The 288,358-nt window shown below is 43.5% G+C and overlaps 1 protein-coding gene across 2 annotated transcripts; it reads right to left on the reverse strand.

Moving 5' to 3' along the window:
• Window positions 1-50,938: 50,938 nt before the first annotated feature.
• Window positions 50,939-210,000, reverse strand: LOC115093921 (carboxypeptidase O-like). 2 transcript variants are annotated; one of them, XM_029606352.1, is made up of 12 exons: window positions 209,823-210,000; window positions 190,177-190,260; window positions 141,519-141,594; window positions 132,096-132,220; window positions 110,816-110,930; window positions 97,331-97,432; window positions 84,515-84,619; window positions 81,674-81,784; window positions 70,308-70,398; window positions 65,318-65,520; window positions 58,649-58,733; window positions 50,939-51,324 (listed from the first exon to the last, which is right to left on the reverse strand). In XM_029606352.1, exons 2-12 carry the CDS (start codon window positions 190,254-190,256, stop codon window positions 51,062-51,064), a joined length of 1,356 nt encoding a protein of 451 aa, XP_029462212.1. In that variant the 5' UTR covers window positions 190,257-190,260; window positions 209,823-210,000; the 3' UTR covers window positions 50,939-51,061. The 2 variants fall into 2 exon arrangements, with proteins under 2 accessions (XP_029462212.1, XP_029462213.1); XM_029606353.1 differs by lacking the exons at window positions 132,096-132,220; window positions 141,519-141,594; window positions 190,177-190,260; window positions 209,823-210,000 and adding an exon at window positions 117,714-117,805.
• Window positions 210,001-288,358: the final 78,358 nt, after the last annotated feature.

Here is a 288,358-nt window from a genome sequence, read left to right on the forward strand (position 1 = left end):
TTTTCCTGGGTGGTAGCTCCTAATATGGAACCTAATATCGTATAACTACAGCAACGGTTATTTTTCCCTATATGCAACACCTTGCACTTGTCCACATTAAATTTCATCTGCCATTTGGATGCCCAATCTTCAAGTCTTGCAAGGTCCTCCTGCAATGTATCACAGTCTGCTTGTGATTTAACTACTCTGAATAATTTTGTATCATCTGCAAATTTGATAACCTCACTCGTCGTATTCCTTTCCAGATCATTTATATATATATTGAAAAGCACCGGTCCAAGTACAGATTCCTGAGGTACTCCACTGTTTACCCTTTTCCACTGAGAAAATTGACCATTTAATCCTACTCTCTGTTTCCTGTCTTTTAACCAGCTTGTAATCCACGAAAGGACATTGCCTCCTATCCCATGACTTTTTAGTTTTCATAGAAGCCTCTCATGAGGGACTTTGTCAAACGCCTTCTGAAAATCCAAATACACTACATCTACCGGTTCACCTTTATCCACATGTTTATTAACCCCTTCAAAAAAATGAAGCAGATTTGTTAGGCAAGACTTCCCTTGGGTAAATCCCTGTTGACTATGTTCCATTAAATCATGTCTTTCTATATGCTTTACAATTTTGTTCTTGAGAATAGTTTCCACTATTTTTCCCGGCACTGAAGTCAGGCTCACTGGTCTATAGTTACCTGGATCGCCCCTGGAGCCTTTTTTAAATATTGGGGTTACATTGGCCACCCTCCAGTCTTCAGGTACAATGGATGATTTTAATGATAGGTTACAAATTTTAACTAATAGATCAGAAATTTCATTTTTGAGTTCCTTCAGAACCCTAGGATGCATACCATCCGGTCCAGGTGACTTGCTACTCTTTAGTTTGTCAATCTGGCCTACTACATCTTCCAGGTTCATATGGGTACTTTCTTGCACATTTACTACTGTACTATGCAATAATATATATTTAGTTTATATCAGTAAGCATTATTTAATGTTTTATATATTAGGAATGAGACTGGTGTGAATATAATCATTTCTTTATTATTACATTAATAACGTTTCTATATATGGCATATAACTCCATGCAAAAATGAAAGAAAAGCATGTGGGAGGTCTGTGAAAATGCTGGAAGTTGAAAAGGGGTCCATGCTCCCAAAAATGTTGGGAACCCTGCTCTAGAGTGGGGTTCCCAATCATATCCGTGGTGTCAGGAGGACATCACCTCTTTGTGCTATTATAGTGAATTTCCTGTCTTCAGAAAGACATATAATAATTTTGTGTGCTGGGTAGCCATTTATGGGTTATTGTCACCTCTTTATAGGGCTTGTACTCTGTAATGTTGTTAGGACAGTGATGACAGTCAAGATGTCAGCATGTAGGACAATCCCTAGCTATCTTGCCGAAAACAGAGTTCCTTGAATAGCTGTTTATTACCTCTTACAGTATCATATTTGTAAGAATATTTTTAACTGATGGTGACTAAAATCTGACACAGCATAGATAAAAAAAGCAGCAGATCTAGTTTCAGGTATCTATCCCTCTACTTGCATACTCTGTTCTCAAAAATGGTTATTATCTTGTAAGACTTGAGAATCCTAGAGATTGTACAGTCCTGTGAGATTTTGCTGTCCAGTCATCTGTGCAAGAACATTCAAGTGTAGCTCTCAATATGATGGCTGCCTCTCAGGCAGGTACATTTACCACAAAGCAGAATACCCATGGGTAAATGCATGTTTACTCATGGAAAAAACCCCTTTCACATCTGTTCTACAGGGAATAGTGCCAGGTTTGCTAATCTATGTGATGGAATTTCATTTTGAAATTCTAATGTGTTCTTTTTTTTTTTAATGCATGCACTTTGCACCTGCATCCCATATTAGGGATGTGAATCGTTTTAGGACGATTAAAATTATCGTCCGATAATTTTAATATCGTCTTAAACTGTTATGGAACACAATACAATAGAGATTCTAACGATTTATCGTTATAAATCGTTAGAATCGTGAGCCGGCACACTAAAACCCCCTAAAACCCACCCCCGACCCTTTAAATTAAATCCCCCACCCTCCCGAACCCCCCCCCAAATGACTTAAATAACCTGCGGGTCCAGCGGCGGTCCGGAACGGCAGCGGTCCGGAACGGGCTCCTGCTCCTGAATCTTGTTGTCTTCAGCCGGCGCCATTTTCCAAAATGGCGCCGAAAAATGGCGGCGGCCATAGACGAACACGATTGGACGGCAGGAGGTCCTTCCGGACCCCCGCTGGACTTTTGGCAAGTCTCGTGGGGGTCAGGAGGCCCCCCACAAGCTGGCCAAAAGTTCCTGGAGGTCCAGCGGGGGTCAGGGAGCGATTTCCCGCCGCGAATCGTTTTCGTACGGAAAATGGCGCCGGCAGGAGATCGACTGCAGGAGGTTGTTCAGCGAGGCGCCGGAACCCTCGCTGAACGACCTCCTGCAGTCGATCTCCTGCCGGCGCCATTTTCCGTACGAAAACGATTCGCGGCGGGAAATCGCTCCCTGACCCCCGCTGGACCTCCAGGAACTTTTGGCCAGCTTGTGGGGGGCCTCCTGACCCCCATGAGACTTGCCAAAAGTCCAGCGGGGGTCCGGAAGGACCTCCTGCCGTCCAATCGTGTTCGTCTATGGCCGCCGCCATTTTTCGGCGCCATTTTGGAAAATGGCGCCGGCTGAAGACAACAAGATTCAGGAGCAGGAGCCCGTTCCGGACCGCTGCCGTTCCGGACCGCCGCTGGACCCGCAGGTTATTTAAGTCATTTGGGGGGGTTCGGGAGGGTGGGGGATTTAATTTAAAGGGTCGGGGGTGGGTTTTAGGGGGTTTTAATGTGCCGGTTTTGCGATTTTTAGATTTTTAGATTTTTCACGATTTTTCACGATATTTTACCCCCCCAAACGGCAACAATACGATTCCCTCCCCCTCCCAGCCGAAATCGATCGTTAAGACGATCGAGGACACGATTCACATCCCTATCCCATATTGCTGGCAGCCACAGAATTATCAAAAGGAAATGCTACAGGGAGTTTTCTTTTGAAAATTGGCTTGCAGCAAGCACCGTGGCCTTCCTATGAAATTATCCTCCTCTCAATCATAAAGGTGAATTTTAAAAGCCTGGCAAGCACATCAATTAGGGGATGCATACACAAGTCAGACTTATACACGCCAACCAAAATTTCAAAGCCCAGAGATGTACACACATGTACACACATCTTACTTGGTTTCATAAAAGGGTGTGGTCTGGGTGGGGTTTGGGCATTCTGGGCAGGACCAAGAGATGTGCTTGTAAATACTTATCTGCCTGTGCACGCACCCAGGTCCAGTGCCGCATAAGTTTACTTCTGCTATAGAGGAAATAAAAAAAACAGCCATTTCTGATAGGTTTAAAGGGTCTGGAGTAACTGGTGGAGTGCAGGCTATTAAACGAGGAGGGTTTGGAGGGCCTAGCTCTTCACTGGGCAAACTGGTGGACAAACTGGTAAAACTGGCAATGGCATGGATGCGCAACACTTATAAAATATCTTGACTTACGCAGTGGAAACATGATTTACAAGGCTAGGCGCAGACCCACTTAAAATTGGGCGCACATGTGCATGTGGTCAGTGTATTTTATAAAATGTGTGCAAGTTATAAAATAGCAGCATCCCTTGGTGCACACCGAAACACATGCATCAATGTGCACCTGTGCACCTGATTGGAAGTTACCATCATAATGTTTTTCTTACTTACCATCCAGGCTTTATACAGCTTCTGTAAATGATGAACCTGGTCAGCTGTTTGTGGAATGACTTGTAAAATCTGGTCCCTAGGTATTCAGAGAAAAACAAATTAAATTGTGCTATTAAGAGATTATATGCTTAATATTACTGTAATGACATGGAAAGGTCAAATTTTGAAGGGATGTACCCAGGTAAAAATATATTTACCCATAAAGACAATGACAGAATTAGAGTTTTATTGTACCTCTCTGTCCAATTTAGCTTTTGCTAGTAGATCAATGCTCTTTGAAGTTATATTCATTAAACTGATTTTTTGCAAGAACAAAGGGAGCAAAAGTCAAGTTTTCCTTATTAGACAAAAACATATGATCCTTATGATCCTTTCTTAGCAGTTACAAAATGTGCTGTGCTTGTAGATAATTGTAGAGCTAAGGACTATTTTAATTTCTGGTTGTGTTTTATTTTTTTGTTTTGAGAATGAAGTAACTGTGTATTGAATGTGTGCCGTAAAAATTCTAATACATATTCTGTGTTTTATATATTATTTGTGAACCATTGTGATGTATTTCGAATGACGGTATACAAAATTTTTTAAATAAATAGATATGTAATTAGAACTTACTGACTGGTTGACTAATCATGAACTAATACACACTTTGCTGAAATAAAATGCTATGTATGAAATATATTGCTGAAATAAAATTCAGAGATAAGATTATGATTTGTATCTAGAAACAATATTTAAGTCTTGCTGTATGTAATGGACTTTAGAATAACCACTGAGAGCTTTTTCAAGTTATGGCCTTCTCCTTGTAATATTGTAATATTATATGTAAAATAAAATGGCAGCATTGTACTGGAACAGATTCATTCTCATCTATTTTTATGGAGTGAATAAGAAGGAAAAGATAAAAATCTCCACAATACAATGCTGGAACAAGGAAGCAGTGGGAAGGGAGGTAATGAGACCCCTAATCCCTCTACAGCCCTATTTTAAAATTGCTCCCAGCATAGCAGGTAACTATAACCATATTGATTGGTTCTAATTAACTGTTTTAAAAAGTAGGTGTTTCGGGGGGAAGAGGGAGGTCATGGAAAACAATCATGAGCATATATTTCATTTTCACTGTGCTGCATAAAAAATGCAAAAGGAAATGTTTCCCATTGGTATTATACTAAGGGATCATACTACAAGTGTGAGATCTTTGGAGACTCAACTACAGGTTATGAATGTTTCCTCAATTCTAGAAAATTTGAAAACATCAACAAACGTCTAAAGCTGAGATTCATTAATTGTTCTAGATACCCTGTGATTGCACCTACAGAAATATTTTTTTGAGGAACTAAAAATGCCAGTAGAGATATATTTGCCTACATCTAAGGTCTATCATTTACTCCAAGCTAAATGCAAGAAAGGGATGGTTGAACAACCTCAAGTGGGTTCTCTTTTGTTTGATACTTTGCTCTTGAGCCAGATTTTAGAGACGTCTGTAGAAGCTAATATTTAGGGACTGATTTATTAAATTATATCACATAGATACAAAATAGGAGACAAAACTTAATAAATCAGGCCTTCTACTACCTTGTTGGTTACCTATATACTAAAGCTTGATTCAGGATTGGTTATTTAAAACATATTTACACTATAGGTTAAGAGATTTTTATGGTTATAACATAGATATCATTCAGAAGTTTCTAGGGCTATGTGAGGGAGTGAACAGGAAAGTCCCTCAAACCACCAGCCACAACTATCTAGCCCAGTCTTCTTTAAGGGATTCTGGGTGAAGGGAGGTTCTCCTCACTATACTATGAGAAGTCAGGGCCCAGAAGGGTTAGAGAGGCCCTGGCCAGCAGGCAGGAACTGAAGACATGTGAAGACCTGCTATGTTTCATGTTTGAGTACTGCCATAACTGTGAGGTGAGCTGCATTTGCTTTTTGTTTTGTTTTCTCACTGTAAATAAATTTGCACCTAAGGAAACAGCCAGAGTAGGCCTCCTTATTCCTCTTGATTGTTTCCTAAACCATGACTGGCCATGTTACCACATAAGGTGGTAGTAGTGGGTCCTTCTTCCCTAAGTGGGAAGCACAGGCTGAAGCCCACAGCCACAGCAGATGAAAACCAAAACAAAAAAAAAACCCTACCGAGTTTTTATTTTTTCCTGGGACCTCACAGTTCCACTCACCCAGCCTAAGGTACAACAGGCCAAGGGGGTAAGCCCCACTTGTGCAATCAGGGTTCAAGCAGTGATTTAAGGCTGGACAAGCCAGCAGATTTATTCTTTCTTCCCACTCTTTCTCCCAGAGAGATACACAGTTTGGAGGCAGTTGGAAAAGCAGGGATGATGGAGCAAGTGATCCAGATTCTCGCTACAGAACAGCAGCAATTACAGACTGCCCTACAAACTCAAATTGATCAGCAGCAGGCACTGCGAGAGCAAGCTATGCAGCAAAACAAAGTGCTAACTCAGGTAGCACAGGCTGTACAGACCACAGTGACCAGGCCACCTCTTCTGTCACCGATACGACTGAAGATGATTCAGGGAGAAGACCTTGATTGTTTCCTAAAAAACTTTGACTACACAGTTGAATTTGTAGACTGACCAGAAGATAGGTGGACTACCTATCTAGAGAATCTACTCACCAGACATAGTCAAGATGCCTTCCAAACCACCAATCCAGAAGAGAGGGCCACATATGAGGAAGTCAAGTTTACCATCTTATAGAGAGAGGGACTTACCCCAGAAGCCTACCAACAGCTTATTCAGCGGGGAGTTCTTCAAGCTGGGGAAAATCCAAAGAACCTATTCCACAGATTTAAGGATGTCACTTGGAAGTGGTTGCATCTGGAAGGGAAGACTGAAGTGAAGGTAGCCAAAGAAGAATGACCTATATGGTAGGGATGTGAATCGTTTTTGAACGATTAAAAGGTAAGAGGTGGGGGTCACGTGGGGTGATGTGCTAGGGAAGTCGCGCTTTCCCATAGCTCCGGGTGCCACGGCCGGAAAATTGCCGACACTGCCTCCTAAAATCGGCGAAATTGAAAGCGGACACCTGACGAGAAGTAGTCGAATGTCGATAGTGAATTTCATGCACAAATCCCCACAACCCATGGCGTCTAGAAGTGGAAAACGGGAAAAGGAAAAAGAGAAGAGTAAACCCGCGGACTCCAAGATGGCGTCCGGCACGGGAGAAACAGGCCCGTCTACAACTACGCCATTAACTGTGGAAGTTTTACAAGCTACTTTAGAGACAACGTTGGATGCTAAGCTAGCGGGGATTCAACAACAGCTAGCGGAGGTAAAGACCTCGATTTCGGACTTTGGCCCACGGATGGAGGTGCTTGAAGGCAGAATCGTGGGGGTGGAGGAGGGGATGACGGAGCAGGGCGCGAAAGTCACCGCCACGGCGAAAGCGCTGCAGGACTGCCAGCAAAAATTGGACGACCTTGAAAACCGTCTTAGGAGAGATAACTTACGTTTTCTTGGTCTCCCTGAACAAGTGGATGAACAAGGCCTCGTGGTGTTTTTGGAGGGCTGGCTTCCGGATGCGGTAGGCCTTGCGGAACTCCGGGGCGAACTTAAAGTTGAAAGGGCACACAGATTGGGGACAAGGCGCCCGACGGACTCTAGACCTCGCGTTGCGATTGCTAAGATTCTAAATTCTGCTATTAAACAGAGAGTTTGGTTGGCCTATAGGAAAAACCAGGAGATCACCTACAAGGGTCATAGAATCCGAATAACACAGGATTATTCGGCACAGGTCTCCCAACAAAGGAAGCAGTTCTCTCCTGTGTGCTCCAAACTGTTTGAGCAAAAGATTCGTTTTACACTACAATTCCCTGCAATACTCAGAATCTGGCAGGATAATACCACCTACACATTTCGAGATCCAGCTGAAGCCTTGAAATTTCTTCAGCCCCGTCTGAATAGCTCTACATCACCTTCTCCATGATTTTTGAATACGGACATTTTGTCCATGGAGCTTGCTTATTAATGCAGCTACACCGCTGGCCTAACCGGAGTGGGCTACAGCTTGTGAGGGACGTGAATATTGGCTATGACTTTTTTTTTGGCAGCCAGTGGAGATTTGCCAACGAACTTTATGGTGTAGGAGATACCATGATTATGTTATTTTTGTCTCCTGCGTTCAAATTTGCATGAAGACTTAGTTCAGACTGTTTCGAGAGTTCTTCTGGCCGTGGCACCCGGCCACCCTCTACGGATCCCCTGGTCTGGAGCCGCATCTGACGATGTGGAACAGATCATACTTTCCTTCTAAGGACACGGGGGGCTTTTGGGGATGGAGGGAGGGGGGAAGGGGAGGGGTGGGAGTGGGAGGTATGGGGTTTGGGGAAGCTGCAATTGGTTTAGAATACTATGGTGGGTTGGGGTTTGGGTGGGGGGTGTTGTTGTTGATGGGTTGCATGGTGGGGTGTGTGGATGGATGATTGGTACAGGTTGCGGTGAGAGTACCTTCCACTTTCCACGGCATGAGCGAGGTGGTTGGTGTGGGGTTGGGGCAGCTGGGACCCCTGCCCTTGGATACATGCTTAGAATCATACCCTTTCGGATTCTCATTTGGGTAATCTCATGGTGCGATTGATTACATGGAATGTGCATGGTCTTGGCTCCCCCATAAAGAGGAAAAAGGTTTTATCCCACCTCAAAAAATTAAAAGGAGACATAGTGTGTATTCAGGAGACTCATCTCACTTCTAAGGAATCTCTGAAGCTTCAGAGGGATTGGGTGAAGACGTGCTACTTTGCGACAGCACAACACAAAAAGGCGGGCGTAGCGATACTTATAAATAAGTCCACAGATTTTGTCTCGACACATTCTCTCTCAGACCCTGAGGGTAGATACGTGCTAGTGTTTGGTAAATGGCAGGGACAGCCAGTTACAATCTGTTGTATTTATGCCCCTACGAAACATCCACAGAGTTTCCTTAAACTTTTGAATGGTCAGCTTCTCTCACACAGGGAAGGCTTATTGTTGGTAGCCGGTGACTTTAATTGTGTGATGGATGGAACTCTAGACAGATCCCAGATTCGTGGGCAACAGCCTTCCAAACGGGGTGAAGGGGTAGATATGGTTTGTTCGCAATTGGGAGTTATAGATATTTGGAGGACACTACACCCCTTGGATAGGGACTACACCTTTTTCTCCAACCCTCATGGCTCCTCTTCTCGTATCGATTATGTGTTGATAGATGGGGTGGCGTTTCCGAAAGTGGTCAGGGCAGACATTGAATTACCGGTAATCTCCGATCACTCACCTGTCTCACTGACGTTGAACATTGGTCCCAGGTGCACTGGTCAGAAGCATTGGCGGTTTCCCGGGATGCTTAGACATGACAAGGATTTCCAAACCTTCCTACACGATAAGTGGCTTGAATATGCCAAGAATAATGCCCAACATGTACAAACACCTCATTTATACTGGGAAGCGGGTAAGGCTGTCTTGCGGGGTGACATTTTGGGTTATACGAGTGCTCGGTATAAACGGCTCAATGCTGATATATTAAGGCTTGAATCCCTCACTCGAAAGGCCCGGAAAGCCTGGCTGTTAGACTCCTCCGAAGTTCGGCGAAAGGCCTATTTTAGTGTTCTCAACCAGTTAAACACGGTACTCCACATAAGGGCCAGTACGTCCCTACAGGTTGCTCAACACAATTATTTTCGTTATGGGAACAAATCGGGTAGGCCCTTAGCAAACTTAGTACGGGCTGCTCGCCCTAAATCTTTAATTTATACTATGAAAGATACACAGGGATGGCTAGTGTCGGCGGCCAAGGATGTAGGAGAGGTGTTCCGGGTTTTTTATTCTACCTTATATAGAGCGGGTACACCCCCACCAGCTGACGCTGAGCAGGATTTCTTCTCCGATGTCCACATACCCCAGGTTAATGCTCAGCAGAGGGAGTTTTTAAATAGCCCTATCCAGTCCTATGAGGTGATGCGGGTTATAACATCCATGGCCTCTGGGAAATCACCGGGTCCGGACGGGTTTTTGTATGATTTCTACAAATTACTTAAACCACAGATTGCGGTCCCTCTAACAGAATTTTACAGAGCCGGTTTGGTCCAGGGTAGTTTTCCCCGGGAATTTAATCAGGCACACATCATAGTCCTCCCCAAACCCGGAAAAGACCCTCAAAAACCAGAGTCGTATAGACCGATTTCCTTACTTAACAGTGATCTTAAGATCCTAGCCAAGGTCTTGGCTGATAGACTAGCTTTGATTATACCCACATTGATTACAGAACAACAGGTGGGATTTGTCCAAGGGCGATCAGCTACCAGTCATATTATCAAGCTTCTCTCGGCATTGCAGTTTTGTCAGCAGACGGCTACCTCTGCGTTGGTGATCGGTTTCGACTCCGAGAAGGCGTTTGATCGGGTGTCCTGGTCATATATGTTTTCAGTATTACACAGATATGGGCTGGAGGGGAATTTTGAACAGTACATTCGATTGTTATATGCCTCGCCATTATCCCGGATTATTGTGAACGGAGTTGGCTCGGACTCGGTGGAGATTCAAAGGGGAGTACGTCAGGGGTGCCCTTTGTCCCCCCTTTTATATATCCTGACTATAGACCCGCTTTTGCGTAAAGTGGAGGACCACCCGCAGATAATGGGCTTTGAGAGGGCTGGGGGGCGGTTCAAGGTCGCAGCGTTTGCTGATGATGTCCTGGTATTTTTGTCGAGCCCTGAAACATCCCTGTCCCAGCTGCTCAGTCTCCAAGAACAATTCGGCGCTTTTGCTGGCCTTAAAATAAACAGGGATAAGTCGGAGGCTATGGATGTTACGGGCGACCTGCAAGACACATGGGTAGGAGTCTTTCCGTTGCGTTGGGCTCCTGGGGTGCTTACCTATTTGGGAGTGAAAATACCAGGAGATTTGGGTGCTATCTACAAGTTAAATATTCAACCCCTTCTGAACTACACCCGCACTACTCTTGCGCGTTGGCAGGCATTGCCCTTATCTCTGAAGGGGAGAGTTCATTTATATCAAATGGTCATCCTCCCCAAATGGCTGTACATTTTACAGATGCTGCCCCTTCTGCTCTTGACACAAGACAACCATTCACTTTGTCGGGACCTAAGAAATTATTTGTGGGGAGGAAAGAAGGCGCGTGTCTCCTTGTCCAGCTTACAACGGCAGACTCGGATGGGGGGTTTGGGATGCCCAGATTTAGTGCAATATAACCTGGCATGCATGTTGAGGCTGGTCCAAGATTGGCTGTGGGGCACGTCACACTATACACCGAACTCCTTATTGTGCGATTGGTATGGGGTTCCCACTCTTAACTCGCTGCTACACACGAAAGATACCGCTGTCCCACAGCAGCTTAGAGAGCATTTATTGGTGGTCAGCTGTAGGACGGCATGGGTGCAGCTTTGTAAAAGACTTGGTCAACCTAGAGGGATTTCCCCTTTGCTTACCCTGGCCCACAACTCGTACTTTATACCAGGCGCACAGGGGATGGCATTTCAAAGATGGCGCGATCTGGGACTTATTTATGTTTATCAATTAATCCACCCTCTCACGGGTCAGTTGTACGGCTTCCCGGAACTACAGCATCAATTCCGAATTCCAACAAGTGACCATTTTGCTTATTTACAAATTAGACACTTTATGCAATTTTGTAATAATAACTGGAGGGGGCTTCCCACCACAGATCGCTTGAGAAATCTTTTCTCTACCGGGACCTCTAAAAGGCCAAAAATTTCCCAATTTTACAAGGGACTGGGGGAGAGCCTCTCAGATGAACCTCTGAAACGCCTCTATGCCAGATGGACTAAGTGGCCTTTATTCGTTTTGTCCTTTGAGCTTTTTAGTAAATGTTTTGCCCAGATCGCCTCCATATCGATCACGGAAGACCTGAGAGAGACCCAATGCAAATTTTTGTGGCAGGGCTTCATCACTCCGGTACGGGCATTTCAGGCCCACCTTTGTCCATCTCCTGTGTGCCGAAAATGTGGGTTAGACTCAGGGACTTATTTTCATGTATTTTGGGATTGTCCTGCCATACAGACCTTTTGGACTGAGGTACAGGCTTTCTGTGCGACCCTCTGGCGCTGTGATGTTCCCTTGGACCCCTTGTTGTGGCTCTTTGGGGTACCGCCCGACACCATGGTGCAAGGTCCACAGTCTATCGGGTTGTTGAGCTTCCTGGCCAAGGCCGCAATTCTGGGGAAGAAGGGGATTTTAGCTTGCTGGATGGACGACCAGGGCCCAAGGTGGGATCTCTGGTTTAAACTTATGTTGCGGCTCTGCTCCCATGAATTATATTTATATAAGCAACAACCCTCCTTGAAGGTGGATGTGGCGCAAGTGTGGGATCCTTTTTTAAAGTATTTACAACCAAGTCCGACTACATTATAATGGACACCCGCCCGTCCTTAGAAGAAATGGGCTGATGAGGTAGGCGAGCTGCAGCCACAGTAAAATATGGAGCCTTTCTTTTAGTGGCTGGTTATCCTGACTTAGGATAGTGTCCATCAGATCCTGAGTGTTTCTTTTTTCCTTCCGACGTCAGACCCTGTAGTGTGTTTCCTTTATTACGTCTTTTTCCTTTCTTACGTCTTTTTCCCATCTTTCTTTTCTACATTCTTCTCTTATCTGACCTTCAGCTTATTGCCTGGGTCTTAACCACCCACATGTAAATCCTTATACCATGTTTCGGGGGGGGAGGGGGGAAGGTAAGGGAAAGCAGCTAGGGCAAGGGGAGAAAACTATGAAACTTTAATTGTATTTGGGCATATATGGTCACGAGTGATCTCACATCTAACTAGTATGACGGGGTTATATGTACGATTACTGTATTTCGGTTTCTATATGTTTATGTTTCTATTCCATTTTTGAGCTGTATTGCTGATCTTCTACTGTTATATGTTGGTTATGTTTTCTGAACGGTTTTGGATTATATTTGTGTCTGAATACAATAAAATATATTTCAAAAAAAAAAAAAAAGGTAAGAGGTACAAAATGTGCCATTCTTGAAAAACTGTCCACCTCAACCCAGATTACTGTACACCTCTCAGAGAGGGGAAGATCCATTTTAAAGTTCATAACTATATGAGACCAGGATCTTTCCGGGACTGATAATCGTTATAGGAGTCCCCACGGGTGTGAATGAGACAGCTTGCTGGCAGCACAGTTACGACAAGATTCGACAAATTGCTGGACATCCCTAAAATTTGAGGCCACCAATAGTGCTGAGAAAGAAACTCCAATGTCTGATGGATGCCTGGATGTCTAGTCAGCCTGGAGTCATGGCCCTAATGGAGAACCTCTCCCTGAGGCATTTGGGTACCACTGTTTTTTCAGGTAGTACGATGATAGCAATGGCAGGCAGGATTTTGGCTGCTGAAACAATGCATTGTGGTGCCTCTTGGATGCCTACTGATTCAAATGCCCATGAAAGGACATTCGCCCATTGATTCATTTCTGCTAGACAGTACTTCAGATGAAAATCAAAATAGTTGAAAAATAATTACCATCTTGCCTCTTGAGGGTCCAACTTCTGAGCCTGCTGGAGATACTGGAGATTTTTGTGGCCCATGAAGATGGTGATAGGATGAACAGATCCTTCTAGGAAATGTTTCCACTCCTCAAAAATGAGCTTAATTGCTAGAAGTTCCCAGGCTCCAATAGAATAGTTTCTTTCAGAAGGTGTAAATTTCTTTGAAAAGAAGAAACACAGAGTTATTTTCCTGCTGGTATTCAGTTGGGAAAGCATGGCACCAATCACAATATATGAGGCTTCTACCTCTATGAAAAGGGCTTCTGGGGTCAGGATGCTGTAGCCAGGAGGCCTCAAGGAAGGCTGATTTGAGTTGGTTGAAAGCTTGGACTTCAGGCTCAGTGCAATGACTTTTGGAAGCATGTTGAGTTGTAGACCCACAGCAATGCGTTAGCCCAGGGCAATGAATTTAGCTACAGCAGTTTGTGGACCATCATTGCAATCTTATATTTAACATGCCTTGAAAATTAATCCAATGAAGGTCACTGAGGCAGGTGTTATGGGGTCTCTACATTTCTTTCCTGAAATCAGCCAAGCAGATGCATTCTGCAATAACTGCAAAGCTTTCAACATGGAACCTGAGAGATCCACGTAGAGGGCATTTCAATAATGCAGCAAAGGCAAAATTGATGCTAGAACTATCATATGAAAATCGTAGGGTTCCAATAGGGTCTTCAAACATAAAGTTTGATGAATCCAGCTATAACAACTGAATTGATACGATATTTAAAGGATAAATGTGAATCAATCCAGAAACCGAGGCTCATTATACAAGAATGTCTAGGACATACAACATTATTGATGGTAACGATGTAGGAAAACGGTTATCATAATGACGATGGATAATGGTAAATTCTGATTTGGAGATATTTAAAGCAAGTTTATTATGTGCTAACCACTGCTTGATAGTGGAAAATCAAATCTTTATCAATTCAATTGTGTCATACCAGGTGGATTGTATATTTATTTATTTATTTATTTATTTCGGGTTTTTATATACCGGCATTCGAGAACGCAGTCCCATCATGCTGGTTCACATAAAACAAGGGTGCATCGTAAACATAAACTAAAACAATGGTGCGGAAAAAGGCAGTTACATATAACAGAGTGATTAGAACTTGGCAGAGAAAGAAGAGAAAGGACAGGTTATTAATTCAAACATGTGAACGATAGTGGAGATGGTTAATCATGGTGTATGTGAAGGTAAGGATGGGCGTGGATGAGATAGATCAGTTTGAGTCCGGGAATGCTTGTGTGAATATCCATGTCTTTAGTCTTTTTTTGAAGGTTGAGATGCATGTTTCCAGTCTGAGGTTTGAGGGGATGGAGTTCCATAACGGTGGAATGGCTGTAGAGAATGCCCGATCTCTTAGTGTGATGTGTCTGGTAGATTTGGGCGGTGGTACCTGTAGCGATCCTTTGTATGCATCTCTTGTTGGTCTTGATGAATTATGTAGTTGGAGAGGGATTTGTAGGTCGATGGGAGCCAGTAGGTGGATATTTTTGTATGTGGTAAGGATGGCCTTGTATATTATTCTAAAGTGTATAGGTAACCAATGGAGGCTCTTTAGGATGGGGGTTATGTGATCCCTTCTCCTGGAATTTGTCAGTATTCGTGCAGCTGCATTTTGTACCATCTGAAGCGGTTTGGTGTAAGAAGCGGGAAGACCAAGTAGGATGGTGTTACAATAGTCTAATTTTGAAAAAATGATTGCTTGCAGGATGGTTCTGAAATCTTGGGCATGGAAAAGAGGTCTAATTCTTTTCAGCACCTGTAGTTGGATACAGGTAGTATACAGATGAAAAAATGGATATCAGCAGTATCAGTCACCGCACAGTATCCCTCACAAAGGCCTGCTATAATCTTGCAAATCAGTGCAAGATAGATATTGAATAGGAAAGAGGAAAGAACAGAGACTTGTGGTACTTCTGAAGAAACAGACAATCATTGAGAATGTTGCTGACCAACTTTTACTCATCAAAGGTGGTTGATCAGATTGGAGTGGAACCATTAAAGCATTATACCAGAAGCACCATATTCCTTCAGCCAGTAATGGAGAATGTTGTGGTCCAAAGTATCAAATGCTGATGAGATTTCCAATAAAACAAGGACATATCTATTCTCACTATAAGCCTCCTTCTGAAAGTATCAACCAGGAAGACCAAAAGGGTCTATGTGCTTAAAGATTTTCTAAAGCCGAATAGACAAGGATCAAGAATCTGATATTGCTTGACAAAATCAGACAATTGATATAGCACCACAAGTTGAAGCAATATGGCCATAAAATACACAGATGAAACTGGCCTGTAAATCGACATGTTAAAGGAATTCAGACCATCCTTTAAATTACAGCAGTATATTGCTCATCTGTGCAAAATTGTATATTCAATCAATATTTCTCCTTTTTGTAGATACAATTTTTTGGCCATCTATAGTTTTATTTTGGAATTGTGTTATGCCTGTGGATCATTTGGGCTATAATTGTTTTGATAAGGCCATATAACATCTTATTATTTTTGTTTCTTTGTCAAGTTCCCTTGATATTTTGAAGGAGAATTTCAAAGACTTATTTGGAAGCTACGTACATAAAATGAGGCGGAACATGGTTAGATTATCTAAGTCTCCACAAATATATTTTCAACTACCTGACAACAGATATATGTTTGGTTGCATTAAAAAGAGGTATTTCAGGAGCATGTTTGGAAAACTGCACAAAGATTTCATTTTCAAAAATGTATGCATGTGATAGGTATGCCACTAGTATATATACTTTATACCACCATTTAATAGCACATAAGTGTACATACATTATTTTACCTACATAAAAAGCTGATATTGAAACACAATGCATGTGTGCACCTTGTGATTTAAAATCATCTGGGTTTGTGAAGGCTCAAAATTATGCATATACATAGCTAGTTGGGAGCCCTATTGAATATGAGCTTCTCTGCATCTTGAGGCTCATTTGCCTCTTTAGCACCAGATTAAATGTTGGATAAATAATCTTCCCTACTGTCTCTATTGTAGAGAAAATTGCTGGTCTAACCTTCTGTAGCTAGGAAGGAACATTCTTTTCCAAGTTTCACACTCACCCATCATATTGTACCATCAGACACAGTATCTTTGAAGCTAGGATTCCCAGAAAACCAATCTGCCAAAGCATCACCATCATCTTTCTGCAAAAATGGTAATAATGAGTAGAGTCTGGTGACAGAAAAAAGAACTATGTAAATGCAATATATTCCTAGGGAAATTCAACACTAAAAATGTAAAATTCTGTACACAGTATTGTTAAATTTTGAAAAATTCTTTATACTTTGTCACAATAATATAAAATAGTCAGTGTCTTTGAATAATTATTTAAACTGTATTCCAGAAAAAAATCTTACTCAAAAAAGCAGAATTTTTATGATTTTGTTGAAAAATTCCCCCAGGAGTAATATAATAGTAAACCATAAGTAGTGACCTTCGTTTTCAGTTTTGTTTTATTTCCCACAGGGATTTATCAGTGTTTACTACAAGAACAAAAATTATAGGCCGGAGTTTCAAAAGGTTACACTCGTAATTCCGGAGGATTTACCCGTGTAACCGGCCTTACGCTCGCCAGGCCTATTTTCAAAAGGCCCAGCGGCGCACGTAAAGCCCCGGGACACTTGTAAGTCCCTGGGCTTGCAAAAAGGGGCGGGGGCAGGGCCAGCGGCTCCTGGCACAGCGGCCATTTGCCGCTGTGTCAGAGATCGCATGCTGGGAATTGGCTGGCATGTGCAACTAATGGTAAAACAAAAATTTGGGGAGGGGTTAGAGTAGGGCAAAGGGGGGGGGGAAAGGTTAGGGGAAGGGGTGGGAAGGGGTGGGAAGGTCAGGTTAGGGGGAAGGGAAGTTCCCTCACAGGCCGCGTGCCGACCCCAGATTTTCTAACTTGCTCGTGCCTGCGCAAGCAAGTTATAAAATCGGGTGTACATGTGCACGCGCTGGGTAGCGCACGCACATGTACACTGCACGCGCATGTTATAAAATCTACTCCTATATTTACCCAGAAAAATTAATTCATTTTTTCCATTAATTTCTCCCATTTTTTGTTCTTATTGTAATATACACTGATAAATTCCCAGCAAAAATAAAATAAAAACTGAAAACGAAAGTCCCTAACCATAAGTGACGCTTCTGATTTTAGGGATTTTATTTTGGCAAACTGCAGAGTCCAAGTTGCTGTGAGCTGCAGGCAGTGGTGACACTTATTTATTTATTATTTTTATATACCGACATTCGATCTCAGTTGAGATATCACACCGGTTTACATTCAGGTACTGTAGGTATTTCTCTATCCCCAGCGGGCTTACAATCTAAGTTTTTGTACCTGAGGCAATGGAGAGTAAAGTGACTTGCCCAAGGTCACAAGGAGCGACAGCTGGACTCGAACCCTGGTCTCCTGGTGTCCATATAATTGATGGTGAAAATGTCACTAATCGCAAGAAGTCGGTGATGCCCAGATCTCCTCTCAGGTTCTGAAAATTGCTAAATAGGGAAGGTCATAAAAACAAATTTAATTTTGATTCTTTTGTTTTTGTTGCTTGTTTGTTCCTTTGAAAGTGAATTTTCAAACGTTGCAGAAAATCTATACGTAAGTAAGGATCTGCGAATAAATTTGTGAGTGTAAAAAAAGGGGCAGGCCAAGGGTGAGGCCAACATTCGTATGAGTAAGTTGCTATTTTATAAGCAGTTTATGGATATAAATTTGATAGCTTACTAGCATATATTTATATCTGTTCTGTACCTGGACTAAGTGATAGTAAATGTCTTAAAAGTGAAATACTGACTGGGTGGAGAGTCTGGGTGATCTGGGAGGAATTCAGGCTGTAGATCCAAGAGGGTCTTGATGTCCTGAAGATGGACTAGGTGAACTGGTAGACTAATTGTTAAAACTGGTAATTTCATTCCCACACATATTTGAAAATTTCTCCTCCTACACACATAAAAGCCAACTCACTTTTGCGTCTCATTTATGCATACTAAATCTACTCGCATATAACATTAAAATATGAAATTAAACTACGCAAATATATCAGTTATGCCCAGTTACCCAGCTAAATTCCGAGTTTTCCAGGTAAGTAATAGCTTTGCCACTACTTAGCCAGATGAGTCTGAAAAGCGCGACTTGTCTAAGTAGCGCTTTTCAGCCTTATGTGGTGGAGTAAGATAGCCAGATATGCTTGAAAAACGTTACTTAGATGGACAAGTAGCACTTATTCAACTAAGTAGCAGCAAAACTGCTACTTAGCCTCAGGGCCGGAAGAAGCACTAGGCGAACTAGGTGGGGGGCTAGGGCGCCAGGGTCCCAGGGGCAGCAACCAAGGCAGCAAAAGAGAAGAGACAGCTGCCGCGGCGGCGGTAGTGCAGCTCAGCAGCTGCCGGCTGGATATTTCACAGACGACCGACCTGTCTGATGCGCCACCCCCTACCGGCTCAAGTCAAACTAATTTGGGTTGAGTGAGGATGGATGGGTCGCTTGTCAGTGAAATATCCTGCTGGCAGCTGCCCCTACCACTGCCACGGCAGCGGCTATCTCTTCTGTCTTGCTGCCGACTGACGAGCGACTGGCTTGACTTGAGCCAGTAGGGGGCAGCACAATGAGGGGGGTGGGTGCAAGGCAGAAGATTCACCTAAGGCACTTAGTACCCTTGCACAGGCCCTGCTTAGCCTGATAAGTCTTAAAACGCTTCTTGTTCAGCTAAGTCAGATAGCTGGATAAGTAGCACATTTTAAACTTATCCAATTATCTGACTTAGCGAGATAAATAGCGTTTTAAGGCTTATCAGGATAAATACTGGGTATGCCGCTACTTATCCAGATAATTCGTAACTTGTCTGGATAAGTGCAGTAATGTATTTGCGCAATATTTTACATGCACGCGCATGTTCCCGAGAACATTTATACATATTTTATAACTTGCAAACATTGGGCCTGATTTTTAAAAGTATTTACTTGAGTAAAACTGGGCTTTATTCGAGTAAATGCACTTTACTCGAGTAAGTGGGTTTTTGAAAATTGCTACAATATATGCCATTGAATTGTCCATAGGATTTACTCACATAAATGCACTTTACGTGAGTAAATAGCGTTTGAAAAATGCTACAATAGTAGTTACATTTATGCGCGTAACTCCTTTTGAAAATTACCCCCATTGTGTATGCACAGGTTATAAATTACTGGATTAGATTTGCATGCGCCCATTTATATGTGCAACCCCATCTTCTGGTGCTGACTTAACACTGATGGGGCCATAAAAGTAATTTGTACTTCTGCAGTTAGTTAACACAGGCTAGATCACACACAAACATTTTTTCCCCAGGGCCTGAGTCATTTATTATTGGGGGTAAAGAATTCTTCCTTCTGGGTCTGGAGTGACAGGGGTGCCTTCAAATCATTTTTTTCCTGAGAGAGGTATACTATCTTTCCCTCTGTGAGTACTGCAAGACACCAGAGCCCAGATTTGATTTTCCAAAAATAAACTTTACTGAAGGTAAATCAGATGAGTATATGGCACAGTTAATACAGTCCTCAGCATCACAGATTATCTTTAATGTCCACAGATCATTATCTGTGAATGGGTCTCTGGGCTTGATGGACCCTTGGTCTGACCCAGTATGGCAATTTCTTATGTTCTTATGACATGCGCATGTTATAAGATATCTGTGTCCATGTGCGCGCAGCGGGAACTGAGTGCATGTTTTAAAAGCTACCCCCATGGCTCCTTTCTAGCCAGTCCAGCTGCTTGTGCATTGAGGGCTGTGTCGGTGTTGGTGCTGGAGCTGGTGCTGGGGGTCGGTGCTGTGCTTGTCATGGCCAGAAGTGAGGGGGCTGGTGGGCTGCTCTGGCTCACTGACTGCTGCCTCGTGCTGGCGATGTGGTATCCTGGAGCGAGGTTGCACAGACTCAGCTGTGTCCTTCTGCAGACTGGGTTCCTCCATGAATGCAGAAATGTTTAAGCTCACATTCAGTGAGCTTGCTGAGTCAAGGGCTTCCAGAATCTGGCTGTGCTGAGGAGGCTGCTGCTGCTGCTCCTCCTCCTTGCTGAACTGGGTCTGTGTGTCCATAAGCAAGGAAGCATGGAAAAGCGCTGCTACGTGGCTGGTCCCTAGGTCTTCACTGCTTGATGGCTGGGACTGGCAGAGTCCTGGGCGAGAGCTGTGGAAACAAAGAAGAAGACATAAGTACCAATGGCAAGAGGTACACACATCCACCATTTGGCATGAGATGTGCACTTTGCATCTTAATGAATGTGAGCATCTTATGCGAAATGATGTGCATAACTGAATCAGCCTTGCCATGTACAGGTGAGTTGAACTTACTGGCTCCAGCTCGTGTGGTGTCTAGCTGCTCAGCCATGCCCTCGAACACATCTGATCCCAGCCATTGGACAAGGTGCTGCTCTGTGGGCGTGAGCACAATCGGACAAGGCACTCCTCCACCAGTCTGCCATATGTATTCATTGCAATTAATGACCTTTATTTGGGCCTTTATGTCCCGGTACCTGTGGGCCACCTGCTCCCCACTGTGTTTCATGCTGCTGTGCCAGGAGATAGTTTGGGTGATGGTGTGCCAGAACTGCCCTTCGATACCCTCAAGGTCTTGACTGCACGGTTGCCGAAAAGCATGGCATATTGTTCCAGGACCCGGCAATGATTATCTCATTGTCTTCCTGGCTGAACTTCAACGCCCTCAGATGAATGCACCATGCTGCCTGGATGCAGAACAGGGTGCCACTTCTGCTTCTGGAGAGGTGTCCTCTCTTTCCTCACTCTCGCTCCCATTCCTCTCTTCGCTCCCTTCCTCCCCCTTGCCTGCACCTACCCTACCAACTTCCATCCCCTCTGCCCTCTCTGTCTATCCCTAGCCTGTCATCTTCCTCCTACCGGACTCACCTGCTTATCCCCTTCCCCCTCCCACCTCCTCCTATCCCTTCCTCTCTCCCTATCTCTACCCCTGTTCCTGTCCCTATTCCTCCTCCTTCCCCTAGCCCTCCTGTCCTCTTTCTCACTCCTCCTCTACCTCCTCACCCTCTTCTCACAGCTCTCCTCTCTCCTCCTGCCTCTCACTCTCCATCCTCTCCACTCCTCGACACCACCAGCACTCCTTGTCACTCCTTCACAGTACCACCACTCCTCCTCACTCCTCCACACCAACACCACTACCACTCCTCCACACAAAAAGACAGACAGACAAACATGATAAACTGACAAAAACTTTCACACAAAGGTAAAGGGAAACAGATAAGAACAGAAAAGAACAGGACAGCACACTCAGATATTGCTAATCTCCTACACCAACCAACTACCTAAACCACCAACTCACGTCTAGACATACCCTCAAAGAGGCAGTTACAGGAAGCTGGTATATATAAACCGGAAAAATAATGCACCACGCATTAATCAATGTGTGCCATGTAAAATGACGCATGATGCACTGACACAATGTGTGACAATGTAAGGCGCTTTGCAAAAATTGCCTATGCAATGTGGTACACAGGAAATTAGCCTAACCACGCCCATTTTTTAAACACAAGTACTATTTATGCAATATTTATATAATTTTGATGAATCTAGGCCTTAATCTGTTAGCTACAACTACCGCCAAACTTTTCATGTCCAGGTTTATTAAAGAGATAGGCCAGTAAGACCCTACCTCCAATGGATCTTTATTTTTCTTTGGCACAACCAATATCAAGAATTGATTTAGGCAAGATGGTATCCCCCAAAAGGATGGTAATGAAAAATGTTTACAAAGGGGACCATACAGAGATCTTCAAGATTGTATAGAACTCTGGCCCCAGGCCATATATCCATGTAGCTATGCCTAGCTTGAGCCCCTGAATAACTCTATATTTCTGCATCGCATATGGTAAGGCTTATTCAATCCAACTGTTCTGGCGACAGCTTAGGTCATTGGAAATCTGTGAAAAACACTTTCTTAGCCTCCCCATCTATCCTTATGTGCCCATACAATTCCCAAAAATACTCCAGAAAGTGTTTGGAGATTGCCTCAGAAGAATGACCCAGAGTACCCGTCCTATCTCTAATACCCAAGAAGCACGATCAGGGCCCCTGTATCATTATTAAATTTGCTGAGAGTTTGCTAGGTTTATTGCCAAATCTAAAAGAACATAGTGATTTGGATGCTCTCTGAAAGAAAAGCAAGTTTGCTTACTGTAAACGGTGTTTCCGTAGATAGCAGGATGAATTAGCCATGCTGTCTGGGAGCGTGCACGCAACTGGGAGTAGGCAGAGTTTTCCTCAGTGAGTCACAGAGCTTTGACTCTGTGCAGCTGCGCGGTCGTCTTCCCGCACAATTCCCCTCTTCTTCTCAGTCTCTTTGTAGCCAAGTGAGAGATAATAAATAAGGGTCCTTCGTGGGACTGTTTAGGGAGGAGGGAGGGATTGCATGGCTAATTCATCCTGCTATCTACGGAAACACCATTTACAGTAAGCAAACTTGCTTTTTCCCATCATTAGCAGGGCTGAATTAGCCATGCTGTCTGGGAGTCCCAAGCTCCCGGGTTGTGTCCATTTGGTATGTCTTTGAAGGTCAGATCAACAACCCATAGAGTATTAGACAGTCTCATCGGTTTTGAAGAGTCGACAAGACTGCTGTGCCCACTGCCCAGCGCTGCATTGGGGGTTGCTTGCTGTTGTAGACAATAGTTTGACGTGAAGATATGGATGGAGAACCAAGTTGCCGCTTTGCAGATATCCAGTAATGGAACCTTGTTCAAGTGGGCAACTGATGCTGCGGTGGTGCATATTTGGTGCACCTGAGGCTTCTTGTGAAGTTCGATTGATTGTTTGTTGTAACAAAAAAGAATGTATTGCGATAACCAATTAGCGATAGTTCTCTTAGAGATGGGTTGACCAGGATTATTTGGATTAAAGGAAAGAAAGAGTTGAGAAGGCCTGAAGGAAGATTGAGTTCTTTGTTTATAGTAAGCCAGAGCTTGTTTACAGTCCAGAAAGTGGAGAAGTTTTTCTCAATCATTGTGAGAGGCTGTGGCATGAAAATGGGCAGAGTGATGGTTTGATTGAGATGAAAAGCAGAGACCACCTTGGGAAGGAAGGTGGGATGAAGACAAAGGATAACTTTGTCATGGTAGAATTCTAAGTAAGGAGAGTAGTGAACTAAAGCTTGTAATTCACTTACTCTCCTAGCTGATGTAATGGCCACCAGGAATACTGTTTTCCATGTCAGGTATTTAATGTGGCTTGTATCTATGGGTTCAAAGGGGGGCAGCATTAGCTGCTCCAAGACAATGTTCAGGTCCTATGGTACTGGTGGCTTTGCCACCAGCGGACTGAGGCGAAGCATGTCCTTCATGAATCTAGAAATCAAAGGATGGTTAGAGATGGGTAGGCCATTATGAGAGTGATGAAAAGCTGCAATAGCGCTGATATGTACCCACACTGACGTGCTGGCCAGACCCACTTGGTAAAGCGTATGAAGGTACTCCAGTAGTTGGATGGCAGTGGAGGAGAACGGATCTAGGTTCTGTGGCTTACACCACATCTGATAGCGATGCCATTTGCCAGCATAGTTACGTCTGGTTGAAGGCTTCCTTGATGCGATAAGGATATCCTCTACCTGCGAAGGTAGGCCAAGGTGGTTTAATATTTGACTTTCAATCTCCATGCCATCAGATGGAGGGATTGATGCATTGGATGGAGGAGGGAGCCTCCTTCCTGTGTTAAAAGCTGCAGATGGTTCTCCAGCGGAATCAGTGGGCGTATGGAAAGTCGCATGAGATACGCATATCATGGTTGTCTGGGCCATGCTGGAGCTATGAGGATCATGTCCGCTATGTCTTGAATGCATTTCTGAATTGTCCTTGATATTAGTGGAATGGGAGGGTAGGTGTACAGTAAGCCCGTCATCCAAGGGATGAGGAAGGCATCCGGGGCGTACCGAATTTTGCTGGGGTAGATGGAGCAAAAATCCATATCTACGGGTTGCTTTCCATGGCAAAGAGGTCAATTGTTAGGAAACCCACTGCTGGAAAATGTTGAGGGCCACATCTCGATTTAAAATCCATTCGTGTGGATAAAAAACCCTGCTTAGGCAGTCCGCCATGATGTTGTCCAGACCCGGAAGGTAAGTGGCCTGGAGGGATACCTGGGCTGTACTCGCCCATTGGAGTATTCGAATCGCTTCTCGACATAGTGTCCATGAACCGGACCCTCCTTCTTTGTTTATGTAAAACATGGCAACTTGGTTGTCGGTGTACACCATGAGACGTTTTCCTTGGACTTGAGAACAGAAGGTCTGAAGCGCCCTCCAGATTGCATGTAACACTTAGACTAGTCAATGTTCTTGCATAGAGAGAGAAGAAAGATTATATGTGTATCAAAAGTTATTTTCAAATTCTTTCTCAGACAGGAAAGAAGGGGGTTTGCTACTATTTCTTGGGTGCGATATTGTCTATGCGATACAGTCACCTTACTGTTTTGACTTTGTACGTGTTTAAAATCCATTCCGAGTTTTCTAATAGCATTCTGAAGGTTTGTTTTGCTCTTCATTTTCCTGCTTTTAGATGGTAGTTAATGTATTCATGTACTTTGGAAACACTGCCTTTATGAATAACATCTGAAAAGGAGAAATTACTACTTACCTGATAACTTCCTTTTCCTTAGTATAGACAGGTGAATCCAAAACCAGTGGGATATGCACTAGAGATGTGAATCGTGTGATCGATCGTCTTAACGATCGATTTTGGCTGGGGGGGGGAGGGAATCGGATCGTCACGGTTTTGTTTTTTTAAATATCGTGTAAATCGTAAATCGGGGGAGGGCGGGAAAACCGGCACACTAAAACAACCCTAAAACCCACCCCGACCCTTTAAAATAAATCCCCCACCCTCCCGAACCCCCCCAAAATGTCTTAAATTACCTGGGGTCCAGTGGGGGGGTCCTGGTGTGATCTTCCACTCTCGGGCCACGGGTGCGTTGATAGAAATGGCGCCGGCGCTACCTTTGCCCTGTCATATGACAGGGCAAAGGTAGCGCTGGCGCCATTTTGGTTCCTGTCCCCCGACGTCACGAGCGTAGGAGCTCGCTCCCGGACCCCCGCTGGACCCCCAGGGACTTTTGGCCAGCTTGGGGGGCCTCCTGACCCCCACAAGACTTGCCAAAAGTCCAGCGGGGGTCCGGGAACGACCTCCTGCACTCGAATCGTGTTGCTGTATTGTAAAATGGCCATATTGACATATTTACGATTTTTGACGATAAATCGGGGGAATTCCTATTATATATCGCCTCTAACGATTTTTGACGATTTAAAATATAATCGGACGATATTTTAAATCGTCAAAAAACGATTCACAACCCTAATATGCACCTCTACCTGCAGATGGAGATGGAGCAAAGCAGATATCACAGTATATATACCCCTGCAGTGACAGCCCACCAGTATTCTCTGCAAAAGCCAACTGTGGAAAAACTAGCAAAATGAGATTATTAACAGATAACCATTCCATTACTTAGCCAACAAGAAAAAACTGAGCTCAGACAAAGAGCGTATTAACACTAATCTAGTGTAGTGATCTGGACTGCGGAGGTCCGCGGCCAGCTTCCGCACTTACCCCAAGCCGCCCCGGGACCCACGGCGTTCCATCCTGGCCTTGCTAGGCCCTTCCCGCGGCCTCTGTCCACGACGCCGATGCCCTGCACCTGGCCCCGCCCCCTAGGCGCGTGTGCGCAGGGGCTCTGCAATTTAAAGGGGCCAGCACGGGAAAGGACAACCCCGCCTCCTCAAGTGACGTCAGACGCTGCCAATATTTAAACTGGCTTAGCAGTCTTCTCCCTTGCCTTGCAACGAGGTTCACTCAGTTTAGAGTCTCTAGTTGCTATTCCTGACTTCAGCTTGTTCCTGGTTCCTGACTTCGGCTTGTTCCTGGTTCCTGACTTCGGCTTGTTCCTGGCTTCTGACTCCGGCTCATTCCCCGGTATCCTGCTCGCTCTGCCCAGGAGGCCTCGTCTAAGTCCAAGCGGTTCGGGTCCTCGCGGGCTCCTCCCAGGGATCCACAGGCTTCCAGTGGTGGTTCCAGTCGGCCTCCTGGCTCCAGCTTCTTCATCTTCACTTTCTGGGATGCCTCTTCAGACACTTGCCACCGGAGACCTCTAGTAAGTCCAAGGGGCTCGGATCCTCACGGGCTCCTCCTGGGGGGATCTCCGGCTTCCAGTGGTGAAGATCCATCAGGTCTCCTGCCCCGTGCCACCTCCCGGCTTCGACCTCCACTGTGGGCCTTCCCACGGTGCGCCATCACCTGTCTCAGCCGGCTCAAGAGTCCACGAATACAACATCTAGGGACTGGATTAACACTTACCAGTACCTCCCCTTATCACACAGTCACGCGGGAGGACCATAACATAACCATTCTGCAGCCGAAGGTGGGAAGTTGGATTCACCTGTATGTATTAAGGAAAAGGAAATGATCAGGTAAGCAGTAATTCCTCCTTTCTTAGTGTACAGACAAGTGAATCCAAAACCCGTGGGATGTACCAAAGCTACTTCCGAACAGGTCAGGAGGCTGCCTGTGGTCTAGTCAAAACAGCATGTGTGAAGGCTGTATCCTCCTGGGCCTGCACATCCTGGTGAAAATGCTGGGAAAAGGTGTGTAAGGAGGACCACATCGCAGCTCGGCAAATATCGATGGGAGACAACAATCTAACTTAACTTCTGCACATGACACTGCCTGAGCCGTAGTGGAATGAGCCCTAACTTGACTACACTATGGCTGCTCAGCACCCATCCACATATGCAGCTTTTACTACCTCCTTAATACAGTGGGCTATTGTAGCCCAACATGCCAGTCACCTTGTTTACTCTTGGGATAGGAGGTGATGTCCTTTTGTGGATTGAAAGTTGGTTAAAAGACAGGAAACACAGAGTAGGATTAAATGGTCAGTTTTCACAGTGGATATGTACTTGGACCGGTGCTTTTTAATATATTTATAAATGAACTGGAAAGGGGTACGATGAGTGAGGTGATCAAATTTGCGGATGACATATAATTATGCAGAGTAGTTAAATCTCAAGTGGATTGTGATGAATTGCAGGAGGACCATGTGAGACTGGAAGATTGGGCTTCCAAATGGCAGATGAAATTTAACGTGGACAAGTGCAAAGTGATGCATATAGGCAAAAATAACCGTCGCTGTAGTTACACAAGGTTAGAATCTACCTTACGAGTTACCACCCAGGAAAGAGATCTAGGCATCATAGTGGATAATATATTGAAATTGTCGGCCCAGTGTGCTGTGGTGACCAAAAAAGCAAACAGAATGTTAGGAGTTATTAGGAAGGGAATGGAAAATAAAACAAAGGATGTCATAAACCTCTGTATTGCTCTATGGTGAGATTGCACCTTGAATACTATGAGCAATTCTGGTCACTGCATCTCAAAAAGGATATAGCTGCACTGGAAAAAGTGCAGAGAAGGGCGACCAAAATGATATGGCGCATGGAACGGCTGTCCTATGAGGAAAGGCTAAAGAAGTTAGGGCTGTTCAGTTTGGAGACGAGACGACTGAGGGGGGGATATGATAGAAGTCTACAAAATCATGAAAGGACTTGAACAAGTTAATGTAAATTGGTTATTTACTCTCTCAGATAATAGAAAGTAATAATAGCAAGTAGCTCATTAAAAACAAATCAAAGAAAATTCTTTTTCACTCAGCGCATAGTTAAACTCTGGAATTCATTGCTAGGGGATTTGGTTTCAGTAGTTAGTGTTACTGGGTTTAAAAAAAGGTTTGGATAAGTTCCTAGCGCCTAAATCCATAAACTGCTATTACGGAAATTAATAAGCAATATTAGCTTGTGATTTATCTAATGTTTGGGTACTTCCCAGGTACATGTGACTTGGACTAGCCACTGTTGTGATATGTGTGCCTGACTCTGAGACCAACATGGAGACTGTGATTGACCCAGAATCCTCTGCTGCCTTGGCCTGTTTGTAGTTCTGGCCATGTGAACAGGATAATGGGTTTGATGGACCCTTGGTCTGACCTAGTATGACATTTCTTATGTTCTTATGTTCTCCTAACATGGAGAATAAACAGCCGGTGTGTCTTTCTGAGAAGTTCAGAAACCTCTAAATATCTCAAGATATTTCTTTTGACATCCAAGGGCCGTAACAGGCCATATTCCTCTGCATCTCTTGCCCTGTCCAGAGATGGCAGGGAAATTGACCAATTCAAGTGAAAATCTGAGGCCACTTTTGGCAAAAAGGAAGGAACAGTATGCAGCTGTATCACCCCTGGAGTCACTCATAGAAACGGCTAACAGCAAGACAAGGCCTGTAGTTCTGATACTCGATGCGCAGAACAAATTGCCACAAGAAACACCATTTGTAAGGTCAGTAACCTGCAAGAAAGGTTACACATCGGTTGAAAAGTAGGCCTGCTAAAATATCCAAAACTAGATTACAATGGCTTAGCCAGAATTGATTTTTTGGGTGGCCACAAGGTTAACATGGGTGGGCTATAGGCATGCTGCTCTGAGACCTACTTGTTGTATTTTTATTGATAAATAATGCCATATACTGCACCCTTCTATGGCTTTCTAAATAGTTTGCAACAGTCATTATGCATCATGCATGAAACTTTAAAATATTTTACCTCATTAATTTCAAGCACTTACCAGCATTAAAAATTCCATATTAATTTGTATTTATTTTATATTTATTGCAGTTTATAAATGCACAAGTATATCATGTAAAAAGCAAAGAAAAAAAACAATCATATCCAATCAGTGGTGTAGCTACGGATGGGACTGGGTGGGCAGCTGCCCACCCAATTTGGACCCAGGCCCACCCAACTGGAACCAGAAGTAGAGCACCATCGCTGCCAGCTGCCGCTGGAGGCCAGGTCGGCGAGGGCCAAAGAAATGAAGACCGTCGCTGCCAGCCGCTGCCAGAGACCAGGCTGGCAGGGGCCGAAGAAATGAAGACCGTCGCTGCCAGCTGCCGCCAGAGACCAGGTAGGCGGGGGCCGAAGAAATGAAGACCGTCGCTGCCAGCCGCAGCCGTAGACCAGGCCAGCAGGGGCCAAAGAAATGAAGACCGGTGCTGCCAGCCGCTGCCAGAGACCAGGCCAGCAGGGCCGAAGAAATGAGGACTGGCGCTGCCAGCTGCCGCCGGAGACCAGGCAAGCGGGGCCGAAGAAAACAAGATTGGCACAGCCAGCCACCACTGGAGACCAGGCTGGTGGGGCCGAAGAAATGAAAATCGGCACTGCCAGCACTGCCAAAGACCAGGCTGGCGGGGGCCGAAGAAATGAAGATCGGCGCAGCCAGCCGCCAGAGACCAGGCCGGCGGGGCCAAAGAAAAGAAGATTGGTGCAGCCAGCCACCGCTGGAGACCAGGCCGGTGGGGGCTGAAGACGTGAAGATTGGCGCAGCCAGCCGCCGGCAGAGACGAGCTGTTCAGCTAGGGGCCTTTGTGTATATATGTATTTGAGATCGGAAGGGTGCTTCTGTGGTTGTGTATGTGCGAAAGGAATGGAGCTTCTGTGTGTGTGTATGTGGTGTGTATGTGAGAGGAATGGAGCTTCTGTGTGTGTGTGTATGTGAGCAAGGAATGGTGCTTCTGTGTGTGAAAGCAGGCATAAATCTGCGCGCGCCAGCGGGCTGCTGGCGTGCCATCACCCGACCCGGGGGCTGGTCCAGAGGCCTTGACCACGCCCCCGGGCTGGCGCCACGCCCCGGTCCTGCCCCGAACCGCCCCCTGACCCCCTGACATGCCCCGGACATGCCCCCTCCCGCCCCTTTTACGAAGCTCCGGGACTTACGCGCGTCCCGGGGCTATGCGCGCGCTGACGGCCTATGCAAAATAGGCGTGCCGGTGTGTGAGTACCCTGCACGCGTAAATCCGGCCAGATTTACGCGCGCAGGGCTTTTGAAATCTGGCCCTAAGTGAACTTAATAGCAGGTAATGGACTTCTCCTCCAAGAACTTATCCAATTCTTTTTTAAACACAGCTATACTAACTGCAATAACCACATCCTCTGGCAACAAATTCCAGAGTTTAATTGTGCATTGAGTAAAAAAGAACTGTCTCCGATTAGTTTTAAATGTGCCCCATGCTAACTTCATGGAGTGTCCCCTAGTCTTTCTATTATCCGAAAGAGTAAATAATCGATTCACATCTACCCGTTCTAGACCTCTCATGATTTTAAACAAGCTGAAAAGTCCTAACCTCTTTCGTCTTTCCTCATAGGGGAACTGTTCCATTCCCCTTATCATTTTGGTAGCCCTTCTCTGTACCTTCTCCATTGCAATTATATCTTTTTTGAGATGCGGCGACCAGAATTGTACACAGTATTCAAGGTATTCAAGTATTCAAGGTGCGGTCTCACCATGGAGCCATAGAGAGGCATTATGATATTTTCCGTTTTATTCACCATTCCCTTTCTAATAGTTCCCAACATTCTGTTTGCTTTTTTGACTGCCGCAGCACACTGAACCGACGATTTCAATGTGTTATCCACTATGATGTCTAGACCTCTTTCTTGGGTTGTAGCACCTAATATGGAACCCAACATTGTGTAATTATAGCATGGGTTATTTTTCCCTATATGCATCACCTTGCACTTATCCACATTAAATTTCATCTGCCATTTCGATGCCCAATTTTCCAGTCTCACAAGGTCTTCCTGCAATTTATCACAATCTGCTTGTGATTTAACTACTCTGAACAATTTTGTGTCATCTGCAAATTTGATTATCTCACTCGTCGTATTTCTTTCCAGATCATTTATAAATATATTGAAAAGTAAGGGTCCCAATACAGATCCCTGAGGTACTCCACTGTCCACTCCCTTCCACTGAGAAAATTTTCCATTTAATCCTATTCTCTGTTTCCTGTCTTTTAGCCAGTTTGCAATCCCGAAAGGACATCGCCACCTTTCCCATGACTTTTTACTTTTCCTAGAAGCCTCTCATGAGGAGCTTTGTCAAATGCCTTCTGAAAATCCAAGTATACTAAATCTACCGGTTCACCTTTATCCACATGTTTATTAACTCCTTCAAAAAAGTGAAGCAGATTTGTGAGGCAAGACTGGAGAGCAGGTCCTTGCTACAGGATCCTTTCCTGCTGCACTCGGTTGATGCTCTCCCATCATGAGACCTTCTTCCTCCAAGGCAGCACCAGGGCTGCCATTCTGAAATTGGGACTTGACTACTATGTCCCTGAAGGTCTCATCTATATACCTCTCTGTCTGCCTCAGCTCCTCCAGGTCTGCCACTCTAGCCTCCAGAGATCAGTTAATAACTTATTATACAAAAGTTGCGGAGTAAAATACACATATAGAGCAATGCAACATAATTAATGCATCGCGGACATCAATCACTGGTCAATACATCTCAGTGGGAAGGACTTTTATTGTAGAGACAGACAAATCAGTGGCATACATTGAAAAAATACCACGGCTTATAATGTTAATATAGGGACCCCGACACGGCCATGTTTCACATCAGGGCTGCGTTAGGGGGACCAAATACTGTGAAAGTCTGTAAACAAGAGATTTAACATAACTTATTATGACATACAGTATCAAAGATGGATGATATGTCAAGTTGCACTAATATCCCAGATTTCTTCTCATCAATACTGCAGTATATTTCATCTAATAAAGACACTAATAATGATTCAGTTCCATGGTATTTCCAAAATCCAAACTGTTCTTTATTAAAAATGTTGTAATCCTTAAATAAACTCATCTAGTTGTGTAAGTACTCATTTCTCAACAATTTTACTCAGCGAGCTAAGATTCGAAATTGGACAGTTGTTAATTAATAGTTCCACTGAAATGGTTGCATCTTTCTGAACAGACTGTATGATTGCCTGTTTCAATGCCTATGGAACAATGTCCTTCCTCAATGATAGATTAAACATGTAAGTAAATTATCTTCAAAATTTAATATTTTATTTTTAAATAATAAAAAAGGGCAGGGATCCAAAGAGACCATGTTAATCTAATCTGAAAACCAATTTCTCTTAAGTAAATAGAAGTAAATCACCTGAAATTATCCCATTTAACAACAGCATTAGATTTTGATAAATTATTATTGTCTTGAAATAGTTTTACCCAGGGGCACCACAATACCTTTTTGATTTGGGGGAGGGGTATGCAAATTGCCCCAAACTCCATGTTACAAGGGTGGACGGACCCTTGGACCAAGACGAGGTTGACATTACTTGCAGAAGGAGGATCCCCAGCACATGCTAGTCATCAGCAGGTGGTGCAGGTGAAGCGGAGACCCAACAGGACCTTCACCAATACCAGCCCTCATTCCCCACAGGTTGAGCCCTTAGGTACCGGGGCTGGCTGGACTTAGGCATGGGTCTCCAGGCAACAAATCCAAGGAAGACAACAGACTAGGAGAATCCAGAGGATGGGCTGAAGATCAGGTCAGGCAGCAAGCAGACATGTCCAGGTAGAGGCCAAAGGGCAGGGCAGGTGGCAAAGAGAGCAGAGTCCAGGGAACAGGCAGAAGGTCGAGGCAGGCAGCAGACAATCCGAGGTCAGAGGAACATACCGAGGTCAAGCCAAAGAATCAGTCTGAGGGACGGGAACATGGAGACAGGAACTGGGGCGTGGAGGCACGATCAGGAACACAGAGCCAGGAATGGAAGCAGGAACACAGAGGGAGAACAAGCACACGAAATAACCCACTACTCCAAAGAGCTAGATCTGTTGCTGAGGCATGGTTTGGGCAGCAGGGGCTGCCTTAAATAGTGCTGGGGCTTGACGTTAGCATCCGGGGTCACAGGAAGTTTTCCTGCCATGCCCCCTTTAAGTACAGCAGAGGACTGCGTGGTGGTGTCAGCGCCCCATTGCGCCGGAAGGAAGCACTGGTGCGGCTCTGTGATGCCGCAAAGAAGCCCAGGCTGGCTTGGGGGGTGAGTGTGGCTGGTCGCAAGACTCCACAGCCAGCCATCACAACATTCCATTCCAAATTCCACCCCCATCTCGATCCCTAACTGTCAGTCTCTTGTATACTTTGGGTCTAGGGAAGAAGGAGGGTAAGGGATCTGGGAATATGAAGAGAGGAGATCACAGAAGAGGGAAAAGAAGAAGGAATATTAGGCAGGAAATGTAGACAGATAAGGGATGGAGGAGGACAGGGGCAGAGGGAAGAGAGGATGGGGGATTCAGGGAGGATGAAAGGGAATGGGAATAAAGGAGGGAGGGGAGAAAAGAGGGGTCAGGAGTGAGATGGAAGAGGAAGGATCAGGGATGGGGAGATGGGAAGCAAGGGAGTATTGGGGATGGGTGGAAGAGAAGGAAGAAAGTGCAAGAATCAGGGATGGGAGTTCAGGAGGAGAAAGAGGGATGGGATCTCACCATGGAGTGATGACGCTTGTATCGCTCCATGGTGAGACCGCACCTTGAATAGTGTGTAAAATTCTGGTCACCGCATCTCAAAAAGGATATAGCTGCACTGGAAAAAGTGCAGAGAAAGGCGACTAAAATGATAAGGGGCATGGAACGACCGCCCAAGAGGAAAGGCTAAAAAAGTCAAGGCTGTTCAGTTTGGAGAAGAGGCTACTGAGAGGGGATATGATAGAAGTCTACAAAATCATGAAAGGACTTGAACAAGTTAATGTAAATTGGTTATTTACTCTCTCAGATAATAGAAGGACCAGGGGACACTTCATGAAGTTGGCAAGTTGCTCATTTAAAACAAATTGAAGAACATTCTTTTTCACTCAGTGCATAGTTAAACTCTGGAATTCATTGCCAGGGGATGTGGTTTCAGCAATTAGTGTTACTGGGTTTAAAAAAGGTTTGTATAAGTTCCTAGAAGTTAAATCAATAAACTGCTATTACTGTAATTAGTAAGCAATAGTAGCTTGTGATCTGTCTAATGTTTGGATACTTGCCAGGCACATGTAACTTGGATTGGCCACTTTTAGAAACAGGATACTGTGCTTGATGGACCCTTGGTCTGATGTCTTATGTTCTTATGTAAGGAAGCCACAGCCTTATCACACCTTCACTTCTATTTTCCTTATTCCTTCTTCCAAAGCCCCTTTGAACTCTCACTCTTCCTCTTTCACTTCCTCACCCACAAATTCCTTCATTCATCCTGGTTCACTGCCCTCCCCCCCCCCCCCCCAAACCCCTCACTCATTCAGATACACTCCTGCCACCATCCTGTCTCTCTCTCCCTCTCCCTGCTGCAATCCCCAGTTCATGACATCCTTCCCTCCCTCCACAATCCAGTTTACTCTTTCCCTCCATTCCCAGTTCATGCTATCCCTTCCCCCAACCCCTTCTCGATGATCAGTTCACTAACTTCCTTACACCCAATCCTAAGTTAACTGTCCCTCCATCTCTCCCCCTGTGATCACGTTCTCTCCTTCCCTTCCCTGCCCCAGTCCACTCCATCCTTCCCCTTCCCCCATTCAGTTTACTCTCTCCCTTCTTTGCTCCCATTCCCAGTTCCTTCTGTCCCTTCCCCTGTCATCAGTTTACTACCTTCTTTAGCCCAATCCCTGGTTCACTCTGTCCCTCCCCTCTCTCCATCCCTCGTCCCCTTCCCCCATCCCCAGTTTACACTGACCCTCTTTCCATTCCTCCCATCTTCAGTTCACTCCCATCCCCATTCCCAGTTCACTCTGGTTTTGCCAAGTCACTCCCTCTATGAGCTCCCAGGTCCCCTCGCTCATTGCTGATTAATTCAGAGGATGAGTTGGGAGCATTGTAATGTCTCTTTCCTCCTCCTCCCCTACTGGGCCCCAGTGTCAGGCCTTGAATGACTTCATTCAAAGTACAAGGCTGGCTGGGCAGGGGAGAAGAACAAAGGAGGAGCCGCAGATCTCCCATCTCCTCCTCCTCCTGTTTAATCAGCTGTGATCCGGGGCAGGCGGGTGGGAGGGGACAATGCAGCAAGGGCTGCTGCACGGCCACCAATGCAGTGTTAGAGGGGGACCTAGTAAAAGGCTAGTTTAAACAGATACGGTCTTCAAGGCCTTTTTAAACATTGAGCTGTTTTCCTGTTTATGGAGCGTAACAGGAAGCTGGCTCCAAAACATGGCCCCAGCCACCTGAAAGCATCCGTTCTCTCAATTCCACCGGACACATTTTTTTTTTTTTAAACGAGCCGCTAAATATCTTAGTGAAATAAATCTTTTTAGCTACAGAAACTGCCTGTCTATAACTTTCAAAAGCCAAACAATATTTTTCTTGCTTTCTTTCCATAACCTGTACCTTAACTTGACTTGCCACCATTTTGTAATTTTTTTTCCTACCCTTTTATTTTACTCACTCTCTGTATGACGCTTTGGCAGCACATGTAAAACCGTCATGCCAATAAAGTTGTCTGAATCTGAAAATGAAATTACTTACCTGTAATGTGGGGTTCAATGCCACAGCGAATTCCCTGGGGTGGGTTACATGAGTAGAAGCAGCTTCTCAGGCTGACAGGGCTGGAAATGTGATGCTTTTGAACTGGTTGCCGAGCAACCGGTCACCCACACTACCAGGCGCCCACTCAGGCCTCCTCCCCCATGTTCCTCTTTAGCAAAGCTGAAACAGGGAGCTGAGTGTGTAACTACTCCACAAGGGGATGCGAATGGGTAGTTTGAATCCACCGTGCTGCTGTTCCTAAAGAATCCCAGTTTCCCATGCAAACGTAGGCATCTAGAGGCTGATAGTCAGCGGTCACCACTTAGCCCGATAAGTACTTATCCAGCTAAGCAGTTAGCTGGATATTTGTGGACGGGAAGTGGGAGTTTCAGGTAGGAGCCACTGATTCAGACTTATCCAGTTAAGTTAGCCAAATAACTTAGCAATTTCTGAGGGGATATTCAGCAGCATAGTGGTGCTATTGAATATTCCTTGTAAGTTAGTCTGATAATTCTAATCTTACTTAGACATTTAGGTTTCAATATTGATGACCCCCCACCCCCCATGTTTGGCTGAAAATCCCCTGAATCTAAGCAAGAAAATCATAGCCAGATTTAGGTTGCTCAGACTTGGGCACCTAAATTCAGCCAGCAACTTCAAATAATCCTCAGTCTCAGCACATCAGATCAACAAAAGAACTGACAGACTAGATTCCCACACTTTCTCCCTGGCAGCTAATGAAACAAAAGAATTGCCTCCTCCAAGCCCCAATGCAGCCTTCCTCCGAAGACTTGATAAAATATAAGAACTGGTATAAAGGGGTGAGTGTGTGTGAACAAGAGAAAGAGAGGGAGCCTGTGTGTGAGGAAGAGAGAGAGAAAGGGAGTCTGTATGAGGGCGAGGGTGTATATGTACAGAAGAGAGAAGGAACCTGTGTAAGGGGAGATGTGTGTGTGCAAGAGAGGAACAGAGGGAGCTTGCATGAGGGGTAGTACTGAGAGAGGAGTCAAACTCTGGGAGTGGAGATAGAATGGAAGGGATTGAGCCCAGAGGGGGAGGGGAGAGATAATAGAGGAGCTGGGATCTGAGAGGGCAAAATGAAAGGAGACTGGCCAGGGGAATAGAGGATAGAGTGGATAGGACACTCTTGCAGTATACTTCTAGTTAAAGTGTGCTCAAAATATTTAAAATTCTGCATCTTTAAGTAATAATTTTTATCTGTATTACATTTTAAATTAATTACTCATAATCTGTCATGCATATTGTATTATTTTGACCAATATAAAGTATGCAGAATTTTTCAGAATTTTACATTTTGTGCACAGAATTCCCACAGGAGTAAGACTTGAGATTTGCCTGCAGTCTTGATTTTCTATTATCTTCCTGGCCTGCAGGATGCCCTCCCACCAACAAGAGAGGGGTCGGAGAGCAGCACATATCTGCTGCTGCTGGCTTTCCTCTGCAATTGAAACTGCACAGGTCCTATATAGGTGCTGGCCCTGTACAGTTGTGATTGCAGGGAGAAGCTGGCAGAGGAGGAAGCAGCAGTACCAGGTAAGCACTGCTGGCAGACTTCTGCTGGTTCCAGGAAATGGGATGCACCCTCACTCTCTCTTGCACACATACTCTCTTTCACATGTTCCCTCTTTCTCTTGCACACACAAATACGCACACACACAGGCTCCCTTTCTCTTTCATGCACACACCCTCATGCAGACTATTTCTCTTTCTCTCTCACACACACATCCCTACACACAGACTCCCTCTCTCACACATACATCTTCACACAGGCTCTCTCTCTCACAAACAAGTATCTTCACATACGCACAATCACTTTTTCACATACACCAGCTCCTAGTCTCTCATAAATATATACACTCCCTCACAATCTCCTCACTAAGGCTCCCTCTCTCTGGCACATACACCCATGCACCCTCACACATACTCTCTCTCTCACACACACACACCCCTTTTGCACACAGGCTCTCTCACACATGCCCACCCCCCCTACACACAAGCCTGCAGTCTCTCACATGCCGACTCACTGGGGCCTGCACTATCTTCATCAAGAGCGGGATGGGCTCCACTCGCGGCATGCTAGACCCAGCTATATCTATAGATAGGTATATATATAGAGAGAAATTCTAGAGGGGTAATCATGTTAATCATGTTAATCTGAAGCAGCAAAAAATAGCAAAGAGGCTGGTAGTACTTTATAGACAAACCAATTTATTGAGGCATGAGCTTTCCAGGATAATAATCTACTTTCTCAGATGTGATGAATTATAACAGACAGAAGGAGATATTCAGTATGGGGTAGATTTTCAAAGGGTTAGGCGCGTAACCCCCAAAAACCTACCCCTGTGTGCGCCAAGCCTATTTTGCATAGGTTCGGCGGTGCACGCAAGCTCCGGGATGCGCGTATGTTGCGGGGCTCCGAAAAAGGGGAGGTCCAGGGGCGTGGTGGCGGTACGGGAGGGGACCGAGTACTCCGGCACAGCGGCCTGTGTTGGGGCATGGCACGCCGGCAGCTGGCTGGCAGGCGTAACTCGACGAAATAAGGTAGGGGGGATTTAGGTAGGGTTGGGGGGTGGGTTAGATAGGGGAAGGGAGGGAAAGGGACCAAAAAAAAAGTTCCCTCCAAGGCCGCTCAGATTTCGGAGCAGCCTTGGAGGGAATGGGGAAAGCCATCGGGCCTCCCCTGGGGCTCAGTGTGCACCCCCTTGCACGTGATGACCCTGGATTTATAACATGCGCGCGGTAGCGCGCGCATCTTATAAAATCAGGTGTACATTTGTGCGCGCCAAGTGGCGCGCACAAATGTACCCCGCACACGTAACTTTTAAAATCGGCCTATATGAGAGGCAATATTTAGTTGAGAGTAACTCAACTAAATATTGTATTTAGTTGAGGCAGCCTCTGTTGTGAGTAGCTATGCAGCTAAAAGCAGAGTTTCCTGGAAGCATGGAAGTGTACAAATCTTTGTGCTTTTCTTTGAGAATATAACTAACAATGAAACAAGAGATTTAAGGGGTTTTCCAAGGACAAGCAGGTTGGCAGTCTTCAAACATAGGTGACATCATCTGATAAAGCTCAGCTTGAAAAACATATATAAAAGTTTCTAGAACTTTGACTGAGCCAAATTGAATATGCCCATACATGCATTATGTCACACGGCTAAGCAGGGTCCTTTTAGTCTTTTTTTTCCCACATGGAACCCAATGGTAGCAGTCTCTGAGTCTCACCTCTTTTCCTCAGGGATTTTCCTCTTTTTTCAGAAATTATTTGCACGGTCATTTGGGGGTCCCACTTTTCTCCTTATAGTGTCCCTAGGTAGGTGTGTTTTATGGTACAACATAATCTGGTTCCACCATGCATCTCGACAATGATCCAAAAATACCAGCCAACTCATCAACACAATGTCTCCTGGAAATTCCCTCAATAACAGAATCTAGAAATCACATATTTGGAGCTGCTGGGCCGACCATGTAGATCAGTTTACCAGAAGAGATCAGGGAGGAAAAAGATTACCTATGATGTAGGAAATCCCTTAAAACATATTTTTTCTCTACGGCTTTTAATAATGAGTTGTCGTAGATAACTTGGGAACATGTCTGGATCTGCAGAAGGAAGGTAAACAACATTGTTTTTTGTAGTTTGTGTTTGTTAAATATGGTATTTCTGTTAGATTTAATTGCATTTTATTGAATTGTGTACTCTAATTGTGTATATACCATTGTAATCTACCAAAATCTGTGGTTTGGTGGAATAGAAATGTTTTAAATAAATAAAATAGCTTCTCAGATTTGCATCCGTGTTGTACAGACAGGCCATGGTGCGAGGCAAATCAACAAAGATGAATTATTTACCAGGGTGGGAAGAGAGAACTTGTATTATTCACTCGTGCTTCCCAAGGTCTTTGCTTGTGTGGCTGGACTGCCTGATTTGGGTCCCTTCCCCCCAGACCTTACCTGGCACAGGGAGGTATGGTGTAACACAGGGACAGAAAAAATAAAAGGACAAAAGATAATAACTAGACTGGTGACAACTGTATTCCAGATTTGCAGCAAGGGGACAACTGGGCACTGTTGTTTTCCCTATGGAGCAGAGAGATGTCATCCAGCATAAGACTTGTGCTGTTGCAAAAAAGCAGCCGTTATCAGATTACAAGAGGCATAGGGGGTTCAGTTACTAAAATGAGCCAATGGGGAGCCAGCTTAGTATCCGGAGAGAGGAGAACACGTCAGACCAATCAGGGAGGAGCAAGGAGAAAAAGGCACGAGGAATGCGGGTTGCCTGAGAGAGAGAGCAGGGGAAGGAAAGCAGAGAGATGTGCTCAGGCTAGGATCCCTCCTTGCCCTTCACCTATGACTACTAGGGATGTGCAGCCAAAACGTTTTCGTTGCATTCGTGATTCGGATTCGTCGGGGCGCAAATGCATTACATTTGGCCGTATGGCGCCCCGATGCGTTAATACGGCGAGTTAAATTCGTGTCCCAGCTAAAATTAAAATTAATGACAACCCCCCACCCTCCTGACCTCCCCAAGACTTACCAAAACTCCCTGGTGGTCCAGCGGGGAATCCAGAAGCCATCCCTGCATTCTCACACCCTCGTTTGCCAGTTTCATCACGGCGCCGATAGCCTGTGTCACAGGGGCTACCGGTGCCATTGGTCAGCCCCTGTCACATGGTCACTGGCGCCATCTTGTGCTCCTACCATGTGACAGGGGCTGACCAATGGCACCGGTAGCCCCTGTGACATAATATGGGCAAAGGCTATCGGCGCCATTTTGAGTCCTGGCATCGGACGGCCGGCGTGAAGGAGGTCGCTCCGGGACCCCTGTTGGACCCACAGGGACTTTTGGCCAGCTTGGGGGGGCCTCCTGACCCCCACAAGACTTGCCAAAAGTCCAGCGGGGGTCCAGGAGCAACCTCCTGCACGCCGGCCGTCCGATGCCAATACTCAAAATGGCGCCGATCGCCTTTGCCCTCAACTATTCACACATAGTGAGGGCAAAGGCGATCGGCGCCATTTTGAGATGCAAAGTGATCGCGTCTTGAGACGCAAAGTGATCGCATCTCAAAATGGCGGCGGCCATCTTTAAAGATGCAAGCACAGACTACTGTAACACCGCCAGCCAGCCAGTGCTCCTACCATGTGACAGGGGCTGGCCAATGGCACGGATACCCTGTCACATGGTAGGGGCAAAGGGCCATCGGCGCCATCTTTATGATTGACAGCCGACGGCCTGAGAATGGGAGATCACTCCCGGGACCACCACTAGAGCACCAGGTAATTTAAAAATGTTTTGGGGGGATCGGGAGGGTGGGAGAAGCTAAGGGGTCATCTTTAAAGGGTCGGGTGGGGTTTTTTTTTAATCGGGCCATCGGCGCCATTTTTGAGTGACAGCCAAAATGACGCCGATGGCCTGAGAGCGGGAGATCAGTCCCCGCGCCCCCACTGGACCACCAAGTACTCGTAAAAAGTTTGGGGGGGGGGGGTTTGGGGAGGTAGGGGAAGCTAAGGGGTCAATTTTATAGGGTCGGGAGTAACGGGAGTAACGATTTTTCACGATAAATCGTGAAAATTTCTATTGTATCGCGCACTGTACCGATTTTTGACGATTTAAAAAATATTGAACAATTTTTTTAAATCATCAAAAAACGATTCACATCCCTAATATGGTAATCCTAGGAAAAGTGTGTTACAGTAGTCTGTGCTTGCAAATATTAATGCTTGTAGTACTGTACGAAAGTGTTCCTGATTTAATAAGGGTTTTAGTCTTCTAAGGACCATTAGTTTGGCGTAACCTTCTCTCGCTTTTGTTATGGGTTGCTTAAGGCTCAGTTCCGTGTCTATAGTTACTCTAGGTTTCTAGCTTTATCAGTTAACTCTACTGATTTGTCATTTTTAAGTTTGATAGGATTTTGAATTCTTTCGATGTTTTTTCATTCAAGATGTATAAATTCTGTTTTTTCAATGTTGATTACTAGTTCCATTTGGTTTAATAGCTGTTTTATTATGTCTAGGTACAACATTGCAAAATTCGGTGTTTTTTCAATTGATTCTTCAACTGGTAGGATTAATTGAATGTTGTCGGCATATATGTAATGTATGATACCTAGCCCTGCCAGTAGGTGGCAGAGGGGGAGCATGTAAATGTTAAATAGAGTTGCCGAGAGTACTGAACCCTGGGGGACTCCTGTCTTTAGTTCGATCTTGTCTGATATTGTGTTTTTTATCTGTACTTGATAAGATCTATTGTTAAGATAGGATCTGAACAATTCAATTGTTTTGTTTTGTAATCCAATTTCTTCCAGTCTTTTCAATAGTATGATATGGTTTACTGTGTCAAATGCAGCGGACAGATCTAGTAGTATCATGATGTAGTGCTTTCCGCTATCAAATCCGCGAAGTACATTATCTGTAAGAGAGATTAGTAATGTTTCGGTGCTATAGTGTTTTCTGAAGCCATGTTGTAATGGGAAGAGTATGTTATTGTTATCTAGATGTTCTGCTAGTTGCTTTTGTACTGCTTTTTCAATTAATTTTGTGATCATAGGCAAGTTTGAGACAGGTCTATAGTTACTTAAGACATTTGGGTCACTGTTTTTCTTTTTCAGAATTGGTTTTATTATTGTATTTTTAAGTGAGTCTGGCATAACTCCTTCACTGAGTGATAGGTTAATTATTTTGGCTAATGTGTAGGAGGTTGTATCAGCTAATTTTTTTTATATCTGTGGTGGGAATGGAGTCAATTTTATGTGGTGCAGGATTCAGTTTTTTTTATCATGCATTCTACTTCGGTCTGAGATATCTCGTCGAATGTGGAGAATTGTGTCACATCTCTTTTTTGCATCTTGATTTCCTGTTTTGTTAGGATCGGAATCTTTGTTTTAAGGTTTGTGATTTTGTCAGAGAAATAGTGTGCTAAGTCATTGCATTTGTTCTCTTGTGGGGCTTGGGGCATCTCTGTTTTATCATTAGTCAGATTTTTAACTGTGTTGAATAGTGTTCGTGGGTTGTTTGAAAATGTTTCAATTTTTGAACTAAAGAATTGTTTTTTTGCTTAAAGAATTGTTTTTTTATAAAAGGCTAGTTGTTTCCTAAATTTGGTTAAATTTTCTGCTGATTTATCTTTTTTCCACCTTTTTTAATACTGACTATATGAAAGGCACTATTTAATAGGCGGACCTTCGTACTGCTCTTAACGGTTATCAAGCAATGGGATAGATACAGATTTACTCATCAAAAAGGTAGATAGTTGACAAGACTGAAAAAGGACATAGATAATATTCTGAAATTTTACAATACATTGGCAGGGTAGCTTAAGTGTGAAGAAAGCACATAATTCCAAAACCTTAGGTTTCAAAAGTAGGAATTGTTTCCTCCTCTTCTGAATTTGCTTAGAGAAATCAGGAAACACAGAGACTTTCAGATTCATAAAGAGCTCAGTTCTATGCCAAAAGAACATTCTAAGGACCCAGTCTTTATCTGACTCCAATAGGAATGACACCAATAGTGTAGCAGGGTTTTGTAAATCTTTTTTAGTTGTTTCTAGGAGAGCTATTATATCCAACGGTGAACTGGCTATGGGCGATAACTCCTCAGCTTCAATCATACCTCCCAAACTTTTTGTCTTAAAAGAAGGAATGTAATATATACGAGAGATGGGTGGTATTGCTTTCTCCGGGATCTTTACATTTTCCATTAAATATTTCCTCCACATTTCTGATGGTGATACTGTTGGATCTTTGGGGAAATTGATGAAGCAGAGGTTTTTCCCCCTATATTGATTTTCCAAGTTTTCCAATTTATAGGCAAGCATTTGATTTTCCTTCATTAAGTTTTGTTGTAAACTTATCAGTTTCCCTGTCTCAATTTTATTGCTTTCGCAAGACTTCTTTACTTCCGATACTTCAGACTCTATTTATACGAGTATCCAATATTGCAAAAGAATTTGAGACAGATTTAAATTAGGTAGACAAATTAAGTTTTTAAGACCTGTATGGCATCCCAAAGAGAGTCCAAGGTAATAGAAGCGGGTCTTACCATTTCTGCTGGCTGAAAATCAACATAAGGAAATGTAGACTCTTTCTCTTGCTTTTTTCCACTGTTAACAGATGAAGCTGCCTCCTTTCCTGGGTCAAGATCTGGCGCCACAGAAAGAAATGCCAAATCAGGCAGCACACCACCATCTCCCGATGTTTTCTCGGCCAACTCTCCTACGGGCCGGTTCAGGGTGTGTGCTTCCGCAGGGTTGGAGGGAGGACGCTGCTCCTCCGGGGAAAGCGAGATCGATAGCTTAGGGAGCGAACCGGCTTCCTCTGCCTGCCAGTTCTGCTCCAGCGAACACACTCCTGGTTGTTGCCCTTTTCGACGAACGTGAGAGTCCATGGGACCCCAAAACTCCTTCAATGGCAACTGTGCAGGAAAACCCCTCTCTCTGGCTCTCTTCTTCCTACCAGAGTGGGGCATTTTGAGGTAAGAAATGGCTGGGCTCCGACGAGCGTCTTATTATCGACTAGTCAGGTCGGCCATCTTGCTCCCCCCTCAGCCCCAGATCGACTTAGTTATTTTTATGCATGTAAATTCATGCAGAGCAGGTAGTTTTCATGCCTTATTGTGGCTTTGAAATCTAGGCCTTTGTTTGCAGAAAAAGGAGACATATCAGTTGAAAAGACAAACAATTCATTCCTACATACATTAATTAAGCATTACAGAATTGATAAATGGGCATAACTAGTTATTGCTTTCAGGAGACAAGTGATTCAGACTGCTTTATTTCCCACCCAAAAAGATACAATGTTGATATGTTTCCTTGGTAAAGCTTGGTGGCATAATGTAATGTATTAGAGTTGGAATTTTGGTTTATCTTGTGAACAGTATTGTCCTTAAAAGGGAGATGAGGAATCAGGATGACTGCACAGGCCCCATACTTTGGGAGGCCCTATATAGCAGCTTTGGTAACCCCAGCCCACCATTTGAGATCACTTTCATTCCACCAAGTGGACAGCTATTGCAACCCGATGTAGGGCAGAAGATACATTCTCATAGAAGGACACCCTCTACACCTACTTGCTCATTTATCTCAGAGAGGGAATCCAATGTGGCTGATTCACCCATATCCTGTTTCCTTAATGAACCCACCTCTGTGGGCAAAATCTCTAAACTCAGTGTTTAGGAAGATGATAAATGTTGGTAGTACCATATGGAGATAGGGACATTTTATATATATATATTACATTTCTGTAACAAAATAATGACATTTTGGATAAAAGGGAAGAATACAAGAATTAATTTTAAAAGGAGTTGTGAGCATAAAATTAACATAAATGCACATAAGTAGCTTCTACTCACATACATGCTATTTTATGAACATCAAAACTACATGCATATTTTCATTTTTGCATGTACATGGGGATTTCTGAAACAGGGCTAAGAGTTACATACATAAGTTGCTATTTTTTAAGAGACTTATACGAGTATATTTAGCAACGTATTTGCGCAATTTTACACTTGCTAATTACCTCCCGCAGTGGGTATCAGACTTATTTGTTGACTGTTACTGGCTGGGTGGGAGGTCTGGGTAAACTGGGGGAAGTTCAGGATGAAGAACTAGGAGGGTCTTGATGACCTGGAGGACTGGACGCACTGGTGAAGGTATCGGCAAACTGATGATTTCAATTATGTATTCATGTTTTAAAATATGCCTGCTTCCATGTATAAATCAGAGTTTTTTTGCGAGCAAGTTATTTTTTTCGCATAAATATGCGTGTGTATATTTATAAGCTAGGTAGGAAAGATATGCACTTTCAGTGCATTGCAGGTATTTGCTCATAATCAATCATATGTATGTATGTTGGGGGGATAGATATACACATATTTTATAATTTATAGATACCTGATAAGCGCAGGTTGTAAAATACTGTAGTAGTTTTCCCAATGGCCATATACAAGCATATATGGGGCTGCCGGAGTTCTCTGAAAGTTTTCCTCTAAGGATATACTAAGTCTTCAATATGAGCTTTCTTCTGACATTATTATTTGGAAATCTATTGTAATTGTTGAAAATATTGTTACCTGTAATAAAAAATTGATAGATACTTTACTATGCTCGGCCATAAAACACATCCTTAATAAATGAAAGGAGAGTTCCTTTATAGAAATACATATTTGATCGAATATGGTATGTCTGATGTTCATATCTGGCTGTGTTGCAGCTGAATAATATTATAGACTTTGAAAATTTCATAACAAGGGTAACCAGGACTTTGACATCTCCCTGCATCCACCATTTCGCAACACTGCTCCAAACATGCAATAAAACACAGAGACAACTAATTGGGAATTAATAGAGGCTGCGGCTTTATTAATAAATCTACAACATGATAAGCCCGAGCCAAAACATGCCAAATACCAAGCCCTGGTGGTCCTCTGCCACACCCTAGCAAGATGACACACCCCCAGGCCACTGGCAATCTCATGCTGCCTCGTGACCAAGCTCCTGCCACAGTCCAGCACGGAGTCATCCCTGGAGCAATTGCACCAGTTGTTCCTGACAAAGAGTATTTTTCAGTGCTGACCATATGACCAAATCAGCTAACCCATCAGCATGACAATGAAACCTTAAAGAGGCTTGGGCCACCCAGCCCTGCATAAGACTGCAACAACCATATCCATCATAGAATCACCAAATTGCCATAAAAATGTTAAGGGCGGGTGGGAGAGATGCAGCTCTCTGTCACAAACAGGCAAAAGGTGAAGGTAAACCCTCAGCCCCCTGCCTTTACTGGCCCACACTCTTTCCCCTTTTCCCTTGAGTCCCTGCTCTCCTACCTATCATAATGCAGAGACCAAGTCTGCCTTCTTCAAATTCCTCAGCCACCACCTCTGTCTACACAATTCCTTCTCAGAAGCACACTAGTGGCTCCTATCCCTCCTCCCTCCCCCTCCTCCCCATCAGCACAGAGCAGTGCAAGGCCAAACCTGGCACCTCTGATATCCTGGGCAGCCAGGCACTTCACCCAGTCTGCCCAGTACAGGAAATCTGTAAATCACTATATATCACAGATGCTTTAATTACAACTTTTCTGTTGTATCATTAGATAAAATATGCTGTACAACATGGTATTTATTTATTTATTTGGAGCTTTTATATACCGACATTCATGTACCAAAGTGACATATCAAATCGGTTTACATTGAAACGAGAATCGCATACAAGTATGCATTACATCAAACAGGGAAACAAATAACTGGGATTAACAATGCAGGTAACTAACAGGCTCTTCCGGCGAGCACGCAACTAATACATTTCCAGGCATAACAGGGGAGCTAACCAAGCTTTGGAAGAGAGAAAAGAAAACAGAAGTGAAACTGAGAATGAATGGACAAAGGTAAAAAATAGGAGGGATGGGAGGGAGTGGGGGAGAGGTCTGGGGGTGATAAAAATATTAATGATATAATAAAACAGATATTAATGATAAAATAAAACAGATAGAACGATACAAAAGCTGCCAGTAAGTTATGTCTTGATCCGAGCATGCACATCTAGAACATCTAGAATAGATGAATAAGCTAGTCCGGATGTGAGAGAGAGAGAGATGGTTCATGAGAGATTAGGGAAAAGCTTGACCAAACAGCCATGTTTTGAGTCTTTTTTTGAAGGTTGACACGCATCTTTCTTGTCGTAAATCTGGGGGGAGAGCATTCCATTGCAAGGGTCCAGCCATTGAAAGTGCTCGTTTCCTTAAGGAGGATTTGGCAGGGGGGGCTTAGAGAGTGTCTTTGTAGGCAGCTCTAACAGGTCTGGCTGGTTTGTGGAAACAAAGAGGGTTATTTAGATATAGCGGAGAGAGATTGTGAATGGCTTTGTGTAATGTCGTTAGGACTTTGTACTGAATTCTAAATTTGATAGGGAGCCAGTGAAGATTCCGCAGGATGGGTGTGATGTGCTCTCTTTTTTGGTCTTTGTCAGAATCCTAGCCGTAGCATTCTCAAACATCTGCAAGGGTTTTATGGTGTTTGCTGGGAGACCGAGAAGCAACGAGTTGCAGTAGTCTATTTTTGAAAAGATAATGGAATTGGAGAACTGTGCGGTAATCATGGAAGTATAGGAGGGGTCGCAGCCTTTTTAGGACTTGTAACTTGAAAAAGCAATCCTTTGTGGTGTTATTAACACATTTTTTTAGGTTGAGCTGGTTGTCCATGATGACTCCAAGGTTTCTCACATGGGCTGTAAAGTTTGGTTGAGCGGTGAGGTGTTTGTTGGTTATTACACTGTTGGCATCCTGGGAAATGATGAGGAGTTCAGTCTTGTTTGCGTTAAGGACTAAGTTGAGGCTTGTGAGAAGGAGGTTTATTGATTGAAGACAGTTATTCCAAAAGCAGAGGGTTTTAGGGTGAGATTCAGTAATTGGGATGAGAATTTGTACGTCATCGGCGTATATGTAGTGAGTTAGCTTTAGATTTGATAGTAGCTGGTAGGGATGTGAATCGTTTTTTGATGATTTAAAACAATCGTCAGATATATTTTAAATCGTCAAAAATCGTTAAGAGTCGCGATACAATAGAAATTCCCCCGATTTATCGTGAAAAATCGTAAATCGGGGGAGGGGGAGGGCGGGGAAAACCGGCACACCAAAAAAACCCCTAAACCCACCCCGACCCTATAAAACGAATCCCTTACCTTTCTCCACCCTCCCGAACCCCCCCAAAACTTTGTACGAGTACCTGGTGGTCCAGTGGGGGCGCGGGGACCGATCTCTCGCTCTCGGTCCATCGGCGCCATTTTGGCTGCCACTCAAAAATGGCGCCGATGGCCAGATAAAAAAAAAAACCCACCCGACCCTTTGAAAATGACCCCTTAGCTTCCCCCACCCTCCCGATCCCCCAAAACATTTTAAAATTACCTGGTGGTCTAGTGGTGGTCCCGGGAGCGATCTCCCGTTCTCAGGCCGTCGGCTGCCACTCATAAAGATGGCGTCAGTGGCCCTTTGCCCTTACTATATGACAGGGTATCCGTTCCATTGGCCAGCCCCTGTCACATGGTAGGAGCACTGGCTAGCCGGCGCCATCTTTAAAGATGGCGCCGGCCATCCAGTGCTCCTACCATGTGACAGGAGCCGGCCAATGGCACGGATACCCTGTCACATGGTAAGGGCAAAGGGCCATCGGCGCCATCTTTATGAGTGGCAGCCGATGGCCCGAGAACGGGAGATCGCTCCGGGACCACCACTAGAGCACCAGCTAATTTTAAAATGTTTTGGGGAGCTCGGGAGGGTGGGGGAAGCTAAGGGGTCGTTTTTAAAGGGTCGGGTGGGGTTTTTTTTTATCGGGCCATCGGCGCCATTTTTGAGTGGCAGCCAAAATAGCGCCGATGGCCCGAGAGCGGGAGATCAGTCCCCGCGCCCCCACTGGACCACCAGGTAATCGTAAAATGTTTTGGGGGGGTTCGGGAGGGTGGGGGAAGGTAAGGGGTTAATTTTAAAGGGTCGGGCCTCACTAAAAAAAAAATAACGATGTGAATCGGAACCAATTCCGATTCACATCACCCACGATCAGATTTTTTCCCCCCTCTAGCTGAACCCGATCGGGCACACAATTCACATCTCTAGTAGCTGGCAGAGCAGGAGAAGGTAAATATTGAAGAGAGTTGGGGAGAGAGAGGAACCTTGAGCGACACCTAGGGTAGAGCTAATGGGATGGGATTCCTTGTTGTTGATTTTAACCTTGTAAAACCTGTTGTTAAGGAATGACTTGAACCAGTTGAGAGCAGTACCTTTGATGCCTATATCCGCTAGTCGATCCACAAGAATTGAGTGGTTCACCGTGTCGAAGGTGGCTGATAAGTCAAGGAGGGTGAGAAGACAAGGTTGTTTATTTTCTAGATTCAGGATTATGGTATCTGAGAGAGAGATTAGGAGAGATTCCATATTTAGGGACTTGCGGAAGCCAAACTGCAATGAGGTTAGGATATTGTTTTCATCCAGATATTCAGAGAGTTGCTTATTGATGATTTTTTCCAAGATTTTTGAAATGAAAGGAAGGTTGGCTATAGGGCGGAAGTTAGCTGGGTCCGCTGGTGGCAAGTTGGGTTTTTTCAATAGTGGTTTGAGGATGGCCAGTTTTAGAAGGTCTGGTACTAGACCTTGTGATAAGGAGCTGTTTATGATTTCGGCAATAGGCTTGGCGATGGTTTTTGGGATGGAGACGAGTAGGTTTGACGGAATTGAGTCTGATGGGTGTGAAGAAGGTTTGAACTTCTTGAGCAAAGTTTCTATCTCTAGTGATGAGGTGGGCTCAAAAGAGTCGAGACTTGAGCTATGTAATGGTAATAGTATCCTTCTAGATGCTATGTGTACTAAAAGGAAATTATATAAACAAATTCTTGGAAATTCATTGCAAACATGTGAATACAAAAGTCCACGGTAAAGTATTAATGCCCATCCCAAATCAAATCAATATTTAAGTTTTAAATGATAATTAAAATTCTTTGAACTGCTAATCTTCATTCTTGTTGTCCCAAAAAGAGCAGCCATATGTCACTTTTATGGTCTTTTATTTGTTCATATTAGGAACGCAATTCCATGTATAAGGACATAAGATTTGCCAGATTTGTCAGGCTCCCGGCACAGCAGCCATATTTACCACCGTGCCAGGGATCGCGAACTGTCAATCGTCTGACACATCTTACTTCAGCCCCAGGGCTGAAATAAGTTTCGAGATAAAAGAAAAAAGTCATCAAAGGTAGGGGGAAAGGGTGGAGGAGGTAGGGGAAGGGAAGGTGGGGTGGAGGGTAGGAAAGTTCCCTCCTAGGCCGCGCAGATTTCGGAGCGGCTTGGGAGGGAAAGGGGGAAGGCAGCGCAGTTTGGAGCAGGCTAGGCATGCGCAAGGTGCACAATTGTGCACCCCCTTGAGCATGTGCATGTTATAAAATCGGGCGTACATGTGTGTGCGCCGGGTAGTGGCCGGCATGTGGAAGATACTTCTACTCCGGAGGAGTAGTAAGTATTGAAACAAAAAAAAGTTTAGTTAGGGATAGTTTAGGAGTTGGGGAGGAGAGGGGAAAAGGGAGGATGGTAGCGTTAGGGTTAGGGAAGTTCCTTCCCAGTCTGCTCCATAATTTGAGCAGACTGGGAGGGAACTGAGAGAAAGGCTGATCGCGTCACCGCGCGTAATTGAAAATTTACCTCCCCCCCCCCCGCGCATGCGAATGGGGCACACACCCACACATGCACACGCCTATTATAAAATTGGGTGCACATGTGCGCGCGGATACCGTATTTTATAACATGCGCACGTCACCTCATGCATGTTATAAAATCGGCGCATCCATGTGTGGGCTTGGAACCGTATGCCCATAGACGCACACATGCTCCTTTTAAAATTGACCTCATAGTGTTTAGGCTGTGTTCCTGCTGGCTGAGAGTAGGATACTTAGCCATAGAGTGGAAGATGTGACTGTTACTGCATTGTTTTTGAAATATTTTTCGTCAACATATTCAATGATGGTCATCACAGCAGCCATGGTCTCTTCACATGTGGATTGAATCTGGTCTTCTGGTAGTTCGAATGCAAAGGTACCATTGTCTCTAAGCTCTAAGGTGAAGGACAAATTAATCCCAAGATCATAAACCCAGTCCTGGGAAGTTCCAGAGGCCTTATCTATAAATTAAAAAAATTCAGATGGTTAAAAGGCATTAATTTTTTCCATCAATTAGTTTGTCAATCTGGCCTACTACATCTTCCAGGTTCTCAGTGATTTGATTCAGGTCATCTGACTCATCACCCTTGAAAAGCATCTCCGGAACTGGTATCTCCCCAACATCCTCATTAATAAACACAGAAGCAAATAATTCATTTAGTCTTTCTCCAATGGCCTTATCATCCCTAAGAGCCCCTTTAACCCCTCAGTCATCTAACGGTCCACCCGACTCCCTCGCAGGTTTCCTGCTTCAGATATATTTAAAAAATGTTTATTATGAGTTTTTGCCTCTATGACCAACTTCATTTCAAAATCACTCTTAGCATGTCTTATCAATGTTTTACACTTAACTTGAGAATGCTTATGCTTTTTCCTATTTTCTTCAGATGGATTCTTCTTCCAGTTTTTGAAGGATTTTTATTTGGCTAAAATAGCCTCTTTCACCTCATATTTTAACCATGCCAGCAATCATTTTTTCTTCCTTCCACCTTTCTTTTTTTTTTTTTAATTTTTTATTTATTCATTATTCAATTTTACATCAAGAAAATTTATAACTTGACATGGAAATTTGAGTTCTATGATTACAAATCAAATTTACTATACAATTATTAATCTAAGAAGACAGATCATCAACTTCAAGTTAAGTACTAAATAATGGAAATCCAATTTATCTTATATATTGTAAGTAATAAATAATAATTAGAAAGCGTATATTACTGCTAGAGATGTGAATCGTGTGCCCGATCATTTTAACGATCAGGTTCGGATGGTGGGAGAAAAAAATCGGATCGTTAGAGATGTGAATTGGAATCGGTTCCGATTCCAATTCACATTGTTAATTTTTTAGTGAGGCCTGAGCAGATTAAAAAACCCCCACCCCGACCCTTTACAAATGACCCCTTTGCTCTCCCACCCTCCCGAACCCCCCCCCCCCCAAATGTTAAATTACCTGGTGGTCCAGTGGGGGGGGGGGTCCCGGCGCGATCTCCCGCTCTCGGGCCATCGGCGCCATTTTGGCTACCACTGATAAAAATGGCGCCGATGGCCCGATAAAAAAAAACCCACCCCGACCCTTTACAAATTACCCCTTTGCTTCTCCCACCCTCCCGACCCCCCCCAAAAACCTTTTACATGTACCTGGTGGTCTAGCGGGGGATCCGGGAGCCATCCCTTCAATCATACCCTCGGTGCCGGTGCCGGAGGTTTCAAAATGGCGCCGATCGCCTTTGCCCTCACTATGTCACAGGGAGCGACGGTCGCTCCCTGTGACATAGTGAGGGCAAAGGTGATCGGCGCCATACTGGCAGTCGATCGCCTTTGCCCTCACTTTGTTCTATTGTTCTATGTACTTTGTTCTATTGTTCTATGTAAAGCCCCCCCCCCCTTTTTTTGGGCGTTTCACGGTTTTATGTAAACCGGAGTGATTTGTATTTCATACAAGAATTTCGGTATATAAAAATAAAAAATAAATAAATAAAATAAATAATGCAAACATAACTATCATTGTGGCTGGTTTGGCCTGCTCTGAATTCAAACATTTCAGATACATACAATGTAGGTACTATTTTTTCTTGATCTTCCTTTACCTCTCCTTTCACATCTTCTACATTACCCCTACTGTAATCTTTATTAGGTATATAAAATACCCAAGTGACTGGTGGTATATTCTCTTCTGGTACTTTCAAAACTTCTCTTATATATCTTTTATACATCTCCTTAGGGGATATAAATGGCAACTGTAGAAAATTTACAAAACGCAAATTTTTTCCTTTCAAGATATTCTCTATATTTTCTAATTTTACCTGTAAATTCAAATTATCTTTAACTAGAATTTGTTAATTTTTTACCAGAATCCACATTGCTCTAAGTTCTGATGGGTCAAACCGACTAATGTTTTTTCCAAAGTTTGAATACGATCTTCATGATCCTGTGTTTTCTCAGAGTATGAACAAATTTGTTCTGATATAAATTTACCTAATCCCTCTATTGCTTCCCAGAGTGAGTCTAACATTACATGGGTAGGTTTGGTCATTTCAAAATCAAAAATTTTCTTCTTTGGAGTAGAAATCTTTTGCCTGGTTACCTCACGCTCTCCCAAGGCTATGCTACCACCAACTTCACCGCTGTTTCCCGGGTTTGGGTTCCCTGACTGGCCATACTCTTTGCATGTTCGGCAGACTCAGTGGCCACTTCCTCCTCCGGGCCTCTCTGCGATGCCGGATTTGCAGGAGTTTTCCTCATTATCGGTGATAATGAGATGTCTGTGCCCGGGGAGAGGCTCTGCTCATTTGTAGAGTCCCTCCCAATTGCGACTCAACCACCGAAATCTGCCCAGTTCTAATGACATGAAAGTTCATCGGGCCAGTCAAGACGGAATCTAGAATGGTTCCAGGGACAGCATGTTCTTTCGCCTGTCTGTTTCTAGCTGTATGAGGCATTTCAAAAATTACAACAAACTTTTAAATGAGAGAACCTGGCTCCCAGTCATCTAGCAGTAACTCCACTCAACTACTTGGATTTACCATAAACGTCTTGGAGGCTTCATCAAATTAGGAAGTTAGACGATAACAAAATTTACAGACAAATTATCAAGCTTCCCCAGCAAAGCCACATGCCCCTTTGGCACGTGTGGCTTCAGCTGTGCGCCGCAAAGGGGGAGTTTTTATAGTCCCACGTCTCTCACTAACGATGTCACTTCAGCAACCAGGTAGTACCTCTGTCAGGGCCGTCGAGCGTCTGTGTAGCCCCGGTCTAGTCCACCCGGCCTGCTTTGCTCTCTCACTCTGCTCAGCCTCAGATATCACAGCAAAGGGGGAGTTTTTATAGTCCCACGTCTCTCACCAATGACGTCACTTCAGCGACCAGGTAGTACCTCTGTCAGGGCCGTCGAGCGTCGGCATACCCCCAGTCTAGGCCACCTGGCCTGCTTTGCTCTCTCACTCCACTCGGCCTCAGATATCATAGCAAAGGGGGAGTTTTTATAGTCCCACGTCTCTCACCAATGACATCACTTCAGTGACCAGGTAGTACCTCCGTCGGGGCTGTCGAGCTTCGGCGTACCCCTGGTCTAGGCCACCCAGCCTGCTTTGCTCTCTCACTCCGCTTGGCCTCAGATATCATAGCAAAGGGGGAGTTTTTATAGTCTCCCATCTCTCACTAATGACGTCACTTCAGTGACTAGGTAGCACCTCTGTCGGGGCAGTCGAGCATCGGTGTACCCCCGGTCTAGGCCACCCAGCCTGCTTTGCTCTCTCACTCTGCTCAGCCTCCCCTTCCACCTTTCTTAATGCATGAAAAATATTTTTAAACAATATCCATGCTTGTTGTACTCTTTTAACCTTTTCAGCTGCACCTTTCAGTTTTTTTCTATTTTCCTCATTTTGTCAAAGTTTCCCTTTTGAGAATTTAGTGTTAGAGCTGTAGATATACATATTGTCCTCCTTCCAATCATTAGATCAAATTTGATCATGTTATGATCACTATTGCCAAGTGGCCCCACCATCGTTACCTCTCTCACCAAATCCTGCATCCCACTAAAAATTAGATCTAAAATAGCTACTTCTCTCATTGGTTCCTGAGCCAATTGCTCCATGAAGCATTTGCTTATTCCATCCACTAACTTTACGTCTCTAGCATGCCTTGATGTTACATTTACCCAGTCAATACTGGGGTAATTGAAATCTCCCATTTACTACACTGCCAAAGTGGTTAGCGTCCCTGATTTCTCTTAGCATTTCATTGTCCATCTCATCATTTTGGCTAGGTGGACAGTAGTATACTCCTATCACTATACTTTTAAATCAAAAACACACATGGGATTTCTACACATATAGATTCTGCTGTGCATGTAGTCTCTTGTATGATCTTTATCTTATTGAACTCTATGCAATCCCGGCATAAAGCACCACACCCCCACTAATTAATCCTCCCTATCATTGCAATATAATTTGTACTCTGATATAGCACTCTCCCATTGGTTATCCTCCTTCCATCAGGACTCTGAGATGCCAATTATGTCTATCTCATCATTCACTGCTATACCTTCTAACTCTCCCAATTTACTTCTTAGACTTCTGGCATTGGCATACAGACATTTCAAAGTGTGTTTTTTGTTTGTATTAACAGCCTATTTTTCAGTTATTTATTTATTTATTTACTTACTTACTTACTTACTTACTTACTTAAGTTCTTTTGATATACCGATACTCAAGACTAGGGTCTTATCATACTGGTTTACAGCGAAACAAGGGGTAACCAATTAACTAGAAAGATAAAGTTACAATGAACAGGGATTTACAGAATGGGAGAGATGAGAGCAAAAAGATTAGAATAAGATCTAACATAAAGTTTAACATAACAAAGTTTAACAAAAGGAAATAGGAATAATTTAAAATCCTTTAGCTCAGGTGATTCTTTGCTTATAGGCACATGGACTCCTTTTGCTTTTATTGGAACCTCTCTATTGGGATGCCCTAACTCTCCTGTTTCATTAGTATCCTTCAAAGATACATTCCTCCGAACCATGCACTGCCGACTGAGTGATTTTTGGCTTTCCCTCTTGTACTAGTTTAAAAGCAGCTCTATCTCCCTTTTAAAAGTTATTGCCATTCTTGAATAAAGTTTCCCCCAGCTCTGATAACTATCAAAGCTTCAGTTGAACCATTTCCCGAAGTTGAGGGACACTGGTATCAGCAATTGTGGGGAAGAAACAGGAAGGTAAAGAACTGCCCACCCAACTAGACTTGTTTCTTCAGAGTTTCCCAGTCTTTCAGGGCACCAACTGACAAAATGTCCCTGTGCTGCGCAGTAGAGGCAGAGGTTAAGCAAACTTCATCTTTGTTCTTCATCAGGCGAAAGATGGGTGTTGTCCAATTGCATGGGTTCTTCAAAGCCATCAATCTTCAGTGGTTCTGGGGTGGACTCGGGGGCTTGGGAGCTACATAAATAGCCTGATGTCAGGTCTTCCTTTCTTGAACTTGTTTTTGAAATCTCAAATCTATTTGGACAGCCAGGGCAATAAGTGCTTCTATGGTTGGGGTAAGGTGCCGAGCTACTAGTTCGTCTTTTATTCTCCCAGATAACCCTTACCAAAAAATGGCAGTTTACTATTTTTACCCCAGCTGAGTTCAGAAGCTAGGGTATGAAATTCTACTGTGTACTCGCCGACTGAGCAAGTGCTTTGATGAATACAAAGAAGATCTGTGGCAAAGATCAGGTGAAACTCTTGTGTGAAGTTAACCAAGTCTTTGAGAAGCAAGTCATTTTATTCCCACAAGGGAGAAGTCCAGGCAAGGGTGGGACTGTCCAACAGGGAAAGGATATACATAATCTTAATGTGATCAGAAAAAACAAGCCAGCTGTAACTCAAAATGCACCTTGTAGACATTGAGGAACCCCTGCACCCCTTAGGGTCACCACTGTACCTCGGAGGTGGAGGAAGCTATATCATGGATTCCACAGCCCGGATGGGTGCCAGTGCAGGGTTCACCAGAGCTGGTATTGGAACGGAGCCTGGACAAAGGGCTTGTTTCACATCTAAGCAATGAGACAAAGTCTGTAGTAAGCCATTTTCATGATCAAGTTGCTGCTGGACCTGATGCATGAATCTGTTCAGGAGACTATTCAATTCAGTTTTTTGTTCCTGCATCTGGGTGGCCAATGCAGCAGTGGTCTGTGGTGGGGATGTGTTCATCGAGCTCATGGCCTGAGCAACCTGTTGAGAGTGATGTAAGTGTGAGCCCCACTTGCTCTGGTGCAATTGATGCAACCTCATGATCGGGGACCTGAGGTCTGCACCATCAATAGGTGAACGAGTCATGGCATGAGCCAGTAGATAACTAGTCCAGGAAGCTGTGACTATAGTCAGATCTGAAGGGCTGGGCAAGACTATCGGGTCAGGCTGAAGCTGAAGACAGATGTGGAGTAAGGCTGGAGCTGGACACAGATGTGGAGCAAGGCTGTAGCTGAAGCTGAAGACTAGAACAAGGTGAAAACTGAAGACTGGAACAAGGAAAACTAACAATTACAAGAAAATGGACCTGCTTACTGAGGCAATCCTGGAACGTCTGGAGAGTCCTTTTATAGGGCAAGACTCTATGATATCATCCAAGGGCACCGCAGGCTTTTTCCACTGTGGGCCCTTTAAGTGAAGTGACTTTGAGCGCACATGCACCTAGCGGGAAATCAGACAAAGGCAATTCTGGTGGCATCCTGCCATGTGTGCAGCTAGGCGGTGTCTCGCCATGGCCAGACCCCCAGGCTGAAAGTAAGTGCAGCTGCTCATGGGGCCATCCTGCAATTGGCAAAACATAACAATATATACCTAGAGGAAAGGTGAGATAGTAGAGATGTGATAGAGACATTTAAATACTTCCAAATTTCCCATGCACAAGAGATATGCCTCTTTCAGTGGAAAGGAGGCTCTAGAATGAGGGATCATGGGATGAAGATGAAAGGGAATATTTCTTTACAGAGAAGAAAGTGGATGCATGGAACAGCCTCCCAGTGGAAGTGGTGGAGACAAAAACAGTCTCTGAATTCAAGAAAGCATGGAATAAACATGGGGGATCTCTGAGGAAATGATGAGAATTGTAAAGCTAAATTCGTTGGGAGGATGGGCTGGCTAGATAGGCCATACAGTCTTTTCCTGTTGTCATAATTCTATGTTTCTATGTTTCTAATTCACATAATTACAATATCCTGATGCCAAAGAGTCGGAAATCTACCCAATGTCCTCAGATTGGGCAGAAAATAAAGCAATACAATGTCACACAAAGAACCTTGGCCTCTTCAGATGTGTAGGCATGTACTCTCATCATGGAGCTATGATGCCAATCCCAGGTACATTGGAAACATCGCATCCACTACTGTGTCAGAGATGGAGGTTTAGTTGAGTTCCTGTTAGTGATATTGTTCCTTTCTCATGGCAACAAACTACAAATATTAATCTTTATTATGATAAGGTCTTCATTGCTTCCAGTGCCCAACTCTACTGGTTGCATGCAGTTCAGATTTGCATGAGGCCTGTAAGAATCAGCAAAGATCCATAATAATAATTATTCCCCCTTCTTCCTGTGTTACCCCTATGTAAGACAAAATGAAAGCAAAAGTCTAGCAGATTTCTCTCTTTTCCAGAATGAAAAACAATCAAACTGGGCTCATCTCTTACCACAAGCACCATTATGTAGACTTTGACATACACACATCCCTCAGCATGATAATGCTTGTGGACTGGACACTGCTATAAACTTCTGTCTGAGATAACAGTGCAATTATAAAGCTTACATAGCACTGTGGAGAATGGTCCCACTTCAAAATCAGTCCCGTGCTTTTCTTTTAATGCTGCTGTGGCTGTCTCTGCAACTTTCATCTGAAGGTTAAGAAAACAAACAATATGCAGAGGCTGAATTTCCTTCCGATTGTGTTATAAAGCACAGCAGAAAAATTAGTCAATCAGGTGTCTTTATCATTCCTGCACATGAAACCACCTTATTTCTATATTAATTTTAGTCTGCTCAGTCTTCAAGTTCAGCTTCTCAGCTTTGCATTTTCTTTTATTAATTAAAAGTGCACCCTGGGGTTCTCTTACTGTTACAGGTGTGGTCACCTGCCCTTTTTTTTTTTTTAATGTGGAGAGCAGACTCTCTATTTCTAAATCTAAATAATACACAGAAAGCCTTTTGTATAATCCCCCACCAGATGATGCCAGGGTATACCCCACCTTAAACTTCACTGTGCTGATACGGGAGGATGTCTCCTGCTATTACTGCTTTACTTAATTGTGCCTCTTATCTCAGTGGACTGCCCTTTTGCTGCTATTGTCCCTGTAATTTATTTATTTATTTATTTGAATTTCTTATATACCGGCATTCGCGATGGGAGTCGCATCATGCCGGTTTACAAATAACAGGGTGTGATAAGAGGATAAATACTTAAAAAAACTTAGAACATTAACATGTGATAGAAGAATAAAGTAGCAGTTACAATAAAACAGGGATAAAATGCAAACTTGGAATGTAGAGAAGGCGAGAGAAAGATTAACAATGAGATAAAAGATAATAACCAAGGTAAATAAAAACCTGCCAATTTAAATGAGTAAGAACATGTAAGAACATGTAACATGTAATCTCTTGCTTGTTGTGTATCAAGTCAGTTTTTTTCTCTCTGGCTGCTGTTTCCGCTGAGCTCTCACTCACAATGATAGCGCCTCCCACCCTATGGTGTCGGGGATCCCACCACCTTAAACTTCACTGTGCTGATGCTGGAGGTGCCATGTGTTGGTCTGGCATGTGCCAAAGGTGTGCAACAAAGGAGCATGCGGACTTTGTGAGACTTTACCTTTTGAACCTGGTTAGCGGTTTTTCGCTTCCTTTTCTTATATCTTTTTGGTTTAGGACTCTAAGTTTATTCCACATTTTGGTCTCTCTCTTTACTGGTTTTCCTATAACATGTCTGTTATAGCTGCCAATCCTGTATGTGAAGGTATAGGTAAATATAAGCCTGGCTTTTCCCCTTTCAACTTAGATTTTTTTCAAACCATTCATATTCAAGGAGGTTTCCCTCAGACCTCTTCTGTAGCTCCTAGTTTACTCATATCTTTAAAATGTGCACTACTTAATGCACATTCAGTGAAAAATAGATATCTCTTACTAGGGGACGTAATTTTAACTCATGGCTCAAATATCCTTTTTATCACTGAAACTTGGCTCCAAGATGGGAGATATGGCTTCTTTGCAGCAGACTTGTCCCACAAACCTTTACTTCTTACTAAAGAATCATGTCACTAAACAAGGAGGGAGTGTAGTGATTATCATTCACTAGTCCTTCCAGCTATAGGCCCTTCCACTTCAATTATTGAAGAGCTTTTTCTTCAATTTAATAAAGCCTTAAATTTTAACTCCTTGCTTATTGACTCTCCTCCTCCAATCACTAACTTTGGCTTATGTGAGTTAATTAACTCTATTAATGACTGTTTTTTAAACAGCTCTCATCTTCTAGTGTTAGATGATTTTAACTTACATGCTGACGAACTTAATAGATCTCTGGAATCAAAATTCTTTACTGCTATGGCTGATCTCTCACTAATTGAATGGGTGGATCAGCCAACCCACAGATCTAATCATATCATTGACCTAATATTTTCTTCAGAATCTATTAAGGTACATAAAGATTCTATCCATGTAGTTCTCTTAGCTTGGCTTGGCCATTCTTTGATTCTATTTTCAATTAATTATATTTTGCCTCAAGGTTACTCTGCTAGTGAGAATAATAGAAAGACATTTTTGGTAGGACTACCACCTCCATCAGATCTTTTGAATTTTGAACATCTTTGTTTTTTTTTCTTTACAATTTTAGTGACCTATCTTTAGAAGATAAAATATATATTTAGAATGCTTCCTTGCAGCAAACTTTTGACCTTATTTCTCCTCATGTCTATTGGTCCTTCAATTCCAGTGGTGATCCCTCCTGGTTTCATTCTGATCTCAAAGTGATTAAATGCCAATTTCATTAATTGGAAAGAAAATGGCACAAATGCAAAATACAAAGAGGTCAATATTCAAAACTGGCCGGTTAAGTAACTTTGGGGGGTCATTTTCCAAAGTGATCGCGTGCGATTACTAAATAGGGGTGGAGACGGGGTGGCATCAAGACCGGAACAGGAGGAATCGAGGCGGCACGAGGGCGGATGCCACGAAGACATCGCGGACAGCGAAAAGGGAAGAACCCTTTTCGCTGCCAATTTCACGCCCAATAGCACCACCTTTTATGATGGCGCTATTGGGTGCAAAAGCCAGCAGTGATCGCAGGCCTGACCCCTGCTTCGCCCCCCTGCCCTCCTGTACCACACGATTCAAAGAGCCAGGCTGTATTAGTGAATCTAGGCCTTAGCCAGTTAGAACTTATCTGGCTTAGAGGAGGTCTGAGCCTGCCTTGTTTCGTTCCGTGGACGTTCTGTCTCTATCCTTTTCCATCCTTGTTCTAGCTCCTGCCCATGCTTGGACACTCTCACCTCCCATGGTATGTGTCTTGGGGCTCCTCCCTGAGCCGTGCCATGGTCCAAGGGATCACATTCCCATAGAGCAAGTGACTGTATCCCTGTGCTCGCAACATCCTGGTACTGCTTTGTACTTTTTCAATGCATTGGGTTTTCATGCCACTATAACCCCAACACTAACTAAAATCATCAACCTCTCATTAAATGAAGGAGTAATGCCAGACACCTTGAAAGGAGCCATAATCAAACCAATTATCAAGAAAAAGAACCTCGACCCACTAAATCTCAGCAACTATAGACCAGTCTCCAACCTACCCCTAATAGCCAAACTAATCGAAAAAACAGTACAAAAACAACTATCAAACCACCTCGAAAATAACATCCTTTACCCAGCTCAGCACGGATTCCACAAACATTACAGCACAGAAACATTGCTATTAGCTCTATCAGATAATATCCTAAGAGGATTTGATACAGGAACACACTACATCCTGGTTCTATTAGATCTCTCTGCAGCATTTGACACAGTCAATCACAGAATTCTAATCGATAGACTAAAGGAAATAGGACTCACTAATAAAACAATACAATGGTTTCAGTCATACCTAAACAATAGATGTTTCCAGGTACAAATCAAAAATGCACTCTCAGAAAAAGTCACACTACAAACCAGCGTCCCACAGGGATCAGCCCTTTCAGCAACACTCTAACATTTATCTCCTCCCAATCTGCCACCTACTAGCAGGACTCGGAATCATTCATTACATATACGCTGATGATATACAACTATTATTACCCATTGTAGACACCATTGAAGAAACAATGAAACTAGCTAATATGTATCTTGAAATAATCAGACAACTCCTAAACCAGATGGAATTAGTAATAAACATCGACAAAACCGAGTTCTTACACCTTGAACGAAAAAACACTCACCATATACAACCAACACACATAACCAATAAAATTCAAGACATTAAATTTGCAATAAAAACAAGAAACCTAGGAGTAATAGTTGACCCTGAACTAAACATGAAACACATCTCACTGAAAATAAAGGAAGGATACGCAAAACTTATGATCCTGAGGAGACTAAAACCCCTTTTAACGACAAACAATTTTCGCACTGTTCTACAAGCAATGATTTTCGCAAGCACAGATTACTGTAACTCCCTGCTATTAGGACTACCTCAATCTACAAGCAATGATTTTCGCAAGCACAGATTACTGTAACTCCCTGCTATTAGGACTACCTCAATCTGCAAATACTGCAAAATTCCGCTGCCAGAGTTTTGACAGGCAAAAAAAGAAATGACCACATTACAGGAACACTTGCTGAACTTCATTGGCTTCCAATAGAACAAAGAATACAATATAAGGCACTCTGTATAATCCATAAACTAATCCACGATGAAAAAGCTGACTGGCTTAATACAGCACTACGCGTCCATGTTCCACAGAGAAACCTGAGATCTGCCAATAAGGCTCTTCTAACCATCCCCTCTGTCAAATCAGCACGTCTCATGCAAGTACGAGAGAGAGCACTGTCACTGGCTGGTCCCGTACTTTGGAACACCATGCCACTAGAAATAAGACTGCAGAGTAACCTGAAAATTTTCAAAACAAATCTGAAAACCTGGCTATTCAAACAAGCGTTCTATAAAGACAAAGAGAATGAAAAAAACAGATGAGGAATAAAGGCACACCAAAGTCAGAAGCTGTTATTTTAAACTAACAATGCATCGTAATGGTAAAATCAAAACGCCAAAATGTTCCCAACAATCAAGCTTAACATACACACTTCATTTATAATTATGAATTGTTACCGTACAATGATGGCACTTAACAAGTTGTAATCTATACCACCAATATGTTTATTGTTGTGCCCCTATGTAAACCGTTGTGATGGTTAACCAACTTAACGACGGTATAGAAAAGTTTTTAAATAAATAAATAAATAAACACTGATATTGGGGCCCTTTGACCCTCATTTCGAGTGTTTGGATGTTCTTGCGACTGCAGGTGGCTGCTTTGCCCTCTCATTGTGCTTTGGGATCTTCATGCCTGCTTGCACTGCTTTGACTATTTATCACTGCCTTGGAGAGCTTTCTGCCACCTTTGATGTTTCATTCCCTCTTCATGGTGCCTTGGGCTGTTCATGCCCCTCTTGGTGTCACTTTGTCCCTCTTATGCTGCCTTGGGGAGTTCATGCCAGTATTGTTTATGCTCTTTGCCCCTGGATGCTGCTTTGCTCCTCCCAAAGTGCCTTGGGATATGGCTGCCTCTGTTTGGTGTCTTTTGTACTATCATGGCCCCTTGGGCTATTCTTACCACATTTGGTGCTAGTTTGACACATTGTTAGTGTGTTGGAGTGCTCTTCCCCCTTCTGATGTCTACGAACATTAGAAAACTCCAAATTTGGAAACCAAAATAATCTGCATTTCTTCCCTCATTGACTTTAATAGGAAACCAATGAACAAATTAACATTTATTTTTTTCATTTAAAATGAACTAAAATTTTGGTGACCTACAAAATGAATGAATAAACTGAAATGAAAATGTTGTTTGTCCACATATGTAGTTAACATTTATAACCTTTAGAAGTAGATTTGAGAGGGGAAAAAAATACGGTAAGTTGTCTTAGGGCCTGATGTATTAGAAGATTTCCCCATGTTTTTTCTATGGGAAAATAATTGGTAATAGGCAGCATAATTTTCCACTGAAATGCATGGGAATGAAGAGACATTTTGAAGGATTATAGTAAAAAAAAAATTGTCAGTATTTTGATTATGCATGTTATGTCTGAGGGTCCAGGTAGGGCTGGTGAACTCCCATGGGAGCACACCAGGATTTCCGGGCACAGCAAAGAGAATCTTCTGTCTGTACCAGCCACATCTCCTGCAGGTTGAGCCCTTGAGTTCTGGCTGCTGGTAGGAATTAGGCTGGAACTTGGAGTCTGAGGCAGTGTCGGACTGTAGTCTGAGGTATGTAGGACTGGAATCTGAGAGTGCAGTACTGGAATCTGAGCCAAAGCTGGGATCTGAGGCGGTGCAGGACTGGATACAAGGGCTAGGCATACATGGAACAGGTTAGACAGACTAGGCAGACTGTGACAGGGCAAATCCTGGCCAAATAAGGAACAGACATCAGGGACAGGACTAGGTAGGTTAAGACCAAATCAGACAAGGACAAGACAGACAAGGATAGGACAAAACAGAACAAGACAAAGAACTCAATGGCCCGAAGGCAGCAAGCTAGATAGAAGGCCTGAAAAGGCCACAAGGCAAGGCTAGAGCAGAAGACCTGAAAATGCAACAGGACAAGTCTAGAGCAGAAGGCCTGAAAAGGCTACATGGCAAGTCTAGAGCAGAAGGGCCTGAAAAGGCCACAAGGCAAGGCTAGAGCAGTAGGCCTGAGAGGTCACAAGGCAATGCAAAGCTAAGTAGAAGGCCTGAAAAGACCATAGAGCTACACAAGACAGAGCTGGAAGGCCCGGAGACCAAAACATAATACAGGGTAAAGCAGGGCCGGGCTGGGAGCAGAGCAGAATCTATGACAAGGCACTGGGCTTTGCAAGAGGCAGAGTTAAGTAGGCTGAGCCCTGCTGAATCATGGGACCACTGAGACTATGACTGGAGTTAGAGTAGGCGTAGTTCCATGGAGATGTCTGCTGGGAGGCATCATAGTCAGGGTACAATGAGGCTGTGTGGCAGGTGAAATTATAAAAAAGCAGTTGTCCTCCTAAAGTAAAAGACTGACTTAGTGACTCTGGAGTTACAGAGGTTATTGCATTTTGGTAAATCCTGAAATGTTTCAGCAGCAAAATGTAATAACTGGGACTTGCTATTGAAATGGAATTTGTAGAGGGAACAACAACTACTATCTCACTGTTTGCTAGACAAGTCCAATTACATTGTGAACTAGCTCTTTAGACTGTATTAGAGGATCCATGTCCTTACCAGTTCATCATGATTACTTGCTGGCTGGACACTATAGCCATATGGAATGAGAATAAACTGGCCAAACGAATGAATGGATAGATAGCACAAAATATCAGACTTCTGACTTTCTATAAAACTAGTTATGGCTTTAGTCTCTGGTTCAGAATCTGGTGATGTCCCACAGAATGCCTCAGAACTGCAGAAGGAGTCAGCACCAACAGCTGCAAGAGAATTAAAACAAATATTATTTAAGTAATATTTCAATACAGACAAAAACTATGTTGAAAGGCACTGTTGCAAGCATATAGCATTTTTGTTAAGAAATGCTGAGGGCAGGCCAGGTGCGAGCACTAGGTGGGACTAGATGGTTGCCTAGGGCAGTGGATGTGGATGGGACGCCATAAATGAACATGACAGCGGTGTTTTTAAAATGCTGAGAGATCACAGCGTGCGAAAGAAGGGTCGTGGAACGGGAGACAAGATGGGAAAGATCAGGCATGGTAAGTGCTTTTAGGGTTTGGGTTGAGAGAGAGGAGAAAGAGAACCATGTGACATGGTGATGTCACCACCTAGGGCGGCTGTAGACCCTCGCATGGACACTGGCTGAAGGCAGTTTTCAAAATCATTTACCATAGTAAATTGTGATTCACTGAAGTAACATAGCTTAGCTGAAACTTATGGGTGTGCATTGAACTTTTTTTTCTTTTGTTTTATCATGTTTTGTTTTTATTTTCCTTTTGTTTGTTGTTTACCTCATTCTGTTTCATTTATTCATAACGATAAAGAACAAAAAAAATGAAATGAAAAAGCAAACTGAAAGACAAAGATGAATCTGGGCAAAGTTTTAAAAAAGCCGCTTTCCCCCCTCATGCCATATCCTATTCCATCTATGGGCTTTCATGGGCCCCACCTGTCCTGGTTTTCAAAATGAGTTCCGGTTGACCTGAGGGTGGTGGAATCATCTTGTATAGCCTGGGGTCAATCGTCCATTTTAAAAATCAGGAATGAGGGTGCAGGAGTTACTAGGAATCGCTCCAGTCCACTGAAAAGCCATAGATAGAGGAAAGAATAGACATGGAGAGTCCAGGGGCCTTGGAGCTTTATTTGGCTTCAGTGACTTTTGCCGCAGGGGTGGCTGCTGGTAACATATCCAAATTTATAAAATGAAACAAAACAACAAATGAATGACTTTTTTTAGTCTTTCTTTTTTTTTTTGTTTTGTTTTGTTTTGTGTTCTGTTTAGTTTCAAACAAATGCACATCCCTAGTGAAAACTTCCCTCCTCTTGCTTGCCTTCAAAATACAAGCAGACTTCCAAGATCCATAGTGGGCCTCAGGCCAAAATCAGAGGCTCGTCAGTAACACAGCGCTTAGAATCCTGCCAAATGTAATGAAGCTAATAGTGTTCACTATAACAAAGGTAAATCTTGCAGGTTATTCACTATAGGCTTGATTCACCCCTGCTTTGCACCTAGAAAAACTTCTGGATTGGGTGAATTAAATTCTTCATATTCAACATCTGGAAGAGACTGCACAGAGGTCCCACACTCCTCAAAGAAGCTAAATCAACATCCTTTAATCTATGGTCCCATCTCCCACCACACCTCTGACACGAGAGGACAATTTTCAGAAGCCACTTACCTGAATAAATAGGCCATCTAAAAACTGTCCATTCTTTCCCCAGGTATACCTGGGTGATCAACCACATGGCTAATTTTACTCCTGGAAAAAGTAGGTGGACTCCGATTTAAGGTTAGGTGGGGGGAGGCAACAGTGCATATAGTTAAGCATTTTCAAAACTAAATACATTGCTTTGAAGGGGAAAAGTTATCTGCAGAAAAAGCAGGTGCAAATCTCTGCAAGTACTTTTTCTCTAGGCAGTTTTCAAAAGAAAGTAGGCATATAATTTCACTTTGACAAGTAGTGAAAAGTATCAATAGACTTTGAAACTAATTGCATAGTTTTGAAAATGACCACGTACCAGACGTATTATAAGTTGCATGAGCTGTGAAGCAAAAATATTTAGAATTAAAGCTTAAGCACCAGCCAAAAATTTTGAGCCAGGGAATGTTTGGGGTTTCTTTTTTTTGGAGGTGGCAGACTTTCTTATTTTGCCCTTTGTCTGTTTTGTATTTTTTATCTTTTACTTCTTTTCCTTTATTTTTTTACTTTCCTCTCCTTTCAGGCACTATCACCATCTCTCCCTGCTTCTTCCACTCCCTCCTGGCACTCTCTCTCTAGCCCTTCCCCTTTCCCCCAACCGAGACTTCCTCTCCTTTCCTTCCCACCCCTAGCCCTCTCCCAGCATACCAGTGCAGGGTCTAGCACTAGGGGCAGCTCTAGGGATGTGATGTCTCAGCTCAGGCTTTCTGGTGCCAGCATCATTTTTTTAAGCCAAGAACTCAACATTTCTAGTGGTAACAGATTTTGCATGCAAGACTGCACTTCTGACATCAATGACAATGGCTTCTCAGACTGAACTGAGACCCTGACACTGGCGGCATCTTCTCTGTCCATCCCAGGCCCCAGTGCCATACACTAGGTGCTGAATTTTAAGCAAATTGCCCCAGGGCCAGCTGAATTTTAGGCAGGTCATCCACATTTCTTTCAGTCTTCTGTGAGCCTTATTATACCTTTTTATTCTACAAGAAACAATTTTCAACCTGTCCACAGTGGGACAAAGACTTTTACCTGTGGATTTTGTGCTAATTTTCAAAGTGCAAGTACATGCATACTTTTGTTTTGAAACTTGCTAAGGGTACAAAGTATGCATGGTCACTTGAATTTGCTTTTTCTGCAGGTAGAATTTTACATGCGAAGTATGTACGAAGATTTGAAAAGGCAATCTATGCATGTAATTTTCCTCCCTCAATCCAAACACATCCTTTCAATGCAGCTAAAAGTATACATATTGTAGAATGCAGAAACCTTTAGTTGCTTTAAGGGAAAGCAATTTTCAAATAGCCAGTTAACTCGTAAAATGCTTTTGACTCATATACTGTAAATCACTTTGAAAATTAACCTCTCCAAGGCACTCTTATGATTTCAGCATATTTGGAATTGAAAGGATTTTTTTGTCATTAGTTTTAATTTCAGCCTGTTATTTGATGTGTCTGCAGGTTTGAAATATTTTATTGGTGTTTTGTTAATTTTTAAAACTTACTGAGTGGGATGCCTATGGAGGGTTAGAATGCTGGGGCCAGGGAAGAGAGATAGTGATGGGTTCAGATTTGGAAATTAGGGGGAGAAGTCTTCCCTGGAGGGGTCCTATATATTGCTGAGGAGGAGCAGCTGCCATATGCATGAGCTGCAAGCTCCGGAGCTTCCTGCTGATACCATTGCTGCCAGAGGAGCCTGCACTCATCTGTGCCGAGTTAGCGCAAATGAAAGAGAGACTCAGGGATCGCTCTGCTAACCTGGGAACCACTACCATGGCTACTTTTTCCTATGGGTAAAAGGGACAGCTTCCCCAGGCATACACAGCAGGTGCCCCATGGTAGGTGCACACAAGGCTGTGGTCCTTGACTCTATTGGCCAGTGTCTTGAATCTCAGAAAACATAGATAGTCCTCTGCTTCCTGATCAGGACCCTTCCCTCCCAGGCAACTGCTACTGCTATGCTTCCACGAAGCCTGCCTGCTTCCCAGCCGCTTACCTAAAATGGCTCTGTCCCGAACCCTTGACAACAGCAGCAATATATAAGAAATTCAATGCAGTGCTTGCAGCCCATGGCCACATATTGAAAGCCCTGTCTCTTGCATGGTTTGCCAAAGTAACAGAAAGCCTGTGTGGGAGGAGGAGACAGGTCCTTGAGCGTGTGGCTGCAGGCTGAAGGCCCTGCGCTGAATTTCTTATAGGTTACTGCTGCTGCTCCCACTGCCTTGGGATCAGGACAGAGCTGCTTTAGGTAAGCAGATAGGAGTTGACACCCCTCCCCCAATCTCAGGAGAGGGGACAAGATGGGGGTGTCTGTACCTACTCCCTCCTGATGCTTATGGATGTTGGCAATGGAAATCCAGGCCTGGAAGTGGACAGCAGAGCAATAAAAGAATTCAATTTTTGTCTGCATAGTAGTGTTTCTAATTTGTGGTCATTTATTCTGTGTTTGATGAGGGACTGTGTAATAAAACCATCCATGCTATTTATAGCATGGATTTTCTTTTACTTACATTTAAAAGCCACATTAACATAAAATGCAGTAAGTGTTCGTCAGCAGGAGACTAATAAATAAATAATAAATAAGAATGGCATGCAAATGGCCTGGCAGTATAGAAAGAAAGCACTAATTGAAAAAAGCGTGTTAAAAATATGAGTAAAGTGAAAAAAATTTATTTATTTATGGATTTTTTATATACCGGGGCATGTAAGAAACATCACCTCGGTTTACATTAAATCTCTGCTTCCCAACTTTGGGCACAATCTCTCATGCATTTTGGCAAAGAATGGCATGGCAAGTTAATCTCTCATTCATTTTGGCAAAGAATGGCATGGCAAGTTAAATCTAAGGGTAAGTTCTTTGGGGCATGCACCTCAACACAATAGTGCACACTTTGCTAAGCATCCCAGCTTTGGGCACAATCATGCATGCAAGGCCATTTTGGCAAGTAAAATCAAAGTGAGTTTTTTGGCATTCCTTCTTTCTCTGCCTAGTAATTTCAGATTGAGTTTTATTGTGTCAGAGGCATTCATAAAGAAGAAAATGACCTTACGATGCAGGGCTGGCATGCTAGCCTTTACCCCTCTCCAGTGTCATTCATTTTCTCATAACTACAAGGTTGTAAGAAAGTTAATGCACTTTTATTAGCCCTCTTATTTAAATAATGCGCATGTGCCTTTGTTTTTAAGTCACATGGCAGCAGAATATTTTCAGGTATACCACCATTGTAAGCAGTCACTCTATGCCCCTATATATACTGTATATACAAACAGAGCGAGACAGATCAAGAAATAAATACGTACAGAGATTATATTTATATATACTTATTTTATCTTGAAATATTTTGAACTTACTGCACCATTGTGCATTGAAGTTGCGGTTGAGGTCTGTCCCATAGCAGGTGCCATTGTCATGTGGTGAACGGGATTTTCTCCACAGACGATCCTGTACAACACCAAAAAATAGTGACTTGGGGCACAAGTGATATAAACTGATGAAGTGATTCTGGTGCCGGCACTAACAGTAACAACACTGTCAATAAATAAGTTCTACATCTTAACCCTGCCTGTCACAGGACTTGCTGTTTCCCAACAGCTAAAGAATATAGGTAACACTTGACAACATCACAGTTCTTAAAACCAGTTAAGTAAACCTATAGCATTTTTAGTATATGTAAAACACTGGTTTACATAGGTACTATATAGCAGATAGAACAGCCCCCTGCTCAATAAGTTGAAACTCATAACTAGACTGATGAAAAGAAAGCATGAACAAGTAGCAGCATGTTAAGCCAGATTAAAACCCACTTCACAATATGTTGTAGTAGTGAAAAAAATCTGAATTAAAAACAGTTTTTGTAACATGAACAAGTTCTATGCTTTGAACAGAATCCCAAAAAATTGTCTTTATGAGAAAGAAAATGTTTAAATTTCCTTGCCCTGACCGACTCCAAAATACAATAAGGTACGGGTCTGGAAACAGAAATAGATTAATTTAGTTAACTGAGACCCAAATATCTTTGAATTAAAAGGAGTCAGATAAAAGTAAGAAACAGTAGATACTTCAAGAACAAGGAGAAAAGTCTCCTATGACCTTTTCATGGCCAAGGCCAAGGGCCTTTACTTGATTCTCATCTTCCTTAACCTATCCACTGCTACTGATACCATTGATCACCATATAATCCTTGACACTGGAATCTGTTGGATTTTGGGACTTTGCTCTGTTCTGGTTTTCTTTTTGCCATTGTACTTTGGGTAGAGTGAGCTGGGTGGTTGCCCAGGGTACTGCAAGATGAGGGGCATCTCAGGCTCTGTCAGCATCGCATGTTGGGCTGATGGGCTTATAGCAGTAGTGATCATAGGCTCTCAGTATAAGACTAGGCTTGAGGAGGCTAAACCTTGTCAAAGCCTGATAGACTTGGTCTGCTTCCATGTCTCTCCCTGCCAGGCATACAGCTGGCAGAAGAAATAGCACTTAATAGGACATTGGCTTCCTCTACCATGCTGGGCAAGTCTCACAGTATAAGTTGCAAGACTAAGGGAGTCACACAGAGCCAACTCTGGCAGCTTTACTTGCAGGGCCATACCCTCTTCAAATACCAACTCAATGCAAAACGACTTCTCTCAATCTCTTTTTTTTCCCCAAAGGTACAAAAGGAAAAAAATCTTCCTGCTTTTCCAGCTTTAATTTACTCACTTTTCATCCTCTAGCTCAACCAAAGCTTCTCTCCTTAGCCTGTTTAGTTGCTGACACTCTTATGGTATCTTTTCAGCAAGGCCCATTAAACCAATTCCCTTTCTATACTGAAAAGCTTTAAACTGTTTGGCTTTTGTGTACTAACAGAAATATTTTTCAGCTGCTTTACTTCTGTATGCACTTATGCACATTTCTAAGAGCATTGCTGTGCCTCTAAACTTCTTGGCAGGCCATATTCACACACACTTTAGTTTCTTTCCCCTGGAGACTGTTTTCTCTGTGCCAAGCATAGAAAAAGAATCCCTAAACTGACACCATATGTGACACTGTAAATGAGTGGTCAAGGCTTGTTTAGTATTTTATTTACAGTGCATATCAATTTCCATTCAAATATCTGCTTACCTTCAGCAATAAACACAGATACAGAAACATCCACTTCCTGAATTCAGGTTAGGACATCAATGTTACAGTAGCTGCTTTCTCCTGGGGACCTGGGACTGGCCTACTGACCCAGCTGGGTTCTGCCTCTTAATCTCCTCAGCTGGGTCCTGTCCAAAGGTCTCTCCCTGCCTAGCAGGGTCCCACCCACAGAGCTCTTTCCTTCAATGGGGAATAAGATGGACCAGACATTAAGCCTAGTCCTACACAGGTTAAGGAGGGGGTGTAGGAACACTCCTTCACAGGGCACTTGATTGGTAGCATCTTATTAGATCTTAATTCTAGTTGGTCTAGTTTACTATTATACCCTAAGCAACAAGATTCTAACTATCAAGGAAACAAGACTACAAACAGGGATTCTGAGTGTGGAGGAACAACATAGATTCCTCAGGCTAGCTGATTTTATTTTCAGGAAAACTGAGGAAAAGGTAGGGACTTTGATAGGTCACTCTCATTTCAACAGGTACCAAAAGCTCCTAACAGCAAAAGGTGCACTGGTTGGTGTGTTCAAAAGAACTTTCAGGTGCATCTATATTTTCTGCTTGTATATATTACACCTTATGAGCTCCACAAGAAAGTTCTGTTTATCACAATGCAAGTATTAAGAAGGGCATTAGTAGTAGGGATGTGCATTCGTTGAAATTGCCTAATTCATCCTGGTTTGGGGACCCTGAAACCCGAACAAATTTTCCCTGAAATTTCGGGAAAAATTCGGTTTCGGGTTAGTGCGCACTAATGGGAGTTAGTACACGCTAATGTTAAAATGTTAGCGTGCACTAACCCGAAATTCAGGTCCCCCCAAATTTCAAAGGCCTAAACCGTGGGAAATACTATATTTCCTGCGGTGGGCCGAAAATGAAGCCCGAACCTTTTGCACATCCTGTACTCTGGAATACCATGTCTCTCGAAATAAGACTACAGACAAATCTGAAATTATTCAAAATTAATCTGAAAACCTGGCTTTTTAAACAAGCATTTTATAAAGATAAAGAAAAGGAGAAAAATAGTTGAGCGATAAGGATGCACCAAGCTAGAAGTTTTTAGTAACCTACATAAGCATATTAATGTTAAAATCAAACTGCCTAATTTGTTCCTAACAATCAGGTTTAACTTGCACACTTTGTTTATTATTTTAAATTGTTACCGTACTATGATAGGCACATGAGTAATTTGTAATCTATACCACCCATATTTCTCTTTATCGTGCCCTTCTGTAAACCGTTGTGATGGTATTTAACTTATCGACGGTATAGAACAAATTTTAAATAAATAAATAAATTTGAGACCGAGATCTTGTTTAGCATATTCTGCTTTAGGAGTGAGTTTCATTTCTGTCAAGGAGTGCACAAAATTAACCCATTTGGAGACTTTACTCCATCAAAAGAATGGCTGGAAAACATATTGCCAAACCTGTCATCACTGTTACTAATTCTGCTGTTGTCCAAACAAATTATCTGATACAATGAAGAACTAATTCAATGTAAAAGATGTTTGCAGGTTGACTCCCTCAAGAAAAAGGTATCAGAATTGAGATAGGAGATGGCAAAACAGAGATACTCAGGAGAATTAGGACTATATCAATGAAATGCTTTCCTTACTGAGGCATCAAAGAAGGAAAATTTAAGCAGAGGGGAAGATGAAACTCAACCAAAAGATGAGCTAGACCCAGATTATTACAACCAATAGAGCTTGTACCCCAACTCCAATTTTCCTCAAACTGAATAACCAGTATCCCACCCTAGCAGAAACCATCCCAGGAAGAGAATGAACTAAAACCCAAAAGCTGAGGATTCAACAACCAATGCTTCTAAGAAGGCAGAATATAGTGGTGGTTGTTGCTTCTGAGGAGCATGGAAGCATCCATCTGCCAATCAGAAAGCAGAGAAGCTATTGCTAAGTGATATCGAGCAGATGTTGCTAGGAAGGGGCCTCCCAACTGAAGTGTCTTCTAGAAGTAGGAAGATCCTGAATTGTCTACAGAAAGAACTGTTCTGACAACTGTTAACAGAAGCAACACATGAGGGGACAATACTGGACCTGGCGCTTACAAATGGGGGAGTATTTTTTATGTCACAGTTGGGGGATCAGTATTAGAGCATAGATAGTGGTCGTTCATTCAAAGGTGAGAGTCCTGAACGTCAGGAAAACTAACTTTATTATGATGGGGGAAACTTCAAGGAAGCATTAACTGGATGGGATAAACTAGGGAAAGTAGAAGAGCAATGGGCAAAACTAAAAGAAAATGTTGTAAGGGTGACTAATCTTATTGTTAGAAAAGTAAATAAAGTTAAGAAGAAAATGTTTTCTAAGGAAATGGCTGAAAAGGTAAGGTAAAAAGGTTAGCATTCTTAAACGATGAGATTGCAGAAAGATGAAAACAGGCAACAATATTTTGAAAAGCCAAGAAAAGCTTGGAAAGTAATCTTGAGAATGAATTTGCAAATGGAAGAAAAATAGCTAATACAGTAAGAGAGGGACAAAACCGTTTTAAGGTATATTAGTGACAAGAGGTGCAAAAGAGGGATTGTTAGACTCAGAGATGAAGGGGGGCAAATATGTAGAAGCTGACGAGGAGAAAGAAGAATTGCTTAACATATTTTCTGTTCAATGATGAAGGGCTTAGAACAGAACCACAGAAAACTGCCACAAATAGGAATGGACGTCAGGTAGACCTCAATCAATTTTCAGAAGACTGTGTTTCCATGGATCTAGCAAAATAAAAGTAGATAAAGCAATAAAGCCAGCTTGGATATGTCCAAGGGTATTAAGGGAACTTAGGGATGTTCTGACAGCTCTGTTGTCTGACCTTCTCAACATTTCTTTAGAGTCAGCAGTGGCTCCAAAGGAATGGAAATAGGCATAAGTGGTTCCTCTTCACAAAACTGGAAGTAAGGAGGAGTCTTAGAACTACAGGCCAGTTAAAATGACATCAGTGGTGAATAAATTAATGGGATCACTGCTAAAACAAAGGATAGTGCAGTTTTTGGAATCCAGTGGATTACAGGATCCAAGATAGCATGGTTTTACAATAGGCAGGTCTTATTAGATGAATCTATTTAATAATTTTGACTGGGTGACCAGAGATTAGATCAAGGGACAGCACTAAGGGTAGTGTACTTGAATTTCAATAAGGCAATTGACACATTTCCTTATAGTCGATATATATACAAACTGAGCACCCAAGTTATAGGCCTTAACTAGTTTCTAACCCAGTCAGTCACTTTATGTGGGAAGTGGTAAATCAAGCTCACTTGAAGAAAGGAGGGAGGGGGGGTTAATAGTTGTCTGCCACAGTGATTGATCCTCGGTTGGGTTCTGTTCAATATTTTCATTAGCAATGTTGCAGAAGGACTAACAGAAATGCTTTTCATGTTTGCAGATGATACAAAAATCTGCAAGACACCCTGGAAGAGATGGAAAAATAAGGAGGGATCTAGTGAAGCTTGAGGAATGGTCTAGAGTCTGGCAGCTAAATTTTATGCTAAAAATTGCATGACCCTGCATGGGGATTGCAAAATTCCTAGGGAGCAGTACATTATATTATATATTATATATTATAGCAGTACAATAAGGTCATGCCTACTTATTGATCCTCCTGGACTTCTCGGCAGTGTTTGATACTGTTAACCACTCTATCCTCCTAAATCAGTTGGTGAACATCGGCATAACAGGTACAGCACTGGCCTGGTTCAAAACATACACAATAAAGAATCTCACTGTTATCCTTCCTCACTAGGGGTTCCTCAGGGTTCCTCCCTATCACCCATGCTCTTCAACATCTACCTTCTCCCTCTCTGCCAGTTGTTAACCAAACTGAACCTAAAACACTTCTTATTCGCCGACGATGTCCAGATCGTGATCCCCATTAAAGAATCCATCACAAAACTGTTAGAAGTTTGGGAAAATTGCCTTCTAGAAATCAACTGCCTCCTCACCAGTCTAAACTTAATACTTAACTCTTCAAAAAGCGAACTCCTTCTCATATCCCCAGAAAACAATAACATTACCACATATCTACCAGCCAACTTGCAAATTTCTCAAGTAAGAGACTTAGGAGCTATCATTGACAATCACCTAAACCTAAAATTATTTATCAACCAGACAACTAAGGACTGCTTTCATAAGAACATAAGAAAATGCCATACTGGGTCAGACCAAGGGTCCATCAAGCCCAGCATCCTGCTTCCAACAGTGGCCAATCCAGGCCACAAGAACCTGGCAAGTACCCAAAAACTGAGTCTATTCCATGTTACCATTGCTAATGGCAGTGGCTATTCTCTAGGTGAACTTAATAGCAGGTAATGGACTTCTCCTCCAAGAACTTATCCAATCCTTTTTTAAACACAGCTATACTAACTGCACTAACCACATCCTCTGGCAACAAATTCCAGAGTTTGTGTGTTGAGTAAAAAAACTTTCTCCGATTAGTTTTAAATGTGCCCCATGCTAACTTCATGGCGTGCCCCCTAGTCTTTCTACTATCCGAAAGAGTAAATAATCATAAACTACATGTCCTAAAAAGAATAAAGCCACTCTTTCATGACTACAGAACAGTTTTGCAAGCAATAATCTTCTCTAAGATAGATTACTGTAACTCTATCTTATTAGGTCTCCCCTCATCTCATACCAAACCTCTTCAGATGGTCCAAAACACGGCAGCCAGAATACTGACTAACACAAGGAGAAGAGACCACATATCCCCAATCCTCAAAGACCTACACTGGTTGCCAATTCACTACAGAATCTTGTATAAGTCCATTACTTCCATCTACAAAGCTATCCATCACCATGCTCCACTCAACCTACAAATCCCTTTCAGAAAACATACCTCCTCTAGACCCATCAGAGAGTCTTATAGAGAATCACTACATGTGCCACACTCCAAAACCTCTCAACATAAATCCCTTAGAGACCGGGCCTTCTCCACAGCAGGACCACCTCTATGGAACTCCATCCCACCTGATCTGCGACAGGAACCCTACTTACTTTCAGGAAAAGGCTCAAAATGTGGTTATTTAAGAAAGCCTTTCCAGACCCCAACTGAACCTTAACTCACCGTCAATTTACTCTCAGACATTACCACAACACTGTAAATAATAACATTGTAAATTCCATCACATTGGAATTCCATTACATTGGAATTTACATTGGAATTTAAAATTTCTGTTTAAATTCCTATCGCCTTTTTCCTTCTTCTGCTCCAAGTTGTGTACATCCCTGTTTTATTGTAACTGCAACGTTTTTTGCTCCCCACCTGCTAAAGTTTTATTATATCTTTTCATTTTACACCCCCTGTTAAATGTAAACCAGCGTGATGTGATACCTATCGCGAATGCCGGTATAAAAAAACACTAAATAAATAAATCTAAAAAATAAATAAATAGATAAATAAATATTGTGTAAAGTTATATGCACAAAACAAAAGTGGGATAGGAAAATTTGTTCTTACCTGCTAATTTTCATTCCTGTATTACCACAGATCAGTCTAGATAACTGGGTTTTGCATGCCTACCAGCAAATGGAGGCAGAGAATGAAAACTTTTCAGGCACTGCTACATAACTGAGTGTACCACCTGCAGTCCCTCAATAAACTCAGGGCAAGCAGAGACTCAAATTTGGAGGCACATAAAACTAGGATCTCTTGCTTCAAACCAAATATATATTAACCTATGTACATGCTTAGTAAATCTGCATATGTTTGCATACTGTCTCAGCAACATCCAGAAGCGAGGAAGTCTTTCAAAAGAAGGGGATGGGTCTCTGGACTGATCTGGGGTATTACAGGAATGGAAATTGGCAGGTAAGAACACATTTTCCTTTTCTGTGCATAACCCAGATCAGCCCAGAGAAGTGGGATGTACCCAAGTCCCTCTATATTGGGCGAGAACTTGAAAGACCCACGCGCAACACACTTTCCCCAAAAGTTGCTTCCTCTGGCGCCTGTACATCCAAGTGGTAATGTTTGGTAAAAGTGTGAAGAGAAGATCATGTTGCTGACCAACAAACCTCCTGCAGCAAAATCAGTTGGCACTTCACCCAGGAAGTTGCCTGCACCCTAGTGGAATGTGCCTGCAACCCTTCTGTATGTAAACTGTATTTATTGTCTCTTTCAGCCATCTTGCAATCATGCCCTTGGAAGCCTTATTTTCCTTCTTTGCTCCACTGAACAGGACAAAAAGATGATCTGATTTCCGAAAGGCATTTGTCACCTTAAGATATTGCAAAAGAATTCACTGTACATCCAATAAGTGAAGCTCCCTCACCATAGGAGCATCTGCTGACAAATTCGGAAAGGCCGGTAGTTCGACCGTCTGGTTAAGATGAAAAGAGGACACCACCTTAGGCAAAAAGGAAGGAACCATACATAATGACACACCATTCTTCAAAAATCGTAGGAAACGGTCCCTACACGACAACGCTTGCAGCTCTGATGTCCTCCTAGCTGAGCAGATTGCTACCAAGAAAACAGACATCAAGGCTAGATTCTTTAAAGAAGCCCTTCTTCTAATCACTTAAGAACATAAGAACATAAGAAATTGCCATGCTGGGTCAGACTAAGGGTCCATCAAGCCCAGCATCCTGTTTCTAACAGAGGCCAAAACCAGGCCAAAAGAACCTGGCAATTACTCAAACACTAAGACAAACTCATGCTACTGATGCAATTAATAGCAGTGGCTATTCCCTAAGTATAATTGATTAATAGCCATTAATGGACTTCTCCTCCAAGAACTTATCCAAACCTTTTTTGAACCCAGCTACACTAACTGCACTAACTACATCCTCTGGCAACAAATTCCAGAGCTTTATTGTGCAATGAGTGAAAAAGAATTTTCTCCGATTAGTCTTAAATGTGCTACTTGCTCATTTCATGGAATGCCCCCTAGTCCTTCTATTATTCGAAAGTGTAAATAACCGATTCACATCTACTCGTTCAAGACCTCTCATGATCTTAAAGACCTCTATCATATCCCCCCTCAGCCATCTCTTCTCCAAGCTGAATAGCCCTAACCTCTTCAGCCTTTCCTCATAAGGGAGCTGTTCCATCCCCTTTATCATTTTGGTTGCCCTTCTCTGTACCTTCTCCATCGCAACTATATCTTTTTTGAGATGCGGCAACCAGAATTGTACACAGTATTCAAGGGGCGGTCTCACCATGGAGCGATACAGAATGCTGTGTGTCCTCCCTTCAAAGGGAGGACACACAGCACTCGAAAAACCAGATTAAGGTGGTTGTAACTGATGATTTTAAGGTGGCCAAACTAGTAGACAGGGTGATGGCAAAAACCAGAAGACTTCTTGAGTGAATAAGGAAATATCCAGCAGGAAAAATGAAGTGATTGCCTCTGTTTAAATCTCTGGTGAGATCTCATTTAGGGGCGGATTTTAAAAGGCGCGCGAATAGCCTACTTTTGTTTGCGCTCCAGGCGCAAACAAAAGTACGCTGGATTTTAGTAGATATGCGCGGAGCCGCGCGTATCTGCTAAAAACCTGGATCGGCGCGCGCAAGGCTACCCCCATTCCCTCCAAGGCCGCTCCGAAATCGGAGCGGCCTCGGAGGGAACTTTCCTTTGCCCTCCCCTCACCTTCCCCTCCCTTCCCCTCCCTTCCCCTACCTAACCCACCCACCCGGCCCTGTCTAAACCCCCCCTTTCCTTTGTCGGGGGATTTACGCCTCCCGGAGGGAGGCGTAAATCCCCGCATGCCAGCGGGCCTCCTGCGCGCCGGGCCGTGACCTGGGGGCGGGTACGGAGGGCGCGGCCACGCCCCCAGACCGCCCCGGGCCATAGCCACGCCCCCGTACCCGCCCCCAAAACGCTGCCGACACGCCCCCGAAACGCCGCGACGACCGGGCCCGCCCCCGACATGCCCCCCTCGGAGAACCCCGGGACTTACGCAAGTCCCGGGGCTCTGTGCGCGCCGGGAGGCCTATGTAAAATAGGCTTACTGGCGCGCAGGGCCCTGCTCCCGTAAATCCGCCCAGTTTTGGGCGGATTTACGCGAGCAGGGCTCTGAAAATCCGCCCCATAGATTATTGTGTGCATTTCTGGTAAATGCACCTTCAAAAGAATGAAAATAGATTAGAATTGGTCCTTAGAATAGCTACTAAAATAATCAATAGACTTCATCATAAAACATATAGGGACATACTTAAAGATCTAAACATATATATCCTAGAGGAAAGGAAGGTAAGGAGAAATATGATAGAGACATTTAAATACCTCTAAGAAATAAATGCAAAGAATGATTGGTAGCAGACATCTTTCAATGGAAAGGAGTCTCTGGATCAAGTAGTCATAGGATGAGAGTGAAAGGGGGTAGGATTCAGGAGCAATCTAAGGACATATTTCTTTACAGCAAGAGTAGTGGATGCATGGAACAGCATCTCTGTGGAGGTGATGGAGCCAAGGACATTATCAGAATTCAAGAAAACATGGCCAAGCACAGAGAATCTCTGAGGGAGAGCAAGTGACTATAAAACTTAGCAGGAGGTGTGAATGGGTGGACTGCATGTGCCGTATAGTCTTTAACAGCGGTCATGTTCTATGTTTCTGTGATATATGGGGGAAGAAATGGGAAGATGTTGATGACTGAAAGGAGAACTGGATATGGGGGAGGAGAGAAGATAAGAAATGGGGATGTGTTTGAGGAGGTCTGGGAGGAGGCAGAAGAGAGATGGATGAAGGGACTTTCTAGGATCAGAAAGTGTGTGAAGGAGGGACATTCTGTGAATGGGGGGAATTGGAGATTGGGGATGGGAGAGGGAGGAGAGACATTCTGGGATCAGGACAGATGAGGAATGGATATTTTAGGATCTGGAAGGAGGGAAGATAGATAGAAGGAGTTTCTGGGATTGGAGGGTAGGGTGATTTTTTTCCTTCTAACCCTGCTCTATCACACATAGAGCATCCCTCTCCTGCACATCTTTCTTTTCTTTCCACATTCCAGGTACCCTCTCACCCCTCCCCATCCCAGGTATATTTCAGGTGCTGATCCTACCCCTCTCTCTCACATACATAAATGCCCCTTTCCTCTTCTCTGCTGCCTAGCTGATGCCCTCTTACACCTCCTACCTCTGCTGATGCCTTTACCCCCTCTTTCTTCTCCTATACCAATCTCTTCTGCTCCTCTCTCAGCCCCCAATGCCTCTTTTATCCTTTCCCCATAATCTTCCCAGCCCCTCTCTTACCTACTCTTTTACACCCCTTCCAAATTACCCTAGATCCTTTTTCATCCTTCTCTCGCTAATACCCCTAGCTGCTCTCTCACCATAGTTTCCTCTTCATCTCCTTTTTCTCCAATTGCAATTGATCCAGGCTGACCGGATGAGGAAGAGATAGGCAGTGACTAGGGATGTGTCCTCATTCTTTGCTGCCTGGAGCTAGAGTGGTACACTTTGATCCTATTTCACTGTCTATGAAATGGATTTGGGCAAACAGAAACATCTTTTGTAAACATTGTTCAAAATGTTTTGACAGTGATCGCTTAAGAACTTAAGCGATCACTGTCAAAACAGCAGACATCTAAATACTATTGTAAGGTGGAAGACCTGTGGAATATAAGTGACTGCACAGCAGTGTTTACCTACCGTTGTCCATGAATAAACATAGCCATCAATGTTCAGTACTGGTAGGACATAGAAGTCTATATTCTGGATTGCCTTGCTCAGTTTTGGGTTACTTTGGTAACTTTTTAGAATCTAGGGAAAAAAAAAAAGTAGAAGTGAACCAAATTAGATTTCCTGTTGCTAACTTAAATTTTGGATTTTTTTTACTTGCCTTTATAAATCTGAGCTCAAAGCAAGTTACGAGAGAGAGAGTGAGAGAGCACACCTCTGTAAGAGAGAGACATTATGACACGCCTTATATCTCCCACTGTAAGAGGGACACTTTCAACTCAGGGTGGGGTTTTTATGGGAAGGTGGTGTTATTTTGGTCTGCCTAGGGTGCAAGGGTCTGAAGACCCTTGTAACCCACCCTGAGTTGAAAGTGCACATCTTACGGTGGGAGATATATGGGGTGTCATATTGTCTCTCTCTCTCCCCTCCCCCCCCCCCCCTACAGTCACTTGTGCAAGCAAGTTATTAAAATATGTACGTAAAGGCTGAACACAAATGGCAGGGATATTTTAAATGATGCGTGCATGATATAAAATTAGGCATAACCTGGCACACATGCGTTCCTTTTAAAAATAGCCAGTGAGTTTGCACCTGAGGCAGTATAGGGTGAAGTGACTTGCCCAAGGTCAAAAGGAGCATCAGTGGGAGAAGTAGGATTTAAATTCTGGTTTCTGTGCTTTTTGATCTGCTGGTTTAACTACTAGGCTACTCTTCCACACCTAATCTATTGCAAGGTATAGAATCTTATCAGTAGCTGTTGTTTGTCATGGTTATGAGCCCTTGTACTGTGTGTGGTTGATGCAGTCTATACCAGCCCTGTTCCCCACAGGTTGAGCCCTTAGGTTCCAGGGGTCAGCAAGACAGGCAAATGTCCCAAAGGGCGGTCAGAACAAGAGAGTTCAGAGCCGGGCTAAGGTCAGGGCAGGCAGTGATCAAGGCATAGTAGGGGTCTATAGCAAATACCAGGCAGCAGGCAAGAGAGTGGCTCAGGTCCGTAGCAGAAGTCAGTACCAGGTAATCAGGCAGACAAGGGACTGGAATAGGACGAGGCAAGGCTGGGACTGGAGCAGGATATGGCAGGAACAGGAACAAGGCAGGGTGGATCAAGGCAAGGCAGGTTCAGAAAGACAGCAGAATCAGGAAGGAGGCAGAAGCAAGGTGAAGCAGGATCAGGAACATGATTGGAAGCAACACTCACTGCAAAGGTAGCAGTAGGACTTGTTGTTGAGGCACTGGGTCTTGGGTGTCTGAGGTTTAAATACCCAGCTGTGCTGATGTCATCAGGGAGTGCCGAGTTGAGGTTTCCCACCAAGGAGCCTTCTTAAGCCAGCCGCTTGCATGGAAGTTTGTTAGTTAGGTTTGTGTTTAGAATCACAGGACTATTTTGGTGCTGATTAATGTAAAGATCTTTCTGGACGGTGTTTATATTGGCAGAACACACCTAGACATCCCTCACAAATTTATGTTGCGAAGCCACGCGGATTTTAAATACTGCATGTGTTATGACAAGTTTTATTTCACATTAATTGTCCTTTCATCTTTTTTATTAATGGCAGAAGTTCTGTTTTTGATAAATACCTATGCATTGAACCCTACTTTTGGACATAAAAAGATTTATTCCATTGGGCAATATATGAGATTGAATAACATCCATTCTCTCAAGGTAAAATGACTGCTTTTCTGAGTAATCTATACAGCAAATATTATTTTTATCCAATTTTTTATTTTAATAGTTTGTTTAATATTTTTTACATACCTCTTTTATCAATTTTACAGGATATATGTAAACCTTTATGTACTACTATACCAGGTAAATGTGTTTTTTATTTTTATAAAACTTTTTAATTTTTCTGGGATCTTCAATTTTGTCCATTAATTTTTATCATTTTTATCTTTATTTTAGTAGATACTAGCTGAGTATTTACATCAAGCCTTGTCTCTATATGTTGACAATATTAAAGATAATGTTGAATAATTCTTCCCTGTTCTACATCTTACCTGTTCTCCTCTATCTCTTGTATTATATTATAGCTATCTATTTTATTTATCAAAAAAAATGTTATATTAAAATTATTGGGTTGTTTAATTATTAATTTTAATTATATTTTATTGTAGAGCCCCTGATGCAGCCATAGGGCAAAACTTTAGCTAGAGTCGGGCACTTTCAATATTGTTCAATAAAATTCTCTCCAAGGCATCGGTCTAGCTTTTGTTTTCTTCACCTCCGTGGCTTTCATAGACCATCTACCGTCTTGCTTTTTGGATAGTACCAGAGGGGCCTGAGCAGCATTCTGGAGTCAGGTTGAGTGAAGCTGGTCGCGGGTCATCCCACGAGCAGCCAAACATTACATTGTCATTGAAAATTATTTCGTAAAGCATTATAAGTGAGATCCAAGAAAAATAAGAACAAAACAGTATCTGAAATCAAGGAATCTATTTTTCTTTATTGTGCAGAAATAAGAGTATTTCCTATGGCTTCACGGTTTCCACTATACTTGATAAATCAAGTATAGTGATAAACTATACAATTTAATGCAACACCTTCAAAGACCTTAGCTAATCTGGTTAGGTACAATAAAATATAATCATATGTGTAACAGAAGGGTCACTTATCTCCACCTTCAATATGATTTGTCAACTATGGATCACAAGTGCATGTCCAGTACCAGAAACATACCTCCCATTTGAACATAACCTATGTGCTTTCATATCAAATCATATTGGGTGTATTTGTTTGTTGGTAATGTTGCTCTATATTTTTTTTATCCAATGGCTCAGTATATTCTCTTATTGACCAGAAAAGGAACTAACCTCTTTCACAAACCATTGGCAAAATGATGGAGAAATCCATTCTCTGGCATGAATCCCACAATCCATCCAAATGATCTTCTTTGGTTTATCTGAGGGTTGACTGATCTAAGGGTAGATAAAGATTTGCCAAGGATGACAATGTTTAATCCACATGTATTTTGTGTCAGCTAGATATATGAAACATTATGCAATGTAGGAAATCCACATGGTATAGAAATTGGTAAAGGGAACATGAGTACAGTGATTAGTTGCATATATATATATATCTCATCACATGACCCCCTCATGCAAACCTTAGTTACAGCCCCTTAAATGGGATTGGTCTCTTCTTTTCTTTGAATAGTTGAGAAGATCTAATATGTGCATGTGGGTGAGTAATGATGTGATCTGTTTGTGATTATGCTATGTGAGTTATTTCCAAAATTATGACTTTGACTTAAGGAGGAGCTCACAATAGTGTAAAGCCATTGCTGTATAATATCTGGGGACCTTCTTTTTCAATTATGCTATTTTTCCTGGGTCTTTCAATGTTGTCACAAAAAAAAAAAAAAAAAAAAAAAAATCAGTGGAAAAATGACTTTGGTATAACACACAGGAGAAAGATCCCCTCTCCTGCCCGAAACGGGATTTGAAATTTTTAGCATAAATCCCATTTCAGGCATATCCCACAGCATAACGCCAAGAAAAAAGGTGTAGTTATTTCCAGCGCTAAAACCCGCGATAATGTGCATTTTCATGCAATGCTAAGCACCCTTCATTTTAATTTACTCTGCCATAATTCCACACAAACTCCTCCCATTTGGGAAACATTTTAAAATTTGCATATGCATCGTACAATGCATTATTTATCGCAGGCTTTATGGTGTTATTGCGGGCGTCAGGAGCCTAACGCCTGCGATAAGACCCTAATGTGATTTGATAAATGACCCTGTGAGTTAGCTGAATAAGACTTATCCAGCTTACTTAGCCAGGATATTCAGTGGTATGGCCATGCTGAGGAATGTACCCAGATAAGTTTAAAGTTAGCCGGATAAGATACCTGGCTAACTTTAGACCTCCTCAATAGCAGGTCTAAAGTTAGCTGGATACCTTAGCCAGATAAGTTTGAATATCCCAATTTATCTGGCTGTTAGCCGGATAAATAGCCCCTCTGAGGTATGTCCCAGAATACGTCTTTTTTATCCAGCTAGATTTTAACTGACTAATGCGTTATCTGGCTAAAATCTAGCCAGATAAGTGGCTGAATATACCAAAACTTGCCATTTAGATGGATAACTTTAAATTATCCGTCTAAATGGCTTTTGAATATCTACCTCTTGAATGTCTAAGAATTTCTTAAACAGAATTGCAATCTTGCTTTCCTTTTTATAGGCAGAGGTGTTGTGCTCTTCAAGGAATTCGGTGAGCTGGGTATTGACTATTTTCTCCATTATTTTTGCTATGAAAGGCAAGTTAGAAATAGGGCAAGTAGCTAGGATACTGGGGTCAAGGTTTGGTTTTTTTTAGGAGGGGTTTGACTACTGCATGTTTAAGGGGGTCGGGTACTTTGCCATGTGAGAGGAAGCAGTTTATTATGTCAGCCAGGAGTTTTGAAATGGTGGTGGGGATGGAAAGAAGAGTCTTAGTGGGGATTGTATCTGATGAATGAGTGGCGGGTTTAGCCTTTTGGAGGATTCGTTCAATCTGTTTAGGAGAGGCGAGGTCAAGGGACTCGAGGTTAGCGCTTGAATTTTTGGGAAGGGGGTTGACAGGGGAGGGATTAACAGGGAAACATTGGAGGACATTAGTGATTTTGTTTCTAAAAAACATGGCAAGTTCCTCACATTTAGTGCTGGCATTTTCTTCAGTGGAGGGGAGGGGGTGGTTAGTAGGGGTGTGCATTCGGATTGACCGCATTAGTAAAACGCAACTCATATTTTTTTTTTTACTTAAAAAATTGATTCGACATAAACGATCGGATTTCCCACATATCGAACATAGATATGTTCGATATGTGGGAAATCGCGATTGTTGAGCCAAAATAAAAATATAAACCCCCTCACCCTCCTTAATCCCCCCCCCCCGACTTACCACAACTCCCTGGTGATGGAGCGAGGAGTGAGGACGCCATTTCTGCAATCCTTGGCGAGAAGCATGTGACGTCGGCGGCACGTCGAGTGACGCCGGCGTCACGTGATTCCCGGCTCGTTCGCGCCGGACGGCTCGTTCGGCCCAAAAAGAACTTTTGGCCAGCTTGGGGGGGCCTCCTGACCCCCCCAAGCTGGCCAAAAGTTCTTTTTGGGCCGAACGAGCCATCCGGCGCGAACGAGCCGGGAATCACGTGACGCCGCGTCACTCGACGTGCCACCGACGTCACATGCTTCTCGCCAAGGATTGCAGAAATGACGTCCTCACTCCTCGCTCGATCACCAGGGAGTTGTGGTAAGTCTGGGGGGGGGGATTAAGGAGGGTGAGGGGGTTTAATTTTTTTTTTTGCACATATGTACATATACCCAACTCATTGGATTTTTTTTATGTCCATATTGGCCGCAAGTGGGACCCCCTTTCGGACATAAAAAATATGAACATAAAATTTTGCTCTGCACATCCCTAGTGGTTAGTTCAGTGACATAAGAAAAGAGAGCATTGGAATTGAATTGGTAGTCATGTATTTTGGCGGAATGGTAGTCTCGTTTTGCTTTTAGGGTAGATTGTCTGTATGAGTGAAGAGAAGATTTGTAGGCAGCTGCGTGAGCTGGGGATGGAGTCTTTTGCCAGGCTCTTTCTTTATTTCTCAATTCATTTTTTAGCTTTTTTAATTCAGTAGTGTTCCAAGGTTTTTTTTACTGACTTGTTGTGGGAAATTTTCTTTTTTACTATAGGGCAGACTTCATTGGCTATGGTGGCAGTGAGATTGTTCCAAGAAGATAGTAAAATATCTGGGTTAGTAAGGTCAATGATCGGTGATTTTTCTTCAAATGCTGTAATGAGAGTTTCAGTAGAGCAGGGTTTACGGTAGGAGATAGTGCTATAGGGGAGGATAGGTTGAGGGGTGGGGGTGTTTATGGTGAGGAGAGCATTTATAAGGGAGTAGTCAGACCATGGAACCGGGATTGTGGAATGGGTATGGTGAGATTGAATGTTAGCATTAATGAATATCAGATCAAGAGTATGACCTGCTTTGTGTGTGGGGGTTGTGATCAGTTGTCTGAAGCCTATAGCTTGAAGGGTATTTAGGAAGAGTTCACAAGATTGGGAGAGACAGAGGGCATCTACGTGGAGGTTGAAATCTCCTAGAATTATGGCAGGGGTGTCAATAGTGATTTAGTCTGATAAAAATTCGATGAGGGGGGAGGGATCCTGATCAAGCTGCCCTGGGGGGGGCGTATATGAGGCAAACTTGTAGTTCTTTGGCTTTGAAGAGGCCAATTTCAAGTTTATGGGGAGCAGTGATCTTTTGAGGTTTCAGGCTGAGATGTTTTTTTGCAGCGAGGATGAGGCCTCCGCCTCTTTTTTTTGGGTCTTGGAATTGAGAAAATATTGTAGGACTGGGTAGGTAGCTGATTGATGAAGACTTGGTCGGTATCCTTAAGCCAGGACTCAGTAATGGCACAGATGTCTGGGTTGGTGTCGGTAAGCAGGTCAAATAAAATCGGTGCTTTTTTTAAATGGATTGAGCATTAAAGAGAAGAATTGCTATGGTAAAGAGACATAAGAATTGTGCAGGGGGAGATACCATGATAGGTATGAGGTGTTTGCTGTGATATGGGGGATGGGGATATTGGGGGGGGGGGGGGTGATGTATACATGGCATGAAGAGAGGGTACATTATAGTATAGAGCAAATTGGCGAGGGGTGAGAAGAGATAGAGGTTAAGAGCAAATGATGCTGCAATGCTGGTGCCAGATAGGTATAGTCAAGCGACAAAATTCAGTTAACAAGGTAGGTGGGGTGCGAGGAATCTGTAGGAAATGCGGTGAAGCAATTAAATAAGCGAGTAACAGGATTGGCAATACTACAAGAACAACAGTACGGGGAGATTATAAATAATTGAGGCTGAGCCTAAATAAGCAAAGCACAGAACTTATTAAAATACATAAGGCAGAGCTATTATTAGGCTGAGTATAAGTGAGAGGACTGCAACTAAATACTCAGATAAAAAATAACCAAACTAAGAGTCAAAGTAGTAATATAAATACCGGTGATTAATGCAGCAAAGGGTACAGTGGAGTGTTCATTCAGAAAGTGGTGACAATTGTATGTAACTTGTTGGAAGAGAGAAATAATTCTTGCTGTGGTCAGAGGCAGATAGAGAAGAGTCCGATAGGTTGTGGTTGCAGGTGGTACGCAGCAAAAGGTCAAGGTCTTGGAGTCAATCGTCAGAGATGCAAGAAAGGTCTGAAAGGCTTCTGCGGAGAGGGTTGTATGAAAGGACGCACCAAGGGGCAAGCTCCTTGGTTGCACTCCTTAGGCGCGCGACGCCTGCATGAGAGGAGAGAATTTAAATGCAGAATCTGTTAGCTTCTTCTCTGATGTGTTCCAGCTGGGGGAGGGGCTAGCAACCACGAGGTGGAGGAGAGGAGTGGGTCTGACCGGATGGCTGAGCACAGGGACACTCAATCCAAGCCCTGGATCCTGGCTTGGAGAGCAGTTGAAAACACACAGAAAAGTAGGTACCGCACTCTCCAGCTCAGGAAGTCATCACGAGCTCCCCTCCACGATGCCGCCTGCCCCGGCTCCCATACAGTCAGTCCAGCCCCCTGTTGCTGGGTAGGCATCAACCCAGACATTTGAGATAGTGTCTACATTTGTGAGTGCCAGATACAGTATGCACCTCTTCTCATGGGTTCCATCAGCATTGTCCGAGCATAGTTCCTTGAAGGGCATCTTCAATGTGTCAACTTCTTGCAGATTCTGCAGCAGGGATGCCCCAATCCACATGTGGCAAATTAAAATTTCCAAGTAACATATCCCTTCCTTCCCACCTTTTAGATATCTTCAGCCAGATCTCTATTCAGTTCTTCTGTCTGATTCTGAAGCCTGTAGACCACACTAGTGTAAATGGAAGTATCTTCTATTTTTTAAGATAGCCCACAATTCTTCTTCCTTTCCCCATGCCCCCTGCATTACAGTTGCTTGGATATTGTTTTTGACATAAAGAACAACTCCTTCCCCATTTCTGTCATCTCTATCCTTTCAGAACAGGTTATAGTTGGGTATGGCTATATCCCAAGCATGAGACTCACTGAACCATGTTTCCATAATAGCAACAATATCCAAGTCCACCTCCACCATTAGGACCTATAGATATTAAATTTTATTGCCCAGACTACAATCATTTATGCTCGTAGCTTTGCAGCTTCTCACTCACCCCCTCATTTATCAAAATGCACTAAGGCGTTTTTGCATGCATTAAGAGCTTATCGTATGCGAAAAGCCCCTAACGCTTGCAAAAACACCTTTAACACATGCGATAGCACCATATCATATGGTGCGATGCAAATCTGAAAAAGAGGAAGAGTTAGGGGCAGGAGTGGGCTGGGTTTACAATTTTGGGAAGTCCTATCACACAGCTTTAACGCCGATTTTAGCTACAACGTTTTCAGTAGCGTTAAGCCTTGTGATAGCTGGCGTTACAGGGCGCTAAGGTGTTAGCGCATTTCGCAATGTCTCCTCAAAGGCCTGTTTTAGTAGGTTTGAAGCTCCCGGAGCACCAGCCTAGCCATCTGGGGGAGGGAGAGAGAGAGAGAGAGCTCCCTGGGACCATCCATTAAACATGGTCCCCCAGTGGTTGTATGCAGGAAATACAACAGGTCTGGCACTTATTGCAAAGTGTGAAAAAGTTATCGCAATTTGCGCTAACTTAGCTCTTCGCATAAGTATTAGTGCAAATTGCGATAAACTGTATATTAGCATAAAACACGCCCCTTTTGCTATCACATGCAATACTTATCGCATTTTGATAAATCCAAACCTTAGCTTGCTGCTCTTCCTCGACACTTTTCTGTCCTATTGAATTGATTTTTGTTAATTTCTCATCCACTTCCTGTGTTTGTCAGGGGTGACATTCCAACATCCTTCTGCCTCCCCTATCCTCTAGTTTAAATGCCTTATGAGATATGATTTGAATTTCTCACTTAGGATCCTTTTTCTTGTCACAGACAAATGTAAGCCATCCTTATGTTGCAGCCCCAATATATCCAAAACCTTCTTCCTTACACCAAATTTTGAGCCATGTATTGAAGTTGTCTACACGGCTTAGCCTTTCCTTCTCTTTTCTATGAACAGATAACACATCTGAAAAGGCAATAGTCTTCACCCAACCTGCTTCCCTGGAGTCTGGAAATCCCTCTATACTATTTGAATGCTGTTTCTAGTGAGGTAATTGGCCCCAAATGGATGATAATTTTGATTTTAGAGGTCTTACTTTCTTTTTTGATTGCATTGACTATCTGTTTTGCATTTCTACTAGCTAAGGATCTTGAAGGCATTTAACTATTGTGTTTCTCCCAAAATGAATTCCCAAATTAGTGTCTCTGATGACTAAGTTTCCCAGCACAAAGAGCTTTCTATTATGGCTTTTGATAGTGTTATGGGGTTTCTGTATGCATTGGGTATCTTCTTTCTTACCAAATACCACTTCCGTTTACATGGCTACAGCATCTTCATGAGAGGAAGGCAAACTATTGGCCATTGGTTGATACCGCACACGTAACCATTTTTGGCACTGTTTTTGACTCTCTTTAATGTTCTTCACCAACTCTCTACGCCAGGGGTGGGCAAGTCCGGTCCTCGAGGGCTGCAAACCAGTTGGGTTTTCAGGATACCCCTAATGAATATGCATGAAATAGATTTGCATACAACTGAGGCAGTGTGTATGCAGGTCTCTCTCATGCATATTCATTAAGGATATCCTGAAAATCCGACTGGTTTGCAGCCCTCGAGGACCGGAATTGCCCACCCCTGCTCTATGCTGTAATTGTCAGTAGACCTATGCATGTCCGACTTCCTTCAGTTCAGGGACGCTCACAATTTATGCCACTCTTTGCCGGCTTTGGTTTGGTTGTGTTTTTTTTAAATGTTGGACTTGTGCCCTAATGTCTTTGCTTTTTGTATTAGTTTCACAGTCCCTTGTCCCTCCTGATGCAGCTCAGTTGCGAAACGCGATCGTGTCGGGGGACTGAGCTCTGTTAAGTATTCTTTAAATATGGACTGTTGACTAGAAATTCTTACTCAAGTCCCTGCTCTGCCTAATTAGAAACCCAGGCCTGTAAATCAGAATAATGTAGGACACTCTTACCAACCTAAAGTAATTCAAGAAAAGCTACTTACATGCAGACAAAAAGGAACTTTAGTGACGGGGCAAGGGAGGTAGGAGACCAGACATAGAGGAGGATGTGTGGCAATATAGGTGGCAATACAAATGGGAAGTCTGGGTGGACCGCATGCTCCTTACCTGCTGACATCATGTAAGGAAGATCTGCAATATCTCCAGTGTAGATACATATGTCTAATCACCAAATTAGTGATGGAGAACCTTTTAAGCTCAGGTGCCACAAAGTGCTAAACATCTTGAATCACCAGGTGATGCCATTGTAAATACATCAATCAGTTTTTAGTTGTGTCTCTTTACTGTTAATAGAACTGAAAAGAGGTGACAGATTGGACTTTCATGCCACTGGTTTACCAACAGTGTAAGAACATAAAACATAAGAAATTGCTATATTGGGTCAGATCAAAGGTCCATCAAGCTCAGCATCCTGTTTCCAATAGTGGTCAATACAGGCTACAAATACCCGACAAGAACCCAAACACTACATAGATCTCATGCTACTGATGCCAGTAACAGCAATGGCTGTTCCCAGCTACACTAAATGCACTAACCACATCCTCTTTCAACAAATTCCAGAGCTTAACTGTGCATTGAGTGAAAAAGAATTTTCTCTGATTTGTTTTAAATGTGCTACTTGCTAACTTCATGGAGTGCCCTCTAGTCCTTCTATTATCCAAAAGAGTAAATAATCAATTCACATTTACCCATGCTAGACCCCTCATGATTTGAAAGACCTCTATCATATCCCCATCTCATCTGTCTCTTATCCAAGCTGAACAGCCCTAACCTCTTTAGCTTTTCCTCATAAGGGAGCTGTTCCATCCCCTTTATCATTTTGGTTATCCTTCTTTGTTCATTCTCCAGTGTAACTGTTGCGGTCCTGGCCGCGAGCACCGTGGCCAGGCCCTTACCTCCTTGTTACCAGACCTGCTTCCGCCTCCGAAGCCCTGGCTTGTGGCCTGTTTGGCGGCGTCCCTGCTGGGGCTGCGCCACCGCGAAGGTGCCCAAGGACACCCTTCCCCTAGGCGCGTGCGCCACTTGGGCGCCTTTCTAGCCCGTTTCCCGCCAGTGGTGACTCCGCCCAGTTCCTGACATCAGATGCCGCGGCCTTGATAACCCAGCCACTGCCCTCCACTCATCGCCTTGCAACAGGTTAGCTTTCCGGTTTCCTGTTGTGCTGTGCCACGGAGTGACTCGCTTGGCTTCGTCGCTCCGTTCCTGCTACAGTACCTGCTTGGTTCCTGCCTGCCTGCTACTGTACCTGCTTAGTTCCAGTACCCGAGTCCTGCTACAGTTCCTGCCTGGTTCCAGAACCCGTACCCAGTTACAGTATTGCTACTGTCCTAGTCTGGTTCCAGTTACCTGTCCTGATCCACAACCCACCTAAGTCCCAGCGGCTGGGCCCCTACGGGCTCCTCCCAAGGGGGGCTTCGGCTTCCAAGGGTGAAGCCACCTAAGTCCCAGCGGTTGGGCTTCTACGGGCTTCTTCCGGAGGAGTACCAGCTTCCAGGGTGAAGAGCATCTACATCCTGCCTGAACATCTGCCTCCCGGCCTGCTATTCATTAGAGACATTGACCATCTATTCCCAGTCTCCAGCAGGTTGGCCCAAGGGTCCACTAAACTGAGACTCCCATAACAACAACTATATCTTTTTTGAGCTGCAGTGACCAGAATTGTACACACCATGAAGAAATACAGAGGCATTATGACATTTTCCATTTTATTCACTATTCCCTTCCTAATAATACCTAACATTCTGTTTGCTTTTTTGATTGCTGCAGCACACTGAGCCAACAATTTCAATGTATTATCCACTATGATCCACTGGGTAGTAGCTCCTAATATGGAACCTAACATCATGTAGCTACAGCATGGGTTATTTTTCCTTATATGCATCACCTTGTAACTGTCCACATTATTTTAATCTGCCATTTGGATGTCCAATCTTCTATAGTCTTGCAAGATCCTCCTGCAATTTATCACAATCCACTTGTGATTTAACTATTTTGAATAATTTTGTATCTTCTGCAAATTTGGTTACTTCATTCATCATATTCCTTTCCAGATCATTTATAAATATATTGAAAAGCACCAGTTCAAGCAGAGATCCCTGAGGCCCTCCACTGTTTACCCTTTTTCACTGAGAAAATTGACTATTTAATCCTACTGTCTGTTTCCTGTCTTTTAACCAGTTTGTAATCCATGAAGGGACATAACCTCCTATCCCAAGACTTTTTAGTTTCCTTAGAAGCCTCTCATGAGGGACTTTGTCAAACGCCTTCTGAAAATACAAATGCACTACATCTATCAGTTCACCTTTATCCACATGTTTATTAACCCCTTCAAAAAAAAAGAAGCAGATTGGTGAGGCAAGATTTCCCTTGGGTAAGTCCATGCTGACTGTGTTCCATTAAACCATTTCCTTCTATATGTTCTGTGATTTTGATCTTTAGAATAGTATCCACTATTTTTCCTGGCACTGAAGTCAGGCTAACTGGTCTGTAGTTTCCCGGATCACTCCAGGAGCCCTTTTTAAATATTGGAGTTACAATGGCCATCTTCCGGTCTTCAGGTACAATGGATGATTTTAATGATAGGTTATACATTTTAACTAATAGATTTGAAATTTCATTTTTTAGTTCTTTCAGACCCTGGGATGCATAACATCCAGTCCAGGTGATTTGCTACTCTTTAGTTTGTCAATCTGCCCTCTTACATCTTCCAGGTTCACAGTGATTTGGTTCAGGTTATCTGACTTATCACCCTGGAAAATCATCTCCGGATCTGGTTTCTCCCCAACATTCTCATTAGTAAACGCAGAAGCAAAGAATTAATTTAGTCTTTCTGCAATGGTCTTATCTTCCCTAAGAGCCCCTTTCTTCCACCTTTCTTAATGCATGGAATACATCTGGACTGTGCTTCTAAGATTGTATTTTTAAACAATATCCACACCCGTTGTACACTTTTAATGTTTGTAGCTGCTCCTTTCAGTTTTTTTCTAACTATTTTCCTCATTTTATCAAAGTTTCCCTTTTGAAAGTTTAGTGTTAGAGCTGTAGATTTACATATTGTCCTCCTTCCAGTTATTAGTTCAAATTTGATCATGTTATGATCACTAGTGCAAAGTGGCCCCACCATTGAAGGCCAGCCCAGCAGCTCAGTTGGAAACTGCTATGCACTGTCATATATAAAGTCCCTGGTTCAATACCTAGGTTGGATCTTCCACTACTCAAGTTAGCCAAAGCTAGGGATACTGCAAAGGTAACATTCTCAGCCCATAGGGGATAAAGAGGGATCCATGGTCATTACTTAAGAGTATAAACATCAAATAGGAGTGAGTGCTGCTCTCCACAATCAATGTCTAAATCACCACGGAGAAGCAGAGAAATTAATTGTCTCAAAGCATCCAAATTTTTGAATATACAAATGTTTTTATTCATTGAGTCGGCAACTCCATTGCTCAAAAGTACAGAATTTACTCAACACCGGGTCCCCCGACACGGACCCGTGTTTCGCCAAACGCGGCTGCGTCGGGGGGGGGGAACAGTGAATTCTTTATGGTATTCAAACTAAAATTAAAAAGAAAAAACTATTAGAGTATTTAAATTAGAGACTGAAAACAACAAGGATCCAATATTAAAAATAGTTTTTTCTTTTTAATTTTAGTTTGAATACCATAAAGAATTCACTGTTCCCCCCCCCGACGCAGCCACGTTTGGCGAAACATGGGTCCGTGTCGGGGGACCCGGTGTTGAGTAAATTCTGTACTTTTGAGCAATGGAGTTGCCGACTCAATGAATAAAAACATTTGTATATTCAAAAATTTGGATGCTTTGAGACAATTAATTTCTCTGCTTCTCCGTGGTCATTACTTAAGAGTAACCATCTAAGGTACATACAACAAAGAGTATGTTACAATCCCCACCAAGAGTGACAACTCATTAACACTTACATGGGGGTAAATGCAATATTATACATCACATTATGAACACATTTAAATATGTGCATACTAATTGAATTTTATTATATCTTTATCACAAAATTGAATAATCTAAAAAAATACATATATACATGAATTTAATATCTCCATAAATCATACAAATAACCAACATATACCCATCATTCATGCACACTCATTCGTTCAACATATCCACATTAAAATCACATAAATACTGCCCAAAGCATAATGCTACATCCCCATACTTAAACCCTACCATATGCCAAAACCCCTCGTAAACCCCACCCCAACAAGGTCCCTTGTTTCACCCTCCATGGGCTTCCTCAGGGGTTATCTCAGATGACTCTTCAAACAGCACTGTTCCACTGACGTTATCCACTATTCACAGTGGCCCCTGCTTGTTCCTCAATGTGCATTGTTCAATAATCCTTCATAAGAATTCATAAATGCAACCCGACGTTGCATTTATGAATGTGTGGCTCTGTTTTGCAATAGTCTGAATTGAAAGTACCAAATTTCTGCAGTTTAGAAGGCTTTATAGGAGAGAGTCGTACAGCCATGGGAGGTAAAGCGATTTTGATTGTGTGATACTATAAGGAATCCAGATAAAGTGTGTAATGGACAGAGTGTGACATGAAGAGCGAATAGGAGTCGGGTGAAGAATCAATTGCGGGTTGCATTTATGAATTCCTAAGAAGGATGATTGAACAATGCACCTTGAGAAACAAGCAGGGGCCATTGTGAATAGTGGATAACCTCAGTGGAACAGTGCTGTTTGAAGAGTCATCTGAGATAACCCCTGAGGAAGCCCGTGGAGGGTGAAACAAGGGACAACCTTGTTGGGGTGGGGTTTACGAGGGGTTTTGGCATATGGTGGGGTTCAGGTATGGGGATGTAGCATTGTGCTTTGGGCAGCATTTATGTGATTTTAATGTGGGTATGTTGAATGAATGAGTATGCATGAATGATGGGTATATTTTGGTCATTTGTATGATTTATAAAGATATTAAATTCATGTGTATTTATGTATATTTTTAGATTCAATTTTGTGATAAAAAGATATAAAATTCAATTAGTATACACATGTTTAAATGTTTTAATGTATTCATAATGTGATGTAATGTGTGATGTATAATATTGCATTTACCCCCATGCAAGTGTTGAGTCATTACTTAAGAGTAACATCTAGTAGATTCTGGGTCCAGGATTGTAGGGTTCCAGAAGGAGCCCTGATTCATGGCCCCTGGCCCAGGACCATCACTGGACTAAAGAAAAGTTGTGACTGGACTAAAGAAAAGTTGGGAAGGGTCTGGACTAAAGAAAAGTTGGGAAGGGATATTAAAAAAAAAAAATAGGGGAAAATATCCCTGGGTAGTTGCAAATGAAGGCTCATAGCAACAGGATCCTAGCACTGGCTCTTATTGAGCTGGAAGTCCAAAAAGAGCAGAAATTGTTGGGTAAGAAAAAAATGAACTGAACTTTCAAGGTGTAGTTTTGTAATTGAACTTGCTTTGAATGTTAACCTTGATATTCTCCCCCACTCACCTTCAGGAAGTACATGGGCCGTGATTCATATGTTGCTCCTAGATAATTCTGTGTTACCAGGTGGCTGTACTCTTCCTTTATCTGATTCATCCACTGATAAATCTGGCAGGAATAAGGTGAAGATTTACCATCATCATTAAGCACCTTTCTCCATCACAGACATGACACAGACTTTCAACAAACATTTTCCTTCATAATTTGACATAGATACAGTTATTATGATGTGCAAAAAAACCTTTATTTTAAAGTCTTAATGATTTATGTGTACATCTAATGAATTGCCAAAGCTCTATCTTGGGATAAAATTGTTATGTTTCTGTTTTCCTTTAATTTTAATTACTTTTTTCCCCCAATGCATTTCATTGGGAAGTAAGGAGTAAACCATCCCCCTTCTTCTCTAACCAAAATCTCTCTTTTAAATCTTGGCATGAACGGATCTGTTATACTGTGTATTGCTAGCCTACTGGTCCCTAACTAGAATATTTACTAGGGATGTGCATTCATTTTCAATGAATGAGTTATCCGCAACAAATAGATCCCTATTCATTTGATTTGGGGGTCCACGAAACGCATGGCGATCCCCCACGAATGAAACATATCATATTAGTTTCATTCGTTTGGTTCGCAGTGCTTTCTTAGTAGCCTTTTGATTTCCCCGATTTTTTTTTTTTTTTTTTTTTTTAAAGGAGCCGCTCGCTCGCTTCGCAGAGCGGCCCCTGGTCCCTTGAGCGATTTACATTCACCCGTGCGAGTCCTTTGGTGATCTTGTAGGCCCCTGTCATTCCCCCCTTAAAATTTTCACCTCTCCTTCCACAGGGTCCAGGCAGCACCCAGGGGGGGCGAGGGTGGCAGGAGGAAGGAGGCGTACGAAGCGGCCGCTGGCCACCACCCCACAGGTCAATGAGCAGACGCAAGAGCATTTGGGCATGCATGGTAAGGTGCACCACCCATGCCGGAGTTTCGCACTTACCCCACGCATGCCCCATCTGGTCCCAGGTCCCGCTTCCTAGCCTGGCCAGTCCGGTGCAAGCATGTAAACCCAGCGCTAATCTTATCTCTCGGGCGTATGTACGCACGCGTCCCCACCACCAGCTCATCCCTTTCTATCCCCCAGATTTTCTCCTCAGCCCCTGCCAATCTCTACCCGCTCCATGAATAGCGCCCCCCACCTCAGCTCTGCCAGTCTGTCTTGCCCCTATCAACCCCACAGCGACCTGACTACCTCAGCTCTGCCAGCCTGTCTTGCCCCTATCACTCTGCTTTGCTGCCATACACCAGATGATTCTACTCCTTGTGGTGTTCTTGCCACCATCATGGTTCCTCAGTGTGTTGATGCTAGTCTTTCTGCTGCTTTATCCCTGTATTGGCACCTTGTGGTTTTTTCTGACACCCTTTCTGCTTGCTATGTTCCCCCTTCATTGTGCTGTAGGATGTTGATGCTACTTGCTTGCCACTTTGCCTGTCCTGCTGCCTTCGAGGGTTCATGCATCTGTTATTGGTGATCTCTTTTGAAGCTGTGGTGTGTTTTTGACACTCTTGCTGCATCTTTGCACCTTTGTTAAAGAACTCTTGCCACTCCTGGTACCCCTTTGCCCCTTTACAGTGCCTTAGACTGTGACTTTGCCACAGTCTAAGTACCTTGGAGCTCTTTTCTTGTTCTGATGATTGCTCCACAGAAGTTTCATCCAAATTGATAAGAAAACCCCAATTCTGCAGCCAAAAATAGGCTGAAAATACTTCCCCCATTTACTTTAATGGCAAATGGAAATGAATGAAACTAATAAACGAATTGGGGTTTTTCCCCTATGAAACTAATGAAACAAATTTGTGTCCCGATGAAACGAAAATACAAAATGAAACATTTTTCCTTCTGCACATCCCTAATATTTACTGTAATATAAAAATAGAAGATACATCTCAAGGATATCATTCAATCTTCCAGTTCTCTTTGACATATAGGCCTTGCTTTTTCTCCATTTCTCTGAACCCTAATCACATCTGCAGTTTTACTTACTCGCCAGATTGTATTACCTATGTTGAAATTTAACCTTGTCAACAAGCCTTTAAGACATCTACTCTTATTTATTTATTTATTTATAGTATTTCTAGACCGGAGGTTCCTGTATAGAATACATATCACCCCGGTTTACAAGGGTGATATGTGCAGGGTGCAGTGGTTTCCAAGCCTGTCTTCAAGACCCCATAGTCAATGAGGTTTTCAGGATGGCCACAATAAATATACATGAGATGTATTTGAATACATAGGAAACCCAGTATTTATGGCTCACTTTTTTGAATAAGAAGTTCACCCAAGGCGGGGTAGAAAATATTAGAATGGAAGCATATAGTCAGAGACCTGTGGTGTAGCAGCTTAACAACTCTAGCCTGAAGCAGATTTCAAATTTGAATAAATTAACAACAGGACTAAACTAGATTAACATACAGAAAAGGACTAAACTTAAAATCAATCAGCAATAGGCCTAAGTTAAGAAAAATACAAAATAATGGGTCGTAGCAGCACATTCAGGCACTCATTGCATATCCACTCATTTCCTTTAGTTACCTTCAGTACATGTATGTACTGTCTAGGCTGCATGCTGCTGAAGGAAATAAAGACTTGTGAGATACCTGTTGGGTTTGCTCAAAGTGGCGATGACTCCTCCCACCGGGAGGGGCCCCGTGGAGAACCACAGCGATAGGCTAGACTCTAGTAAGCAGACACTGAGGGAAGAAAGCTTTATTGTACTGCTGATGTAAGCTGAATCTTGCTTCAAGGAAGGGATTAGTACTATAGGCCAGCGATATCACAGTAAGCTCAGACAGTCTCTATAGATGATGGTCTCACCCAGATGTAGCAAGGTAGAGTAGTGTTCCGCAGCGCGGGATAAGCCAAACCTGAAGGGTGGAATAAAAAGATCTGGAGCATAGCGATACTCACAGAGTGGCAGTGCTGGTAAATTCCTTGGTAGAAGAATGGAGAAAGGGACCAGAGGTCTGAGGTGCAGGATACCCTGAGCAAGCTAGGCCCTCGAGGAGCGAGTACCTAGGAGCGCCGAAGGATCCTGGAAGAAAGTAGATAGGACCCCCAAGGAGCGGGTGTCCTAGGTTAGGTAGTTGAACCCCAAAGGGCAGAAAGAAGTGAGAGGCCCCCAAGGAGCGGGTACCCAGAGCTTCCGTAGGAGCGAGTTACCCCGGAGGATAGAGAGGAATACAAGCGAGCAGCTTAGAAGCGGTCAGAGTAGCAAAACCAAAGTCCTTGCTAATTCGTTGGGCTATAGCGCAGCAGAGGTTTAAATACCCGGAGGTACTGATGTCATGTGGCGGGGATGCCCCCGAGGTTCCCGCCATGACATATTCAAAAGCGTAGGTGGCATGCGCGCGCAGACGGGACACCCATGCTGTGTTGGAGAGGCCGAGGATTTTGGCAATTAGCACCGGAGGCAGCCATCTTTCCCAGGGAGGAGGAAAAAAGGGTAGAAGAGAGGTGTGGCAGAGCGGTCGCAGCCTCTGCGACCGACGGACGCAACAATACCACTGTCCGATTTTTGACCAATCTCCCTACAATACCCAGCAATGAACCTTTCAATATTGGGCTCATTCACCCATTTCACAACTGGAAAGCTACCTGGGTGAATAACCATTTAGTCAGGTTAGCAAACACAAATATTTGCTATTCAAAGCTAGAGCAGAAGCTACCAGGGAGGTCAGCTACTGGTGAACAGGATGTAGACCTCACCTAGCTCTGAAATATGGAATGCATTAACTGCCCTATTTCCCTATGCATAAGCCTAATTATTCTGTTTCAGACATGGAAATACTCTGATGCAGCTGTCCCCTTAAAAGAAACTACATTGAGCATGCTTGGGCTATGATGTAAGTACAATCTAAAGAAAAAAAGTAAAAACATCCTGCCCATATGTTTATCTCCACAATATCTTATTTGCATGCGATCTGAATACATATTCACTCCATTTCCACAAGAATCAATGAGGAAAAACCCAGCAATCCTATAAATGCAAAAAAAAAAAAAAAAAAAAAAAAAAAAGCTTACTAAAGTCAAAAGCCAAACCACCAATCTCTTATAAAACTGCAGGGCATGAGAATCCCACCATGTGTTCAAAAGAAAAAAAAGTTCTCTTTTATACATTCTTTATTATGCTGCTTTATCTCACAGCTGCCCTCTTTATGAAGGGACAACAGTCAGAGATCACAAGTCATAAACCTTTCTCTTGCATATACCATACAATCCTTTATCCCAATATTATTGTCTTGGCCTCACAAAGTCCCAACGCCCTTTTGCACAGTCCAGCTAGGTTAGGGGCACTGACCACTGGAGCTCCATGTGTCTCACACAAAGGATCCTTCACTGCATCACCTGCCCTATAGCCTCAGTTATGATCTCATAATAGAATGAGTGCTACCTTTATCCATCTCACTCCTTCAAAAAACATTGCCTTCTAAGATGAAGCCTTCATATATTAGCTAGCATAATGCCCTCTAGGCAAAAATGTCCTGCAATCTCCTTCCTATTTGAGCATCAGAAAGGTAGGAAAATGTTAAACAAATTGTCAGTTATTTAAAAATAAATAAATGTTCTGCATTTTTTGTTAAGATTTGATGTATTTTGTGATTTTTCAAAGGCTTAGTGGAATATGTGCATGACTGATAGGGATGTGAATCGTGTCCTCGATCGTCTTAACGATCGATTTCGGCTGGGAGGGGGAGGGAATCGTATTGTTGCCGTTTGGGGGGGTAAAATATCGTGAAAAATCGTGAAAAATCTAAAAATCGCAAAACCGGCACATTAAAACCCCCTAAAACCCACCCCCGACCCTTTAAATTAAATCCCCCACCCTCCCGAACCCCCCCCAAATGAGTTAAATAACCTGCGGGTCCAGCGGCGGTCCGGAACGGCAGCGGTCCGGAACGGGCTCCTGCTCCTGAATCTTGTTGTCTTCAGCCGGCGCCGAAAAATGGCGGCGGCCATAGACGAACACGATTGGACGGCAGGAGGTCCTTCCGGACCCCCGCTGGACTTTTGGCAAGTCTCGTGGGGGTCAGGAGGCCCCCCACAAGCTGGCCAAAAGTTCCTGGAGGTCCAGCGGGGGTCAGGGAGCGATTTCCCGCCGCGAATCGTTTTCGTACGGAAAATGGCGCCGGCAGGAGATCGACTGCAGGAGGTCGTTCAGCGAGGGTTCTGGCGCCTCGCTGAACAACCTCCTGCAGTCGATCTCCTGCCGGCGCCATTTTCCGTACGAAAACGATTCGCGGCGGGAAATCGCTCCCTGACCCCCGCTGGACCTCCAGGAACTTTTGGCCAGCTTGTGGGGGGCCTCCTGACCCCCACGAGACTTGCCAAAAGTCCAGCGGGGGTCCGGAAGGACCTCCTGCCGTCCAATCGTGTTCGTCTATGGCCGCCGCCATTTTTCGGCGCCATTTTGGAAAATGGCGCCGGCTGAAGACAACAAGATTCAGGAGCAGGAGCCCGTTCCGGACCGCTGCCGTTCCGGACCGCCGCTGGACCCGCAGGTTATTTAACTCATTTGGGGGGGGGGGGGTTCGGGAGGGGGGGGGATTTAATTTAAAGGGTCGGGGGTGGGTTTTAGGGGGTTTTAGTGTGCCGGCTCACGATTCTAACGATTTATAACGATAAATCGTTAGAATCTCTATTGTATTGTGTTCCATAACGGTTTAAGACGATATTAAAATTATCGGACGATAATTTTAATCGTCCTAAAACGATTCACATCCCTAATGACTGATAGGTCTGAGGCAGGAGTGTGAATGCAAGTGAATAGTGTCTGCCCCATTAGCGTATACTAATGAGAGTGTGAGAAAGAAGAATGAATGGGAGTGGGGGAAGATAGAGGGAACTTGTATGGATAGATGCTTGTAGAATGAAAAGAGCCATTAATGCTATTTTTCAACAAACAAGTGCCACAATGTACATTATGTTCACAGGATGAAAATCTGTTCACTATAACCTTAATCAAAGAGATTAAGTCATTTTGTCACATTGCACCATCATTCTTGAATAGTTTACCAAATAGGCTTCATCTAATGAAAGCATATTACCCTTTCAAAAGGAGCAGAAGACCTGGATTTTCCACCATGCTTACCATTCAATATCATTTTTATTTCAGAATACAGCTGTCCTGATCCTGAACCCATGCTAAAAGAGAATAGGGTTACAGTTATTTTTAAGGGGTAATTTTCAAATGCATTAACACATGTAAAATGCATGTAAAAATGCTTTTTGAAAATTACCTGTGGGTTTCAAAAAGCATGTAAAAATGCTTTTTGAAAATTACCTGGCTAGAATTAAGTTGGCTAATTTAGGGGCGTTCCAGTGCATAACTGGGAGGTGTTGAGTTACCAGCTAAGTTATCTGGCTAATTCAAATATTCAGAGTTAGCTGGGTAGTGAATCTAGCAAAAAGAAATCCGTTCTTTTTGCTAGATTCACTACCCAACCTAGGAACCACAACATCTCCTCTGAAATGACAGATGGCATTCTCCCTCTGACTTTGCTCAGATCAGCCAGTCATCCAAATAAGGCTGAACCACGATATCTTCCTATCAAAATAACATTGCCATGACGATCATCATCTTCATGAAGGATTGCGGCACTTTTGCTAAGCCAAAAGGAAGGTCTCAAAACTGGAAATGCTGCCCCAGTACCATGAACCATAGAATTCTTTGATGATCTGCATGTACGGGGACATGTAGCTAAGCCTCTGTCAAGTTCAAAAAGGCTAGAAACTCTCCTTGATGGACCGCCGTCATCACCGTTCGCAAAGTCTATATGCGGAACCGAGGTACCTGCAATGCCGCAATGACTTTCTGTAAATTGAGGATAGGAAGAAATGTCTCCTCATTTTTTGAGGACCATGAAGTAAATTGAGTACTGCACTCATCCCTGCTCCCCTGACAGTACCGGAATCATTGCCCTCAACATTTGCAGATGAAGCAATGTATCATGAACCGTCTCTTGCTTGCCATGTGACACACAAGGGGACAAAACAAAAGCTTCCCTGAAGGGACGAGAAAATTCTAAGGCATAGCCATCTATCATCATCTCTAGCACCCATCAGTCTGAGGTGATTCTGGTCCACTCCTCGTAAAATCACATGAGCCATCCCCCGACCTGTTCCTCAAAAGAGTAGACCAACCTGGCTTCATTGTGCAGACTTACTGCAGCCTGAGGGAACCCCAAAAAGACTGCTGCCATCCAGACTCCAGCTTTTGCAAAGTCATCGAGGAACCATTATTAGGACAAAAACATCTCCTATCCCAAAAATGAGAGCAGACTGGAAAAGTCCTTTTACTGCTCTTCTTATCTTCTGGCAGCACGTTCCCCTTCAACTTCACCAAAAGCTCCATCAACTGCTCTAAATCCCTCCAAAAAGAAGTTTCCCCCTACAGAGAAGATTACAGGTAATCCCCCTACAGGGAAGATTACAGAGCTGGAACTTGGAACAAACATCTGCTGACTAAAACTGCAAGCAAAGAAGCCGTCGCATGGACATAGTTCTGGTCAAAGTCTGGATCAAATCATACAAAGCATCCACCACATACACAACTCTGAGCTCCAACTGGGCCGCCTGCTGCACATTGCCGGACGAATCCAAAATCTTCCCCTGAGTCTCCTGAAACCAATGTAAACATGTTCTCTGCATCAGAATACCACAGATCACCACTCAGAGACTTAAGGCCAAAAACTCAAACATCCTCTTAAGGTGAATTTCTAGTTTCTAACCCTAAGCATCCTTCAGCACTGCCGACTTCGATATCAAGATGATCTTCTTCCTAGTGACTGCCGAAACCGCCACATCCACTTTAGACAATGCCAAAAGCTGCAAAGTGTCCTCCATCAAAGGCTATAACTTTACCATAGCTCTGTCGACCTTATGTCCAGCTTCCAGAGCATCCCACTCCCAGATCATGAACTTCTTGATCTTCCTGGGCAATGCAAAAGCCTTTGGCGGACCTCTTAGGCCATCCAGCACCATATGCACCCCCTCATTATTTGAATTCTCCTGAACCATCTTAACTCTTCTTTGCAAAATAGGCAGACCACCCTTGGTTCATCTCCTTCCCCAGTCTGGACCTTCTCTGGATCTGAAAAATCCTTGGATACATCCTGGTACCCCTCCATCATGTCATCCCCTGGAAGATTCCCAAGGTCTTTTGCAGTCCACAGGATCCCCTTTCTATGGGATCATCTCCTGGGTCATCCAGCGGCTCCTCAGACTCTGATCCTTCCTCAAATGATTGACTAAGCCCTAGATGATGGATTAGAACTCCCAGCCATCTGGCCAGGGACTCCTCTGGCCAGGAACCCGCTGTGCTCCACAACTTCGGGTTTGCTTGCCTTTTGACCTTTCCTGGCCAGAAAGCCTTATTCATTAGCAAAACAAACTCTGTGTAAAATTCTTCCACCTCACTGACCCCCGATGTCTGGATCATCCTCATCTGGCAGCAAGTCATCCCTCTGCCAGTTCACCCCTGCTACCACAACAGTGGAGGGGAATCACTGGCATCCCATGGTGCTGCAGGCTCTTTGCCATGTACAGCCTCCCATGCAGCAAGACAAATAGAATCGGCAAAATCCCCCACTGGAGGATCCCTGACAGACCCCTGTAAGTGGGTAAATCTCTGGCCATTTGCCAATCCTGAGGAGGGTCTCTCTCCTCCTGCAGCGCACCGACTGCAAAGCATGGCTGAGTTAAGCTGGGTGCGGTCCAAGCCACAGGTTCTGCATGATTTTCCGTGCTCCAAAGCAGGTGCACACTCAGCCGCCGGAGCCATTATGTCCAACCACACGGAGGGTAGAAAAATAATTGCTGCATGTCAACAGACCTTCGACCATGCAAGTGAACCTCGCACTCCACTCCCCAAGCAGACTAACACTTGCAGCTCCTCTGCCTCAATGACCTGCAAGTCGCGATCAACAATGCTGAAAAACAGGCACAGGTCTTACTTGTCTTTGTTATATTTTCCTTTTTTTTTTAAAGACACAGTCACACCAGCACAAGCTACCCAAGAGAAAGAATTTGTACTTCCCTGTTGCAGTCTGCTGCTGACTGACCGAAGACCTAGGAAAGAAGACCTCAGGAGGCCAGAGGGAACCAGGACCCCTGATTGTCAGACCCCTGGATGGTGTGGGCTAAAGCAGCACAGCGATTACAGACACTCCCCCCCGCTCACCCAGCTCAACCTGAGGGATGGGCCACAAAGGTGCCTAACACCTTAGGGAGCATCTCCTCTGATCTTCTTACTTCTGAATCTAAGTCTAAACTCTTTTTTTTTCTAGACTGCAGGAATGCACCTCTACAATTTGCTGGAGACAGAGAAATACTGAGAGACTGCACTCTCGGTTTTGTAGCAGTACCTCAAAGCTTTTGTTCTTTGCTTACATCTGCTGGTAGGGATGCAAAACCCACTTGTCTGGACTAATCTGGGGTATGGACTATGGACAGGAATTGTTGTTACAAAATTCAAAGTTGTTAAATCATAAGAGAATGATGAGAAATTGCAGAAGGACCTTGTGAGATTAGGAAACTGGGCATCCAAATGGCAGTTAACATTTAATGAGGACAAATGCAAAGTGGTGTTCATAGGAAAGAGCAACTCAAATTACAGCTACACAATTCAAGGATGCAAATTGGAAGTCACCACCCAGGAAAAGGATCAGGGCTTCATCATGGATAATATATTGAAATCCTCTGCTTAGTGTGTGACAGTATCCAGGAAAACAAATAGAATGCTAGGAATTATCAGGAAAGGCATGGAGAATAAAACAGAGAATATCATAATGCTTCTATGACATTCCATAATGAGACTGCACCTTGAGTATTGTGTGCAATTCTGGTTGCCATATCTCAAAAAAGATATAGTTGCACTGGAAAAGGTACAGAGAAGGGAGATCAGGGGATGGAATGATTCCTCTAAAAGGAAAGGTTAAAGAGATATGGGCTCTTCAGCTTGTAGAAGAGACGGTTGAGGGAGATATGATAGAGGACTGTACAATACAGAGCGGAGTAGAATGGGTAAACACAAATCTGTTTACTCTTTCAAAAAGTATAAAGACTAGGGGACATGCAATCAAGTTCCTAGTCAATACATTTAAGACAAATAAGAAAAAATATTTTTTTACTTATAAGAATATAAGAAGTTGTCATACTGAGTCAGACCAAGGGTCCATCAAGCCCAGCATCCTTGGCATAATTAAACTCTGGAATTTGTTGCCAGAGGATGGGTGAAAACTGTTAGTTTAGATGGGTTTAAAAAAGGTTTGGACAAATTCCTGGAAGAAAAGTCCATAAACCATTATTAAGATGGAGTTGGAGAAATCCACTGCTTATCCCTGGGATAAGCAGCATGGAATCTATTTACCTTTGGGATCCTGCCAGGTACTTGTGATCTGGATTGGCCACTGATGGAACTAGGATACTGCGTTTGATGGACTTTTGGTCTGACCCAGTATGGCAAATCTTATGTTCTTATATTATGTGGATGCGGGTGGGTTGTGGAGTGAGTGCACCATATACTATTCACCCTGCCATTTACAACCCCATTCACCACCACTACTACTATCTCAGATGATAGAAGCAGATGCTGAAGAAGTGGGGAGGCAGGTGGTAAGTTTTCTAGGGGTGTGACTGGGTTGGCAACTTCTAAAAATATTTTTACTGGCAGCCTATCTGCCATATCTCTGAAGGAATCCTGCTGCCTGCTTCTCCTTTCTTCAGCATTTCAATATAAGAACATAAAAATTAACATACTGGGTAAGACCAAGGGTCTACCAGTCCCAGTATCCTGTTTCTAATAATGGCCAATCAAAGTCATAAGTACTTGGTAAGATCCTAAAAAGATCCCATGCTGCTACTGCTCAGTGATAAGTAATGGCTAATCTCTAAGGGGTGAATTTAAAACTCCTGGTGCATGCCAAAGCCAGAAGACACATGTAAAAAGTCGGACCGGCACAAGCCATGCAGATTTTAAAAGGTATCCATGTATGCATGAATCTCCCATATGCACACAAAAACTATTCTGAGATTTTAACATGAAATGTGCGTGTAGGTATTTACGTGCACAAGTGGGTGGAGACATCTCCATTGCGACCAAGGGTCCACAATGCCTCAATCACAACACTCAATCACAGGCTTCTTGCTTAAGATATATTTTAAAAAGTTGCTATGAGTTTTGGCCTCTACGGCCAGCTTCTTTTCAAATTCTCTCTTAGCTTGTCTTATATATGTTTTACATTTAACTTACCAATGCTTATGCTTTTTCCTATTTTCTTCAGATGGACCCTTCCAATTTTTGAAAGAAGTTATTTTGGCTAAAATAGCCTCTTTCACCTAGCCTTCTCATTCATGAGACTCACTGAACCATATTTCTGTAATAGCAACAATCTTCAAGTCCACTTCCACCATTAGGGCTTGCAGAAATGGGATTTTATTGCCCAGTCTATGAGCATTTGTGCTCATAGCCTTCTAGCTTCTCCCCCTCAGCTTGCTGCTCTTCTTGGATATCATTTCTGCCCTAATCAGTTGATGTTTCTTAATTTCTCTACCCATTTCCTGGGTGTTTACTCCCACTCCCAATTGATCCCCGTTCATCCTCCAGTCTCTCCTCTCACTCAACTGATCCCCCACTCAGCATCACCGAACCTCCCCAAAATGATCTTTCTTTGTTCTGTCTACTCCAGCTTCACCCCTCCCCTCCCATACCTGAATGAGGAGGGGAGGATCTGAATTAGGAAGTACAGTAGCTCTTTTCTCTACTGTAACTGCTCCAGGCTCACCCCTCTCCTCCTGTTCCTTGCAGGCTATCTGCGAAGGGAGGGGCTGGATCAGGAAGCAGAGAACTGTTCTCTGCTGAGTGAGATTCAGCAAAGCTGAAAGGCAAGACATCTTCAGGCAGCCTGCTGCTCACCCAGATTTTTAGCACTGGCCTGTGTGCCTATTGATAAATCTAGGACTGCTTGGAATGTTCTTGCCAATCTTGTTTCTGCTTTGCTCCTGTCATTGTGCCTTGAGAACTCCTGCTGATACCATTTTGCCCCTGTACAGTGGTTTGGGCTTTTCGTGCCACTTTTGGTGACACTTCGATAAAGTCTTGATGCTTTGGAGTGCTCTTTCACTTTCTGATGATGTCTACTCACAAGTTTCATTTGAAATGGTTAGAAAACCCTAATTTGGGAGCCCCAAATAGGATGCTTTGCTTCTCTCATTAACTTTAATGGGAAACAAATGGAAAGATTTTTTACACTTTAACAATCTGAATATTAAGATCTCTCATGTAGTAAGAGATTTTGGGGTGAATTTAGAACATGATCTATCAATGAAAGAGAATATCATACAAGTGGCATCTGGTGCTTTTATTAAGTTAAAAGCACTACAGAGTCTGAAACCTTTTCTAACTTTAAATGATTTTCACATCATAGTCCAGTCATTAGTTATTTCTAAACTGGGCTATTGCAACACTTTATATATTGGCGTCCTAGCATATATGTTACGCTGTGTTTACAAGTAGTGCAAAATACAGTGGCCAGATTATTGACAGATACTGGACTATATGATCACATCACTTTGTTCTTTCCATTGGTTGCCTATAAAACATAGGATACAATTTAAATTGTCACAATGGTTCATAGTGCACTAAAATGTGATACCCCAATGTGTGTTAGTTCAGTTCTAAAATTGTATAAACCATAACAAATTTGCAGGTCATCAGGGCAGACCCTATTAGAAATACCATCGGCAAAACAAGTTGGACTCGATGAAACGAGAGAGAAGTCTTTTTATGTAGCTGGTCCATATTTATGGAATAGCCTCACCAATGAGATCAGGAACATCGAGTGTTATCTGACTTTCAGAAAACATGTTAAAGCTTTCCTTTTTAAGCAAGCTTTTAATGCAGAAATATAATTTTTAATTTCAGTTTCAGTCTTTAATACATTTTGATCCGCTTAACAATTTCCTAACAGATATGCCTAACTTAAACAAATAGTTTATTGTACTAAAAATGTTACTGTACTATGATGGCACATGTTTAATTGTATTCTATACCACTCATATTTTTCTTTATCGTGCCTGTTTGTAAACCGTTGTGATGGTTATCTAACTTAACGATGGTATAGAAGAGGGGTTTTTTTTTAAACATTTGAATTGTTTTATTATTTGTAGTTTAATATGTTTATCTATTCTTTATTTTATAATTATTTTTGTTTGTATATTATTTTGTGACCCGCCTAGAACTGCGGATAGAACGGGATATAAATTGTGAAAATAAATAAAATAAACAAAAAATGTTTGTCATCTGAAAAGAATCAAATGAATTTTGGTGAGCTACAACACAAATAAGCAAACAAAACAACATTTTTCCCCTCCCCACATCCCTACTAGAGAGAACTCATATTCAAAGAGCTGATCCACAGTTTAGAGCAGATGTGGACTTTGGATTCCTGATCACTTACATCTTCCATTGGATGATATCTTGTATAGTTATAGTTCGACAGTGAGAATTGATACTTTCCAGGATTCCTCACTGTATCACTGTCCCACAGCTCTTTTACATTCTTTATTAGGACTCTTTTAAAGAGAAAGAGAGAAAGAAAAATATATTAACTACTTGACAGCAACTATGGCTTATTTGTCCTTCCTAAAGGCCAATAGAGGTGTGGACCCAGAAAACAACAAGGAAGATGATCTATCAAAGCTGTGAGGAGAACTAAAGAAGATAGATCCAAAGTCCTTACAATTCTTTATTGCAGTAAACAGACACAAATTGCCCAATAATTGCCAATTGGGATCTTTCCAACTTGTGTTTACTACAATAAGGAATTTTAAGGACTTTGGATCTATCTTCCATTTGTTTTCCAATAGAGGTGTGGAAAAGGTTTGAGGGGATTTTTTTTGTGTCAATTTGCTTTTGTTTCATTAGCGTAAGGGCAAGGTTCATTCCATTTCATTTTTTTTTTTATTGTTTGGTGTTTTAAAAAATAAAAGCCAGTATTAGCCAGCTCCAGGGACCCCTCCCTGCCACAAATATCTTGATTCTAAAAAATAAAACAAAGTTCCATGAGGCCTTTTCCTCATCCCCCTACTCACCCATACCTCTCCTTATCAGTTTACCAAAAATCTTATGCCTCTTCATGGGGCAGGAGTAATCTCCAGACACATTTGCTCTGCTAGTGCTTTATTCAAAATGGTGCTGGAGCGCCAGAAGGACAGAAGTGTCTGGGGACCATTCCTGGCCCATGAAGATACTTACAATTGCAGGCTAGCTGGGTGGGGAGTCTAGGTAGGTAGGGGGATGGGGATAAGGCCCAGAGAGATTTTATTTTATTTTTTAGAATCATGATTTTTGTAGTGGGAGGAGGGCCTTGGGGCTGGCTGATAATGCCTCTTTTTGTTTTTTAAATGAAACAAAATTAAAAAACAAATGAAATTTTGTTAACATAAAATGAAACAAAAGCACAACCCTAATGGTTAGCAGTGCAGTGACAATAGGAAGCACACACACACATATGTCTATGTATGTATTATATATGTGAGTCTCCCCTAATTTTTTTAAAATTTTGTTTTCAAAGTGAAACAAAAGCATATCCCTATATCTATCTTTATACATTTGTGTGCATGTGTATACAATCATGTGGTCTCTTACTAAATTTAAATTTTAATCCTCTGTATATTGGGGCGGATTTTCAGAGCCCTGCTCGCGTAAATCCGCCCAAAACCGGGCGGATTTACGCGAGCAGGGCCCTGCGCGCCGGAAGCCTATTTTACATAGGCCTCCCGGCGCGCGCAGAGCCCCCGGACTCGCGTAAGTCCCGGGGTTCTCCGAGGGGGGCATGTCGGGGGCGGGCCCGGTCGTCGCGGCGTTTCGGGGGCGTGTCGGCAGCGTTTTGGGGGCAGGTACGGGGGCGTGGCTATGGCCCGGGGCGGTCAGGGGGCGTGGTCACGCCCTCCGTACCCGCCCCCAGGTCGCGGCCCGGCGCGCAGGAGGCCCGCTCGCGCGCGGGGATTTACTTCTCCCTCCGGGAGGCGTAAATCCCCGGAGAAAGGTAAGGGGGGGTGTAGACAGGGCCGGGGGGGTGGGTTAGGTAGAGGATGGGAGGGGAAGGTGAGGGGAGGGCGTTAGAGGATTCCCTCCAAGGCCGCTCCGATTTCGGAGCGGCCTTGGAGGGAACGGGGGTAGGCTGCGCGGCTCGGCGCACGCCGGCTATACAAAATAGATAGCCTTGCGCGCGCCGATCCAGGTTTTTAGCAGATATGCGCGGCTCCGCGCGTATCTACTAAAATCCAGCATACTTTTGTTTGCGCCTGGAGCGCAAACAAAAGTAGGCTATTCGCGCGCCTTTTAAAATCCGCCCCATTCTGAATTGGGAGTAGTATTGCCTTAGTTCCATGTTTAAGGGCCTCATTTTCTAAAGTATCGCAAGCCTGCGATACTTTAGAAAATTGCGCTACTCTGGGGCAGGGGGGGGGGGGGGCGGTCCTGCGCTAGCCGGCAGCGATCGCACCGCCATGGAGCGATCGCTGCCGGCGTCGCGCCCAATAACTACACCATAGAAGGTGTAGTTATTGGGCGCGAAATAGCGAGAGAAAAGGGCCTTCCCTTTCCGCTCGGCTAACTGTCCTCACAGAGTCGGCCCCGGTGACGCCCCCGACTCCTCCTCTTCCGGGGCCGACTCCGCCCAGATTTCAGTAGCGCAAGCCTGCGATAGCTTTGGAAAATGAGGCCCTAAGTGTTTCTAATGCAATAGTAAACTTTTCTGAACCTGTACCTATTAAATGGCCAAATTTTGATACAGTTGCCCATAGTGAAATTTCTGTTATTTCAACTAAAGTCTTCACGTTTTTTGGACCCTTGTCCTTTCTGGGTCATATGTAACTCACAATCTCAATTCTTGGACATTATCATTAAAATAATGAACGTGTCACTAACCAAAGGTAGTGCTCCTATTGCTATTAAAAACACACTGCTAATTCCTATCAAAAAGAAAGGAAATTTAGCTCATGACTAGTTTCTAGTTATAGACCAATTTGTAACCTACCAACATTGGCTAAAGTATTAGAGAAAGCTGCTGTCCCATCTTATGGATTTTGTTCATGATAACCATAGTCTCTACACCCTAATCAGAGCAGATTCCACCCTACTACAGCACAGAAATCTTGCTTTTTTCTTTGTCAGACTTCATTTTACTGCATTTAGATAAGAGCACTTCTTTGACTATGATTTCCCTGGATGTTTAATTGGCTTTTGACAGCATAAATCATTTGATTCTCCTGAAAAGTTCTCTTGGACTTAGCATTAGCATTCTTAAATGGTTTGAATGTTATCCTTTTCAGCAACTTTTTCAAGTTAAAATAGGCCATAATATATCAAATTGGAAGTCAATTACTACAGGTGTCCCACAAGGATCTGCTCTGTTGTCTTTACTATTTAATCTACACTTATTTCCTTATGTGTGCTATTATCTTCCTTTGCAGACAAATTTAAAATATATGCAAACGACATCCAGTTGCTTTTCCCAGAATCTCCAAATATGTCTATTACTATTGATTCTTTTTCAAAATGTTTAGAAGCTGCTAATAGTTGGTTGAGGGAAAATCATTTGATAAGCCATTCTCCTTGTCCTCTTCAGTTGCTCAGTCTTACGGTGAATGGGACTCTACTTATATTGGTTAACACCATTTGGGATATACAGGGGCCGGATTTTAAAAGGGTTACGCGCATAACCCTTCTAAAATGGCCCTGCGCATGGCGAGCCTATTTTGCATAGGCTCGGCGGTGCGCGTAAGTCCCGGGGCTTGCAAAAAGGGGTGGCCGGGTGCCCCGACACAGCGGCCTGTGTCGGGGCCTGCCGCGCCAGCACACGTAAGTTACTACTGCCCGTAGGCACTAGTAACTTTTCGAATAAAGGTAGGGGGGGACTAGATAGGGCCGCGGGAGGGTGGAAGGAAAGTTCCCTCCGAGGCCGCTCTGATTTTGGAGCGGCCTCGGAGGGAATGGGCAGCGCGCGCAGGGCTCGGCACGTGCAATTTGCACAAATGTGCATCCCCTTGTGCGCGCCGACCCCGCATTTTTGTTTGCGCGTGCGCTCTTTTTTAAAATGTACCCAACATTATCATAATAGATTCTTCCTTTTCACTCAAAGCACAATTTGCAGCAATGATAAAATCTGCCTTTAAACTCAGACTCATACGCTCATTAAAATATATATTGCCAACCAAGGATTTTAGAACAGTAGTCCAAGCATTTATTCTATCTCCATTGACTACTATAACTTTCTATGTCGGCTTACCAAAATATAGACTGCAAGCCTTACAGCTTCTACAGAATGCTGTGAATCACAGTAACATAGTAATGATGGCAGAAAAGGACCAAATAGTCCATCCAGTATGTCCAGTAAGCTTCTTACGGTAGTATCTACTGCACTGTGCAGATTTCCCCCATGTTTCTCTTAAAGGTAGTAACTGCTAGAGATGTGAATCGTGTCCTCGATCGTCTTAACGATCGATCGATTTCGGCTGGGAGGGGGAGGGAATCGTATTGTTGCCGTTTGGGTGTGTAAACTATCGTGAAAAATCGTTAAAATCGTGAGCCGGCACACTAAACCCCCCTAAAACCCACCCCGACCCTTTAAATTAAATCCCCCACCCTCCCGAACCCCCCCCAAATGCTTTAAATTACCTGGGGATCCGGCGGTGGTCCAGAACGGCAGCGGTCCGGAACGGTCCCCTCAATAGAATCGTGTTGTCTTCAGCCGGCGCCATTTTTCAAAATGGCCGCCGCAAAATGGCGGCGGCCATAGACAAAAACGATTCGACGGAGGAGGTCGTTCCGGACCCCCGCTGGACTTTTGGCAAGTCTTGTGGGGGTCAGGAGGCCCCCCCAAGCTGGCCAAAAGTTTCCTGGGAGTCCAGCGGGGTTCCGGGAGCGATTTCTTGCCGCGAATCGTTTTCGTACGGAAAATGGCGCCGGCCATACGCGTACCAGCGCCATTTTCCATACGGAACCCCCACTGAACAACCTCCTGCAGTCGATCTCCTGCCGGCGCCATTTTCCATACGAAAACGATTCGCGGCAAGAAATCGCTCCCGGAACCCCGCTGGACTCCCAGGAAACTTTTGGCCAGCTTGGGGGGGCCTCCTGACCCCCACAAGACTTGCCAAAAGTCCAGCGGGGGTCCGGAACGACCTCCTCCGTCGAATCGTTTTTGTCTATGGCCGCCGCCATTTTGCGGCGGCCATTTTGAAAAATGGCGCCGGCTGAAGACAACACGATTCTATTGAGGGGGCCGTTCCGGACCGCCGCCGTTCTGGACCACCGCCGGATCCCCAGGTAATTTAAAGCATTGGGGGGGGGTTTTAGTGTGCCGGTTTTCCTGCCCTCCCCCCGATTTTTTAACGATAAATCGGGGGAATTGGTATTGTACCGTGGCCCTAACAATTTTTTGACGATTTAAAATATATCGGACGATATTTTAAATCGTCAAAAAACGATTCACATCCCTAGTAACTGCTGCTATGTTCACTTATTTATGATAACCCATAAAAAGTGTACTTCTAGCAACATTTTTACTGATTGATGAGCCTTCTTAAAAATTCTTGATGTGTTTTGCTTATGGACTTGGTTATAGAAGCAGTCCTGTGCTTATTCCTTTATGTCTGCATATCAGTACCCCAGATCATAAAAGTCAGGGATCATGCTGGCTGTCATCTGATTTCAATTCCTCTTTCCCCCTCCCCCAATATCAAAGCAGAGCGTGATGTTGCAGTTGCATCAAGCCTTGTTGGTTAAGGATATTAATCCCATGCCTTCTGTTAAGGGTAGCAACTATTACTCCATGCAGTTTACCCTCATGCTTATCAGTCCTCTGGACCATAAAAGTCGGGACCCTTGTTAGTTGTTGTCTATATCCAGATCCCCTTTTCCCCTTTCCGTTGAAGCGGAGAGCAATGTTACAGTACATGAAAAGCATAAAGGCTTATTGGTTAAGGTTAGTAACCACCGCAACAGCAAGTTACCTCCGTGCACCCTGGTATACAGTGTTTATACCATGCCTCTTTGAACTGACTGTTTTTGTCTTCACTGCCTCCTCTGGAAAGGTATGCCAGGCATCCACCACCCTCTCCATGAAGAAATATTTCCTCACTTTGGTTTTGAGTTGTCACCCCCAGAGTTTCATTTCATGACCCCTAGTTCTACGTTTCCTTTCCACTGGAAAAGATTCAAAGTTTGTACATCATTAAAACAATATGGCCAGTTCGAGATCATATTAAGCCTGTGTTGCAAATGCTGCACTGGTTGTCTGTAGTCCATCAAGTCCAATTCAAAATGGTATCACTGACCTTTAAAGCCCTTCATGAAAAAGAAACTTCTCTCTGAGCACCTAACAAAATATGTTCCATTCATTTTTTAATTTGTTTTACTTATGTTTGTTGCAATTGTAAACATGTTTTATTTGTTTTTATCTGTTCATTTGATTTTATGATTATTACCATTGTAAACTGAAATGATCTATGGAATGGCAGTTAACAAATATACTTAAATGTATTTCACGTTACTGTATATATAGCAAAAGACCCTGGCTACCTTCCCCCGGCCACCCTCCTCCCCTCCCCCCAGTTCTATTATTAGTTACACTGTAAAGCCCTGTTGGCTATGTTCACATTGTATGGAAACCGATGTGATGTTTTTCTTAATGAATGTCAGTACACAAACTTAAATAAATCCATCTAATAATTTACACTCTGCAGATAAATCTCTTCTAGTAGTGCCTTCCCAAAAATTGGCACATCTAGAACTTGTTCATTGTCAAGCAAGCTCAGTAGCAGGGCCTGCTCTTTGGAATGGATTACCTTTACAGCTTCTTATAATTATGGATTACAAATTGTTCAGAAAGAAGTTAAAAGCTTAGGGTTAATTTTAAGAGTTGCTTGAAAGTATTATATATGGGCATCGCATGATGTGAAGCTTTCACGGTCCACACCTCATTAATTGTGTCCATTCCAGGGTCCAATCCCTGAATGAGCTGCCCTGGTCATTCAGGAACTCAAATAGTAGGTTCAAGTTATTTTTCTTTACAAAGTCCTCAGGAGGGGTTTGAACCCCCTCCACCTGGATAGAAGGCAGATGCCTTCCCCACTGAGCCAGAAACTCAGTTCCTGAAGGCTGGCTTCAAAAGTTCATCTCCAACCAACTTAAATCCACTGTTCCAAAGTCTGGCCCCACTGGGCCTAACTGCCACCTCCCTCCGTACCTCTGGGACCTCAACCCTTCCCCAGAGATACAGCCACCCACCAGCAGTCCTCCAGGCAAAGTATCCTTGTCGTACGTCCAACAACAGAAGTCCCCGCGCTCACCTTCTCTGTGATAGTTGCGGCAGTCCTTCACACGGTCGGGGAATATCCAGCCTCGAAGTCTCCCAGAGCAGACAGGAAATCCGATCCTTCCTCCTCAGTCCCCCGCAGGAGACTGAGACTGCTCTACTAGGGAGTCCTTTTTATCCTGTGGAAACTCCTCCTCCTCTGCCAGCTGATTGGCTCCAGGGAATCCCACCCTTAACCTCCCACACCTGTGGTTCTTCTGTCCTTGTAACATCCAGGGGAAGGAACCAAGGGACGTCTCTAGCCTGGTGTTGCTGTATTTTCCTTCCCCCCTTCCCTTGAATCTTTGGTTCCGGGGTTTTATTCTTCCCATCCCGTCTAGCATAGTGACCCCGTCACACATGAGCAACTCATTTTAAAATTGGAAAAATACGTGTGTATATGCACGTGCAACAGATTGTGTGAAAAGCGTAGATCATGGCATTTCCGGTCAGGCCAACATTTATGTGCATAAATTCCAATTTTAAAACTGGCGAACACAGCGCATGTTGAGCTGTAACCTGCACATATTTACTTTTGCTCTTTTTTCAGGTGTAAATATAAAATCATTATAAACAAAAACTGACTGGGTGAGGGGTCTGGGTAAACTGGGGGGCATGCAGGCTTGAGAACTAAAGGGGTCTTGATGACCTAAACTGGGAAAACTGGTAGACTAAGTGGTCAAACTGGATATTTCCTTCATATGCGTATGATTTAAAATGTGCTCACTTGAGCATGTAAAAGCCAAGTGAATAATGTTTTCTTGCATAACTGCTTAAAATTAGGAGCACCATATGCACACTAGTTGTATTTTATATTATATGTGTGCATTTGCTTGGACAATTTAAAATTCCAGTATATATGTGCTTGCACCCATATATGCACTTATGCGGGTGCACCCACACTCTTTTTGAACTTACTATCCCTATTTTCAACTGGATTATCTATGATTTCTAATCATTTTTACTTAAGCAGAGTTATTTAATTATTGGATTGTTTATAATCAATTTGTTTTAATTTTATATGCATTTTGGGCCTCATTTTCTAAAGTATCGCAGGCCTGTGATACTTTAGGTAATGAGGGGTGGGGTCCGAAATGGGGGGCGGTCCTGCGCTAGCTGGCAGCGATCGCACCGCCGCGGTGTGATCACTGCCGGTTTCACACCCAATAGCGCCACCATAGAAGGTGTAGCTATTGGGCGCGAACTAGGACGTGAAAAGGGCCTTACCTTTTCATCATCCGCAGCGTCTTCGCGGAGTTGCCCCGACTCCTCTTCTTCCGGGGCCGACTCCGCCCCCATCTTGGTATCGCGTGCGATCCTTCTGGAAAATGACCCCCTTTGTTTCTTATTTTATATGATTTTATTGTATTTTGTTTGCCTTGGCAATGTATTGCGCATGTCATTTGCAAACCACCTAGCATGGTTGTACCTCTAGAGGTGATATAAAAGAACTTTCAAATAAATCAATATGTGTGCATTTATTATATGTGCCAGTCAGGGGGAATGACGAACTCTGAATACTGAGTAGCCTCTTAGTTGGAGAGGAGGAAGAATGCCTACAAGGATGCTGAGACTAGAAAGCTGCAGAAACTAATCTCTAAAGTGCTGCCTGGGAACTGAGAAAGTGAAAGACTTTAAAAGTTTGCCTCATGAGAGAAAAAATTAACTCAGATTCTCTTGTTGCTTCACTTGCAGTATCTGTGATGACTTACCTGTAGGTTGGCAGAGCGAGCCCATCTGATTTGCAAAATATCACTGGGACATTGGATCTTTGGGATGTTTTTCATCTGAGTCACAAAAAACCCAGATCATCTAGCAGTGATCCTGATCTAAGAGTGTTGCATGAATATCCAGGTAACTGCCCTATTGACTTGACATGTTGGGTTGGAAAGAAAAGTGGTAAGTGCACAGTGCAAGTAAAAGACTCAGAGTTTGCATAACCCTCCTGGATTGATAATGGGAACAACAAATTTCTGTTCACTCTTAATCATCTCTAAGATTTCATGCATATTAATTTTGCATAGTGTATGTAAAGACTATGAGGTTGATATTCAAAGGCATTCATCGGGATAACTTTTAAGTTAGTTGGATAAAGACTAACTTTTGAATAAGTTTGAAGAGATCAATATTCAAAGGCATTTAGTTGAATAATGTGTGTGTTATTTGGCTAAATGCTGACTTTTGAATATTAGGGCCACTTATCTAGCTAAACTTTATCCAGAAAGCTCATTATCCAACTCGAATTCTTCCTTGATATGAAAGAGGCATTTTGGGGCAGGGTAAAATTATCCGACTTATTTTATTTATTTAAAAGTATTTATATTCTGTACAGATATATAGTTTCAAGGTGGCTTGCAGATTAATACATATATAGCTTAATACAAAAATAACACAATGGAACAATACAAACATTATAGCTGTCAGTTTGATTGAAGCTTTGCTGAGGTTTTAACTCAGTTTGACAGGTAGGGGCTTAGGATTGAAGGCCTGAGAGAACATTTATGTTTTTAATGCCTTTTAAAATAATTTTATACAAGCAATGGCACAAAGTTGGTCTGGCAAGGAGTTCCATACATGAGGGCCAGCTACTGAGAATGCTCTGTTTCTTGCAATATCGAGGCCAATTTTGGTGATGGAACTTTGAGTAACCTTTTATTAGCAGAGCGAAATTGTCTGACCAGTTTATAAATCTGGAGCAATGAGCTCAGCCAGGTTGATGAATCATTGCTGATCAGATTGTGAATGATAGTTCTGACCTTATATTGAATCCGAAATGCTATTGCTGTTCAATATGAAGTAGCTAAAACAGGGGTTATATGTTTGTGCATCTTTGTTTTAATGAGAATTTTAGTTGCTGTATTCTGCACAATCTGCAATGGCCAATTAACTTATCAGATTTTGTTACTTGATTTATATTCTGCTTTTCAAGCACGTCAAAGAGGATTACATTCAGGTACTCTAAATATTTCCAGCTAAGGTACCTGGATAATTTTAGGACTGCCTTAGAGCAATCCTATAGTTATTCGTCTGCATCTGCTTTATAATCCTCCGGGACAGACCATTAATCAGAAACATTCTCTAGCGAAGCAATTTTTGTCTGTTCAGTTAAAATATTCTAAAATACTCTTTATAGGAGTCTTTAGTGTACATGCTGAGGAGACCTCCTCGCCCTGTGCAAATGAGTTATTGGCTCCTATGAAAGCAGCTAACTATAAACAAGTGGTTAAATCTCCTGTGCATGTAAGAGGTAACACAATTGACCTGTTTTGCTGCCCAGAGGAGGATGGGGAATCACTGACTGGGACTGATGTAAGAAAAAATTTGTGGTCACATCGTTTCCTCCATTTTAACTTAGCAATAGGAGCTCAAAAAGGAAGTAGAGCAAGTCAAAATCAGGAAAATAGTACATTCTAGTGTACCACTGGAAGAATTTTCAAAGCAATGGCGAGGCAAGATACATGTCTTCAGCTGGGATAGTGTCTCAATAGAGACTGCCGTGAGTAAGAGGAACAGCAGTCTAATTCAAGTTCAGAATAGAGTGGCACCACAGCGAGAGGTTCTAGTTCAAGATCTAAGAAAAGGGCACCATGGTTGATGCATGAGGTCTTACATCAGAATCTTAGAAGTTCTAAAAGGAAATGGCAAAAGCACTTCTAGATTGACTATGTGGCAAAAATGTGAGATTATAGATCACAATGTAAGAAAGCATGAAAAGATTATTACATTCAAAAACTGAAATGTCAATAAATCATCCTTTAGCCTTATTTGCAACAGTTCAGAAATTAACTACAAAGCCATCTAACGAGGAAATCGTGTCCCTAGTCTGTAATCTATTGGCAGATTTCTTTGAAGAAAACTTAATAAAAGTTGGTTTTATTATTACATAATTCTGAACCAAGAAACCAAGCATTTTGAGGCTTCTGAACATTTGTCCAAATGGTCAGGTTTTAGAACAGTTTCCATCAGAGAGGTCTCATCTGTAATTGCTCAGTTAAAACCAACTTTCTCCCCTCTAGACCCGTGTTCAATCTATGTTTATTTATTTATTTATTTATTTTAAGTTTTTCTATACCGGCATTCGCGATGGGTATCGCATCATGTCGGTTTACAATTAACAAGTGAAAAGGTAACAAGAGGTCATAAATAACAATAAATAACATAAATTAAAAAGGTAGTAGTAATAGTAACAATATACAAGTGAAAGTTAAGGGTTGCAGTTACAATAAAACAAGGTAGTAATATAACTTGGAGCAGAGAAAAGAAGCAGGGGTATTTAACTAGATACATATGATACATATATGCCTATCAATGCATTTGAGGTAATAACGAATTGCCCTAATGCTGTGGAGTTAGTGATTAGTCAAAGACTGATTAAGGTTCAGTTTACGTCAGGAAATGCTTTCATAAAAAGCCATGTTTTGAGTCTTTTCCTGAAAGTGGGGAGGCAGGGTTCCTGTCGCAAATCTGGTGGGATGGAGTTCCACAGTGATGGTCCTGCGGTGGAGAAAGCCCTGTCTCTGGCTGTTATGTGTCGCATGGTTTTGGAATGTGGAATTTGTAAGGATTCTTTGTAGGACTCTCTGATTGGTCTATTGGAAGTTAATTTTTTGAGAGGAATTTGAAGGTTGAGCTGAGAGTGTTGATGTAAGGTTTTGTAAATAATGGTTATGGACTTATAAATAATTCTGTAGTGAATTGGCAGCCAATGTAAGTCTTTGAGAATTGGTGATATGTGATCCAATTCTATGTAGTATTGAATTTAAATGCCATTCACCATTATACAAGCTATAATAAATGCCTCCTTGAAGGAGGGTGAGTTACCTTGTCAATTAAAAAGGGTTACAGTCAGACCAACCATCAAAGATGAAAAGACCTCCGTAATGAAGCCGTCAAACTATAGGCCAATTTCAAATCTTCCTATCATTGCTAAAATTATAGAAAAATATGGGCTGAGCCAATCAGAAGAATTTTTAGAGGAGAGATATGTCCTTCATGATCAACAATTTGGTTTTAGGTCAGGACATAACAGAGTTATTTTTACTTTCTTTAACAGATATGCTAAATCAGAAACTGAACAGAACCAGACAGGAGCGTTGATCTATCTGGACATTGCTTTGGCATTTGACATCCTGTGCCACACAATCTTGATATCTGAATTACATAATATAGGCCTGGGTGGAATTGTTCTCAAATTGTTCAGCTTTCCTCATGGAAAGAAGACAAAGGGTTTTGATGGGGAACACCTATTCAACATGGAAACTTCTTCCTGCAGGGGTACCTCAGGGAGATCATCCCTTTCATCAGTACTCTTCATTATGTACTTATCCACACTAGGACATTTAATCCATTCGATGAGCATTCAATTTTATATTTACGCGGATAACATATTCTAATTTCTTATATATCCCTAGTGAAGAGATTAGTATCCCTCCCAAGTCATAAATAAAACATGCCAAACTCTTGATGCTGTGAGATACTGGATATCAAAAAACAAACTTCTGTTTAATTTCTTGAAAACAAAAATTTTTATGGGTAGGGAAATGCTCTCCATTAAATGATGTTCTAAATGTCCATTATGATGGCGTTCTATTGCCTCTGGAGTTTCAAGTTTGGAGCTTGTAATCTTTTTAGATTCACAATTGACCAATGAAATGCCACATTCATCATTCAGTAAAAGTATCCTTCTATAAGTTGAAATTGTTAAGATCTCTCTGACATTACATACAACCAGAGATGTTTAGTCCTTAGTGCGCAGTAACCTGGATTACTGTAGCAAAATATTGTTAGGTCTCCCGACCTCATTGCTGCATACATTACAATTGATTCAGCATGTGCATATAACCCCAGTATTGCGTACATTGCACTGGTAATGAAAGTCTCAGTTCCATTTGATGATTATTATACACAAACTCTTATACTCAGAGACTCATTGTATGTAAGCAAATAGTTTGCACTGGTATGAAGCTGCCCAAACATTAAGATCCTCGGGGACAAATTTATTAGCCCTACCTTCTTGCAGCACTTATAGATTGCAGACCACATGCTCAAGGGCATTGTATTATGTCAGACCAAAATTATGGAATGAGTTATTACTTAACTGGCCATACACTTAAAAAAAATAAAAATTCCCTTCTGAGCCTGTGTCCCAATACCCCAAAACCTGGTCAATATGTTTAAAATCTTCCCTACCAAGCCAAGACATTTTCCCCCCAATCCCACAAACTCCTCCAAGTTTAATTTAAAAATGAAAGTATGGAAATCGGCACCAGCCTCCCCCCTTCTCTATCCCCTTCCCAGTTAGGCAAAATGTTCAGAATTTACAAATAAAAATCCCTCTTCTCCCTCCCCTAACCCTCCCACCCACCTAGTACCTTAGATAATGTCGATCTGGCCCCAGGATCACAGTATGCTTGCATCTCATTCCCATCAACTTCCAACGCTGCTCTGTCAACAACACTGGAAGCATACACTACCAGCATTACTGGCTTCTTACACTGCCAGCATTAGTCAGAATAATCTGTGTAGCAGTGCTTGCTTCTTACACTACCAGCGTTGCTGTCAGAAGAATCTCTGTAGCAGTGCTGGCTTCTTACACTACCAGCGTAGCTGTCAGAAGAATCTCTGTAGCAGTGCCGGCTTCTTACACTACCAGCGTTGATGTCAGAAGAATCTCTGTAGCAGTGCTGGCTTCTTACACTACCAGCGTTGCTGTCAGAAGAATCTCTGTAGCAGTGCCTGCTTCTTACACTACCAGCGCTGCTGTCAGAAGAATCTCTGTAGCAGTGCCGGCTTCTTACACTACCAGCGTTGCTGTCAGAAGAATCTCTGTAGCAGTGCCGGCTTCTTACACTACCAGCGTTGCTGTCAGAAGAATCTCTGTAGCAGTGCTTGCTTCTTACACTACCAGCGTTGCTGTCAGAAGAATCTCTGTAGCAGTGCTTGCTTCTTACACTACCAGCCTTGCTGTCAGAAGAATCTCTGTAGCAGTGCTGGCTTCTTACACTACCAGCGTTACTGTCAGAAGAATCTCTGTAGCAGTGCTGGCTTCTTACACTACCAGCGTTACTGTCAGAAGAATCTCTGTAGCAGTGCTGGCTTCTTACACTACCAGCGTAACTGTCAGAAGAATCTATGTTGCAGTGCTGGCTTCTTACACTACCAGCCTTACTGTCAGAAGAATCTCTGTAGCAGTGCTGGCTTCTTACACTACCAGCGTAACTGTCAGAAGAATCTATGTTGCAGTGCTGGCTTCTTACACTACCAGCGTTACTGTCAGAAGAATCTCTGTAGCAGTGCTGGCTTCTTACACTACCAGCGTTACTGTCAGAAGAATCTCTGTAGCAGTGCTGGCTTCTTACACTACCAGCGTTACTGTCAGAAGAATCTCTGTAGCAGTGCTGGCTTCTTACACTACCAGCGTAACTGTCAGAAGAATCTATGTTGCAGTGCTGGCTTCTTACACTACCAGCGTTACTGTCAGAAGAATCTCTGTAGCAGTGCTGGCTTCTTACACTACCAGCGTTACTGTCAGAAGAATCTCTGTAGCAGTGCTGGCTTCTTACACTACCAGCGTAACTGTCAGAAGAATCTATGTTGCAGTGCTGGCTTCTTACACTACCAGCGTTACTGTCAGAAGAATCTCTGTAGCAGTGCTGGCTTCTTACACTACCAGCGTTACTGTCAGAAGAATCTCTGTAGCAGTGCTGGCTTCTTACACTACCAGCGTTACTGTCAGAAGAATCTCTGTAGCAGTGCTGGCTGCTTACACTACCAGCGTAACTGTCAGAAGAATCTCTGTAGCAGTGCTGGCTGCTTACACTACCAGCGTTACTGTCAGAAGAATCTCTGTAGCAGTGCTGGCTGCTTACACTACCAGCGTAACTGTCAGAAGAATCTCTAGCAGTGCTTGCTTCTTACACTACCAGTGTTACTGTCAGAAGAATCTCTGTAGCAGTGCTTGCTTCTTACACTACCAGTGTTACTGTCAGAAGAATCTCTGTAGCAGTGCTGGCTTCTTACACTTCCAGCAGCCAAGCTGCACATTTTACTTCCAGAAATTAAAGCCATCCAAAGTCTGGCATTCATTTCGGCCAGCACCGGGGAAGTGTACAGAAAAGCAGAAAAAAACTGCTTTTCTGTACACCCTCCGACTTAATATCATAGCGATATTAAGTCGGAGGCCCCAAAATTTAAAAAAAAAAAAAAAATTTTAATCAGCCAGTGGCCCATGGGTCGGAAGACAGACACTCAATTTTGCTGGCATCCATTTTCCGGACCCGTAGCTGTCAGTGGACTCGAGAACCGACGCCGGAAAAATTGAGCGTCGGCTGTCAAACCCGCTGACAGCCACTGCTCCTGTCAAAAAGGAGGCACTAGGGATGCCTCCTTTTACCGCGGGCCCTAATTTGCATGTTCTTCTCCCCTGAATTGCACACACAGGAGAGTGGGCGCGCTCGCCCGCTCTCCCATGACTTTTACTGAATCGGCCTGCTTGTGAAGAAACTTTGCTTTGATGGTTGCTTGATTGGCCACGTCATCCACTTGCTAGTAGAAAATCCTCTTTGCCATAGTCTAGCCCTCCCATGGAGAATAAGCAAACAGTTCTTTAGTAACTAGAACTTTTCAGTTTCCCAGGCCCAAACTGTAACTGGTACTTGCAACAAGAAAACAACAAACACAGAAATGTTGAGTCCGTTTACTTCTGAATTCTAGAACTATTATTTAACAGGTAACTCCCTGCCATTCAGGGTAACTGTGGATCTTTCGTTTCTTTTGGACTTGGTGAGACTGACGCCGGTTCATAATGCGCCGGATTAGGCTTCTTGACAGTTTTCCCATTTGTCACGAGGCAATCAATGCTGTGCCTCTTTTGGCCTCCATTCCTATGTTGGTAGCTAACAGCATGTTTTGAAAACATTTCGTCTCAGCTTCATATCAGCAGTTTTCTTGTCTAGCTCTCACTGATAATCTGGGTGGGATCTCTCAAAAGATGGTTCTTCAGCATCCTTAATGATGAACATTTGGATATTCAGCAATCTAGGTGTCCCAATGCTCCTCTTCAAAAGACTGTAGATATCCTTGTAGGAGAATAGTAGACTGAGCTCCATCCATGATTGGTCACAGATCTGCCAGGTCATAGGCTGATATAATAGGTCATCTTCTGTGACTGAATCAAGTTGACCAGACAGCTCACTGCCGACATAATACCTCCTTTGCTCAGGATTGAATGGCAATCCTCTAAAAATAAGATGCAGATGTGTATACATGAAATTGCATATCGATGTAAATTCATAAAAGAATGACCATCATACTGTTGCAAACAATTTGGAAACGTAGTTTCTCTGTGCAGCACTCGAGTCTTAAAAAGTCCTGCTTGCGTACCACTGCAGCTTAGAGGCAGGCAATGGCTGGAACGCCACCAGTAGAGAAATCTGCTGGATTGGATGGCAACATAGATGGAGAATCACTTTTTGACAGGGATTCCCCAGCAGATGAAACTCCCAAACTTGAAACTGGCCTTGGTGTCTCCGTAGCCATTTTGCACATTTCTCTGAATGTTTTAGGCCCCTTGATCAGTAGATTACACTTGGAGATCATTACTGTAAAGTATTTAATTGCTTTCACAAGGCTTACCACCATGCTGCTTTCCTCAGCGATCCCTACTACTGTAGCATCCTGATGTTCTCCATTCGACCAAATGATAGGGATCTCATCCATCGAGCGTGTTGTCCCCCAGTCTGCAGTTTTCTGATGGCAATATTCAGTGGATAAGCTACTCACCGCTGCCTGCCTAATGGCCTCCAGATTTCATCACAGCAGGCCTTCTCCTCTTCCTAAGCCTCTACAATTGCTACTAGCTTGCCTACTCCACCCACCTGGGCCTGTACCTCCACTTGCTTTGTCCATGACAGGGATTATGTTGATTCTGCATTGATGACACCTCCTCCAGTTTCCTCAATAGGGCCTCCATAATCAAATCCAGAGCCTCACTGAACTGAAAGACGGATCAAGTTGGCAGGCCCACTAGGTCCCTGCTGTTTATCGACAGACTGAATTGTTGCAGAGAGGACACTCCTTGTCCCTGCGCTCTGGATGCACTACTGCCACTGCTGCTTTCGGACCCCACAGGGATGTGTGGCTGATGTGATTACTCTGCCTTACTTTCTCCAGGGCACTGAGCAGCTTAGGTCCCACAATCCCGCTCTTTGAAACCACCGGACTCTGATCAACTTTGGAGAATAGTGTAGTATTGCAGCAATAGCAGTAAAGTGTTATTGTCTGTGGTCTCTGGCCTGCATAGCATTCCACACACTCCGCCACTGCCAACTGAGCCACACTGGACAACTGCAAAAGGCCCCATAACTGGAAGAATCTTGGGCACTCCAGTGGTTCATATACTGGCCCCATCCCTCAGATCATCAAGGTACCAGTATTCACAATCACCAAGCTGGCAGAACTGACCCAGGATGCAGTGATAACAGGCATCCATCTTCCCTCAGTTTGGAATGGCGGGCTGCCATCCTCCCCTCCAGGTGGAAAAGAACTTTTAGATGTGGACATCCAATCAATCCTGTAACCCCATCCTGGTGTATCTGTCCTGCATGGGTAGGGCCATAAAATTATTCACCACACACTTCTCCTTGTGCTAAAGTGTGCATCACCAGCAAGCCGCTGTATTTATAGGACACTACTAGTTGTGTATCATGGACGTCATTGATGATATCAGACACTCGCAGCACATAACCTCTGGGGAAGTGGTGGGAAAGAGAGCATGCTCTCTTTCCCACCACTTCCCCAGAGTGGGAAAAACAACCATTTCACTCATTTTCATGGTTTTACTTTGTAACATTCAGAACATCGAAACAGTTGCAAAAATGCATTTTGTTTCTTCAGTAACACACAATTCCACATAAGTTCCACTACTCTCGGGCCCCACATTTCCAAACGCCATTTTATGTAACCTTTTTCTTTGGATTGTCACTGTTTCCAAGGGCCCACAAAAGAATTTATAACTGGGGCTGACTTCACACTTCTCACTCCCTCTCTTTGATCCACAAGGTGTGGGTTCTTTCTATGGGGGTGAAGGCAAGTCTTCTTGGCTCAGGCAGAATTGATATTCTTTGGGTGTGTGTGCTACCATAGATCTTTGGGAGTGATACACTTACAAATCAGGCAGAACTCACTGGAAGGGGGTTCAAATTAAAGTTTACTGTAATTCCTCTTAAAAGAATCAATAGATGCAAAACAAAGGCCTGATTTTCAAAAGCATTTATATGCTTAAAAATAGGGTTTACATGTGTAAATGCACTTTACTCGTGTAAGTGGGCTTTGGAAAATTGCTACAATAAATGCCATTGAAGTGTCCAAAGGATATTCACATGAAAGTGCACTTTACATTTGTAAATAGCTTTTAAAAACTGCTATGAAAGTATGTTACATTTACACGTTAAACTTCTTTTAAAATTACTTCCAAAGTGTCCAGTTACTTCCAGTGTCCCCGGAGATACGTGAGCCAGCATATAAATGCTCTCTAACTCTGTGGATGTGTCCCTCTAGGCAGGGGCTTGGAACTGACTTATCCTCCATGGCAGGGATGGTTCCATGGTGGTTAGGGTACCCTGCTTTGACCAGATCCTTTCCCACAGTATTTGCGGTCCATGTTGAATCCCAATCTTCACCTAGCAGTATCTTTTGTCCTGAGGTGTCTCCAGAGGTTTTGTGACTCCCTTGATGTTCCTCTTCAACACATAGATGCTGGCCTCCCAGGAGGAAAAGCCTATACTGGAAACAGTCATTAAAAGACTCCAGTTCAAGGAAAAGGAGGGGGCAGAAAAGGTGGAAAAATACAAACTTGCAAAAACTTGAATCAGGATCTCTTTTCATAGTGGGTGCTACAACCTCTTCCTATGCTGATCAAAAAGGTGTACAGACCCACCTGCGACCTTGGGCAGGGGATAAAGCCAGTCAGGAATGGACCAGGTCAAAATTATAGAAAACAGAAAAACTGCAAACACTTCTTACTATCCCTCTTCCTTCCAGCCCTATTAAAGGAATTGGCAAGGCATGTGCCTCTCTTCTCCTTTGTCAGACTCGAGGCCTAACTCAGAGAGCACACATGATACACATCCTTCTCCTCTGAAAGCAAACTACATCTGCCCTAACCTCACGTAGACTAGCCCCACCTTGTGTCTAATGGATTGCCGATTCCAGACAACCTCTGGGGGAGGTGCTGTAATGAATGGTATGTCCCTGCTACAACTGTCTACCCAAGGGCTAGGAACTAGGGACATCTAGTGGAGTCTCCATAGTCTCTACATTTGGATTTATTTACTCGCTTTTCCAAACACAAGTTCAAGTCAAGTTGCATTCAGGTACAGTAGGCATATCCCTGCCCTAGAGGGCTTACGATCTAACAGGCCGATGCAGAGAGGCATGTTCAGCCCAATACACAGATTTATCATCAGTAGAAAGCATCTTTTGTGAGCATAAAATTTACTGCTAATGCAGCAAGAAGTTTAAAAATGTGCATTAAATAATGTGAGATCAGCCATTACATTTGCCGGCTTGCAGGCTGCTCCCACAAGCCGGCGCAATCACCCACGGCCATTGATGCCAGATCTTGCTTTGTGGTGGGGGAAACACCGCCCTCTTGATACTGGGATTTCCCCCTAGACGCATGTGCCTAGTCTTAAAGGCCCCGCGGCGGGAACCGCTAGAGCCGGTGCTGGCAGATGACATCACATGACTAAGCATTTAAACCCCAGCCATGCTACAGACCAATTCCTCAGCAACAGGTCGCCTGCATCCTGCAGTGTTGAGTTGCTGCTCCAGAGTTGCTGATCCTGCATTCCTGATCCAAGCCCTGCCTACCTTGTCCTTCCAACTCTGTTGTCTTTGTTCTCCCCAGTGCCTTCTTCACATATCCTCGGACTGACCATCAGATTTGACCATAGCCTGAACCTCGACTCTTCTCGCCTACCACCTGGCTCTGGCCTTAGCCTGGACTTTGACCACCCTCATCATCTGCCAGCCTCTCACCCTAACCACGACTTCCATTATTAATAACTGCCACGAGACTCATGCCTAAGTCCTGCTGGCCCCCAGAACCTGAGGGCTCAACCCAAGGGAAAAGGGACTGGTATAGGTGAAGATCTAGACCAGTCTCCAAGCAACCTAGGCCTGTCAGCTGTCGGGAAGTACCTACAGGGCCTTCCCTGTAGGTTGAGCCAACCTTGTCACAGCTACGAGGGTCCATGAACCTTACATCAACTTATTGCCCTGGCAGGAAAATTCAATTCTAATAAGGGCATTAAGTATTCCCTCCCAATGCAGAAAGGTGCGCTGGCTAAACTCACATTTTTTTAATGCTGGAGACTTTATGCCTGGATCAGACGTGGAATAAAGTTTCCAGCGTGGCTGTACTGGCACATAAAATTTTAAAAACATAAGTATTTCCTGCTCTGCTGCCACTTAGACAGATAAGTAAGGACTTATCTGCCTATCTGGCTGTAGTTAGCTGCTGATAGCTAAGTGGCGGAGGATGTCAGATGAACTTTCTCACTGGCAGCTTCCTCACCCCTCTCAAGTTAAAATGCACATTCAGCCCATGCTGAATGTGCATTTTAATTAGTTGAGCGCATGCTTTAACTCCCAGTGTCTTAGCATACCATTAGCTTACTGCATTGGGAGTTTAAAAAATATTAGCCTGCATGGTAGGAAACTGTGTGTTGAATTGTAGCACATAGTTTTAATGCTCAGTTTTTGGCATCGGTCTATTTATACCTAGGGCATAAAGTGCAAGAAGTGGAATTTGAGTCCTGGCTTCCCTGGTTTTCATTCTACTGGTCTAAGCACTAGGAAACTCCTCTAGAGAAATAAAACCTTCCCCTACACACATGCTCACTCACAAAATTCCTTAGAACACAGAGAATGCAAATGCCTTGACAGCGAAAAGATGAAATTCAGAGGCAGTGACCTCTCCTGTGAAATATCCATTGTGTAATTAACCGGACCTAGAACACAATCACTGCATCTTTACCTGACCTACTAAACAGTCCTCATTGAATTTTCAAATGAGTTTCAAACTCATTTATTCCAATACAATGCATAAGAAATTGAAAATAAATGTCACAATCATTTCAAGGAAAATTAAATGAGAACTGCACTGTGGATCATAACCACTGTCCCATCATTTAATATTCTGCACAGTATGGCATGTAATATACCACATTATGGATCAAATGACTGCCACTGAAAACTTCTAGGTTCCCTTGCAAGTAAATGCAGTTGCATTTACGATAAAAAAAATCTTATAATTCACTAAGAGTAAATCACTCTCATGTAAAATGAGATCCAGTAGGAGAATCAATGAACTTACTGAAATGGGATCCTGTTCTGGAGCAAGCTATCTTTAATCTGCTGCAAGACAGAAACTGGCACTCTGATATGAACTTTTGCTTTTTCATAGATGCTCTCAGGCAGATGTGGCTTCCATAGATCCAGCTGCAAAGAGAAAGAGAAACTTGCATTGGCGTTTTACTGCAACTTTTATGTCTTTAAATAGCAATAAGGCAGAGTACTAGTAACTCTATTGGTCCTGAAAAAAACTGGATTTTTTGCAGGTTGTGATATCTTTTTTTGGTGGAAAAAAATTAAAGAAAGACAAAATTTTTGCTAAATTTAAACAAGTCATTTAAAAATATAACAATGTTTATAAAATGGAAACCTTTAATATACTACATTACTGCAACTCTAATTAAAACTCATATAACATACACACACAAAAAACAACCAGGTTCACAAACAAATTATTGAAAATAATATAAAAAATAAGTCCCAAAATGAGCATTTTCATGTGTCAGCAATTGATGCCTGCTTCAGGGGAAATTTATAAAGTGAATTAAAGCAGAACCTTCTCTTCTCAAGGACAAGGATATTCTTTATTATAAAAATTGGAAAATCTAGAAGAATGTGAAATTCAACAAAGCCACTTCAATGCACGGTTCATATATTTCTTGAAGCAAGGGGCTCAATAAGTTCACATTCTTCACCTGGTTTATTCTCATTGTGGGAATATACTGAAAAAAAATAGATGAAAAATATAAATAATATAATTACAAATATACAAAAAAATATTTCTTCTACAAATATAAACTACTGCCCAACCTACAGATGTGATGTCACTGCGGCAGGCCCTCTTGGAAGGTTAGTCTCCCTTTCACATGTGACTCTCTGAGGGAAACCCTCCTCTCCCCACTCCCAGCCGTGAGGCCTACCTTTTAGGCAGAGCCACCAAAGTGACCCTTGGAATGAAAGGTTGGCCCACCCCTGCTTTAAAAGATGTGAGAATTGTTCCCAGGTTACAAATAGACCAAAAAACCCCAAAATTAATGTGGTCAGTGTTTGAACTAAATAAACTAAGCTCTCTGTTGTACAGAAGAAATGAATGAATAACTAATTCCCATTTACCTGTTCTAGTCCTCTCGTGATTTTATAGACCTTTATCATATCCCCCCTCAGCCATCTTTTCTCCAGGCTGAACAGTCCTAACTTCTTTAGCCTTTCCTTATAGGGGAGCTGTTCCATTCCCTTTATCATTTTGGTTGCCTTTCTCTGAACCTTTCCAGTGCAACTATATCTTTTTTGAGATGCAGCAACCCGAACTGCACATAGTACTAAAGGTGCAGTCTCACCATGGAGTGATACAAAAGTATTATAGCTTTCTCTGTTTTATTCTCCATTCCTTTCATAATAATTCCTAACATTGGGGGCCAATGCAATATGCCAAGCGCAGTCTTAACGAGCAGTTAGACACAGGTAAAATAGGCGCTAATCAATCCCCTAATGCAATAAGTGGATTAGCGCCTATTTAACACGCGTCTAGCGTGGAGTGGAAAAGGGTAAACAGTGGAGTGCCTCAGGGATCTGTACTTGGACCGGTGCTTTTCAATATATATATATATATAGATCATTGATATATATATATCAATGATCTGGAAAGGAATACGATGAGTGACGTTATCAAATTTGCGGATGATACAAAATTATTCAGAGTAGTTAAATCACAAGCAGACTGTGATACATTACAGGAGGACCTTGCAAGACTGGAAGATTGGGCATCCAAATGGCAGATGAAATTTAATGTGGACAAGTGCAAGGTGTTGCATATAGGGAAAAAATAACCCTAGCTGTAGTTACACGATGTTAGGTTCCATATTAGGAGCTACCACCCAAGAAAGAGATCTAGGCGTCATAGTAGATAATACATTGAAATTGTCAGCTCAGTGTGCTGCAGCAGTCAAAAAAGCAAATAAAATGTTAGGAATTATTAGGAAGGGAATGGTTAATAAAACGGAAAATGTCATAATGCCTCTATATCGCTCCATGGTGAGACCACACCTTGAATACTGTGTACAATTCTGGTCGCCGTATCTCAAAAAAGATATAGTTGCAATGGAGAAGGTACAGAGAAGGGCAACCAAAATGATAAAGGGGATGGAACAGCTCCCCTATGAGGAAAGGCTGAAGAGGTTAGGGCTGTTCAGCTTGGAGAAGAGACGGCTGAGGGGGGATATCATAGAGGTCTTTAAGATCATGAGAGGTCTTGAACGAGTAGATGTGACTTGGTTATTTACACTTTCGAATAATAGAAGGACTAGGGGGCATTCCATGAAGTTAGCAAGTAGCACATTTAAGACTAATCGGAGAAAATTCTTTTTCACTCAACGCACAATAAATCTCTGGAATTTGTTGCCAGAGGATGTGGTTAGTGCAGTTAGTGTAGCTGGGTTCAAAAAAGGTTTGGATAAGTTCTTGGAAGAGAAGTCCATTAACTGCTATTAATCAAGTTTACTTAGGGAATAGTCACTGCTATTAATTGCATCAGTAGCATGGGAACTTCTAGGTGTTTGGGTAATTGCCAGGTTCTTGTGGCCTGGTTTGGCCTCTGTTGGAAACAGGATGCTGGGCTTGATGGACCCTTGGTCTGACCCAGCATGGCAATTAAAAAAAAAAAAAAAAAAAAAAAAAGATAGGGCTCATCACATGCAAATGCATGTGAATGAGCCTATTACTCATTCACTCCCAAGGCACAAAGATAAATGTGCATCTCAGACACACATTTATCGCTCAGATATTAACGCCTGCCTGGAGCAGGCATTAATAGCTGAGCGCATTGAAAAGAAGTACAGAAAAGCAGAAAAAACGGCTTTTCTGTACTTCTTTTTTAAAGTAAAAAAAAAAAACAAAACTTGGCAGACTGGCATCAGTCTTCATGACTCGGCGGTCTGCCAGTAATGAAAATGGCCGCCGATAAACTCGGGGGCCATTTTCATTACTGATAGACAGGCAGCCGCGGCGGGTCGCGCTAGGAAGGAGGTGCTAAGGTCGCGCAGGGGAGATGTGAGTAAGACAAGAGGGCATCAGGTGTGAGTGAGAGGGGAGAGGTGAGTAAGAGGGAAAGGGTAGGGGTGAATGGGAGAGAGTGTAGGGCCAGTGGAAGCACTAGGCAGCTGCCTAGAACACCAAAGTTTTGGGGGTGGCACAGCAGTGGCAAGACTGCAATAATTGTGACTCCTTTTTCTTTCCTTCTGTATGGGCAAAGAAGAGGAAGTTTGTCACATGGGCCTGTACAGGTGACATTTACATTTACATTTATTAAATTTCTTAATCGCTCAACACAATGAAGGCCTGAGCGATGAACAGAAATATATACATAATAAAATTAACATAATAGAAGACAGAGACAATAAAAAAAAGACAAAGAAGGTGCAGTCACCGCAGCTGGAAGGAACAGGATCAGCATCAGTCCCTGAAGGAAGGAGGAGGAGGACAGTCAGCTCCATGGGCCGAAGGTAGAGGCTGTTTCCATTTCTGCATTCTGGAGGGGGGGAGGAGTGAGTGAGTATGTGTGAGAATGAATGTGTGTGTGTATGTATGAGAGAGAGTGGACAAACTTTGTATGCAGCCCCTACCCCCACTAATCCAGAACAATCTCAATGTGACTGGAAATCAAAAGTTCCCAGGTGTGGAGGAGAATGGGGAATTTTTTTTTTATCCTTATTAGTTTTAATTATTGGGTGTTTTGAAATTTTGTATTGATTTTTATGAAATCTTTAAAAGTTTTTATGATTCTAATTGTAGACTGTTATTCTCTTTGTCAGTTATTTCGAAATATTTTTTTCTCAATATGGTTTCTCTATTATAATTGATGTTTTATATTTTTTATTGTATTGTTTGATGTTTTATGAGGAATGGGGATGCTTCTGTGTTTCCATTGTTGCATTGCAAACAGAGGGGGTAATTTATCAAAGTGTTATATGGCGTTTTCACATACGTTAGAGCGTTTTCGTGTGCGTTAAGCACCTTTAACACATGCGAAAATGCCTTAATACATGCGAAAGCACCATAACGCATGGTGCGATGCAAATAAGAAAAATAGGAGGAGGGCCCTTCTACAACCATGAGAGAGAGAGAGCGCCTAGCCCTAATGCCCTCACCCTAGATAGGTATTTATATCTCTATGGGAGGCCCAACTAGTAACTTGAGGTGAGGTTTAGCTATTAGTGTAGGGTTTAGGGGCCACTTTCACATTCAAAGTGAGACATACGAACAGAACAGTGCTCTCTTGTGAAGATTTGATGACCTTCGGAGTGAGGAAACTCACCCAAAGATGAGATTTGTGCAATTATCTATTCTCAGGCAATGCAATGAACCATGCTAGCAAAGAGAAATGCTAGTGTGGGTTTTTTAAGGTAGGCTTTTTACCACCACAGTCAGGGCATGAGTTAAGTGACAGCGCCAAATTGGGGGACATTTTATTCCATTGCTTGCATTGGTATGGTGTGGTTGTGTGTCTGTGCAGCTCTGGTGTGATTTCTAAGATGGAGATTTTGGATTGTGTCCAGCTGTTCCTGATGCTGTGGTTTATCCTGCAGCTTCAGCAAAGGATGACAGCACATGAAGGTTTGGCAGATGACAGAGGTCATGGCAGGAGAGAGAGGATCAGGAGGAGTGAGGCGGGATCTCTATCTGCGCTGGATGCTGTCCTTGGTATGGGTGGTCTTTGGGGATTGCCAGCCTAGTGTAGCGGGTCCACTGGTTGGGCAGGCAACACACATAGCACACCTTTGCCATGCTCAGCAGCCATGTTGCAGTTAATTTCCTTTCACACTGGGGTGGTGGTCTCTAGGCTCATGGACACCAGTACTCTGATACTAGTGTGCTGGGAATTGGAGATTTCCACACTGTTATGGGAGGGGGAGGAACGATAAGAAAGGGGGAATGAAATAAGAAGAGGGGGTGGGAGAGGGGTTAGTTGGAATGGGGTTAGTATTGGGGAAGGGGGAAAGGAAAGATGTTAAGAGAAACCCATTCTTGGGAGGACAGGGAAGGGAGAGCAGAGAGAGTGGTGGGGTTGATTGATTTTTGGGAAGGAGAGGGAGCATAAGAAAAGCTAGTGGGAGAGGGGTGGGTTAAGCATCCAGATACTTGCTGGGCCCGCCTATCTTGGTGACTGAGTTTTCAGATTCACGCCCAGCCAGGCTGAGTACCTATCTCGGCACCCGAATGCCCAGCCCAGCTGAGCACCTATTTCGGCACCCAAGAACCAATGAAACATGCGCTACAATTTCCCACTGTCCCCTACACAGCTAATGCTACATTTCCTGCACTTATCAATGCAGCCAATAGAGCAGACACTGCTTTTCTTGCTCTTAAAAGGCCCACCATTATCATGCCACGTGGTGTGAATTATCACCCATGAATATATTTACCATGTTTTCTGCAGCACCCAGTTATTTGAAATATTAAAAATACATTGCAGGATCACACTTTCACTGAAAAGGGAAACCCGTTCATTCACTTACTTTTATCATGAATTATCAGTGCGGCTTTTCGGCACAGATGCAGCCACTTATTACATAGGGCCTTGCCACATTTATGTACACACATTGCTTCATGTGTGCACAGATTTCTACGTGCAAACCATTTGCATAATTTCTATTTTTTTACAACCTGCTGAGGCACCTTCTTTAGTCGCTCACAGTGATCAAAACCCGTGCTCATAACTAATGCCTGTTTTGCCACAGGTCTAATTGCATAGGCCTTAATACCTTTAAGCTTAGGAAGCCAAATATCTTGTACAAGAGACAGGCTTAAACAAATGCTTAATTTTTGGCAACCTGGTTTTAAATTATATAAGAAGATGATCTGACCATGGAAACTCTTCCCAAGAGTAACCACAAGAATTGTTTAAAGAGCAGTGATCATGGATTAAATCTTAATCTGTATAAAGAAGAACCCCCAATTGAAATTAATATCAAATAAGAAAAAGTGTACATTCCACTGAAAACCTGTCAACCTTATTTATTTATTTATTTAACATTTTTATATACCGGGATTCATGTAAAATATTACATATCATCTTGGTTTACATTATAAACGGAAAAACAAGCATGTAAGAATGCGATTACATTGAACAGGGCATAGAACTTTGATCAGATAAATGGGGAATAACGAAAATGATTAACGAAATGAATAAAACATGTTTTGAGTCAAGTCTAGTCTGGCTGAAGATCTAGGTACATATTGGAATTAATTTAATTTAATTTAATGTAATTTAAGGGAGTACATCAGGAATTGTTGGAGTAAATCAGCAACATAAGAACATAAGAAATTGCCATGCTGGGTCAGACCAAGGGTCCATCAAGCCCAGCATCCTGTTTCCAACAGAGGCCAAAACCAGGCCACAAGAACCTGGCAATTACCCAAACACTAAGAAGAACCCATGCTACTGATGCAATTAGTGCAGTGGCTATTCCCTAAGTATAATTGATTAATAGCCATTAATGGACTTCTCCAAGAACTTATCCAAACCTTTTTTGAACCCAGCTACACTAACTGCACTAACCACCTCCTCTGGCAACAAATTCCAGAGCTTTATTGTGCGTTGAGTGAAAAAGGAATTGTTAAGGTATGACCTTGATAGTAGCCCTTTAAGACTGCATTTATAAGTTAGATGACTGATGTTCCAGATGGTGCTATCAGACTAATCATGAGATCTAAAAACTAAATCCAACATATGACCTAACTTATGAATTGAAGAATGGATTATCTGTGTACACCATAATGCACTCATATTGTTTAAAAAAATCTTCTACAATTAACATGGAGTTTAAAGTACCCTAGAGCAATGTAATTTTTAGAGACTTTTTTTTTTTAATGAGATCAAGGTCTCAGTCATCACCCAAGAAATCAGTCAGGCTACATTCTAAACATAGCCCCTATTTGGCTGAGGAAGACGCACATAAATCCGGGCCTATTTTCAAAAGGCCCGGCGACGCGCGTAAAGCCCCGGGATGCGTGTAAGTCCCGGGGCTTTACAAAAGGGATGGTTCGGGGGCGGGGAGGTCTGGGGAGGGGCAGAGGCATGGCCAGAGGCCTCTGCATGGCTGTTGGGCCGGGGATCACATGCCGGCAGTCAGCCGGTGCACAACTTACTTCAGCCCCAGGGCTGAAGTAAGTTTTGAAATAAAAAAAAGAAATCATCAAAGGTAGGGGGAAAGGGTAGGGGAGGTAGGGGAAGGGAAGGGAAGGTGGGGTGGGGGGTAAGAAAGTTCCCTCCCAGTCCGCTCCAATTTCGGAGCGGCCTGGGAGGGAACAGGGGAAGGCAGCACGGCTCGGAGTGGGCTCGGTGCGCGCAAGATGCACAATTGTGCACCCCGTTGCATGCGCCGACCCCGGATTTTATAACATGCATGCGATAAAAAATCAGGCATACATGTGCATGCGCCGGGTAGTGCGCGCACATGTAGGCCGCGCGCACATGTTATAAAATCTACCCCATACTGTTTTATATGGGAAATATTATCCATTTTCATCATCCTCAGATTCAAGGAATCTTTAGCGATAATCAACAACCCTCCACCATGTCTATCCCCCTGGGACTTAGATAAAATAATATAGGCTGGAAGATGCAATTAGTTCAACACAGAGAGTCAAAGACATATAAACGTGTTTCATTGATGCATAACGCATAATTAATGCTCCTTCAAAAGGTCAATCTCAATAGACATCTTCTTTCAAATAACTTAGCCATTAGTCAAAAGTGAATAGAGAATGACAATCAACAGAAGAAGAAATATTAAAATGAAAGGAAGGAGTTAATATCCACAAAAAAAATCTTCTGCTAGAAATCATTGGAAAGGAATGTTGATGAGAATGAAGGCTCCATAATACCCACAGCCAGTTACCATGGAAATTCCATGATACCCACATTCAGGCCAAATCGGCATTAAACTAATCTCTTTTATGCTTAACAAAAGGAGATACAAGGATCAAGCAAAAAATGCTTGGGGAGGTAAAATTAAGGACGATATCTCTTGAACTGACAACAGTTTCTTGATTAGCACTTTGTTACCTAACAGTATCATTAGCTTACCAACGTTTTCACTGGTGATTAGAGATGTGCATTCATTTGAAATGAAACATTTTAAGGATATTTCCCATTTTGTTTCAGATCATTTTTAAAACTAAACAAAAGAAAAACAAATGAAATTTCATTTTCTGTTCTTTGTTTTGTTTTAAAAGAATTGTCAGCCTTGTTATAGGAAAACAATTACTCCTGGATCCTGCCCCCATCCTGCCGATCCCTTCGCAAGGTCTGCTTATCCTACTCAAGAATCTTCATGGGGGCAGGACCGAGGCCAGAATTTATTTATTCAAAACTTTAGATTCCACTGCTTCCAGATTACAAATCCGTCCAGCGCCGATTACAAATGACGTGCATAAACTTATGACATACAATAGCATAAAACATTTTCATCATTCATAACTGTTCTCCATAGACTTCTCTGAAAATAAGAACGTTAACTGTTTCCTGAATGCACAATCACCTGTCTTGTACCACATGGGCTCTGAAATAATATTCCTTAATAATGGAGCTGCCATTGAGAAAGCTCTACCCCTAGTTTGCCTAAATTTATATCCCTTTATTGAAGGAATCTGTAATAAATTTGATCTTGTATAATAAAGTTCTTACAGGATCATACCAATTAAGTTTAAATTTCAGTGAACATTATTCCTCAGAAAATAATAAATTATGAATTACCACTAACATACTAAATTTGATGCGGACTTTACAGGAAGCCACGATAATCAGTGGAAAGAGGGATTTATATGCTCTTAACAACTCACCCCATATAAAATGCAGGCAACTGCATTTTGCAGCAATTGTAGGACCTTAATCAGTTTATCTGGTTCTAAATGACCCAAAATGAGAAATTACAAAACAGAGAACCATTGTTAATTTCTTCCATACAAAATGGTGCCAGCCAGGCTGGCTTTTTTTTTTACTGGGGGGGGGGGGGGGGGTCATTTTTATTTTTTCCTTCTTTTTAAAAAAAATGTTGTTTGATTTGTTTTTCATTTTAAATAAATGAAAAGACACAAATCAGTGAACAATGAAAAATAAAACAACATAAACCAAAATGATACAAAAAAAAGTATCTATGAACACCTCTACTGGTGATGATTAAAATCTAATAGGGTATATCAAATGAATCAGTGACACTAAATCCAGGCATCCATCTTTCTATTTGTATGCTGTGTTCTCCAATATCTGCAGTCTTAAATGATTTGAGAATTCCAGAGATTACACAGTTCTTTGAGATTTTGCAGGAGCACCCAAATGCTATGCTCATACTCAATATGATGGCTACCTTCAAGCTCCTACATTCACCTCAAAGCAGAGTAAATAATGAACAGTATTTCTATGGTATGACAACATAGTGTTCTTACTCACCGGCCATGCTTCACACAGCTCCTGTAACTGATGAACCTGTTCAGGTGTTTGTGGAATGATTTGTAAAACCTGGTCCCTAAAAAATCAGAGAAAACATTTATAAAGTGATTGTTCTGTTAAGAGTTTCAGTGCTTTACATTACTGTTATGACATCTAAAGAATAGGCTGGTGGAGGGGCTAGATGGCTCTGGAGAATTGTCACAGTGTTATAATCAGCATAAGTCAGTGCAGATTTGGTTCAGATCAGTAGACACTTAAGGGGCAATTTTCAATCCTCACAAGAAGCTTGCAGGTCTGCAGGTACATTGCACCCATGGTCATTCAAGCCAATTTTCAATGGCAAACTCACCAGCATGGGTACTGCAAAAGGAAATCCATGTGAGTTCTTTACTTTTGTCATCCTAAGCCCTTTTCCGGCCCAATACCTGCCTCATTTTCTGCTGGAAAGATCATAGCATTCATACTGTGGTCACTGAGGAGAGAGCAATTTTCAGCTCAGGGGATTAACCTGGGCAATTGCTTAGATACCATGGCAAATTCCTTTATTTATTTATTTATTTTGAAATACTTATATACCGTTCCCTTCAAGGTTTGGGGCGGTTTACAATAAAACCTAAGCCCAAGAACTTCCCTCATATAGGTCTTAAAAAGTTTTAAAGGAGACATCATTGGAGACCACTGGAAAATTAAGAATCCTAAGATTAGATGATCTTGCAGAATTCTCTAGAGACTCCAGCCTACCAGTGTTATCTTGTATCAAATTATTCTGAATCAACAAAGCATTCCCCAAGTCAGTTTCCAACACTGTTATTTTTTCAGCAGGAGCAGAGGCGAGAGTCTCCTGAATTTGTATTCTGGGCAAAAAATTATTCACAGTAGCCATGAGCGAGGTTAGGGACTATTGCAAGGAGGAACAGATATTCTCGCAAAGCTAAATTTTAAAAGGCGCACAACGATTTTATAACCTGCGCGCATTGCCATGTGCGTGTCATAAAATTGGAACCCATGCACAGATGCGCGCCCGATTATATAATCAGCGTGCGCATGTGCGGGAACGTTCAGACTCGCACATGCAACGGGGGAGGGGGAGATTTTCTAAACAAACGCACTGCGACTCAATAGGGCCTTCCCCAGTTCCCTCCCAGTACGCTCCAATTCAGGAGTGGACGGGGAGGGTACTTCCCTATCCCCCTAACTACCCTTTCTACCTTTTCCCCTCTCCTCTCCTCTCCTCCCCGACCACTAACCCTTGCCTATCTAGCCTAATTTAAAAAAAAACCTTACTGCTCCTTTGGAGCAGAAATAAATCCCACGTGCCAACTGGCTGCCGGTACGCGTTTCCCCGGGACAAAGTTTAATGGCGCTGTCCCGGCCAGCCCCCACCCTGCCCAGACCCTGCCCCCAGTCCTCCCCTGTTACTAAGCCTGGCACTTCCGCGCTTGGCTGGGCCATTTCTAAAATGTGCTCATTGAGCACACGGCCCAGCCACGCATGTATCTGCTAGTATATGCACGCACCAGGCTTTTAAAATTTGGCCCTGAGCTTAGAGGAGACAATTTATGTAGTGAGGGACTCAAAATGGAGATTGCAACAGGCTCACCTTGATGAAATCTAATCTGCATTTATCCCTTAACTGTAGTTAACCCCACAGCTGTATCTGGGGCTCCAACTGGAAGCAGAGCCTTTCCAGTGCCATCTTGGGCTTGCAAATGTTCGATACCACCTCCTTGATCAATTGTGCCACAAGCAGAAGCTGCTGACTCTGCCTGGTCTATATCCGGGCATTCCCGACCAGGAGTCATGTCTCAGAGAGAAGTCCAAGCAAACTTCAGGCTGGTGCTCCATGCCCTCAGAGACAGCGGCAACAAAGGCAGCCCTGACCGTGATGAAGAGGAGAGTAACTCCGAAATAGTCATCTGCCATAAAGAGGGGCTTTGTGGAGGAGCAGGAGGATTTCCCCTAAGCCTACCACGTTGCTTGACCATAATAAAGTAGGAAAAAAAAGCAAAGAAATCAGGTAGTTCCAGAACACTCTTAAACAGCATTCTCACCCAACGCCATCTTGGGCTCACCCTCATATGCTAATGTTCTGTGCATAATTCATTTGAAAATCGTTCCTCAGAGTTTTAAAAAAGCAGGTTTTGGCTCTGGTCTTTCCTGCTGCAGTGAGTGGTCTCTCTTTTGCACTCACTGTGACAGAAGAAAGACACAGGCAGTGGCACTGCTTTCTGTTTTCACTGGGTGGAGAAATAGGAGTGGAGTGGAAATTGAAGCAGTGCCAGTGATTTTTTTTCTCTGTCTGCAACACAGCATTTAATAAGGCTATCTATAGGTAGACTGAAGAAAATAAGAGCCTTGTCAGGCTACCAACTTTCTTAGTTCTGTTTCTAACAATTATTTTGCTTGTGCAAAAGGAATCAGACAGCAGTGTACACACAAACATTGTTTATTTGTGCGTTTATGTATGTGTGTGTGTGTGACAGACATCTTTGCAAAAACTAGAGTGGTAATTGAGTGGTGATATAGTATCAATAAATTATTTTGTGATATCAAACCCCTCAGTAGGCATTTCAAATTCCATCATGCCTTACTGTCATGCCCCTGATGTAGCACCTTGGGGGTCTTGCTGCTACTCTGCCAAGTTGCTCAGTCGTGCTACACTTTAGGGTTCTTGCTACCAAACTGTCTTCCAGTGATGCCCCTGATGTGCCACTTTGTGGATCTTGCTGCAACACTCCTTGGATGCCATACCTCTGACTCTATACCTTGGGTGTCTTTCTGTCACTCAGCCTTGCTGCCATACCCCAGAACTTTACACCTTGGTGATCTTGCTACCACTCTGCTTTGCTGCCATACCCCAAACTCTTCACCTTAACACTATAGGTGGCTTCTTTGCATCTCCCATGTTGACTTGAAGTGTTCATGCCTCTCTTAGTGCTGCTTTGTCAATCTATCAGTGCCTGTTTTTTTTTTCTGGCATTTTTGCTGCTTTATTCCCCTTTCCTAGTGCTTTAAGATGTTCATGATATTATTTATGCCACTTTACACTTCTCATGCTGCCTTTGGAGCTACATTCCACTGTTGGTGCCCTATAGGAGAAATGCCAATGACCCTAAATAAGGATGTGCATCGTTGAACTTGAGGCCTATTGCTATACTCACAGACTGAACTAAAAGTACAGGCCTAAGCAATATAAACATGGAGGGGTAGATTTTAATGTACGCGTGGGTGTACTTTTGTTCGTGCACCAGGCGCGAACAAAAGTACGCTGGATTTTATAAGATACGCGCGTAGCCGCGTGTATCTTATAAAATCTGGGGTCGGCGCGTGCAAGAGGGTGCACATTTGTGCAACCTGCACACGCCAAGCCCAGCGCGCGCTGCCTGTTCCCTCCGAGGCCGCTCCGAAATCGGAGCGGCCTCGGAGGGAACTTTCCTTCCGCCTCCCCTCACCTTCCCTTCCCCTACCTAACCCACCCCCCTGGCCCTACCTAACCCCCCCCTACCTTTGTTGGCAGATTTACGCCTGCGGAAAGCAGGCATAAATCTGCGCATGCCAGCGGGCTGCTGGCGCGCCATCACCCGACCCAGGGGCTGATCTGGAGGCCTCGACCACGCCCCCGGGCCGGCGCCACACCCCCGGGCCCGCCCCCGAAATGCCGCATCACTCGCAGCCCACCCCCGAAATGCCGCATCACTCGCGGCACGCCCCCGACACGCCCCTCCATGCAAGCCCCAGGACTTATGCGCGTCCCGGGGCTTGCGCGCACTGCCGAGCCTATGCAAAATAGGCTCGGCGCGAGCAGGGGGGGTTTGGGGTAGTTTTTCGGGTGGTACGCGCGTATTGAACGCGCGTACCCCTTTGAAAATCTACCCCGGAGTCTGCAGCCAGGTGATGACTTTGCAACTTCATATGAGACTGTGACTCATACAGAAGAGAAGACATGTCAGCTCTTCACCCTGTGAGAAAAGAACTTTGGACAAGCACTGTGCACATGTCCTTATTTAAGACTTTGTATCTATTATGATACAGCTATGAAATGAGTATTGTTCTAGCACTTGTTTTGCTGATGGACTCTTTCAACTCTATTAACTCACAAGGGAATATAATAACATAGTAGCATAGAAATGATGGCAGAAAAGGACCAAATGGTCCATCCACTATGCCCAGCAAACTTCTTATGGTAGTATCTGCCATGCTGTGCAGGTTACCCCATGTTTCTCTTAAGGGTAGCAGCTGCTGCTCTGTGCAGTTATCCCCAAGCCTTATGATAACCCATAAAAATTTACTGCTAGCAACATTTCTACTGGGTGATGAGCCTTTATGAAAATTCATACAGTGCTGCTCAACATGCTTTGCTTATAGACTTGGCTGGAAAAGCAGTCCTGTGTTTTCTTCCCTTATATCTATGCATCAGTTCCCCAGACCATAAGAGTTGGGGTCCTTGTTGGTTGTTGTCTGAATCCAAATTCCCCTTTACCCCTAGCTGTTGAAGCAGAGAGCAATGTTAGAGTTGCATCAAATGTTGGAGTTGCATATTCATATGCATCGTGACACAGATGACAAGATTTGCATTCCACCAATCCTGTGTCTATAGGAGGTGGCAACATCCAATCAAGATCAATGTTTGAGCCGATGGAACTGAATATGAAATGAGGTTTTGATCAGAGAATAGGACTCCGAGTTACCCAGACCACGGCTTTTTCCTCACGGATTACCTAAAAGCTTGGCTTTGAGAGCTTTTCTGACAGTACTGACTATGCAGGTCATTATATGTGCAAACTAAGGCTGAGTTTTATACTCACTGCCTTCAGACTCCAAGAAGCACAAGTCTGGCCAACTATCCCTTGAAAGAGTTAAAGCTAAGAAATCATTATCCTATTCCTGCCCATAAATCTCAGGGAGACATCTGTGAGACCTTTGGATTTTACCTGTCATCTGCTATACAGGATTTGCTAGATTTCCTGGTGGCATGTTGAGACAGATCCCTGGACTTGTGCCATACAGATAATGGTGACAACACTAGCTTAAATACCTTTCAGATGGATTATTTAGATTGGCATTGCGTAATTACCAAGTGCAAAGTTGGGCTTAGATAATGCATAATAAGTCTGTTTACCTTTCATGACTGTGATTTGCCCTGTGAAACTGTAACAACTAAAACCAAAAACAAAGACAAGGATATTTGTATCATATTAAACCTTGTTTTACCTAATGCTGCTAATATAAAAATTAACTTAAATACACTGTTGAGAGATAGTAACCTTTTCCCTAAAACTTATGAATTTGTATCACAAAGTTATTGGTTAAATCTACCAATAGCCAGATACTCCTTCAACCCTCTGTGGTCCTAACATTTTTGAGAGAGAGAGACTAGCCATAATGCCATCAGCCTAGAAAGGTATTTATATCTCTATGGAGGCCCACCTAGTAACTCGAGGTGAGGTTTAGGTATTAGTGTAGAGGTTAGGAGCCACTTTGACATTCAATGTAAGACGTAAGAACAGAACAGTGGTCTCTTGTGAACATTTGATGAACCTCAGAGTGAGGGAACTCATCCAAAGATGAGATTTGTGCAATGTTCTCTCAACCTAGCTTGATACATAATACAGAGCTAGGTTGAGAGAACATTGCACAAATCTCATCTTTGGGTGAGTTTCCTCACTCCGAGGGTCATCAAATGTTCAAAAGAGAGCACTGTTCTGTTCGTATGTCTCACATTGAATGTCAAAGTGGCCCCTAATCCCTACACTAATACTTAAAGCATAAAACACGCCCCTTTTCCCATCACATGCAATATTGATTGCATTTTGATAAATCCAGGCCTTGGTTCCTTAGAGCTCTCTTCACCCCTCTGATATTGTCTACCCAAAGTTTCATTAGAATTGATTAGAAACTCACAGTTTTGAAGCTCAAATTGGACTACATTGCTTCCCCCATTGACTAATGGGAAATGAAAAAAATAAATACAACAAATACATTTTTTCATTTGAGACTAATGAAACAAATGAAGGTGGCCTACAAAATAAATGAAAGAAGCAAAACAAAAATTTTACACATCCTGAGTGATATCTATATTTGTTACCATGGCCACTCTTTCATTCTGTAAAAAGATAATTGTACGTTTCAGAAAATGTGAACATTTATTCATTCTGCATGTGCATATTCATTAAGCCATATGATAGCATCGTCAGTGGTACAAAACATCTTGTAATCCAGCACTGAAGTTAATCAGCAGGAAGTCATCAACAATATGTGAACATCATTTCCTTCTAAATCTACAATAATAGAGATATGAGCCACATTTTTACACTGGGAAAAACTGGAAGCTCTAGTAAAGGCAGCTACCTTTGTATATGAGAATAAGATTTACTTTCATGCTTCAGGACACTGATACACAATTTAGCTATTGCACCTCCTCCACAGTGAAATCTGTAATGCATTTTCAGACTCTGATCACTGATTTCATATCATCTTTTCCCATTCTGTTTAAACAAAGCATGCTTTCTTTGTATGCGATGAAGTCAGTCAGAATGCTCATGTAGAATCATCTTGCTACAGGGAAATGAACTAATGCTCTTACATGAGCATGGTGGATTAACTGTACTGCTACTAGATTTACCTATTGGGGGCCAAATTTCTCTCTGCATTATGTTTCTTTGAAGTTCCATGAACTGCAGATCTTCCCACTAGAGAAGGGCGAACAAAGGAGCCATATAGTCACTGAATGATAAAAACTGCATTCAATATTTTAAACAACTTGTTATTGGAAAAGATTTTAGGTAGCTATTTTATAATCTTTCCAAAGACTTTCTCATATATACACAAAGTCTTATGGGAATAATTCTGGCTGCATTACTGGAAAATCTTCTTCAGTATTACAGAAGATAGTGTGGCTTGTAAAATAGAAAGTACCACCTGGTACAAATTCAAAGAAAAATACTGAGGTCCATATTCAGAAGCATGTAGCTGGCTAATTCAGAAGTTATCAAAATCCAACAGAGGACCCTGTATTTTCCTTTATGTACACTATGCCCAGTATCTCTTATTAGGCTCCACCCTGTATTGGTGATAGCCTTATTAGTGAGAATACTGTTTTTAATTTTTTATTTCATACTAGCTGTACCCGGCCACGGGTTGCTGTGCCTAAGTCTGGTTTAATTTCACAATACGCATTAGCTCTGCTCTGGCCGTCCCAACTCCCTTCCCCCCTTCCCCGGTGGTGGACGAACTGGCTCGGCAACTCTTTTACCTTACCGCCTCCTGTGTGTAACTGTCCGGCAGTCCCTACTCCCTCCCCCCTTCCCCAGTGGTGGAGGAACGGGCTGAGCCATTTCTCGGAGAGGCGACTTGTCTGCCCTTTTCTCCTCCACTCTGTGACACCCAGCACGTAGCGCAGAGCTCTACGGTCCGCATATGCGCGGTAGAGCAGCTCTTGCGAGGTAGAACAGCTCTCTACTGCACATTTGCGGTCCGTCGGTCAGAGCCAATTTATATTGTAGATAGCGTGTGTTGCTTTTACGTCCAACAGATGGCGCTGTTTTTCCAAAAAAGCATGTTTTTACCTGTCACAGGTGTGACATCTATATAATATAGGTATATAAAAACACGCGCGTATTCGGATGCAACGTCGTGTCAAAATTTCAAAGCAATTGGTGAAGAACTTTCGGAGATTTAAGATTTTGAACAAATGAACATTTACATTTTTATTTATATAGATTTAAATGCAGTTTTTTTTATATCTTATTTGCATCCATTAGTGATATCCCTCAACCAAAAGCGTTTTAAAAATATGCTTATCTTTATAAAGTTAGCTCTCTCTTACACGGTCACCATCTAATACCTTCATTAGTATTCTCACTAATAAGGCTACACCTATACCTCTTGGAAAGCCCCCGCCTCACATGTAAAGAAGTGGAAAAAAGGTTGCATGCAAATAGAGAGGTTGAGCAAGGGTCAGTGATGACCCCCAGCTCAACCCGGGGTCACCAGTCAATGCGGCCCCGAGTACCCCCAATGTGAAAGAAATAGAAAAATATGCCTATGCGGTGACACTCCCGGCTCCCCCTTTTCACTCCCCCCCAAGTGACCAAGATTGTCCTGGACCCCCCTTCCCAACCCTCCAGTGACAAAGAGTGTCTCAGCATCCCCCTCCCACCCTCCCAAGTCAAAGAGAGTGTTCTGGTGCCACCCACAAATACCTACACCCCTCCCTCCTCCGGAAGCCAGAAAATACAAAAGTTAGAACACCCCCCCCCCCCCCACTGATCCCCAGTCACATGGCTGTGTGCGAGGGTGCACCGGGCCCCCATGTGGGCTCTATTAGAAGGTTTGGGTGGTGTGGGAGGGGGGTTGGGGTGGAGGTTGAAGTCTGTACCCTAATTTATGTATTTTCTGGCTTCTGTGGGCTGAAGGGGTGGGTAAGGGCAGATGAGGCCGGAACACTATCTTTGACTTGGGGGGTTGAAGAGGGGAAGGGTCAGGACCCAATGAGGATTTGTTTTTCATGTGTGTGTGTGGGGGGGCTGTCATCCCCCAGTATTTTCTATTTATTTTTACACTTTGAGGGGAGTCAGGGCTGCCTTGACTGGTGGTGCTGGGTTGAGACAGGGGTCAGCACTGACCCCCGCTCAACTTCCAAGTTTGCCACTATTTTTTTTTTTCCGTGCCAGCAGCCCTTCAAGGCAATGGTGGTCCCGTGAGGTTGGAGCCACCATTGCATTAAAGGGCAGCTTGCCGTGGTCTTTTATGCCACAGTGTTCGACCACGACAGAAAAGAACGCGCTGTACAGCCGCAATACTTTTTTGGAGGAAGGGCCCCACCATCATGGTGACACCGCCTGCAATAGTGGGACTCTTCCCACGATAAAGCATTATGGCTTTTCTCTAGTGCTGTGCTAGATTAGAATATATTATGCTAAATTATATTATGCAAATTCTGACTGGTCTTGAGGGTTACAGAAGAAATTAGATTTTAACAAACTTGGGGAATGTGCGCTCCATGAAGTAACACAATTTCCAATGGCGGTTTTTTATACAGCATACACATTTCCAAAATGATGTGTGTGTGTGGGTAAGACATGGGGAGGTTGTGTTTATGCATGAGTGAGATTTTTCTCTCATTTATATATTTTTTATGTCTTTTTAGTAATAAATTGGAATTTTAATTGGTCTTAATTATACAGAAACTACATTATACAAAATTAGAATTTTAAATTTTATTTTTTCAGTTTTATATTATCTTTGTGGAAAACTAGAATTATTAATTGGTCTGCTAATTTTACAAAAAACTGTGATAGGCAGATTAAATAAAAAGGTAATATGTACTGGTTTATAATTCATTTACATTAGGATAGCACTCATTTTCATAACTTATTCTATCATTTGACTTAATATACATTTTTATATCTTCTTGAAATCCATTCTTGTATCCAGTTCTTCATAAGCAGATATTTTTCATATGCTGCAGAACTTATGAACGTAAATTGACCAGCACCAAAAAGGACATAAACACATACACACTGCCTTCTTAACTGACACACAAATACTCTTTCTTTCTGACACACTCACCATCTCCCCCTACAGACAAACATCATCAGTCTCACACACATACAGACAACAGCATCTCTGCCATGAACAAATACAAATTCAAGTTCTCACAAGTACACATGTTCACAACCTCGGTTTCAGACACACAGACACACACACAAAGCTCTCTGCTTGCACAAAGAACTACTCACAACTCTTGCCTTTCTGTCACACACAAACCCCCCCCCCCCCCCCCCTCCTGGGCCATTTTGTCTGTTACACATGCTATGATGGTCTCCCCCCTCCACTAGAAGGAGATGCAGTAAGACCTTCAGAGAGCTGAGCAATACAACATCTCCTGTGGCAGTAGTCCAACAAATGTGTCTGATCACAGGCCAGGCAAGCTACAGAAATCAGTGCAAAGAAGCAGCTGAAGTGGCAGGTCTGTAAATATACTCTATATTATACTGAATAAAGCCCAGCAGGTGAATTTTAAAAGTCCAGTGCACACTAAAACTGGGAGATATGTGAATATGTTGGGTCGGTGCGCACCAAGCAGATTTTAAAAACCACCCAGCAATGCGTGTATCTTCTGCTGCGCTCCCACATTTTATTTTTCTAAAAAAGCAGTGGGGCATGGGCATTCCTGGATTTTTTCATGAAACCCATGCGCGTAACTTTACTTCTGCCATGGATGACATGTAAGTAATAAAAAAAAATGTAGGCATGTCAGCAGGTTTTAAGAGTTGGAGCTAAGAGGGGAAAAGGGGGGGGGGGGGGGTTTGGAAGTCCTATCCCTTGCCTGGATGAACTGGGGCAGGTTTTCATAGGATTTACACATGTAGGGGGAGGGGATACATGCGCCGGGCCTATTTTATAAAGGCAACGTGTGTAAAGCGCCAGGACTTCGAAAAAGGGGCGGGGAGGGGGAGGAAAGGGGGCAGGGCAGGGCCAGAGGCCTCCGGCACAATGGTCATTTGCCGCTGTGTTGGAGGATCGCATGCCGGCAGGCTGCCGGTGCGTGCAACTTGTGCCTGCCTGGAGGCCGGCGCGCACAACTTGGGGGGAGGGGTTAGATGGGGGATAGGGGATGGGCAGGGGATGGGCTAGGGCAGAGCTTTCCAAAGTGTGTGTCGCGACACTTTAGTGTGTCGCCTGAGGTGTGCCGGTGTGTCGCGCAAGCCTGGTGCACGTGACACACCGGCAAGTGGGAGCCAATGTGGCCGCCGGTGGAGCTCATCCCACTGGCGGCTAAGCAGTGAAGAATCGTTGTGCTGTGTGCCGCAGGCACACAGCAGGAAGATCGGTAAGGCCGTGGTGAGTTCACGTCACCACGGCCCGAAGAAAAAGGGCACGTCTAAACGTGCAGGTGCTCCGCCTCCTTCCTGCCCAAGCGGCCCCGGAAGAAAAATGTTGCCGGGGCCGCACGGGCAGGAAGGAGATGAAGCAGCCGCGTGCAGAAGAGGAGCCGCGTTGTTGCAGCGGGCGAGAAGAGGCCCGGTAGCAGGGCCCCCACCGCGGATCGGATCGGCCCGAGAAGATCAGAGTCACCGCGATCGGCCGCTGCAGAGCCGATCCTGCAGCGACCCGTGAAGAGGAGGCCCAGAGGTAAGAGAGAGGCTGAGGGCTCGTAGAGTGCGTGTATTAGCTGAGTTGAGAGATTGGGTGCCTGTATGAGCTGAGCTGAGTTGAGAGATTGGGTGCCTGTATGAGCTGAATTGAGAGATTGTGTGCGTGTATGAGGTGAGTTGAGAGATTGGGTGCCTGTGTGAGTTGAGAGATTGGGTGTGGGAGTGAGGACCTCAATGTTTGCAGAGACAGCATGTGAGAGCCTGTGTGTGTGAGAGAGAGAGACAGCATGTGACAGTTAGAGCCTGTGCATGAGCAAGACAGCATGTGGGAGTGACAGAGAGCCTGGGTGTGTGAGAGTCAGACAGCATGTGCAAGAGAGAGACTGTGTATGAATGATTGTATGAGAGAGAGAGCATGTGAGAGTGAGAGCCTGGGTGTGTGTGAGAAAGAGAGAAAGCATGTGAGAATGAGAACCTGACTGTATGTTTGAGGGAAGAAGATAGATGGAGAGAAAAGAAATAGAAAAAAAGACAATATGAAATGAATTGGCAAAAAAATAAGAAAGGGGAGGTGGAACAAAAAAGCCTGGGACCAACCGATTAGAAAACTAAGATCAGACATCAAAGGTAAAAAACAAAAAAGAAATAAATTACTTTTTACTGATTGGCAAATGTAATCTTTGTTAATGTGAAGAGTAGCACTTTCTCTATGCGGATCTCACAATGTACGAGATCAACATGGAGGAAGTGGAAACCCACGGGGCCTGCACAGAGGAGGCAGCAGAATGGGCTTCAGTGCCAATAGCAGCAATCAGCGCCTCCCCAATAGCCATGCAGCATCAGTGGCAGCAGAGGAATGAGAGAGGCTCCGAGGTTGCTGGCAAAAGAAAGAGAGGGGGTCTGCCTTTAGTGTGTGCATGTGTATGAATGGGTGCCTGCCTGGGGGTGTATGTGTGTGAATGGATGGGTGCCTGCCTGGGGATGGTGAGGGAGTGGTGTGAAAATGAATGGGAGCCTGCCTGGGGGTCAGTTTTAGTGTGTGAGAATGACTGGGAGCTTGCCTGGGTGTGTGTGTTTGTGTGAGAATGATTGGGAGCTTGCCTGGGTGTGTGTGTTTGTGTGAGAATGATTGGGAACTTGCCTGGGTGTGTGTGTGTTTGTGTGAGAATGATTGGGAACTTGCCTGGGTGTGTGTGTTTGTGTGAGAATGATTGGGAACTTGCCTGGGTGTGTGTGTTTGTGTGAGAATGATTGGGAACTTGCCTGGGTGTGTGTGTTTGTGTGAGAATGATTGGGAACTTGCCTGGGTGTGTGTGTTTGTGTGAGAATGATTGGGAACTTGCCTGGGTGTGTGTGTTTGTGTGTATGTGAGGGAGCCAGAGAGAGTGTGTATGAGAAAATCCAGGGGAGTAAGAGTTTGTGTGTGGGGTGTGCGTGGAGGGGGAGAGAGTGTCTTAGAGCCTGAGAGTGTGTCAGTGTCTGTGAGAGCGAGACGTTATGGTGGGTATAAGAGCATGAATGTGTATGTATGTGACAGTGTATGTGTGAAAGAGAATGGACATGTGAGTCTGTGTGAGAGAGGATAACCTCTGGGAAATTGTAAAAAATGTATATGATTTTAATTAATAGAAATTCTATTTATCAGTAGTTTTAAAATATACTTTTATTAGTATGGTTTTACTATTATAACTGATGCTTTATGTTTCTTGATTTTATTTGTTTTATGAGGAATGGTGGCTCTGTTTTTCCATTGTTAATACACAGAGTCTGGCTTCTTGGAGTTTCCATTTCAGTTTTTGTCTAATTTGTGCTCCTTTATTTTGTATTCTGTATTTGGTGAGGGTCTGTCTCTGCTCTGTGTGTGTGACCATGATGAGAGATTCTGCTAGCACAGGGATCTATAGCAATCGGGTTTGTTTTGTTTCCTCAGTAGGTGGTGTATTGGTATTCTAGGACCCAGTGTAATATTTACCCATGCTTATTCACAGGTAGGGTTATTGTTGTTTGAGTCCTTGGTGTTATTACTGTTATGTTACGATGGGATTGCAGTATAGATTTTGAGTGTCTTTTTTGCGAGGTTTTATTTTAGTTCACAATGTGCCTGGCAGTGGAAGGTGTTTGTGCTGCTGTTACTGTGAGGTGACACTAGAATTTGAAAATATCTTTTAGTATGATGAGCTGTAAGGGAAACATTCAAGCTCCATTGTTTGGGGGAATTTCAGTGGATGCACAGAGTTACAGAACTAGAGGTGCAGGATTTATATTGACATTCTGTCCCTTCCTATAAATTCCAGATTTCACTCTCATAGCCATATAGAATTAGTTGAATGAGGCTATCAAATAATTATATAGTGTGAAACTGGCCAGCTTTTTTAAATTATGCAGAAGACCCTTTGGACTTTTTTATTAACACCAAATATTCAAAAGCTGTGTTCATCCCATCAAGCTCATATATCTCATTAAAGAGGTAAATTGAATAACACAATAACTTTGTTTTATTATTGTTACTCATAAATTATAACAATAACATTAATCTTGGAATATTATATATTTTTAATATAAACGAAAGGTTTTCACAAGATATGTTGTGTCGTGAAACATTTTATTATGTATAGGAAACATACATAAATTGTCGAAATACATTTCATTCATTTACCTTTAACCTCCGGTTTGCTTGTAGACTAATTACTGTGTCCCAAAATTATGTTTGTCTAAAAAGTGTGTCACCAACATGAAAAGTTTGGAAAGCTCTGCTGTACAGGGTCCCCTTTAGAAATATACAGTCCTACCTGAGTTCACCAGTTGATCTGAAGAGGTTCCCAGCTTGCACCTGTATCCCAGGAAGATCCTGAGGAGGGTCTGGAATTCTGCTTTTCTTTCTCCTGGTTGCTTTATAGGACCCAATCATTCTCACACAAACACACACACCCAGGCAAGTTCCCAAAATCAGTCACAGTACCCAATCTCCAAATGAGAGGACAAGTGACAAAAAATATGATTTATTTAAAAAAATGGCCAAAACCTTCTGGTATGACACTGTCATTGCAGCTCTTCTCTGTTATAGAAGGGTACTGGCAGAACTTCAGTGACATGGCCTCTGGATCCACGAAATAGCTTTTACAGGAGCACCAGGTTGCAAATCCAGCAAAATGATTAGCAAAGAAGTCCTAAAAAAAAAATCCTGAAAAACATTTCTTTCCCTAAAATGAGATGTATCCAGCCTGGCAGAGAGTGCACAGGAAGGAGTAGCCTCAAAAATATATTGAGTGAGGAAAGTTGGCCTCACTAAAAAGAAACATTCTAACAGAGTTCCTCTCTCTACAAAATCTCAACTCAAATGCCACACACCCTCTAGTCCCTACATATAGGCAAGATCTACCCACTCAGGCTGCCTCTAGTGCAGTGGTTCTCAACCAGTGTGTCGCCATACTTCCTGGACCCTCACTGGCCCAGCTGCTCCCCCTGTCCCAGTGAAATGGAACTCTTCATCTGCCAGGGCTTAAAATGCTGATAGCCCAAGCGGAACGTGACAAGAGAGCTGGTGTCAGCGGCACCAGTATGGTCTTCCCACCCCACGGCCTGGAAGAGGAAGTGGTGTGTAGCGGCTGTGCGCACGGAAGAAGAAAGCATGTTAGATATAGTGTGTGCAGAGTCGGCTTGAAGATCAGTAGTGCCAGCCCGAAGAAGAGCAGTGAGGGCTCGAAGAAGAGCAGCATCGGCCCGAAGCAAAACAAAGAGCAATGTCAGCCTCCGTGGGACTCCATTCTCAAGGCCGTGAAAGTAGAAAGAGGAGGAAGATGTTGCTGCCTCTAATTCGGTGGGAAGCGTGAATGAGCATAGGTGTTTGAGATCGTGTGTGTGTGTGTGTGTGTGTGTGTGAGTGGTGTGTTTCTCTATGTGTGAGACAGCATGTATATAAGTGTGTGAGTAAGAACTTGTTTGTGTGATTGAGAGCCTGTGTGTGTAAGTGGGAGAGACCATGTGTATGTATGATTAAGAGCCTATGTGTACAAGAACGGGAGCATGTAATTGAGTGAGAGAAACAGCATGTGTGTAATTGTGTGAATGAAAGCCTATGTAAGTGAGAGAGACCATGTGTGTAATTGTGTGCTTCAGAGCCTGTATGAGAGAGAGTATTGTGTGACTGAGAGTGAGGAGAAAGTTGCAAGTAACTCCCCTTGCCCTCCTAATTCACAATCTCAGGGCACTTGGAAATCGAACATTTCTAGGTATGGAGAGCAGAGCATTTTTTTTATCTTTATAATTTTTAATTATTGGTTCTATGTGTCTGCTGTTTTGAAATATTTTATTGGTGCCTAGAAATTTTTTATATGTTTTTAATTATTGGATATTCCATTCATCAGCTGTTTTGAAATAATCTGTTCTTTTTATTAGTGTGGTTTTACTGCTGTTGATTTTAGATTTCTTGTTTTATTTTATGAGGACTTTGTTGCACTGCATACAGTTTCTGTGGCTTGTTGCGGTTTCCAGTTCAGTTTTTGTCTGCATGTTTCTAGTTATGCTTTATGATCTCTTTACTTTGTGAGGCGAGGGTCTGCACATGTGACTGAGGTGAGGTATTCTGCTGCATGGCTTATTTCATTTCCCTAATAGAAGTTTTAAGGCCTGGTGTAATATTTTCAGTGTTGTCATTTCTTAGGTAAGGTGCTTACAGTTTGAGTGCTGGAAGTTGGTGCTGTTCTGCTATGGGAGGTTTAGTATTATATAATTTAAGTTCAGAGAGAATACTATTTTTCCCTTGTGTTATTCTTAACAATAAAAGTAATAAGGGGAGATGTTGGGAGGATGGGAGAGCTGTGGGGGAGAGATGGGGGAGGGGATAGATGCAGATATATTGGGTAGACGGTGAGGGGGAAATGGGGAATGTTGGGGAGATGTTAAGATGTCGATGAGGGGGAGAGATGTTGGAGGGTGAGATGTTAGAGGAAAGATGAAAGATGTTGGGGAAGGGGGAGAGTTGTTTGTGAGAGATGGGAGAGATATTGGTGAGGGGGCAGGGGTGAGAGAAGGGGAAATGTAGAGGAGGGGGAAAAGTGAGGGAGATGTTGAGGGTGAGAGATGGGAGAGATGTTGGTGAGGGGCAGGGATGAGAGATGGGAAAATGTAGGGGAGGGGGAAATGTGAGGGAGATGTTGAGAGTGAGAGATGGGAGAGATGTTGTGAGGGGGAAGATATGTGGAGGAGAGATGGGGAGATGTTGGGGATGGAGACATGTTGTGAGGGGGAAGATATGTGGAGGAGAGATGGGGAGATGTTGGGGATGGAGAGATGGGGAAGATGAGGAAGAGGATCAGTTAGGGGAGATGAGACACGAGGGAGGGCAGAGGTGATACGGAGCTATGGGGAGAGGTGGAGGAGGGAGGACATTTGGGTGATAGGGGGGGAGGGGGGGGGGGTGGGAGGGGAGATGGGGTGAGGGGAGATATGGGGACAGAGGGGAAGAGGAGATGGGTGAGGCAGAGTGAGAGGGGGAGGGAGGGAGAGTGAGAGGATAGATGGGAAAGGGTGATGTGGAGAGGAAAGATGGGGAGAGAGGGGGATATAGAGTGGAGAAAATGTTTAGCGAGGGGAGGGGAAGAAGGGGAGGGAGATGTGCAGGAGATGGGGAGAGAAAGGGGAAAGGGGAAAGGGGATTGAAATGGGTAAGAGATGGTGGAAGAGGGGAGGAGTAATGGGGAAAGGATGTGGGAAAGAGGGGGAGATGGGAGGGGAAAGGAGAGGGAGATAAGAGTGAGAATATGAGGGGGAGATGGGGAGGAGGGAGGAGAGGGAGATAAGGGTGAGGATATGAGGAGGAGACGGGAGATGGGTCATGAGAGGAGGGGAGAGAGGAGAGGGGGAGAGATAGGGTAAGGGAGAGGGATGAGGGTAAGAGCAGAGAGGTTGAAAGGAGGGAAGAGAGGAGGGGATAGGTAGGGATGGGGTAGAGGAGGAAGAGGGGAGAGAGGGTTAGGGGGATGAGGCTGAGAGGGATGAGCAGAAATGGGGAGATAAGGAAGAGGGAAGGTGGAGAGGAGTAGGGGAAGATGGGTCAGTAGGGTCGGGGAGGGGTTAAGGGGGAGAGGGGAGATTGCTGGTGAGGTCTGGGGAAGAGAGGAGGAGGAAGAAGGAAAGAGTGGGAGGGGAGAGGGCAAGAGTGGGAAGGAGAGAAGGGGGAGTGGTGGGGATGAGGGACAGGGGAAAAATGGGGGAAGAAGGGAGATGGAGTGAGTGGGAAGGAAAGGAGGGCAGAAGAGAAAAAGGGGGAGAGCAGAAAAATAGACGAGGAGTGGGAGGAGGGGAGGACAGGTGGATAGGAGAGGGGCAGGGGTGAGAGATGGATCGGAGAAGGGGAGAGGGGGAGGACAGGGCGAGGGAGAGAGTGGGATGGGGGAGAGGAGTGAGGAACAAGATTGTAGCAGAGACAAGGAGCAGAGATGAGGTGAGATGGGAGAGGAGGGAGAGTGTAAGCAGAGAGGGGGGGGGGGAAGAGAGGGGGAAAAGGGTAGGAGAGGGGGTGGGAGCAAGCAGTAGAGTGGGAGAGGGACAGGGGTGAAGGGAGAGGGAGGGGATTATGGAGGAGAGGGCAGGGGATGGGAAGGGAGGGGGAAGGGATGAAGAGGGGGAGGGGGTAGGTGTAGGTGTGAAGAGAGAAGGGAGGGGAGAATGGGGGCAGAGTTGGAAAGAGAAGAGGGGAAGAAAGGGGAGAGAGGGGACATTGGATAGGAGAGGAGATGAAGGGGAGGGAGGGGAAATGGAGTTCAGAGAGGAGGGGGAGATGAGTGGAGAGGGAGTTAGGGGGAGACAGGGTAAGAGGGGAGAAAAAGGGCAAGGTGGAGGAACTGAGAGGGAGATGGAGGGGAGGGAATAAAGGAGGAGTGGAAAGTAGGGGATGAGAGGAGGGGAGGGGAGAAGTGAAGGAAAGCTGTTACGAGAGGGAGGGGAAGTGGTGAATAAGGTGTGAAGGAGAAAGAAGCAGAAGGGGAGGGGGAGAAGGAAGGGTGAGAGTGTAAAAGGACAGGGAAGAGGAAGGTAGGAGGGTAGAAGGAAGATGTGAGGAGAAAGGGTAGGGGAGAAGGAAGGGCTGAGGGGAGGGGGGATTGGGCGGAGGATAGTATGGTGGAAGATACATGGGAGATAGCAGAAAAGGCAGGTGAGGCATGCAGGTAGGAGGTTTATGTTGCAATAATCTTACCTTGGTTCTGTTGCTTGAGTTCCAATCCCGAATCTTCAGGTCCTTCAGTCTCCTGAAGGACCTGGGGAAGGGGGCGGGGGGGCCAAAGCCGCCTCGCCCCCTTAGCTAAAAGGAAAAGTGGAACTTCTCTTCTCCGGCACCCTCTAGTGAGGGCACCGGAGACCAACAGTAAATAAACGGAAGGGGGGGGGGGCCTCAAAACAAAAACCACAGATCATTTTGTGGCCTAATACCCACTCACCTGTGGTCAACTTACCTGTGGAGGCACAGGTGTGAACTACTGCACCCGGTGCCCCCTAATCTTGGTCTCTGTCTCTTCCACATGCCAGGGACGGGGGGTGTGCATTCCTGCCAAACCTTATGCTGCTCTCCAGTCTGGAGCCTCTGTCGTTCCCCTCGATGGTGAGGGTGGGGGGAAGAAAAAGGGGGAGGGGGGCTGACAACCTCAAGGTAGGGGGCCCCTAATCCGCCTTCTGAGCGAGGAAGGGGCGGGGGGATTGGGGAGGATAGTATGGTGGAAGATACATGGGAGATAGCAGAAAAGGCAGGTGAGGCATGCAGGTAGGAGTTCTATGTTGCAATAATCTCACCTTGGTTCTGTTGCTTGAGTTCAGTTCCAGAATCTTCAGGTCCTTCAGTCTCCTGAGAGCCAAAGCCAGGAGAGATGCGCACTGCTTGCTGCCCTCCTGTGAAATGCCACTGAGCCCAGGCAGCTCTGCCTTTTAGAAGCCTCCTGCTGTCATCATGACCTCATTAGCAGGTGGGATTCCATTTGAGACTGATGGAGGGAGGAGGGGAGGAGCCTATTTTAAGGTGGGGGGGGGGGGGGGCAGCCAAAGGCCACCCTGCCTCCTTAAAGAAAAAAGGGAGAAATATAACAAAGAGGGGAATTCTGTCCTCTGGCACCCTCTAGTGAGGGCACCAGAGACCAAATAATAATAAAGGGAAGGGGGGGGGGGGGGCTTAAAAGAATGAGGCCACAGGTCTCCCCGTGGCCTAAACCCACTCATCACTTACCTCATAGCTCTGCACTTCATCTTGGTTCTGTTGCTTGAGTTCCATTCTAGAATCTTCAGGTCCTTCAGTCTCCTGAGAGCCAGAGCCAACAGAGATGCTCACTGCTTGCTGCCCTCCTGTGAAATGCCACTGAGCCCAGGCAGCTCTGCCTTTTATAAGCCTCCTGCTGTCATCATGACCTCATAGCTCTCGCGCTTCACCTTGGTTCTGTTGCTTGAGTTCCATTCCAGAATCTTCAGGTCCTTCAGTCTCCTGAGAGCCAAAGCCAGGAAAGATGCTCACTGCTTGCTGCCCTCCTGTGAAATGCCACTGAGCCCAGGCAGCTCTGCCTTTTATAAGCCTCCTGCTGTCATCATGACTTCATAGCTCTCGCGCTTCACCTTGGTTCTGTTGCTTGAGTTCCATTCCAGAATCTTCAGGTCCTTCAGTCTCCTGAGAGCCAAAGCCAGGAAAGATGCTCACTACTTGCTGCCCTCCTGTGAAATGCCACTGAGCCCAGGCAGCTCTGCCTTTTATAAGCCTCCTGCTGTCATTATGACCTCATTAGCAGGTGGGAGAGACCATTTGAGACTGATGGAGGGAGGAGGGGGAGGAGAGTTGGCAGAGGAGGAAGAACTGAGTTCATTTCAGTAGCAATTACTTAAAATAATGAAATAAATAATACATGAAATATCCCATCTTTGGTTCCCTGATCCTCTCAGTACAGGGTTTTCTCTTTCTTTCTCTCTCTCTGACCTCAGCTTCTCCCTGACTTGTAACTCCAGGTCTGCACAGCCCAGGCTCACTGCTCCCATTCCAATGCAGTGATGGTGTTACTGATGACAAACCAGAAATCTGATCTTGTTACCAGGACCTGAACTTTTTGATTAACATTGGAACATGAATGTGAGGGGGAAGCCGCTAGCCATACCACTGATGCTGCTACTACTAACCATGTCTATAGTACTGCTTGATAGATGTAGCCCTCCATCTGAGCCCCTGTAATTTGCTCTTAAAGAAAAAAAAAACAAAACACCATCACTCCTGACCCCTCACTACAGACTTTGGTTTCAGCAGCGATCCTCACAACACAGTAGGCATGTGGACCAAGTCTGCACTCACAGGCCCCATCCCCTCTGGACTTTTGTGTGGGAAGCGGGGCCTGTGAATAAAGACTTAGAGGTCCATATTCAAAGCCTAGCTAGTTAGGTAAGTTAGCTGTTTAAACTTATCTTGGATATTCATCGGCACAACCACGCTGTTGAATATACCCAGATAACATTTGAGTTATCCAGATAAGTTTATTCAGATAACTTTAGACCTGCTTAACATTAGCTCTAACTTATCCAGACTAACTTAGCCAGATAAGTCTCAAAACTACTACTTCTCCAACTAAGTTAGACAGATACGTAGCTCCTCCTAGTTAGGGCACTGTCCCACATACCATTTTAGCCAGATAAATAGTTATTTGGCTAGCTGGCAGCTACTGAATGTAGCTGGATATTCAAATGCTGCCACTTAGCTGGATAACTTGGAATTTAACTGGCTAAGTGGTGATGAATATTGGGCTCTTAGTCCCTGCCCTCACTGCACTATGAGAATGGCTGCTGGAGCCATAGATTTACCAGAGTGGAGAATTGGAAGGGCCTGGCACTGAATCAGGGTCTTGGGGTGGTGGTGGACAAAATCCATCCTTGATTCTCTCTGACAGGAGCAAGGAGCAGGTGCCTTTACAGCAGGATTATCCAACATGTGGTCTACTAGCAGTTTCCATCTTGTGCCGATACTGCAAACATTTAAAAAATTCACAGGACCACGCTTCCTGGCTGTTGCTCTCGTGTGTGAGATCAGCAGGAAGAGGCCCACAAGTTTTTTTTAAACTGCTGGTGCTGCCTCCCCTCCCTTAAAAATGAGAGGATGTCTGGTGCAGGCTCAACAGCAGCTGAGCCGGAGCTGGAAATGAAGAAGGTGGCAGACGCGTGCCAGAGCGTCACTGCCAGAAATGGAGCCCAGAGTGCTATCACCATTGCTAGAAGAGGGAAGCCCAGCCTGCTGCTGTTGGCAGAAGAGGGAAGCCCAGCCTGCTGCTGTTGGCAGAAGAGGGAAGCCCAGCCTGCTGCTGTTAGCAGAAGAGGGAAGCCCGGCCTGCTGCTGATGGCAGAAGAGGGAGGCCCAGCCTGCTGCTGTTAGCAGAAGAGGGAAGCCCAGCCTGCTGCTGTTAACAGAAGAGGGAAGTCCAGCCTGCTGCTGTTGGCAGAAGAGGGAGGTCCAGCCTGCTGCTGTTGGCAGAAGAGGGAGGCCCAGCCTGCTGCTGTTGGCAGAAGAGGGAAGCCCAGCCTGCTGCTGTTAGCAGAAGAGGGAAGCCCAGCCTGCTGCTGATGGCAGAAGAGGGAGGCCCAGCCTGCTGCTGTTAGCAGAAGAGGGAAGCCCAGCCTGCTGCTGTTAACAGAAGAGGGAAGTCCAGCCTGCTGCTGTTGGCAGAAGAGGGAGGTCCAGCCTGCTGCTGTTGGCAGAAGAGGGAGGCCCAGCCTGCTGCTGTCGGCAGAAGAGGGAAGCCCAGCCTGCTGCTGTTGGCAGAAGAGGGAGGCCCAGCCTGCTGCTGTTAGCAGAAGAGGGAAGCCCAGCCTGCTGCTGATGGCAGAAGAGGGAGGCCCAGCCTGCTGCTGTTAGCAGAAGAGGGAAGCCCAGCCTGCTGCTGTTAACAGAAGAGGGAAGTCCAGCCTGCTGCTGATGGCAGAAGAGGGAGGCCCAGCCTGCTGCTGTTAGCAGAAGAGGGAAGCCCAGCCTGCTGCTGTTAACAGAAGAGGGAAGTCCAGCCTGCTGCTGTTAGCAGAAGAGGGAAGCCCAGCCTGCTGCTGATGGCAGAAGAGGGAAGCCCAGAACATCTGGGTGAAGGGACAGCAGGGAGCTGCTGGAGGTGAGAGAAAGTGAGGGGAGATCCTGCTGTTGGCAGGGGAGAATGGCGATACTGGGAGTGGGGTGGATGAGGCAGAAGGTTTTCTATTTTGTTTGTAAATCTTTTCATAATTTTCAGGTATTCACCTTTGTGATCAGCACTGCACATTGGGCTATTTTTAGAGAACTGCCTGCAATGACTCCCAGGTCACTTTCCTGAGTGGTAATGGCCAGACCTGATTGTGTATGAAAATCTGGCATTGTGTATTACTTTGCACAGATCTCTACATTGAAAATGTTGCATTTGGCACTTACCTCCAGCCCCCAAGCCCAGTGCAAATGGTGTTGACAGCAGAGAAGGCCTTGAAAAGCTTGCCAGGCAGGCCGCTGGGTCCAACATCTCCTCCGACGCAGTCCCTCGCACGCATTGTTGGCCCTTGGCATGTGCGCACATCACTTTTTGGGATTTAAAGGGGCCGTGGAGGGAAAGTCTCTGTGGCCCCTGCTGATGATGTCATCAAGGCTGCCATATTTAAGGAAAGCTCCCCTGCAGCAGGATGCCTCGGCATTCGGCAATGGGCCGACTACCTTCAGTAGAGCAAGTTGCCTTAGTGTGTTCCTGGTCTTCATTCCTGTGTTCCTGGCCATTGTCTTGGCAACCCAGGTCTTCATTCCTGAGTTCTTTGTCTTCATGCTGTGGTCAGTCTTCAGTTTTTCAATGTCTCTTCCTGCCTTTGTGCTGTTCCTTGCCTACTTGCCTGCCTTTACATCCCATATTCCCTCGGGGGATCTCTGTTCTGACATTGGCTTGCTTGACTCTTTGACTATGACTGAACTCCGCCTGCCACTGACCACTGACTGATTCTTGAGTACATAAGAACATAAGAACATAAGAAAATGCCATACTGGGTCAGACCAAGGGTCCATCAATCCCACCATCCTGTTTCCAACAGTGGCCAATCCAGGCCATAAGAACCTGGCAAGTACCCAAAAACTAAGTCTATTCCATGTTACCATTGCTTATGTCAGTGGCTATTCTCTAAGTCAGAGCTTTCCAAAGTGTGTGTCGCGACACTTTAGTGTGTCGCCTGAGGTGTGCCGGTGTGTCGCGCAAGCCCGGTGCACGTGACACACCGGCAAGTGGGAGCCAATGCGGCCGCCGGTGGACCTCATCCCACTGGCGGCTGAGCAGTGAAGATTCGCTGGGCTGGGCTGTGTGCCGGAGACACACAGCAGGAAGATCGGCAGGGCCATGGTGGAGCTTACGTCACCACGGCTCGAAGAAAAAGGTCACGCAGGTGCTACAACTCCTTACTGCCCACGCGGCCCCGGAAGAAAAATGTTGCCGGAGCCATACGGGCAGGAAGGAGGAGGAGCGTCAGCCACGTGCAGAAGAGGCTGAGAGGAGGAGGAGGCCCGGTAGCAGGGTCCCCGCCGCGGATCAGCCCGCGAAGAAGAGGGACACCGCTGCCGCAGATCGGCCCGCGAAGAAGAGGGACACCGCTGCCGTGGATCGGCCCGCGAAGAAGAGGGACGCTGCTGCCGCGGATCGGCCCGCGAAGAACAGGGCCGCTGCAGAGTCCATCCTGCAGCGACCCGTGAAGAGGAGCCCAGAGGTAAGAGAGAGGCTGAGGGCCTGTAGAGTGCTTGTATGAGATGAGTTGAGAGATTGTGTGCGTGTATGAGATGAGTTGAGAGATTGTGTGCGGGAGTGAGGACCTGAATGTTTGCAGAGACAGCATGTGAGAGCCTGTGTGTGTGTGAGAGAGACAGCATGTGCCAGTGAGAGCCTGTGTGTATGAATGATTGTATGAGAGAGAGCATGTGACAGTGAGAGTCTGTACTTGAGCAAGACAGCATGTGGGAGTAAGAGAGAGCCTGGGTGTGTGAGAGTCAGACAGCACGTGCAAGAGAGAAACTGTGTATGAATGATTGTATGAGAGAGAGCATGTGAAAGCCTGTGTGTTTGTGAGAGAGAGAGAGAGAAAGCATGTGAGAATGAGAATCTGACTGTATGTTTGAGGGAAGAAGATAGATGGAGAGAAAAGAAATAGAAAAAAAAGACAATATGAAAGGAATTGGCAAAAAAATAAGAAAGGGGAGGTGGAACAAAAAGGCCTGTGACCAACCGATAGAAAACTAAGATCAGACAGCAAAGGTAAAAAAAATAAATAAAAAAATTACTTTTTACTGATTGGCACATATAATCTTTGGTAATGTGCAAGAGTAGCACTTTCTCTATGCGGATCTCACAATGTACGAGATCAACATGGAGGAAGTGGAAACCCACGGGGCCTACACAGAGGAGGCAGCAGAATGGGCTTCAGTGCCAATAGCAGCAATCAGCGCCTCCCAAATAGCCATGCGGCATCAGTGACAGTGGCAGCAGAGGAATGAGAGAGGCTCTGAGGTTGCTGGCAAAAGAAAGAGAGGGGGTCTGCCTTTAGTGTGCATGTGTATGAATGGGAGACTGCCTGGGGGTGTATGTGTGTGAATGCATGGGTGCCTGCCTGAGGGTGTGTCTGTGTATGTGAATGTATGGGTGTCTTCCTGGGGTTTGTATGTGTGAGAATAGGTGCCTGCCTGTGTGTGGTGTATATGTGTGTGTGTGAGAATGAATTGGTGCCTGCCTGGGGGTCTGTTTGTGTGAGATTGAATGTGTGCATGCCTGGGGGATGGTGAGGGAGTGGTGTGAAAATGAATGGGAGCCTGCCTGGGGGTCAGTTTCAGTGTGTGAGAATGACTGGGAGCTTGCCTGGGTGTGTGTGTTTGTGTGAGAATGATTGGGAACTTGCCTGGGTGTGTGTGTTTGTGTGTATGTGAGAGAGCCAGAGAGAGTGAGAGCATGAGTGTGTATGAGAAAATCCAGGGGAGTAAGAGTTTGTGTGGGGGGGGGGGGGGGTGTGTGGAGGGGGAGAGAGTGTCTTAGAGCCTGAGAGTGTGTCAGTGTCTGTGAGAGCGAGAAGTTATGGTGGGTATAAGAGCATGAATATGTATGTATGTGACAGTGTATGTGTGAGAGAGAATGGACATGTGAGTATGTGTGAGAGTGAGAGGATAACCTCCTAATCCATGACAATATCAGGGTGACTGGAAATCAAGAGCTCCCACGTATGGACAGCAGGGGCTTTTTAAAATCCTTATTAGTTTTAATTATTGGGTGTTATTTGATATATGTGCTGTTTTTAAATATTTTATTGGTGTTTGGGAAATTGTAAAAAATGTATATGATTTTAATTAATAGAAATTCTATTTATCAGTAGTTTTAAAATATTCTTTTATTAGTATGGTTTTACTATTCACAAGTTCTAACAGAAAAGACCATATCACCCCTATCCTTCGTAACTTACATTGGCTTCCCATCAAACACAGGATACTCTATAAGATACTAGGGATGTGAATCGTTTTTTGACGATTTAAAATATCGTCCGATATATTTTAAATCGTCAAAAAATCGTTAGGGCCACGATACAATACCAATTCCCCCGATTTATCGTTAAAAAATCGTAAATCGGGGGAAGGGGGAGGGCAGGAAAACCGGCACACTAAAACCCCCTAAAACCCACCCCCGACCCTTTAAATTAAATCCCCCACCCTCCCGAACCCCCCCCCAATGCTTTAAATTACCTGGGGATCCGGCGGTGGTCCAGAACGGCGGCGGTCCGGAACGGCCCCCTCAATAGAATCGTGTTGTCTTCAGCCGGCGCCATTTTTCAAAATGGCCACCGCAAAATGGCGGCGGCCATAGACAAAAACGATTCGACGGAGGAGGTCATTCCGGACCCCCGCTGGACTTTTGGCAAGTCTTGTGGGGGTCAGGAGGCCCCCCCAAGCTGGCCAAAAGTTTCCTGGGAGTCCAGCGGGGTTCCGGGAGCGATTTCTCGCCGCGAATCGTTTTCGTACGGAAAATGGTGCCGGCAGGAGATCGACTGCAGGAGGTCGTTCAGCGGGGGTTCCGGACCGCCGCTGAACGACCTCCTGCACTCGATCTCCTGCCGGCGCCATTTTCCGTACGAAAACGATTCGCGGCGAGAAATCGCTCCCGGAACCCCGCTGGACTCCCAGGAAACTTTTGGCCAGCTTGGGGGGGCCTCCTGACCCCCACAAGACTTGCCAAAAGTCCAGCGGGGGTCCGGAACGACCTCCTCTGTCGAATCGTTTTTGTCTATGGCCGCCGCCATTTTGCGGCGGCCATTTTGAAAAATGGCGCCGGCTGAAGACAACACGATTCTATTGAGGGGGCCGTTCCGGACCGCCGCCGTTCTGGACCACCGCCGGATCCCCAGGTAATTTAAAGCATTTGGGGGGGGGGTTCGGGAGGGTGGGGGATTTAATTTAAAGGGTCGGGGTGGGTTTTAGGGGGGTTTAGTGTGCCGGCTCACGATTTTAACGATTTTTCACGATAGTTTACACACCCAAATGGCAACAATACGATTCCCTCCCCCTCCCAGCCGAAATTGATCGTTAAGACGATCGAGGACACGATTCACATCTCTATAAGATACTCACAATCGTCCACAAAGCAACATACAAACTGGCTCCTATCATGCTAAGCTCTCAACTTCAACTGCATACATCTTCCAGACCAATTAGAAGCGCATACAAAGGAACACTACATGTCCCACAAGTAAAATCAGCACTGAGCAAACGAGCACTATCTTCAGCAGGCCCCCACCAGTGGAACGCGCTCCCCCCAGATCTAAGACTAGAACCCAGTCATCAAGAGTTCAAAAAAAGACTGAAGACCTGGCTTTTCCAACAAGCCTTCCCAGACTCTCAATGCAACTTAGACGGGAGGACTTCCTAAATATTAGGTATCCCCAAATTATGGACACCTCACCAAGTCCTACTATCAGGACTCTGCAACTGTTCTATCACTCTTTTAGTCCAAAAGTTTACCATATTTTTATTGTATTTATATTATAGCTTTAACATGTCACTATTTCTATGTTAAATAGTTTAATTGTATGTATTATATTATATTTATTTATCACTATGTTAAATTGACATCCGGTTATATTGTTCCATCTGTTCTATGGTTCCATGTAAAGCCCCCTTCTCGGTTGGGCAGTTCATCGTTTTATGTAAACCGGAGTGATTTGTAATTCTCACAAGAACTTCGGTATATAAAAATTAAAAATAAATAAATAAATATTATAACTGATGCTTTATGTTTCTTGATTTTATTTGTTTTATGAGGAATGGTGGTTCTGTTTTTCCATTGTTAATACACAGAGTCTGGCTTCTTGGGGTTTCCATTTTAGTTTTTGTCTAATTTGTGCTCCTTTATTTTGTATTCTGTATTTGGTGAGGGTCTGTCTCTGCTCTGTGTGTGTGACCAGGATGAGAGATTCTGCTAGCATAGGGATCTATAGCAATCTGGTTTGTTTTGTTTCCTCAGTAGGTGGTGTATTGGTATTCTAGGACCCAGTGTAATATTTACCCTTGCTTTTTCACAGGTAGGGTTATTGTTGTTTGAGTCCTTGGTGTTATTACTGTTGTGTTACAATGGGATTGCAGTATAGATTTTGAGTGTCTTTTTTGCGAGGCTTTGTGTTAGCTCACAATGTGCCTGGCAGTGGAAGGTGTTTGTGCTGCTGTTACTGTGAGGTGACACCAGAATTTGAAAATATCTTTTAGTATGATGAGCTGTAAGGGAAACATCCAAGCTCCATTGTTTGGGGGAATTTCAGTGGATGCAGAGAGTTACAGAACTGGAGGTGTAGGATTTATATTGACATTCTGTCCCTTCCTATAAATTCTAGTCTTCACTCTCATAGCCATATAGAATTAGTAGAATTAGTTGAATGAGGCTATCAAATAATTATATAGTGTGAAACTGGCCAGCTTTTTAAAATTACACAGAAGACCCTTTGGACTTTCTTATTAATACCAAATATTCAAAAGCTGTGTTCATCCCATCAAGCTCATATATCTCATTAAAGAGGTAAATTGAATAACACAATAACTTTGTTTTATTATTGTTATTTATAAATTAGAACAATAACATTAATCTTGGAATATTATATATTTTTAATATAAATGAGAGGTTTTCACAAGATATGTTGTGTCATGAAACATTACCAATTATTAGGCTTATTCAATTACCAATTATTAGGCTTTTCAATATTTGATGATAGTTAATGTGACTTTCAAGGCATACTTCACTTTCAATGCATATCCAGCATAGCTCCCTGCTTCAACGGCAGGGGAGAAGAAAAACTAATACTTCACGCATATCCAGCATTGCTCTCTGCTTCAAAGGCTGAGAGCTATGCTGCCACTTACCCAACTAATCAAACTTAATATTTCACTTGGAAGCAGCTCCATCACTGCTCTCTACATTAATAGTGGGGGTGAAAGGGAAATAGAACCTAAGGTTACTAAGAGCCAAGAGAATTGGATAAGTATGAGAAAAAAGAAGTGTGAAGCTTGCTGGGCAGACTGGATGGACCGATTGGTCTTCTTCTGCCGTCATTTCTATGTTTCTATGTTTCTATTTTACTATGTATATATTTAAGGAAACATACATAAATTGTCAAAATACATTTCGTTCATTTAACCTTTAACCTCTGGTTTGCTAGTAGACTGAATTACTGTGTCCCGAAATTATGTTTGTCTAAAATTTGTGTCACCAACATGAAAAGTTTGGAAAGCTCTGGGCTAGGGGATGGGCTAGGGGATGGGCTAGGGGATGGGCAGGTTAGGGGAAGGAGTAGGAAGGATAGAATAGGGGGAAGGGAAGTTCCCTCGCAGGCTGCTCCTAAATTGGAGCGGCCTGGGAGGGAACGGGTGAAAACTGTGTGCGTCGGCACGTGCAAGATGTACTAGTGTGCACCCCCTTGCGTGCCAACCCCCGATTTTATAAGATGTGCACACCTGCGCATGCATGTTATAAAATCAGGCATCTGTGTGTGCGGGTAGTGCCCGCACATGAACGCCCGCGCGAATCTTTTAAAATTTACCATATAGGGAATAAACTGGTGAAACTGGCAATGCCGTGGACAGGCTCCTCTTTTAAAATCCCCCCACTTATGCATTAGGAGTGGAATCTGCACGCGCATGTGTGTGTCCATTTAAAATTGCATGCACGTGTGCGCGCGCTCAGCCTATTTTATAACATGCGTACATACACACATGTATGTTATAAAGCAGCCACGCCCATGGGTGCAAGCCAGCAAACGCACGCACATGTGCACTCAGACGCCTGTTTAAAAGTGACTGTTTAAGTAATTAGAAAGCCTATTAGTCTGTTTAGCTACATAAACTAGGGATGTGCAGACCAAAAGTTTATGTTCATAAGTCCATAAGTCGAAAGGGGGGGTCAATTTCGGTCAATATGGACATATGGAGAATTCCATAAGTTGAGTCTATGTCCATACGTGCACCGATTCCCTAAATAAAAATTTAAACCCCTCACCCTCCTTAATCCCCCCCCAAGACTTACCAAAACTCCCTGGTGGTCTAGCGGGGAGTCAGGACGCCATTTCTGAACTCCTTTGCGAGGAGCACGTGACGTCCGCGTCACTCCGACGTGACGCCGACGTCACGTGCTCCTCGCAAAGGAGTTCAGAAATGGCGTCCTGACTCCCCGCTAGACTACCAGGGAGTTTTGGTAAGTCTTGGGGGGGGATTAAGGAGGGTGAGGGGTTTAAATTTTTATTTAGGATCAACAATCGCGATTTCCAACGTATTCAACATAGCTATGTTGAATAAGTTGGAAATCCGATCGTTTGCGCCTCATCACTTTTTTAAGTTAAAAAAAAAAAAAAAGTTGCGTTTTACCTATAAGTTCAAAACGAATCCACACCCCTAACATAAACCCAAATACACAGAAAAACAAAATCTCACTATCGCTCACATACACTAACACAGCCTCATCATGTCTTGCGCATGCTCACATAAATAAAATACACAAACACATTTTGGAACTTAGCAATCTATTCAATGTAAAATATACCTGTGGAATTTTGTGCACTCCCTGGAGTACACCTATCTAAACTTGTATGACAAAACAAAAAGCTCACCGTTTGACAATTTGCCTATAATTAGGGAAAGAGACTGGAATGCATGCCTTAATTTTACATTAGATTATTATAATTTCTGGAATATATTTACAACTTTCTGTCTGTTGATCACTAAGATTTGTACCTGTTTATTTAAATATTTATAGTTTCTGCCACACCGGATATAAAATGCTTCCAGCTCATCCACTGTCGCATGTAAATGCTGTACCGTGGATAGGTTTGAAAGTTAGGCTCTGACAGGGCAATTTTATTTATTTATTTATTTATTTTATTTTATATACCGACATTCGATCGAAATATCACATCGGTTTACAGGAAACTGAGAGATAGGGCGAGGTCCGCCCTATTTACATTATAACATGGTAAATTATAACTGTTTACAAGGAATATTATAACTATTTTGCATTATAACATGATAACAATATTCACAATACATGGTCAGCATTCAGATAAGTTTTAAGTAACAAGAGGGTTTAAGTAGCAAGAGGGATTAGACATTTGAAAGGAGGGAGGCGCTATAAATAGATTAACCAAAATAGTATATAGGTACAGGTTTCAGAATTGCTAGTATAAATAGTATATAAATACAGGAGTCGGAGTTGCTAGAAGGTGGGCAGTGGGTAGGGTGGAGGTGGGAGGGGAGTAGGGTCAGGGGGTGGCGGGGGGGGGGGGAGAGAGGGTCGGGGCGGGTGGGGGGGGGGTGTGGGGTGCATTCTGGAAGGGAGAGGTGTGTTTGGGAGGGTTAAGTATCAGGTGGAAAGGCTTTTGTAAACAGCCACGTTTTGAGATGTTTTTTAAATACTTGCGATGAGGGTTCATTTCTGAGCTGGGGGGGAGGGAATTCCACAGGGTGGGACCCGCTATTGATATGGCTCGTTTGCGGGTTGCGTTGAGGTGTGCAGTTTTGCAATCGGGGACAGAGAGAAGGCCAGTGTTGGAGGACCTGAGGTTTCTTTGTGTGGAGTATGGGTGTATTGCGGTGTTTAGCCAGTTCATTTCGTTGTTGTTTATTTTTTTGTGTATGAGGGTGAGGGTTTTATATTGGATTCTTTGTGTGATGGGGAGCCAGTGGAGGTCCTTGAGAGTGGGTGTGATATGGGAGGATTTTCTGCTGTTAGTGATGATCCTGGCGGCGGCGTTTTGTAGAACTTGGAGGGGTTTTATGTGTATTTCTGGGAGGCCAAGGAGGAGGAGTTGCAGTAGTCGAGTTTTGCGAAAATAATAGATTGAAGGACTGTTCGGAAATCGTGCGCTTGGAGAAGGGGTTTGAGTTTTTTCAGTGTTTGTAGCTTGAAGAATCCATCCTTAATAGTATTAGAGATGTGGCGTTTAAGGTTAAGTTGGTCGTCTATGGTTACGCCTAGGTTTCTTGTTGCTGGCGTGAGTGAGATTCCTGGGATGTTTGGGAGCCCTGGGTTGTTTGAATTTCCTGAGTAGTTTGGGGGGCGGATGTTGAGGGGAGATGAGGGACGGTCAGGTAAGATGGTCAGGTAAGATGGTCTGAGAGAAAATGTCCCTCTCAAACGCAGCTAAAATTGTGCAAAGCATCCATAGAGAATATACTTTTATCCACATTCAAATGAGGTATTCCCGTGGGCATATTTCGCTCAAGGAGAGGAAAACAGCATACGCAAATCTGATTTTCTTCTGTATGTGCACTATTTTACCCCCTCTCTCACTCACACAAATATCAGGCGCAAAGCATACAATTGCATTTAACATACGTACTTTGCACCTGCTGATTCTCAAAGACAAATAACATAGTTTCTCTTTGACATTTTCCCTAAAGCTTATACTTAGAAAGAGCCCCTCGTACACAGTAACTTTGAAACAGGCATGCAGGCGCACATGTGCACTCGTTTGCCGGCTTGCATCTAGAGATGCGTCCATTTTATAACATACGTGCGTATTTGCGTGCATATTATAAAATAGCCTGGATGCACGTACAAGTGGGCACAATTTTAAATGGATGCGCGTATGTACACACAAATGTTGCTTCTACCTTCTAAGTGGGGGAATTTTATAACAGACGCGCGTCGATGCTATTCACAATTTTCCCAGTTCGTTCCCAGTTCACCCCATTAAGGGATAGGACTTCCAAATCACCCTAATTTAATAGCCTCCCTTCCCCCCTGTTAACCCCGACCCTTAAAACCCCGCTGTCTAGCCAAGATTTAGTGTTTTAATACTTACACGCCATCCATTGCAGAAATAAATTTACACGGCAGGGGATCCCGGCACGCACCTGTGCACATAAGTATTTCCGCGCACATTTCCTGGCCAGGCCCCGACATGCCCACACCCCACCCAGACCATGCCTATGCACCGCCCATTTTTAGAAACTTTTTACACTTTTGCACGCAGCGGAAGATACACGTGTCCAAGAGTGGCTTGTAAAATCCACTCGGTGCACACCTTCCCAACTTGTGCTCATATCTCCCAGTTTTGGCACATGTAGGGCTTTTAAAATTCACCTGCAAGTTTGAAACAGCACGTGCTAGTTGAAAATTTCTGCATTATTGCACAGCAAACTGCAATGGGTTCTTGCTAAATGGCCTTAGTGAGCATGCTAAACTTTTTTGCATACGAAGATAAGAAATTGCCATACTGGGTCAGACCAAGGGTCCATCAAGCCTAGCATCCTGTTTCCAATAGTGGTCAATCCAAGCTACAAGTACCTGGCAAGTACCCAAAAACTAAGTCTATTCCATGTTACCATTGCTAATGGCAGTGGCTATTCTCTAAGTGAACTTAATAGCAGGTAATGGACTACTCCTCCAAGAACTTATCCAATCCTTTTTTAAACACCGCTATACTAACTGCACTAACCACATCCTCTGGCAACAAATTCCAGAGTTTAATTGTGCGTTGAGTGAAAAAGAACTTTCTCCGATTAGTTTTAAATGTGCCCCATGCTAACTTCATGGAGTGCCCCCTAGTCTTTCTACTATCTGAAAGAGTAAATAACCGATTCACATCTACCTGTTCTAGATCCTCTCATGATTTTAAACACCTCTATCATATCCCCCCTCAGCCATCTCTTCTCCAAGCTGAAAAGTCCTAACCTCTTTAGTCTTTCCTCATAGGGGAGCTGTTCCATTCCCCTTAACATTTTGGTAGCCCTTCTCTGTACCTTCTCCATCGCAATTATATCTTTTTTGATATGCGGCGACCAGAATTTTACACAGTATTCAAGGGGCGGTCCCACCATGGAGTGATACAGAGGCATTATGACATTTTCTGTTTTATTCACCATTCCTTTTCTAATAATTCCCAACATTCTGTTTGCTTTTTTGACTGCTGCAGCACACTGAACCAATGATTTCAATGTGTTATCCACTATGACGCCTAGATCTCTTTCTTGGGTTGTAGCACCTAATATGGAACCCAACATTGTGTAATTATAGCATGGGGTATTTTTCCCTATATGCATCACCTTGCACTTATGCCACATTAAATTTCATCTGCCATTTGGATGCCCAATTTTCCAGTCTCACAAGGTCTTCCTGCAATTTATCACAATCTGCTTGTGATTTAACTACACTGAACAATTTTGTGTCATCTGCAAATTTGATTATCTCACTCGTCGAATTTTTTTTCCAGATCATTTATAAATATATTAAAAAGTAAGGGTCCCAATGCAAATCCCTGAGGCACTCCACTGTCCACTCCCTTCCACTGAGAAAATTGTCCATTTAATCCTACTCTCTGTTTCCTATCTTTTAGCCAGTTTGCAATCCATGAAAGGACATCGCCACCTATCCCATGACTTTTTACTTTTCCTAGAAGCCTCTCATGAGGAACTTTGTCAAACCCCTTCTGAAAATCCAAGTATACTACATCTACCGGTTCACCTTTATCCACGTGTTTATTAACTCCTTCAAAAAAGTGAAGCAGATTTGTGAGGCAAGACTTGCCCTGGGTAAAGCCATGCTGACTTTGTTCCATTAAACCATGTCTTTCTATATGTTCTGTGATTTTGATGTTTAGAACACTTTCCACTATTTTTCCTGGCACTGAAGTCAGGCTAACCGGTCTGTAGTTTCCTGGATCGCCCCTGGAGCCCTTTTTAAATATTGAGGTTACATTTGCTATCCTCCAGTCTTCAGGTACAATGGATAATTTTAATGATAGGTTACACATTTTTACTAATAGGTCTGAAATTTCATTTTTTAGTTCCTTCAGAACTCTGGGGTGTATATCATCCGGTCCAGGTGATTTACTTCTCTTCAGTTTGTCAATCAGGCCTACCACATCTTCTAGGTTCACCGTGATTTGATTCAGTCCATCTGAATCATTACCCATGAAAACCTTCTCCATTACGGGTACCTCCCCAACATCCTCTTCAGTAAACACCGAAGCAAAGAAATCATTTAATCTTTTGTTAGTTGTTTACTTACCTCTGTTGGCTCCTTCAGCAGAGGAATGACACCCCCTTCCACAGAAACTGCAGCCATTATCTCCTGACATAGGGAAGGGCAACAAATGAGGAGTTTATTCCCAGCTAAACCTGTCCCCTGTTGAGAGATTCTTTCCCTTTCACTGGTGCTCAGCAGTGCTTCTCTTGGTATAGCACACTTCTATAAGGTTTTCTTTTTTTTTTTTTTTGTTTGTTTGGGTTTTTTTTACATAGGATTCACACAAAAGCCAGATCCTGGTCTCTTTTCACTGCCAGCTCCCTATTGCTCCTGTCCTTTCATTTCAGCAGAAGCCTGCATCTCTCCTTTTCCTTTCTCCTCATTGGTCACAACCCTCCTTGCTACCCAGGTAGTTCTCCCATTGGTCCAACATACTTCTTGAAACATCATAGCTTGGCTGTCCTCAGGAGGGGAGGGGGAGGTTTTGAAGATCAGTGAACAATTATTCTGAATTCACTGTCAATTTTCTGCAGGTTTTCTTGCTTTAAATCCTTTTTATCTCAGTAAAGGGCTACCATAGTTGATTGGTATTTTTCCTACATGGAACTTTAAAGCAGCTTGTCAATATTAAGTCACTTAAAGTCCTTGTGCTGCTAAATCCAGAGACATATACATACTCCTGGGGACAGGTGCCCTTATCACACTTATGACACAGTCCAGATGCAGATAGTCACAGATTTATAGTTATATTCTACATTTCTGAAGAGTTACACTATAACTGACTACTTCAGCTCAACAAATATTCACATAAATCATAAGCAAGGCAATTAAATCCACATTGCAAATAAATAAATCTGAGTCAAATTTGAAATAGGTCAAAACTAACTGTAATTTGTGACAGAAATTCAAAGATCTGAACCAAGTTGGAAGAGATTCATCCATTACAAATACAAAATTTCTTAATTTTTACTATTCTTTTTATTCCATTTTCATACCATAATCCCACTATAACCATACCATTGCAGTGACATTCTTTTGACCAGGGACAACACACCATGACTATCTTTTGAACCAAATATATATATATGCACCCTGAGCCTGGTCCATAGGTGGTGATTTTGCACAATATCTTGGACTCTCCCTCCTGGGGATTGTGAACTCTGCTAAGATAGCATTCCCAGCCCCTGCTAGCCTGCAAAGCAGAAACTAGGACCCAAGAAACAAATCAGAAGCCGATCAATGATGCTGAAAAGCAGGAAACAAAATGATGATCGATAGAATTAGGGATTCTTTATTGGTCTTAGCCCGACTCTGGCCGAGTTTCGCTCGTAAGAGCTGCCTCAGGGGCTACTACAAAAGAATTATTTAAAATTACATATAATAGACATACATGTATATTAACAAATACACATTAAAATGTGTTACAACATATAAAATATCATAAGTATAAGTATATTTATATTCATAGATTTTATACTTATGACATTTTATATGTTGTAACACATTTTAATGTGTATTTGTTAATATACATGTATGTCTATTATATGTAATTTTAAATAATTCTTTTGTAGTAGCCCCTGAGGCAGCTCTTACGAGCGAAACTCGGCCAGAGTCGGGCTAAGACCAATAAAGAATCCCTAATTCTACCGATCATCATTTTGTTTCCTGCTTTTATTTATTTATTTATTTATTTATTTATTTAGCATTTTTCTATACCGAACTTCATGGTTAAATACCATATCAGATCGGTTTACATCGAACGAGGGATAGAGAAAACTTGTAACAGAAATGGAACAGTACAAAATAATCAGAAGAGAGCAGTAAGTTACATTAAACAAGGACTATAAACTTGGAGGCTTTACAGCTTAGAAGTAAGAAGAATAAAAGGCCCAAGAAGGGCAATAACTTAAACACAAAAGTTGTAATGGATTCAGATTAAACAGGAAACAATATTATCTGAGGAGTTAGGATAATCATAATAATAGGCAACAAAAATAGTAGCATGGTTCCGTAGCTCGTGAATAGGTTGTTTGTCTATTGTGAGTCTGAAGGATCCGAGAAGGTTTGCTGGAACAGCCAAGTCTTAAGATTTTTTTTGAATGTTAATAGGCATGGTTCCAGCCTGAGGTCTGCGGGGAGGCTATTCCAGATGTTTGGACCTGCAAAAGAAAAAGCTCGGACCCTAGTCGAGACGAGGCGAATAGCTTTGGTTGGAGGGGATTGTAGCGTTCCTTTATGGATTTCTCTAATTGGTCTGATGGAAGTATGGAGTTTGAGAGGGAATTCAAGGTCAAGATGAAAATAGTTATGGATGGACTTATGTATAAGTATACTTTTGTTAAGCAGAAACTAGGTACACAGACCTACCACTCAGCCTTTGGACTGGCACATATGTTAGTTTTAGAGTACACATTCATCAGAGAAATCTCTGCACAACTAAACGTCTTTGATACAGGAATAAGGATCTCAAGCAGGCCAAGATTTTTCATATTTTTAAGGATTATGTGCTACTAACCTATTTGAACAAGAGCTATTCACTAACATTCATCAAACCAGTTTCTGAGAGCTCTCATGGAGCTTTAGGTATAAAAATACAATACAAATGTTGGACCATTGACGTAATTTAAATATTTGTAAAATAGATTTCGTGGTGAAACCTTTCTGGGTAATTTTTTACATGTTACTTCAAGTTACTACTTTGTTTTATAGTCTGCTGTTGTTCGAATCTGCAATCCTCTGCTGTAAAGTGGAACTTTGAAACTGAATAATCCAGTCATTTGCCAGTTCTGTATTTTGTTTATGACTAGACAAGTGATAAAACACTATGTTAAATTGTAAATGTGTTCATTATTAATTCAGTTCTATCATAAACTTAGGATAATTGTAAAAAACATTTCTGCAGGTAAAATAGTGCCTTGCCCATGGAAATGACCTTTTAGAAAATTGCCTGCCCTATGTGGGCATAAATTTATATGCAAAGGCATGAAATCACTCAGAATTTCAGCATGGGATGCAGCTGGCTCAGTACTAGGACAGAGCGATGAAATGTGTGTGCCAGTGGTAAGCAAAATGTGTCAGTGGTTGCATTGGGACCCCTTCAGTGGGAGCAAGAGTGTCACATCTGCCTTGGAGAGAGAAAAGATATGCAAACCTTTCCAATGAATGGTAGGAAAGAGCAGTCCGCCATCACATCTTGAGGAAGGCTCGACTCCAGCATCCAGAGTGTCTGTAGTCAGCCTAGCCAGTTGGTTACCACCAGTACCAGCCTTTTCCTGTCAGCGGAATTGAGAATGTCATTTGGACTTCAGGAGAACTCAAGATACTTTTATCCATGGGGTCCAATTATACCTTTCATTGGTAGGATACATCATGATGGGGGTGGCCAAATGCATTAATGCCACAGATCAGCCTGCAGTGTTTCTGATGCAGCTCTAATAAGTTAATGGAAGCCAATGCAGATGCTGTCCTGGCTTCACCATGATATATAGATATGCAACTGGTGAGCACCTTAAAGAGAGCAGGACTGGGAGTTTGAGCAGAACTCTCCTGCCTGCTGGAGTCAAAGGGTAGAGGGGGAAGCACTGGTAGTCATATAAAGGAAAACTGGCAGTACCTCCACAGAAGCCAGTTAAGGCTGTCAGTGAGGAAAATTCACCTTGCCAGCTGAACTTCTACAGAGTCCTAAAGAGGGCCCAGATGTCATCATTGAGATGATGTGTGAGGAGTCTATTCCCAGTCCAACCAGTTGGCCAGGATAGTTGTCTTGGGTAGCACAAGTGGATGCAGAGGAGTGCACAGTGAGGGAGGAGTGTTGCAGCAGACCAAAGACCAAATGAGGAGGGAAGACGGGCCTGTTCTTCCAATGCTAAGGATTTTCTAGCTTATGGTCTCATAGGAAGATGAGGAAAAAAGTTGTCATGTGGAGTAAGGACTCAAGATAGTGGAACATCATAGTGAGGCCTCATTATGCCATGGAGAGGTTTTCTGTGGTGATCCCTGGTAAAAGGGCCAAACAATATCCAGAAGCTCTGCCGGCTGGACATGGAAACTCCAGTCCCATGGTCCAGTTCTAGTTTTTCTTCAGGGAATGAGTCATTGGTTGTGCGTGAGTTGCCATCTATTTCACCAGTGATGCCTGAGGACGATGTATCAATGAATACAAGTGATATCTCTCTTCCTACCAGTGGGTATAGTCAGATCATGGAGGATGAGCTACTTTACCAGTTTATCTCCCAGGCAATGCAGGATAAGTTCTGGGTGGTACCAAGCACCAGGGCAGAAAGCAGCCCAAGCCTCACAGGGAGAGCGTTTGGTGTGAAAGTGTAGATGATGAACTTTGTAGAGTAGCAAAGAGATGAGTGGGTGTGGGAACATGCTGGCTGGTGCATCAGTTTCATAAGAGCTCATCCAGACTATCCAAAAGAGTTGAAGAAAAGCATAATAAGCTTATAAAAGGAAGAAATATCTACAAACATGCTGTGATCTATCATCTGAGGGATGTGGCTGAAAGTAAATATCAAATTGACAGTCTTCTGCTGAATGGGAAGATCATCTGTAAGCCTCATCCAGACCATTATGAACCAGTTCCTTTGAAGAGTGAGGAAGAGGAGCAAGAGTAATCTGTTCTGTTATTTCTATTCCACCAGAGGGATGCAGTTTTGCTGTGTGTTATTTTGAAATAGTTGTATTGAAAACTGCATTTGATTCTAGTTTAATGAAAGGACTGTGGACTATTATCCTTCCTAAAGAGGGAGGATGTGAAGGAAGAATAGCTCTTTGAACAATAAGATAGCCTGGCCTGTTAAGCAGCCTAGAGGTTAGTGAATAAAAGACATGTCTAATGGCTAAGATTCAATTAGATAATATTAAACTCAGAAAAGTCTAAAGTCCTTTGAATTAAAAAGGGCAGAAGTATTTTGTGATTCACAACTGGCCCACAATTGATGAAGTGATCTTGCCTTTTAAAAAACATGTTTGATACAGGGATGTAACCAGAACTGAATTTTTGAGGGGGACCAATGTTAAAATGGGGGAGCACTGTGCTAGCCCCTACCCTGCCTCTAACCCTTACCCCTTCCTATGTGGATCTTCATGGCAGTAGATAGAAAATCCTTTAATTTCTGACAACACTCCATATTGTCTGTCTTTTCACTCTCCCTCTGTGTATATGGCAGCTACTTTATGCAAAACGTACTGGAACAGTACTGAAATTTTGTTATTGATTAGTCTTGATTATTATAGGTGTGGTTTTGAAATTACTAAATTTATTTTTGTTTTATTGGACATTTCTTCTCTATTTGATGCAGTGAATCACCTGATTTTGTTGGCTCATTTAAAAGAGATTGGAATCTCGGGGACTATATTTAAATGGTTCATCTCATTCTTTTCTGTGCAAATGTAGCAAGTGAGATAAATCAGCAAGTTTCTAAATCATATTCTGCTGAAACTGGGGTTCCACAAGGTTCTGCCCTGATGACCCTGCTGTTTAACATCTGTTTACATCCAGTCTGTTGCTTTCTGTCCAATATGGGCATAGGCTACAGACTGTCCACTGATGATATACAATTCATTGTACCAATTACATAGAAACATAGAAACATAGAAATGACGGCAGAAAAAGACCAATCGGCCCATCCAGTCTGCCCAGCAAGCTTCGACTCTTATTTTCCCATACTTATCTGTTTCACCAACCACCAACTTCAGGGCTCTTGTTGGTAACTGTTTGATTCAAATTTCCTGCCATCTCCTGCCATCTCCTGTCATTGATGCAGAGAGTAATGTTGGAGTTGCATCAAAGGTGAGCATAAGGCTTGTGTTTAAGGGTTATAACTGCTGCATCAAGCAAGCTACCCCAATGCTTGTTCACCCAAACTGCACAGATCGATGCCTTGTTGGATGATGTCTGAATGCAAATCCTGTTTTCCTTACTTCCCCCTACCGTTGAAGCAGATAGCAATGCTGTATATGCTTTCAAAGTGATGTATCAGGCTTAAATGGTTTAGGGTATAACTGCCGTAATAAGCAGCTACCACCACGATTGTTTACCCAGATTGTGAAGTTCAGTCCTTGTTGGTTGTTGCCTGAATGTAAATCCTGTTTTCTACTTTTTTCCCCCTGCCATAGAAGCAGAGAGCAGCACTGTATATGTATTCTAAGTGATGTATCAGGCTTAATTGATTTAGGGTAGTAACCACCATAATAAGCAAGTTACTCCCACACTTATTTGTTTACCCAGATTATAAAGTTTAGTCCTTGTTGGTTGTTTTCTGAATGCTAATCCTCTTTTCCACATTACCCCCTGCCATAGAAGCAGAGAGCAACGCTGTGTATGCATTCAAGTGATATATCAGGCTTAATTGGTTTAGGGTAGTAACCACCGTAATAAGCAAGTTACCCCCACATTTATTTATTTACCCAGATTGTGTAGTTCACTCCTTTTTGGTTGTTATTTGAATGCAAATCTTCTTTTCCACATTTCCCTTTGCCGTTGAAGTAGAGAGCAATGTTGGGGTTGCAATGAGTAAGGGTAGTAATCACCAGGTAGTAAACATTCCAGCAAGCCACCCCCATGGCTCTACTCTTCATTCCCATCCTCTAGCCTTTTTGGATCCACAGTGTTTATCCCATGCCGCTTTGAAATCTTTCACCATTTTAGTCTTCACCACTTCCTCCAGAAGGGCATTCCAGGCATCCACCACCCTCTCCATGAAGAAATACTTCCTGACATTGGTTCTGAGTCTTCCTCCCTGGAGCTTCAAATCGGGACCCCTAGTTCTATTGATTTTTTTCCATTATAAAAGGTTTGATGTTCACCATGAATCATTAAAACCTTTCAGATATCTGAAAGTCTGTATTATATCTCCTCTGCTCCTCCTCTCCTCCAGGGTATTCATATTTAGCTTCTTTAATCTCTCATCATAAGTCGTTTTATGAAGACCATCCACCTTTTTGGTTGCCTTTCTCTGGACCGCCTCCATCCTGTCTCTGTCCCTTTGGAGATATGGTCTCTAGAACTGAACACAGTACTCCAGGTGGGGCCTCACCAAGGCCCTGTACAAGGGGATTATCACTTCCTTTCTCTTACTAGATATTCCTCTCTCTATGCAGCCCAGCATTCTTCTGGCTTTAGCTATCGCCTTGTCACATTGTTTAGCTGACTTCAGATCATTAGACACTATCACCCCAAGGTCTCTCTCCTGCTCCGTGCACATCAGTCCTTCATCTCCCATCAAATACAATTCTTTCGGATTTCCACTTCCCCATATGCATGACTCTGCACTTCTTGGCATTGAATCTCAGTTGCCATATCTTCGACCACTCTTCCAGCTTCCTTAAGTCACGTCTCATTCTCTCCACTCCTTCTAGCGTGTCCACTCTGTTGCAGATCTTAGTATCATCCACAAAAAGACAAACCTTATCTTCTATCCCATCTGCAATGTCGCTCACAAAGATATTGAACAGGACCGGTCCCAACACACGCTATCAATGGTGCTCAATGTCTAAGTGTTATTAAGTGCTAGATGACCACCAACAGGTTGATTCTGAATGTCGGTAAGACAGAAATGGTCTTGAGTAGATTTCCAATGTGATATCTTCCATCTTCATTTCAATTTGAGTTATGGGCATCCCTGGGAGCTCTCTAGATTTGGCCCAGAGACTCCAGAATTCTAAAGGAATTGCCGGGCCAACATCTGAAAACTCTGGCTGCTGCAAAAGCAGGCCCTGTAAAAGAAAGTTGTTTAGGCCATGTGCCGAGAGGGGGTGGGGGAAGGAGTAGAAGGAGGAGCATCGCAGCATCAGAGACCCCTTCCTCTTCCTGGCAGAAAAAAGGGCTGGGTAGGCATTGATTGCCCCTTGCAGGCAGTTGGAACAGATCAGTTGGTAAAGCAGGAAATCAGGTGGCCCTGCGGAGCAGTAGGAACAGGAGGTGATTGGTTGGCCCTGTGGGGCAGCAGGAGGAGCTCAGGTGGTCCTACTGGTTAGCAGGAGGAGGGGATCCTTGGCCCAATGCAGCAGAAGGAGGAGGAGGAGGAGATCCAGTATTTCTTGGCTGTTGTCACTGGTAGGTTGGGATAAGGAGAGAGAATAACTAAGCATGTGTGTACATGTGTGTATATGTGAGTGAGAGAAGGGAGAGTGTGAGTGAGCATCGGTGTGAAAGAAAATGTGTGTGGGCATGTATGTGTGTTAGTGAGTGTGTGGGCATTGTGTGTGTGTTAATGTGCAGAAATGTATGTGTGTGAGTATAGGCATATTTGTATGGAAGAGGGAAAAGTATGGGCATGTATGTGAGAATGAACTTGTGTGTGTGTGTGTGTGTGAAAAATAATTTGAGAGCGAACATGTGAGTGTGTGAGAGAAAGTTTGTGCACATGCCCCTGCCACACCGCTCCAATCCATGACAATCTCAGGATGAGGAGAAATCTAAAGTTCCCAGGTATGAGAATGGGCGGTTCCCATTTCTCACCATGTATGTAATTTAGGTGTGTTACTTGAAAGTGATTTATCACTCAAGTTTCAAATAAATGCGGTTACTAAAAGTGATTTCTCTAAACTGCAAAAGCTCAAATCTCACTTAACTTTTGTTGATTTCCACTCAGTTCTGCAGGTCTTAATTCTATCCAAATTTGCAATTCACTTTATGTTGGTTTATCTGCAATAGTCCTGAAAAGCTTGCAGGCTGTGCAGAACGCAACTGCCAGGTTACTTACAGGAGCTCAGACGTTTGTTACCATATCACCCCTGTAATGTCTTCACTTCACTTGTTTCCTATACTTTGGAGAATCAAGTTCAAGACTGTGACTTTAATCCATTGTGCTTTGAGTCAGGATACTTCAGTGTGTGTCAGCTCCTTGTTAAAGAATTATAAACTTGCCAGGGCTTTAAGATTAGCTGGGTGTAATTTTTTTTAAGAGATGCCACCTATCCGCCAGGCTCAGCTGGAAGCACCTCATGAAAGAACATTTTCTGTGGCGGGCTCTGAAAGTTGGAATGAGCTTCTGGATGAGATAAGAGCAGCTCATTTAGGAAGCAAGTGAAAGCCCATTTATTTAAACAGGCCTATGGTATCACATAGCAGGAAAGTGTAAAATCATCATTTTGACTATGTAACAGATTAATTTACCTAAGTTAATTAATGTAAATGATGTGACAGTTTAAATCAAATAACACCAATAGTACAGTAGAATATGTGAGTGAGATTATTTGTCTTTTGTTGCATGTTCATAGATTTTTTTTTAGTCTGTTTTTTAAATAAGTTTCTTTTATTATGTATGTTTGGTTGTTACCCACAGAGTACTTTAGATCGAACAGAATATACATTTTTAAAGAAATAAAATAAATAATGTATTACTACCTGCTATAGAGCAATTATGTAAACAGGCGTCCCAGGCATTCCTGACGTTTTCAGGTGCTGAGAGGGGGGCGGGATTATTACCTGCCAAGAGTAAAAGAAAGACTTTGCCGCCCTCAGATCTTTACAGACCTAGCCCAAGATTAGTGTTGATCCCTGTTCCAGTTATGTTCCTCAGAGGGCATGGGATCATGGACTGGCAGGGATTCTGGTGCCTCCAGGCCCTCTAACTGCTGCACCTTTAAGGGCTGACTCAGATGTGACACGATCCTGCTGCTAGGGGAGGAGGCCTGAGCCTAAACTGAGGGAGCACAGGCCCTCATCCCTCCCCCTTCCCCCACAGCTACGCCCATTGATGCTTGGAGTCATTCTGGATTCAGATGAAATTCCAGATTAAATTACTCATCTCCATTTATTTCCTATTAGCCCCAATTCCATGGTAGCTCGTTGCAGTGATACAAGGCATGTGACATTCAGAAGGTAATTTTAAGTCCCCCGTGTTGCGGGACTGTGCTTTTGATACTCCTTTGAAATGTATCATATAAAGCTGTTATTCTGAGAAAACCTTTTCATTGCTGTTACTTCGTCCCACCTGGAACAGCATTACTGGCTGCTTTCACACTCTTCTCCCTGCTATAATTTTAAGGCACTTGCATGCATGAAGCAGTTGTTTATAGCATCCAAACAGCACATAAGAAAGAATAATGGAAAGAGTTTGCAGTTTATCCGGGTCAATATTCAAAGAGCTTGTCCGGTTAACTTTCGGAGTTAAGACAAAACCCAGGATTTGATTATTTTCCCCTCTGCTCCTTGGCTAAATTTTGTGCAGGCAACATAAAATTTACCCAGGTGTAAAAGAAGCAGCATTGGGAGAGCTTCTGGTGCTCAGTTTCACTGCCCAGACAAAGCTGGACAGGTAAGTCTGCTCAGACATATTCCTGTCCTACAGTAATCTGGATACCTTTTTCTGAATATATTCGGTGAACACTTATCCAGATAACTTTCCCACATTATGGCTTACTTAATATGGACCTCTACATTTTCAAGACCACATAGCCCACCCCCCCACCTCCCCTTTGGATGAAAAGCATATTGGCTTAATAAAAGGTATTTCAACCTGTAAATATTTCAGTTATTTTAATATCGCCATACCTTGAGACCACTCTGTAGCACTTATCAATTCCAATAGATTCAAATAAATCAACTTTCTCTGGTGGATAAATTCGCCCCTTTGTGCCTTTCAACATACCAGAGACCAGCAATTGTAGTCAGTGCATGACAAGGCCTTTTCCACTCTACTATACAGTAACATCTTAGCCCACTGGAAATCATTTCTTTTATGTTATTCTTCTGTTTTATAATTCTTTATTGTCTATAATTAGTATTACCTCATATTCTTAATCCCACCAGATCTTGCTATTTTGTCTGCTGTAGATTGTATACGGTAACACACTACTGGATTGATGGCTTACTATTATAATTATGAGATAACACGCTTTGAACTCTTATGGTAGAAAAACAAACAATGATGATGATGATGTCTCATTGCTATAGTAATTTAACATAGGAAGTTCTTTCTTGACATTGACACCATCAGCACTGCTATTTTAAATTCTGTTTGACAGTAACCTGCCATCCAAACAGGTTTGGAAAGTATTCCAGCACATTTTCAACATTGCTTCTTGAGGAATTACCACTGTGTTCTTGCAAAAAAATAAAAAACATTTATACCGCCAGTGATACCTAAAGAGGAGGAAAAATTTCAAAGACATATATGTGGGTAAAGCAGTACTTTTCTCGCAAAACTGGTGCCTTTTGAAAATTATCCTACCTCTATATGCAAACATTTAAGCGCATAGTGTGAGTATTCATGTAAATGCATGCACCTGCAGAGAGAAGCAGTCCAGGGGTGGAGTTTGGGTGGGACTGGGGCAAGATAATTTATATGTGTAACCCCAAGGGGGTACTAGATGGTGCACTAGCTTTATGCATGTATGTGCTAATGCATTACTGGGCCTGTGTTTTAGCCTACAAGGTTTGAAAGGGATGGTTATTATGAGAGGGAGGAATGATTTGGCAGCCTTTGCCTCTAGGGAGGGTGTCTTATGGGGAGGTCAAATGTTTATCTTATGCTTTAATATGGGACAGCTTGGGGGTCAAGGACCAGACAAGTAGGTGTGTGCCAAAAGTGTGAGTGGCAATGTGACTCTGGGCCAATGTCAGAGTGCATTGCAGTGGTATAAAAGGTAGGGTAAAGGGTCTGAGTGGAGTCCTGGAGGAGCCAAGCTGGAGGAGTGACTGAAGAAACAGCAAATGCCTCCCCTTGAGGTATAACAGATTGCTGTGAGAGTCCTGAGAGTGGCGAAGCTGAAAAGAAGAGTCTGGGGTTTCCCACAAATCTCCAAGGAGAGACTCTGAGTTGGAGTATGTGGCAAAACAGGAGAACAGAGTTTGTGGATACCAAAGCTGTGCTGAGTGAGAGGAGGACCATCTAAAAGCTCCTAACAGCTTTTAGGAGAGGGGAGTGATATTTGAGAAGTTGGAATTTGCTATGAAAGTAGAAGTTTGGACTTTTAGGATTCGGGTACAGTAACTGTGGTGGGAGACCAGCTGGACCAGATTTTAACTGCAGCGCTCGAGAGCACCACCTTGAACTGTTCCTGTTGTCTGAGTACTGAATTGTGATTTCTGTGAAAGGAAAAGATACACCAGCCCCCCCCCCCCCGCCAAGGGTCCTAGAGAGGAGATCATCTGGGAAGAAGGGTTAGGGAAACAAAAAGCAGTGGGTGTGAACTGTGCTATTGAATTTTGACTATCCAGACCAGTATGTTATGGAGAAGGACTATGATTTTAACCATATGTCTTTGCTACTACCGGAGCACCTCAGAGACTATGTGACACCCCACCGTGGCAGGGTTACCCTGATGCTTTCCAGAGATGGGAAGGTGACCTCCCCCAGGAAGGTGGGGTTATACACACACACATACGCTTTCAAAATGATGCATATAAATGTACTTACCAATAGCAGATGCAAGTCTGTGCAGGTACTATTTCTGATTCAGTTTTTCGAGAAATCTTTGAAAACGGAGTTAAAGTCGGAGGGTGGCAAGTGCTCTTCCCTGATGTATCTTAAAATTACCCCCAATAGAACTGACTAAGCAGAATTGTTTCTAAGTAGCTTGTGTTTTTGCTGTGCCATTCGAAGGTAGATATAATATGCAAACCATCAAACTCCTTATTTTTTTGCAGATACTCATGATATGAAACTTTGATGTGACGCTGGCCCTAATTTGTCAATCCTTAATTTCTCCCCATAGAGAACAATGGTTTATGTTTGTTCATATAGCAGAGAGGGAATAGGAGACTTGTTCCTTTTAGACTTGATGATATCAGCAGTGACTGTATTGAGTAGACTCGAAGAAATGCTCATTTTGTCTTTGTTTTTTTCTCAGCTTCTAGTTGAGCTGTTTGCTTTTGTCTTGCTCTCTGGTGCACAAACCAGTGGAAGCAACCTTTTTTTTTCTCATGGATGGAGTAAATCGATTATTCTACTTCTAAGTTTAAGGCTAGCCTTTTTTGGAAAGAGTATCTGGGAGAAATCCTGGGGACAACAGAAGACACATTGGGCGGCTTCACAGATGCCTCGTCTCAACTTTTGTACTGCTACTGACATACTGTAGTGAGTGGATTTTGCCAGGAAAGATTTCTGGACACTAAGGAATTTATTTTGCTGCTAAAACTATTTTTTGCTGCTGTCTACATTTTTTTTTACCGTGAAAGCTGTGGATTTTGAATTGCTGAAAGCACCCTATTTTTATTTTTTTTTTAGTTAAATACATTTGTCATTATTGCAACCTCCAATTCCTAACTTATTCCAGAGTTTGGATTCTTCTGAGGTAGAAGTTGACAGTAAACTGTTAGGGGGTAATTTTCAAAAGGAGTTACATGCGTAAATGTAGCTACCATTGTAGCAATTTTCAAAAGCCATTTACTCAAGTAAAGTGCACTTATGTGAGTAAATCCTTTAGACAAGTCAATGGCATATACTGTAGCAATTTTCAAAAACCCACTTACTCAAGTAAATTGAATTTACTCCAGTAAACCTGGTTTTTACTCGAGTAAATGCTTTTTAAAATCAGGTCCTTACTGTTTAGGAAGAGCATCTGTCCAGCCACAGAGGGAAACAGATTACCCTGCTCAATAAAGGGATACCCTGTACCACCCAGTCTACTACACATTTTAAAAACAACTCTGAGCAGTAAAAGGTTTAGACTCACAGCCACTGGTTATATTTTAATTGCCTTAAGTTAGGGTTACAATCAGGGCTGGTGCAAGGCTCTGTAGCACCCTAGGGAGACCAATGTAACAGCGCCTCCTGCCTTAGAAAATAGCAGCACGCTGCCTTAGGTGGCTGCCTAGTCCAATCTAATGGTCACGCTGGCCCTGGTTAAAATAAAGGGCAAACAGAAAGCAGACCAGCCTCCTAATTCTAGTGCTATTGGAGCATTACAAGGCAAGATTTTTAACAATCTATCAAGACACTGGATTTGTAAAATCACATTACACCTAGATCCATACAAAGTTCCCCTTGATCTTCTGGTCTTTTGAGTTTTGTCTGCAACTTCAGCACTAAATTTAATGTTGGATAATTAATCTTTCCTACTGTCTCTATTATAAAAAGCATCACTCTTCTACATTTCAATAGCTAGAAAGGAATTACCAAATTGCACACTCACCCATCATATCGCATCATCAGACATAATATTTTTGGAGCTAGGATTCCCAGAAGACCAATCTGCCAAAGTAACAGCATCATCCTTCTGAAAAAAAACCCCAGTAATAATAAACTGAGTATAGCAAGAGAGAGCACTGCATAAACTCAATTTAATAGTTGGACTATGGGACCTGACTTGTATATTATATTACACTTCACTGAAATGAATGCCCATCCAATCTAATCCGAGCAGATTAGGTTTTAACTACACAGGTAAATGATTAGCTCTGCATGTCATTGGTAACCCTTTCTGCTTCTTCTGAAAACATGGCTTCTACAGTTATTCTCATTGTTGCTTCACCTGTACATTCAAAAGAGCACATTGTGAGGGAAGGCAGAAACAAACATATATTCTTTATTTCCCATGCTTGTGGTAAGCATATAATTACTATACCATGAGAAGCCGTGCCTCCACTTTTTCTACCAATAATATTATTTATATAGTTTCAGTACATAGAGGTGTTATACAGAGTTCATAGAGATTTACCTGGATAAACTGGCTTAGCTGAAAATTGCCTTCCTCTCCCTAGCTAAAAGTATGTGCTGATTTTCACAGTGTGTACCTCTAGCAGGATTCAGGGGAAGCATTTCCAGGGACAGGAAGAGGGCTGGTTAGGGAAACAATGGACATAGAGCCACCACATCATCATTGTTTTTTATTTATACCATGCTTTTCCAACAAGAGAGTTTAAAGCATGGTACAATAGGTTTCAGTTTTACAATGCACAAACTAAAGACAGGGTCCAATCAGTTCCAATACATGGCAGAGTAATACAGTAGATGTGTGAACCTGGAAGATGTAGTAGGCCAGATTGAAAAACTAAAGAGTAGCAAATCACCTGGACTGGATGGTATGCATCCTAGGGCACTGAAGGAACTAAAAAATGAAATTTCTGATCCATTAGTTAAAATTTGTAACCTATCAATAAAATCATCCATTGTACCTGAAGACTGAAGGGTGGCCATTGTAACCACAATATTTAAAAAAGGCTCCAGAGGCGATCCAGGTAACTATAGACCAGTGAGCCTGACTTCAGTGCCGGGAAAAATAGTGGAAACTATCAGGGATGTGCAGACCAAAAGTTTAAGTTCATAAGTCCATAAGTCGAAAGGGGGTCCCATTTGCGGTCAATATGGACATATGGAGAATTCCATAAGTTGAGTCTATGTCCATATGTGCAAATAAAAATTTAAACCCCTCACCCGCCTTAATCCCCCCCCCCCCCAAGACTTACCAAAACTCCCTGGTGGTCCAGCGGGGTCAGGACGCCATTCCTGTACTCCTTTGCAAGGAGCACGTGACGTCGGCGTCACGTCGGAGTGACGCGGCGTCACGTAATTCCCCTCGGGTTCGCTCCCGGACCCCTCGTTGGGCTCAAAAGGAACTTTTGGCCATTTCGGGGGGGCCTCCTGACCCCCCCAAGCTGGCCAAAAGTGCCTTTTGGGCCCAACGAGGGTTCCGGGAGCGAACTTTTTGGGCCCAACGAGGGGTCTGGGAGCGAACCCGAGGGGAATCACGTGACGTCGGCGCCATGTCGGAGTGACGCGGCGTCACGTGATTCCCCTCGGGTTCGCTCCCGGACCCCTCGTTGGGCTCAAAAGGAACTTTTGGCCAGCCCCTCGGAGAACCCCGGGACTTACGTGAGTCCCGGGGCTCTGCGCGCGCCGGTAGGCCTATGTAAAATAGGCTCACCGGCGAGCAGGGCTCTGAAAATCCACCCCAGAGTGTATTTGGATTTTCAGAAGGCGTTTGACAAAGTCTCTCATGAGAGGCTTCTAAGAAATCTAAAAAGTCATGGGATAGGAGGCAATGTCATTTCGTGGATTACAAACTGGTTAAAAGATAGGAAACAGAGAGTAGGATTATATGGTCAATGTTCTCAGAGGAAAAGGGTAAACAGTGGTGTGCCTCAGGGCTCTGTACTTGGAGCGGAGCTTTTCAATATATATATAAATGATCTGGAAAGGAAAACGATGAGTGAGGTTATCAAATTTGTGGATGATACAAAGTTATTCAGAGTAGTTAAATCACAAGCAGATTGTGATACATTACAGGAAGATCTTGCAAGACTGGAAGATTGGACATCCAAATGACAGATGAAATTTAATGTGGACAAGTGCAAGGTGTTGCATATAGGGAAAAATAACCCTTGCTTTAGTTACACGATGTTAGGTTCCATATTAGGAGCTACCACCCAGGAAAAAGATCTAGGCATCATAGTGGATAATACTTTAAAATTGTCGGCTCAGTGTGCTGCAGCAGTCAAAAAAGCAAACAGAATGTTAGGAATTATTAGGAAGGGAATGGTGAATAAAACGGAAAATGTCATAATGCCTCTATATCGCTCCATGGTGAGATCGCACCTGGAATACTGTTTACAATTCTGGTCGCCGCATCTCAAAAATGATATAGTTGTGATGGAGAAGGTACAAAGAAGGGCAACCAAAATGATAAAGGGGATTGAACAGCTCCCCTATGAGGAAAGGCTGAAGAGGTTAGGGCTGTTCAGCTTGGAGAAGAAGGCTGAGGGGGTATATGATAAATACATAAATACATCTATTTGGAGTTTTTCTATACCGGCATTCGTGATTAAAAATCACATCACATTATATGTAAACCAGCACATCATGCTGGTTTACATATAACAAGAGGGTGTGAAACGAACGAAAAAAACAAAACAAAACATTATCAAGTGCAAGGAGGTCATAAAGTTACATTACAACAAGGTTGATATAACTGGGCAAAGAATTAGAGCAAGATAACTGAGCATTTAAGGATTATTTATTTACATTATATTGTGAAGTCTCTTAAAAGATGTTGCTGTCATTCAATTGGTGTCTTTAAGATCATGAGAGGTCTTGAACGAGTAGATGTGAATCATTATTTACACTTTCGAATAATAGAAGGACTAGGGGACATTCCATGAAGTTAGCAAGTAGCACATTTAAGACTAATCGGAGAAAATTCTTTTTCACTCAACGCACAATAAAGCTCTGGAATTTGTTGCCAGAGGATGTGGTTAGTGCAGTTAGTGTAGCTGGGTTCAAAAAAGGTTTGGATAAGTTCTTGGAGGAGAAGTCCATTAATGGCTATTAATGAAATTTACTTAGGGAATAGCCACTGCTATTAATTGCATCAGTGGCATGGGATCTTCTTAGTGTTTGGGTAATTGCCAGGTTCTTGTGGCCTGGTTTGGCCTCTGTTGGAAACAGGATCCTGGGCTTGATGGACCTTGGGCTGACCCAGCATGGCAATTTCTTATGTCTTATGTTCTTATGATGGGTTCATAGATGCATGAAACATTGAAGATAAAGGTGGCACCAACCACCACACCTGTAGCAATGGGGCCCCTGCTCGTGGAGCAGGTCAAGTATGGTTTTCAACAGAAGGGAACCTCCAAAGTAGAATCCCTGGCATTTACTGGGGTCCATTTTCATCCACGCTGTGGCTTTGCTAGTTAGACGAATAACTGCTTGAGGAGATGGAAAGAAGAAAGGTGTGGCAAAACAGGTTTATATCTGTTAGTATTATATGTCTAAAGATCAAAACAGGACCAAAAAAGCACATATGGTAAACAGTGGACTGCTATTCAGCAGATTGTAGGAATTTTAGATATTTAGCAAATGATAAGGGTGTTAGCAAGCCAGGAGCTAGTGCAAAACCACCTATAAAGTGATAGCCCGGACCTCTCAATCAATCACCCAAAAGAGGTACAGATATAGCAATGTACAATAAAGTTTTTTTGTTTCAGATGATGACATCAGATGTTCCCCGACATTGAAACCAGAAAAGCAGCCATCTTTAAAAAGAGTGTTTCAGGCTAAGTCAGTTTGCCATTTTTTTCTAAGTTGCTTGGAGATCAGGAGATCCACACAGAGCAGCCGATTATAAGGAAGAACTTCACATGATTCAGATGTCCCCCTGAAGCAGGAGATTCAAAATGCCAGCTGACATTGTGGTTTTGTATATCTCTTCTATCATGCTGACTTTTCTGAGTGCTTCACCTATAGGTGTATTTTAAATGCATTTAAAAAATATATTTTTTAAAATTCCTGTTAACTCTTGTACATTGCTATATCTGTAACACTTTTGCGTGAATGATTGAGAGGTCCGGGCTACCCAAAATGCCACTACTACTTAAAAAATGAAATATTAATACCAGATGGTATATTTTATAGAAAAATTGTTCTAAAAAAAAATATATAAAAAAAGAAAATTTGAGTGGACTTTAAAGATGATCCCTCAAGCGGCTTGAAAAAGAGCAGAAATGCCCAAAGAGACCGTGGGATGTTATGAAGGTCTATAAAACAGTAATGGGATTTAGTTTCAAAACTTTGACTCCATTGAAAAATGTGAAGGTAATGGTTATTTGATGTCAATCTTCATAATACTTATAACATTCATCAATATTAAAAAATATGAGTAATATATAGTACAGTATAAGGAACTCCATAATGCAGTTCCTTTATTATGTGCACTAAATATGCACATACATGTAATTCTGATATTTAAAAAGAGCTCCAGGGGTGAGTTGGGAAACTATAGAGTAGTTAGCCTGACTTCAGTGCTGGGAAAAATAATGGAAACTATTCTAAAGACCAAAACCATAAAGCATATAGAAAGACATGGCTTAATGGGACACAGCCAGCATGGATTTTCCCAAGGGATGTCTTACCTCACAAATCTACTACATTTTTGTGAAGGGGTTAATAAACATGTGAATAAAGGTGAACCAGTAGATGTAGTATATTTGGATTTTCAGAAAGTGCTTGACAAAGTCCCTCATGAGAGACTTCTAAGAAAACTAAAAAGTCATGGGATAGAAGGTAATGTCCTTCCGTGGATTGCAAACTGGTTAAAAGACAGGAAACAAAGAGTAGGATTAAATGGTCTGTTTTCTCAGAGGAAAAAGGTAAACAGTGGAGTGCCTCAGGGATCTGTACTTGAACTGGTACTTTTCAATATGTTTATAAATAATCTGGAAAAGGATATGACAAGTGAGATGATCAAATTTGCAGATCACACAAAATTATTCAGAATAGTTAAATTATAAGCAGATTGTGATAAATTTCAGGAGGACTTTGTGAGACTGGAAGAATGGGCTTCCATATGGCAGATGAAATTTAATGTGGTCCAATACAAGGTGATGCATTTAGGGAAAAATGACTCTTGTTGTGGTTACATGATATTAAGTTCCATATTAGGAGTTTTCACTCAGGAAAAATATCTAGGCGTCATAGTGGATAATACATTGGAATCATCATCTCAGTGTGCTACGATGGTCAAAAAAGCAAACAGAATGTTAGGATTTATTAGAAAGGGAATGGTGAATAAAACAGACAATGTCATAATGCCTCTGTATTGCTCCATGGTGAAACTACATCTTGAATACTGTGTGCAATTCTGGTCACCACATCTCAGAAAAGATAGGGTTACATTGGAGAAGGTACAGAGAAGGGCAACCAAAATGATAAAGGGGATGGAACAGCACCACTATGAGGAAAGGCTAAAGAGGTAAGGGCTGTTCAGCTTGGAGAAGAGATGGCTGAGGGTGGGGGGATATGATAAAAGTCTATAAAATCATGAGAGTATTAGAATGGGTGAATATGACTCAGTTATTTACTCTTTCAAATAATGAAAGTAGTTTGGGGACATACAAATATAATAAAATGAATTATAAAACACCAAATTAACAACATATATGGTAAAAACATAGAAAAATGTAAAATATAACCTCAAATCTTTTAAAGATACTAGTAGGTCCTTATTATTAAAAAATATGAGTAAATAACCAGGCAACTAATTTCCTAAATCTAAAATAACTCCAATCTTAAGTCTAAGGAGAGAACATTTCATAAGAAAGCGGTAGCTGGTTTTTCCAGCGTGGACTTAGTTGTGAAAAAAAAAAAAAAGCTGAAAGGCAAGCAGGTGCAGGAAGCCAAGCACAGTGGTGATGGTACATGCCCTCTCTCCCCGCAGCCGGAGACAGACTGCATTCTCGGCCAGGATGGAAACACGGCATTCGGTCATTGCAGCAGTTTGCAAGGGAAGGTTCCTGGCATCACTAGACCTCACAAAGGCCTATCTACATATTCCATTTTCAGTTGTGCACCCTTCTTTGCAGGTTAGTGACAACACAAAGGTCATAGTGACTGCAGCTCTTCGGAAGGGAGGATTGCTGGTACACCCATATCTGGGCGACTGGCTCATTTGGGCAAAGACGGTGGACCTCTATCAACTGGCAGTACAAAGGATCCTAGAGAGGTTGAGGGCTCTGGGTTGGGCAGGGAGCCTACTGAAGAGCCATCTAATGCCACCCCAGACCTTGGAGTATCTGAGGGGCTCAAGTTGACACCCAGACTGGCAAGATGTTTCTCACAAAGGATAGGATGGTGAAGCTGCAGTTGTATAGCCCCAGCTGAAATGGGTCTCTTTCTCTCTCAATCTCTCAGCCATTCCCAACTTTCTCTCTAATGGAGTTTCAAGGGCAAAGCAATGTCATCTAGCTCTGGGATTCACCCAATCAGCTCCAGTTGCTTATGTTTTGGAACACTGTGTTTATATACTGCCACCTGATGCCCAGTTCAAAATCATCAGAAAAATATGTTTTCAATGTAAAACGTTTACATGACAGACATAAGAGAAAAAGAACCTGTAGAACCTGGCCCAAATCAAATGATCAAAACAGGACCAAAGCACATATGGTAAACAGCAGACTGCTACTCAGCAGATTGTAAAAATTTAAGATATTTAACAAATGATAAGGGTGTCATCAAGCCGGGAGCTAGTGCAAGACCACCTATCATCATCATTGGGAGGGTTGCACCCCCCGCGAACTGGACTCTGCTACCCCTGAAAGGGAAGTACTTTAAAATTACTATTTTCACAAAAATGCCACTACTACTTAAAAAATGAAATATTAATACCGGTTGGTATATTTTATAGAAAAATTGTTCTAAAGAAAAAAATATAAAAAAAGAAAATTTGAGTGGACTTTAAAGACCTATGATTAAAGATGATCCCTCAAGCGGTTTGAAAAAGAGCAGAAATGCCCAAAGAGACCGCGGGATGTTATGAAGGTCTATAAAACAGCAATGGGATTTAGTTTCAAAACTTTGACTCCGTTGAAAAATGTGAAGGTAATGGTTCCTTATACTGTGACATTAAGATACTGGTATTTTTAAGTTACTTTAAGTTTCCTGTTTTAAAGAGAACTGCTGGACTAGAATAGAAAGCAGCTTTTGTGTCTGTCTTCTTGAATATAATAAACAATAGTATTATTAGCCAAAAACAAACTTGAGAAATAAGGAAATAACCTTTTACTTGCACAACCTGATATTTATCTCCTCATGTCTTCAACAACAGTGTTAAACCATCCTGCTTCCCTCTGAAATTGGGTGAGCAGGACACATCCTCATCAAGTCTAAGTCCACAGTGGGGCATAAGTGCAATGGAGAGCGCTCTTCTATTGTTTTAGAGAAAGGCAGTGCTCATTTATTGATCAGAGGCTATGGAAGATTTCGCAGGCAGTGTTCTTCTATCAGTTAGATTAGTGGTAAGCAACTGCTTTTGCACAGGGCTACACTTGTGGCTCTTTCTGTCTGTACCAGAGGCAGTGCATATAAATATAATAAACATATTGTGATATATTTACCTCAGAAGACTGTGCTTTGAATGTTCTTTTTCATGTAAAACCTGTTATTATAAATGCATAATTTGTAATTGTGTGTGAGGAGGGTGTGATGGAGTGGGGGTGCAAGGCTGTAAAGTTTTCCTAGGGCACCTAATACCTTTCGACTGGCCATGGGCATTGCTGTACAAACATTGAACAGAGTCTCACAACTCATGGTGTCATGTGTTGTGTAACGGGTGAGGGCACAGTTTTTCACTTGGTCATAGGCTCCAAATTACCTGGCTACAGCTCTGCTCTTAAGCCCCCCTCCCTGAGGCTTTGACTTTCTTAGGGTACCAGTGATGGAAATCTCTCAAGAGATTGAGATCTAGAATGTTAGAGGATGGCCCCCCCAAGAGTTTTCTTCCAGGCCGTAGTTTTTCCAGGAAAGGAGGTATTCGGGTTTTTTCTCTTATGGCATGAATCCAAGACCTCTTCTACTTCATATACGGTTTCCCCATCACTGGTCACCTCCTGTGGTTCAGGCAGTGTCCTGGAGGGTCATGAGAGTATCACTGGCTTGAGTAGCAACACATGTAATGCATTATGAATTTTAAATATCTGAGGTAATCTCAGCTGATATGTGGCAGGTCCCAGTTATCGGAGTATGGAGAAAGGTGCAATGTAGTATGGAGCTAAATGCATGCAAGGGACCTGGCCTGCAGCCATAGATGGCCCATACTAAGCCACCTATTACCTGAGGGAATCATCACAATATAAAAAAACTCATCTTCTGGATTCAATAATCAATTAATGAAAACAAACTTATTAAAATGTATCACAAAAATGTAATATCAAATGTACAGTGAAATTAAACTTAATACATATAATGTCATCTGAAGCAAACATCTGAGAACTAATTCTATTATAAAGATCAATCACACACATGCATTCATACTTGCAAACACAGCTACACAATACAAATTGAGAATTACACCATACTGTGAAAACATTTGGATATTGAACAAACAGCAAAGAGCTCAAAATAGAACTTCTTTTTCAGAAGCAAGAACAATTGTATCACTTCAATTAAATATAAAAATGTTTCATAGGAAAATAATGTGATTAAACATCAAAAATTAAACGGTGTAACAAATAGTAAAATGTTTAGACATTAGAGATGTGCTTCGGGTTTTGCTATCATGTTGGGCTTTGTTTCAGGGCCCCCCCGTGGAAATTTCATTTTTCCCGTGGTTCAGGGTTGTTTTTTTCGGGGGCCCCAATTTTTGAGTTAGTGCGCACTAACTCCCCAATAGTGCACACTAACATGTCAGAGTTAGCGCACGCTAACCCGAAAATGAATTTTTCCAAAATTTCGGAAAAATTTCATTTGTTTTTTGGTTCTCGGGAAAAATGAATGCACATCTCTATTAGACATTATTACCTATTTTGCAATGTTACAAAAAAAATCCTCAATGTCAGATTGAAAATAGTTGTCCTAAGTAGGTAAATCACATCTCAATGTTTGCAGCTGATAAATTATGTCTCACATTTCAGTGTTTTGAGTTGATGAATTACTGCCCACTGTTAGAAACTGACGTATGACATCCCAAGATAGAATTCTCTTTGTTTCACCACATGGGCTTCCTCAGGGGATATTTATCAAACAGACTTGGATTATGGTGCAATTGTCAGGCAATTTCAAATTAAGGCTAAACTGAGGAAAGAATTTCCCAACAAAACTGACATCTATAAATGGAATACAAATATACACTAATGATTAACTGCAAATATCAAATATAAAAATGTTACCAATTGTCTTGTGTGTCTTTTATGATCATAACAACATATTCAAAAAATATTTGGGAGTGAACACGATCTCTCCCTAACTATCTGAAAAATAAAATTTATAATTAATTTACTGATTCAAATTTTGTAAGAACTGAAAAATCATAAAATATGAGTATCCAATTTTAAATCAAGTTCATGGATTGTTTAGAACAAAAGATGAAACGCGGTGTGGTACAAAACTTCAATGCAGTTTTAACTGTTGTGTCTGATTACAACATAGTATGAAACATTTAGAATGTCAAAGTACTTAGAAGATCTAATGGCTAAACAAAAAAGAAAATGATAACCTTTTACAGTTACTTTCAAGAAAATTTATTAAATATAAAGAATGCTCCAGAGGAAATGTCGAACCCAGTACTCACCAATGCTGCCAGAACAAGTGCTTCTAAAAAACACCGCGGCTGCAAAAAATGTCTTAACGCATGCGAAAAGCATCATAACACATGGTGCTATGTTAATTTCTAAAAGGGGAGGAGTTGGGGTGGGAGTTTTGGAAAAGTGGATACAGTTTTAATGCCAAAAATATGTACACCTTTTTCATTGGCATTAAGCTGTGTGATATGGGCAAATTGCACTTTTTAGGCTGAGAGAGAGGGACAGAGACTAACTATAAGGCCCTTGAAGAAGTTAGCTATTTATGTTACTATAGGAGGACCACCTAGTAACTCAAGGTGAGGTTTAGGTAGTAGTGTAGGGGTTAGGGGCCACTTTGACATTCAGATATTTACAAATCTCATCTTTGTGTGAGTTTTCACACTCCAAAGGACATCAAATCTTCACAAGAGTGTACTGTTCTGTTATCTCACTCTGCATGTCAAAGTGGCCCCTAACCCCTACAGATGTTTTTGCCATTCCCAGTGTGCGATGATTCTTTGGGTGTTTCATCACAGTGCACAATATTTGCCGGTTTTTCAGAGAGAGAGAGAGAGAGAGAGAGAGAGAGAGAGAGAGAGAGAGAGAGAGAGAGAGAGAGAGAGAGAGAGAGAGAGAGAGAGAGAGAGAGAGAGAGAGAGAGAGAGAGAGACTTACTATAGTGCCTATGCCCTAGACAGGTATTTTAATCCCTATGGGAGGGCCACCTACTAACTCGGGGTGGGGATTAGGTATGAGCGTCGGGGGTTGGGGGCCACTTTCGCATTCTACATGAGACCTACGGAAAGAACAGTGGTCTCTAGTGAAGATTTGCTGGCCGTCGGAGTGAGGAAACTCACTCCAAGAGGAGATTTGGGCAACGTTCTCTCCACCTAGCTTGCTGGACACTCTACCTGGGCAACAACAAGCTAGGTGGAGAGAATGTAGCCCAAATCTCTTCTTGGAGTGAGTTTCCTCACTCCGACGGCCAGCAAATCTTCACTAGAGACCACTGTTCTTTCCGTAGGTCTCATGTAGAATGCGAAAGTGGCCCCCAACCCCCGACGCTCATACCTAATCCCCACCCCGAGTTAGTAGGTGGCCCTCCCATAGGGATTAAAATACCTGTCTAGGGCATAGGCACTATAGTAAGTCTATCTCTCTCTCTCTCTCTCTCTCTCTCTCTCTCTCTCTCTCTCTCTCTCTCTCTCTCTCTCTCTCTCTCTCTCTCTCTCTCTCAAACAGGCTGTTGTGGACTGCTTGGAAACTGAGGCCCATAAATAGCTAACTACTAGAAGAACCTTATAGCTAATCTCTTTCAGGAAATGCAATAATTGTGGCATTAAAGCAAAGTATGAAAAAGTTAATGCACTTTCTGGTAATAGCACACATTTTAATAAAAGGGCTATCATCATAAAACATGCCCCTCTTCCTATCACATGCAATAGTTTGATGAATCTAGCCCAATGAGATGTGATTTACCTATTTAGGACAACTATTTTCAATCTGACATTGAGGGTTTTTTTTGTAACATTGCAAAATAGGTAATAATGTCTAAACATTTTACTATTTGTTACACTTTAATTTTTTATATTTAATCACATTATTTTCCTATGAAACATTTTTATATTTAATTGAAGTGATACAATTGTTCTTTCTTCTCAAAAAGAAGTTCTATTTTGAGCTCTTTGCTGTTTGTTCAATATCCACATGTTTTCACAGTATGGTGTAATTCTCAAATTGTACTGTGTAGCTGTGTTTGCAAGTATGAATGCATGTGTTTGATCTTTATAACAGAATTATTTCTCAGATGTTTGTGTCAGATGACAATATATGTATTAAGTTTAACTTCACTGTACATTTGATATTACATTTTTGTGATACTTTTTGATGTTTGTTTTCATTAATTGATTATTGAATTTAGAAGATGACTTTTTTATATTGCAATGATTCCCTCAAGTAATAGATGATATGATTTTTTGGAATCAAATTTTTCCTTTTGCGGCATACTAAGCCACACTTTCTCTCCAACTTTAAACTGAGGGGCAGGTCTTGGCCCTGTCAGCAGCTTTTTGGATCAGATGGTTAGTTTGTTCTCATAGTTCAAGCAATTCTGGGCAGATAGCTGTGCTGCAGGTGGGGTACTGCCATGGGCAGTGGCAGAGGTGGTAACAGTTGTTTCCCATAGACTAGTTGGAAGGGAGAGGATCCTGTGGCTGAATTTAATATGAGTATTGTGAGAGAACTCAGCCCAGGATAAAAGAATGGCCCAATTGTCCTGCCGCTCACTGATGCACACCTGCCGCAACTGATGCACACCTCATGGGTGATAAGTGGTCGTGAAGTCTAGTGTGATGCCAAACTTCTTACAGAAGGAATGCCAGTATCGTGCATCAGTATCGTGCATCGTGAATTATACACCTCTGTCCGACAATATACTAAAGCAGTTTGCCAATTCTGGTACAGAGGGATATCTGGTAGGAGGACAAAGTGTGCCATCTTAGAGAAATGATCTTCAACCACCACAATCATGGTGGTACCATCTGAGATGGGGAGGTCCACAATAAAATCTGTGGAGAGATGGGTCCAGGTTCCCTGGGGACTGGCAATGGCTGTAACAGCCCCCTAGGGTCGGCCATGCAGTATTTTTTGCTGTGCGGAGATAGGGCATGAATCAATATAGGCCTGGATGTCAGGCTTTATTTGGCGCTACCAGTATTGTTGCTGAAGGGATGGTCACCGTGGTAGCCATTAGTATCTTAGTGTGATAGATTATGTGTCTGGGAGGTTCTGCAGCATCCTCAGTCTGGAAGAAGTGAGAGAACGTGCCTGTTGATTCTTGAGCATGGGATATCACAGTTCATAGTTGAAATGAGCAAAGAATAAAGATCAACAAGCCTGTTCTGCATTTATCTGTTGAGCTTGATGAAGGTGTTCGAGGTTTTTGTGATCCATATATATTGTGATACGGTATTGAGCTCCTTTGAGTAGGAGGTGCCACTCCTTCAGAGCTAATTTAACAGCCAAGAGCTCTCAATATCTGATGCCATATTTACACTCCATAGGCAAGAATATTTTCAAAAAGAAGTAACATTGACAAAGTACTCCTTCTGGAGAATGTTAGTTTAAAACTGCCCCTATGCCAAGAGTAGAGGCATCAACTTCTAGGACCAAGGGCCACATGGAGTCTGGATGACACAGACAGGGCCCATCCACAAAGTCGTTCTTTAGCTTCTGGAATGCTTCTACGGCCTCAGGTGGCTAATCCTTGGTGAAGGCAGCCTTGCATGTAAGAACAGTAAGGAAGGCTGCCACAGAGGAGTAGTTTGGGATAAACTGACAATAATTAGCAAATCTCAAGAATCTCTGTGGAGCCTGAAATCCCACCAGATGAGGCAAATCCCTGATGGCCTTCACTTTGGCTGAGTCCATGTGGAATCCATCATGAGAAACAATGTATCCTAGGAAGGGCATTTTTCCAGATTTTTCTCTCATAGGCATTGCAGGACTGTGCAAATGTGTCACCGGTGAGCACTGAGAGTTTGAGAGAAGATCAATATGTTGTCCAAATACATTGACCATCTTTTGGAAAACTTCTGGCACATTGCAAAGCCCAAAGAGCATAATTACATACTCATAATGTCTGTCATGAGTTTTAAAAGCTGTTTTCCACTCGTCGCCAGCCTTGATTCAAATAAGATTATATGCCCCCCTGAGGTCCAGCTCAGTGAAAACCTTTGCGCCTTCTAGGCAGTCAAAGAGCTCCGATATTAGCGGTAAGAAAAAACAGTCCTTTTTAGTGGTGGCAGTAATTAATGCATGGCCTGAGCCATCCTTCTTCGCAACAAAGAAAAATCCAGTTCTAGCTGAGGAGGAAGAAGAATGGATGAAGCCGCATGCTAAGTTTTCCCAGATATAGTTGGAAATGGCTTGAGTCTCAGGAAGTGACAAGGGTTAGGCTTTTCCTTATGGGGGTTTAATATCTGGGAGAAGCTCGATCCTGCAATCATATGTACAGTGAGGAGGCAGGACGTCAGCTTTCTTCTTCGCAAAGACGTACTGTAGAGGGAGTCCTGGAAAAGTTGTAGCCACAGTCAAGCAGAAAAGAGGTTCCACTTGCTCCAGGTAGGAACATATACAGTCTTGACCCCACCTGATGAGTTGTAGGGTAGCCCAGTCAAATTGCGGGTGATGCTGCTAGAACTAGGAAAATCCCAGGATGATGGGTTGGATGGCCTTGGAGATTATATGTAAGATGATTTTTTCCTGTTGGAGACCAATGCATAGGTCACTGACATAGTCAATCTAGGTGACCTGGCCAGGAAGAGGGTCTCCATAGATGGAAGAAATGATCAGGGGAGAGGCTCTCTGGACTGTTGCATGAGGAGTTGATTCACAAGCTCATTCATGATAAAATTCCTAATGGAACAGAAGCCATGAAAGCCTGTGTGGCAAAGTTTATGTAACCCAACTCTAAGGTCAAAGGAAGTAGTAGTTGGGGAGCTGGAAGAGTAAGGCCTAGGGTCACCTCCCCACTGGACCCTAGTTGCTGCAGTTTCCCTGACTTCAGCAGGCATTGGGATAGCAGATGCCCCCAAGCAGCGCAAGACATGGTGGAGCATCTCCTCGGGACCAAACAGCTGCAGCCCATCTGCATGGGTTCTTCAGGAGAAGTAGAGGTTGGAGTAGCAAGAGCCAGAGATAAAAATGGCCTTTGGAACCAGGGTGCCAGTGTAATGTTTCTTTGAGCCTCACATATCCTCTGCTGTAATCGGTGATCAATCTTCCCAGTCAGCTCGATGAGTCCTTCTAAAGAGTCTGGGAGGTCCAAACAGCGAGCTTGTCCTTAATCTTTGAGGAAACACTCTCAAGAAAGATTATGGTGAAACAGTCCTCCCACTAGTTGAGCTCTGATGCCAGGGTCCTAAATTCTATGGCATACTCTGCCAGGGTTCTGGAGCCTTGGCAGAAATGGAGCAAGTCGGTGGCAATTCGGCCAGGCTCGTAGAAGATGCCTTGAACAGTTCACTGGATTGCTGCAAGTTGTGCAGCCATGGTTCTGCATGCTCCCAGAAGGAGGAAGCTCATGCTAGGACTGTTCCATCCGAAATGGAGTGAATGTAGGTCATCTTTGTCAAATCGTCCAGGATCAACAGTGCTTGTAAGAAAAAGTGCACGTGGCACTGATTTAGGAAGTCATAGAATTGCTTTGGTTCCCAGGCAATCTGGAGTGGAGCTGGCAGTTGAGGTATGAGTTGGTTGGAGGCTAACGGGCAGTAGCAGCACTAATGTAGGGTGGTGGTTGTGTGACCGAGGTAGTGAGTATGTCCAATTGTGTGAACAGCCAGTCCACAGAGGCCACCAGGATCTCCAGGATCTTCTGCTGGTCTTTCAGCTTATGGGCAAGACCCAGGATGGCCTGCAAGGATGTCAAGTTTGCCAGATCCATGGCATTTGTGAACCCTTAGACAGAGGTGAGGTTGACACAGCAGGCAGGCTCTCATCAGCAGGCAGACCTGGATGAATCAGAAGCCCAATTGGAGTTTCGCCTTTACCAGTCTATGTTCCCCTCAGGTTGAGCCTTTGGGTGCCAAGACCAATAGTGGCCTCTGCAAAAGGTGGATAGATCCATCGAGGTAGCTGGGTCAGAGTAGTTCCAGGGGAGGCATATCCAGTGGCAGGCAAAGGTTGGTGGCAGACAGTAATAAGGAGAATTCAGAAGCCAGGCAGAGGTTAATACCAGGTACCTGTCCAAAGGGAATGGTGGGTTGTATAGGCAGGTCAGGAAGGCAAGGAGCAGAACAGGCAGGCAGGCAGGGAAGAATTGGAGACTGAAGAACTGAAGACATGGAGTCTGGTCTGAAGAACTGAAGACACAGAGGCTGGGCTGAAGAAGCGAAGACATGGAACACTGGATCTGAATTAAAGAAATGCTGGAACTGAAGACAAGGAACACTGGAGAAACATGCACCTCTTAAGAGTAGGGAGACCTGTTGCCGAGATGTTGGTGGAGAGTCTGGAGAGGCTTTTTATAGGTCTGAGGGGATGATGTCATCAAGAGACGCCTCCAGCTCTGTCCCACTGCGGGCCCTTTAAAACTGATGTTGTCAGGCATGTGCGCACCCTAGGAGGAGTGGGGCCAGGCGAAGTCAACGGTGTCCTGCTGCAGGATCTATTGGCAGCATCTTGCTGAGCTGGTATGCGGCACTATGCCACGAAGACACCAGGAGACCGAGCCTTGCTGATAGGCCCTGCTGGGAGGTGAATACAGTGGTTCACAGGAGTAGCCCGCAGATTACCAAGTGCAACACCGGGGACTCACACTGGCAAGTTTGCTGCTTCCTGAAGGTTAGCACTCTAGGTGACCAGCTAGTTCACTTCGCACTTTTGGAAGCTATTTTGTATAGTCTCAGGTTAGTGACAACTAACATCCATCGTGTTCTTTTCAGCAGTTTAATGGCCTCTTTTCCTCTGTAGGAAAAGACCTGAGACCATCATTCATCTAAAAGTCCCTTTCCATAAACTCTGGTATCTGTACCATACTCCATTTTTCTTTCTTGTGCTGTTGATCTGATCATGGTTGCTGATGGACTATTGCCAAAGACATGTGATTTCATATGGTACTTAATGAATTACTTTATTAGTTGTGCAAAAGGTTTGAGACTGCGCTGTTTAGTTGAGCAATAAAGCTTAAGGCAGGGCATGTGACAAAGTAGGCTAAAGAACAAGCTAACATACACCAGTGATCTAGAAGGATTATCTGGTTAGAATCCTGCCTGTATTAATGCATTGTGGCAGATAAGGCCCGGGATATGTAGTTAGAAAAAGAAATGTCATCTTTGCAAATATAAGGCAAGTGAACCAAAGATGATGTATAGCTAGAGCATGCTAGGATAAATAAATATATAATCTTTGGTATTCAGAGTATTTCCATATATAGCAATACATAAAGTTGACTGTTAGATAACATAGGCAACACGTAAGCTTATGCATAGGTAGTAGTTTCAGGAAGTTAATGAATATTAAAATTACTGCCAGTTGATTTGTTGATTGTTTGTTATCATATGTACATCATATATAAAATCAAAACTGTGATACTGGCTCAGAACAGCTTCCTGATTTTGATGGAAACTTTTTTTTTTTTATCAGAGTATAACTGATAGGAAATAATGGAAGTAGGATTGCAACTTGTTTCTGGTTCTTGTTTTTAAAAGTATTTTTGCACAATTTCAGACAGTGTAATACAGAACTAAAGAGTTTGGGCCTGGTAAAGAATTTCATAATGGCCAGTTTTTATATAGAAATTCCTCGATGTCATTGCTGATGTTATTATCACAGTTTAGGCACAGTAAGACTCTGTTATTTGTGTGGCACCCCTACTGGTCTGACCTCCTGATGTCACTGTCCCTGTATTAGAACACACTCTAGAGAAGCCATCCATACCCCTCACAGTCCCTCCCACTTGGAGAGTCTGGATTGGAGGCCTGAAGAGTATTTAGCCCAGCCATTTGAAAACACCGTGGGATTCAGTTAGAGAGAGAGGTCAGAGAGCAAGACATATTTTTCCACACTTTGTTGAGGCCTCCCAGTCTCACCCCAAAGAGTTTCTTTTGGAAGTGAGACCTTCCAGTGCATTCCCTGCCTGTGGGTCCTTCTCAGGAGAGAGACAGATTTTAAGCCTGATATCCCTTTGGGGTGAAGGGGATCTCTACATGGGACCAAAGATCCATGAGCCTACGCTAAACCCTAGGTAGGCAAGAACCAGTGATGGATCCTGCTGCCAGAGACAGTGAAGGCAGAGAAGATATCCATTTTAACTTTTGAAAGTATTATTTGGACTTTGCAGTCCCAGTGGGGAGGTTTTGGTTCCACCTTCCCCACTGGGATTTCAGAGTTGAGATCTAGCCTAATCCCAAAGATATTCCCCCAAGAGAAATTCTCTGCAGTAACAACTATTGAAAGTAGCTCAAGAGCAGGAGACCCTAAACAGATCTCTACCAGCACCAAGGGACCAGGATAGGCTGGGTGTCTAAGGAAGAAAATAACTAAAGGTAGGATTTTTGAAGTGAAGTGGGGGACCACATTAATAGGATTCCCGGACAGCAGCTGGGAGAGTTATGCGCATTTAAAATCACCATGGGCTGTACCCAGAGGTCTGGTGAGAGGACATCTCCCTATCCAGAATATTATCTGTACCATCAGTCAGATGTAAATGCACATTTCTGGATAATGGACTTTAATTTATTATTACCAATCAGTAATAATTATTTAACACTCAGACCTGATCCTGGGTGAATCATTAAAGCCTCTCACCCATGAGAAGCACCAACAGCATAGCACACAATGCTAGTGGCCTTCTCTCATCATGTAGGCTGCAAGCAAGAGCTTCCCCCCCTTCATATAAAGAGCCCCCCCCCCCCACACACAGGGACTGCGAATCAGTGTGGGGTGAAATGGTAAGCTGGAGCTGCTCCAAAGAGATAAATTATAGAGATGTGAATCGGAACCGGAATCGGTTCGGTTCCGGTTCTGATTCAAATCGTGCATTTTTTTTTCATCCGACCCGATCGTTTTTTTGTATTTTAATCGGCTGCGCCTGATCCGATAAACAAAAAACCCACCCGACCCTTTAAAACCACTCCCTTAGCCTCCACCACCCTCCCGACCCCCCAAAACCATTTTAAATTACCTGGTGGTCCAGTGGGCCCCGGGAGTGATCTCCCGCTCTCGGGCCGTCGGCTGCCACTAATAAAAATGGCACCGTTGGCCCTTTGCCCTTACCATGTGACAGGGTAACCGTACCATTGGCCGGCCCCTGTCACATGGTAGGAGCACTGGACGGCCGGCGCCATCTTTAAAAATAGCGTTTATTTTTTTAAAAAATCTTTAAAAAATCTTTTAAAAATCCTCCAAAAGGGGTTATATTTATTTTACTTGTTAATAAAGTTTGGAGTTGAAGAAGCTGCCTCCTCTGTCTGTGAGTAAGGATGGAGTTAAAGCTGTGCATAGGAAAAGCATATTTGAGACAGAATAGTAAAATGAAAGACTAAACCGTGGAGTTAGAAAAGAAACATGCCTAAGGTAATCCCACAGCAGATTCACTCCTTTGGCTATGTTTCTACAGCAAGGACTTGCCTCATAGCTGTGGTTCAGACATATAATCAAATCCAAGAGCAGAGTACAGGTTCCAGACATGCTGTGACTTCTCAGACAGTATCCAGCTGATCCACAGCCAGGCTCTAAACAATGCCATTTGAGCTTTATCAGCTTTCATTACCTTGTTAACGGTGCTTCAGACTCTTAAGCAGCATATCAGGGCAGAATCTAAATTCACAGACATCATTACTTCTTTTTTTTTTGTCCAGAAACCATGAAAGTTGAAATCCTGCCTCAGCAAATTCAGGAAAGTGTAAGGCCTAGGCAGACTGTGTTTCTCACATAGAACACCAGAGAAGACTATTAAATTTGACAAAGCTTGGCAAAAGACTCAGAGTGATATGTGTAATATTACAAGCAGAGCAAGTAAATAAGTTGTCTGCCAGTTCAAGTCCACTTACAGGAGCTACCAGTTCCTAGCACGAGAATATCTCATGTCTCTAACATGGATCACTTTGAATGAGAGCTTGCAGCTGCAAGATCTTCAGTAAACCACAGGTCAGGGACAGGGCAGTTTGGTTAGAGAAATTATATTAGAAGAATCTCAAATAGAATGTGCAAAAAAAAACTGCATCACAGTGCTCCAGGTCTTACAGAGGTATGACAAAAATCTCAAAATCAGCACACTCAAACTTACCTTCAACAAGTGCAGCCGCTGCCAGGTACATGTATCTTATAGCAGGAAAGTGTTCTGTAGCTTCTTAGAGGACAAACACACACTAGACTCTGACTCTTCTTCCATAAAACTTTTATTTTCCAGAAGCAAATTGTCCAAAGTTAAATGGCTTACCTTCAGCCACATTCACATTCAGCATTTACCATCAGTATTCACATTCTTGCAGGAGCTGCCTTCTCCTGACTCTTCCCCTCTAGGCCTACGCCCTTATTCCTGCTCTCAGGGGACCCACCCACAGAGCTACCTGTTTCTCTAGCTTTAAAAGTGAACTAGGATAAATGCCTGATCAAACACTGCCTAAGGAGGGTTTCTAGGGAAACTCCTTTATATACCCTCCCCCTCAGCTTGGACTTGTCAGATTGAACATCTTTTTTCAACCTGGATATCTTCCAGGGAAGTGACTTCTCTCTCCAGTATGCTTGCCTGGTCTGAATTTGGGCTGACCCTTCTCCCACATCAATATGCTGGAACAAAGCAAGCTCTCCTGCAACATATTTATATGCATATGTTTTCTATATGTAGCAAGCTACTATAAACCAGGTTCCTGCCCCCACAAGCTTATCATGTGTTGAAGCCTTACAATGTGCGACTGGATCTGGGTGATGTATTTTGGACCTGTCAAAAAGGGGTTTTAAATCTTGCAGAGACTGCAAGCCACCACAGCCAAAGTGAAGGAATATAAAAATATGTGAAAAACCCCTGTGTGTTCTCCTGTGAATGACAAATGTTCTGCAAGAACCAGCATCCAGCACTCACAGTGTTAACAAGTTGGGAAAAGGTTTGTACTGTTTAGCCTACCCCGATGACAGTACTATATAGTCAGCAGAGGAGGAAGCCAAATGAATGCTGGGAGACCATTTAATGAAGAAAAGGTGCAAATTGGTTGGCTCTGTCTATGTGTGAAGGGCATGGACAGCCAGGAGCTGAAGCCAGGATCCAGGAAGAAAGGAATGTATCTGGCAGCTCTGCAATCAGTTCTTCTCCTGAAGAGCTAATTATGAAGAAGGAGAGACAGAATTCTGGGCTCTCAGGACATAGAGTGACAGACAGCTTCATAGCCGAACTACATGTAAAATCCCAAAAAGGGACAGAGCAGCCAGGAGATGAGAGACTGACTATCCAGGCACAGAAGCACATGGCTGGATCACCCTCCTAAGAGACTAAGTTAAGTAATCTAAAGTTTGCATAGAGAGTACCTTAGCAGAGGAGGGAGAAGGTTTATTTGTCACAAATTCAGTATCTCATCTTAACTGCTTCAGCCTTTCAGCCGAAGTCAGCCATAAACTCTTGCCACAGCCACATGAGATAAGGCAGGGAAAGATACTGATGGACTGTAGTCTTTATGTAAGAGACTGAAACCAGGCCTGCTTTCTGTTTAGTACCACGAAAACCATTTGGGAAAGCTCAGGAGAGAGAGAGGCTTTTCATACACTGCAGTGCTCATTTATTTGGTTTGTCATCTAGCCAGCGCCACCATCAAAAGGGACTTCTTCATTTTCTTGAAGTTTTTTTCTACTCAATTTTGTGTTTGGGATAGGGTGCACTCTTTATAAACTGGTGATATTGGAATGGATGTATTTCCCCTTCCCCCTCCATTTTGAGTACTCAGGGGTAAAGACAATTCTTGAAAACTGTGTACTTGACTGCTTTTCCTCCCAACCATTTTTCCATTAGCGTTCCTTTTTTTTTTTTACTATCCATATGAGTACATTGGTTGCCCTGGCTAACAGGCTATACCCAGTATTATTTTTGCACTGTTTGATTTAAAATAAGAAAACTGCAAGTTTAAATTATACTTCACCACTGCACTTTTGCCATTTAATGTTCTGATTGGATTTACTGTCTGCTTACACAATACTAGTAAAAGGGTTAATTACTGCTTTATTCTGGTGTGATGATTTTATCTGCTCTGTGTTGCCACAAATGAGAGGTTGTTTGGCAAGGCCACAGAACTGTGGTGTTTGGCATCCACCACTCAGGCTTCAAATCCGAAGATAAATCATTTTAGTTAATATAATTTCTCATGCGGTACTCCCCACCCCAAGCATAGGGGGTAACTCATAGTCCAGACTAAGGGTAGGTAATAATATTTGCAGTATTGCCTTTCTTAGGTAAGGTTTTATTTTTCGAGTGCTGGCAGTTAGTACTGTTTTAGTTTGGGAGATGTACTGCATTATAATTGTTTACTTATGCTTTCTGGTGACCAAGCTACACCCAATACATGTTACAATAGGCCTAATGCTAGTAACACAAAAGGAATCTGACAAACACACTTTCACAAATGTCACCACTCACTTTGTTGTTTGTATTTTGGTTTTCTACTTTTTGTTTTTCTACTTTTTGTTAATTTCTTTATTAATATTTATTAATCTTTATGCATCAGCAAGCTTGACAACATGCTTTGCTGAAACCAAAGCCGTTGGACTGTTCAATCATCTGCGATTATATTAATCAACTACTGCTTTCAATTGTTGTAACAAAATGGTATTTTAGTAAAGTCTGTCTACTCCCGTTGATGGCTTGACAGCGTCCGGTTTTCGCAACTATGTTGCTTCATCAGGAGCCATTATATGAAGGAGAACATTGTGCCCAAACGTGTTGCAACAATGTATATAGTAATCCTGCCAGGTAGAACAAACCATTGGAAATGTCAGACAACATATTTATAGGAAAAAAACTTCGTTACTTAACTTAGTAGTTGCGGTGAAACAAACCTCTTCTTAAGATGCCCTGTCTCAATATGTTTTATCTTCTGGACAGAGACCGCTTTGCTGCTTGATCACAGTTTAAATAGCCCTAGCTCACTTATGTTGTTATAGTGACATCTGCCAACGCTTACACGTCATCTACGTTAAATGAGATGGACAGTCAAAAGATTGTGGAGTACTGGAATTAAATAGAAAACAACTGTTAATGATTACAGAAACACATTTAGTTCCAATGCAGCATTTAAACTGAAAGGATGGACTGTGTGTATTGGTGTATCCATCGCTGCTCAGCTCTGAGTAGCTGTAAATTCAAGTCACCACCCCGCCAAGAAGGTTGAATCTGTTCAAGCACGCATACCTTTAGGTCATAAAAAATGTGGGATCATTCAAGGTAATGTGTCACTAATGGAGCATTTACCCGATGCATATCTAAACATGATCGATGTTCTGTTAGCCGGGTTTTAAGAGCCCATTTCGTTTTTCCCATGTAAAAACATATTGCATGGACATTGGATTATATAACTCACTCCTGTTGATGTGCAAGTAGTATTATGTGATAGATAAATTAATGTTTGCTGTCTTGAAAAATAAATTGATGACATGGAACACAGTCAACATGGATTTACCCAAGGGAAGTCTTGCCTAACAAATCTGCTTCATTTTTTTGAAGGGGTTAATAAACATGTGGATAAAGGTGAACCGGTAGATGTAGCATATTTGGATTTTCAGAAGGTGTTTGACAAAGTCCCTCATGAGAGGCTTCTAAGAAAACTAAAAAGTCATGGGATAGGAGGCGATGTCCTTTCATGGATTACAAACTGGTTAAAAGACAGGAAACAGAAAGTAGGATTAAATGGTAAATTTTCTCAGTGGAAAAGGGAAACAGTGGAGTCCTCAGGGATCTGTACTTGGACCGGTGCTTTTCAATATATATAAATGATCTGGAAAGGAATTCGATGAGTGAGGTTATCAAATTTGCAGATGATACAAAATTATTCAGAGTAGTTAAATCGCAAGCGGATTGTGATACATTACAGGAGAACCTTGCAAGACTGGAAGATTGGGCATCTAAATGGCAGATGAAATTTAATGTGGACAAGTGCAAAGTGTTGCATATAGGGAAATATAACCCTTGCTGTAGTTACATGATGTTAGGTTCCATATTAGGAGCTACCACCCAGGAAAAACATCTAGGCATCATAGTGGATAATACTTTAAAATTGTCAGCTCAGTGTGCTGCAGCAGTCAAAAAAGCAAACAGAATGTTAGGAATTATTAGGAAGGGAATGGTTAATAGAACGGAAAATGTCATAATGCCTCTATATTGCTCCATGGTGAGACCACACCTTGAATACTGTGTACAATTCTGGTCATGACATCTCAAAAAAGATATAGTTGCGATAGAGAAGGTACAGAGAAGGTACAGAGAAGGGCAACCAAAATGATAAAGGGGATGGAACAGCTCCCCTATGAGGAAAGGCTGAAGAGGTTAGGGCTGTTCAGCTTGGAGAAGAGACCGCTGAGGGGAGATATGATAGAGGTCTTTAAGATCATGAGAGGTCTTGAATGAGTAGATGTGAATTGGTTATTTACACTTTCGTATAATGGAAGGACTAGGGGGCATTCAATGAAGTTAGCAAGTAGCACATTTAAGACTAATCGGAGAAAATTCTTTTTCACTCAACGCACAATAAAGCTCTGGAATTTGTTGCCAGAGGATGTGGTTAGTGCAGTTAGTGTAGCTGGGTTCAAGAAAGGTCTTGGAGGAGAAGTCCATTAACGGCTATTAATCAAGTTTACTTAGGGAATAGCCACTGCTATTAATTGCATCAGTAGCATGGGATCTTCTTAGTGTTTGGGTAATTGCCAGGTTCTTGTAGCCTGATTTGGCCTCTGTTGGAAACAGGATGCTGGGCTTGATGGACCCTTGGTCTGACCCAGCATGGCAATTTCTTATGTTCTTATGATATGACATACTGAGCATTTACCGCAGGCTCTATGAGAATCTACTGTGTGTTGAGCATTGCATATTGAAGAGTCAAAATGATCAATTGATCTCTTAGATTCGAGCCACAGGTGAAAGTAAACCTTGGTGTCCATCAAAATTCTGCATGTATTTGCAAAATATGCCAGTTTTTGTGAATCAATTTTTTAATTGTATATGTCATGGATGAAAAAGGTAACACATAAGTCAGAGTCTCCTCATCATTTGATGTCCGAGGTAGAAATAGCCATTCTTGATGAGTGTATTTAGCTCTTGAAAATGCTCATCTGATGCAACGCTTTGGGTAACTTCTTGCTAGAAATTTGTCACTTAATTCAGTTGCTTGGTGATGATATTTGGTGGTAGTTGTGCATAATCTTCGAATTCTGAAGAACTGACTTACAGGTAAATTTTCTTTTAGCGAGCGAGGATGAACACTTGTAAAATGTAAGAACATATTACTACTAACTGGCTTGCGATGTAAAGTAGTGGTAAAGCCATCTTGGACTTTGATGATTTTAATATCTAAAAATGTGATGCAATCTTGCTGAATGTTCGCTGTGAAGTGGAGATGAAAAGGTGACTAAATAGAGATCTGCAGTCTCATAATGTTGACTTTCGAGGAACACAATCATTTGTTGAGAATCTTTGATGTATGATCGTAATGAACTTACAAATGGGGCCAAGAAATAGTCGACAAATTTTAATAAAGTTTCTAATAATGATCCTTTGTTGAACACAATTGGATGACCTGGGGGATTCGTAAGGTGCTATCATTTTGTATGTTTGTACAGCACTGTGTATGTCGTATAGCCCTATAGAAATGTTAAGTAGCAATAGTAGTTCTAAAGAAAGCAGGTATTCTTGCTTTGCATAGATGTTTTGTTTCTCAAATTGATTTATTTAATAATTCATATTCTGCTGCTTCCAGATTACAAATCTGTCCAGCGTGAATTACAAATGACATACATAAAATTATCAGTCAATAAACCATAAAAACCTCCTAATAGGTTCATGGAAAACTAACGGCGTCAAATTTCCAAGCTAAGTTTGAATTTTTAATCATGATGGGATTTTATAGCATTTTGAGAAAAAGAGTATATTTGAAAAAAATAAGAAAAAGAGATATTATTATCGCTATTGACCAATGATTAAATATAAGGCAGAGTAATAAAGTCAGAGCACTGTACGATGATGCCTATTATGAAGGTCAAACATAGTTAACACAAGCATCTGGTTCAAACTGTTAGGAGGTTTTTATAGTTTATTGATTGATATCATTGATAAGTACCATAACCCCATAAACAATTCAAAAAGGAAAGCACACATGGTAATTGATTGATATACATAAAATTATGTCATACAATAGCATAAATAAATACTAAACTGTTTTTGGGGGAGAACTTGCAATTAAGTGGCATGTGCATTCTTTTGCTGGACTACTTTGAATATGAGTTGAACCACAGCCTCCAACAGTGACTTCACTTTGGTGCTTGTCTCAGGTGCATCTGTTGCTGTTATGTTGTATGGACAGACAAATGGTCAGAAAGGGGGGCCAAGGAAAACAAAAATATCCTAAAAGTTTCAGGTATTTTTGTGAGAGGCCATTTTCGGATTGTTCCATTCAGAATGAACCAAAAATGGCCTCATTCGTCGAATTTAATACATTTTAAATTAATGCACATCCCTAAAAAAATGGGGATTCTAAAACCATATGAAAGAAGGGCAATTTAAGCAACTTTTCAATTACTGTTATAGCCATGATTTGACAAAAATGTAAGTATTATTTTCTTCTACAGTGAGGGAATAGGTGGTGCGGGAAGAGACAATTCCAAATTTCTCATAGTTAAAAACACACAAAGGTCGATATTCAAAAGGTTTTGACCGGGTAACTTTTGGAGTTATCCAGACAACAGCCAAGATTTTAATATTTCACCCTACTGAGCAGATACATTCTGTTTGCATAACTCATGCACGCAAAATTTAGATAGATAAAAAGAAGCAGCTCTGTAATTGCATTCCAGGGGCATGTCTGAACTTTAGCTTGTTTGTGCAGATATTGAGGCAAGGAAGGCCTCTTGCCACTGTATCGGTGTGGTCTGGACACTAGAGGACTGAGTGTTTCTGCTCCCAGGTATATGTGGATCCTCTGGACAGAGCCCCCAGAGCAAAGAAACAGAGTATAAGAACTACAACTTCCAGAAAGCAGTCTGGAACATCCAATGGGGCTCTGAGGGCAAGGCCTCAGAGTTCAGGGAGGGTGGAGGCTCCAACCTCACACAGGGGATGAGGGAGGTAGATAAAGAGGGCCTGGAACAGGAAGAGCAGGAGTCACAATGAGATGAGAGCTGATGGACACTTTAATTTCAGACCCAGCGACAGAGGAACCCCAGTAGTTGGAGACGGTAAGGTGATGTATTTTCTATATAAACTCTGGTAAAGAAACTACTACTGGATTTCAGGAGAATTAGAATTGGGTTGTTTTTTTTCTGTTTGTTTGCTCACTTTTGAACAATTGCCATATTTTTGCTAGAGATTCAAAATATTTTTTCTTTGCTTGTGCTGAATAGCTTCAGTTTTTTTGAGTGAAAGCACGAGAAATGGTCTGGGTGGAAACCATTCAGTCCTTTTTGTTAAGAGACACCAGGACTAGGTTTTCTGTGCTGATGCTAAACTGCTGCTTTTTTTTGTTTGTTTGTTTGTTTGTTTGTTTAAAAAACACTAGGACCATGCCTTGTTGCCACTAACCTACTACAGGAATAATGTTTTAATCAGAACTCAGGTAATTTTTGGCATAAAACCAAAGGAAAAAACCCCACAGCAAGAGGAACAATTTGTAGAAACTCATTTTGAGTTTGGCATATTAGAAGACAGTACATCCGGTCAGGACCATCACAATGTTGATCACTGTCCAGTTAAAGTAACATGCACATATCAAGTTAGGAAAACAACTGTCCTCTAATTATCAGAGTATATTCAGGGGCAGACTATGCACGTATGTCTCTCTGGGTCTTTCTGGCAGGCGACATGAGGGACGTGGGAGGCTCATTAGTACTGGTAGCTATTTAGATCATACTGTGATAACAGAATTATACCTGGGAACTATTGATTTCCAGTTACCTTGAGAATGTGACTGATTGGGGGGAGGGGAGGTGTCCGCAGGGGCACAAACTCTCTCAGATGCACACATTAACACACTCACATGTTCACTCTCATACTCTTTTTCACATGCACATACATGCTCATTTTCATACACCCACATTCACTTTCATACCTCTCATTCACCCACAGATTCTCATACACTTGCACTCTCACTCAGTTCTCCCCCTCTTCCACAAACACACACACACACACACACACACACACACACATCAGTAATGGCAAAACCAAGCACCCTCCACTGCCAAACACTTTATGAATTAACAAATTAAAAAAAAAAAAAAAGAACTAGAACCTTGCCATATCATACCAGCACTAAATCTCAGGACTCAAATAGTAGCAACCTTGTCTATGAAAAGGCAGCAAGCTCTAGAACACTAATACAACACCTTCAGTGAAACAGACCAAGCCATACTGCTACACAAGCATTCTGTTTTGCACACACACCAACTGGGACCCAGCCTCTCCCTCGCCTCTAGGTCTGGTCTGCAGCGGCCCTGCTGATGGGCCTCCTTTTCTGGGCTGCCAAGGGATGGATTCTGTGGCAGCCCTGCTACAGGGACATTTCTTTGGACACCATAGAGGACTAATTGGTTGAACCACGGCCCACTCCATGGCCTCAGAGAAGCTGACCAACCTCAGTACCGGACCAACTCACCTCCTACTTCTTGCCCGCGTGGGGTTGACGCGCCTCCTACTTTCTGCCTGCATGGGGTTGATGTGCCTCCTACTTCCTACCTACGCAGCACCTGCAGTCATTTTCTGGGGCCTGCTTCTATGGAAGGTGCACCCAGAGTTTTTGGATGTTGGCCTGGAGACCTGGCAATTTCGGCAGAATTCTGGAGTCTCCGGGCTAAATCCGGAGAGTTCCTGGGTATGAACAGAATCAAACTGCAGCTGGGTCTGTCTACAAGTTCTCTAATAACTAGAAGACCTGGCAGAAATGCAAGTGCTCACATAGTCGCTCCTGTCAGTGAATCTAGAAGATTGGGTGTTTGGGCAATAGCCAGACTGGTATTGCTGGCTATTTAGATTGCAGAGCCTTCTTGTTAGGCATGGGAAAGGTGGTTCCTGGAGGGAATTAAGTGAGGATCTTGTATGCTATTCTACTCAAGCATATAGGAAGACAACAAAAAGACTGTCCTGGATAAGAAGAAATCTTGCAGGTGGTCTCACTCTTGCTGGCAGCTGAGATGTATCTTTAGCAATGTGGACAGGATAAGTGGGCAGACTGGATCAGCAGGATGGTCTTTGCTGTCAATTATTATGTTACTATGATTATTCAGGGACATTTATGCATATAAATTTGCCTGGCTAAATTACCCGCTCTCTTGCTCTCTGAATATCGATCTCACAATATTTGTAGTCTCAGTTTCCTTTCTGTGACAAAGTACTCTAAAATGTTAATATTGTGTGCTCTTATAAGATGATTTAGTGCCTGTGATCTGGGCTTTTTCAATGGCTTTCCTACTTGGTAGCAGTTAAGGATATAGCTGAATATCGTTCCTTCCTGTGAAAAAGTGCATTAAAATGTTAATTTGATATGTTTTTATAGAGTGATTGATTATTTTCATTTATATAGTATTACAAGGTGTACACAGTACTGTTCAGACACTTGCCACAGAGTCTTGAAAAATCTGCTGTAGGAAGCTGGGGCTTGTGCCTATGACCTCTACTACATAAGCATATTTTATGACTTTCTTATTTGGTAAAATAACAATATAGCCTTTAGAAATTGTGCTATGATATCATATAAAGGAGCAAAAACCACATCCCATGGACTCAAAACGCCAATTTGCTTTCAAATGAGACCTTTATATAACCAATGGGCTTAGAGTGTATCACTTAAGCATAGTTCAAAATTACTTAGGTAAAATTAGTCCAATTTTTCATAATAATCATTGGTCTCTGTAGTTCAACAATTTTTTTTATATAAATTGTTTTTTCTGCAATTAAAAACTTTTTGTGAAGTTGAAAAGTTCATTAACACTTATCTTTTAAATAATATTTCAAACGTCCTTCTCCTGCCAGTTTCAAGCCCAACATGGCTCGTGTTTCAATATCCTCATTCTTCAGGGGCTACTTTGTTTTGGCGCAAAATTCAAGCGATTTATACTAAAAGGATAAGAACATAAGAACATAAGAAAATGCCATACTGGGTCAGACCAAGGGTCCATCAAGCCCAGCATCCTGTTTCCAACAGTGGCCAATCCAGGCCATAAGAACCTGGCAAGTACCCAAAAACTAAGTCTATTCCATGTAACCATTGCTAATGGCAGTGGCTATTCTCTAAGTGAACTTAATAGCAGGTAATGGATGTAATACATTTTTGATCTAAAACATCAGAAACATTATTTAAATTACATTTTAAACATATGTGCCAAAGAATATTTAATCCATCTTCTGCTACCGCATCCAGAGTTAACAAGCAGTTGGCTATAATGACCAATGCTGGTGATCTGGCTTTATGAACCAGAGGGATACATCCATTTCTAGCTTCCACATGGAGGATCTGCAAACCCATGAGGTTACTATGATATCTTGCCCCCACACCATTGGTATAATCCTCTAGCTAAATCCTAGTAGGGGACTAACAGGATCCCTACACATAATTTTGTGTTAGCACAATTTTAAACTCACCACCCTATTGGTGGTGTACCTATTCATTTCCTGCATGTAAAATACAAACAGGGAAACCTAAGGGGAATAAATAGCAGGTACAGGTCATCTGGAATCAGTCCATCAAGAATCAGCCGAGTCTGGACCTCAGCTTACAGATCAAATTCAGGGCATGTCAAATCCTGATGAAGGTTAGGAGTGGTTTCCTACACCCAGTGTTGCGATTCCGGGTCGGCCCCGGAATCGCTACTCACGGCCTCAGGCTCCCGCGGTGGGCCCGCGCTCCCCAAACCTCCGGGGACCTCGGCCGCCACGGGCTCGGCGTTCCCCCGCCTCACCCGGGCCTGTGCTGGCTTCTGCCGGGCCTTCTTCGCTGCGACGCAGCAGCCGGTGCTCCTCGGCGGCTGGCCCCGCCCCCTAGACGCACGCGCGCGTCTCCGAGCATGATTTAAAGGGGCCAGCGCGGGAAACTGCAAGGGAAGCCTCCGGGTGACGTCAGACGCTGCAGGGTATTTATACCCTGCAGCTCAGCCTAGACTTTGCCTTGCAACGAGGTTCACAGGTTCTCCTGACTCCAGTTGCTGCATACTGAGTTTCCCTGCTCTTCCTGATCTTGATCCTGGTTAGGCTGACGGTGTTTCCTGGCTCCTGACCCTTGGACTGGCTTACGACGATTCCCTGGCTTCTGACCCTGGTTCGGCTTTCGGTGATTCTCTGGCTTCTGACCCCGGACCGGCTTACGTTGACGCTTTGGCTCCTGACCTCGGACTGGCTTACGGTGATCCCTTGGTTCCTGACTCTGGACTGGCGAACGACGACCCTTCGGCAACTGACCTTGGACTTCATCCGACTTGGCCCTCGCGGGTCCGCCTAAGTCCCAGCGGCCGGGTCCCTACAGGCTCCTCCTGGGGGGACTCCGGCTTCCAGGGTGAATCTCCTAAGTCCCAGCGGCCGAACTCCTATGAGCTCCTCTCGGGGGAGGATCGGCTTCCAGGGCGAAGATCTCCCCACTACTGGACCAGCTCCGTCGTCTCCACCTTCCTCGCCAAAGCCCTTGGTCGCATAGGGCTTCCAGAGTTCCTCCTTCGGCCAGTTCCGAGCCTGTCTTTGCCGCCTCCCGATCGGGGCCACTGCTGCCACCATCTACAGCAACTCCTCCTTTGGTTCCGATCGGCCCAAGGGTCCACGAATCCAACAGATTGCAAGGCCGTGGACCCGGCGGACCTCGCCGGCCTAAAAGCCATTCCGGGCATAGCCCAGAAGCTGCAGCAACAGCAGTCCTGCCTGGATACGTTGATGTCTGCCGTACAACGCCTGGCAGATCGCGTGGATGGGACCTCCGCAGCTCACCCCGCAGCCTCTACGTCTCAGGTCAACCCGGGTTTCCCTGTCCCGGTACAGATGCCAGCACCCCCTAGGTACTCGGGAGATCCGAAGGCATGTCGGGGATTCCTCAATCACTGTTACATCCGTTTTGACCTCCTGCCTGCGCAATTCACCACGGACCGAGCAAAAACGACCTACATCATTTCCCTTCTGGATGGGAAACCGTTGACTTGGGCTTCCTCCCTTTGGGAGCGCCAAGATTCTCGCTTAAACAATCTCGTGCAATTTGTCAAAGCATTCCGGAGGATCTTTGATGAACCGTCCCGGGCCTCCACCGCCGCCTCAGAGCTACTCCAGTTGAAGCAAGGTAATCGCCCCCTAGAGGAATTTGCGATGGAATTCCAGACCCTGGCCACCGAGCTGGCCTGGGGCGAAGATAGTTTGCATGGGATTTTTCTGGAGGGTCTGTCGCCTCGGCTTCAGGATGAACTTGCGGCTCGGGACCTTCCGGACGATTTACAGGAACTCATCGAGCTGGCTGGACGCGTGGATCGGTGTATCCAGCGTCGTTTCCGAGAGCGAAGGCCCGTCCAGGGGCTGTCCGCCCGTCGAACCACGCCGCCTCGGGTTCGAGCCTCACCGACCGCGGCAGCTGCCTCTCCGCCTGAAGAACCCATGCAGTTGGGTCGGGGTCCTCTCTCGGCCGAGGAACGAAGGCGCCGATGCTCACTGGGACTATGCCTCTACTGCGGTGGTAACGGGCATTTCCTGGCGCGCTGCACCGAGCGTCCGGGAAACGCCAGAACCTAGAGTCGAGGGGGGAGTTGACTCTAGGCAGTATCTCTCCAGACTCCCCATGTACGGTTCCAGCTACACTCGCTCTCCCGGAAGGAGGGTTCGACACCCTGGCACTAATAGACTCGGGCGCTGGGAGGAATTTTATCCTCCGGGACCTGGTGCAACAATTGCACCTCCAAGTCTTGCCTCAGGAGCCCCCGTTGCGAATATCATCCATCCAAGGGGTTCCCCTTCCTGGGTCCATCACTACTTGTACGAGTCCTCTCCAGCTGCAGGTCGGGCTCCTTCATAAGGAGGAGATCTCCTTTCTCATCCTGGAGAGATCCATTCACCCCCTCATCCTCGGACTGCCCTGGCTAAGAAAACACTCGCCAGTAATAGACTGGCACTCGCTTCAGATCACGTCTTGGGGACCAACCTGCTCCCACAGTTGTCTTCCTGCTCGTCCGCTTCAGATGCTTCCACTCCTTACCGCTCCGCTCACAGTACCACCACAGAACCAGGCTTTCAGGGATGTCTTCTCTAAAGAAAAGGCTGAGTTATTACCTGAGCATCGCCCTTTCGACTGTGCGATTGATCTGCTGCCAGATACCACGCCTCCCCGTGGTAGGGTTTATCCTCTGTCCTTGCCTGAGACCAAGGCCATGTCCGCCTATATTAAGGAGAATCTAGACCGAGGATTCATACGACCATCTAAATCCCCCGCAGGGGCCGGTTTCTTCTTTGTGGCCAAAAAGGATGGGTCTCTTCGGCCCTGTATTGACTACCGGGGCCTGAACCAGATCACCCGACGAGACCGCTATCCATTGCCCCTCATTCTGGAACTCCTGGATCGGTTGCAGGGGGCTCGCATCTTCACCAAATTGGACCTTAGAGGGGCGTACAACCTCGTACGGATACGACCGGGAGACGAGTAGAAGACCGCCTTTAACACCAGGGACGGCCATTACGAGTACCTCGTAATGCCATTTGGCCTCTGCAACGCCCCGGCCGTATTTCAGAATTTGATGAATGAGGTGTTACGCGATCTCTTGTACACCTCAGTAATTGTCTACCTAGACGACGTCCTGATTTTCTCACAGAACCTTGAAGAACATCGCCAACATGTGCGCCAGGTGCTGCTAAAATTACGGGAGAACCGACTGTATGCCAAGCTGGAGAAATGCCAGTTCGAAGAAGAATCCTTGCCCTTCCTAGGGTACATCATCTCCTCGACTGGTTTCCGCATGGACCCCAATAAAGTTGCAGCTATCCGGAAGTGGCCACAGCCGATGGGAGTAAAGGCGCTCCAGCGCTTCTTAGGCTTCGCCAACTTTTACCGGCACTTCATCCCACAGTACTCCACCTTGGTGGCTCCCCTTACGGCCCTCACACGCAAGGGCGCCGATGCCCGAAACTGGACTCCAACCGCCGTACAAGCCTTTCAGGCTCTAAAGGAAGCGTTCCTCCAAGACATCTGTCTCCGGCACCCGAATCCCGCACGCCCGTTCATAGTAGAGGTGGATGCCTCCAGTGTGGCTGTAGGGGCTGTTTTGTCCCAGATTTCCAGAGATGGTAAAGCCCGGCCATGTTCCTATTTCTCCCGGAAATTCTCGCCTGCCAAAAGGAACTATGGTATCGGGGACAAAGAGCTACTGGCCATCAAGCTGGCCTTCGAGGAATGGCGCCAGTGGTTGGAGGGAGCCCAACACCCAATCGTAGTGTATACGGACCACAAGAACTTAGCGTACCTGTCCCAAGCACAAAGGCTTAACCCCCGACAGGCACGCTGGTCTCTCTTTTTTAGCCGGTTCAATTTCTCCCTCCGGTATCGACCGGCGGCCAAGAATATTAGGGCGGACGCCCTCTCCCGCACTACAGAAATTGAAGACTCTTCTGAGACCCCCCAGTACATCCTGGACCCTGCGAAAGTCCACTTGGCTGCCACTGACCTAGTACCCGATGGTAGGACGGTGGTCCCTCTCCGCTCGAGGAAAAAGGTGCTAGCTTGGGCGCACGACTCGCTGACAGCGGGCCACCCTGGAATCTCTCAGACTCTGGAACTACTAACCGAGTTCTATTGGTGGCCACGAGTAAAGGAGGATGTCCGCCTATATGTCCAGTCTTGTCCCACGTGCGCACAGCAGAAGCCGTTACCAGGCCGTCCCTGGGGTCTCCTCCAACCACTCCCGATACCTACGGAACCATGGACTCACATCTCCACGGACTTTGTGGTAGAGCTGCCCCAGTCCGAGGGGAAAACGGTGGTTTGGGTCACCATTGACCGCTTCTCAAAGAAGGCCCATTTCGTGCCACTGGTCAAGTTACCTACGGCCCCGGAGTTAGCCGAGCTGTTCATCCGACACATCTTCCGCCTGCATGGTTTGCCGCAGCACATCGCCTCGGATCGAGGACCCCAATTTACGGCGAAATATTGGCGGGCACTCTGTCAGAAATTTGGGGTTCAACTAGACTTGACCACGGCGTTTCACCCCCAGGGCAATGGCCAAGTGGAGCGCACGAACCATACCCTGAAGACGTTCCTTCGAGCTTTTGTAGGGGAACAGCAGGACAACTGGGCTGCTCTTCTTCCCTGGGCGGAGTTCTCGTACAACCGCCATCGACACTCCGCCACACAACAGTCTCCCTTCAAGATGGTTTACGGAAAGGTCCCCAAGCCACCACTACCCTTGTCGGTCTCTACCTCCTCGCCAGCGGCGCAACTGACGGCCAGCCAGATTCAGCAACTTTGGCACTCCACGCAAGAACAGCTCCGCCACACCGCCGCACGATTCAAGGCTTACGCAGACAAGTCTCGGCGCTCCGCTCCAGTGTTTCTGCCCGGTTCCAGAGTGTGGCTCAGTACTAGGAACATCCAGCAACGGCTTCCGTCCATGAGGCTAGCGCCTCGTTACATCGGCCCCTTCCAGGTAGCCGAACGTGTTGGCGCGGTTTCCTACCACCTACGCCTCCCATCTACCCTCCGCATATATGACGTCTTCCATGTCTCTCTCCTCAAGCCAGTGGTCCTCTCCCGCTTTCGTCCTTTGCCACCGACACCCACTGCTGTCACTGCTGACCCTGGGGCCACGTACACGGTTAAAGAGGTGCTAGATGTCCGGTTCCGACGCCATCGGTGGGAATACCTCCTGTCTTGGGAAGGATATGGCCCGGAAGAGAATTCCTGGGAGCCCTCTTCTCATATTTTGGATAAAGACCTTCTTCGCCTGTTTCATGCCGCGCACCCAGACAAGCCGCGGCCCCCCGGGAGGGGGCGTAGGAGGGGGGGGTACTGTTGCGATTCCGGGTCGGCCCCGGAATTGCTACTCACAGCCTCAGGCTCCCACGGTGGGCCCGCGCTCCCCAAACCTCCGGGGACCTCGGCCGCCACGGGCTCGGCGTTCCCCCGCCTCACCCGGGCCTGTGCTGGCTTCTGCCGGGCCTTCTTCGCTGCGTCGCAGCAGCCGGTGCTCCTCGGCGGCTGGCCCCGCCCCCTAGACGCATGTGCGCGTCTCCGAGCATGATTTAAAGGGGCCAGCGCGGGAAACTGCAAGGGAAGCCTCCGGGTGACGTCAGACGCTGCAGGGTATTTATACCCTGCAGCTCAGCCTAGACTTTGCCTTGCAACGAGGTTCACAGGTTCTCCTGACTCCAGTTGCTGCATACTGAGTTTCCCTGCTCTTCCTGATCTTGATCCTGGTTCGGCTGACGGTGTTTCCTGGCTCCTGACCCTTGGACTGGCTTACGACGATTCCCTGGCTTCTGACCCCGGTTCGGCTTTCGGTGATTCTCTGGCTTCTGACCCCGGACCGGCTTACGTTGACGCTTTGGCTCCTGACCTCGGACTGGCTTACGGTGATCCCTTGGTTCCTGACTCTGGACTGGCGAACGACGACCCTTCGGCAACTGACCTTGGACTTCATCCGACTTGGCCCTCGCGGGTCCGCCTAAGTCCCAGCGGCCGGGTCCCTACAGGCTCCTCCTGGGGGGACTCCGGCTTCCAGGGTGAATCTCGTAAGTCCCAGCGGCCGAACTCCTACGAGCTCCTCTCGGGGGAGGATCGGCTTCCAGGGCGAAGATCTCCCCACTACTGGACCAGCTCCGTCGTCTCCACCTTCCTCGCCAAAGCCCTTGGTCGCATAGGGCTTCCAGAGTTCCTCCTTCGGCCAGTTCCGAGCCTGTCTTTGCCGCCTTCCGATCGGGGCCACTGCTGCCACCATCTACAGCAACTCCTCCTTTGGTTCCGATCGGCCCAAGGGTCCACGAATCCAACATCCAGCTTGGCACAGCAAATCTATAAAATAAAAACAGGCTATACAAGTTTTACAGGCATTGCCCAACTGTGGAGGTGGGTATCATCTAGTAGAGATGTGCTTTTATTTGAAACAAATGGGTAATCCAAAATGAAAGAGGGCATTTTCATTTTACATCAAATGAAACAAATGGACAGTTCACTTGAAAATAATGACATTTTTCATTTGCATTCATTTTTGGAACCCATTCAAGTCTATGGGGCAAGCAAAACTTCAGGTTTTTGGGGTTTTTTCCAACTCAAAACAATCCACTGAAGCCAGACAGAACAGAACTGGACTGGGAAGGGACAAGGAAGGATAAAACTAATCAAGGTTAAGCATTTTTCAACCAGCCATTCCCATCTTACATCTGCATGGATTGTCAATGAGGTCCCTGTTTTATTTTGAACATGAAACTGAAAGCAAGAAGCAACTTTTAGCAATCAACAGTTTGTTCTCTTATTTCTCTGCTAGACTTCAGACAGAAAAGGTGTGCTTCTGAAAGTCTTTCTCAGAGCCAAAGAAAAGTTTTATAATAAAATTTAGAAAGGAAAGAAGAAACTTAAAGCAAGGTGGGCTGTGCTATTTGATGTTGTCAATGGCACTGTGTGAGAGGAAACACTGCAATTTTCTGTCTGTCCACTGTTACAGTTTCTATATTATTAAACAGGCAGGAGTGAAAGTGTTTCTCTGCACTTCCAACACAAAGAAAGATCAATGTATTATTTTAAAAGCTGCAGTGTCTCTAACCAGTGACCACTGCACTGACCAGGAAGACCACCAGCCTCTCTTCTTTGTTTTCTCTGACTTTTTGTGTGTGGAACAATGAGTCAGCATACACTGACCAGAGGAAGGAGGTATTAGCTCTTGAAAGTTATTCAAGAAATGTATTAGGCTATTCCAATAAAAAGGTATGATCTTATCAGGGCTGGAATTAAAATTTCAGCACCCATAAGGATTGTGCCATTGAGTCTATCCCATCTGAAGCTATGCTTGTGCATGGCCCTAAGAGCAAACAGAAGCAGGATACTCTTTAGCCTGGATATTAGGTGCCTTGGAGGCTAACTTTCCAAAAAATGCATGTGGAAGCTTATATGTGCCTATTAGGGATGTGAATCGTTTTTGAATGATTAAAATTATCGTCAGATAATTTAAAAATCATCCAAAATCGTTAGAGTGCACGATACAATACAAATGCCCCCGATTTATCTCCAGGGGCATTTGTATTGTATCGTTAAATAGGGCACGGGAATTATTTGGGGGAGGGCGGGAAAACCAGCACACCAAAACAACCCCTAAACCCACCCCGACCCTTTAAAACCAATTCCTTACCCTCCCCCACCCTCCCGAACCCCCCCCAAAATGTTAAGTTACCTGGTGGTCCAGTGGGGGGGGGGGGGGGGGGTGTCCCGGCGCGATCTCCCGCTCTCGGGCCATCGGCGCCATTTTGGCTGCCACTAATTAAAATGGCGCCGATGGCCCGATAAAAAAAACAACCCACCCTACCCTTTAAATCAACCCCTCCACTCTCCCAACCCTCCCGATCCAATTCACATCGCTAGGGAAGCCCGACCCTTTAAATCGACCCCCCACCCTCCCCACCCTCCCGATCCAATTCATATCGCTAGGGAGGCCCGCACTGCTAAAAAAAAAACCAAAAAACACCCGACCCTTTAAATCGACCCCCCCCTCCCGACCCCCCCCAAAACCTTTTAAAATTACCTGGTGGTCCAGGGGGGCCTCGGGGAGAGATCCAGGGGGGCCTCGGGGAGAGATTTCACTGCATCAGCTGTTCTAAAAAAAAAAAAAATGGCGCCGATGCCCCTTTGCCCTTACCATGTGACAGGGTATCCGTACCATTGGCCGGCCCCTGTCACATGGTAGGAGCACTGGATGGCCGGCGCCATCTTTAAAGATGGCGCCGGCCATCCAGTGCTCCTTTTTTTTTTTTGTTAAATAGGATAAAAATATGAGATAAATAGGGTTTAAAGAGATATTTTTTGGTGTTTGGGAATTTAACATATTCAAAGCATTTTTTGTTTTTATCTTGATCGCTATTGTATTTTGCATTATAGGGTATGTGGGTACCGATGAGTTAGTGGACGGTTCAGTACAATGGAGAATTGAGCTCCCTTGTGAAAAGGGATTGAAAGAATAAATTGTGTTAAGATCAACCCCTGAAGAAGCTTAATTGCGAAACAAGGTCCTTGTCGGGGACTGAATACACAATATATATTGAACTAAGTGGGAGCGTTAACAACTGTCTAGGATCCAAAGAAATGTATTAAAAATTGATATTGACGCTGGAGATGTGTAGAAATACTGTTTGAAGGCTCACTTATCTATAACCCTTGTACTGTATTTCTTTGTTAAATATGTTTATGGGAAAAGTGCAATATGGTGGGTAATTTTCAGTAAGAGTATGTATGGTGTGAATGAATGGGTAATATGTATTTTATGGGATAATGTGTTATGTATATTTATGAAAAGTTTGGGAGTTTTGGGGTATCCACACGATGTTAAAAAATTGTTAAAAAAGTGAATAAAATTCAAAGAAATTAAGAAAAATCTTTCAACTTACTATGGTAACTCTGCTGAGTGTTTGCTTCTGTATGTTTATTTCATATCTTATTTTAAATAATTTATTTTCAGTACTTGAACATCACCTTGAGTGCTTTATAGGAAAGCTAAAGTTAAAAATATGCTTAAATAAATAAATACATACATAAATTATGAGGTCACTATTCAAAGCTGTCTGTTTAAGTAACTTAGCCAGATATAACTTAAGGGGCGGATTTTCAGAGCCCTGCTCGCGTAAATCCGCCCAAAACCGGGCGGATTTACGCGAGCAGGGCCCTGCGCGCCGGGAAGCCTATTTTACATAGGCCTCCCGGCGCGCGCAGAGCCCCGGGACTCGCGTAAGTCCCGGGGTTCTCCGAGGGGGGCGTGTCGGGGGCGTGTCGGGGGGCGGGCCCGATCATCGCGGCGTTCCGGGGGCGTGTCGGCAGCGTTTTGGGGGCAGGTACGGGGGCGTGGCTACGGCCCGGGGGCGTGGCCGCGCCCTCCGTACCCGCCCCCAGGTCGCGGCCTGGCGCGCAGCAGGCCCGCTGGCGCGCGGGGATTTACGTCTCCCTCCGGGAGGCGTAAATCCCCCGACAAAGGTAAGGGGGGGGTGTAGACAGGGCCGGGTGGGTGGGTTAGGTAGGGGAAGGGAGGGTAAGGTGAGGGGAGGGCAAAGGAAAGTTCCCTCCGAGGCCGCTCCGATTTCGGAGCGGCCTTGGAGGGAACGGGGGGAGTCGGCGCGCGCAGGCTATACAAAATCGATAGCCTTGCGCGCGCCGATCCAGGATTTTAGTGGATACGCGCGGCTCCGCGCGTATCTACTAAAATCCAGCGTACTTTTGCTTGAGTCTGATGCGCAAGCAAAAGTAGGCTGATCGCGCTTCTTTTAAAATCTACCCCTAAATGTCTACATTACAATATATATTCAGCAGCACAGTGAAGCAGCTAAATATACACGTATATGTGCGCACTTCGTCAGATAAGTCTACCCGGCTAAGTTTAGATCTGCTCTATGGAGCATCTAAACTTAGACATACACTTGTACACCTAACTCTAAATATTGGTAGTTAGGCATATATGTTATACATCTCACTCTGCCCTCGATCCAGCTAATGCATGCACATTTTTTTTGTGCATACATGTTAGGCGTATAAGGGTCTTGGACAGCTAAGCGGTGGCCTCTGAACAAGGGCCATTACTTAGCTGCCTAAGTCCCTCTTAGCTGGCTAAATAACGCTGAATGTGCTTTGAATATTGACCTCTATTTCTAAAACTTAAAATTCAATTGACCTTCCTGGCTGAGAATGAATCTCACAAAAAATGAAATCCATCAGGCTGGTGTAGTTCACAATAATTGCCATTAGATGGCAATGCTGCATAAGAGTTTTCCAAATTTACAGATAACATTGTTTCCAAATATTTTATAGTCATAGTACTTATAAATGTGTGTAGATGTGCATATACAGATACATATATGCACAAAAACATTGATGTGTATATCATGGCAAATAAACTATGTACAGCTGTCTTTGAATTGGAAATAAGAAGAAAAGTAATATTACAGTGATGATGATTACTGCATTATACAAGTGGCCTCTTATTTCTCTGGCACTCCACATATTTATCATTCATTGTCCTTGATATCACCACTTTCAAACTTAAGTTCTATGATTTTTAAAAATAAGGAACAGAAAATGAAAAGCAATAAGACACAGTAGTAAAGGCGAGGCATAAGAGAAATCATGTATTAAGGGAGATTCAAAAGCTTATCATAAACGAATAGAAGCAGTAATAGCATCATGCATTTCATCTGTCATTCACAAAGCATCTAACTTTCAAACTTCCTGTTAAGCTTTTGAATCTTCCTTGTCTTCGTATTACATCTTTAAAATTTGATCCGGTATCCACGACGATTATTAATTTAAGCAAAACATGCCAAAATAAGCCCAAACTGTGATCTAGTAAGTGACCACCAAGACTGAAACCTAAACCCTTTTTCTAAAGAAAGCAGCTTGGACCGTGACACAAAACACAAGTTCTATGGCCAAACCTAGAAAGAAGGCCCCCCCCCCCCCCACACACACACATGATAATGGTTCCAATGTCACACACAGAAAGGAGAAAAATACTCCCTTCCCTTCCTCCATCACCACCTCAACTTTAATTCAATGCTTTGTCACATTTATAGAAGCCCATCCAGATTTACAGTGGTCTCTATTTCCTTCCAGCTGCAAATAGTTTTGGATGGGGATAGACAGATGCCACTGTGGATAGCCCTAAAAAATGATTAAAGTGACAAAAAAAACTTTATAAGTGTATGTTTTATGAATGGGCATTAATAAGTAATGGTAGAAATCACTTAAGGTTATACATTATAGACCCTTTCTTTGATTTCATCACTGCAGGAGATTTAATCAAAACCCATAAACATGCTTTTTTAGTATTTTATTTTCCAATTTCAGTTATATTTATACATGACATAAATCTTGGTACAGAAATCCAGAGCTGAATTGAAAAATATACAAGCAAAAAAAACAATTTAGAAATGAATTTTGTTTCTGTCCAAACATGTGCTTTTTTATTGTAAACAAAAAAACTATTTGAAAAAATATAGTCCAATAATGTATATGTTCAATATGAACTGTCAAAATAAATATGAATTGTCACTAAAACTATTCAGGAAGACACAACTTAACTTATTATTAAAGAAATCCAGCTTGCACTTCCTTAAGTACAAAACAAAAACAATTTAAAAAAATTGTCACAAAAGTTGTGGATTTTGTAGTGTTTGTCCACTTACTCGTGATATACAATATTTTATACATCCTGTGTCCAAGAAGCATGTTTTACAATTTGCTATGAACTATGTTTCAGGATCAATTGTTTATATTTTATAATGTCTCTTTGACTTACTTTATAGACAAAATGGATGGTAAAGATTGGAAGTATAGAGCACAGGAGGATGTCTGCATCAGCTCTGAACTGTCGTCTTGTTAGATTGCCTACCTGAATTGTGGCTTGAAAATCAGTAGCTGAAAGATCATCTACAGTGTATATAGGCTGCCTGTTTGCTCCAGATTGGGTCTTCTCATGTTTCGGCTCTTTGCCCCAATGCCACCTGATGACATCACCTTGCTGGATTTAAGGCCTCACGGCAAAACTGGAGGTGCTGCTTGGCGAAGCACATGTGCACAAAGGAGCATGAACAAAGTATCATGCTCCTTTGTGCACTTCTTCGTACGCAACTCTGTGCATATTTACTTGCTTACTCATTTGTCTTCTCTACTTGACCACAACTCTGCTTGCCTCATTGGGGTGCACTGAGAACTGTCACAGTATTAATGATCACAAAACAAAGGACTATTTACCATACCTACACCACGGACTACTTATCTGATACGAATAAGAGTATGAATGTTCTCTATAGTGAGCCCCAAGCTGTGGAACTCTCTACCTGAGTCATTATGTCTGATCACTGAAAAGAAGAGCTGAAGATATGAGCTGAAAACATGGATTTTCAAAAATGTATACGATCTGACCTAAAATAACAACTGGCAGAAAGATTACATGGATATTGTCTGATGAAAGAGTGATAATTATTAAGAAATGTGAAGAGTACTAAGACAACTCAGTGACTATTTTAATAATCTAGTTAGCATGTTTTGATGTTGTGTTGACCTAAAATGTGAATGTTGCTTTTGTAAACTGTTGTGATCTTCTTTTGGAATAACGGTATATAAAATGCTTAAATAAATAAAATATAGTCCTTTTTCCCAGCAGAAATAACTGTTCTCACTGGACAGGACCGATATGGAGAACCACAGCATTTTAGACATCACCATTGACGTAGGAACATTTCTGCCCTGTTGCCTTTTCCACGTACATTTTCTATACTTCATAAAGATTGCTTAGATACAAAGCTAATGTTAATTAAGATACAAGCGATAAAGAAAAAGATTCTTGTTGTCTTTGACTTACTAAAAACCCAGGCACCAGATTTTCTGTGCTTAACAGAAACTTGGTTATAGACACCAATAACATCCTAATAAATCAAATGTGCCTTCCCGGCTTTAAAATATTTAATAAACATTGTTTGGATAAGAGAGGCTTGGGATTGTTAATCATTTATATGGAGCAATACCTAATGTCTTTTGTTGATGTGTGTCCCCAATCATCATATGAAATGCTGCTTGTTTACTCTTCCATTGTGAATATTTGTTTGCTTTCTCTCATGCCTGGCTTGATGTCATTCAATTTTTCCCCAGTTATTGAATGTATTATTGATTCAATTGTTAATTTAAGATCTACATTCATGCTGGGGTACTTCAATCTGCACAATGATACAACTCAGCCATCATTTGTTGGTACTCAATTTCTCGACATTATGATGGTCCTGGAACTGCATCAAATTGTTACACTGCCTAAACATCGAGCTGGTCATGTATTAGACCTAATATTTTAAAATCGGTTCTCCTTTAAATAATAAGGGATAGATCTTTAAAAAATACGCGATCGCGTACTTTTGTTCGTGCACCAGGCGCGAACAAAAGTATGCTGGATTTTATAAGATAGGCGCGTAGCCTATAAAATCCGGGGTCGGCGCACGCAAGGGGGTGCACATTTGTGCAACCTGCGCGCGCCGAGCCCAGCGCGCGCTGCCTGTTCCCTCCGAGACTGCGCCGATTTCGGAGCGGCCTCGGAGGGAACTTTCCTTCGCCCTCCCCCCACCTTCCCCTCCCTTCCCCTACCTAATCCACCCCCCCGGCCCTATCTAAACCCCCCCTACCTTTGTTGGCAAAGTAACTTTGCGCGTGCCGGCCGGCAGCCCCGCTCCGTCCTCCGGTCCCGGGGCTGGTCCAGAGGCCTCGACCACGCCCCCGGGCCGGCGCCATGCCCCCGGGCCCGCCCCTGAAACGCCGCGGCACGCCCCCGAAACGCCGCGTCGTTTTGGGAACGCCCCGGACACGCCCCCTCCCGCCCGTTTTCGAAAGCCCCGGGACTTACGCACGTCCCGGGGTTTTACGCGCGCCGGCGACCTATGCAAAATAGGCACGCCGGCGCGCAGGCCTTTTAAAATCCACCCCTAATAATTCTAGTTCCACAAATCCTTCCCTCATAAAAGTTCACCATCATGTGATTTTAAATTATCGGTGTATCAGTGCTACGAAGGCATCAAAGAAAATTCCCCAATTGCCTCTTACTGACTGTAATTCTGCAGTGAATTATTGGAATTCACTTTTATTAGATACTGCCAAGGAAATTGCCCCTTTTAAACCAGAACTCCAATGTCAAAACAACGCTAGTTCTTGATATTCTCCTGCTTTCCATCACCAAAAGCAATGCTTATGAAGAACCGCACAGGCCTAGCAAAACTCTTCCTCCTTGTCTCATCTTCAAGCATACAAATGTCAGCTTAATCATTATAGATCCGCTATTAATACAGCTAAGAAACAATTTCATTCAAAGTGAATTACGCAGGTTGGAAACAATATTAAAGAGCTGTTTTGGACAGTCCAGATATTAACAGATGCAATACTTAGGTATTCTCATGATCCTACCTTCTATTAGATCCATCAAAATGTGAAGATTTTGCTTTTTATTTTGAGGAAAAAATTATGAACATCTGTGCCACATTTCAATCTAAGACCTGATTTATTAAGCATTTATCTCATAGACACAGAATGGGAGAAAAGTCTTAGTAAAGCTGACCCTAAAAATGATCTACCTTTGCTTCAGCTTTCAGAGTATAAATGGGACATATTTCCTCCTGTATCACCCAAATTATGTCAAACATAAATCAATCTTCTCCTTTGAATCCATGTTCTATATCACTTTTCAACCTTGCTGGCTTGCTCGAAAAGGGGCGTCTGCTAAACCGCCTCAGCCCTTTAAGAGGGCCGCCACGTCATCGGTCAGCACCGCAGTCGCTTGTTGATGACGCCCCCCCCCCCCCGGCTCACTCTACCTCCCCCCTCCCCTTAATCTGACGGACCACCACACATTGCGGGGTGGCACGTCCATTACTGGGGTGGGCTCTGGCCAGGAGGCTCAGGCCCACCTATTTATCGGCCAATATTGTCACTCACATTTCTGACAATAGGAATTAAAGCCATTGTTCACAAGCAATTGACAGAACATTTTGAGGACCACTCAGTCCTTGATGCCTTCCAGTTTGGTTTTAGAAAGTTGGTAGGCACTGAAATCTTGCTAATACCAAGTCTAGATGTTATTCATAGAGGCTTCAATATAGGCAAACAATTTGTGTTCATATTTTTAGATATTTCAGTGGTGTTTGACATGTTGAATCATCAAATCTTAATCCTTCATTTCCAACACAGTTTTAGATTGGTTTCATTCTTACATATCTCATCACCAACAACAGATTTGAATCGGGTCATCTATCTCATTGTGGCATAACACTGATACTGGTGTACCTAAGGGCTCCTTGCTCTCAGTTACCTTTTTCAGTATCTACATGATCTCAATATGCAGATTGTTTTCCTGTTTAGATGTGAATTGCCAAGTGTACACATGTAGGTATGGGGAGAGACAGAGTGGTGTTTGTTGGGTTTGCAGCTCCACTCCCTCCCCCACCCCCCACAATGCGGCAGCTAGCAATGGTAGCATTCTCAGTGTTTTTCTAGAGAGATCACATTTTACTCTTGTGTATCCATTTTGCTTTCAGGGAGGAAATATGTCCTAAGCTGTGCTCTCATTTTTCTAAATCTTAAATTTAAGCTCCATGGAGGCTTCTTTTGATTGAGGGTTTCTTCTATCTTCTCATGCCACCTTTAATTTATTTAAGTTTGGAGATCCAAATCATGTTGGACTCAAGTTGTTTTGAGTTTTCTCTTCTAACCAATGGAAGAGGTCTCCTTCTTGCAAGTGGTACCTTAGATCATAAGAATACAACAGAGGATGACTTCCAGACATCCTGAGAGAAAGAGGAAGGACAGAAAGAGGAGAGGAGATGGGCCACATCAATGGCTCATGAATATCTACTGGAGATGAGGAGAAAGAGAAGACAAAGGTATCATCCTTGATACTACAAGAGGAGGCAGGAGATGAAGACTTAACACTTTAAAAGGAAACTTTTGATAAATTCATCTACATTGGGAGGGAAGCCTTATAACTTGCCCTGTATTCCAATGGGAGGGAAGAAGTCAAGTATCGAAAAGAACTAATTAAATTGGAGTGACATCAGAAATTAAGAAAGACTTTAAGCAGCCACAAATGTACTAAGCATATTCTGTATCATCTTAAAAGTGAAGTACACAGCTATAAAAACTTTAAACTCATCATTGCACCTTATCAGTAAAGAGAAATGTTGGAAACCACCAAACAACTCTCATTGTCTTATTGAATAGTGACTTTATTATTCTCTAATACTGAAATTATCAGTCCTGTGAGCAAAAGACTTAATTATTGAAAAAGTAAAGAGCAATGTGAGGGCTTGAAAGGAAACTCCCTCCCGCACCCCTGCAGGAAACCTTGAAAATGTATTTTGTGAAATAACAGCTTGCTTAAATGTTACCCATCTCCTGTAATTCACTTCATGCATCTGACAAAGTAGACACTGTCCTTGAAAGCTCATGCTTCAATAAATTGGTTAGCCTATAAGGTGCCACCCATCATTTTGCACTTAAATATAAGTGTGAGATATGGCCTCTGCAACTGTTATCCAATTTTATTTTCCCGGTTTCTTCCATTTGGTCTGCCACAGCTCAGATGATTCCTTTGTTTGTCATCAGTTAAGGCTTCGTTGTCTCATAATAAATTTGTTTTCCATTTGGGAAAAACTGAAATTATGATCCTGGACAGTTTGACATCACCAGATAAGCTACCTTACTTTGTGTTTGCGGGCCATCAGATTTCTTTAGTTCCTCAAGTTAAAAATCTTGGTGTCATCATCAACTCTAATCTTTCCATGCAGCAACAAGTCAATGCTGTAACATATGCAACTTTCTTTAACAGCAAATTCCATAGGCATCTCAGAGGCAAATGATTTCAGGACAGTACTTCAAGGTTTCTGCCAACACAGATTAATATACTGAGGTAAATCCGGAAGTAAAGTTTTTTTCTGTAAATTTTTCATGGTATATTTTAACTTGTTATATTATTTGATGATGTTATTATTGTTTTACCATATTTTTCGCACTATAAGACGCACCTGACCATAGGATGCACCTAGGATTTAGGGGAGGAAAATTAAGAAAAAAAATATTCTGTCCCCATGTTGGGCTCTGTACAGAGCTCCCCCCTGGTGGCTGTCCGTGGGATTTTTTTTGGTTTTGTTTTTTATAGTAAGGAAGAGAACATCCACACAGGTACTCACACTCACTGGTTTTCTGTCCCTCACATCATACATAGGCTCTTTCACACTCACTAGTTCTCTCCCTCACTCAGTTCACTGGCTCACCCTCACATATACACACAAGCCGTTAAGCCCGTCACAACGGGCTACATTACATTTTTGTTTTCGGTCCATTTTCGCAGCACCCTCCTACACTTTTTCTCCCTCATTCCCCCTTCCCCTCAGTCACTCACCTCCTTCCCACCCCTCAGTCTTACTCACTCTCTGTCTCCCACTGCCTCCTTCCCCTCACTCTCACTCTCACTCTCACCTCCCTCCCCTTCCCTCAGTCACTCCCACCTCTCTCCCCTTCCCTCAGTCACTCCCCACCCTCTCTCAATCCCATCCCCTCTCCCTCAGCCCTCCTCCACTCCCTTTTTCTATGCTCCAAAACTTCTTACCCTTCCACTTACTCACATCCCTGTCTCTCACCTCTCCCTCATTTTCCCTCTCCCCTCACTCTTCCCCACCCCTACCTCCCTCCCTCTCAGTCCCTCCCCCTCCCCCTCCCTCACTCAGTCCCTCCCCCTCCCCTCCCTCACTCCCTCCCCCTCCCCCTCCCTCCCTCAGTCCCTCACTCAGTCCCTCCCTCCCCCTCCCTCAGTCCCTCCCCCTCACTCAATCCCTCCCTCCCGCTCAGTCCCTCTCACTCAGTCCCTCCCTCCCTCCCACTCCCTCCCTCTCACTCAGTCCCTCCCTCCCTCCCTCTCTCTCTCTCCTCCCTCCCTCCCTCTCTCTCCTCCCTCCCTCGCTACTGGCCGCCGCTGCCGCCGCTCCTCGTCGTCGTTCGCTGCCGCCGCCGCTCGACGCCGCCGCCACCGCTGCCGCTGCCACCCGATGCTGCCACCCGCCGCTGCCGCTACCACCCGCCACCGCCGCTGCCACCTGCCACCATGTTTTTTTTTTTTTGACGCTGGCTAAGACCGACGTCCTTGCCCGCACATGCGCAGTAGAGCTGTGCTCTACTGCGCATTTGCGGGCCGTCGGTCATGGCCCATTTATAAGGTAGATATACACATACCCACAGACAATCACACACACAGACTCCCTCCCTCATACACACAGCTCTCTCACACCAGTTATTTTAAACTTTCATGACTGCTCCAAAGTTCAATAATAAATAGTCAGGGCTATATTACATTGATTAGGAGAGCAAATGCTCCTAATATTTCAACAGGTAGTCACTTAAACAGCACAGGCAGTAATTCTATTTGCTGGTCTGTGTCATGTGTCCTCCATCCTAGGCAGTATATACCACCCCCATGACCCTCCAATACATCCAAACCACAAGGAGTGAAGTTCTTACTTTGGACTGCAAGTGAGGTCCTCCGACGGCAGAGCCCGAGCTGCCCGCCGGTTCCGGGGTGCATCTCACTGCAAGATCGGCGCGGCGCAGGTCAGTCATCACCTGTTTGAACCACGTGGGCTACGGAGGCCCCTCCAGTTCAAACAGCTCCCTGCCAGTCTGCTGTTCCCAGAGTGCATCCCACTGCGAAGGCCAGCGCGGCGCAGGTCAAATGCCAGCCGTCTGAACTGGAGGGGCCTCCGTAGCCCACGCGGTTCAAACAGCTGATGTCTGACCTGCGCCGCGCCGATCCTCACAGCAAGATGCACCCCGGGAACAGCAGACTGGCAGGGAGCTCAAGTTCTGCCGGCAGAATACGACACACCTGCGCCACCATGCTGATTGGGCGGAGTTGGGAGGAGGCGGGGGGATGGCGCGCGAGAGGGAGAGATGCTGCATTCACTCCATAAGACGCACCCACATCTTCCCTCCATTTCTGGGGGGGAAAAAGTGCGTCTTATGGAGTGAAAAATACGGTAATTGTCCTACGTAGTTTTATTATCTAACATTGTGAATGTTATATTTAAACCACCCTGATCTACATTGTTGTAGGGTGTGGTATATAAAAACAAAATCTTATATAAATAAATAAATATTGCTTTTGGAGTTCCTGCCTTCACACTAAGGCCTGTATTTTCCATTCTCACAGAGCATGGTGAATCCCGGCGGTAACGGGGGGCGGGCTTGTGAAAGCCAGCAGCGATCGTACCACTGCGGTGTTATCGCTGCTGGCTTTCGCACCCAATAGCGCCACCATGAAAGGTGGCGCTATTGGGCAGCGCACTACTGGCAGAGATAACATGGCTTACCTTATCGCCGCCAACGAAGGTACCACCACGTCTGCCTCCTCACCGCCCCAACTCCTCCCCTCCCCACCCCCTGCTTGCTATCGCACGCGAAAAGGGACTTTTTGCATGCGATACGGATAGAAAGAAATCCCCTAAGACCTTTACAAATTGCTCAGAATACCACCACTTGTATGTTATCAAGCCTAAATAGAAGGCAGCACATTATACCAGTTCTGGTAAATCTACATTGGCTTCCAATTTGATGGTGTATGCAATATAAAGTCACTCCCATAATTCACAAGCAACTTGAAAATCTTAAATCTACATAGATTAGTGCATTTCTAAAAAATTATGTCCCATCCAGAACTCTGTGCTCGTCCCTGAAGTCTGCACGTCTTTATGAAACTAGAGAACGTGCCTTCATGGTTGCTGGCATGACTTTCTGGAACTTCCTGCCAGAACACTTCAGCCTTACTTCCTGTATGAAAAGCTTTAACAAATTATTATTAAAAAAACATTTTTTTCCACTGGAATTTGAGCTCTGTACCTAAATACCTATGACCTGTTCACTCCACTATTGTCACATTTACAATCTTCAGATAGGTTTTAACCCTGTTTTAGGTCTATTATTGTTAGGTCTAATGTTTTTGTTTTAACATTGCTTTATCCACTGTGGATGAGCTTTATTGTAAATCACTTTGAAGCTTGGACTAGGTAATATAAACATTCTTTTAAGTACATAAATAAATATGAAAGCTATCTGCTCCCATTGTAGCACACTGTTTAGAAATGGACATTCCTTTGAAGATTGTACATGGCTTGTTCTTGATCCAGTTCTTGCCCTGGGGCATTGGGAGGGGGATGTAGCTCAACTACTTCCAGATATTTCAGCTTACTATGGTTTCTCTGGAAGCCTTGAATGTGGACTTGGAATGGGATGGTTTACTTTAATATAATGTTCAGACTATGACTTCCAGACACATTTTGCTTTGTGAGTTTGACGTTTGGTATGTGAAGTTTATTGCCACCATATTACCATTTTTGCCCGATTAGGCTATTGAAACTTATGGACATTTGATTGGTGGAAATGGTCATATGATAGTTTTTCAGTGACTTGAAATATTTTTTTGTAGGTTTGAAATTTTGATGGTATCCGTTGTAACAGAACTCCCGAAGCAGGTGAAATATTCACTGAAACATAGCTATGTTGGATGTTGATGATTAATATTTGAAGTGCTTATGATTGCCGGATATATTGAGCTGCATTTATATACATCAGTTGGGATGTTGCATTTGAAGCCAAATTGGAGCTACAATTTTATAAAGAAGATAAGTGGTATTCCATATTAACATTATGCATGTTTTAATTATTTTTGTTTTGCATGTAAAGAGGGCATGCTGGATTTCTTTGATAATAATTTGCATTGTGTCTTCATGAATAGTTTTAGCAATGATTCATGTTGATTTTGACAGTCCATATTAAACTTTTAAATTATTGGACTATTTTTTTTTTATTTTTATTTACAATAAAAGAGGACATGTTTGTTTTGTGCTCTGTTTAAATCTTCAGCAGTAACACAATCAAAGAAAGGGTATATATAACCTTTGGTGATTTCTACCACTACTTATTGAATCCCCATTTAGAAAACATATACTTAAAAAGAATTTTTGTTACTTTAGTAAATTTTTTGGGCTAACAACTGGGATATTAATGCCGATTTGAAGTGAATTAAATTGGGGTTATTTTCATGAGTTTTTATGCAGATGCCAACATTTGGAAATTCAAGATACAGTAAAGCACAATTTAAGATTACCAGATGAAATAATTGCTAGTTTTGTTCCTATTGTATCTGACTGGTAGTTGGTGATTCTCTATGAAACATAGGACTACAAGTCTATAGATGCTATAGGTGACCCTTTCCATGATTCACAAACTGTCTGGTAACCTTGCTTATATGGGACCAAAGAGTCATCTAAATTAGCTAGATGACATGAAAAAAACCCACGATTATAGCTACAAATTAGGCTATTTTCCTGGTTTTGCTTGTTTTAACTATCAGCTGCATTGTAAGAGGAGCTCACTGTGTGTGGAAGATTTCAAGCAACTTCTCCAAGGTCTTCTTAGCAGAAAATCGATAGAGGGTCTAGGAAGAAGAACTCTGACAAAGGGCGACTGCAGTAATTTACAGAAAGCAAGATGAAGCATTTTTCATTTAATTTGCAGTGTGGTTATTTTAAAATTCTTGAATAATAATTTTAATCGCACAGCGCTTGCGTCTCAATGAGCAGAGGTAATGCATTATTCATTCTTTGTTACCCTGAGTTGGAAAGGACTTGCTGGGCAAACTGCCAAGAAAATACAAACTCAGCAATAATAATCTATTTGAAGGAATCATGCTGGCTATCAGCCTTACTGATTGGTGGTCAGATCCCCCTTCCCCCTTTGTCAGCTCAGCAACTGCTTGATGAGCAAAGAGTTTGGTTTATTCTGTTGAATGGACGTAAAGAGATAAAAGCCTACAGTACCTGAATGTAATCTGCTTAGAAATGCTGAAAAAAGTGCAAAAAGCTGAATATAAAATTGTAATTAATAAATAAATAAATGTTCAAAACTGGAAGTACATTAGTACTTCTCTGAAAAATAAAATACTTTGAAATACAAATGTATTTATTTTTTAAATAAAAATGAAAAATCTCTATGTAAGTTAGCTGCCTCTTCCTTTTTTTCTATATACTTAATAGCAATGGGTGAACTCATGAATCCAGAAGTTCTCTTCAAAGCTATTGTTTTTGAGCTCAGATTCATTAGTCCTTTCCCGCTCCACCTCTGGAGCAACTTGTTCAAAAACTGAAGATATTTTGGAACTCTTGTTACATTTTGTGATGGATTGTGAGCCCTTGACTTTCTAGCAATGGCATCAATGTTTTCAAACCCCAAAGGCAGTTTCACTATCTTTAGTGATCCTTTAGAGCTAAAAACAAAAACAAAACAAAAAAAAAGTCAAAGTTTTATCTTCTACTACAAAATAAAATCAAAACTACATCATTGCATCATATCTAGTCTACCAGCCCTACAGAAAAGATAAATAGCAGCAGGTCTACTTTATAATGCTGCCTGGAGATCCAAAGAGGCCAAGGCTGACTCATGTCTCTAGATTTTACACATTTTCAAAAGTGAAAACACAGACCCAGTGTTGGAATCTGTGGGAGGGAGTGCTAGGGAGCGCTCCCGATTCTGGGGGGATGTGTGCCCATGGACCAAGATGCGACTGCAGAGAGGAGCTCTGTGGAAGCACCGCGGCAGGCAAGACACGTCCCAGCATGGGAGGAGCAGGCTGACCACCGCCCTAACCTCTGCCGAACCTGCAGGCATCAGTAGAGACCCAACAACTCAATGCTATTCTCTGGGGTAACCTTCCAGCCACTTAATAGCCCTTTCGGACCTGCCACTGGGTAGCGGAAGATGCAGCAGGATGGACAGAGGTCGAGGACAGGCGATGGTACTGGAACCTGGAACAAGATGAGACCTCAGCCTTAGACTAGGTTGATGGCTTGAAGAAGGCAAGAAAACTCAGAAGCTCAGATGAAATGAGGACACATGGAGGTTGGAACTTAGATGAGACGAGGACACTTGAAGACTCAGACAAGACGAGGGCGTGAGGTGGCTTAGAACTCAGGCGCAAGATGCTCAGGCATAGGTGGAGATCAGGATTCTAGAGAGTCAGGCGAGGATTCCGGATACTCCGATGAGGATTTGGACCTGGGGAAGACTCAGACAAGGATAAGGACTCAGGATACTCAGACGAAGACAGAGCCTTAAGAACTAGGAGGAATCCGGGCAGTGCTCGATAACAGATCCAACCGGAAGAGGGCTTCAGCCACCAAACTCAGACACCGATAGGAACGGATTTACTTCCAGGAAGGTCAGCTGAAGACGAGGACTGGGGCGAGGAGAAGCTGAACCCAGAGTTTGAGGATTGATGGTACTTCAGGATCAGGACCAGACAAAGGACATCAGAAATGAGACTTGGAACATCAGGGTTGGAATGTAGGTCATTGGATATGAATGGATACCAGTACCTCGGGACATCAGGATACCTATGGCATCTGGACATCAGGGGACTTCTAGAGAGGAGGACCACAGGGACAACTTGAATATGACGGAAGTGGAAAAAGGGGGGCTCATGTTTTCAGATCAGAACATTTCAAAAATATACAGGCAAATGTAAAGATACAATAAACTACTGAAAAAGAAAAAACTTCACATGGAAATCTAAACAATTTTAAATCAAATGTTATTGAACAGGATGTCATCCAAAAGGAGGAAAAAGACCTCAGAGCCTCTATACCTGTTCTCAACAGGTTTTTTAAGACCTATGATTTTTAAGACCTATGATTGACACAACCTCTTGAATACTATATTGGATGTCATCCTGTTCAATAACATTTGATTTAAAATGATTTAGATTTCCATGTGAAGTTTTTTCTTTTTCAGATCAGAACATGCTAGGTCCGAATTTATATGTCAGATAGATAAGAAGCCATGTAGGGCTCCACAGTGAGCCACCATTCTTCTGGATCCTTCAAACCAAGGCTTGGTGGGGGTCATAGAAAACATGGGAAGCAGTGAATTAAGAAGCCTTTGGTTCTACTGTAAGCAATGTTTCTCTGCTCTAGGTGTTATGTAATGCCCAGTTATCTATAGGAACAGATTGCATAAGAATGTAGACAGATAAGAAGCTACTGTGCTTCCCTATTAATCCTACCATTTCCTATTCTTCCAGCTTCCCTCTTCCTTCCCTTCTCTTTCCTCTTCTTTCAGATTTCCTTTCTGATTCTTAAGTAAAAATAACTTTTCACAGACAGCTATTTATCGCCATCTTTCTGGCCGATTTTTCGTCAGCTTCCCTTTGACTCCTATAGGGAAATTACTCAATACATGTATCCATAGGCGTCCTCCCTCTCATATATGACCTTTTCACAGACACACTTAAATAATGGACCCAAGGTGCAAGATCAACAAGAGTATCTTTGATGTGGAAATGTTATGGCTACAGCACAAACAGAAAAATACAAAGCTTATTTCACAACAGTAATTATTTTTTATAATACATACCTGCAATTCACCAATCTCATAACATCATAAATAGAGGGCCTGAACTCAGAGCCGTAGTGTGCCTATGGCCAATATGGCCTCAGCCATAGGCATTGCAATCTGAAGGGGTACCATAGCGCTGCTGATGCAGAAGGGAAGATGTTGCCTGCTGCAGCCATCAAAAGCACCATGGTCCCACAAGAATTGGCAGCATGGCCGGCAGGGCCTAGGAAGAAGAGTAGACGCACACTGGCGGGGCCTTAGTAAGAGGAGTAGCGGCAGGGCTTCAGAAGAGGAGGAGCTGTGCTATGCTGTGCTGCCCCACCGGATGTGGCAGCCTTGCCGGCGGAGCCTAAGTAGAGGAGGAGTTGTGCTGTGCTGCCCCACCCGAACCAGCAGCCTCGCCAGTGGGGCCTGGTAAGAGGAGGAGATATGCAGACTGCCTTGCAGGAAATAACACATGGACAGAGCAGGGTTGACCCTTGTGGCCTGAAGAATTAGTTCTGTCCGTCTCAGGGGGCTAAAGAAGGAGTCTGTTGCTGCTGCTTCCAGGAGGGGGTAAACGAATGGGAGAAGGTGTGGAGGGAGGAGGTGAGCATGGGGGTGTGAGAGAGAGCATCTGCATAAGTATGTGTGTGTGTGTGTGTGTAAGAGAGTATATCTGTGTGTGTGTGTGTGTGTGTGTGTGTAAATATGAGAGTGATAGAAGCTTGTGTGTGTGTGTGGGAGTACATGTGTTCATGTAAGAGCATGTGTCTGCATGTGAGAGAGCACGTGTTTGTGCGAGAGTGCGAATGTATGCGTGTAAGAGAACATATGTGTGTGAGAGAAAGAGAGGGTGCATGTGTGTAAAAGAGAGCATGTGTGTGTAAAAGAGAGAGCGAGCATGCATGTGTGTGTGCAAGTCTATGGAAAATTACCTCCCTTCCTGTCTGCCTGCTAATCCATGCAATCTCAGGGCATCTGGAAATCAAAGGTTCCCAGGTATGGAGAATGAGGCCGATGTTATTTGATGTGTCTGTTTTGAAATATTTTATTGGTGATTGGAAATTTTTTAAACAAATATTTGATTTTTGGATATTCTGTGCCATAGCTGTTTTTAATTATTTTTTTTATTGGTATGGTTTTACTACTATTGTTGATATTTATATTTCTTGAATTTATTGTTTTTTTGAGGAATGGTGATGTTTCTGTTTTTCCAATGTTGCACCGCATACAGAATTTGGCATATTGTGGTTTCCAGTTCAGTATTTGTCTGTACATTTCTATTTCTATTTTCTGGTCTCTTTATTCTGTGTTTGAGGATCTGTGTTCTGCATGTGTGACTGTGGAGAGTCTGTTAGGATGTAGTTTGTGTAAGGATCTATAGCAGCTTGGTTTGTTCTGTTTTCCTAGCAGGGGTGTAATGGTGTTTTAGGGCCTGGTGTAATACTCAGTGTTGCCTTTTCATAGGTAGAGTTGTTGTTCTTTGAGTGCTGGCAGTTAGTGCTCTGTTTATATAGAAGGGACCACTGCTTTTTAATTTATTTATACACAACCTGGAAATGGGGACAACAAGTGAAGTGATCAACTTTGCCAATGACACCAAATTACTCAAAGTTGTTAAATCACAAGAGGATTGTTAGAAATTGAAAAACTACCTTGTAAAACTGGGTGACTAGGCATGAAACATAGCAAATAAAATTTAATGTCAACAATTGGAAAGTGATCCACTTAGGGAAGAGTAACCCAAATTATAGCTACACAATGTAAAGTTCCACATTAGAAGGCACCATTCAGGAAAAGGATCTAGGTGTCATTGTTGATATTTTGAAATCTTCTGCTCAGTATACAGCAAGAAGCAACCAAGAAAGCAAATAGAATGCTAGGAATTATTAGGACAGGAATGGAGAATAAAACAGAAAATATCATAATGCCTCTGTAGTGCTCTATGATGCGATCTCATCTTGAATATTATGTGCAATGCTGGTTACCACATCTCAAAAACAATATAGAAGAATTAGAAAAGTTACAGAGAAGGGCAACCAAAATGATAAAGGGGATGGAACAATTCACCCTTGAGGAAAGGCTAAAGAGGTTAGGACTCTTCAGCTTGAAGAAGAGACAACTGAGAGGAGATATGATAGAGGCCTATAAAATAATGAGTGGATTGGAACCAGTAAACATTAATTGACAGTTTACTCTTTCCAGGAGTACAAAGACTAGGTGTCACACAATGAAGTTATTAGGTGATACATTTAAAACTAATAAGAGAAAATAAATTTTTATTCAATGTATAATTAAGCTCTGGAATTCATTGCCAGAGGATGTGGTGAAATCTATGACAGTAACTTTTAAACTGGCCGGCTTGCCCCCAGGGACGTAGCCATTTTCTAACATACATGCATATATGTGTGCATGGGGTAGATTTTCAAACATAAGCATGTGCGTTTATGTGGCGTGGTTCCCGGCACGTGCACATGGTGTGCATATTTTAAAATCTGTGGACCTCACGCACATGCGCACCTGATTTTAAAAACAGTGTGAGCATGTGTGGGCAGCGCGCGCAGGGGAGGAATTTTAGTGGATTACACACAGTGATGAAATCTGGCCTTCTCCTGTTCCCTCCCAGTCCATTCCAATTAAAGAGCAGACTGGGAGGGAACTTCCCTACCTCCTTACCTAAACCCCCTCCCTCTTCCCCACCCCCTTAACCCGTCCCTAAAACTTACAATTTTTTTGTTGCACTATTTACTGCTCCCCTGGAGCAGAAGTAGTTTGCTGGCATGTACTTCCCTGGGACAGCGCTAATGGCATCTGTCCCAGCCGACCTCCATACCACCCTGCCCAGACCATGTCCCCGGCCCACCCCCTTTTCAGGGCCTGGCAATTGTACGCGTATCGTCACTTGTTTGCGTGACTGGGCCCTTTTGAAAATGCGCACGGCACGCACAGAGCCCGGCCACGCGCATAAGTGATGATATTTGCACTTATGGTCAATTTAAAATCTGGCAGATATTCGGGTGAATTTTTAAAGGGCCTCACGCGTAAAAATCGGGACTTACGTGTGTGGCCGGGCTCTGCGCACATTTTCAAAAAGGCCCGGCCACGCACATAAGTCCCGATACACGCATAAGTGCTGGGCCCTGAAAAAAGGGGCAGGCCGGGGGCATGATCTGGGTGGCGAGGGGCGGGGCAGGACAGGACAGAGGCCGGCCTTGATGGTGGCCATTAGCCGCTGTTCCGGGGAAGTGTGCGCCGGCAGCCAGCTGGCATGCAGAAGTTGCTTCTGCTCCAACGGAGCAGTAAGTAAAAAAACAAAAATGGGGATAGTTAGAGTTAGGTTAGGGGTCGGGGTGGAGAGGGAAAGAGGTAGGAAGAGTAGGCTTAGGGATAGGAAAGTTCCCTCCTGCTCCTTAATTGGAACGGACTGGGAGGGAACTGGGGAAAGACCGATTGCGTCGCCGTGCTTAATTTACTAAACTTCACCCCTCCCCCATGCGTGCCGCCCACACATGCACGTTGGATTTTGAAACCCGGCACGCATGTGTGCATGTCCAACGGATTTTATAACATGCGTGCGCCGGGAACTGCACGCACACGGACGACGCTCGCCTCTTTTAAAATCTACTCCATTATAAAATAGGCTGACCGCATGCACTTGTGCATGCATTTTTAATTGGACACACGCCAATGCCTGCAAATGCCGCGACTACTGCGTCATTGCGGCTATTTTAATAGACAGGTGCCCTGTCGCCATTTTCAGTTTTCCCAGTCTGTACCCAGTTTACCCAGATAAGGGATAAGAATTCCTAATTCCCCTAGTTAAATAGCCTCCCTTCTCCCCTGTTAACCCTGATCTTTAAAACCCCGCTGATCTATTTTTTTTTTTGTTTGTTTGTTTTAGGACTTACACGTCATCCATAGCAGAAGTAAAGTTACGCGGCAGGGGACTCTGGCCTGTGCTTGTGTGTGTAATTATTTACACACTGGGTTCAATGTGAAATCAAGATAATGCCCATGCCCTGCCCAGACCATGCCCATGCCCCGCTCCTTCTTTGGGAAAAGAAATTGTGTGCGTGCAGTGGGAGATACACGTGTATCCAGGAGGCTTTTAAAATCCACTCGGCACACAACAGCCTGACATATCCGCATATCTCATGGTTTTGGCACACATCAGGCTTTTAAAATTCACCTTTATTAGTGTAGTTGCGTTTAAAAAAGTTTGGACAAGTTTCTGGAGGAAAAGTCCATAAACAATTATTAAGGTGGACTTGGGGAAATCCACAGCTTCTCTCTGGGATAAGCAGCTTGGAATCTATCTACCCCTTGGGATCCTGCCAGGTACTTGTGATTGGCCATTATTGGAAACAGGATACTGGACTTCATGGACCTTTGGTCTAACCCAGTGTGGCAAGTTTTATGTTCTTATATTCTTAGGGCCAGATTTTATAACATGCGCGCGGGCGTAGATTTTATAACATGTGCATGTTATATAGTTATAAAATGCTGCCGCTCGCATTTTATAAAATCCAGGGTCTTGGTATCATGTCAACGTCTTGCTCCTGATGTTGTCACATCGACCCTGGTCCGGGATGCCGTCGCATCGACCATTGGTCCGAGATGTCTTCGTCTGCGATGCCGGTGCATCGACCTTGGTGTCATGGCTTTCTGTCAAGGCCCGTCTACCCTCGACCTCAGGCCAGGCCTGCTGCTCCATGCCGATCTAAGCGGCAGGTACAAAAGGGCTCGGAATGGTCGGAGGACCATTCACATTCCAACATCATCCTGTTGTTGGCCCTGGGAGCTTGCTGGCCTGGCGGAGGGTAAGATCGTCTGCCATAGTGGAACATGCCATCAACCCTCAGTTCAGTCCTGGATCCGTCTGGGGTCGGGCTGAGGCCCAAGGGCACACTAAAACACCCTTCGCATAACAGAATGCAAGGCCTTTCGAGACCGCTTACGTAACAGAATGCAAGGCCTTCAAGGCCGCATGTAACAGAATTCAAGGCCATGTGCTCGATGGTGGTGCTCCGCCAATGGATCTACCTTGTTCCAGAGTCTTGTTTGTGTTCCTGGACTGGTTATGGGTACGAAAATTTTTTCAGGATATTTTTACCGACCTGCTGGAGGCGCCAGCTTTGCCATTGTTACGACCTGCTGGAGGCACCAGCTGTCTGGATTTCTTTTTGTAACAACTTGCAGGAGGTGCCTGCATCCAGACTTTTTGTCATGTTGGCCATTTTGGGGTCTTTACAACCTGCAGGAGGCGCCTGCACCCCTACTGGTGTTGCTGGGTTTTTGCCCACGCTAGGTTCCCTCCCCCAGGTCTTCTTGGTGTTTCTAGGTGCTTCTTGTTGGTTCCTGCTTGTTGCTCTCTTTCCGATTTTTCGCTCCTTGCTTGCTCGCTCTCCGCTCCCTTGCTCTCTGCTCCCTTGCTCCCTCTTTTGTGTTTTTTGTATTATCGCTCGCTCGGTCACCGCTCGCTCGGTCTCATGTTCCCTCGGTCTCGTGCTCTTTGGTCTCTTGTTGATGTCTTCTGTGTGCTGTGTTTCTTCTGTTTTTGCCTTTTTCATGCAGTCCCCGGATATCCAGCTTCCATTTTTGGCCCTCTAATGCCTCCATCCGGTATGGACTGCTACCCTTATCCTCAAACTGTTGATAGGAGGTTTGAGGAGGGGGGCTTTGAGGAGGGGGTACTGTTATGAATCGCTGCCCACGGGTCCCCCTGCGAGCAGGCACTCACCGTTGCTGTTCGCCTTCACCCGACGCAGCATGGATGCCGATGTCGGGCCTGCCTACGTGGCTGGAACCACGGACTTGATCCCCCCCATGGCCCAGAGGCTGCCCCCGGTATCGTCTTCACCGCGGCCGGTGCCGCGGACTTCTCAGCATCCTCTTCGTGGCACGGAGCACCGCTGACATCATTTCATCTTCCGGGGCTGCAGGCCGCAAGCCCCGGGGCTGGAGTAGCGACTGGAGCCGCCCCTGGGTCCTCCTGCAGCGGCTGGAGCCGCTGCCGTCATCCTGGCCTGCCTTCAGGCCCAGCCCTGCTTTCTACGCGAGGACGTCGGTGCAGGCCGCTGTCCGCGGTCCTGCACAAGTTCCTGCTTCTCTCCTAGGCACCGGTGCGCGCCTCTCTTCAGGATTTAAAGGGCCAGACACAGGAAGTGTGCTGGCCCCACCTAGGGAGTTGACTTCCTGCTCCAGCCCTATAAAGGGCTGCTCCGTCACTTCAGTCTTCACCTTGCAATGGAGTTACTTCACTCTGGAGGCTCCCGCCTGCCAGAGCTCCGTCAGGTCTTCTATCTTCTCCATGGAGTTCCTCGTCTCGTCTGTTCCTCGTCATGCCATGTCTTCGTGCCTGAGGTCCTCGTCCAGGTGTCCTGGTGTATCGTCTCCTGGTGTTCTGCCCTTGTTGGTGTTCATGTCAGCGCTCCTGAGCCTTCTGGTCCTGTCGGTCCTGCTCCCTCGGATGACATCTTTCCCGGGTTGGAGAGGGCTGCAGGTGCACTGGTGTCCTGTGCTCTTGAGCAGTCTCTTCCTGCCAGCCATGTTGGTGCTTCAGATGACATCGGCTTCGTCGTCGGAGTCCCACCTCGACTGGATCCTTCCCTGTGCTTGTCCCGTTCTCAGCGTGGTCCATGACCAGCCTCTTCGGTTTGTGTAGGGCATGCAGTGGGACAGGGTGGCCACGACCAGTCCCGTGGGTGGACTGTGTAGGGTGCCCTGAGAGACAGTGTCAATGTCCTTCCACCCAGCTTCTCGTCTCGTCTGGACTTTGTCAAGTTCTTCGTCTCGTCCTGGATGCCGTTGCATCTGTCTTGGTATCATGTCAACGTCTTGCTCCTGATGTCATCACATCGACCCTGGTCCGGGATGCCATCGCATCGACCATTGGTCTGAGATGTCTTCGCATCAGCCTTGGTGCCATGTCTTCAGCTACCTTGATGTCATGTCTTGTGCCAGCCCTCGTCTCTGATGCCATCCGCATCAGCCTTGGTGTCATGTCTTCTTCTGCGATGCCGTTGCATCGACTTTGGTGTCATGTCTTCATGTCAAGGCCCGTCTACCCTCAACCTCAGGCCAGGCCTGCTGCTCCATGCCGATCTAAGCAGCAGGTCCGAAAGGGCTCGGAATGGTCGGAGGACCATTCACATTCCAACATCATCCTGTTGTTGGCCCTGGGAGCTTGCCGGCCTGGCGGAGGGTAAGATCATCTGCCATAGTGGAACACGCCTTCAACCCTCGGTTCAGTCCTGGATCCGTCTGGGGTCGGGCTGAGGCCCAAGGGCACACTAAAACACCCTTCGCGTAACAGAATGCAAGGCCTTTCGAGGCCGCCCGTGTATCAGAATGCAAGGCCTTTCGAGGCTGCTTATGTAACAGAATGCAAGGCCTTCAAGGCCGCTCGTGTAACACTTGTACATTATTTTCCTTGCAGAATCTACACACAGCAAAAAAAAAAGGGCAAAAGTCCACTAGTACTTTGTACCTGCAACAACTTTCAAAAGGGTACATGCTGTCTTGGAAACTCAGGGCAAAATGCATAGGGAAAAAGTACCGGTGGACTTTGTCCCGAAGCAGAGACTCTGAAAATCGCCCCCAGAATGATTCATTGTATAAACAAAAGCAAATCCTTCCTGAGCTTGTAGGGTGAGCCTGGAACCAGCAAGCAGCTTTCTCTGGCACTCACGCCCTCTAAATTTAGATTCAGGAAAGCGACAGCAGTTTGCTGCAAAAGGGAAATCCCAGTGCAGGTCTGCAGAACATTTCCTGTAGAAAGTTATAAAATTATTCCATGTACTGGAAAGCTGTAGGAAGCAGCCAAGCGTGGGAATTTTTTTTAGTGTGTAAAACTTGTCCACTTTAAACCTCCTCCATCTCTCATAGCCATGTGTAGGCACTTTGAAAACCTACAGTACTGAGATTTATTCAAAGCCTTTTTAAAGTGTTTTATTGTCTCCTTTGAAATAAATTTTAATTGACGGACATCAGGCATCTATTTCTTTTCCTCACAATCCCAGTCATAACATGAAGCAGATAGAAGAGTATGGGGTCTTTAATAAGCATGTTTTCAGTCATGATAGGGAAAGTGTTCCTGTATGTCAAACAATAGTTCAGAGAAATATCATATTTTAATATAGGAGTGAGCAAAGCTTTTGAGCCGCGTTCCCACCTTCCATGCATACAGTTGGTTGGGCACCCCAAGATGGGTTATTTCATATATAGAGAGAGAGAGATGTACACACACACATATGACGAGCATCCACCAGGTGGCCACAACTGCCAACTAATGGCTCAAAGCTCCTGTTTTGTTTCTTTTCAAGTTGCTGAAAAGAGTAGTTCATACACAAACACACACACACACACACACACCGGGGCAGACACCCCACACCCAGATAAATACAGAGCAAAACAGACACCCAGATAGGCATAGACAAAGATAGACAGACACAGATACCCCACACTCAGTCAGACACTGAGAGACACACACCCCACACCCAGATAGGGACACAGACACCCCATAGAGAGACCGAATCCCAAAACTCATCCAGGCCCAGAGATACAGAACACCACATCGGGACAGAAGATAGACACAGCACTGGCAGACAGGCACACCACACCCAGACACAGGCAGACAGACCACATCACACAGAGAGACAGGGAAGGTCATTTTCAAAGAAGTTGCTCACATAAATGTAACATCCTCTCATAGCAATTTTCAAAAACTTCATCTATGTGCTTACAAGTGAATTTTAAAAACTTGGTGAACGCCAAAGCCGGGAGATACGTGCAGAAGTCGGGCCGGCATGCACTGCACGGATTTTAGAAAGTGAGCAAGTTTTTGCGGATCTCCTGGTATGGCCACAAAATGTTTTTTGCAAAAAAAAGGGCAGGACATGGACATTCCTAGGTTTCTCAATTAAATCTGCGCCTAAGTATTTACGTGCACAAGCATGCACCGGGGTCCCCTACCATTTAACTTTATTTCTCTTATGGATGACGTGTAAGTCCAGGAATAAACAAAATAAAGCTAGTCAGTGGGGTTTTAAGGGTAGACGTTAACAGGGTAAACGGGAAGCTAATTAACTAGGGAGGTTAGGAAGTTCTATCCTTTACCTGGGCAAACTGGGAACGAACTGGGGAAACTTGCAATTGCGTCACCGTGCGTGTCTACTAAAATCCCCCCACCTCCGTAATAGAGTTATGTGTGCCATATAAAATTGTGCACACATATACGCACATAGGGGCGGATTTTCAGAGCCCTGCTCGCCTAAATCCGCCCAAAACCGGGCGGATTTAGGCGAGCAGGGCCCTGCGCGCCGGTGAGCCTATTTTACATAGGCCTACCGGCACGCGCGGAGCCCCGGGACTCGTGTAAGTCCCGGGGTTCTCCGAGGGGGCGTGTCGGGGGCGTGTCGGGGGCGTGTCGGGGGCGGGCCCGGTCGTCGTGGCGTTTTCGGGGCGTGTCGGCGGCGTTTTGGGGGCGGGTACGGGGCGTGGCTACGGCCCGGGGCGGTCCGGGGGCGTGGCCGCGCCCTCCGTACCCGCCCCCAGGTCACGGCCCGGCGCGCAAGAGGCCCGCTGGTGCGCGGGGATTTACGCCTCCCTCCGGGAGGCGTAAATCCCCCGACAAAGGTAAGGTGGGGGCTTAGACAGGGCCGGGTGGGTGGGTTAGGTAGGGGAAGAGAGGGGAAGGTGAGGGGAGGGCAAAAGGAAGTTCCCTCCGAGGCCGCTCCGATTTCGGAGCGGCCTCGGAGGGAACGGGGGTAGGCTGCGCGGCTCGGCGCGCGCCGGCTATACAAAATCGATAGCCTTGCGCGCGCCGATCCAGGTTTTTAGTAGATACGCGCGGCTCCGTGCGTATCTACTAAAATCCAGCGTACTTTTGTTTGCGCCTGGAGCGCAAACAAAAGTAGGCCTATTCGCGGAGTATGAAAATCCGCCCCATATAGCGTATTTTATTCCATGCATGTATATATGCACGTATATGTCTTCATCCTTTGGCGCAAGCCGGCATAATGCACCCGTGCGGCTGTATCAAAGTTACCATCTTAAAGTGCATTTATGTGCATAAAACCTATTGACAATTCAATAGCATATATCATAGCAATTTTTCAAAAGTAGATTCATGCATGTCAAACCCAGTTTTAGTTGCGTAAATCCTTTTGAAAATGTTCTCCATAGTCCATAAACACAGACCACTCAGCATAGAGCATACCAGACAAACACAGAGACACACACTCTACACCCAGACCCAAAGAGAAAGACACCACATCCAGACAGACAGCCCACATACCACAGACAAATAATAAGGGCTGGAAAATTTTTCAAAAACTTAGATGCCAGCCAAAAGTTTTTAGTAGCTGAGAAAAACTCCATCCCAGTCTACCCAACTTTTTTTTTTTAACTTTTGCTTTTTTACTCTTCATTCATTTTTCCTATTTTCCTATTTATATTTTTTCTTAGTTTGCTCATCTTTATTTTTTCATGCTTTGATTTGCACTTCTTGCCTTTTTTCTCTCTTCCCCACCTCCTTCCTTTCTCCAGCCTCTTTGCCCATTTCCCTCTCTTGGTTCACCACTTCTTTGCCCCTGGCAGGCAAGCAACAGATGTACTCTCTCTCCCTGAGTAGAAACCTGGTCACATCAGGAACTCCTCCCAGCATGAGGCCTGAGGATGGCACCTCTTCCTGGGGTTTGGCACGCCGCAGCGGCTCCTCCCATGTCCAGTTCTGCCTCAGAGTAAGCAGCTCCCTGCCTGGGCCTGCCACAGTAGAAGCAACTCCTTTTCCTGGTCCCCAAAAGAGAAGCCTGGCTAAGATGTGGCTGGCATGCTTACAATGATGCCACTATGTTCATGCAGCTCCCTCCCTCCTGAGCAGGCAGTGCCTCCACAGCACTAAGACTCAACAGTGCAGCCTGTTCTTTCTTCCCTAATGAGGCAGCCAGAGTGGCCCCCTTCAGGATCATCCATACTCCCCCTTGTTTGCTCACTCTTGCTTTAATGTAATTTGTCAGTGTGGAACAGAACACTTTTAATGCTTTAAAGCAGATGCTTTTTGAAAGTATCCATTCAATGTAGGCAACCAGAAATTGTGTTAGAGTAATAGTAATAATATTAGGACATAAAGAAGTGACAAAGGGACCCCTTGAGACATTGTACAAGCACAAAACAGTATCAGGGCCACCTCTGTGGTAGCAGCTGGTAACATTTGAAACGTCTTTTTGGAATCTTTATTTTCCTAGAGAAATAGAAACTGGAATTTCAGACTCCACTTCTTTGGCGTTTTTAGCATGTTTCTAAAATGTGGAAAGCACTATTCATTTTGATGTTCTGTCTTTTTGTCTGTCCCTGGAGCTATCCAGACCATGGTGCTGAAGAGCAGTGAATCATGCTTTAAAAACCCCCCTATGATTATTGGTCATTTCTTATTTTATATTGGGATTATCTGGTAGCCTGATGTTGATTTAATTTCCTGTTGTTAATTATTTTCATGATCACAGTAGCCATGCTTTCCAGAGAATAAAAATCGTCATTGTGCAGCACTTCGGTTCGGAGGCTACACACGTGTTAAGCAATCATTGTGCATGCTGAATGCTTCGACACAGGTGTATTGGGCTTTGATAAAATGTGTGGGAATACTTACCCTTTGGAGGTGTATTTCCTCAGTATTTGCAGCTGCAAGGAATAACACTAAGAACAGATTTTGCTTCCTTAGCTGCAATCTAACCATCTGCTAGGCCCCATCGGGGGGCAGCGTCTGTGACAGAAACCCTACACAGTGAGGCCAAAATTCAAAATATGCTTTCTAGAATAAAGGAGAAAAGATAGAAACATTTAGGAGTCTATGAAGTAGAAGAAGATAGCATTTTCCATTAAAACAATACATTCAAGGACAAGGGGGGGGGGGGGGGTGTGGGGGGTGTCATGGAATGAAGTTGTAAGGAGGGTAGGTTTGGAGGAAATGAGAAGGAATACTTCTTCACAGAAAGAGTAATGGATGTCTGGTATTACCTAGCAGGGACGGCGTTAGCAACTAAAATAGTGACAGAAAGCAAGCATACTTGGCACAGATACAGGCAGCAGTGGTACGGGCAAGGGCGGGAGCAGGGTCTGCAGTGACAAGGTAGGCAGGGGCAGCTGGGCAGACCCAACGATATTCTGGAAGGGGCTCCTTGAAGCCTCTTGTTACATTATTTTAGGAAAACAACGTCTCACTGAGTGGAACAGAGCTAGTGAGAGCCTTTCATTTTTTGACCCAGCAATTTCTTGATATTCTTTTTTTGCACTTCCAACTCAGCTGGGACCAGGGCTGGGATCTGCTGCCATGAACCTTCCTTTACATTTACCCAGGCATTTATTTTCCCTAGTTTGTATTGCCTCCCAATGTACATCTAGTCCAGTCACGGCAGCGACCTTGGGTTACCCTCCAAAACCCTGCAATCATCAGCCCTATCTCTGGCCACTAGGTGTTAACCCCTAGTCAATGGCTGTGACTTTCTCCCCCTCCTCCGGGGGCAGCAAACGCTGCCTCCACAGTAACCCCAACCAACCCAGGGAGCAGAAGAGCCAATCTGAGGAAAGAAACAGCGAGAACCTTTTCTTCAAATATTGGTAGCATGTCACTGGATGTCACTGCTAGCAGCATGCTGGCTTCTCTGAAAGCAAGCACAGGAATACCAGAAGCTCCTGGAACTGGCCTTAGGAACATGGAGAAAATAGCATTTCAGTAAATTGTAAAATATATCTGTTCAGTGATAGATAGCCATGTATAGAAGTGCTATACATCTATGGCAGAATATTTATCTGCCAATTGTATGGTTTTACATTTGCACAGAGTTACTGATTCGTTTTGCTTGCAGTAGAAAGGTTTCTGAAAAATGTTCAGCCCCAGATTATTGGTATCTTAAAACTGCACTGTGTCTTGGTTATATTCCTGTATGCTGGTCTTATTTCTGTTTCTCTTTTATGTGATGATGTTTCAATCTTATTTTCCATTCATTTCAATGTAGTTTGCTCTTTGTAGTAACCACCTCCACTCTTAGGGGCAGATTTTCAAAGGCTACGCGCGAAACCTGAGAAAATCTGCCCCTGCGCGCGCCGAGCCTATTTTGCATAGGTTCGGTGGTGCACGCAAGCCCCGGGATGCGCGTATGTCCTGGGGCTTCAAAAAGGGACAGGCTGGGGCGGGGCGGGGGTGTGGCTGCGGGCCGGGGGCATGGTTGGGGCATGGCAGTGGTGCGGGGGCAGTCCGGGGACGGGGCCGAGTGCTCCTGTACAGTGGCCTGTGCTGGGGCATGGCGCGCCGGCAACTGGCCGGCGCGCGCATGTTAGGCCTGCCTCAGGCAGGCATAACTAATGCAACAAAGGTAGGGGGGTTTTAGGTAGGGCTGGGGGGTGGGTTAGATAGGGGAAGGGAGGGGGAGCGGAAGGAAAGTTCCCTCCGAGGCCGCTTTGATTTCTGAGCGGCCTCGGAGGGAACGGGGAAAGGCATCGGGGCTCCCCTAGGGCTCAGCGTGCACAAGTGTGCACCCGCTTGCACACGCCCGATTTTATAACATGCGCGTGGCTGCGCGCGCATGTTATAAAATCGGGCGTGTGTATTTTTTAAGATCTGGCCCTTATTGCTCACCTCCACGTGGTTTACTCATTGTTTCAATCTGGGTGGTTGTAGCACAGATTCTGATGAACAGGAGTTTATGGAAAGTACTTTCAAAACTTGTAGGAAAAAAATGAATCCAAAAAAGGGGTATTGTACTACCGGATTACAATAAATTACACAATATGTCCCTACCCTGAGGAATTTACAATCTGGATGTATACCTAAAGCAATGGGAGGTAAAGTAACTTACTCAAGGTATGAAGCTGGATTTGAACACCAGAGTTTAGTTCTTTATTGTAAGCACTAGGCAAGCCCCTCTCCCTGCTAGTATAACTGTGAGCTACATGAAAGGAAGAGTGCTGAAGATTTAATTTCACTGTTCCTGTTAATAAACATCAGAACCTATTTGGAAACTACTTTTTTTTTTTTTAAAAACAACCTTTCTTTCTTATATTTTTCATATGGAATTGCAATAGTGGGGAACTGTTTTTTTTTCTGTTACTTCCAGCATGATTCCTTCAGTAACATCACAGCCTCATACGATAAACAAAAGCAACAGCAATATATAAAAAAAAAAAATCTGCATAAGACTTCCTTTCAAACATTTTTTAAATATATTTTATAGTGCAAGTATTTATTATCTGAGGATTTGGCACCCTTTATATTAGGCTTCAGACCATGGTTATCCTCATTAGCACTATTATAAGAAATTGTTAACATTTGCAATAGGCAGTGCCTTTTCTCTTCATCTAAAGGATCCTCACCTTTTTGACCATAGCCTGTAGCTGCAGAAATTGTCAGAGCCTGGGCTGAGCTGACATGCGATTTATTGGCATTGGAGCCTACCTAAAAAGCAGCCCATACTTTGTATATACAGGCAATGCTGTTGGAAATGTGCTGTCTGCGGCCCGCAGAACAGATGCTGACAGCTGGATGGTGCTGTGTCGCTTTGTCTGGGTTGATAACTTTCTGAGCTAAGGCAGTCTGCACCATTACTTGAAGGTCTCATTCATGTTCTGCAAAATACATTCATTTTAAATGATAGAAAGGATTGTCACAGTGTAGTGAGTCGGATATGCTCTCGATAAAGTTGATTAAAAAAATAAACCAGATATGTTCTTAGCTGTCAATAAATGTCAGTAGGTTTAGGGAAGCACGGTGATAAAAGTCAATAACCGATGTGTCAAACATTCAGAAAAAGGATGAACATGATGAAACAAAGTTTACTCTCCAGGTAACACTGTAATAAGGACCACTCCTGACTCAGTGGTCTTTAAAACGGGGCCATGTTATTCAGATTTCAGACATGCAGTTTGTGTTCTGCCAGCCCAACAAACCATTCGGGACACAGAATATATGGTCTTAGTACCCAGGCGCCCTTTTTTAAAGGGCAATCTTAAGTGCAAGTCATCACAAAACAATACTGCCAATGCCTAGTACATTATTAGCTAAAGGGAGGTATGGGATGAAATAGCTAAGAAAAGAACAGCCTTTAAATTTATAGCCCTACGGACAAGGCAGGCTGAAGGAGCCACTGCACCAGTGCCAAGAATGTAGGCTAACAAAACACTGCAGGTGTCAAGTTATTTGGGGCACATTTTTTTTTTTTTTGTCATTTTTAATAGTGATATATCTTGAACTATTTATCCCACAAATGAAAACCATATACCACTAGAAAGCTGGTGAAACAAATACAAGAGTTCAGGGAATTCTGTTACGAGAAAGAATAGCCGTCATCAAAAAGGCTTTGTGGAAACTATACCTGTGGGGGCGGTTCTTACATCTCAAGACATAATTGCAGCAAGGAGGTGAGGGAGGGACTTTCAAGCGCCAGCAAGAGAACTGGAAGACAGATTTAGGGTAAGGGGATACCCTAGAGGTGATCCAAGATGAGCAAGCACAGGCTCCAGAGACAGAAGCCTCGCTACTACTGATAGATAGGAAAATAGGGTCATAGGATATTCAGAACTATAGTACTTACAGCACACAATGAAAGGAAGCAAAACAGCTGGTAAGAAAGGCCTGCAATCCATTAAAGCGGATGCATTATTAGATTGGTTCTTTGTATTCAGAGATGGGAACACTGAAAAAATTAAGGCAGTGTCCAGCTCTTTTCAAACATCTAGTATAAACCCCAGAGCTTGTTTACTGAGTGGAAAGCAGGAGACATTACAGCTGTGGTCATTTTAAAATGTGCCAGCACAACAATGAGAGCCATATGTTGCATAAAACAATGGATACCAAAGATGATGGAATTCAGGATATTGAATAATCGTGCCTCACTTAGGATCTTATTCACAGAGGATGTTTTCCCATTTCATGCCTGTGGAAAAAGTCTTTAGTGATTAGGGTTCGGGAAGGGGAGGGGGGAGGCAGCAATTTTTAAAGATGGCATTGCATGGGTAAAAGTATGCCCGGACATTTCCCCAGATAGCCGTAAGTGGGTTTTCAGCCAAACTACCTGCCTATATGCAGATACAGAAGATCTACCCACCTAATTCCATAGGTTATACAGGTAGAGTCTTTTTTTAAATAAATAAATAAATAAATAAATAAATAAGAATCCTTTCCATCCCATCCTAAAGCACTGGACCTGAAGGGAATCCTTTATCCAACCTTCAAAGCCCCATCAATACCAAATCCAGCCTCCTGGTCTGCCCTCTATCTTCCCAATTAAACCCCCTTGCTCCCCAAAAAGGCTGGGGGTTAGCGAGTGCCTCTTCTTCCTCCCCCATAATGAGTTTTCTGGTAGTCTAGGTTCCCATACAACACCAAGACATCAATGAGGCTTTCCCGGACCCCCAAAAACCTCCCTCCTACCCTTATCTTCATAGCAAAGGTTTTGCAACAGGAAGGAGAGTGCATTCCTCTTGCCAGCACTGTGACAGATGCAAAGAGGGGCCAGCTGATCTGCCACTGCACTATTCCCAGCACCTACTTTTCAAAATTAGGTGTAAGATTCTTAGGTTACTTTGCAGTTGGGTGTGAAATTTGAAAATTGCCCCCCAACATGGGGCAATTTAAGCTAATTTTAAAAGGGAACATACCTGGCCACTATTTCTTTGAATATATTAGTATACCGTAAATGTGCTAAAAGCAGCCATGAACTTTATATGGGCTCTTTTGCAAATGGGACGATAGCATATGTAATTGTGAGAATGTCTTGTATGCATGCTATTTTCCTCCCCAACCTAAATATGCCTCTGATAACACCGACTCACAGTCCAGATAAAAGTCTGCATGCTATGGAAGACCATGCGTACTTTTAGCCTGCCTAAAGAGAGTAATTTTCAGTCATGTTGTTTTACCCAGGTAAATAACCATCTACTCAAGGTTAAAGCCTTTAAAATTTGTCCTCCCTATGCACTCAGGGCTATTAAAGTGCTATCAAAGCAAGCACAAATAGGAAGAAAAAAAAAAAAAAGCTGACAAATACATTGTTTTTGCTTAAATTACTGGCATGATGGCATCTGCCTTGCTCCTTTGTAAAAAAAAAAAAAAGAGCACAGGCTATATTCAACCATAAAGGGGAAGGAAAGAAACAGATTTACCACCAGTTTCTAGATGCTCCATTTATTTTAACTAGCATGGTATTTATAGAACAGAAAACAGCGGGGAGTGGAGGATTTAAACGCATCTCTACTCATTTGGGAGCATCTAAATGACTCATAAATGCACAAATTAAATACATCCCTGCCTATGAAAAACTGGGACAACGTTACACTGTCTGAAACCACTGATCTATTCATCAGAAAGCAAATATGTTAACATCAACGACTCCAGTCTGAAGGCACAGATAAATCAAGTGATCAATCTGTTACCCTGGGAATTTTTTGCTGACGTTCACCATGCTATCCATCTTCTGACTGGATATTTCAGCTCATTTGCCCAATTCTTATTCAGCTTGATTGCTGAATTTGGGCCTGGAATCTCTAATGTCCAAAGGAAAGACAAATCTGTCAAAGTAGACTTTTAAAAAGGCAATATGGTGAGCACAGTGTATATTAAAAAATAATGAGCTAACTAGGCATTTGAGGGGGTAATTTTTTTTAAACTCAGATTTAACTCAGATTTAACTTATTTCTCTTAGATTCTGCACAGATTTTTCAGTGTGAAAGTGCCTGCATATTTTCCTTTAAAAAAAGTATGCCCAGAAAATTAGCTGTACACATTTACACCTGTAAATTTGTGTGGATAACCTTCCAAGAAAAATTACATGCCTACCTTTGGATTTCCAAACATATGGATGTGAATGCAAACCCCTCCCCTGTCCTGCCTCCAGGAATGCCTCTTCTCAGAGAAGGTAAAGTTGCAGATGTAGTGACAATAGGTGTGAAAGTTTACCCCCACGTAGGAAGGGCAAGTTTTAAAAAGCCCTTTTCTGCAGGTAAAGCACTGCTTCAACCACAGAAATGAATTTGATAATTATTCTCTGAATGATTATTGATCAGATGCGCTAAGCATTTTTCCTATAAACATCAAATGGGCAACCCCCTTATTTTTACATCATACCCTGTATAGCTGTGTATATAGACATAGAAATAGACAGAAACATAGAAATGAAATGAAACAAATGACAGTAGAAAAGGACCAAATGGTCCATTCAGACTGCCCAGCAAACTTATGGTAGTATCTGTGTTACAGGTCACCCCCATAATTATCAGCTTCTTAGACCATAAAAGTCAGGGCCCTTGCTGATTGCTGTTTTGAGTCCAATTCCCCGTTATGACTTGCCATTGAAGCAGCGAGAAATGTTGGCGTTGCCTACCTGGTGTGAAGGTGGTGGACCTCATGTGTCACCTAGATAAGATTTTAGACAGTGCTGGGGAGGAGCCGGCTTACATGGTACATGTGGACACCAACGACATAGGAAAATATGGGAGGGAGTTCTAGAAGCCAAATTTAGGCTCTTAGGTACAAAGCTGAAATCCAGAACCTCCAAGGTAGCATTCTCTGAAATGCTCCCTGTTCCACACACAAGTCCCCAGAGGCAGGCTGGGATGATGGTGCAAGGAAGAGGGATTCAGTTTTGTAAGGAACAAGGGAACCTTTTGGGGAAGGTTCTGAAGGGATGGGCTCCACCTTAACCAGGTTGCTGACGCTAACCTTTAAAAAGGAGATAGAGCAACTTTTAAAAGAAAGGTGCAGCTACATAGGTTAAGTGTGTGCAAGAGGCATGGACATTGTTAAGAAAATACTATCCTAGAAGCACAGACCAGATGTATTCCATGCATTAAGAAAGGTGAAAAGAAGGTAAAACGATTACCAGCATGGTTAAAAGTGAGGAGAAACAGGCTATTTTAGCCAAAAGATCTTCATTCAAAAATTGGAAGAAGGATCCATCAGAATAATATAGGATAAAACATAAGCATTGGCAAGTTAAATGTATGACATTGATAAGACAGGCTATGAGGGAATTTAAAAAGAAGTTGGCCATAGTGCTAAAAACTTATAATAAAAACTTTTTAAAATATATCCAAAGCAGAAAGCCTGCAATGGAATCAGTTGGACCATTAGATGATCGAGAGGATAAAGGGGCACTTAGGGAAGATAAGGCCATCATGGAAAGACTAAACAAATTCTTTGCTTTGATGTTTACTGAAGAGGATGTTGGGGAGGTACACATTCTGGAGATAGTTTTCAAGGGTGATTATTCAGACAAACTGAATCAAACCACGGTGAACCTGGAAGATATGGTAGGCCAGATTGACAAACTGAAGAGAAGTAAATCACCTGGACCTGATGGTATACACCCCAGGGTTCTGAAAGAACTAAAACATTAAATTTCAGACCTATTTCAAAATATTGTAACCTATCATTAAAATAATCTGTTGTACCTGAAGACTGGAAGGTAACTAAAGTAATCCTAATATTTAAAAAAGGCTCCAAGGGTGATCTGGGAAATCATAGACCAGCGAGCCTGACTTTGGTGTCAAGAAAAATAATGGAAAGTGTTATAAAGAATAAAATCACAAAACATTTAGATAGACATGGTTTAATGGGAAACAGCCAGCATGGATTTACCCATGATAAGTCTTGCCTCACAAATCTACATTTTTTTAAAGGGGTGAATAAACATGTTGTCAAAGGTGAACCAGTAAATATGGTGTATTTGGATTTTCATAAGGCATTCAACAAAGTACCTCATGAGAAGCTTCTAAGAAAACTAAAGTATCATGGGATAGGAGGAGATATCCTTTTGTGGACTGCAAGCTGGTTAAAAGACAGGAAACAAACAGTAGGGTTATTTGGCCTGCTATCCCAGTGGGAAAAGGTAAACAGTGGAGTGCCTGAGCGATTTGTACTTGGACTGGTGCTTTTTAATATATTTCTAAATGATCTGAAAAGGAGTACAACAAGTGAGGTGATCAAATTTGCGGGTGACACAAAATAACGCAGAGTAGTTAAATCTCAAGCAGATTGTAATAAATTGCAGGAGGATCTAGTGAAACTGGAAGATTGAGCTCCCAAATGGCAATTGAAATTTAATGTGGACAAGTGCAAGGGAATGCAGATAGGAAAAAAACCCTTTGCTGTAGTTACACAATCATAGGGCCAGATTTTAAAAGGATTTACGTGCATAACCGTAAATCCTGCCTTTTGAAAATAGGCACGCTGAGCCTATTTTCAAAAGGCCCGGCGATGCCCATAAAACCCCGGGACGTGTGTAAGTCCCGGGGCTTTACTAAAGGGGCAGGAAGGGGTGGGGTGTGGGTGGGGTGATCTGGAGGTGGGGCGGGAGTGGGGTTAGAGGCTCCAGGCACAGCGGCAGTTTGCCGCTGTGCCTGGGATCGCATGCTGGCAGTCGGCCTGCAGGCTCAAAATGTAAAGTAAAACTTTTTGGGGGGTTAGAGTAGGGCTAGGGGGAGGAAAGGGTAGGGGAAGGGGTGGGAAGGTCAGATTAGGGGGGCGGAAACGGGGGACGTCAAAGAGGCTCGGCGCGCACAAGGTGCACAATTGTGCACCTCCTTGCGCACGCTGACCCCTGATTTTATAACTTGTGCGTGCCTGTGATGCAAGTTATTAAATCGGGTGTACCTGTGCGGGAGCCAGGTAGCGCACACACATGTAGGCAGCGCACTTCTTTTAAAATCTACCCCTTAGGTTCTATCTTAGGAGTTATCACCCAGGAAATAAATCTAGGCGACATTGTTGATAATACATTGAAATCTTCAATTTGGTGTGCTGTGGTGGTCAAAAAAGCAAACAGAACGTTAGGAATTATTAGGCAAGGAATGGCAAATAAAACAGTGAATGTCTGATGCCTCTGTATTGCTCCATGGTGAAACTGCACCTTGAATACTGTTGGTGTTTGAGGTAGTTGTGGGTGGATCCTTGGCCCGGTGGCAGATGACCACGCCCCCGGGGGAAGATCCCGAGAGGGACCACCGGTCAGGCTCAGAGTATGGAGACAGACACACACTAGTTCTTTTATTAAACAGTATATGGAACCACCAGAGGTGGCAGTAGTGAGCTGGAATGCCCGGCTGGGCTGTAGTCCCTCAGATACTAGAACGGCGATCCTGGATAACTGAGCTGTAGAGAAACTGAATATAGTGAGTAGGCAGGGTATACAGAGTTCATGTACCGAACCTGATGGTAACACTCACACAATAGTCTCTTAGAAGCAGCCCAGGAGCTGGAATGGATTAGGCCCTTGAGGAGCGAGTACCTGGTTCCAGGGAACGCTCTGAGAGAGAGATGGTAACTCACTGGTGTTGTAGGCAGCGATGACTTCCTGGCAGAAGTGGTATTCAGTAGCAAGTCCGAGTAAGTGGGTCCTCGAGGAGCAAGTACCGGTTCCAGACTGCGACCTGAAAGGCAAAGAGAAACGAGGCCCCCGAGGAGCGGGGACCCATGGTAAGTCCGAGGAGGCAGAGTAGCTAGGAGCGTAAGGAAACCTTTCCCTTGTAATTTAACTCCTTGCTAACTCGATTAGTTAGCGATTTCAGAGACCTTAAATATCGGGTGGAGATGACATCACCTCAGGGGTCACCCCTGAGGTTTGCGCCACTGCTGGTACTTGAGTCGGGGCCGCACCGCGTGCGCGCCCTTAGGCTGCTGGGAAACATGGCGCAGTGCGGTGTCTAGCCAGTCCAGGGATGCTGGAGGAGAATGGCACCATGACGCTGCGGCAGCCAAACTTCCAACAGGCAAAGAGGGAGTCGCCAAAGAGGTAAGGTGGGCGTAGTGGAGACGTCGGGCAGCGACGGTCGCAACAAATACTCTGTGCAATTATGGTTGTTGTATCTCAAAATAGATATAATTGCCCTGGAGAAGGTACAGAGAGGGCGACCAAAATGTTAAGAGACATAGAATGGCTTCCCTGTGAGGAAAGGCTAAAGAAGTTAGGGCTGTTCAGTTTGGAGAAGAGATAACTGAGGGGGGATATGATAGAGGTCTACAAAATCGTGAAAGGACTTGAACAGTTTAATGTAAATCAGTTATTTACTCTCTCAGATAATAGAAGGAATAGGGGCCACTCCATGAAGTTTGCATGTAGCTCATTTAAAACTAATTGAAGGATATTCTTTTTCACTCAGCCCATAGTTAAGCTCTGGAATTCACTGCCAGAGGATTTGGTTACAGCAGTTAGTGTAACTGGGTTTAAAAAAGGTTTGGATAAGTTCACTTGGAAAAAATCCAGAAACTATTAATTAATAAGCAATAGTAGCTTGAGATCTATTTAATGTTTGGGTACTTGCCAAGTACTTGTGACTTAGATTGGCCACTGTTAGAAACAGGATACTGGGCTTGATGGACCCTTGGTGTGACCCAGTATGGCATATCTTATGTTCTTAAGTAAAAATATCAGGCTTATTGGTTAAGGATAGTAACAGCCACATTAGCAAGTTATCCCCATGCTTATTTGTTTCCCGAGACCATAAAAGTCAGGGTCCTTGATGGTTGCTGTCTGAATCCAATTCCCCTTTTCTTCTTTTCCCCCTGCCGTTGAAGCAGAGAGCAATGATGAATTTGCATCAACAGTATCAAGGCTTATTGGTTAAGGATAGTAACTGCTGCACCAGCAAGTTACCCCATGCACTCTTTTCCTCATTTCTATCCTCTAGCTTTTAGGGATCCACACAGTGTTTATTCTATGCCCTTTTGAATTCTTTCACTGTTTTTGTCTTCACCATCTCCTCTGTAAGGGCATTCCAGGCATCCATCACCCTCTCCGTAAGGAAATATTGCCTGACTTTGGGTTCAGAGTCATCCTCCCTGGAGTTTCATTTTGTGATCCCTAGTTCTACTGATTTCTTCCCAATGGAAAAGGTTTTTTGGTTGTGCATCATTAAAACCTTTCAAGTAACTGAAGGTCTGTATCATTTCTCCCATGTACCTCCTCTCCTCCAAGGTATATATATTTAGCTCCTTCAATCACTCCTCATAAATCATCTGATGGAGACCTCCCACCATTTTTGTCATCCTTTTCAGGACTGCCTCCATCCTGTCTCTGTTCTTTTGAGATATGGTCTCCAGAACCAAACAGAGTACTCCAGGTGGGGCCTCACCAAGGACCTGTACAAGAGGATTTTCACCTCCTTTTTCTTACTGGTTATTCCTCTCTCTATGCAGCCCAGCATTCTTCTGGCTTTAGCTATCGCCTTGTAACATTTCTTTCCGCTTCAGATCACTAGACACTATCACTCCAAGGCCCCTCTCTTGGTCCATGCACAAAAGCCCTTCACCCCCCATCACATACAGCTCTTTTAGATTACCGCACCCCAAATGCAAGACTCTACACTTCTTAGCATTGAATCCCAGTTGCCATATCTTCAACCACTGTTCAAGCTTCCTTAAATCACATTTCATTTTCTATACTCCTTCCGGCATGTCCACTCTGTTGCAGATCTTACTATCATCTGCCAATAGGCAAACTTTATCTTCTATCCCTTCCAAAATGTCGCTCACAAAGATATTGAACAGAACCAGTCCCAACACCAATCCTTGTGGCACTCTGCTTAGCACTGTTCTCTCTTCAGAATAGGCTCCATTTACCATTTCACACTATCTTCTGTCAACCAGTTTGTAATCCACACTACCATCTTGGTGCTCACTCCCAAGCTTCTCATTTTATTCCAAAGCCTCTTATGCAAGACCAGATCAAAAGCTTTGCTGAAATCCTAGTAGATCACATAGAGCGCTCTTCCTCGATCCAATTCTTTAGTCACCCAATCAAAAAATCAATCAGATTTGTCTGACAGGACCTTCCCCTGGTGAATCCAAGCTGCCTCGGGTCCAGCAATCCTCCTGACTGTAGATAGTTCACTATTCTTTTCTTCAGCAGAGTCTCCATTAATTTTACCACTACCGAGGTGAGGCTAACAGGCCTGTAGTTTCCAGCCTCCTCTCTGCTCCCACTCTTGTGAAATGGAACCACCACTGCTCTTCTCCAATCCCTCAGCACCAGTCCCTTTTCCAGGGATCTATTGAACAGATCATGCAGTGGACCTGCCAGCACATCTCTGAGCTCCCTCAGTATCCTGGGATGAACCTCATCCGGCCCCATGGCCTTGAACACTTTCAGTTTTCCTAGCTCTTCCCATACATTCTCTTCTGTAAACAGAGTTTCCTCTACCCCATCTCCATCTATGGTGTTGACAACCAGCAATGATTCTTCTCCAGGCTGTTCTTTAGTGAACACCAAACTGAAGTATTTGTTTAATATTTCCACCATTCCTTCATCTCTCTCCATGTAGAGAAAGAGCAGTAATGGAAAAATTATAGATTTATAGATATATCAGATGTATAGAAAACCAGAGACAAAAGATGATATACAATGCCAGTCATGCCAAACCTTTTCCAATCTTTGCAAAACTAGTGCCACACGTGACAAACCAAAGGGTACTAGTATAGATTACCCACATTTGGAATGGCTGGTATTTCTTAATAATAATGATGCAGTGCATAACATTTAGGTAAAGAATGATAGATGCAAATTTAAAACTGACAAGTGTGTGTGTGTGCACAACTGTAAAAGAGAGATGTGTACATTTTGGCTAAAAATTGGCTAGTGTTTAGCTCTGTTTCTTTTTTTTTTTAAATTCTCCTAATCCAGTACATGAAAGTGTTTCCTTCATTTTTCTTTCAAACCTTACCCATCAGATTTTTCAGATGTTTACATTTGGCTTTTTTTTTTTTTATGGGGACAGGGAAGAAGAATAAGATTTGCATCCATTGGATTTCAATCTTCTTGCCATCCACATAACTGACCTTAATCAGTGATATATTCACTCCCCATATTCCATTAATCCTTTCTGTGCATTTGACATTAACCAACCTCCTCTTAAGACATGCCCAATGCCTCAAAATCAGCTTTACAGGTAGTAGATTCCACAACCTGATCACCAAAGAAGAAATTAATTCTGCCTTAAAATCAAATTTTCCTTTTCCAGTAGCTCTGAGCTGGAAGGATGAATAGATGGCGGGATTTTACATGCACAAGTTTTCATGGCTTCAGTGTTACATTTAGTATTTCATTTTCAGGTGCTTTCTCGAGAAGCTATAAAAAGATCAGCTCCTTTTTCTTCCACACTTTGCAATTTGCTAGCACATAGGTAGTCCCTGACTGAGGAATGGAATGAGGCCACACCAATTAACTCCCCAGATCCTGTGATTATGGTGCTAATGACAGCCTTAGCAACCATTCCGTTTCTATGGTACCAACTCCTGCCATTTCCATCTGCCCTCATAAGCAGCATCTTCCTTCTGTCCTAGGTGAAAACAACTCACCAGCCTTCCCCCTTAATTAATTCATTAATCTTTCCTGTGCTTGGACCCTATTGCAAGGCAAAGCAAATAGTAAGGCCAACAGGACAGATGCTGAAAGACCAAACAGCTGAAGTTTGCATTTCAGGACAGTGTATAAATTGTAATCTGATGCCCTCGTTATAGCCATCCCTTCTACAAGAATCTCCAGCGTGAGATTAATGAACATTATTGTTCAACTCTGTTGAACCTTTTGCCAGTAATGATAATGATGATGTTATCAGGGAAGTATTCTAAGCTGCTATTAGTGAAAACTTAAAGTCATTTCTTCTACAGAATAATATGGACTGCGGAGGAAAACTGGTGCTTTGTATTAACTAGGTAGAGGATGCTGAGTAATCAGTCTACATGATCAGTATTTGCATTCAATGCTGATTTTTTTTTTCTCTCACTGTTTCTCTCACCCTTTCTTTCATGGATTCCTTTTTGCCTTCCTCTCTCTCGGGCTCTCTTAGCTTGTGTCTCTCCATCTTTCTCTTTGAATAGTTTCATAGGTCGGGCATGTCTCCAAAGACTTATGATACATTTGCTAAAAGACTAAATATGTAAAGCAGCAAGGAATAAAGAATTTCTTCAAAAGATTTGATTACTTCAGAAATAAATTTTTTTTTCACAAATTAGAATTTTCAAAACTATGATTCTTCTAGCATTCGATTATTTGTATATTCAGAAATATAGCAAAGTAGTTGTAAATTATATATTTTAAAACAGCTGAATTTGCTGTAGAGACTGGGATGTTGGTTAAAGCAGAATTTAAAAGCCATAGCAGCATACATGGGGGCTCTGGCAGCAATCAGGTTTCAGAAATGAGGTATGTGCTTTCAGGAACGGCTCCCTTCCCAAACCAGTAAGACAGAAATATAGAGATCCAGAATATACAACAGACAGATAATGTGAGGCAAACAATTTACTGGTCAATGTTATTTACAATGGGCTTTTTACAAGTGCATACAATCACAGATGTGTCACAAGGTATTACATTAAATATACATTCATAAAGAAATGGTATACACAATGACCCCCGACACGGACGTGTTTCGCGTCAGGGGGACACAACTTCTAAGAGTCTGGAAATTAAGGGCAGTTCAGTCCGATGGTCTGCCACATCGCCATTCAGACTGTCGGACATAAAAGCTTTTTACAAATAGATTTCTACAATAAGCTTCAGCGTTTATGCTCCCAAACTAAAAATCATATTTCTACTTGTGACAAAGTATTCGTTCGATGCCTTGAAGTTCTGCGGGCGGGTTTGCCCAACCCGTGGCTATGGTTGAGTGTGCAATTCCCACAGAAGTTCCGTGCATCCTCTCTAAATAGTTTCAGAATTACTGGCTCGCAAGCCTAACAGATTTTCTCAATTGCATACAATCATCAATCCACGATTTCTCGTACTGAACTGCCCTTAATTTCCAGACTCTTAGAAGTTGTGTCCCCCTGACGCAGGCCCTGAACCAAAACACGGCTGTGTCGGGGTCATTGTGTATAAATATACATTCATAAAGAAATGGTAATGTAATACCTTGTGACACATCTGTGATTGTATGCCCTTGTAAAAAGTCCATTGTAAATTATATTGACCAATAAATTGTTTGCCACACATTATCTCTCTGTTGTATATTCAATTTATGTGTGTGCTGTTTACACTGCCTGTTTTGTGTGAGATCCAGAATATGACAGCCAATAAGACAGCAAGGTCCATCTATTCTGCCCATTTCCCCAAACCGCTGCAGTAGCTCAGAACCCTACACGGTCTCCGGCTTACTCTAGCTTTACCACCACTAAGGATCCTCTGTGCTCGTCTCACGCTTTTTTAAATTTCAGTATTATCTGTACTTGAACACTGGTTCCATGGATTGATCACCATGTTTGTTTGAAGAAATGATCCGTGGCATAAAGGAGTGCCCGTTTTCTGCTCTTTAAAATTAATTCTGCTCCTTACAAAAATGGCAGCAGCGGCTTCAGTGTAGTATTGGGGAGTTGTACCACTCCCCACTGGGAGGGGTATAGTGATGCAGAGGGGAATCAGGAGAAGGGATGCCAAGATCTGGAGTTCTTTTTGGGGTGCCATCTCTTCAGAGTGCTGCCAGAGGGCCTATCCCTCCACAGGGAAGGTTCAGGAGAGGAGAAATGATCCTGCCCAGAGCAGATGACTGGGACGTAAGGAAAGACTGACCGGACTTAACTGAGATGGAAGACCATAGGAGGAACAAATTCCTGGAAGTCCAGAGAAAGTTTGAAAGTATCAAATTTGGAGGCGACCCAAGACAGAAGGGAATTCTGCTGAATCTTGCATGTGTATCAGGGAGCCCTAAAGGAGCACAACCTGACTGGGAAAATCCACAGAGTATTGGCCGATCAACAAAAATCAGCCAGGAGCTCACTTAAGGAAAGAAATTAAGGAACAGAGAAGAAGATTACATGATCCAAAAAGTACTGGGAGGGCCCAGGGTGGAAGGGTACCTGCCCTAAAAGCTGGCCTGTTAATGGGGGTATGTAGAGAAGTGAGAGAGACTGAGATCTTGGGGGGGGGGGGGGGGTGTTCAGGGTTGTATTTTGGACTGTGTTTTCTAAAGTGCACTAGCACTGAGGTACTTGATTTGGACTTTAATTTTCCTGCCGTCAATTCAGTAAAGATTTTTATTTTGAAAAACAACTTATGAGAAAAGAGTATTGTTGGGGTGACTCGACTTGTGTGCGGAAGAGTCTCAAAAAGAGAGACAAAACGCTAAGGCCTTGAAAAGACTGAACTTCTCCCACATCCCCTCCCCCTCCCCTTGCAGGAACCTCGGAAGGTCAGGAGTCCTGGAGTGGCCTGGGGCCCTCCTCCATGTATCGCTGTGCCCTAGAGCTAACTAGGACAAGGGCTACACTTAACGTTACCCATGAAATCCCTTATGACTCTTTTCTCTGTTATTTCTCAGTCACAGTAATCCCTATAGAAACCCCTTGCTAGATATTCAATTTATATCCAGAAGAGTAAACATTAAAATGTACGTGACATAGCATCTTTCATGAGACACCGGCTATCAAAAATAGAACAGAGGAAATCCCTGATTAAATGTAAGTAGAATGCCACACTCTAAGGCCCGATTTTTAATGGCCTGCGCAGCACATTTTAAAAGGGGATTGGGCCCCGCGCGCTTATCACCTGTTACGCGCACAAGGAGTCAGGCGGTCCGGCAGAGGGGGCGGTCCAGGGGGGCAGGGAGAGGAAGGTTCCGAGGGGGGGGAGCAGGGCGGGGTGATAGAGGCCACCCAGTACCGCAGGCCCTTGCCGTCGCACCAACTTGCTACAGCTTCCTTTGCAGGAGGCAAACGGTAAAAATCAAATAAAATAGGGGTACCGTAGGGTAGGGAATAGGGTGACGGGTAGGATAGGGGAAGGGGGAAGGGAGGGTTTAGGGTAGGGGAAAGGAAGTTCCCTCCCAGTCCGCTCCTTAATTGGAACGGACTGGGAGAGAACTGGGAAAGCCGGAAAATGCCATCGCCAAGCGATATTTGCCTGTCTCTGCCCCCCCTTGTGCACGCTGCCTGCGAGTTTATGATTGACTAAGGGGATCAGCAGGGGTCTTTTAAGTATTGGGTGAACTGATGCCTTTTTAAGGGAATCAGGTAGAATACCAGAGGCAAGTGATACATTTGTGATATCCCCAAGTATATCCCCAACATCTTCCCTAATCACCTTCAACAAGGCAGTGGGAGAAGGGATCAAAGGAAAAGAGGAGGAATTCATCTTAACCCAGTATATATGAGATATCATCTTGCCTACTGGGTCAAAAGATTTCCAAAATTGTAAATCAACAGCCATAGGACTAGGTGAGGCTAACTTACATAGCTAGAAATTGATTGGAGATCATTGCAATCTTGCCAGAAAATGGGAAACAAACTCATTATAATGTGTAGTACCGACATTTGTGTCTGCTTCAGAGGGCTTTGATGTTAAAGATTTAATAAGATGAATATTCGGCTGAGTTGGTCCCCAATACCTTGGATTTTTTTGGCATAATTACTTTTTTTTTTTTTTTTGCTCTTTATTGCATCTGCACACGATAAGCAGATAATATCTGTAAAGAGAGAGCATTTCTTTAGTGCCTTAGGAACGCGCTCACATCCATGTGCGCATGCTACCCAGCGTGCGCACATGGATGTGAGCGCGTTCCTTTTTAAAATCTACCCCTTAGAGCGTAGGCAGGTTACTGCTACCTCCTAGCCAAGGGCAGGATCTTAAAAAAGCATGAAAAAAATGCCTGAAAAATGTGCCCATGTTGCCAGTGCAAAGCTGGCGATGAGAAACTCAAACCGGGTTTTAGAATGGTCATTAACAATCATGGTAATTGTAATATCTCATTGAAGGATATCAGTTCACCATTTTCCTAATTGATTCCAGAAACACAGCCACAATGAGCGTATTATACGGCTCGCTGATTGTTAGACAAACATTACTGAAGTGTCAATATTTGTTTTATTTCCTCATGTTATCATTGTCTAAGAGGCTGCTATTAATTTGGAGCAAGTAGTACAGTAGTTCCCTACTTGCTGATTGTGCAAAGTGTAACATTAATGGCAAGCTAATTTTTTTTTAATGTTTTATTCTACCGTAGGCTGACAGGATAACTGCATGATCACTAAGCTATTTTTCAGGTCTCTTTTTAGCTCTTGTCTGGTGGCACTCCTGGTCTTTGTAGTTCAGCTTTTCTTATGAAATAGCAAGAATCTGAGATTATTTTTAACATGAACTAGATGGAAACATGCCAGTTTTTCTAAGCTACCTGAAGCAGCCAGCTAAGGACATTTGATTACAATGATCCGTGCTGGTTAAGCTCCAACGCTCCGTGAGATACCTTTATGGCCAGGGGTGCCATGCTACATCACTCTTCCCCTCCCTGCAGCTTATGTCATTCCAGGCTGAAGCTCTAGTTGAGGAGTTCAAAGGCACAAACTTAAAAAGTCCTGAGGCTGTTATCTCCATTTTGTCCCTCCGTTGATTCCAGGATTCTCTTTTTTTTTTGGGGGGGGGGGGGGGAGGGAAATGCTTTCCAAGGCAATGGGCATTCATTCAAATTCCTACTTCAGTTGACATAGCATCCACCAAATGATATAGAGTCTTTTGTGAATACCAGGAATACTCCTGTGGTTATAGCTTCCATTAAAACTATTTGCATAAAACTGCTCCCTGGTTTAATAATGAATTGAGTCTGTTAAAACAGAAACTGCGCCATTCTGAGCATAAATGGAGAAAAACAAATCCTGGTTCACTAAAGAAAAGCTCTCTCTTTACAGATATTATCTGCTTATCGTGTGCAGATCAATAAAGCAAAAAAAAAAAAAAGTATTATGCCAAAAAAATCCAAGGTATTGGGACCAACTCAGCCGAATTATTTCATCTTATTAAATCTTTAACATCAAAGCCCTCTGAAGCAGACACAAATGTCGGTACTACACATTATAATGAGTTTGTTTCCCATTTTCTGGCAAGATTGCAATGATCTCCAATCAATTTCTAGCTATGTAAGTTAGCCTCACCTAGTCCTATGGCTGTTGATTTTACAATTTGGAAATCTTTTGACCCAGTAGGCAAAGATGATATCTCATATATACTGGGTTAAGATGAATTCCTCCTCTTTTCCTTTGATCCCTTCTCCCACTGCCTTGTTGAAGGTGATTAGGGAAGATGTTGGGGATATACTTGGGGATATCACAAATGTATCACTTGCCTCTGGTATTCTACCTGATTCCCTTAAAAAGGCATCAGTTCACCCAATACTTAAAAGACCCTCTGCTGATCCCCTTAGTCTCTCCAACTACAGGCCCATCTAATCTTTGCATTCTCTTGCCAAAATAATAAATTCAACTGCATATACCAACTGAATATTTTTTTTGGATGAGAATACCATTCTTGATAAGCATCAATTTGGGTTCAGAAAATCTCATAATACGAAAACTTTGTTACTGTCAAGTATTAGAACAATAAAGGGTTTTTTTTGAACCCACAATCCACGAGGGATCAATTGGTGTTTTATATACTCAATGAGCGTTGTGCCATGTAATTCTGCACAAATGCTCTTCTTGCTCAAACGGATATATTCGTCCCACGATGTGCTAATGATTTGTTCATCTGTGTTGGAGAGCAATGATGGCAAAGTTTTAACATCAGCTATCTGAGCTGATGTTAAAGCACTGAAGAGCACTGAAGAAAGAGCACTGAAGAGCACTGAAGAAAGATTGACAGCCTTTTTTGATTGGATCAATTTACAGGATCCAAACCTTCAGTTTACTAAACAACAGTCAGTTCACCAAATTCCATTTTTGATGTATTGGTGAGTTTGAATAAAGGGCAATTCAGTACCACCGTGTATCGCAAACCCACTGATAAAAACAATCTTTTGAAATTTCATAGCCATCATCCACTATCTTTTAAGCGTGGCTTACCTGTTAGCCAATTTTTAGAATCAAACAAATTTGTTCTGATTCTAGGGAATTTGAAACACAAGCTCAGATTTTGCATGAAAGGTTTTTAGAACGGGGGTATCCCAAGTCCGTTGTTAAACGGGCATACAAACGGGCTAAATACTCGGATAGGTCATCATTGCTTACTTATAAGCCAATGAAACAAGATCCTGCACTAGTCTGCGTATTGAATCAATCAGTCGCCACCTCTGTTATTGCATCTTCAATTCGCCAACATTGGCCTGTGTTAGCGCTACACGAAGTTTTTAAAGAACTTCCCCTAATTGTCACTACACGGGGCTCCAACATTCGTGATAAGCTCATTCATGCTGTTACAGATCATCGAGTTGATAAGCCCAGCAGCAGTCACAATCAGTGTGGGCATTGCCCTCATTGTCGAAATAGCATAGATGGAGAAATATGGATCGAACCTCTTACTGGGTATAAAGTTGTTCGAAAATCATACACCACATGCGATTCAGAATTTGTTGTATATGCCATTACGTGTACCTGCCCTAAGGTATATATTGGAAGAACTACCAGGAAAATCAGAACACGCTTAAATGAGCATAAATCCAAATTAAACACAGAGACCTTGACAGCTCCCATCATTCCGCATTGTGTTCAACAACGCCACGCTTTCACAGATTTAAAATGGACGATTCTTGATCAGGTGTTGACATCCTCTCGTGGGGGTGATTGGATCAGATTTCTAAACAAGCGGGAGGCCTTTTGGATCTTTACACTAAAATCACAAGCCCCATAAGGCTTGAATGAATCACTGGATTGGAATTCCATATTGTAATTCAATTTGTTGGGTTCAAAAAATAACTGAGCGAGCATTGAATGTACAGTGTTCTTTTTGATTGGTTGTTCAGACTTGCACGTTGTGACATCAGAGCTCTGTACGGATTGGCCACGCGGCTATCTCACCACCAAGTTTAAAAAGGCATATCCGGTAACTCTCAGCGTTGTCAAACCCGGATAGAGTCAACCGGACTCATGCGTGAGACCTAGCAGGCAACAGCTCAACACCCACCGACTAAGCGTTGAAGGAGGACGAAACCCCTAATGAAAGGTCCCTGGACGGACCTGAAACGCGGCTGCGTCGGTTACCCATCAATAACATCAGATAAGTCGGGATGTTGAAGGAGCTTATTTTTTAAGCTTTCATTTACAATCTTCTATGCCTACGGGGTTGATCACAAGCATTTAAATCAGTCATCAATACCCTCTGGGATTATTATAACTTTGCCGGGACATTCATATTTGTTGTTTCACAGTCGTTGGAGTAAAATTTTTTCACCGTTGTTAAGAAGGAATAATTTTATAAAAACACACTAGAAAGGTTTGCACTTGGTGTCATCACATTTATCTTAAGAAAAATATTGGATGGAGGAGGTTCGTTTATGATTATAATTATAATCATATTACCCCTGGTGGGGATCTATGATAACGATATATGAAATGTTCCTCTCTTCCCAAAAAATGTTTTTCTTACAACACACATTTATTTAAATGTTGTTTAAATTGTTTTACCCGGTTTTGGGATCAGAAGGATTATAGACCCAAATAGATAATTCATTACGGAGGATTCGAATTGTGGTTTCTCAATTGATGTTTAGGAATTCCTCTAAAGCAATTTGGTGCTCATTGTGAGTTTTGGTATCTTACTAATTCAGGGATGACACTTATCAGTGAAACAAAAAAATAAGAAAACAATAGTTATGAAAGCATGCTTGTCATCAGGTGCTTATCAGAATACTGAATTAATTAATGCTAGCATCATATCCCTCTTGCAAAGACTTACTTATATAAAATGCTAAAAAGCCTTAACTTCATAACCCACTAAATGGGATGGGAGCCCAACGTTTTCCACCATATGGGATTTGCAGTGACACATGCTGTCTGGGCCTGGTCTGGCGGTCTCGTCCCTTCTAAGTTCTTTAGCATGGAGGTAGAGGGACAGCCTCTGTCACTGAAGCAACAGGGCTGTTCAACTCTCCAATTTCGGATACCTGTGACAAGGGGCTTACTTTGCTATGCCCCTTGTCTCTGCAAATTGCTTCTGCGCAAGATGCCAGGAGGCAAGGCGGGAGAAGGCAGCAGCACTTGGATGGGTCATCTTACTCTTTGGATGGGTAACAATCGCACGACAATTATTCTGAGTGCTAGCACCCAGCTTCTTTTAAGGGTTTACCTTAATGAGGTGCAAGTCTGAAGAAAACTCATTTTAGGTCTAAAAGAATTGGGTGAGGGATCTGGTTAACTGGGGGGAGTGCATGGATGACCTAGAGATAGACTGGGCCAACTGGTGGACTAATTGGTCAAACTGGCTTTGACCTTCATGCATGCATGTTTTAAAATTTGTTTAGCTGCATGCGTTAAAGCCAACAAATTCCTAAGGAAGATAAGCGATTAATATTTGCTCATGTAACCATTTAAAATTAGGAGCACACATATGCACACTACGTGTATTTTAAAATGTACATGTGCACTTGCACAGACTATTTAAAATTCTCTGCATATGTAGGCACACGTACACTCATCTTATAATAAGTCTTGAAATTTTGATTAGTTTCACTCTTCAGTTTATGCACTATTTATCTCATGTTTTTAGGTCAACACCTTTTTAAGTTAAGATATCTATTTTTTTTACTTTTTATCTCTTATTATTGTGTATGTTTTATTGTTTTTCTTTTTTTACTATTAATGTTTGTGTTTAATATTTTTCAATGATATTATGTATGTTACACTGTAACCCGCCCCAAACTTTTTGGAGGGGCGAGATATAAATACTTTTAAATAAACTAATTAATTAAATAGCCACTGGGTAATGGCTGACAGGTAGACTGAGACAGCAGTAAGAGTCTTAGACTAGGAAATGAATTTTGGTACAAAAAAACTGAATGCCATCTGCGTAGATGCGATACCCAACCCCCAAGCCCGGCATGAAGTTTACAGATGAGTGTCAAATAGATGTTAAACAGAACTGCCAATAAAGCAGACCCCTGTGACATACCTTTGTAACTTTGTGCCAAGAGGAGGTATTAGAACCAATCCTCACTTACTGAATCTCGCCTCAGGCTGTTACTTTACCTTACTGAATCTAATCAGACATGTAAAGTGAAATCCATGATAAAACTGTGCCCACCATCCCAGTTTGCCTTACTTATAGCCTGTGTTGCCCTCTGTTGGAAACAGGATGCTGGGCTTGATGGACCCTTGGTCTGACCCAGTATGGCAACTTCTTATGTTCTTATCTAAGGCAGCCAATATGTCCAGTAGCAGCAGGACATATTCAGCACCACCATCAAAACCTCATCTAAAGACAACAAGGGTTGAAAACAGCAGCGTTTCAGTGCCAAAACACCTCCTGAGTCCTAATGCCTTTGAAAATGTACTCATTAGAATATAAAGGGCCGGATTTTCAAAAGGTTACGCGCGTATAGGCACCAGGCCTATTTTAAAAAGGCCCGGCGGCATGCATAAAGCCATGGGTCGCGTGTAAGTCCTGGAGATTTACAAAAGAGGCGGACTGGGGGCGGGGCGAGGGCAGGGGCAGGTTCCCAGCACAGTGGCCATATTTGCCACTGTGCTGGGGATTGCGGGACGGCAGTCAGGGGGCGTTAGAGTAGGACTAATGGGGGAAAGGTTAGGGGAAGGAGTGGGAAGGTCAGGCTGGGGGAAGGGAACGGGGGAAGGCAGCGCGGCTCTGCGCGCACAAGGGGGTGCACAATTGTGCACCCCCTTGCGCGTGATGGCCCTTAATTTTATAACTTGCATGTGCCTGCACGTGCAAGTTATAAAATCGGGTGTACATGTGTGCGCGCGCACACCTTTTTAAAATCCACCCCAAAGTGCACAGCTTAAAATCCACTCAAGTTTCCATTTTCGGCAAAGCTCTTTGCCAGCCATTGTCTCTTACCTGTTCAGACACGTTTCAAAACCAAAGAATGAGAACAGCTTTGAGTCCTTATTATGTTGTTATGATTATGGGTTCTGTATTGGAAGTCACCATCAAAGAAAAGGAATCCTTGTAGACAATATACTGAAATCCTCAGTTCAGAGTGTGGTGGCAGTCAATCATGCAAATAGAATGTTAGGGATGATCTGAAAAGAAATAGAGAATAAAACAGAAAATATTATATTACCTCTATACTGATCCATGGTGCAATCACACCTTGACTATTGTTTGCATTTCTTGTTGCCCCATCTCAAAAAAGACATACTGGTACTATAAAAGGAGGAGAAGAGGGTAACATAAATGATAAAGAGGATGGAATGGCTTTCCTATGATGAGAAGCTATGCAGGCAGTTTGGAAAAAGGATGGCAGAGAGAGGACTTGACATGTTTATAAAATCATGTGTGGGATGGAACGGGCAAATAAAGGATGTTTACCCTTTCAAATGCTAAAACAAGAGGACACCGTGAAACTAGCAAGCAGATTTCAAACAAATGACAGAAAGTACTTTTCTCTCAGCACACAATCAAGCTGTGAAATCTGTTGCCAGTGGACATGGTCAAGGTGATTAGAACAGCATGGTTTAAAAGAGGTTTTGACTAGTTACTGGAGGAAAAGTCCATAAAACATGTATAAACTAGATCTATTTTTTGGAATCTGCTGGGTTCTTGCAAACCAGATTAGCCACTGTTGGAGACGAGATGCTGGGCTCGATAGACCTTGGTCTGACCCAGCATGGCCTTTCTTATGTTTCATCAAGATGATTTGGTGCATAATGCAGAGACTTTATAAAACAGAGCTCTCTCTCACGGTTGACATATTAATTGTTGAAACAATTAGTAAAACTGACTCTCTCATTTAATTAAATTAAAAAAATATTTATAGCCTGGCTATCCAATGGTCCTAAGCAGGTTCCATAACAACATACACACTCAGTAGTACCCAGTGAGGGTTTTGGTACTCAAAAGCTTTTAAGAAAATTCAAGGATTTATAATACACAGTTTTATGGGCCACCTGTACAATTTTGTAATTAGTTCTTAATGAAACCAATAACTGGGGACCTGAACAGAAGATGTGTACACAGACTATGATGTGGGAGAGATCCCAGGTGTAACCAGTTCAGGATAGGAGAGAGAACCCAGGTGTAGTGTATGTATTTAATGCAGGAAAGAGATCTCAGGTATAATGAGACCTGGATAGAAGAGAGATCCTAGGAGTAAATGAAGCAAGATTGCAGTGATCCTGAGTGTAACTAGACCAGGACATGGAGCAAATACCGGGTGTATCTAGACTAAGGCAAGGGAGAGATCCCAGGGGTATTAAGTCAAACCAGAGAACAGAAGTTGAAACTGAATAAGAGTAAATTTATATCAACATTACAATCTAGTGAATCATTTAGTCACAGAGGGATAAGGCTTCCATAGATAGCACACTCAGCAGGGGCTTTTCCAATAGTATTCTTTTCAGGAGATTTGGGCACAGTCCTTACTTGTAGAAGTATAGGGAGCAATTCTCAGTAGCCCACGTTATTTGAATGCAGGTGCATTCAGCAGACAATTTTCAAAGACAAACACGAGTTGTTCTCCTTTTGGAAATTAGCAGCTGTGTTTTGTACTGATGGTGGATGGGGAGGGGGGAGTAAAATGGCATGCACACATTTGAAAATGCCATGTATGTCTGCTGTTTTACTTCTCTGACCAAAACATGCCCACGGGAATGCCTAAATGCATGTGTGCTGTGAAAACCACTGGGCAGAGTTAGGAAATTTTCATCTAAGCCATCGTACCCAGATAAATAGCTTTGAAAATTGTCCTCATAGTGGAATATAAGAATAGCACTGTATGGGGATAAGAATCTAAGATGAGTGGTAAGAGCACTCAAGAGAAAATTACTACAGTTAGACATGTACTTCCATTTGTCTGTCAGATTCATTAGAGAAGGGCTGTGCACTGAGGTCAAAATGCGTTTCTGGCTTCTGCAGCTGCCTTCTAATGCATTTGATACTTAAATGGAAATAGATTCCAAATCATTTAGATACACTTTAGTGAAGACCGTGTACAAGTTTCTAAGTATGAAGTGATGCCAATATCCAAAAAGGAGTTTTGTATCAATAATACAGTGTAGAGCCCTACTAAGTCTCTACTAAGAAGAATGCATCATCATTATAGGTAGAGGAGAAGTCCACCAAATGATTTCCAACTCCCCCATGGGGGCTGCTGTGTTGGTTACTATATGTTCCTATAAAAGGGAGAAGCATCTAGAAAGGGTGTGGATTATTAGTTCAGTTTACTAAGAAGAAGGAGTTTTATTTGTCTTTTCTTTTAGTAATTCTTTTTTGGAAGTAGAAGAGATGTTGCTTTTGGTTAGTATTTATAGTGAAGGAAGTTTCCATCCACCCATCCTTCTGTTTTTATTGGCGGGGAAAGTTGGAGTTTCCTTTGAAGTCTGTCACCCAAAGATATCCATTGACCCATCAGAAGTCTTCCAAGAGGACTGCATACCCATTTACTTCCTTGGAGGAGAAGAATAGTAGGATAGAAGGAGAAGAGTTGTATCCCACCAGTGATTAGCCACTACATATATATATATATATATATATATCATAAAGATATACAGTATATCATTATGATATTCAAGCAGGAGGAGAGATGTACCCCATCAGTATCACATGGTCTAAATGTCATCAGAAGAGAATGAACTTGAATTTCAATACATCAGAAGTGAGATATGGACAACTGAGAAAATGACGTGGACCAATTACTCACTCTTACTATTCTTTAGAGGAAGCTATAAAACTACCGAAATTGGGAGGGGCAAATTTGATCGAAACTGTAAAGAGAAAGAACCAACTACAAAGTCACAGCTTTATCTAATTTAAATTTGTGTAAACAATGGATTTAGCAAAGGAATTCATATTTGATTACTGGACTTCTTTATCTTCCAACAATATTGTACAGTTATATTGGTACCTATTTCTACAATCCAGAGTGAGAGTGGCATCCTGAGGGAAGGGCCCAGGGGACACCAAGGCCCCTGGATACTGAGCTTAAGAAGGGTGCAACAGGAGTTCTTTCTGCTGGCACAGATCCACTTACATCTGGGCCTATGTGGAGCAACAGCAGCAGGAGAAGTCCTTTCTGCCTATTCAGATCACAAGGAGGAAGTGAGGTCAGTGAGCCTGCACCAGGGGTGTCATTAGGTGTGGGCACATGGGGCCTATGCCTCTAGCCTCTCTGTCAGTGCCCTAAGTTCCCTGAAACCATCTTTAAACTTGTTAATGTGGCTGCTGCCATCTTTTCGTCCCCTTCTTCTACCAGCCTCTCCTCCTCCCACGGTGCTAGCACCTTGCTGCTTCCTTTGCACTGGTGTTGTTCAATGACAAGAAGTTTGAACCACGCAGGACACCGTAGACACAGAGACCCTATGGTTCAAACTTCTTGTTATTTAATCGCACCGGCACAGCCAGTGCCACAGGAAGTCCTGGCTGGAAGACCTATAAAAAGAGTCCCAAGCTAAAGGAAGTTCATCCATGTTTTTTGGATGCAGCATGATGCTGGAAGCTGTGTTGGAGGCACTTCAAATAAACTATAAATACTATAAGTCATTTGTAATTCTGAATCTTTTAATTTAAAACCATCCAGGAAATATTTCTGTATGATTAACTCTAACTACAAACACTTAGAAAAACAGGAGTGTGATACATCTGGTATCATTAGGATATGACATAATTTTAATTAATAAATTACTTCAGGGGGAAGCTAAATTCACTTGTAGATTATCTTAAAATTCTTCACCGATACAATTGGTAGCAGCCAGCAGTGGTGCAATGATTATGGTGAAAACCTGATGGAAGAAGGATTTGAGATCTACTATTTGAAAGTACAGGAAGCCAAGCAGATGGTGAAACACTGACGCATCTGTGTTGGGATTAATTTATGAAGACCAAGAGAGTATAGGGTGTTTACCAGTGAGAATCTGAGATACAGCTGTGGCTGTTGAAAAGAAAAGGAAGGTGGTTACCTTTGAAGATACAGCGGGACAGGAAGATATGAACATTTGTGGGGAAAAGTGAGGTGTAAGAGCCTCTTTTGATGCTTTGTATTTGGGATACAATGTGATGTGATTTTAAATATGTGGATATGCAGTTGAATTTGATGAATAAAATATTTTTGGGAAAAGAAAACGTATCCTCATATATAGATGGTATATTAATAGCGTGGGAGAATTTTGTATAAATATAATAATACCATCTGACATTTTGGAAACTGTATAGGGATTTTATATATATATATAACATCTATATATGAGAATAAATCATCAAAAACCTTCTTCTTCCCAAAGATATTTTATTTATCCAATAAACTCCACATCCACATTGCTAAAATTACATCATACTATGTCCCTAATACCTAATTTCCAACTTTCAATTTTAATGTTAATTCTATCACCAAATATTACTAAAACCACCCCAAAATTTTTCCACCCTAATGTTCACCAAAATTGTCCATATTTTCCCATCCTGATGTATCTTCAAAGGTAAAACACCTTCCTCTTCTTACAAAAATCCACACTCTCACAGCTGTATCCTAGATCTTCATGGGTAAACACCCCACTGTGTCCTAATCTTCATAGGTTAACACCCCAACACCGAGGCCTCAATGTTTCACCATCCATTTGGCTTCATCAGGGGGAAACTGAACTCACTCGTAGCTTTAAAATAAAAACACACCATATTATCTTGATTCCTATCACATGTTGTATTAACACTTTGGGAGGATTTCATATAGATATATGGGTACTGTCTGGTGTTTTTGAAATTATATATATATATTTTTTCTTTACAACTGTTTAATTTAATAACTATTATCTTTAATCTTTTTTTTACATATTACCATTCCATTCCTTTTTTTTCTTTTGCATTACTATTCCATTACCATTCCATAACTCAGTCCATCTGTTACAATTACTTTTACCTTCAAATAACTTACAGTAAAAACTAGGGATGTGAATCGTTTTTTGATGAATTAAAACAATCATCAGATATATTTTAAATCATCAAAAATCATTAGAGCCGCGACACAATAGCAATTCCCCCGATTTATCGTCAAAAAATCATAAATCGGGGGAGGGGGAGGGCAGGAAAACCGGCACACCAAAACAACCCTAAAGCCCACCCTGACCCTTTAAAACAAATCCCCCCACCCTCCCGAACCCCCCCAAAATGTTTTAAATTACCTGGGGTCCAGTGGGGGGGGGGGGTCCCCGGCGCGATCTCCCGCTCTCGAGCCACGGCTGCATTAATAGAAATGGCGCCGGTGGCCCTTTGCCCTTACCATATGACAGGGCAAAGGTAGCGCCGGCGCCATTTTGGTTCCTGTCACCCGACGTCACGAGTGCAGGAGATCGCTCCTGGATCCCCGCTTGACTCCCAGGGACTTTTGGCCAGCTTGGGGGGCCTCCTGACCCCCACAAGACTTGCCAAAAGTCCAGCGGGGGTCCGGGAGCGACCTTCTGCATGCGGGCCGTATTGCCAATATTCAAAATGGCGCCGGTGCTACTTTTGCCCTCACTATGTCGACATAGTGAGGGCAAAAGTAGCGCCAGCTATGTCGACATAGTGAGGGCAAAAGTAGCGCCAGCGCCATTTTGAATATTGGCAATACGGCCCGCATGCAGGAGGTCGCTCCAAGACACCCGCTGGACTTTTGGCAAGTCTTGTGGGGGTCAGGAGGCCCCCCCAAGCTGGCCAAAAGTCCCTGGGGGTCAAGCGGGGGTCCGGGAGCGATCTCCTGCACTCGTGACATCGGGTGACAGGAACCAAAATGGCGCTGGCGCTACCTTTGCCCTGTCATATGGTAAGGGCAAAGGGCCACCGGCGCCATTTCTATTAACACAGCCGTGGCTCGAGAGCGGGAGATCGCATGAAGTATCAGTCTTTCTCACTTGCCATTGAAGCAGAGAGCTATGCTGGATATGCGTGAAGTATCAGTCTTTCTCCCCTGCCGTTGAAGCAGAAAGCTATGCTGGATATGCATTGAAAGTGAAGTATCAGGCTTATTTGGTTTGGGGTAGTAACTGCTGTAACAAGCAAGCTACTCCCCGCTTTTTTGTGAATGCAAATCCTTTTTTCCACATTTCCTCTTGCCGTTGAAGCTTAGAGCAATGTTGGACTCTTAGAGCAATGTTGGAGTCGCATTAACCGTGTGTATGTTTATTGAATAAGGGTATTATCTCCAGGTAGTAGCTGTCATTCCCGCGAGCCATCCACTCTTCATTCATGTCCTCTAGACTTTATGGATCCACAGTGTTTATCCCACGCCCCTTTGAAGTCCTTCACAGTTCTGGTCTTCACCACTTCCTCCGGAAGGGCATTCCAGGCATTCATCACCCTCTCCGTGAAGAAATACTTCCTGACATTGGTTCTGAGTCTTCCTCCCTGGAGCTTCAAATAGTGACTTCTGGTTCTGTTGATTTTTTTCCGACGGAAAAGGTTTGTCATTGTCTTTGGATCATTAAAACCTTTCAAGTATCTGAAAGTCTGTATCATATCACCTCTGCTCCTCCTTTCCTCCAGGGTGTACATATTTAGATTCTTCAATCTCTCCTCATAAGTCATTTGATGAAGATCCTCCACCTTTTTGGTCGCCCTTCTCTGGACCGCCTCCATCTTGTCTCTGTCTCTTTGGAGATACGGTCTCCAGAACTGAACATAAGAATATAAGAATATGAAGAATATAAGAGTAATACATCGTTTTCTGAGAACAAATTAAAAAATACTCATAGCCTTTATAAAGCTAATTGTCATATGAAAACTGTTTCAGATGAGCACATTTTACACGAACATTCCTCACAATTCTATAATTTTATTTTATTTTCTTTAACTCTTTTCTATACCGACATTCATGAAACATATCATATCATATCGGTTTACATGGAACAGGGGTATTATAACATTAACATTAAGAAAGGAGATAAGTTACAATAAACAGGGGTCATGGAAACTTGGGTAACTGAAAGTTCAGATGACAGGAAGCGGGAATGCCAATAGATAGTATCCAAAATAAAAGCAGACAATAAAAATAAACTCTTTCTTACCACAAACACAAATCTAGAGTTGCTAAAAGATCAAAATATTTTATTTTACACTTCAATCATTAGTTTGTTTATTGGCACAATACTTTCCTAACTGTAGTGTTTTACAGGCTTCTGACTCAAATGGAAGAATTAGACAGAGATCTTGTTGAAAACATCTAAAAGGTGGGAAGGAAGGGAAAGTGCTGATTGTTGGAGACTTTACTCTGCCAGCCTGAATAATCCCTTCTTTGGAATATACCAGAAGTAGAGAGATAGTGGATGCTCTGCAAGGGGCTCTGTTCAAAAAATGGTAATGGAACTCACAAGGGAGAGAGTTATACTCAACCTAGTGCTCACTAACAGGGATGATGTCTCTAATATCCAGATGGGTGCCCACCTTAGCACCAGTGATCATCAAATGGTATGGTTTGACATCACAAATAGGATACAGAGAAGTCACACAAAGACCTGAGTTTTGAATTTAAAAAATATGGACTTTGTCACATACATGGAGGTAGAGCTATAGGACTGGGAGAAAATGGGAGAGATGGAAGAACAGTGGTCCAAACTAAAAGGAGCAATTACAAAGGAAACAAATCTATATGTTAAAAAAGTAAACAAAAGTAAGAGAAACAAGAAACT

This window comes from Rhinatrema bivittatum, chromosome 6 (genome assembly GCF_901001135.1).
Source record: "Rhinatrema bivittatum chromosome 6, aRhiBiv1.1, whole genome shotgun sequence".
Classification (NCBI taxonomy): Eukaryota; Metazoa; Chordata; class Amphibia; order Gymnophiona; family Rhinatrematidae; genus Rhinatrema; species Rhinatrema bivittatum.

Excerpts from the sequence above, each read along its gene's own strand:
- LOC115093921 (XM_029606352.1), bottom strand. The coding sequence starts at position 190,256 with ATGATGCTGTTACTTTGGCAGATTGGTCTTCTGGGAATCCTAGCTCCA. Across the intron at positions 132,221-141,518 it reads AGCTGTGTGAAGCATGGCCG|CTGGATCTATGGAAGCCACA; the intron begins GTGAGTAAGAAC and ends TTCTCTTTGCAG. Across the intron at positions 65,521-70,307 it reads CTTCAATGCACAATGGTGCA|CTGTTGGTGCTGACTCCTTC; the intron begins GTAAGTTCAAAA and ends ATTCTCTTGCAG.